At 46.0% G+C, this 271339-nt stretch overlaps 5 protein-coding genes, 1 non-coding gene and 2 pseudogenes across 23 annotated transcripts; 4 read left to right on the top strand and 4 right to left on the bottom strand.

The window, feature by feature from the left end:
* The first annotated feature begins 21034 nt into the window (after positions 1-21034).
* Positions 21035-21096, top strand: LOC118154321 (U7 small nuclear RNA). The gene has a single exon (XR_004744192.1). It is a non-coding gene; the product is annotated as a U7 small nuclear RNA (small nuclear RNA).
* A 41821-nt stretch (positions 21097-62917) lies between these two features.
* On the top strand, positions 62918-135840 carry CSNK2A1 (casein kinase 2 alpha 1). Of its 5 annotated transcripts, XM_078371161.1 has the most exons (15): positions 62918-63036; positions 97915-97952; positions 108387-108596; positions 111234-111345; positions 116299-116381; positions 116471-116572; positions 117097-117147; positions 119029-119088; positions 121288-121371; positions 124864-124974; positions 126431-126532; positions 127518-127618; positions 128721-128869; positions 129908-129994; positions 132857-135840. In XM_078371161.1, exons 8-15 carry the CDS (start codon positions 119071-119073, stop codon positions 132970-132972), a joined length of 768 nt encoding a protein of 255 aa, XP_078227287.1. In that variant the 5' UTR covers positions 62918-63036; positions 97915-97952; positions 108387-108596; positions 111234-111345; positions 116299-116381; positions 116471-116572; positions 117097-117147; positions 119029-119070; the 3' UTR covers positions 132973-135840. The 5 variants fall into 5 exon arrangements, with proteins under 5 accessions (XP_078227287.1, XP_078227285.1, XP_078227288.1 ...); XM_078371159.1 differs by lacking the exon at positions 97915-97952; XM_078371162.1 differs by lacking the exons at positions 97915-97952; positions 108387-108596.
* A 14004-nt stretch (positions 135841-149844) lies between these two features.
* TBC1D20 (TBC1 domain family member 20) lies at positions 149845-173459 on the top strand. 2 transcript variants are annotated; one of them, XM_002747417.6, is made up of 8 exons: positions 149845-150025; positions 162075-162260; positions 165000-165080; positions 167681-167867; positions 168035-168136; positions 169345-169486; positions 170360-170547; positions 170806-173459. In XM_002747417.6, the coding sequence occupies exons 1-8, from the start codon at positions 149956-149958 to the stop codon at positions 171059-171061; spliced, it is 1212 nt and encodes a 403-aa protein (XP_002747463.1). In that variant the 5' UTR covers positions 149845-149955; the 3' UTR covers positions 171062-173459. The 2 variants fall into 2 exon arrangements, with proteins under 2 accessions (XP_002747463.1, XP_035154083.1); XM_035298192.3 differs by lacking the exon at positions 165000-165080.
* LOC118153532 (large ribosomal subunit protein eL36 pseudogene) lies at positions 150521-152083 on the bottom strand (annotated as a pseudogene). Its single transcript, XR_013535066.1, has one exon. The product of XR_013535066.1 is annotated as a large ribosomal subunit protein eL36 pseudogene (transcript).
* A 4355-nt stretch (positions 173460-177814) lies between the features above and the next one.
* Positions 177815-204059, bottom strand: RBCK1 (RANBP2-type and C3HC4-type zinc finger containing 1). 7 transcript variants are annotated; one of them, XM_035298189.3, is made up of 14 exons: positions 204032-204059; positions 203396-203485; positions 202163-202307; positions 192590-192683; positions 192277-192475; positions 190555-190676; positions 190278-190451; positions 189015-189175; positions 187828-187939; positions 181945-182124; positions 180899-180997; positions 180400-180543; positions 179108-179198; positions 177815-178547 (listed from the first exon to the last, which is right to left on the bottom strand). In XM_035298189.3, exons 2-13 carry the CDS (start codon positions 203415-203417, stop codon positions 179118-179120), a joined length of 1533 nt encoding a protein of 510 aa, XP_035154080.3. In that variant the 5' UTR covers positions 203418-203485; positions 204032-204059; the 3' UTR covers positions 177815-178547; positions 179108-179117. The 7 variants fall into 7 exon arrangements, with proteins under 7 accessions (XP_035154080.3, XP_078227280.1, XP_017827365.3 ...); XM_078371154.1 differs by lacking the exon at positions 189015-189175 and adding an exon at positions 188849-188862; XM_017971876.4 differs by having other exon boundaries at positions 177815-179198.
* Positions 204060-212190: 8131 nt separating this feature from the next.
* TRIB3 (tribbles pseudokinase 3) lies at positions 212191-229247 on the bottom strand. Its single transcript, XM_008995599.5, has 4 exons — positions 229061-229247; positions 223113-223403; positions 218215-218507; positions 212191-213543 (listed from the first exon to the last, which is right to left on the bottom strand). Exons 2-4 carry the CDS (start codon positions 223401-223403, stop codon positions 213051-213053), a joined length of 1077 nt encoding a protein of 358 aa, XP_008993847.1. The 5' UTR covers positions 229061-229247; the 3' UTR covers positions 212191-213050.
* A 25231-nt stretch (positions 229248-254478) lies between these two features.
* Positions 254479-262774, bottom strand: NRSN2 (neurensin 2). Of its 6 annotated transcripts, none has more exons than XM_035298186.3 (5): positions 262728-262774; positions 260859-260967; positions 260036-260163; positions 259570-259786; positions 254479-256128 (listed from the first exon to the last, which is right to left on the bottom strand). In XM_035298186.3, the coding sequence occupies exons 4-5, from the start codon at positions 259753-259755 to the stop codon at positions 255703-255705; spliced, it is 612 nt and encodes a 203-aa protein (XP_035154077.1). In that variant the 5' UTR covers positions 259756-259786; positions 260036-260163; positions 260859-260967; positions 262728-262774; the 3' UTR covers positions 254479-255702. The 6 variants fall into 6 exon arrangements, with proteins under 6 accessions (XP_035154077.1, XP_035154076.1, XP_017827362.1 ...); XM_035298185.3 differs by having other exon boundaries at positions 259570-259764; XM_017971873.4 differs by having other exon boundaries at positions 259570-259764; positions 260036-260150.
* An 8233-nt stretch (positions 262775-271007) lies between these two features.
* LOC118154268 (U6 spliceosomal RNA) lies at positions 271008-271097 on the top strand (annotated as a pseudogene).
* Positions 271098-271339: the final 242 nt, after the last annotated feature.

Genomic DNA, 271339 nt, shown 5'->3' with positions numbered 1-271339 from the left:
TATACACTTTCGGCTCCTTCCTTTTTTTCCTTAATCGAGCTTGTTATCATCCCAAGACAGTACCTAAAGGGTATCTCATCTCTTTCTGAGCTGCCTGTTCCATTTTGTGAGCATGCCACCCTTTAACCCATCGTTCTTGATGCCATCACCAACAAGGCATGTGGTTTTCCACAAGTGCCAGTGAGTCCATGCTAGAGGGGAATATTCTTACCCCTGTGTTCGCTGAAATGATTTGGAAGACCAACGACACCCAGAGGCACATGGCAGGGTGACACCCCAAGGTCTGTCTGCCTTTGAAGCCAAAGCAGCTCCTTCCCTGCCCTGGAGATGCCCTAGGTGGAAAGCCGGCACCTGTTACCCCGACTACACTCCCAGGAGCCCTAGGAGGTGGGGACTGGTGTCTCCCCCATTGCAGACTCAGCCGAGACGGGGATGGGGCAGCTGATCAGTGCAGCTAGGAGTTCTTGGCTTTCTCAGGCTGGTTGTGTCCCTGTGAGGTCAGGACCAGAGCAGCTCGGGAGAGCCAGAGAAAGGCCAGGATAGCCAGACAGCCACCCACTCCTCGGCAAGGTGCATTCATATGCCTATTTCAACAGTTTATTTAACAAACACTTTTATTTTTAATTTATTTTTCTAGGGACAAGGTCTCACTATGTTGCCCAGGTTGGTCTCAAACTCCTGAGCTCAAATGATCCAATTCATGTTTACTGACTGAAGTCTGGACCGAGTCCATGTTCCTGTTCCCTCTGTTCTGCCTCTACCCCACTCCCCTGCATTTGCCCCTCTGAGCCTGAATTGTGGCTGCCCATTTTGCAGATTGACAGATTACCAGTATTCTCTATGTGCCAGGCACTGTGCCAGATGCCGTGGGAATGAGCCCCACCGACCTGATCTTCCTCACACATGAAAACCCAGGCCCAGGGAGAACAAGGGAGTTGTAGAATTGCCAGTCCGTAGGCTGGAGCAGGCCCTGAAACCACCATGCTTAACCCCTTTGGCATAAGAAATAGAGGAAGGAGGGCCCCAATGGGCCAGGGTCCCCCACCTGGGAGAGCTTTCCCAGCACCCTCTACCTCACTTCCCGGCTGTTCCAGGGACACTGTGCCTATCCTGTGTCCCAGCGCGGCTGTGCTTCCCCCTTCGGGAGCTGATTAGGAAAGCACATTGCTCCCCCTGCGCCTACCCTGGCCAGGTACAGGCAGCCTCTGGCAAAGCCACAGGAAAAGGACTGTGGTCTTGTCAATGGCAGGAAACCTGGGAGTGGGGGCAGAGCAGACACTTGGGTGCTCTGGCTGGAGGCCCACTCCGCCACCAGATTTGCTGGGTGACCCCGGAGATGTTGCTTGACCTCTCTGGGCCTCTCTGGCTCAATCTAACTAGCAAGAACAGCTACAACAGAAAGATAAGTATTTGTTTTGCTTTGTTAGATGGTTTTTAATGGACCCTGTGTGCATTGATAAGTAATCCAAGTTGTATCAAACGGTATGCAGGGAAAAGTACAGACCTCCCTCAGGCCCCTTCCCAAAGGCAGCTTCCTGCATGTCCTTCCAGAAAGGCTGTATACTGATGACTGTTTCTGAAAAAGTATTTATAGGTTTCTCTGAGACAGGGTCTCACTCTGTCACCCAGGCTGGAGTGCAGTGGCACCATCATAGCTCACTGCAGCCTTGACCTCCCGTCCTCAAGTGATCCTCCCACCTCAGCCTGTGGAGTAGCTGGAAATAGGGCCTGGCCAATTTTATTTATTTGTTTATGTTGTAGAGACAGGGTCTTACTGTGTTGTCCAGGTTGGTCTCCAGCTCATGGGCTCAAGTGACCCACCTCAGCCTCCCAAAGTGCTGGGATTATAGGAGTGAGCCACTGCGCCCAGCTCTGCAGTGTTTTCGTTAAACATGCACACATACACTTAACACAATCATTTAAACCATGCTAAGTTTATTTATATATATATATATATATATATATATATATATATATATATATATATTTTTTTTTTTTTTTTTTTTTTTTTTTTTTTTGACACGGATCTCACTGTCACTCAGGCTAGAGTACAGTGGTGTGATCTTGGCTCACTGCAACCTCCGCCTCCCGGATTCAAGTGATTCTCTTGTCTTGACCTCCTGAGTAGCTGGGAGTACAGACATGCACCATCAAAACCTGGCTAATTTTTGTATTTTCAGTAAAGATGGGGTTTCACCATGTTGGCCAGGTTGGTCTCGAACTCCTGACCTCAGGTGATCCACCTGCCTCAGCCTCCCGAAGTGCTAGGATTACAGGTGTGAGTTACTGCACCCGGCCAAGTTTATACTTCTTATGGAAGTATAAGACACATTCAGGAAAGTGCACAGGGTGTAAGGTTATACAGCTCAATGGAGTTTCACAAGCTGAGCACTCCTGTACACCCAGCATGGAGATCAATAAATGCAATTAGCAGCTTCCCAGGAGACAGCCCCTCTTGCACGTTTACTCATACTGGTTCTTTCCTTTGTATGAGACACAAAAAAGAATCATCTAACGATAAGTCTCCTTCTCTCCCAGTCACCTAGCTCCAGTCCTCGGAAGCAATTTCTATGTTAAGGTAACCAGGATCCTATGGATTCCTGCAGAGATGGTCTGCGTATATAGGCAAGTTACATAGATATTGTTTTTCCACACAAGTGGTAGCATTGCATACATTCCTCTCTGTGCTTGGATTTTTTTTTCTTACCCATGCTCCTTGGAGACCCTTGGTTGCTCACAGAGCGGTTTGATACCTTTTCATAGCTGCATAGTGCTCCATTATGCATATTTTGCAGCCTGCTATCTTCCTGCTAATGGACAGTTAATACCCATGAGCCTTTGTGATCTGCAAGTTCAGCCCAACACATGTGACTGGGGAGAAGCATAGCTCAGGGCCAGTACCTCTGGGAACATTTTCTAACGCCGTCTGCTCTCCCAGCATGCACATCACCTGCAGGATGGTCCAGCCCAGCCAAGCGTCTCCGGGCCAATTTGGGGCCAGAGAGTAAAGTTGCTCCAGAAGAAGAAATCCAGGACTGAAAGGGTTGGAATGACCAACTCAGCCAAGGCACCTTGGACCCCAGAGGGATACACCCTCCCCCCAAGTCTTGACTCATGAAGCATCAGCATGAGAATAATCTTACAGTTCATCATCTCACAATGAAGAAAGTGAGACAAGACAGGAAGCAACCTGCCTGGGGTCCCCCAGCAAGTCCTTGGCCCTGTTGGGCCAGCAAGAACCCAGATCTTCCTCCTTGCTGTATAGGGCTCTCTTCTCTAACTCCACAGTTATGAGCAGGAAGGCCTCAGAGGTCACCCATGGCAACCTGAAGCTCCGAGAGGAGCAGTGATGAGCCCCAGTTGCTTGAACAGCTTGGTAAACTGCCTACGCACTTTACATAAAATAAATACAGCTTCTGCAGGGGCAGTGGCCCATGCCTGGAATCACAGCATTTTGGAAGGCCAAGGAGGGCAGATCACTTGAGGCCAGGAGTTCAAGACCAGCCTGACCAACATGGTGAAACCTCATCTCTGCTAAAAATACAAAAAACAGCATCTGGAGCTGAGCAGGGCTGAGAACACAGGACCTCTTCCTCCAGCCCTGAGTGCCCACAGCACTTCAGGTCCCCTCATTGGCCCAGGGCACTTCCATTTTATGAAGCTTTTGTTAGGTAAGAAAAAAAAAAAAAAAAAAAAACGCCATGAAACAGAGCAAGACTATGGCATATTTGGTAAGTTTTTGGTAAGTTAACTTTGTTTGTTTGTTTGAGACATGGTCACACCCTGTCATCCAGGCTGGAGTGCAGTGGCACGATCATGGCTCACTGCAGCCTCTACCTCCAGGGGTCAGGTAATCCTCGTGCGTCAGCCTCCTGAGTAGCTGGGACTACAGGTGTGCACCACCATGCCCAGCTAATTTTTTGTTTTGGGGCATTTCACCATATTGCCTAGGCTGGTCTCAAATTCCTGGGCTCAAGCAATCCTCCAGCCTCAGCCTCCCAAAGTGCTGGTATTACAGGTGTGAGCCACTGTGCCTGTCCTGGCAAGTAAACTCTTAACTATGCCCACACAGTCAGGAGCACAGTGCATTATTGTGGATCGTTATATAATTAGAGGATTTACAGAAACATTGGTTCATGGAACATACATATGCAGTTGGATGTCTTTGTTCAACCCCATCTGCATCTCTTATGACTGTATATTTTACCTTGTGTCGTTGTGATATCAAGTCTAGACCTGACTAGGTAAATGTAGTGCATGACTTTGAACTGGATCCTGTATTTCAGAGGGGAAAATGTGACAGGGGACCTTCTTGGTACAGTTGACAATTTTTTTTTGAGACAGAGTCATACAAAATTATGATATGAACAGTAGATTGAGGTATTGCATCAAGGTTAAATTTTCTGTATTTGCTAACAGCACCCTGATTGTGTCAGAGGATATCCTTGTGCTTAAGAAATACATCCTGGGCCAGGCATGGTGGCTCAGCCTGTAATCCCAGCACTTTGGGAGGCCAAGGCAGGCAGATCACCTGAGGTCAGGAGTTCAAGACCAGCCTGGCCAACATGGTGAAACCCCGTTTCTACTAAAAGTACAAAACTTAGCCAGGTTTGGTGGCAGGCACTTGTAATCCCAGCTAATAGGCAGGGTGGGGCAGGAGAATTGCTCGAACCCGGGAGGTGGAGGTTGCAGTGAGCCAAGATCACACCATTGCACTCCAGCCTGGGCAACAGAGTGAGACTCCATCTCAAAAAAAGAGTAGAGAAGTATGATGTAGGTAACGTGATCTCAAATGGTTCAGAAGAAAAATAAATAATATACGTGTGAGAGAAAAGGATAGCGTAAATAAGACAAACTTAAAATGTGGTGAATGTGAGTACCGGGTGTGTGGGGGTTCCCCACCCCAGTTTTGTCACTTCTCTGCACGTTGGAAATGATTGCAAAATGAAAAGTTAAAAAGAAGCTGGGATCTTGGCCTACTGTGATGCAAGGCCTGCCAAATAGTGTCCCGGTCTGCTCTGATGCACCCCGGCTTTAGCTTGTCCAACGGAAGATGGAAAGTATCCCCAGTGGACCCAGGTGTCTCTGCTCATGACTCTCAGGCCCATGTGCTCCACAGGAGGCTAAGGTGGTCCCAGCCCCCGAGCCTCCTGCCACCATGATTTATGTCCCTATGAGCCTCAGCAGCTGTGAGCACAAGTCCCACTGGGCAGCCGGCTGGGGGGGCTGGCGTTTGCTTCTCAGCGTATCTAATCCAGACCAGATTTGCAGACCCCACGGGCCTGGGATAGAGCTCCCAGGGGAATAAGGTCAGAGGGCAGGCCAGCAGGGCCTGGAAACCAGGGAGGCACTGAGAATGAACAGGCTGGAAGACAGGAGACCTAGCACTGCTCCTGTGTGACCCAGGGTGGGTGTCTGGCCCTCTCTGGCCCTTGCTTTTCCTCATGTCAGCACAGCCGGCAACTTTGTCAGCTGGGACAGACTGGCCTTGTGGGAGGGAAGGCTGGTAAAATCTAGGAGATGTTTTTTTTCTGAACAGCTTGGGAAAATGCCTGCTTTTTTGAGGACCTACTGTGTATCAGGCCTCAGGCCATGCACTTTACATAAAATAAATACAGCTTCTTGTGGTTGGGGGGTGGCCTCATGCCTGTAATCACAGCACTTTGGAAGGCCAAGGAAGGCAGATCACTTCACTTGAGGCCAAGAGTTCAAGACCAGCCTGGCCAACATGGCAAAACCCCATATCTACTAAAGATACACAAGTTAGCTGGGCATGGTGGTGTGCTCCTGTAATCCCAGCTACTCAGTGTGAAATCCCTGGAGCCTGGGAGTCAGGTTGCAGTGAGCCAAGATCACACCACTGCACTCCAGCAGCCTGGGGGACAGAGTGAGATCCTTTCTCAGAATACATACATACATTCATACATACATACATACAGTTTGCTCAAAAGATTGTTAGATATGTATTATTATTGCCTCATTTTATAGATGAGGAAACAGGCACAAGGAGGTTAAAGAACTTGCCCAGGTGACACAGTAGCTGGCAAGCAAGTGGGTTGGAATCAGATGTTCTAGCTGCAGAGCTCCACTGGGCTCTCAACCACCAACCCCACATGGCCTCATCAGGTGCATGCCTAGTCCTGATGTTGACAGAACTGTCGTAGACTGACATAAGGCGGGCAGACTTAGTCTGTTAGTCAGTGAGTCAGTCAACGAACATATTTTAAACTTGTCCATGAACCACACAAGGCTCTAGGGATGATCAGAGAATAAGCCAGATGTAGTACCTGATCTCATGGAGGTCACAGCCTACTGAAAAAGCGGGCTCTGAGCAAATAATAAAAATGGGATGGGTGCTTCTAAGACGTGGGAACGCATGGCTGGGAGACCTGTGGCATCATTAGGAATGCTGCTTCCAAGCACTTTGGAGGCCAAGGCGGGCAGATCACCTGAGGTTGGGAGTTCAAGAACTGCCTGACCAACATGGTGAAACCCCATCTCAAAAAATTAATTAATTAATTAATTATTTTTAAAAAAGGAATGCTGCTTCCAAGGTGAGGGAAGGGTTTGCCAGGTGTGAATGGTTCTGTAGCTTCCAGGCCACCCCTGCATCAGCATGAACAATCAGGTACCTGCAGGAACCTGGGTCTCCTCTGAACACAACCCCTGAGTCCCCAACGTATCTCTTTTGAGCACCCAGAGCAGCCCCGTGAAGCTGTCAAAGCACACGAGGCTAGCTGGACAGAAGTTGAAAATGAACCTAGCACTGCCTCAGTGCCAGGTGCTGTGCCAAGGGCCTGTAACTCATTTACTCCTCTATGACCCAGTGAGACAGGGGCTGTCACTCTCCTCACATGGCCACCAAAGAACAGAACCAAGATGTGGATGAGGCTGGGTCCAGAGCTCACTCTCTTCACCTCCCTGCTCTGCTGCCTCTGTGCTAAATGCCAAGCAACCCGAGCGCCTGGTGGCACTGGCACATGGCAGGTGCCTAGCAAATACAAAGGACCAAGAGGCACTGTTCTGTCTCACTCTGCATAACCACCCTGCAAGGCCAGCCTACCCCGTTTCAGAGGTGGCACTCAAAGAGAAGCAGTGACCAGCCTGAGGTCACACAGCTAGGAGTGCAGAGTTGGACCTCAAACCCAGCTCTGTGGATCGTCCCATCTGCAGAAAATCCAGTTTGGAAGATACTGGCAAAGAGTCTTGCTCCATCACCCAGGCTGGAGTGCAGTGGCAAGATCTCGGCTCAGTGCAACCTCCGCCTACCAGGTTCAAGCGATTCTCCTGCCTCAGCCTCCAAGTAGATGGGATTCAGGAGCATGCCACCACACACGGCTAATTTTTGTATTTTTGGTAGAGATGGGGTTTCTCCTTATTGGCCAGGCTGGTCTTGAACTGCCAACATCAGGCGATCTGCCTGCCGCGGCCTCCCAAAATGCTGAGATTACAGGCATGAGCCACCACACCTGACCTGGAATATATTGGCAAAAAGCCTTTAACCATAGAGAAGAGAGGGTGGGCCCAGGGCTCAGGGAGGGAGAAAAGACACTGACTAACTGGGAACTCTGTAGGAACCTCTCTCACCCCCCAACCCCACCCCACCTGGGGTCCTCCCCAGGAAGCAGTCAGGGCTGAGAAGCAAAGGGGCCAGGGAGGCGAGCCTTGGATTCCCAAGAAGGCGACCCCCTTGCGCCCCCGGGTGGGAGGGCTAAAGAGCCACCCAGGAACCAGGCTTGCCTTCTGCTCTCTCCACCCACCTTCACTCCTTCCTCCCAGAGGCAGCCCCTGCTTCTTCCCACCCCCACTGCCTCTCTGCCCTTACAGCCCAGGCTAACTGCCTCCCCTGCCCCTGGCTTTCAGAAAGCCCTGGAAAGGCTTCCTTCTTTGAGACAGGAAGGTGTCCTCAAGTCTCAGGAAGGAAAAACAGTCAAGCTGAACCCACTAAGACCGTCTCTAAGGGGCCAGGGCTGGCGCCTGGCCAGGACTGACATCACCTGGGAACCGCCACAGCCGCAGCTGCACCGCGCCTCCTGGGGGGACTTGCTTTTGCTATTTAAAAAATAATAATAATAATAAAACTTTTCCAGTCTGGTGTTTTTAAATGTGCTTTTTATAGTGGGCCCTGGGTCGTGGGTGTTTTGGTGTCTCCCGCCTGCTTTTCCTCACGTCCTGATTTCTCACACTACCCAATGTAGCCTTGACCAATTACAGCACATTCCCGGGGATTCTGGGTGGGATCTCCTTCCAGGCCCTGACCCCCTCAGATGATCTCTTAACTATCTAGATACGTTGAGTTTCCTTCTTTCTCTTTTTTGTTTTTTGTTTGAGACAGGGTCTCACTGTCAACTTAGGCTGCAGTGCAGCGACGCCATCTCTGCTCACTGCAACTTCTGCCTCCTGGGCTGAAGCAATCCTCCCACCTCAGCCCCCACAAGTAGCTGGAACTGCAGGTACACACCACTACACTCAGCTAATTTTTGTATTTTTTTTTTTTTGCAGAGATGGGTCTCACTATGTATCCCAGGCTGTTCTCAAACGCCTGAGTTCAAGCGATCCACCTGCCTCAGCTTCCCAAAGTGTTAGGATTACAGCACGAGCCACCACGCCTGCCCAAGATACAATGAATTTCAACTCATGCCCGTAATTTCAACTTTTAAAAAAATAGACTGGTGGCTCATGCCCATGATCTTCGCGTTTTGGGAGGCCTAGGTGCGCGGATCACCTGAGGTCAGGAGTTTGAGACCAGGCTGGCCAACATGGCCAAAACCCATCTCTACTAAAAATTCAAAAATTAACCAGGTGTGGTGGTGCACTGTAATCCCAGCTACTCAGGAGGCAGAGGCAGGAGAATCACTTGAACCCAGGAGGTGGAAGTTACAGTGAGCCAAGATGGCACCATTTGCACCCCAGCCTGGGTGACAGAGCAAGACTCTGTCTCATAAATAAATAAATAAAAACGATGTGCCCCTGGTACCAAATTCAAAAGGCACCTAAGGTGCCTTTCCTCGGGTGAAAAATATGTCTCTTCTCCTGCCCCTTTGTCACCTTGTCCTTTTTTTTTTTTTTTTTTTTTTTTTTTTTTTTGATGGAATTTTGCTCTTGTTGCCTAGACTGGAGTGCAATGGCATGATCTCAGCTCACCACAACCTCCGCCTCCCAAGTTCAAGTAATTTTCCTGCCTCAGCTGCCCCAGTAGCTGGGATTTGGGATTACAGGCATGCACCACCATGCCCAGCTAATTTTTTTTTTTTGTATTTTTAGTAGAGACAGGGTTTCTCCAGGTTGGTCAGGTTGGTCTCAAAGTCCGACCTCAGGTGATCCACCCGCCTTGGCTTCTCAAAGTGCTGGGATTACAGGTGTAAGCCACCATGCCCGGCGGGACCCTATTTTTTATTTTATTCAATAAAACCTTCTGTAGTGCTTAATGTATGCCAGACACTTTCCTGAGCAATTAATGTAACCCTCATAAAAACCGTATGAGGTTGGGTTTCCACTGACTATTTTATTTTACAGTGAATATTGCCAAAGATTTTCTATGCATATAAAAGCACAACTAGATCTATAATTTTAACCCCTCCCTCCCTAAAAAACACACATAGAAGCTAATTATACACGCTGGCCTGCACCTTGCTGTATTTATTTAAACTATGTCTTGGAAGGCCAGGCACGGTGGCTCACACCTGTAACCCCAGCACTTTGGAAGGCTGAGGTGCAAGAATCCCTTCAGCCCAGAAGTTTAAGACCATCATGGGCAATATAGTGAGAGCTCGTCTCTCCAAAAAAATATTTTTTAATTTGCCAAGTGTGGTGGTACAAGCCTGCAGTCCTCACTACGGAGAAGGCTGAAGTGAGAAGATCTCTTGAGCCCCCGGAGGTGGAGGTTTCAGTGAATTGAGATCACACTATTGCATTCCATTCTGGGAGACAGAGTGAGACCGTCTCTCTCTCTCTCTCTCTCTCTCTCTCTGACATATATATCTTGGGAATCATTTCACATTGGTACATAAAGAGACTCCTCCTTCATCTTTATGGCTTTGTAATATTCCTTTCTGTGGAAGGAAGGACCATGATATGATTAATGCATCCACTCTTGGTGGACCTTAGAAATATTTCCAATCCCTTCTTTATGCATTCCACTACAATGGATAGCCAGCATGGTCTTTCTAAAGCATAGGTTGAACCCCAACAGTCCAATACTCGAAAACTCTCCATCTTTCCCCCTCATGTGCAGAGGAGTATCTTAAATGTAGAAATTATCAAGGGCCTTTCTAAGACTCCTATAAAAGTAATGGACTGGCCAAGTTTGGTGGCTCATACCTGTAATCGCAGCACTTTGGGAGGCCGAGGTGGGTGGATCACTTGAAATCAGGAGTTGGAGACCAGCCTAGCCAAGACAGTGAAACCCTGTCTCCAATAAAAATGCAAAAATGACTCCGCTGTGGTGGCGCATGCCTGTAGTCCCAGCTACTCAGGAGGCTGAGACAGGAGAATTGCTTGAATCTGGGAGGCAGAGGTTGCAGCAAGCCAAGATTTTGCCACTACACTCCAGGCTGGGCAACAGAGCAAGACTCCATCTCAAAAAAATAAGTGACTAATGGATCACAGCTGGGCACGATGGCTCACACCTGTAGTCCCAACACTTTGGGAGGCCACAGCAAGAGAATCACTTGAACCCAGGAGATGGAGGCTGCAGTGAGCTATGATCACACCACACCACTCCAGCCTGGGTAACAAAGCAAAACCCTGTCTCAAAAAAAATAAAGTCATGGACCTGCCCCCACACCCAAAAAGTTCATGGACAACCGATCTTCATATGGGGCTCCAGGACTCCTGGAAACCCCGTCCATGAATGCAATAATGCCGAGATACCTGCTCCAGCTGCATGCGGTGCCCATGGCTTTGGGATGCGCACTTCAGGCTGTTGGCTCTGCTGCTTCTGAGTTACGTACCCTTGGGAAAACTGCTTAATCTCATCATGCCTCAGCTTTCCCATCTCTGTAGTGGGGCTAATACAGTGATTTCCTCCTAAGATTGTGGAATAGAAATCAGATGCAGAATCAGAAATGTTTAGCACAGTGCCTGATACATAGCAAGTCCTCAACTTGGGTTGGATATTTTTCTTGTTGGTGGAGGTGGTGGTAGTGCTGGTGGGAGTATTGTTTCTGCAAGATAAATTCCAAACTCATTCATTGATTCAATAAACATTTATTGAGAATTAGTATGAGCAGGGAACTGGGGGTACAGGGAGGTGAGGAGAGGGAGAAGCTTGTACAAAACCAACCCAAACCAATGTGCTTTGCATGCCAACGTGCTCAGAGCTCCGAAAGTGGAAGATGTGAGTGGTTTAGGGAGCACTGCAGAGAAGCAAGCGAAGCCAGCCTGGGGCAGGGACATCCAGGAAAGGCTTTGCAGAGGAGTGATGCCGGGTGGTTCTTGAAGGATGCGAGGGGGCTGTCTGGGTGAAAAGGAACCTGAGTAGAAAAGAGAGCCATACACCAGCCTTGAGGAGGGAGAGCCCACGGCAGCAGGGGGACCCCATGGAGGATCTGAGTGACTAAGTGTGGGCTTTGGGGTAAGGAGAAAAGAAGCTGGATGGGGCTGGACTGGAAAGTAGATGGTGGGGCTGTGGCTCTGACCAAGGCAAGGGCTAGTCAGAGCTGCAGGTAGAAAGAGCCCCTGATGACTGATGGAGGCTGGGTCAGCAGGAGGCAGTGAGGCCAGTTGGAGGCCACTTGGGTCAGCCATATAAAAATAATGACCTTGCTGGGCATGGTGGCTTACACCTATAATCCCAGTACTTTGAGAGGCTGAGGTGGGTGGATCACTTGAGGCCAGGAGTTTGCCAGCCTGGCCAACGTGGCAAACCCATCTCTACTAAAAATATGAAAATTAACCGATCATGGTGGCTCATGCCTGTAATACTAGCTACTCAGGAGGCTGAGGCATGAGAATCGCTTGAATCCAGGAGGCAGAGGTTGTAGTGAGCCGAGATCATGCCACTGCACTCCAGCCTGGGCTAGTGAGACTCTGTCTGGAAAAAAAAAAAAAGATGACCTCGGCAAGATCGTGGTCATGAAGATATGCAGAAGAGGGCAGCAGCCAGGACAGAGCTATTCAGAAGCAGAGGCAAGATCACCATCCTGATTCAGAGAAGGACTGAGTGTGGGCAGAGGGGGAATTGCGCAGAAAGTCTGATTCATGTCCCTCCCCTGCTCAGCCCTCTGATGGCTTCCCATCACTCATAGAACCAAATCCAAAGTTCTCTCCTGGCATACAAGCTCCTGCTGGCCTCTGTACTCACCCTCCTCCCCGTCCCCGTCTCTGGGCTCCAGCCACACTGGCCCACTTGCTTTCCTGAGAACACACCAGACCCACTCCGGCCCCACAGGCTCTGTCCTTGCAGTTCCGTCCCCCCGAATACCTTCCCCACCCCCGATCTCCTCGAGGCTTGCTACTTCCCGTCATTCTGTTCAAACATCACCTCCTCAGAGAGAAGCGCCCTGACCACCCTAGCTAAAATAGCACCCCTCTGCCAGTCCTTTTTGTATTGGTAAAACGTACATAATATAAAGCACAGAAAAATCCCTAACGTAAAATTGATCATTTTAACCATTTTACCAGTTCCGTGGCATTGAGTGCGTCCACAATGTCTGCAACCGTCGCTATGGTCCATTTGCATCCCAAACTCCTCTCCACCAGTCTGCATTCCCTTTACTTATCTGAATTTTTTACATAACCGTTACTGCTCCCTGACTCTATGATACTTGTCTATTTTTTTCTCATGTTTACCACCTATGTCCTTCACCTACAAAAGAAGCTACAAGAGGGCAGGGACTTGGCCATGTGGCCCACAGCTCTCTCGCCAGCCTTTCAACAGTGCCTGGCACATGCTGGTGTTCAGTAAATGGTTGTGGATGAAGGGCAGGTCTCCAGAGGAAGAGGATGCAGGCGGAGGAACAGATCGGATTCCTGCACAGTTAGGGCACATCCCTCCTTGCCAACTCCTCTCCTACCACCTCTCTGTCCCCATCCTCTCTATCCCCATCCTCTCTCTCCAATCACACTGGATGGTGCCACTTCCCTGCCCTGTTCCACCACCAAGACTTTGCCCAGGCTGGTCCCTCACCGGAATACTGTTTCTTTCTTTCTTTGTATATCAAAATCCTCTCTATTTCTCAAAACCCTGCTCAAAACCTACCCCCACCAGAAATGATTCCAAGATAAATCTATAAGCATACCCCAACCCTTCTCCCTTGCCAACATTCCCATGATATTATGTTTCTTCCTGGAATTAGCCAGGTCTCTTTTTGGTTTTAAGAGACAGAAATCTATCTCAAAGTGGCTAATGCAAATGTGTGTGTGTGTGTGTGTGTGTGTGTGTGTGTGTGTGTGTGTGTGTTATTGGCTTCTAGAACTGAATTCAGGCCTGGGCAACATATCTGTATAAAAATAAAAATGAGCCAGGCACAGTGGCTCACACCTGTAATCCCAGACCTTTGGGAGATGCAGGTAGAAGGATCACTTGAGGCCAGGAGTTCGAGACCAGCCTGAGTAACATAGTGAGACCACATATCTACAAAAAATAAAAATTAAAAATTAAACAATAAATAAATTAAAAATTAGCCAGGTGTGGTGGCACACAACTGTAGTCCCAACTACATGGGAAGCTGAGGCAGTAGGATCACTTGAGCCCAGGAGGTTGAGTCTGCAGTGAGCAATGATTGCACTGCTGGACTCCAGCCTGGGTGATAGAGTGAGACCCTGTCTCTAAAAATTAAATTAAATTTTAAAAAGTAAAAAATAAATAGAACTGAGTTCAGGGTCACCGATTTCATGGCTGGATCCGGGAGGTGACCGAGCAGTAGCATGAGGACTCTAGCTCCATCTGACATCCCTGCTCTCCTGTCAGCTTCATTCTCAGAGAACCTCCCCTCTTTTGGTGGCAGAGATAGCTGCCAGCAACTCTGGATTACAATTTATCCACTTAGAAAACCCTATGAAGTGAGATTTTTCTCTAGTATCTCCAGCAAATTCCTGGGAAAGGCCCCCTCGGGCCTGCCTTTGGTCACAGGCCCAACCGTGTTCCAGCCTCTATGGGAAGAGGGATACAGTGTTCTAATCGGCCAGGTCTGGTCATGTGCCCGCCTCTGAAGTGCTGTGGGGTTTGCCTGGTTTGAGCTACAAGAATCAAGAGTGGTGAAGAGGTGCTTTCCAAAAACACTATGGGGAAATGACCACTTACCAGACAAACCCCCAGAAGTCACTAGAGGTGCCTCTGTTGGAGCATTTACCACACTGTTGCCACAAACTTGAGTTACTTTTGTAGGACGTCTTCCCCCAAATTTGTAAATTCCGCAGGGGTGATATCTAGCACCTAAACGTCTAGCACATGGCCAGAGTCACATAGCCAGTGGGCAATAAACAGCAGCATTCTGGTGTTCTCTTTCTTCTCTTCTTCTCTCCTCCCCTTCAAGTCCCCAGGTCCCTTTGCCTTCAGTCTATGACTTGGTCAGCCTTGGAGGACTCTGCCTAGCGGATCCGTGAACTCCTCTCACCATGGGGCTGCACACAGTCCCTAATCTCTGCCCTCCCCTTCTGGCACATACATCCCCCACCACAGGGCTCTCAAGAGACCATCAGTTCTTAGTCCACATCATCGGAGTGACCTTGAGAAAGTCCCTTCTCCTCTCTGAGCCTCAGTGGTCCCTTCTGTTACATAGAGGCTATGAGAGGCTTTAACCTCAGAAGCATGTCCTCTTTTTCAGCACATCGCATACCTCTTTATAATTTTTTCCTTGTCTCGGTACCACCTGTGCTGTAAATATTATGTAACTATTATTACATAATATTTTTCTTTAAATGGTCTTTCTTTTAAAAACATAAATATATTATTTCAAAAGGAAACTTTAGAGCCCTCCATAAATGGAAAATCAGTATCTCGTGCCATAAATAGAAGGTAGCCATAAAAATAAGTACAATGAAAACAAAACAATGTCATCACATTCTAGCCAGATCCGGTTGCCTGCTGAAGGCTCTGGAGGCCTATTCTCCTTTAAAAAGGGAAGTCAGTGTTAAGAGAGGTGTTAAAAACACACCAGCATTGAACAGAGACTTTCTCCTTAATAATAAATTGAAGGAAAATAGGAAAGGGAGGAAGGTTCTCACTCTGGGCTTTGATGTTCTTTAGTTGATGTGGCTCCACTGAGCAGCAACTCGAGTACAACCTTTTGTACCCAGCCCACACTTAGAAAGCAGTGGATCTGGCCATCCTTTCCCAGGGAGGGGCTGCTGTCCTGATTCACACAGGACTGGTGGGAGGTCAGAGCCCCACCCAGGACAGAGCCTAGTTTTAGGGATCTATGTTTTATAGTCAAATAAATGTATAATGTTGTTACCTCTCAGAATAATGTCTGTGTTGAGAAGGCCACTGACGATGAATACATAAGTTCTCTGACTTTGTGCCTACCCCACTGGTCCCTGCCTTCTCAGTCCCAGCTGCCCCCACCAAGCAAGACATGGGGGAATAGCAATATATTTCATTTGCATAGATTTGCATGAAGAACCTCTGAAAAGCTAAGAAATGAATAAAAGTGGTGAGAACCAGATAGACAGAAAATGGAAGTGGGAACAAGCCCCTTCCCAGTATATGTTTTAATATGTGTTTGAACCATATGCATATTTTATTCATATTTTAAATAACAGAAACAAATATTTACTAGCAGCTGTTATGTAAGCAGACTTGGTGTTAAGCACTGTGAGTTCATTCATTCATTTGTACATTTATTTCTTCTTTCATTCATTCACCCTTTTATAAACAAATTAATTCAATGAGCATTATGCACACAAACTATGGATCAAGCCCTGTGCTAGGCACTGAGAGCTTATTTGTTCATTCAGTCAGTCAATTAACATCTATCAGGACCCTGTGACTTTGTTTGCTTAGGTGAGGCTGGATCAGCAATAACCCCTGCCCTCATGGTCTAGAAGGGAGGCAGGTGTCCTAACAAAGTCAGTTTCCAGGAGTCCCGGCAGTAAGCACAATTCTGCAAGGGTGTGACATGAGAGACTGCCCACGCTGCAGAAACTTGCAACTGCCTGGGAGGAAGGGGCCAGATCCAGGCATCATGAAGGCATGGTCACAATGCGGAGGAGCCGAGCAGTTATGCAGGAGGGAATGGGGCATCTTTGATACTGAGATGAATCCCATACAAACCCTGCCCACCCCTCCTGGACCTCTGCCTTCATCCTGTCCCCAAAACTTCTGAAGTCACATAGGATTTCCAAGTGTCAAATCCAAAGATTATATCTACACAGGCATTCACTCCACTGCTCAGAAGCATTTGATAGAACTGAACATTCCATCTGGAAGAGAATCTGGTGGTTGTTATGGCAGAAACTTTTGGTTGTCCTCAAATTATCACTCTCTCCTTCTATAGACGGTTGAAGAACCTAGTTTTCTGGCCAAAGGATGTAAATAAAGTTGTGACTTCTAGGAAGTGTCCTTAAATGTAAAGAGCTTTGCTCCTTTATTTCTTCCTTCTTCCAGCTAACTGGAAAGCAGACGTGATGTCCGGAGCTCAAGCAGCTATTTTGTATCATGAGACAAAGTTGGGAATGAAAGCCACACATGATGAAGTGACAAGACAGAAGAAGCCTGGGTCTCTGCATCCACAGGGTGCCTGACCAGTCACGAATTGCCTACCTCAGGACTTAGTGAATATGAGTTGAGAATAAACCACTTTCTTGTTTAAGCCAATTTTTAAGCATTTTTATGTTCTTTGCAGTTGAATTTAAAGCTAAGTTCTACCTGCAACTGTCAAATCTACAGAATCAATGCAATTCCTGTCAAAATCTGAAGGATTTCTTTTCCTGGAAATAGAAAAATTCATCCTAAAATTCATATGGGGTTTCAAGAGACCCTCAAATATCCAAAAAATATTGAAAAAGAATGAAGCTGGAGGTCTCACACTTCCTGACTTCAAAAACTTACTACAAAACTACGGTAGTCAAAGCAGTGTGACACTGGCATAGGGACAGAAATGTAGACCAGTGGAATAAAACAGAGCCCAGAAATAAGCTCTAGTACATACGGTCAGATGATTTCTGACAGGACTGCCAAGACCATTCAGTGAGGGAAAGTACAAAGTCTTTTCAACAAATTATTTGGGGAAAACTGGACATTCATATGGAAATGGATGAATCTGAACCATTACCCTATATCATATGCAACAATTAACTCAAACTAGGCAAAGACCTAAGAGATACAACTACACAACTCTTAGAAGAAAACATAGGGAGAAAGCTTTCTGAAATTGGAGTTGGCAGTGATTTCGTGAATATGACACCAGAAGCACAGGTAACAAAAGAAAAATGACAAATTAGACTTCAGGAAAATTTAGAAATTTTGCACATCAGAAGACAGTATTAACAGAGTAAAAAGGAAATGCACAAAATGGGAGAAAATATTTGGAAAGCATCTATCTTATATGCCTTCTGATATGAAAAAGGATATACAATATGTGATAAGGTATACATCTAGATTGAAATCCAGAATATATAAAAAATTCCTAAAACTCTACAGCAAAAAACATCCCATCAACCCAATTCAAAAATGACTTGAACAGATATTTCTCCAAAAAAGATCTACAAATGGCCAATAAGTATGTGAAAAGATACTCAGCATCACTAAGCATTAGGGAAATGCAGTCAAAACTATAATGAGATAGCACCTCAGACCCATTGTGATGGCTACTATTGAACGAACCAAAAAGTAATAATAATGATAGTAACAATAATGAGTTTGCAAAGATGTGGAGACATTAGAGCCCTGTCCGCTGCTGGTGAGAATATGAAATGATAGAGCCTCCTGGAAAACTGTGTGGTGGTTCCAAATAATTAAACATTAAACTACCTTACGAGCCAGCATTTTTACTGTTGGGTATCTACCTAAAGAAATGAAAACGCTGTCTCAAAAAAGATATTTGTAAAAAAAAAAAAAAAGACATTTGTATACCCATATTCATATCAGGATTATTCACAGTAGCTAAAATGTGGAAGGAAGGCCTGCTGCGGTGGCTCACAGCTGTAATCCCGGCACTTTGGGAGGCTGAAGCAGGTGGATCCCTTGAAGTACAGAGTTCAAGACCAGCCTGGCCAACACAGCGAAACCCCGTCTCTACTGAAAATACAAAACTTAGCCAGGTGCGGTGGTGCACATCTGTAATCCCAGCTACTTGGGAGGCTGAGGCGTGAGAATCACTTGAACCTAGAAGGCAGAGGTTGCAGTGATCTGAGATCACGGCGCTGCACTCCAGCCTGGGCAACAGAGCGAGACTCCATCTCAAAACAAAAACAAAAACAAAAAGGGGGCAGCAACCCAAGTGTCCATCAGCAGATAAATGGAAAAGCAAAATGAGGTGTGCACACACAACGTAATATTATTCAGCCTTTAAAAAGAAAGTCTAACACATACTACAGCATGGACGAACCTTAAGGACATTATGTTAAGTGAAATAAACCAGTCACAAAAGGACAAATACTGTCCGATGTCACTTATATGAGGTACCTAGAATAGTCAACATTTCAATTGTACAAGATGAAATGAGTTCTGAAAATGGATGGCGGTGACGATTGTACAACATTATGACTGTACTTACTACCACTGAACTCGACACCTTAAAATGGTTAAGATGGTGCTGGCACATGCCTGTAGTGCCAGCTACTCAGGAGGCTGAAGCAGGAGGATCTTGGTCCTGGGAGGCTGAGGTTGCCATGAGTTGTGATGGTGCCACTGCACTCCAGCCTGGGTGACACAGTAAGTCCCTGCCTCAAGAAAAAAGAATCTAAAATACAAATTAAAATGATTAAGATGGCAAATTTTAGGTTATGTGTAATTCACCATAACAAAAAAAATGAAAAAGGGAATGCAACTCTGACACATGCTACAGTATAAATAAGCCTTGAAAACATGCTAAGTACAGTCAGTCACTCACAAAAGGTCAACTACTGTATGTTTCCACTTGTATGAGATACCTAGAGTGGTCAAGGTCACAAAGACAGAACATAGAATGATGGTTGCCAGGGACGGAGGGAGGGGAGGAATGGGCATTGTTTAATAGGTATGGAGTTTCAGACTGGGAAGACGGAAATTTCTGGAGATGGATGGTGGCAATGGCTGAGCAACAATATAAATGTACGTATATTTTAGCACAATTTTTTTTTTTGAGTGAGGGTCTCACTCCTGTTGCCCAGGCTGGAGTGCAGTGACATAATCATGACTCACTGCAGTCTCAACCTCCTGGGCTCAAATGATCCTCCCACCTCAACCTCCGAAGTAGCTGGGACCACAGGTACACCACCAGGCCTTGCTAATTTTTGTATTTTTTGTAGAAACAGGATCTCTCTATGTTGCTCAGGCTGATCTTGAACACCTGGGCTCAAGCAATCCTCCCACCTTAGTCCCCACAGTGCCAGGATTATGGGCCATGAAATGTAAGTTTAAAGTGCCATCTTTATATTGATGAGTCCCAAATGTACTTCTCCAATCTCAACCTCTCCCACTGAGCTCCAACTGCCTTGTTGATATTTGCACGTGGATGTCTAATTGGCACTCCAACTTGACATGTGAGTAGTGTCATTCTGAGTTCATTCTCCCTTGCCTTCACCTCTTGTCATTTGCCCACTCTTTTTTTTTTTTTTTTTTTTTTTAGAAAGAGTCTCGCATGGTCACCCGGGATGGAGTGTAATGGCCCCATTTCAGCTCACTACATCCTCCACCTCCTGGGTTCAAGCAATTCTCCTGCCTCAGCTTCCTGAGTAGCTGGGATTACAGGTGCCCACCAACACGCCCAGCTAATTTTTTATATTTTTTTCTTAGGGACAGAGGTTTCACTATGTTGGCCAGGCTGGTCTCGAACTCCTGATCTTGTGATCCATCCACCTCAGTTTCCCAAAGTGCTGGGATTATAGGAGTGAGCCACCGCATCCGGCCACTCACCCACTCTTTGTATCTTAGTAAACAGCACCACCATTCATCCAGCTCCAGCCAGAAACCGTGGAGTCATCCTTGACACCTGCACCCAGTCAGTGGGAACGTCTTATCAGTGGACTCTACAAAATGATGCCTCTCAAGTCCAGCCACGTCTCTCCATCTCCAGTGCCATCTTTCACGCTGACCATCATCTTTTGTCCAAATTACTACAATAACCTCCTTACTATAAACCACATATTTTGTCCCCCTCAAAGTCACAGCAGCCATTTTAATGCTTCATAAAGTCACTCCACAGTTTGAAATCCTACAAGAAGCTTCTGATGCTCTGAGAATAAAATCCAAACTCCTTACTGGGACCCACAGGGTCTTGCATGACCCAATTCCTGCCAACATTGCTGATCTCACCCTCTCCCTGATTCCCTGTGCTTCAGCCACCGGCCCCTTTACTGTTCCTCAGATACACCAAACTCCTCTCTTTCTCAGGACCTTTGACAAGCCTATCCTTTCTGCTTGGAAAGCCAGCTTCTTTTTATTCCTCGGGTTTTATCTTAAACATCATGTCCTCAGGAAGGCCTTGCATAAACTCATGATATAAGGCAAGAATCAGAAAAACAATGGCCCATGTTCCAAATCCGGACCACCACTAGTTTTTGTAAATAAAGTTTTATTGGGACACAGTCATGCCCATTTGTTTACATATTGTCGATGGCTACTTTCCCACAACAGTGGCTGAACTATGAGTTGTGTCAGAGAAGGAATGTCACACGAGGCCTAAAATATTTACTATCTGATCCTTTGCAGAAGAAGTTTGCTGACCTCTAATCTAAATCAATGATTCCCTCTTAAATCTCCACTGTACCACCTCCCTTATTTCTTACACGGCACTTACCACAAGCTGTAATTATTTTGGTTGTGTGTGTTTGTTGTCACACACATGCACACACACACACAAAGACAAAAAAGCATTTAGAAAACAAAAATTTACCTGAAAAAAAGTTTTTCAAGGACCTTTAGAATGATAAATCATCAAACTAAAGATACAAGCTTTATAGCTCTTTTAGAATTTGTCTAGCAGATTTTCCAGTTTTTACTAGAAAACCTCCAAGGGAAAAAAATACAACAGATATTTCAAGGGAAAATACAAACTTTATTAGTCTGTCCGAGGTAGAAAAAAACCAGCAGTTTTCTCCGATGATCATTATAAAAGCAATCACTTATTTTCAGGCACAAGTAAGAAATGAAGTTTTTGTTAGGGAGTCTCACTCACAGGAAAGGCTCCAATCTTCATTTATTTGGGGATTTAGAGCTAGACAGGTAGTGTCGGTTTTTCTCAGAGTACAAAGTGCTTTTATCATTTAATTTCGTCATGTATCCTATGAGGATGTTTTGGACAATGACCATCCATGTATATGACAGTGGTCCCGTAATAATGAAGCTGAAAAATTCCTGTCACCAAGTGACACTGTGGCTATTCTAACATCATAGTGCAATGTATTGTTCACATGTTTGTGGTGAGGCTCTTGTAAACAAACCCACTACACTGCAGTGATATAAAATCTAGCACATACAATTATGTACAGTAGCCAGGTTCGGTGGCCCATGTCTGTAATCCCAGCACTTTGGGAGGCCCAGGTGAGCAGATTACTTGAGGTCAGAAGGTCAAGACCAGCCTGGCCAACATGGCAAAACCCCATTTCTACTAACAATACAAAACAAAACAAAAAATATCTGACATAGTGGCAGATAGCTGTAATCCCAACTAACTGGGAGGCTGAGGAAGAAGAATCTCTTGAACCTGGGAAGCAGAGATAGCGGTGAGCTGAGAGAGTGCCACCGCACTCCAGCCTTGGCAAGAGAGCAAGACTCTGTCTCAAAAACAAAAATAAAAAGCCAACAAACAACTTTAGATTTGCGTCAGAATAGACAAACCTGTATACCCCATATTCTAATTGATCATCCATTTTCTTTGCAAGATAATTCAACAGGAACAAATTTTTTCGTTCCTACTATGTGCACTATTTCAGAGTCTGGGGATACAGAGAAAATCTCCAGTAAAATGAAACATACATTTTAGTAAATGCGCATGTGTGTCTGAGTCGCCTAGGATTCTCCTCTCCCTACTCGCCCTCCTCCTTTCTCCTTGGTCCCCATGCTCAGTGACTAACGTAACCACATACCATACTCAGAGAACGATGAGAGAGGCAGCAAAGAGGAGTGGAAAGGACACGGAATTGGCCTCCCAAAGTGCTGGGATTACAGGAGTGAGCCACAACGCCCAGCAGTAACAATATTATTATTAATTACCCAAGTAAAGGTAACAAGAAAATACTAAGTGTTTTTTTTTATTTTTATTTTTATTTTCTTTTGAAGCAGGGGCTTGCTCTGTCACCCAGTCTGGAGTGCAGAGGCATGATCTTAGCTCACTGCAGCCAGCCTCAAACTCCTGGGCTCAGGGATCCTCCTGCCTCAGCTAGGACTAGAGGCACATGCCACCACACCCAGCTAATATTTTTTGGTAGAGACCGAGTTTCCCTGTATTTCTCAGGCTGGTCTTCAAATCCTGGACTCAAGTGATCCTCCTACCTCGGTCTCCCACAGCACTGGGATTACAGGTGTGAACCCCACCGTGCCTGACCTCTTTTTCTCACCTCACTGTTCTCTGTCTCCCCTCCTCATTCTTTCCTGCCCTTTGTCAAACCTTCCTGGGGCTTCTGCTGTCACCTCTATCTTAATGAGAAGCTAAGGTCTGGGCGAATCCCCTTCTCCACCCCATCTACAACCGGATCCTAAAAAAGTAGCCTTCTCCCAGTGCTTTGAGGCAGGCTTTCTTTGCCTACTTGTCTTCACTTGAGTAACTTACTGTTTCCCATAAGAAGTGGAAACAGAACTAGTCTAGGAGGCTGGAGACCTGGTTACAAGTCTCTGCCCGTTGGTTAACTCTGTGTATGATTGTGCACAGTCATTTCCCCTCTTTAGGACTCATTTCCCCACATAAAAGTACCAGGGACCTTTGGACTGGGCGCAGTGGCTCACGCCTGTAATCCCAGCCCTTTGGGAGGCCAAGGCGGGCAGATCACTTAAGGTCAGGAGTTCAAGACCAGCCTGGCCAACGTGGTGAAATCCATCTCCACTAAAAATACAAAAGATTAGCCGGGCGTGGTGGCATGCACCTGTAATCCTAGCTACTCTGGAGGCTGAGGCAGGAGAATCGCTTGAACCTAGAAGGCAGAGGTTGCAGTGAGCCAAGATGGTGCCACTGCACTTCAGCCTGGGGGACAGAGTGAGTCTCTACCAAAAGAACAAAACAAAACAAAAACAACAGTGGACCTTCTAATCATTCTTCAAGACCCAGTTTAATGAACTACCACCTCCTTTATGCGTCCTTTCTCAGAGTCTGTGGCTTTCTTTTCTTTTCTTTTTTTTAAGGCAGAGTCTCTCTCTGTCGCCCGGTCTGGAGTGCAATGGCACAATCTTGGCTCACCACAACCTCTGCCTCCCAGGTTCAAGTGACTCTCCTGCCCCGGCCTCCCGAGTATGTGGGATTACAGGTGCACGTGTGGCTCTTTTTGTGTGGTCTCCCCTGGGGTACTTGGTACAGTCATTCTTCTGGTACAGGAGCCATCATGTCATGTATATTTCTTCCTTGCTTATTTATCTTTCTCCACTAGACTCTGAACAACTTGAGGACAGGTTGTAGTTTATTTAATCTGTATCTCTGGTGTATATTACCTGACAGGCAATACAGAAGATGAAACATAAATGAATGAATGACTGGGTAAACATACAGATGAACGATGAAATTACTTAGATCATAGGTGATTATGCGGCTGGAAGATGCAAAGATGACGATGGGCATGGCTAGTGGATGACAGCTATTTAGTGAGAGAATGAATGAACGATGGATGATGTAAGGAAGAGGAATGGAGGAAGAATAAATTGGTGGGTTGATGTTTGCCTTATAAATGATAGCTATGAAGAAATAAATGAATAGATTTTGGATGCATATTTCATGCATGAAAAATGGTGGATGGATAAATGATGAATGGAATAATGGATGGATGGATGATTGAGTGATAACATCATTCAATAGATGCATGAAGAATGGAGAGTTGAGGAACAAATAAATTCATGGGAATTGGTGATGGCTAATTAATGGCAGGTGGATAGATGGATGATGGATAAATGATAAATGGATAGACAGATGGAAGAATGATGGCTGCCCGAGTAGCTGGCTGACTGGATGTATGGATATGAAATTGATGAGGGATGATAGGTAGATAGATGGTGGGTTGCTGATGAATGCATGATTATGGATAAGGGTAGATGTTGAGTGAAGGATGAATGGGCTTTTGGCTAAATGAATGAAGAATGGGTGGTGAATGAATTGTTGATGTTTAAATGGACATATAAAAATGCATGAGTGATAGCTGTATAGATTGAGGGATGATGTGTGAACAGTTCATGAGTAGATGTGTATGTTACCATAGAAAGGATTTCAGGGTCCCTCTAGCCCTGATATTTTGTCTTTGTTCATTTGTTTTTGTTTGGGGGGAGTTTTTTTGAAAAATGGTTTATTTTTATTTTTCTGGATACATAGTAGGTATATATATTTATGGGCACATGAGATGTTTTGATATAAGTACGCAATGTGACATAATCACATCATGGAGAATGGAGTATCCATCCCCTCAAATATTTATCCTTTGTGTTACCAGCCCTGATATTTGTGAGTGCGTTCTCTTGGAAAAGGAATGAAACGAATATTGGATGCCTTACATGAGCCAGGCATCTTAATGGGAGCTTGACTTCTAACATCTCAATAATCACTGCAACAGCAATGCAAGGCAGGTATTGTCACATTCACTTTACAAAGAGGAAAAATAAGGCTCAGGAAGAGGAAGTAATTTTCCCAAGCCTGGCTCTACCTTGCGTCTGTGTCTATTTTCTCCTTCTACTAAAAGGGTATTTCATCCCCTCTGCTCACCCTTTTACACATCTGCACTGTTCATGTCCTGCCTTCTCCAGGAGCTTTCCCGCACCCTGGCCTTCATAGATCTTCCTAGTCCATACTCAAGACCTCCCAGCTCTGCCCTTCTCCATCTTTCACTTGGTTCTCACCATGGCTCACCATCCTCATCAAAAAAAGCACCATTTACAGGCTATCCATAATGTGCCTGGCATGATGTTGGTGCTGTACATAAATTACCTTATTTTATCACATGAAAGCCCTAATTATAGGTATTATCATTCTCCTTTTAAACGTGAGGAACCCAGGCCACAGGGAAATAAAGTGACTTGTCCAAGGTCACCAGCTAGTTAGTGATGAAGACTAACTGGTCTGTTTAACTTCCAAGCCTGTACTCTAAACCTTAATTCTACGTATCTTCTTGGCTACCATGATGTTTGGTTAATCACATTTGTGTGTGTGTATATATGTGTGTGCCCATGTGACTGTGTCTTATTCCTCTATGAACTAAAATAGAGCTACCTAATCACACTTTTCCTGAACACCCCTCAGAGCCAGACCCAGAGAAAAACCACAGAACGTCAATGCAAAAAGAGCCACCTTGAGCATCCTGCAGTTCAACCCCTTATGTTCCCAGTGAGATCACCAAGGCTCAGAAAAGAGAAGTAACATGCTCAAGGCCACCCAGCAAATAGGAGCTGGGCTGGGACCTGAGCCTGGGCCTTGGTGCTCAGCAAAAATTTATTGATAAAACTCTGCCTCCACTCAAGTTCCTGTAACTGCTGGGCTGGGCTCCAGGAATAATAATACAATAATAATAAAATGGGAAGCAGGTACAATTCTCAGCTCACACCCAAAATAAATAGCCTCCATTCCACTAGGTGGGAGAAACTGAATCTTGGTCAATTCTGGGTGTCTTCTTTCGCTTTTCCCCCTCAGTTCACCTCCATCCCCCACCTTCTGTGTGTTCAGAAAGTGTTGTGCTCTGGGGTACCTGCACACACACTCAGGCATCTAGGTTCATGCTTTGTTGGGTTCTACTCAGCAATAAGACTCTGGGCCCAGATTGGAGGTGATTATGTAGCTGGAAGATGCATAGATGATGATGGGCATGGCTAATAGATGACAGCCATTTATAGAGAGAATGAATGAACAATGGATGATGTGTGGAAGAGAAATGGAGGAAGAATAAATTGGTGGGTTGATGTTTGCCTCATAAATGACAGTATGAAGACCCTCAAGACTACACAAAGTTTCCATTCTTTTTTCAGGGTTACACCAGTGTCTATGCACACTAATTTCCTATGCTTCTTTCCTTTCCTTTCCCTCCCTCCCTCCCCCCTTCCTTCCTTCCTTCCTTCCTTCCTTCCTTCCTTCCTTCCTTCCTTCCTTCCTTTCTTTCCTTTCTTCCTTCCTTCCTTCCTTTCTTTCCTTCCTTCCTTCCTTCCTTTCTCTCTTTCTCTTTCTTTCTTTCTTCTTTCCTTTTTCAGAGTCTCACTCTGTCACCCACACTGGAGTGCCGTGGCATGATCTCAGCTCACTGCAACCTCTGCCTCCTGGGTTCAAGTGATTTCCCCAGCCTCCCAAGTAGCTGGGATTGCAGGCATGCACCACTCTGCCCGGCTAATTTTTGTATTTTAGGTAGAGACAGGGTTTCACCATGTTGGCCAGGCTGGTCTCGAAGCCTGGCCTCAAGTGATCTGCCCAACTCAGCCTCCCGAAGTACGAGGATTACAGGTGTGAGCCACCGCGCCAGGCTAATTTCCTGTATTTCTGACCCTCTGTATTACTTGGGATGCTAACTCAGCTATTGATTTCTCTCTCACTAACCAGTAGAGGGCAAGCAGTCTAGGCTGCTATGAGTCCCATGATGTCAGACACCTGGGATCCCTCCATTTTGTTGTTCTGACATCCTCAATGTGTGGCTTCCATCTTGAGGTCTAAGACAGCTGCTCCTGCTCCTGCCACCATGTCAAATTCTAACTGGCAGGAGGGGAAGAACAGGTGAGGGAAGAGGATGCCCCTTTTTCTTTCTTTCAATGAATGACCCAGAAGTTGCACACACCATGCTGTTCACATATCCTTTGCCAGAGCTTGGTCACATGGCCACGTGTAACTGCAAGGGAGACAGCGAAATGCAGTCTAGCCACATGGCCATCTGCAGCTACAGAAGAAGGGGAAGTCAGATAATTGCATGACAGCTGGACATCTCTGCCACACTTCCCTTCTCCCCACCTCCCGATAATCTTTATCTCGTTTCCTAAAGAGGAAAACCAATTTTGACTCATCTATTCTTCTCAATCCATTATTTGTGGCATTAATTGTACACTCTCAAATTACTCAGGGCTTTGACTAAATGTCCACGACTCTTGTAAACCAAAAGACTTGGCCTTTGAGACATGAATCTCTAAGGTGATGGAGGTCACTCATAAACGTGGGAAAAGTAAAACATATGAAAAAATGCAGGAGATGCTTCCGATATTACAAAATGTTTCACTGTTACCAGCTAGGCACAGTGACTCACGCCTCTAATCCTAACGCTTTGGCAGGCCAAGGTGGGCATATCACTTGAGCTGAGGAGTCTGAGACCAGCCTGGGCAACATGGTGAAAACCTGTCTCTACAAAAAAAGTAACGAGGAATGGTGGTGTGTGCCTATAATCCAAGTTATCTGGGGGCTGAGGCAGGAGATCGCTTGAGCCCCATAGTGAAGGCTGCAGTGAGCCAAAATCGAACCAGTGCCCTCCAGCCTGGGTGACAAAGTGAGACCTTGTCTCCAAAAAAAAAAAACAAGAGAGAAAGAAAGAAAGAACAAAAGAAAATGTTTTACAGTTACAGCTATAGTCAGACATGTCTCTTTCTTGTGGCTTCCCCTGACTTTGGCTCCAACGGCAACTCCTCGAGGAGGCTTCCTCTGCCCACCAGTTTGTTTCTTTCGTAATGGATGTCACAACATGTAAGTTGAAAATATGTATACATTATTTGCCTTGTCAATGACGTGAAGAAAGGGACCTGTCTTTTCATCTTTGTATCCTCAGCGCCTGGCTCAATGCAAACACATGCTAGATACTCAGCAAATACATTTGACTGAATGATGAATTTGTATACCAGGGCCCTGTGAGGTGTGCAAAGTGACCACATCTTTTCAGATGACTGAATGGAGTGGACGTGACTCTTACAGCCCAGGAGGAGAAGGCGATGCCTCTTGGACCCTAGAGGTCAAAGCATCAACATGGGCGGGGCATTTTCAGTGAATGCCAAGGGGACAGGAGCATGCTGGAGAGCCAGATGGGTTGATACAGCTTGAGAAATACCAGTCACAGACCCCTTCTTCCTTTAACCAATGCCAAGATGCCTCCACCCTTCCAGGACTTAAATCAATCCGGGAACAAAGGGATGCCAGGGAAAGCTTGATTCACTCAACCGAGTTCAAATCTGAAGTAACTGGTTTTTATGAAGTTTGCATTTTCTGACATCAGAAAAAAAATAGGAGCTCAGGAGAAGCTAAATTCAGTTGTACAAAATGGAGCATTCCAGATCTGATCGGTATATTTCGGCCACATTAGAATGACAACATTCTAGAATCACGGTTGGGCTTCCTCATGACAACTTACAATCACAGAGTTAAAGTCACTGGATATTAGAATCACCTAAGTTTAGAACTGTAAACTGTATTCGGAAAGAACATTAGAGATTGTGTTAATTTGGGTCCCCTTAAAGGTGGAGCCTGAAGCCAGAGGGGTCTGGGAGAGTGAGAGTGAAGGGAGGAAAGGGAATGAAAGGTGAGTAATGGAGCCAGTTTCCAGTGTGGGCAACCGGTGCCCTTCTCACTGCAGACTTTTGAGTGACCAGGGACTTCCAATGGATAAGAGGATGCGGCATTGATTCAATAACTCCCATTTCCCATTGACTGAGGGGTGCCCCTGGTGGCATCATCTCCTCCCAGGTCTGTGAGAGAGTTCTTAAGTCATCAGAGAAGCCAAATGACTGCTGGGTGTGTGAAAAGGGTTGCGGTCAGTGTGCTGGGAGCTGCCTGCCACAGCTACAGCTGAAGTCATAGGGGCAGACACCAAACACAACTCTGGATTCAATTCCAACCCAGAACAAGAATTCCTTTCTAAAGATCTAGGCTGGGGTTCCTCAATCTACATTAGGCTGGAGGATTCATGTGTTTGATTAGCACTGTGTTAAAATAAAATTGGAGCCGGGCATGGTGGCTCAAGCCTGTAATCCCAGCACTTTGGGAGGCCACGGCGGGTGGATCACAGGATCAGGAGATCGAGACCAGCCTGGCCAGCATAGTGAAATCCCATCTCTATTTAAAGAAAAAAGTACAAAACTTAGCTGGGTGTGGGGACACGGATCTGTAATCCCAGCTACTTGGAAGGCTGAAGCGTGAGAATCGCTTGAACCTGGGAGACGGAGGTTGCAGTGAGCTGAGACCATGTCATTGCACTCCAGCCTGGGTGACAGAGACTCCATCTCAAAAACAAAAAATAAAAATAAAATTGGACTCTAAAAGCCTTCCTTCATGGTTCACGATAGTTTTCATTTAGCTATGTCCCCCACCACTCCGCATTGCTCGAAGGCCTACAGATTTCTGTCACCTGTCAGGCCCCCAAGGCATTTGACTTTGAGGCCCTGCCCGGCATCTCTTCTAGGCTATGGGGTCTTTAAGGACAAGACCGTGCCTAGCATCTGTGTCTCCAGCTCCCTGAGATGCAGCAGGGCCTGGGAGAGTACCTAGTAAACTGGTGCTGTGAATGTAGCTTCTGCTTCCACCTTTCCCAGGCAGCGAGCTCACTCCCTTCAAGGCTGCCTGTTGTATTGTCTGCTACCTGCTCCACCCCTCCTGCCCTGCCCCCCAGGCATTCCCTGGGTTGGGGCTGGGGGTGAAACTCCCTGCTTGGGGTGAGCAGCAGGTTAATTTCCTCCTGGAGCTTCCCTCAGCAAACAATGAGACAATGGCGAGCCGGAGGTGGCCTGCGTAAGACAGCGGAGGAGGGGAAGTTGTAATCTGTGCGTGAAGCCAGCAGGCGGGCAAAGGGGCGAGAAAAGCAGCCCAGCCAGACCGGGCCCTCCACCCAGCAGGCCCCTGGGACCCAGCAGGCCCCAACCTGAAGGTCACCTAAGTCGCCCTTGAGGAAAACAGCCACAAACCACCATTTGAGTGGAGAAAACAAGGATGGGCGGGGTGCTTGCCCCCACACCCCTTCCTTGTCCAGATGGTCCTGGCTCCTCTCTGCATAACCCCATCTGCCCACCTTCTAAGCCTGGCTTGCAGGGAAACAACCCCAGACACCATCTGATTCTGACTGGCTTTCGGCTATGTGACCTTGGGGCATATGACTTAATCTCTCTGTGCCTTTGGTTCCGTATCTGTAAAAGGGAGCCACTTTCTTATTCTGATTGGCAAAATGATTTCATCCCTCCATTTATCCAGAAAGCATTTATTGAGCATCTGCTCTTTGCTGTTACCACTGGGGATATGACTGGCTCTGATGGAAATGTCCCTGTCCTCATGGAATACACAGTGGAAAGAGTCAGCGACCAGGTAATTGCAGCAACACGTGAAATTAGAACAGAGACAGGTGTTAGTTACCAAGAGAGGAGGCAGCACCATTAAGATACTGCAATGGTGTCTATAGGTAGACGCAGCCTACTCTATAGCACAGGGTGGGCTTCCTCTAGGGAGAGACAGTGAAACTGAGCTAAGCTGGGAGGAAAAGTTTACTAGGGCAAAAGGAAGGAATGCAGGGAGTAACGCAATGTCTCGGAGGCCGGAACAAGGTGGGCATTAAGGAGGGAGATGCAGGAAGCCTGTGAACCTGGACATAGAAAGCCAGGAGGATGTGAGAGTGAGGTTTATAAGGCATACAGGGTTAGCCCCCAGCTCCTGCCTCCCATGGAACCCCTGTAGGACAGCAAAGAGAAGCCACAGAAAGTTCCAGTGACGTGACATGATCCTGTCCGCTTTCAGCTAATGCACAGAAGCTCAGCACAGTGCCTGGGCAGGTGGGCTCCCTGCTTCTTGAGGGCAGGAGCCTGTCCAGCCACATCATGCGTGACCAACCAGGGCTTCCCCAAACTTTCCTATCACTGCCAGGTTTAGGACTCGCTGTGTCCGCCTCATAGATGAGAAAACCGAGACTGAGGGCAAGGGACAGAGAGACGGGTGCAGACCCCTCTGGGGATGAAAGAGAGGTTGACAGGGCATTCTGCAACGTCAGAGAAACTGAACGCCCAGCAACTCCCCATCTCACACATCTCAGGGTAGCTCCTAGGTCTTCTTCCCTTGCCCTAGGGTTCCCTAAATCCAGCCATGTAGCTACAAGGGGAAAAGGGCTGCAGACAATTCAGGGATCTCGCCATCTCAGATCATGATGCCACATGTCCCCAGAATCTGAGTATCCACTGCTCTACCTGGGCTTGGAACCAGCCTTCGGCTCTGTCCCCAAAGCCTGTCCCCTAAGGAATTGGCTCCAATCCTTGAAGGCTCGTAGAAAAAGCAGCTCCCACTTATTGAGGGCTGTAGCGCACATGCAAGGGTGTAGCCACAGGCAAAGTGATGGCAAAGGGTGATCACTTAGATGACCCTTTCTCTTAGTCATCAGAGCTCCATGAGCCCACTCTACTGAGGAGGAAAGTGAGGCTCAAGGAGAAGAAGCATCCTGCCCTCACTCACAGGGCCAGGAAGGAGCTGCAGCCGGAACCCCAGCCGCTTGGCCTCCGCGTACGCACCTCCTGTAGAGCCCCGGTAGGTCCTTTACAGACTGTGTCACTGCAGGCTCAAAGCCCTTTGTAGCCTCCCATGAACTGAGCCAAAGTCCTTGCCTCACCCAGAAGTCTCCACAGCCCTCTCTGCTATCTCCCAACTCCACGCAAGCCTTGTTTACTCGCATCTCAGAGCCTGCAGCACTCACTGCTCCCTCTACCTGGGCTCACCTGGAGCCCCATCAGAGTGGCCCTCCCCAGCACCCTCAGAAAGTCTATCCCTGCATCCTGCTTCGTTTTTCCTTAGAGCCCTCATCTGCACCTCCCAGTATAGGAGGTATTTACTTGTCTCTTCATTGTGAGCCCCGAGAGACACAATGGTAATTGTCTAATAAATGTTTGTCTCATGAATGAATGAATGAAAGAAGGAAGGATGGAAGTCTCTGGTTCCACCCCAAATGCGTAAAATAAAATGCACAATATTATGAAGGAAACCAATTATACGAAATGCTATTACTGCAATATCAACAAGGGTTTATGATGCAGTGATGAGGTGACCTTCTTTATTAGAACATTAAATAACAAGATGGGGAAGCAGGTTGCGGTCACCATGAGCATAAACGATATGCAATGTTATCTGCACCCCTGTGATGGGAAATGAAAGTGTCTTCGACTTCTGTTGTAACAGTCACTGCTAGCCCTGTCGTGGCTCTTGATCCACACTCATTTATACTTGAAGGAAATGCTGCATTTCAATGAGAGGTTCGTGAATATAAAGTTATCTTTTCCTACCCAAGTTCATGGGGCCTCTGAGTTCTAGACCCCAGGTTAAGAACCCCTGGTAAAAAGTGTGGCTGTCCCTCACTTGATTCAACCAGTCTCTTACTGAAAAGTCACCCCATCTCAGCATTTCTTCAAATCTCATCATTATACAGTTGGGTAAACCGAGGCCCAGACTGTAGAACAAACTTGGGTCATTCTGCCGTGGGGGGATGGCAGAGTCCAGTGTCCTGATTCCTGGCCCAGGTTATTTTCCAGCTCCTCCCCTGCCAGGCGGGTCGCAGGGACCCCCAGCCTGGCCCTGCCTCCTTGCCCGCCCCAAACCTGCATCCCCAAATGCCTCTGACACCTCACTTCTTGCTCCCTGTTTGGAAAGGGACTGTGCACAGCCATCACCTCACTGGACTGTGCCACCAACTATGGCAGATCCTGACCACCTTGCTCTAAGGAGCAAGGAAACCCAAGCTCAGAGAGAATGCCCAGCGTGCCTGAGATCACAGAGCCGAAGTTCCCTAGGGGTGTCTCACCATTCCCAAGGCAGCGGCCCACTCACTGCAGCTGCGGGTGCCACTGCTCAGAGGGCCCAGGTGCAAAGGGAATATTGAGGCTCTGCTCACTCTCTTTCTCCAGGGAGGCCCAGTTATGTTGGGGGCAGGCGGGGGTGCCCTGCTGCCAACAGCTTCCCTCCTCCCAGCGCTAAGACTCCAGCTCCACGTGTTCCAGGAAATCCAGGCCACATTTCCCTCCCGGAGCCGCCCAGAGGGACCCTCTGGGGAAAGACACAGCATTTTTGAGGAAAAGGAGTGGGAGGGGTGTGGGAGAAAAAGTCACCAAAAAAAAAAGAAGAAGAGGAAAACAGTGGCTGGGCCAGGAATGTGCCGGAGTGAGCCAGAGCCAAGCCTCCTGTCACATCCACAGCTGGCCGGCCAGGGTGGGGCGAGGGCGGGGCGGGGCTGGGTCACTCTCCGGACAGGACAGGACGCCAGCTGCTCCTGGCAGGCAGGGAGGCGGGGCTGGGGTGGGGGGGGTGTCCCTGCCACCAGCCTGGCAGGGGAGGAGCTGGAAAATAACCTGGCCCAGGAATCAGGACACTGGACTCTGCCATCCCCCCACAGCAGAATGACCCAAGTTTGTTCTACAGTCTGGGCCTCGGTTTACCCAACTGTGTAATGATGAGATTTGAAGAAATGCTGAGATGGGGTGACTTTTCAGTAAGAGACTGGTTGAATCAAGTGAGGGACAGCCACACTTTTTACCAGGGGTTCTTAACCTGGGTCTAGAACTCAGAGGCCCCATGAACTTGGGTAGGAAAAGATAACTTCATATTCACGAACCTCTCATTGAAATGCAGCATTTCCTTCAAGTATAAATGAGTGTGGATCAAGAGCCACGACAGGGCTAGCAGTGACTGCTACAACAGAAGTCAAAGACACTTTCATTTCCCATCACAGTGGTGCAGATAACATTGCATATCGTTTATGCTCATGGTGACCGCAACCTGCTTCCCCATCTTGTTATTTAATAAAGAAGGTCACCTCATCACTGCATCATAAACCCTTGTTGATATTGCAGTAATAGCATTTTGTATAATTGGTTTCCTTCATAATATTGTGCATTTTATTTTATGCATTTATAAAACACTTTTTTTTAAAGCCAGTTGCAGTAGCCCATACCTGTAATCCTTGCTCTTTGGGAGGCCAAGGCAGGAGGATCACTTGAGCCCAGGAATTGGAAACCACCCTAGGCAACATAGTGAGACTCCACCTCTATTAAAAAATAAAACTAATTTGAAAAAAATACCACATTATGAGAAGGGGTCCATTCCCACTTCACCATGTGCCAAAGAGGTCTATGGAACAAAGGCTAAAAATCCCACTTTTAATGTAAACTTTTTTTTTTTTGAGACAGAGTCTCACTCTGTTGCCCAGGCTGGAGTGCAGTGGTGTAGTCTCCGTTTACTGCAACCTCCACCCCCTGGGTTTGAGCGATTATCTCACCTCAGCCTCCTGAGTAGCTGGGATTATAGGCACCTGTCACCATACCTGGCTAATTTTTTTGTATGTGTGTATTTTTAGTAGAGACAGGGTTTTACGACGTTGTCCAGGCTAGTCTTGAACTCCTGACCTCACATGATCGGCCAGCCTTGGCCTCCCAAAGTGCTGGGATTACAAGGGTGAGCCACCAAACCTGGCCTTTTTCTTTTTTTTCTTTTCTTTTTTTTTGATATGGAGTTTTGTTTTTGTCAACCAGGCTGGAGTGCAATGGTGCTATCTCAGCTAACTGCAGCCTTCACCTGACAGGTTCAAGCCGTTCTCCTGCCTCAGCCTCCCAAGTAGGTGGGATTACAGGTGACTGCCACCACACCCATCTAATTTTTGTATTTTTGGTAGAGACGGGGTTTGGCCATGTTGGCTAGGCTGGTCTCGAACTCCTGACCTCAAGTGACCCACCAGCCTTAGCCTCCCAAAGTGCTGGGATTACAGATGTGAGCCACTGTACCCAGCCTAATGTAGCCGTTTTTAAGTTGTGAAGTATACTTTTTGTGTAAGAACTAGATTGGCTACCTAAATTTGCTCAATATATATAAAACAAGAAAGGAGCCCCAGGCAGGGCATGGTGTTTCACACCTGTAATCCCAGCACTTTGGGAGGCGGAGGGGAGCAGATCACGAGGGCAGGAGTTAAAGACCAGCCTGGCCAACATGGTAAAATTCCATCTCTACTAAAATTACAAAAATTAGCCAAGCATGGTGGCAGGCGCCTGTAATCCCAGCTACTCAGGAGGATGAGGCAGGAGAATTGCTTGTACCTGGGAGGCAGAGGTTGCAGTGAGCCAAGATCATACCACTGTGTTCCAGCCTGGATGACAGCAAGACTCTGTCTTAAAAAAAAAAGAGAGAAAGATAGAAAGAAAAAAAAAGGGAGCACCGAATAGGCAACAGGGGTCATCTCCAGGGTCTGAGAGAAATCTCACTGAATACCTTGAGTGCTGATTTTTTTAATGTACGTAAGTATTTAGAAAGAGTCAAGATTCAGAAGGATGGGTACGTCTGCAGTGGAAAACACAGCTTTCGAATCTTTCTAAATCCCCACCTAAAATTTGACAAAGTAATTAGGTAGCAAAACCAAAACCCCATGGAAAAGATTTATAACAAAACTGGGTCACAAGGTTTCCCCACAAATTCCAAAATACAAGCAGTAGAGACAAGTCTGCTTGCTCTCAGGGTCTGTGTGGGAGAATAATAGTCCTGTGAGTATTTGTTTCTGGGGGGATAAAGGATTAATAATAAAGTCTCAGTCCCTGTTCTCGGGGCCAGGATTAATGGGAGACAGGTAATTATATAGACATATATAAAATTGCAGGTTGGGCACGGTGTCTCGTGCCTATTCCCAGAGCTTTGGGAGGCCAAGGTGGGTGGATCAAGACCAGCCTGGCCAACATGGTGAAACTCCATCTCTACTAAAAATACAAAAATTACTTGGGCATGGTGGTGCACACCTGTAATCCCAGCTACGTGGGAGGCTGAGGCAAGAGAATCACTGGAACCTAGGAGGTGGAGGTTGCAGTGAGCCAAGATCTGGCCACTGCACTCCAGCCTGGGCGACAGAGCAAGACTCCATCTCAAAAAAACTAAAATAAAATAAATAAAAAATTGCAACTGTGACAAAAGTAACTCTAAGAGTTCAAGATTTTGTATGTATATAAAAGACCCATATTTGAAATATTTCATGGTTTTTAAAAAAGGACAAAGGGCCGGGCACAGTGGCTCACACCTGTAATCCCAGCACTTTGGGAGGCCGAGGCAGGTAGATCACAAGGTCAAGAGATCAAGACCATCCTGGCCAACATGGTGAAACCCTGTCTCTACTAAAAATACAAAACAGCTGGGCATGGTGGCGTGCGCCTGTAGTCCCAGCTACTCGGAAGGTTGAGACAGGAGAATTGCTTGAACTTGGTAGGCAGAGGTTGCAATGAGCCGAGATCACTCCACTGCACACCAGCCAGGCAACAGAGCAAGACTCTGTCTGGAAAAATTAAATAAAATAATACTAATAAATGGACAAAGAATAACAAAAAAGAGCCTAATAAACAGACAAAAAGACAGACACATGCCAGTATCTCCTTTGCAGGGACCAATCCAATGGCTGCGGGTGGCATCTGAGGACACTGTCTGTCTGCTTGGGCTCCAGGGGAACCACCCAGCCCCCATCTCAGGCTTCCATGCCCACTGCCCAGCGTCTTCCTTCACCATGAATCTTGTGTTTGTAAATGCAAAGTCAGGGTTATCCCAGCCAGGAAATCCTTGGAGTCATCAGCATAGAGGCAGCCCCTTAAAGTAGAAAAAACAGTCTTCAGGGGCTACAGACACAGGTTCAAGTCCCAGCCTAGCTGCCTACCTTACGTGTGTGCTCACGGATGCCAGAGAGCAGACACCTGCCCAGGCTCACACAACAGACCTGCGGACACTTTTGGATTTCCAAGTGGGCTCTTTCAGCTCCTCTGCTTAGGGGGAGTTGGAAGTCCTTGGCAATCATTCAAGGCGAGTGAGGATGAAGGCGGGTATTATGCTGTCTGTCCTCCAGATTCTCAAGCCGCTCAGGCAGCACCAAACCGCGGGCAGGACAAGAATGCGGTGTGCTCATGAATCAGCCAGCTTCTGTTCACTGTCAAGAGCAACCTTAGCAAGTAGGTAGCCTTATCTCATTTTAGAGATGAGGAAACTGAGGCTCAGAGAGGAGAAAAGGGGGCCTAAGGTCGCACAACGCTAACGTGCTTTGACCCTGGTCTTTTAGAGGGACCACCTCAGTCCCCAGGGCAGCTGTCTTGGCAACACCAACCCCAGGCTGAGCCTGGGGCCCCCACTCTGGGGTGGGGCCGTCTCCCTGTGAACAGGTCTATTTTTAGTGTCGGCAGCAGGGGCTAGGGGCTGAAGCCAGGAGTGACAATGGGGGGAAGGGGGTGGGGCTGCTGGCTGCCGCCCCCGCACCCAGCGGCCGCCCCATTTCCTCGAGGAACCAGGCAGCGCACAATACAAGGAAAGCCGAATGGGGAGCGGCTGGGGGCTCCTGTGTGGAGGCTGACCTGGCCCATTAGGGCAGCTGGGGGCCTGGAGGAGGCCTCTGGGCCAGGGGGGAAGTGGACAATTAGTCCAGCTGCCTAGCCCAACCAGAGTGATGGTTCATGCTGTGCACGTGCATAGGCACACATTCACCTTAAGGTGAATCACTTGAGGTCAGGAGTTTGAGACCAGCCTGGCCAACATAGTGAAACCCTGTCTGTACACACAGAGGTCTTTTAGTCACTCCTCAGCCAGGGCAGAGTCTCACCTTTAGCCTCAGAAGCAGAGAACTGGGCCCTGAGGATTCCTGCAGAGGCCAAGCAGAAATTGATTGGGGTACCAGGCGAGAGGTACTGCCATGAGCACCCCAGACATTCTGCCAAGGTCCTGGCCCCCTGGGGAAGGCTGCCTCTGCTGGGGAAGGTCCTGGCCTGAGGCTGGGGCTTCCAGTAGAGGGGAACTTCATGACAAAAGCAGGAAGATGGGCTGGGCACGGTGGCTCACACCTGTAATTCCAGTACTTTGGAAGGTGAGGCAGGCAGAACACAAGGTCAAGAGATTGAGACCATCCTGGCCAACATGGTGAAATCCCATCTCTACTGAAAATACAAATATTAGCTGGGCATGGTGATTCTGAGGCAGGAGAATCGCTTGAACCTGGGAGGCGGAGGTTGCCATGAGCCAAGATCGCGCCACTGCACTCCAGCCTGGCAACAGAGTGAGACTCCGTCTAAAAAAAAAAAAAAAAAAAAAGGCAGGAAAGTGGTTCCCCACAGTTTTCTCTGTCCCTCTACAAAGTCGAGGTGAGGCTGTCCAGTTTTGTCTGGGCAAGTGCCCAGGGCTAAATTTGATGCCTGAGATTCTCCTGTGTTCTCCTGAGGCTGAGGGCAAAAAATCGCTTCTTCCTCTGCCCCTCTCTGCACTGCCAGAGTCCGCGGACAGAACTCTGGGGTGGTCCTGCCTCACCTTCCCACCTCCACACCCTTGTATATGCTGTGCCCCTGCTGGAGGTGCCCTCCCTTACCTTTCCATTCCCATTCCACAACCAAAGCTCTGAAAACAAAGACAGTGACACTCTCGTCTGTCATCTCACTCCCAGAACCAAGTACAGTACCTGCAGAATGAAATCCCTGCCTCCTCCTGCGGGCCTCTCCTCCATGCTCCCACCATGGATGAAGTTATCCTGTTGGACCTTCTTGACTGCCGCGCGAGACAGACTCATTCACCTCCACTTTAAGGGGAAGAAAACTGAGACTCAGAGAGAGGACGTGGCCTGCTGAAGATTGCACAATGGACAGCAGCCCAGGCAGACTCAGGTCTAACCTTTGGCTCCTTGACTCTGGGGCTCCACAAGCCCATGTGCACCCCTGGCCATGAACTCTCAAGTCCAAAACTGATGTTCATGAGGTGGCTTCTTGCCATAGAGGTGCAGCTGAAGGATGAAGGGTTGGAAAGGGTTGGGAAGATGGGATGGGACCTGGATGGACGTTAGCAATGAAGCCCATAAGACCAGTGGATGAACCCGAAGCAGGGATGAACAAAATGGGTGCTTTTGATTTGTATGTAAATTATATCCTAGATTTTGATTGTATGAGACTTTTAAAAATGGGAATCAGGGCCAGGTGTAGTGTGTCAAGCCTACAGTCCCAGCACTTTGGGAGGCCAAGGCGGGCAGATCTCTTGAGGTCAGAAGTTTGAGACCAGTCTGGCCAACATAGTGAAATCCCATCTCTACTAAAAATACAAAAATTAGCCAGATGTGGTGGTGCGTGCCTGTAGTCCCAGCTACTTGGGAGGCTGAGGCTTGAACCCAGGATGTGGAAGTTGCAGTGAGCTGAGATCACACCACTGGACTCCAGCCCAAGCGACAGAGTGAGGCTTCATTTCAATAAATAAATAAATAAAAGTGGGCACCATCCTCTCAACCTTGAGATTTTTATGAATGCATTTTTTCTGATAATGGAGGATGCCTTGTCCCAGATGTTTTATAAGGCCCAACACTGAGATTGCATTTAGGTATCTGCTTATTTCCAGGAGTGGAGGGTGTGGCAAAGAGAACACAGGCTGCTGTGTATTGAGCATGCACTACGGGCAGTGCTGAGCTCTACTATGGGGAAATTCACTCTCCCCCAACACTGATGAGATTGCTGCTCTTATTATCCCCGCTTCACAATGTGGGAAAAAGGTAGGAGAAGGGAATTGAACTCAACAGCCTGGCTCCAGAGCCCCATTCCCCTCTGTGCGCCATCCTGGGAGAGGGTGCTGGGGCCACTGTTCAGCCTTCCCAGCGGTTTCTGTTTTCTGGCCTCAAATGTATCCCACCCCTTCCACAAAACAAAAGCCCAGGAGAAATGCAGACATGGCCCATGCCCTTTTTTTTTTTTTTTGAGATGGAGCTTCACTCTTGTTGCCAGACTGGAGTGCAATGGCGGGATCTCAACTCACTGCAGCCTCCACCTCCTGGGTTCAAGTGTTTATTCTCCTGCCTCAGCCTCTCGAGTAGCTGGGATTACAGGCCATGCACCACCACTCCTGGCTAATTTTGTATTTTTAGTAGAGATAGGGTTTCTCCATGTTGGTTAGGCTGGTCTTGAACTCCAGACCTCAGGTGATCTGCCTGCCTTGGCCTCCCAAAGTGCTGGGATTACAGGGGTGAGCCACTGAGCCCAGCCGACCCGCCCTTCTTAAAAGGCAATTTGGGCTGGGCATGGTGGCTCACACCTGCATCCCAGCACTTTGGCAGGTGGTGGCGGGTGAATCACCTGAGGTTAAGAGTTTGACCAACATGATGAAACCCTGACCGTCTTTACTAACTACAAAAAATTGGCCAGGCGCAGTGGCTCACGCCTATAATCCCAGCACTTTGGGAAGCCAAGGCGGGTGGATCACTAGGTCGAGAGATCGAGACCATCCTGGTCAAGAAGGTGAAACCCTTTCTCTACTAAAAATACAAAAAATAGCTGGGCATGGTGGTGCGCGCCTGTAGTCCCAGCTACTCGGGAGGCTGAGGCAGGAGAATTGCTTGAACCCAGAAGGCGGAGGTTGCAGTGAACCGAGATCATGCCATTGCACTCCAGCCCAGGTAACAACAGCAAAACTCTGTCTCAAAAAAAAAAAAAATTAGCCAAGCATCGTGGCAAATGCCTGTAATCCCAGCTACTCAGGAGGCCAAGGCAGGAGAATCGCTTGAACCCAGGAGACAGAGGTTGCGGTGAGCCGAGATTGCACTATTACACTCCAGCCTGGGCAACAAGAGCAAAATTCTGTCTCAAAAAAAAAAGGCAGTTTGGTGCTGTTACCTGGGATCCCCAAAGGTGGCTCTAGGCCATCCTGGGCAGCTTGTCAACATGTTCCTCCCAACACGTATGGCCAGCTTGTTCCATTTCCTGGCTGTGTGACCTGAGGCACATGACTCTGCTTGTTCATGTGTAAAATGAGGATAAAAGTGTCATCTATCTTTGATGGGTATGAAGTTTCCTTCGGGGGTATTGAAAATATTTTGCAACTAGATACAATGTCATGAATGTACTAAGTCCACTGAGTCGTATACTTTCAAATGGTTGATTTATTTTATGTGAATTTCATCTTAATAAGAAAAAAATCTAGCCGAGCCCAGTGGCTCACGCCTGTAATCCCAGCACTTTGGGAGGCCAGGTGCCGGAGGGGCGGATCACAAAGTCAAGAGATTGAGGCCAGCCTGGCCAACATGGTGAAACCCCATCTCTACTAAAAATACAAAAATTAGCTGGGCGTGGTGGTGCGTGCCTGTAGTCCCAGCTACTCAGGAAGCCGAAGCAGGAGAATTGTTTCAACTGGGGAGGCAGAGGTTGCAGTGAGCCGAGATCATGCCCTGCACTCCAGTCTGGCAACAGAGTGAGTCTTCGTCTCTTCTTTTTTTATCTTTTCTGTCTTTTTTTTTTTTTAAAGACAGAGTTTCACCATGTTGGTCAGGCTGGTCTTGAACTCCCAACTTCAGGTGATCCGCCCACCTTGGCCTCCAAAGTGCTTGGATTATAGGCGTGCGCCACCATGCCCGGCCGAGTCTCTGTCTCAAAAAGAAAAAAAAAAAAGTCTGTTGAGATACAAATAGACATAAATGTACAAAAATATGATCTACCTAAAATCTGTACTGAAGATTAAAAGCATTAAATGTCAAGCAAGCACTTAGACCCGTGTGTGACCCACAGAGAGCATGCAATAAGTAGTTTTGCTTCTGTTGATATTAAGCACCCCAGATCACCTCGCTCGCTGAGCAGCCTCCTCTCTGGGCTCCCTGCATCAGCTCTTGCCTGCTTCACCTTCAGTCCTCTCCACTGGTGGCCAGAACATCTCTCAGGGGAGTCCTGGGAAAACCAGAGTCAGGTCACACCACATCCCTCTGCTCAAAACCCTCCAATGTCAACCGGCCACAGTGGCTCACACCTATAGCCCCAGCACTTTGGGAGGAAAAGCAGGCGGATCACTTGAAGTCAGGAGTTCAAGACCAGCTGGGCCAACGTGATGAAACCCTGTTTCTACTAAAAATACAAAAGTTATCTGGGCATGGTGGTGCACACCTGTAATCCCAGCTACTTGGGAGGCTGAGGCAAGGGAATTGCTTGAATGTGGGGCAGGGGGCAGAGGTTGCAGTGAGCCAAGACCGTGCCACTGCACTCCAGCCTCGGTGACAGAGGGAGTAAACAAACACGAAAACCCTTCAATGTCCATGTCACATGAGAAGCAGCTAAAGTCCATAAGGCCTACATGATCTGCTCCCCGGACGCTGCCCTCATCTTCCGTCACTCTCTGACCTCTCGCCACCAGCCACGCTGGCCTCCTCACTTGGTGCCCTCCTTCCTCCTCGCCAGCCGTCCTCTTGCCTCTGGGCTTTTGCCCCGGCCTTTGTGCTTGCCTGAAATGCTCTTCCCCCAGATTCATAGCTGCTGCCTCATCTCCTTCAGGCCTCTGTTCAGATGTCACCTCCTCAGGGGGTCCTCCCTGACCGCCATCACAAAATAGGTCTGCTCCCACCACTCATTTTCCCCCAGCCACCTTTACAAGCAAAAGTGATACTGGACACCAATTCATTTTCTGCTTTTGGTCCATCTCTTCTACGGGATTAGCGGCTCCTTAACGAACGTGTTAGTCTCTCTTCCGAGGGACTTTGTTTCCTGCTGGGAGCCCAGCCTGGCCCATGGTGAGTCCTCCATAGATATTTGTGGAAGGAATAAAGGCAGGCCTGGGACCGTGTCCTATGGCTCATTCTGTCATTCTGCTCACCTCAGTGACCCCAGCCTCTCAGAACACAGGAATGATAGGGCATCTATTGAAGGAAACCCTCTATCCAGTTCAGGGTCCTGCTCCCTGCTGAAAGTGGGACCCAGGACCCCAGTCCAAGGGCCTGGCCCACCCCATCCCATCCCCGGCCTCTCTTCGAACTGGGCTTCCTCCCTGGGTAGTTGTTCCTTCCAGGTCTCCAACTCTTCTCCTCCTCCTTGTCTTGGCCCCAGCTACATCTCCTCGTGCCTTTATCTCTCCCCTCAGCTGCTGTAGGGGAAGGAGCACTTCCATCCCTCCTCTCCTTCTCTGCCTTCCTGGCCTGAGTCCTAAAAGCTCCCCTCAGGCTCAGCACCCCTCCCAGCTTCTCCCTCTCACTTCCAGCCAGTTCCAGGTGGGATCGGAGAAATGGGGGCCAGGCAGCCATGGCTAGGGGAGCCTTGGGTCCCTCCAAAGGCCTCTCAGCCTCTGATGTGCTGTGCAGCCCTTGCTCTACTCAGAGTCAAGCAGGGATGAGGGGCTTTGTGTTCCAGCTGTGTAGCCTTAGGGAAGTCACTTCACCTCTCTATGCCTCGAATTTCCTCAGCTGAAGAATGGGAGTCAAGGCAACGCCTACTTCAAAGTGTTCTGGAAGAATGAAATAAGGCTTGTCAAGCCCTTAGCAGAGTGCTTGACACTCAGAGAATTTGTCTTAACACAGGATGCGGTGCAATGCTATGGAAGGACTTTGTAAGTTGCAAGGCCCTAAGCCACCCTTGGCTGTGTGTTTGTGCCATGTTTCTGATCCAGAGATCCTAGAACTGTGAGGGAGAACCTCCCAGTGGCCTCTAATCTATGACAGATGTTACCTACCGTCACCGTTACTAACATTACATGATCATTAACATTCTCAGGTTTCAGGAAGGCCACAGTCAAAGGCCCATCTCCTATGAGACTGGGGTTAAGGCCCCAGGGAACACTTTAGAGTGTCATCCCTCCAGCTGAGCCCACTGTCCCCCAGGGTCCTCTCAATAGTCCAAAACAGGGAAGAATCATTACTGTTACACTTTACAGATCTGGGAGCCAGAGCCCAGAGAGCTTCAAGCTGCCTGACACCAAAGCCCAAGCTCATCCCTGTCCTTGGTTGGCAGACTGGAGTCCCTGTCCAGCCAACCACACCTATGCCCTCCTGGACACCCTGTGGGGACTCCTGTGAGTTTCCTCACACCCCTGCTTAGCAAGCTCCCTCCCCAGTCTTTGCCGGGTACTGCCTATCCTTCCAGGATCCTTCTGATCCCAGCCAGTCTGCGAATGACCAATGCCAAGTCAATCACTTTCTCTCCTGAGTCCAGAACCGAAGAGGCTGGGGCCACTGTAAACCTAAGAGGCCTCAGGCCTAGATTTGTTCATAAATATTACCAACCGGTACCAAGCAAGAGGGGCTCTTATTCCCACCTTAAACTGTGGCTCAGAGAAATTAGGTGAGAAGAGCTGGGGAGAGTGTGAGCTGGAGTTGAAATTCAGATCTCTCTGACTCCAAAACGCATGATGTCAGCCTTAGAACAGCTCAGTGACATCGGGTGGTTTATTTCTCTGTTCTAGTCCTCAGTTTTCTTATCTCTAAAATGGAGACATCAACGTTTCATGGGATTTGTTCAGTTGCAAGGATTAAATTGGATTTAAATTCTCACAGCAGCAGTGGGCACATGGGTGTAAAGGATCGGGGGCCCCCGAGGTCAGGCAGACGTGGGGCCAAGTGCCAGCTTTACCACTTTTGCTCATGGAGACAACGATTCCTCCTCTCCAAGCCTCATTAGACCCGTCTGGAAAACAGGAATGATGGGCCCCTCTCACAAAGATGGTGCTAATGCCAAAGTTTTGTTTTTCAAAACATGGCTGTTAGGCCAGGCGTGGTGGCTCACACCGGTAATCCCAGCTCTTTGGAAGACTGGGGTGGGAGGCTCGCTTGAGGCCAGGAGCATGTGTGTTTCAGCAAGCCTTCCAGGAATCAAGAACCCACAGTTAGACTCACGACCCAGTGTCGTCACCTGGTGGTATTTCATGGGAACTACAGCATGGCAGACCATTGACACCAACCTTTGACTCCAAGAACAGGACGCTTTCTGCTGGGTGTCCCAGACCAGTCATGGGCATGAGTTGGCTTTAGAGTATGTGCGTACCTTTCTCACCTGCCAGGACACACAACACAGGAAGCCTTCCCCAGTAAATAACTCTTCTTGTTTTCTCCCTGCTGCACTTTGGACTGTATAATTCTTACACAGTCTGGCTTCTCCAGATCTCTCTGCCTTCATTCCTCTTCCCTCTTACTCGCCACCAGCCTCCTTGCTGTTTCTTGAACTCACCAAGCATATTCCCATCTCGGGGTTTCGGTGTTTGCTGTTGCCTCTTCCCCTGAGACTTTCATGGCTTGTTCCTTCACTTCATTCCCAGCCCTGTTCAAATGCCATCTCCTCTGGGAAGCCTTCCAAGATGACACTTACCAAGGATCGCTGGCCCTACCCTCCTTCCATCTGTGACTCTGACTTATTTTTATTTATCACTGACATTATCTTGTATATTTGTTTGATTTTTATCTGTCCCAGTCGTGAGGTCATGAGCTACAATAAGGCAGAGATGTTTGTTCTGTTCACCCCTGAATCCTCAGTACAGACAGTAAGTGTTCAATACATATTTGCTGAATAAATGAATGAATGAATATCCTCTAGTATGGCAGGTATTATCAATCACCCATTTTCCTATCAATGGGGAAACTGAGGCTCAATAAGTTGATGTGACTCATTCAAGTCCATATAATGAGGGAGTGCTGGGATCTAGATTTGGAGGAGAATTTCTAGAAGCTGAAATGTGGGAGCTGTGTCCACAGTGGCGCCTTGAGTTTCCTACGGCTGGGGAGACTTATCAATCAGCATCACCCAAGCCAAGTCAGCAGCTGTGGGTTCTAAAGGAGAGGAAACAAAGATCCAGTGCAGCGATCCTCGGGGGCAATGTCGCCAAGAGTGTTGGACAGCTCCCAGTGACCAGGGGTGCCCCAGCCATACCGGAGGGGAGAAGGATGTACACATCTTGCAGTGCGTCTCACGTCGTGATTTTCAAATCTCCCTTTGGTAGTTAGTGTAGGTGAAAACCTTGTTTTTAATTATCTGAGTCTAGGACCAAATTCCATATTACACATAAACACAAGGGGGGTGTGTGTGTGTGGAAGGGGTTATTTTGTTTTTAATGTTTAATAGACTAGTTTTTTTAGAGAAGTTTTAGGCTTGAAGAAAAATTGTGCAGAGATTGGGCACACTGGCTCACGCTTGTAATCCCAGTGCTTTAGGAGGCCGAAATGGGAGGAGTGCTTGAGGCCAAGAGTTTGAGACCAGCCTGGGCAACATGGCAAGACACTGTCTCCACAATTTTTTTTTTTTTAATTTTCCAGGCATGGTGGCACATGGGTGTGGTCCTAACTACTTGGGAGGCTGAGGCTAAAGGATTGCTTGAACCCAGGATTTCGAGGCTGCAGTGGACTCTAATCGTGCCACTGCACTTTACCCTGGGGGACACAGCAAGACCCTCTGTCAAAAAAGAAAAAGAGGCTAGGTGCAGTGGCTCATGCCTGTAATCTCAGCACTTTGGGAGGCTGAGGTGGGCAGATCATGAGGTCAGAAGATTGAGATCATCCTGGCAAAAACCCATCTCTAATAAAACTACAAAAAAAAATTAGCTAGGCATAGTGGCAGTCACCTGTAGTCCCAGCCACTTGGGAGGCTGAGGCAGGAGAATCACTTGAACCGGGGGCAGAGGTTGCCGTGAGCCGAGATCACGCCACTGCACTCCAGCCTGGGCAACAGGAGTCTGTCGAAGGAAGGAAGGAAGGATGGATGGAAGGAAGGAAGGAAGGAAGGAAGGAAGGAAGGAAGGAAGGAAGGAAGGAAGGAAGGGGAAATGACACAGAATTTATAGACAGTTCCCTTGTACTCTCTCTTCAAACATGCAGTGTCTCCTATTATTAATATTTTGCATTAGTATGGTACATTTGTTACAATTGGTGAATCAATTTTGATACGTAATTATTCACTAGAATCCACAGTTTACCTTACGGTTCACTCTGTGTCGCACAGTTCTACCATGCTGATAAGTGCGTAACGTCCTTTATCTACCATTACAGCGTCATACAGAAGAGATTCCCTGCCCTAAAAATGCCTTGTGCTCCACCTATGCATCCCTCTCTCCCCTTCCCGAGCCCTGGCAACCACTGGTCTTGTCATTGTCTCTAGAGTTTTGCCTTTTCCAGCACAATGTGTGTTTTCTTGGTCGTAATACACAGGGACTCTGCCAGGAAAGCAACCCGCACATAAATTGGTGTCTTAGTTCTGGCCACCGTAACAAATTACCACAGACTGGTGGCTTATAAACAACAGAAATTTATTTCTCACAGAGCCAAAGCCTGGCAAATCAAACATCCAGGAGCTATTCCATGTCTAATGAGAGCCTCTTCCTGGTTCACAGATACCTTCTCACCGAGTCCTCACAAGGTAGAAGGGGCAGCAATGCTCTCTGGGGCCTTTTTTGTTTGTTTGTTTGTTTGTTTGTTTTTGAGATAGAGTTTCACTCTTGCTGCCCAGTCTAGAGTGCAATGGCGCAATCTTGGCTCACTGCAACCTCTGCCTCCCAGATTCAAGTGATTCTCCTGCCTCAGCCTCCCAAGTAGCTGAGATTACAGGCACCTGCCACCACCCCTGGCTAATTTTGTATTTTTAGTAGAGACGAGGTTTCTCCATGTTGAGCAGGCTGGTCTCGAACTCCCGACCTCAGGTGATCCACCTGCCTTGGCCTCCCAAAGTGCTGGGATGACAGGTGTGAGCCATCGCACCCAGACTGGGGCCTCTTTTATAAGGGCACTAATCCCATTCATGAGGGCTCTGCACTCATAACCTAATCACCCCCAAATGGCTCCATCTCCTAATACCATCACATTGGAGATTAGGCTTTGACATGAGAGTCCGGGGGAGACATTTAGTCTGTAGCAATTGGGAATGGATCGGATTGTTGAGAAGTTTACCTAGAACTGCTCACATTGTAGGTGATCATAGTCATGCAGGCATGGGGTGGGTGCTGCCAGCGTGCCATCCCCAATTCAGCCTGTCGGTTCTCAAGGATTCCACCCAGAGCTGTGTCCACCCAACTACTTCATGATGCCTTCTACATAGTGTCCTGGAACATTTACACATTAATTTATTCTAAATTATTTTCATTTTATTTTTTTTTAATTACAACTAGAACATTATTTATGTTTAAAACTATGTGGGGCTGGGTGTGGTGGCTCAAGTCTATAATCCCAGCACTTTGGGAGGCCAAGTCAGGCAGATCATGAAGTCAAGAGATCGAGACCAGCCTGGCCAACATGGTGAAACTCTGTCTCTACTACAAATACAAAAAATTAGCTGGCTATGGTGGCGGGCACCTGTAATCCCAGCTACTCGGTAGGCTGAGGTAGGAGACCCATTTGAACCCAGGAGAGTGAGGTTGTAGTGAGCCAAGATTGCACCCCTGCACTCCAGCCTGGTGACAGAGCGAGACTCCATCTCAAAAAAAAAAAAAAAATACCTGTGTGTCAGCAGCTTATGTTCTTCGTGTATTTTATTTTAGAAAAGAAGCATTATAACTACTGTTAAAGGGAGCTTTGGGCCAGTAGCATTTCAAGCCATAGTCCAATGGCATGATAATCACCACAACAGCAAACAATGATGGGTTCCAGCCCCTCCAAAGGCTTGTAAATGACTCACATGCATAAATCATTACATCTCTACAGTTCCCCTACCAGATGGCTACAAGGGTGTGTCCTGTTAGCCCCATTTTGCAGAGGAGAAAACCGAGGTTCAGACAGAATATGGCCCCTTGGTGGGGCTGGAAATTGAATCCACGCAGTCCATACCCCTAACCACTGAACTAACCAACCCCAGATTCCCTGGACTTGACAAAGATAACGTTGGGTGATTTGAGCATTCCCAGGACTGAAGAGCCGGGGAAAGGTATTGGAGGCAAACGGTGAAGTGGAGAGGTCAATAGTACAGGTTCTGACCTGGGTGCTAGTCTTGACTGTGTCATTTACTTGTGTATGACCCTAATAAAGAGCCACTGCCCTTCACTGAGGCTCAGTTGTCTCATCTGTTTTATTTTGGGTTTTGTTTCGTTTTGTTTTGTTTTTTGAGACAAAGTCTCACTCTGTCTCCCAGGCTGGAGTGTAGTGGTGGGTCTTGGCTCACTACAACCTCCACCTCCTGGGCTCAAGTGATCCTCCTACCTCAGCCTCCTGAGTAGCTGGGACTACAGGCGTGTAACACCACATCCAGCTAATTTTTGTATTTTCTGTAGAGATAGAGTTTTGCGATGTTGCCCAGGCTTGTCTCAGATGCCTGGGCTCAAGCGATCTGACTGCTTCAGCCTCCCAAAGTGCTAGGATTACAGGCATGAACTACTGTACCTGGCCTAGTTGTCTCATCTGTAAGATGGGGGTGATGTCACCAGAGTGTTATGGGTACTGTTCCTCTTCATATTACAAGTGTGAGAACTGTGGCTCAGAGAGCAGAAGCGACCTGCCTGGGTTAGTGGGATGATGAGATGATCCTCTAAGGACCAGCAAGGTGCCCATGGCTCCTTCAAAGCCCAATACAAGACTCATGCATCACCAGACAAAAGTCAGAGGTCACCTGTCCTGGGCAGTCATCCCCCCCATGCAACCACCCGCATGTGATCCCACAGGGCAGAAGTATCTATCTAAAAGCCTCCACTGGACTGGGAGAGCTGGAAGCTGGAGGGCTGTACTTGAAAGCACTGGGCCTCAGTTTCCCTGTGGTGGACTCCAGCTCCAAAATATGTCTCAAATCAATCCACCTCTCTTTATCTCCACTGCTTCCATCCTAGCCCATGCACATCACCTCTCGCCTGGCCCACCCAGTGCCTCCTCTCCTCCCACACCTCCCCTCCTCCCCGCCTCCCCTCCTCCCACACCTCTCCTCCTCCCCAGCCTCCCCTCCTCCCACACCTCTCCTCTTCCCCAGCCTCCCCTCCTTCCACACCTCCCCTCTTCCAGTCTCCCCTCCTTCCACACCTCCCTTCTTCCAGTCTCCCCTCCTTCCACACCTCCCCTCCTCCCACACCTTCCCTGCCTCCCACACCTCCCCTGCCTCCCCACCTCCCCTGCCTCCCCTCCTCCCACACCTTCCCTCCTCCCACACCTCTACTCCTCCCAGATTCCCTTCCTTCCACACCTCCCCTCCTCCCCCTGCCTCCCCTCCTCCCACACCTCCGCTCCTCCCCCTGCCTCCCCTCCTCCCACACCTTCACTCCTCCCAGCCTCCCCTCCTCCCATACCGCCACTCCTCTCCTGCCTCCTGTCCTCCCTGCTGGCTCCTGGCCCAGCAGCCAAAGAGATCTTTCATAAATGTAAAACATGTTTTTGTTGTTGTTGAGACAGGGTCTCCCTTTGTCACTGAGGCTTGGCTCACTGCAGCCTCAACCTCCTGGGTTCACACAATCCTCCTGCCTCAGCACCCCCAAGTAGCTGGGAATACAGGTGCACACCGTCATGCCCTGCTAATTTTTGTATATTTTTTAGAGATGGGGTTTCCCCATGTTGAACTCCTGAGTTCAAGCAATCTGCCTATCTCGGCCTCCCAAAGTGCTGGGATTACAGGCGTGAGTCACCACACCTGGCTGATAAATATAAGACTTTATGAAATCATTACCCTGCTTAAACCCTATTGTTCTTAAGTCAAACTCCTCTACAGGGTGTACTGGACCCTGCCAATCTCTCCCATCTCATTTCCCACAACGTTCCCTCCCACCTTCCACCCTCTCCATGTATGTCTGGACCACACTGACCTCCCTGATATGCCGTTAATAGACAGGCTCCTATCTTAGGACTTTTGCCAGTACTGTTTCTCCTCTTTGGTGAGCGCCGTGGGCCCCACCCCTTCCTGGCCTTCTTTGGGTAAACTCTTCTTCTCTCCCTCCACTAGGTCAGCTTTACGCTCATACCCCGCCCACTCGTCTCTCCCGGCAACAATCCCAGTTTGCAATGATAAGATTTGTCTGCTTATCTTCTCCCCACTTGACTGAGCTCCACCAGGCCAGGAACACTGGCATGTTTCCTGCCATGTACTGAGAACCCGAGAAAGTGTCTGCCCCAGAGTACGTGCCGAGAATGACCTGCTGAAAACCAAATTGCAGGCATGAACCAATGGACGTCCAAAGGAGACTGATGGTCCGTCTCCTTCGCCATGCACGCTAAGACATCAAAGACAGGCTGAAGGAAGAAGCTAATATTTTGTTGTCATTATTGTTGTTGTTGTTGTTGTTGTTGTTAGCATTCTTTGGAGGCACAGAATGAAAGGCAGAGAGAACCCCGGGTACAATTTAATTCACTTGTTAGCAGAGGCTACACGTGCCAGATGCTATGCTACACACTGGGGACAACCTATGTGTGCTGGGCTGGTGAGGGAACAAGCTTTGAGCCACACTGCCTGGATGCCGAGATCAACTCATGACTCACTAGCTGTGCAAGGTTGGGTAGGTCACTGAACCTCTCTGAACCTTGGTGTTTCCTTGTCCTCACTTCCCTCCTTGCGGATTACAGCCGTGGCATCGCTTTATCCCCACGGTGCTGCATACTCCCAAGAACGCCTGCCTCTCTCTGGCTAAACACCTGCTGGTTGGTGCCAGCTCCGTATCCCTCCCTGTTTGTCCCTGCCGTGGAATGTGGCTGGAGAAAAACACACCACCGTGTAGACTGGCCTCGCTTTACCTGAATGATGCTAGCTTCTGTGGCGTCTTTTGTCCTGCCTGACAACCACTTGGTCAACGTGGTGTCTGTTGGGTTTCTCCACCGTAAAGTTACTGTTTTATCCTTTGTAATTAATATCTTGGGGAGAGATATCCTAAGACTGTGCAAATGCCCAGTTTATTTCTCATTAAACTTTAATCCACTACTGCAGTGCCTGTTAATGATTCTCTGCAGTGGTGGCTGCCAACTCCTATGCTCCTACATTTATTCATTGGCTTTCTACTTTTTTAATTATTATTATTATTATTATTCAGAGTCTCGCTGTCACCTGGGCTGGAGTGCAATGGTGCAATCTCAGTTCACTGGAACCTCTGCCTCCCGGGTTCATGCAATTCTCCTGCCTCAGCCTCCCAAATAGCTGGGATTACAGGTGCATACCACCACACCCTTTGTATTTTTAGTAGAGACGGGGTTTCACTATGTTAGCCAGACTGGTCTCAAACTCCTGACCTCATGATTTGCCCACCTTGGCCTCCCAAAATGCTGGGATTATAGACGTGAGCCACCACGCCCGACCTCAACTCTTTTCTTTGAGATGGAGTTTCACTCTTATTGTCCAGACTGGAGTGCAATGGTGCGATCTTGGCTCACTGCAACCTCTGCCTCCTGGGTTCAAGTCATTCTCCTGCCTCAGCCTTCTGAGTAGCTGGGATTACAGGCATGCCCCACCACACCCGGCTAATTTTCTGTATTTTTAGTAGAGTCGGGGTTTCACCATGTTGGCCAGGCTTATCTCAAACTGCTGACCTCAGGTGATCCACCCGCCTCGGCCTCCCAAAGTGAAGGGATTACAGGCATGAGCCACGGTGCCCAGCCCAGATTTCCACTCTTAAAAAGAGCTCTTTCCTTCCTCCCTTTTTTCCTTGTTTCCTTCTTTTCTATGTCTGTATTTACATTTTCTCCTATTCTCTCTTAATCCCACTCCAATCAGACTTTTGCTCCCACCAATCTACCTACACTCTCTCCTGTTAAAACAATGCCCTCTACTTTACAAATCAGCTCTGACCCCTCAGCAGCATCTGACACAGGGGATCAACACTCCCTCCATGAAATACTTATTTTATTTGGTCCCCGGGACACTTACCCCACTGGCAGCTCCTCAGGCTTCTTTGCTGATTCCTTGTCTCTCACTATTGGATGCCCCAGGGCTCAGTCCTTGGTCTTCCTTCCTCTCTGTCTACACTCATTCCGTTGGCAATTTCACCCAGCCTCATGGCTTTATTTTTTATTTTTAATTTATTCATTTTTGAGACAGTCTCGCTCTTGTTGCCCAGGCTGGAGTGCAGTGGCTCCATCTCAGCTCACTGAAACCTCCGCCTCGCAGGTTCAAGCGATTCTCCTGCCTCAGCCTCCCGAGTAGCTGGGATTGTAGGCATCCGTCACCATGCCCGACTAATTTTTGTATTTCTTGTAGAGACGGGGTTTGACCGTGTTGGGCAGGCTGGTCTCGAACTCCTGACTTCAAGTGATCCGCCTGTCTTAGCCTCCCAAAGTGCTGGGATTACAGGCATGAACCACCGTGCCCGGCCCTTCATGGCTTTAAAAACTATTTCTCAGCTGGGCACGGTGCCTCATGCCTGTAATCCCAACACTTTGGGAGGCCAAGGCTGGCGGATTACTGAGGTCAGGAGTTCAAGACCAGCCTGGCCAACATGGTGAAACCACATCTCTACTAAAAATCCAAAAAATTAGCTGGGTGCAGTGACGCAAGCCTGTAATCCCAGCTACTCGGGAGGCTGAGGCAAGAGAATCACTTGAACCTGGGAGGCGGAGATTGTGGTGAGCAGAGATCGTGCCACTGCACTCCAGCCTGAGTGACAGAGTGAGACTTCATCTCAATCAATCAATCAATCAATACCATTTCTCTGTTGATGACTCAGTAGTTGTCTGTTCGAACTGCCATAACAAAATACCACCAACTGAAAGGATTAAACAACAGAAATGTATTTTCTCACAGTTCAGCCTCTCACTGAGAGGCTGGAAGTCTGAGATCAGGCTGCTGTCAGGGAAGGTTTCTGGTTAAGGCTCTCTGCCTGGCTTGTAAACGGCTGTCTTCTTGCTGTGTCCTCACTTAGCCTCTCCTTTGTGCACGTGCATGGGGAGAGAATGAACTCTGATCTTTCTTCATCTTCCTGTAAGAACAACAGTGCTGTCGAATTAGGACCCACTCTATGATCTCTCGTAACCTCCTTAAAGGCCCTTTCTCCTAATAGTGTCACATTGGGGCTTCGAGTTTCAATATTTAAATTTGGGAAGGATGCAATTCAGTGCATAATAACTTCCAAAAATTCCATCTCCAGCCTGGACCTCTCTCCGGGGCTCAGATTCATACATCTAACTTCTGATTAGTCATCTGCACTTGGAAATCTCATAGCTCACTTAAATTTAACAAGTCCCAAATGAAACTGCTAATTCCTCCTCTCTTTCTCCACCTGCCCCCGGAAGTTCTCTTCTATAGCCTTCATCCCAGTTACTGGCAAACTCCTTCTTTCAGTTTCTCAGGCCAGAAGCCTTGGAGTCATCCTCAATTCCTTTTTCTCAAACGCCCCATACCAAACCTATCAGGAAATTCTTTCAACTTTACTTTGAAAAGAACCTTGGAGTCCAACTGTGGTTCAAACCATCACCATCTCTTGTCTGACTCGTAGCAGTAGCTTCTTATCTTTTCTCCCTGCTTCAGCCCTCATCCCTGGTCCATTTATTCCACGCAAGCAGCTGGATAAATCCTGTAAAAATGTATAGCAGAGCCTACCCTCCATCTGGTCAAAACCCTCCCATAGCTCCTCACCTCATTCAGAGCAGAAGTGAGTCCTCACAATAGCCTACATAGCTGTGCATGATCCAGCCCCTTGTGAATCTCTGAGACACTGTCTTCCCCTTCTGTGCAAACCTCCAGCCTCAAACAGGGTGGTCTCAGAAAAATAAAAGACACGTAGTCGACCTGAATTTGAGTCAACCCCAGCAGAGCTCGGCTGAGATCAGCCACTCGCTCCGCTCAGCTGCCCTATCTACTGACCATTCCTGAAATTCGCCAGGCAGGAGGCCACTTCATGGTCTTTGCCCATCCTAATTCCCTCTGCTTGGAGCAATCTTCTCTCGCGTCCTTTCTGGCTCCCTGCCTCACTTCTTCCAGGCATTTGGTCAAGTTTCACCTTCTGTTGAAGTTTCGTTGCTGATCCCACCGCTCCTGGCATTTTGTTTTGTTTTGTTTTTGAGATGGAGTTTTGCTCTTGTCGCCTAGGCTGGAGTGCAGTGGCCTGATCTCGGCTCACTGAAACCTCCGCCTCCTGGGTTCAAGTGATTCTCCAGTCTCAGCCTCCAGAGTAGCTGGGATTACAGGTGCCTGCCACCACATCCAGCTAATTTTTTTTCATATTTTTAGTAAAGACGGAGTTTCACCATGTTGGTCAGGCTGGTCTTGAACTCCTGACCTCAGGTTATCCATCTGTCTTGGCCTCCCAAAGTGCTAGGATTACAGGCATAAGCCACCACGCCCAGCCTATGTGCTACTGTATTTTTAAGGATTTTACTGAATTCATTTATTTAACCCTGAAAAAAGCCCTATGATGTGAATCTACCCTAAGACCCCGTGCTGACCAAACTTGGTTTCTTCCTCTCTCATCTGCAGTCATTTGATTTTGGCTTATCTTGGATGGGCTCTGCTGGGGTTGACTCAATTTCAGGTCTACAACGTGTGTCTTTTATTCTTCTTTCCGGGACCAGCCTGTTTGATGCTGGAGGTTTAGACGGAAGTGACTGCTTTCCCAAATTGAGACAGAGCATTCTCTTCCTATCTAACTTCCTCTCATTCAAAAATATGGAGTTAATGAAAAACTATAAATTACAATTTAATTAATACAAACTAAAAAGTACAAAACTATTCCTATCTCAGACCTGCCTACCACAACCTTGATTGGAACTCTGTTTCAAAAGATAAAAGGCACCAGTGGCAGCTCAGCCTTCCTGGTAGGGGTGAAAATTCTGAGAGGGCCAATTGAAAACAAGAGAGACCTCTCAAGGCCTCGGCTGGAATTTGCACATTGTCACTGATAACGAAAATTTCACTGACCAGAGCAAACCATATGGCCAAGCCTAATATCAATGAGGCAGGAAAGTATCAATTGCTCCTGGCCAGGGGAGAAAGTGAACAGTCACTGAACAGTAATCTAATTTGCCACAAAATATGTAATGCTACATCCTCTTTTTTTTTTTTTTTTTTTTTTGAGACAGAGTTTTGCTCTGTCGTCCAGGCTGGAGTGCAGTGGCAGGATCTCGGCTTACTGCAACCTCTGTCTCCTGGGTTTAAACAATCCTTCTGCCTCAGCGTCCTGAGTAGCTGGAATTATAGATGCATGCCACCACGCCCAGCTAATTTTTGCATTTTTAGTAGAAATGGGTTTCCCCATGTTGGCCAGGCTGGTCGCGAACTCCTGACCTCAGGTGATCCACCTGCCTTGGCCTCCCAAAGTGCTGGAATTACAGGCATGAGCCACCGTGCCTGGTCTTTTCTTTCATTTTTTAAAAAAAGACGTGTAAAGTGAGGCTCAGAGAGATCTAATAACTTGTCCAACTTTATACTGCTAGTCAGGGACAGAGCTGGGGCCAGGCGCGGTGGCTCAAACCTGTAATCCCAGCACTTTGAGAGGCCAAGGCGGATGGATAACGAGGTCAAGAGATGGAGACCATCCTGGTCAATATGGTGAAACCCCGTCTCTACTAAAAATACAAAAAAATTAGCTGGGCATGGTGGCATGTGCCTGTAATCCCAGCTACTCAGGAGGCTGAGGCAGGAGAATTGCCTGAACCCAGGAGGCGGAGGTTGTGGTGAGCCGAGATCGCGCCATTGCACTCCAGCCTGGGTAACAAGAGCGAAACTCCGTCTCAAAAAAAAAAAAAAAAAAGTGATAGAGCTGGAATCCAACCAAGTTGGAGTCAAATTTATAAACACCCAATACACCAGGCTAAAGGGTTTGGACTTTCTGTGCAGGCAATGCAATACCATTGAAAACTCTTTGACAAAAACAGAACATGACAGTGAATCAACTTTCCCCTAGCAGAAAACAGGAAGAACTGCAGAGGGAGGAAGGAAGGACCCTCAAGGTCGCCCCAAAACTTGAAGCCAGAATTGATAAGGGGTTGGGCTGGGGTGGTATCAAAAAAGAAAACCAAGTAGAGAAAGATATAGGTGGGAGCCAAGTTGAAAGACATTTTTACAACATTTTCTTCTTTGTAAGGTATTGAAATAAACATTTATGATTACTGTAAAAAAAAAATTAGAAGAAGGCAAAGCTTCATGCCTGTAATTCTAGCACTTTGGGAGGCCAAAGAGGGGGGATCACTTGAGCCCAGGAGTTTCTGACCAGCCTGGCCAACATGGGGAGACCTTGTCTCTACAAAATATAAAAATCAATTAGCCAGGCATGGTGGCACACAACTGTGGTCTCAACTACTTGGGAGACTGAGGTGCAAGGACAACTTGAGCCCTGCAGGTTGAGGCTGTAGTAAGCTGTGATCATGCCACTGCACTTCAGCCTGGGCAACAGAGCAAGACCCCGTCTCAAAAAAACAAGTTCAAACAATACAAATAGAGGTGTTTAAATGATAGTTATCCTCTTTTCTCCTCCTTAAAGATAAGTTCTATTAATAGTTTGTAGTAAATACTTCCTGAATTTATCTAAAACTATAAGACATGTATCTACTAATTTTTTATAAGACATAAAAATTTTTACTAATTTTTATAAGACATACATCTTCCCATTTTTTAATGTGCTTTTTAAATGTTTTCTTTTTGTTGAGAGAAAACATTTTGTCACCTCTCTTTGTCACCCAGGCTGAAGTGCAGTGGCACAATTGTGGCTTGACCCCGCCTCCCGGGTTCAAGCAATTCTCCTGCCTCAGCCTCCCGAGTAGATAGGATTACAGGCGCATACCACCATACCTGGCTAATTTTTATACTTATTTAGTAGAGACGGGGTTTCACCAAGTTGGCCAGGCTGGTCTCAAGCTTCTGACCTCAGGTGACCCACCTGCCTCGGCCTCCCAAAGTGCTGGGATTACAGACGTGAGTCACCACACCTGGCTGCTTTTTAAATGTCTTCTGACTGGGTGCAGCGGCTCATGCCTGTAATCCCAGCACTTTGGAAGCCCATGGTGGGCAGATCGCCTGAGGTCAGAAGCTCGAGACTAGCCTGGCCAAGTTGGTGAAACCCCATCACTACAAAAATACAAAAAATTAGCCAGGCATGATGGCAGGCGCCTGTAATCCAAGCTACTGGGGGAAGCTGAGGCAGGAGAATCGCTTGAAAACAGAAGGCAGAGGTTGCAGTGAGCTGAGATCACGCCGCCGCACTCCAGCCTGGGAGACAAGAGCGAAACTCCATCTCAGAAAAAACTGTTTTCTGACCAAACTACTGTTGTCTCTTGCTTTGTATTATATAAGAGAATGTCAGGACCAGATTTCTTTTTTTGAATTTTTTTTTTTTTTTCAAGACGAGGTTTCACCATATTGGTCAGGCTGGGCTCAAACTCCTGACCTCAGGTGATCCACCCGCCTTGGCCTCCCAAAGTGCTGGGATTACAGACCTGAGCCACCATGCCCGGCAGGGCCAGGTTTCTATCTCAGGACATAATCCTGTCTTCATTCTTTTTAATGGCTTTGTCTCTTGCTGTGTGATGTTGGACTAGTTGTTTAACCTCTCTGAGACTTGGTGTGCTTAATCTCTAAAATGGGGACTAAAAATGTACTGTCGTACGGGGTGGGTGTGGTGGCCTGTAATCCCAACACTGTGGGGGGCTGAGGCAGGCAGATCCTGAGGTCAGGAGATAGAGATCATCCTGGCTAACATGGTGAAACCCCCTCTCTACTGAAAATACAAAAAATTAGCCAGGCATAGTGGCAAATGCCTGTAATCCCAGCTACTAGGGAGGCTGAGGGTAGAGAATCGTTTTTTTGTTTTTTTTTTTTTTTTTGGTTTTTTTTTTGAGACGGAGTTTCGCTCTTGTTACCCAGGGTGGAGTGCAATGGTGTGATCTCGGCTCACCGCAACCTCCCCCTCCTGGGTTCAGGCAATTCTCCTGCCTCAGCCTCCTGAGTAGCTGGGATTACAGGCACGTGCCACTGTGCCCAGCTACTTTTTTTGTATTTTTTGTAGAGACGGGGTTTCACCATGTTGACCAGGATGGTCTCGATCTCTTGACCTCGTTATCCACCCGCCTCAGCCTCCCAAAGTGCTGGGATTACAGGCGTGAGCCACCACGCCTGGCCAAGAATCGTTTTAACCTGGTATGTGGAAGGTGCAGTGAGCTGAGCTCCCTCCCCTGCACTCCAGCCTGGGTAACAAAGAGAGACTCAGTCTCAAAACCAACAAACAAACAGACAAACAAATAAGTAAAAATATATTGGCCACAGAGAGCTGTTGCCAGGATTAAATGAGTTAAAGGCATCTTGTACAGTGTCTGACACAAATTAAGTGCTCAAAAATGTTAGCTCTCATTGCTGGGAATAGCTCCATATCTGGCTGTACCATAATTTCTTTAACCAGTTCCATACCTATAGTTATTTATGTAATACAATGTTTTCAAAAGTGGCCACAACAGTTCCACCATCCTTACACACATGACTCCTTGCAGTATGATTTGATGTTTTTCTCATGAAGAGATGGAATCTATTTCTATTCTCCTTGAATCTGAGCTGGTCATGTGGCCGTCTTTGATCAATATAATGCAGTGAAATGACCCAATAGCATTTCTAAGCCTAGGTCTGAAGAGATCTTGCTGCTTTTGTTTTCTTTCTTTTGGAGGCCATCATGTAAGGAAGCCTGAGCTAGCTCACTGAAGAAGCAACCTGGAGGAGAACCAAGGCACTCAAGCCAACAGCCCCAACCAACTGCCAGACGTGTGAATGAGGCCGCAGAGGACTAACCAGTTTGCTGGCCTGCTCACTCGTGGCAAAAGTGACAGTAAGCCAGGAAAGACCACTTAGAGCAGAAAAGAGCTGTTCTGGCTGAGACATGTCCAAACTGCCAATCCACACCACACAAATATAAAATAAATTATTGTTGTAAGCCACTGTATTTTGGGGTGATTTTGTTAAGGAGCAATAGAAAGCTAATACACTTAGGTTCTTAGTGCAGTAATTAAGACTTTTGCCTGTAATCCTAGCACTTTGGGAGGCCAAGGCAGGAGAATTGCTTGAGCCTAGGAATTCAAGTCCAGCCCTGGCAACATAGCAAGACCCCATCTGTACAACAGTAACAATTCCAATAAATTAAAAATGAGCCAGGCATGGTGGTGCATGTCTGTAGTCCCAGCTACTCAGGAAGCTGAGGTGGGAGGATCGCTTAAGCACAGGAGTTCAAGGTTATAATGAGCTATGATCATGCCACTACACCCCAACCTGGACAACAGAGTAAGAGCCTGTCTCAAAAAAAAAAAAAAAAGGAGAGAAAGAGAGAGAGACTCTAATGGCCCAGGTTGAAATGCAGGCTCCATCTCTGGTATGTGGTCTTGGGCGTGGCCTGGGATCTCTGTGAACCTGAGTCTCCTCATTTGTACAGTGGGATACTTTTGGTTTCTACCTCATTAGGTTGACATGAGGATTAAGTGAGATGACGAACATTCAGTGTGTGGCACAGTGCAAATACTCTCAACATCTTAACTGTTGCTCTTGCTGCTGTTGTTTGCAGAAAGACTAGCCTGAGAGCTGTGATGTGGCAGGTCAGGGAGAGTAAGAGTTAAGGATAAATGTTAAGTCCACAACTAGGTGAACACTGGGGATGGGAAGCCTCTTGAGACCGGAGACCTACACAAGTCTGGCCTGGCAGATGCAGGAGTTGGGACTCAGTGACGTCCTGGAAGAGTATGAGGGGTTGTATATGTGCGCCCAGGTGAGCCCTCTGAATGAAATCAAGGACGGAGGCCAGAACTTAGAAGAAGAATGGACTGGCCGGGTGTGGTGGCTCACGCCTGTAATCCAAACACTTTGGAGGCCAAGGCAGGTGGATCACCTGAGGTCGGGAGTTCAAGACCAGCCTGACCAACATGGTGAAACCCCGTCTTAAAAAAATAAATAAATAAATAAAAAAGAAAAAGACAGAACTAATGCTGAGAGAGAGGCTGAGATCAGAAAGGCATGAAGGGCAAGCCCTGGGGAAAATCCTCACTACACTCTGGTGAAAACGCAGCTTCTTTTTCAGGGGACTTGAATCCGCTGCCCACCTCTCCCACCATATTTCTTCCTTTTTTTCCCTTTATTTGCAGTGCTTCAGCCACCACGGCCTTCTTCTTCAAACTTACCATGCTCTTTCCTGCCTTGGGATGTTTGCACTTACGATTCCCTTCTCAAAGGCACCTTCTGAACCCTCAATAAAGTTCTTTATTTCACAGCTACTTGTCTTTTCCTTTGCTAGCCCTTACTGCCACCTGAAGTCACTTTGTTTATGCATTTGTTTACCTGCGCATTACTTGCTTCTCACTTTAGAAGGTGAGCTCCACCAGTGACCAACTGGTATGTATCTTGCTCATAACACATCTCCAGTACCTAGCACAGTGTCTGGCTCATAGCAAATAAATAGTTGTGAGTTGAACAAATGTGAATATAGTTGGGAAAAAAAGAAAGCCACGAGAGCCAAAAATATATGGTCGAGAGGTAGGTAGAAGGGTAATCATTTCCTGGAAGATGACCTCTCAGAAACTTTAGGATTATCTTGTATAACCTCCTCTGTCCACAAGTGGGGGAAATTGAGGCCCAGAGGTGAGGAGTCACCAGTCGAAGTACACCCAGAGAACAACTGTTGTGGGTTCCCAAGCAATTGGGATGAGATGTTACAAGCCTAACTAGCAGATGAGGCCTAGAGAAGGCCACAGCCACCTCCCTAAGGCCATCACCATAAGCCTGCAGCCACCACCAGCCCTAACCCCACATGGGGAGGAGGTGCTTCTTTGGGAGCAGAGGTGCTAGTCAGCTGACAAACTGTGAAAGGAGGGCTGTGGAGGGTGGAGAGGCCTATTTCTGAGACAAGCAGCTATTCTGAGACAGCTAGGGATAATGGTTGGTACTGAAATAACCCGGTCTCCTCACTCTCGTTCCAGTGCTCACACATCTGTCCCACCAGAGGTGAAACTAACACTCGAACTCCTTTCAGCAACACTTAGACACCCCTTCTTTTAGCAGGGCCTGCAAAAGAGAGGTTGATCATCAGATGGAGCCCTGTCCAGTGCGGTCTCACAGTCTGGTGGAGGAGACAGACTAAGGTGCTCAGGCTACTGACTGATGGTGCCTGGGTTTGAGGGAGTTCAACAGAGAGAAGATCCCGAGAGGAAAGGATCCCTGAATTAATTCAATTGGCATACATAAATCACCCAGTCCATGAGGTGACAATAAGAGAAGTAATTGCCAGTAAAGGGAGGGAGGCAGCACAGTCAAGTTCCAGGAATTGTCTGCAATCTTAGTGGGTGGAAGCTGCAGGAATTTGAGACGAGAGTGGCCAAATAGGAGGCTGGAAAGGAGGGTTTGGCCAAATTATGGAGGACCGTGAATGTCAAGTGAAGAGTGTGGGCTATCTTTGGTGCACAAAAGAGGTCCATGGGAGATTTTTGATGAGGAGGAGATCATGATGAGCTTTGCACGGTAGAAAGTGCTCTGTGGCTGTTTTGGGGAGGTAGCTCGGGCAAGGAGAGCAGGGGTGGATGGCAGATAGAAGGGAAAAAACACTGTATTCTGGACGCAGAGCTCTAGGCAGGACTCCTGCACGAGGAAGGAATTGGGCTTCGGTCTCTTGAAAGCTAGTATTCCCACTTCCCAAACTCCTGTGCCACGCCCTTCCTGGGGTCCAACTTTCATTCACTTCTTCCGAACTCCAAGTTTGAACAGAAAAAGTGTCGCTGAAACCCTAATTTTAAACGAGGGGTCAAAGCAACAGAGACTTCAGCTCCCAGAATGCTTCACTCTTCAGCTCTGCAGGTCGCGCATGGTACTTTTCAAGAAAGGCGTGGCCAGCAGGGTGAAGTGCGGGAAACCTGGGTACCGCCATCGTAGCTTGGGTCAAACCAACTGTTCACCTAGTGGGAGGTTCATGTTCTCTCTGTCGTCACTTGTTAACACTATTGAAATAAAATGCGATTAACTATTGCAAGTCTCTTTATTCTCCTCTACGTTGAGAATTCTTTCTATTTTACATCCTAGGCTGGAACTGAATCCCTAAGGTTACAATAGGACATCCCAGCATGGCAGCACTCAGCGAGATTCCTCTAGGGGCGGAGTCGGAAACTGTCTCGCTCCGCCTCCTGGTAGGAGGGGGTTTCCGTTTCCGGCAGCAGCGGCTGCAGCCTCGCTCTGGTCCCTGCGGCTGGCAGCCGAGCCGTGTGTCTCCTCCTCCGCCGCCGCCATATTGTCTGTGTGAGCAAAGGGGAGAGCGGCCACTGCCGCTGCCGCTTCCACCACAGGTACCTTGGGACCCGCCAGGCGAGGTCGTTGGAGGGTGGGGTGGGCCCAGGATAGGGCAGCGGAGCTTGGCCGCCCCTCACGCTTTCAGCAGACTCTCGAGCAACCCGTCGCCTTCCCCTGCCCCCACCTTCATATATACACCAACCGAGGCCCCTGCAGCTCATCGGGGAGGCCCGGCGCCACCCCCCAGGGCGGAGGGCGAGGTTTGGGGGCAGAGGGCTACGTGAGGGTGGGAACCGGCTGCCAGAGTCCAGCTGATTGCGGAGGAGAGGGCCGGACTGGGTGGGGACTAGGGGACAACTTGGAGGAGGGGGTCGTCCGAGGGGGAAGGGAGCTTGAGGGGTGGGGCCGCCGAGGGGTGCTGGGAGAGGGTGCAGAGGGAGTGGTGCCTGCTGGGTAGTGTGCGGTGAACCCTCCCGCGGAACTGGGCAGCTGGAGTAGGGGCCTTCCTAGGGTCCCTCTGGGCGGGGCTGAGCTTCCCACCTGCAGAGTGGGTGCGAAGTGGGGAGAACCCCAGGCGGGGTTGCTGGGGAGAAAGGGGAAAGGGACCAAGTCGTGGGGCAGAACGTCTGAGGTTGGAGTTAAGGACTAGTTAGGAACCTGGATAGAAAAAGAAGTATGGAGAGAATGAAAGCCTGGCTAAGAGTATACATAGGTTAGTTGGTGACCTTTTGAAAGAGTAGGACTTTTCAATTTTGTTTTTCGTTGTGTGTTTTCGCAGTGTTGGAACATTTTTAGATTAAGTAGGTGATGGGTGGAGCTTCTGTAGTTTGTTTTGGGGAAGCGAAGTCAGGGTCTGGAGAAGTTGCATCTTGGTTGTCGCTTTGTGTGGAGGAAGAGTTCTGAAAAGGAGGTGACAAATTATTTGGGAAGACTTGATTACTTTTCAACTGTTTAATTCTACGAGAATGGGACGTGGGGAGAGGAAATGAAAACTAAGAAGGGAAGATTTTTTCCAAGAATTAGAGACTTCATTTCATCTAAGGAGTTCAGTATAGGCCAGTGGTTAAAAACCAGACTGCCTAGGTGCTCAAATATCAGGGCTATTGCTACTTAGCTGTGTGACCTAAACTGTCTAAGCTTCAGTTTTCCTGTCTGTAAAATGGGGATGATGGTATTTCCTAGCTTATGAGTTTATGGAGAGCAGTAAAGAAGACAATTTGTGTCAAGTGCTTCCTACAGTGTCTGGCAGGTAGTAAGTGCTTGGTGGCTTTTACCTGTCACTGTAAAGGGACTAGCTGGTATATTTGGAACTCTTCTGTTCTAGGTAAAATTTGTAGTCAAGAATTTGACTGTAGACAGGGCCTTAGAATATTATCTTCGTAGTTGTTGTAGGCTTTTGTTGTAAGTCATTTGGCTTTACTGGCTTGGTGGACCTGGGGCTGAAAGTCCAGTACCAATACCAGCTCTCCTCTGTGGTATTCTCAAAAGTTCACCTGCAGTCTTAGCAGGGCATGTTTGTCCTTCTTTGACTTTAAAATACTTGGCTTTGGCTTGCGATTGGGGGAGGGTGTGTGACTTGAAGAAAGAATGAAAGATTGGAAATTTGCTTAGATTGATTAATCAACTGATTACAAAATTAGGTCACCCTGAGGTGACTTTTCTTTAACAACAAAAAAATGCCTAGTTATGTCCTCTTTTGTGGAATACAGAGAAGAGAATTACACATTTAAGGAGGAGCATAGGTTAGCTTCTAAGTTGTTATGGGTGAAATGCCTTGCAATTTGGGGATGAAAGAGGTGGCAACTCCTTTTCCGTAGTGTGTGTTTAGTTCTTTTGCCTACTCATCCAGAGTGAGTCTTTGGTTTTACTATTGTCTCTATCTCTGAACATACACCTCTGTGTTACGTAAGTAAAGACCTATGTATAAATATTTAACGTAAGTAAAATATATATACCTTTATTTCATACTCGTTTAAAGAAAGGGATGATTTTCTGTAGGAAGTGAATTTAAACCCTTCCATGGGACTGGAATTTGTAGTAGGCAAAGTAACATCTACCTCTTCCCAAGATGTCCATACCTTAATCCCCAGAATCTGTAACTATCCTCTGTTACATATGTTACATGGCAAAAGGAACTTGGCAGGTGTAATTAAGGTTAAGAATCTGAAAATAGAAAAAATTATCCTGGATTCTCTGGGTGGGCTGAATGTAATCACATGAGTCCTTGAAACCCTAATTTTAAATGAGAACTTTGTCCAGCTGGTGTCAGAGAAATGGGCAGAAAAGGAAATCAGAGAGATTTGAAGGACTCTATTTGCCTTTGTTAGAGAGGACCACATGGAAAGGTCCCCAGAGAAGGAATGTGGGCAGCCTCTAGTAGCAAAGACCAGTTCCTGCTGACAACCAGCAAGAAATGGGAACCTCAGTCCTGCAACCAGAAGGAACTGAATTTGGCCAACAACCTGATTGAGCTTGGAAGTTAATTTTTTCCCAGAGTTTCCTTGAGACACCTTGATTTTTGGCCTCTTGAGACCCTACACAGAAGACCTAGCCAAGCCCACCCAACTTCTGACCTACAATAACTGTGAGATAATAAACTTGTGTTATTTTTAGCCCCTACATTTGTAGTAATTTGTTACAGCAGCAGCAGAACACTAGTATTGATTTTGGTACCAGGAGTGGGGTACTATTACCTAAAAATGGAAGTGGCAATGGATAAAGGTTAGAATAACTTTGAGGGGCATGATAGGAAAGGCCTAGAACACAGGAGGATTGCTTGAGGCCAGGAAGTCAAGGCTTCAATGAGCAGTAATGGCACCACTGCACTCCAACCTGGGTGGCAGAGCAAGACCCTGTCAAAAAAAGAAAAAAAAAGTGGCAGGGTGTGGTGACTCATGCCTGTAGTCCCAGCACTTTGGGAGGCCTAGCAGGCAGATCACGAGGTCAGGAGTTCGAGACCAGCCTGGCCAATATGGTGAAACTCCGTCTCTACTAAAATTACAAAAATTAGCTGGGTGTGGTAGTGTGCACCTGTAATCCCAATTACTCCAGAGGCTAAGGCAGGAGAATCACTTGAACCTGGGAGCAGAGTTTGCAGTGAGCTGAGATTGTGCCACTGCACTGCAGCCTGGGCAGCAGAGTGAGACTCTGTCTCAAAAAAAGAAAGAAAAAAGAAAAGGCCTGGGACAGATTTTTAGTAGCAATATGGATGTTAATGACTCTGATAGCGAAGGCTCAGACAGAAGTGAGGTCTTCCTTATTGGAAACTGGCAGAAAGGGATCCTTGTTACATAGTAGCAACTAAGTTTAGCAGAATTCTATCCTGTGGTTATATGGAAAGCCAAATTTGTAAGTGATGAACTTGTGTATTTAGCTGGGATTTCCAAGGAAAGTATTAAAGGTGCAGCTTGGTTTATTTGTGAATGTGAACTTTAATGGCGTGAACCCCTGTGAAATTCTTGCATAGCTCATTAGGTTCTTGAGAATTTTATGCTAACATAAACAATTCTAGTTTGTATTGAAAGAGATAGTGCCAGGCGTGGTGGCTCATGCTTGTAATCCCAGCACTTTGGAAGGCTGAGGCAGGCGGATCACCTGAGGTCAGGAGTTTGAGACCAGCCTGGCCAATATGGTGAAACCCCATCTGTACTAAAAAAAATTAGCCAGGTGTGGTGGCACTCGCCTGTAATCCCAGCTACATTGGAGGCTGAGGCAGGAGAATCGCTTGAACTCAGGAGGCAGAGGTTGCAGTGAGCTGAAATTGTGCCACTGCACTCCAGCCTGGTCGACTGAGTGAAACTCCATCTCAAAAAAAAAGAGAGAAAGTAATAGGGCTGTTGGACCCCCCCCCCCCAAATTCTGATAGGAAGCAGACTGATAAAACTACTCACATGTGAATGTGTTGCTTTCCATAAAAAAAGAAGGGTGACTCAGATGGAGATAGAAAGGAGAGCCTAGTCGGGTGGAGCTAAAAGCTGGAGAGGATTTTTACCAGGCTTTGAAATGGAATGGAGATACCCGAGATTTTGAAACTGCTTTGAACCCTTGCCTCTGTTTTCTTTTACATTTTACCCATTTGAACTGGAATTCTGTTAACCGTTATTCTATATATGTCTCTCAATAGTATGTTGGGAGCAGAGAACTTGTTTAGTAATTTTGCCCCAGGAGTTGTACCTACTGTATTACCTCCAGAACCTCATCCACACCTGAATAGATGAATGAGATTTGGGACTTCTGAAATAATGAACTTTAGATGGAAAACCTTTGGGACCTTAGGATGGGAGGATGTATTTTGCATTTGGGAGAGAGATGAATCCTTGGAATCCAGAAGGCAGACTGCGGTAGGCGGAATGGCTCCCCTACAATTTCCATACTATAAACCCGGGAACCTGAATGTGTTATGTAGCAAAAGAGACTTCATAGATTTAATTGAAGTTAAGGATCTTAAAATGGATAGATTATTTTAGATTTTCTGGGTGGGTTTGTTCTACTCACATGAGCACTTAAAAGCAGAGAACTTTTTCAGGCTGGTGTCAGAGATGAAGCAGAAGGGGAAGTCAGAGATTTGAAGCATGGTAAGGATTCAACATGCCGTTACTGGAGGGGGCCAAATGGAAAGCATGAGAGAGAGAATGCAGGCAGCCTCTAGTAGAAAAGGCCAGTACCAGTTGATTACCAGCAAGGAAGTGGGAACCTCAGTCCTACAGCTGTAAGGAGCTAAATTCAGCCAATAGCTTAAATGAATGTGGAAGCGGATTTCCCCCAGAGTTTCCAGCAGGGAACCAGCCCAGTGAATACCTTGATTTAGCCCTTGTGAGACCCAGTCAAGCCTGCTGAATTCTGTAACATAATAAATTTGTGTTGTGTTGTGATAATTTGTTATGACAATGGAAAACAAATACAGGGTTTTTGCTGGTTTTATTTCAGAATCTTTGGGATATTATTTGCTAGAGGACGAAGATAGTCAAGATTCTACCAAGTGATTTAGTTCTGGAAGACTCCACAGAATAATGGAAACCTGTGCCTCTTTCTTGATGTTTAAATATTATTATTGTCCTTAGATGCAGTTTGAAGGAGCTTGATGACCAGCTTGGTGAAATTTAGTTTCTGAACATCTAGGACATAGGTAGGATTTCTGTAAATTGGAGGTTCTTCCATATCTTGCATTAATGACATAATTTCTTCATTAATTTTTATTGGCTTAATAAAACAATGGGCTTATATGACAACCTTTTAAAGGTTTATTTCTTGTTTTTTAGAGGAGATGGAAGTGGGTGATATATTTTTGTGAATTTGTTACTGTTCTCTCATAGCTCCCACCCCACCCTAGCTTAACTCAAAGCTGTAAGATCTTTTCTCCCTGTCACTGTGGAGGTTGTTGAGGTTAAGAGCCAGATCTACAGAATGGAGTTTCTAGCTTTAAGGAAGTCTTGTTTTTGTTCTTTAACGGTATCCTATTGATTGGATTCATAAAATGTGGACTAATGAAACTTTACTCAGAGGGTGAAGGAAATTAGACCATTTCTTCTGAGTTATTACCTGAATAGAAAGATGATGACAAGATTAGCATTTCAGGGTATGGAAGACTTTAGAGATTATGTTTGACTTTGGGTTTAGAGTAAGGGAAATTGGACCACATGAATGTTAACTGATCTACCAAGCTATCTCAGCCCTAGAGCTAATCTAGAATCCTGGTCCAGCCAGTAGAGTCATGACTTTTGAACTATGTTCCCTGAGTACCACTGTCTTACCTAGGACAGCTTACTTTATCTCTCTGTGTCTGTTTTCTTCATGGGGTCATTGTCGGGATTAATTGAGATAATGCATGTAACATACTTAGCACAGTACCTAACACAGGAAATGCCCTCAAAATGTTAACTGTTGGCCGGGCATGGTGGCTCACGCCTTGATCCCAGCTCTTTGAGAGGCTGAGGTGGGCGGATTACTTGAGGTCAGGAGTTCAAGACCAGACTGGCCAACATGGTAAAACCCTGTCTCTACTAAAATTAGGCAGATGTGGTGGTGGGAGCCTGTAGTATCAGCTACTCAGGAGGCTGAGGCAGAAGAATCACTTGAACCTGGGAGACAGGTTGGTTGCAGTGAGCCAAGATTGTGCCAGTGCACTTCAGCTTGGGGGACAGAGTGAGACTCAGTCCCACAAAAAAAAAAAAAAAAAAAAAAAGAAAGAAAGAAAGAAAAAGAAAAAATGTTAACTCTCTATAATATTTATGGTAACTCTTGACAACTGTGTGCATAAATATTACAGTATGATTTGTACAAGTTCAGATACTGAAAACCCATATGAATTGCCATTGAATTAGGTAAGGCTTAGTATTTTAAGGTAAAAAATAATGTGATACTTGATTTGAAATGAGAAACTGGTTTTTGATCTGTCACAATTCATGGGAAACCTGGACCAGGTTTGTTTCATGAGAGTATTAATGTGTTCTTACACCTAAATTTCTTGGAACTCCTGAGATGGATAATTTCAAAAGTAGCATGTCACTTTGTTTCTTACAGAGAAATCTAGGCCAGCCAACTTTTCAAATGAAGAGATTCCTCTAGGATTATTAAGGAAAAGTAGCTGCTGTCATTGTAACAAAGGATGTATTTGCACTGGGTTATAGACAAATGGTAGTTTTCGTATGTTGAATGCCCCCAAGTAGAATTCAGCAGATCTAGTTGTTGGCCAGATGTACTTTTTTTTTTTTTAAACATCTAGAAGTCAAAGATTGAGTTTTTAAAAAAGTTTAAGGTGAAAGACTGCTAGGAGTGGCATTTTAACTGGTTTCTACAAATTATTTCAGTCTTAGACATTTAAAAAAAACCCTACTTAGCAACAGTTGCTATGGTAGGCAAGCTTGTTTACATTAGTGGTGATGATGCTTTTTTGCATAGAAAATATTGTATTATCTGAGGTGATGGCGTTTTGGTTAAGTACCAGGGTGCACGTTAGATTAATGTTTTATAATTTTGTATGTGTGACATCTTAAATGTCCTTATATTGGCTGCTCTTTTCTTTTTATACTTTCTTGTCTTGTGGGTTTTTCTGACAGGTTTTTATTAGCTGAAACATTTTAATTTGCTTGGAAAAGTGAATGCTTGGAATTTTCCTGAAGTTATGACTAATGCTTTAATGGGCATTTCTCAATTTAGCTATCTCATCAATGTTCTATAAATTTTAAGAAAGCTACCCTGTTTAAAATGAATGGGTAAATTATTTTCCAAAAAAATGTTATCATGCCATATCCAAAAGTACCAGATAGTCATTTTGGGTTATTGAATTCATAACCACTCAAAAGATGTTATTCATTCAACAGATCCTTAGTGCCTGCTAAATTTCTGGCAGGTATGGTGCTAAAGATCTCCAAACTGTCGCTGCCCTCCAAGCTCACAACTGAGTGACATTTTCTAATAATAGACATATCATACCACAACTTAGTAGCTTTTGGAGGTGTTTTCTTATGATAACGCCTATTTGCTTTGTATCTTAGGTACAGTTTCTGAAACAGCTACAGAAATGGGAAGGGGGTAGAATAGAGAATTAACTGAGATTGCTGGTGGGGTAGGGAAGGCAGCAGGCTAGTGGGAAAGAACCCCTACTTTGAGTTTGAGGGAGTTTACTTAACCTTTTCAAGTCTGGGAGTTCTTGCCTCTACAGTTGGGATAGCAACTACTTTGGGCAACTTAGTAACCTTCAGTTTCTTCATCTGTAAAATAAGAATTAGTAGTACCTACCTTAGGATTTATGTGAGGATTAGTAACTAGAGTGCCAGTTAGTGTTATTATTGAGGATTAAAGGAGAAAATTTATAAAATGTCTGGCATTTAGGTGTACAACGTTAGTTCTTTCCCTTCCCTTTAGAGAAAACAATGTGTTTATTGCCAGTGCTGCTATTTTTCATTCTTTATTTTCATTTTCTGCTGCCAAGAGTTCTTATTTTTTTAATGAGACTTTTGACCTGTACTTCCTGTTTCTAATGTAGCCTGCTGGGCAGGTATGAATTACTGCTTAGGGGTGGATCAGTATGTAACTCACGCCCAGTGTAGATTACCTCAATTACTTGTGTACAGTGTCTACTAGTTCGTCTTGGTGAGTCTAGGGTTCTTTTGCTTCCAGATAGAGAAGGTAATCTTCCCATCTCTGACTCAGGAAAAGGTTTAGCTTTGCTCACCTATAGGCTTGTGAATATAGATCAGAGGTCTTACTCTCAGTTCTTTGATCACAGTTTGGGAATTACTTGAGTATTGTGTGTCAGAGCTGTATTTGGAGGAGGCCATCTCCTTGCGTTAACATCTTCTCTATGTCTTTCTCTCTCAGGTAATCCACTAACTTGCTTTCTTGTTTGCTCAGTATTACTAAGTGATAAACTGTAGGCAGGCTAGGAACTTGTATTTATCAGCACTTTCAAACTTTTTTCTTCCTTTTTTTTTTCTTGAGATTGAGTGTCTATCCATTACACAGGCTGGAGTGCAGTGGTGCAATCTCTGCCTCCTGGGAAACTGTCTCAGCCTCCCTAGAAACTGGGATTGTAGGCGTGGGCCACCACACCTGGCTAATTTTTGTATTTTTATTAGAGACGGAGTTTCGCCATGTTGGCTAGGCTGGTCTCAAACTCCTGACCTCAGGTGGTCTGCCGGCCTCACCTCACAAAGTGCCAGGATTACAGGTGTGAGCCACCACACCTGGCCAGTGTTTTTGTATTTATGATTATATGGAATGACTACAAATGACCATCTGCTTTGGAGTTGTCTACCTTAAAAAAAAAAAAAAAAAAAATGAAAATATGCTATTGGCTAGCAGTTAAAAGTATTCAGATGTGTGTTTTGCTATATAATTTATTGTCAGAAGGTTATCAATGTCAAATAAAATGTTTTCATTATTTGCTTCTATTTGTCTCTCTTCCTGACCAGTTCATTTTCCTTGCGGTGAAGCCATCTTGACCTGGGGTTTTCTTTATGGGTAGTTTTTAATTTTTTTTTTTTTAGAGGCAAGGTCTTACCATGTTGCCCAGGCTGGTCTCAAACTCCTGGACTCAAGCAGTCCTCTTACCTCTTAACTCAGCCTCCCAAAGTGCTGAGATTACAGACATGAGTCACCACATCTGGGCTGAAGAATTTTTAAACACCACAGCTAAGTCCCTGAGCATTCATCTCCAGCTACCTGTATGCCCTTGTTATATACAGTTGTTATCCTAGTGTTTTTTTTCACAGCCATCTTTTAGGACTGTTTTTGGAAAACATTTATTACATGGACCTTCATATATATTCAAAACTTTAGGATTTGTTGCATCTGGAGCCCAAAGCTGAGGCCTACAGGAGCCACCAGCCCCCAGCCAGCATGGGGGACATGTGTCAGTTGTGTTCCTTTCTCCCCTCAGCAGCCACACAGAAAATCTTTTCAATCTTTTAAAATCTGATTTTTATACAATTGTGGCCTAGTGGCCAGCCTATTCAGGTAAGAGAATAATGAAGAACCCTGACTCTTGAAACTCAAAACTCCACTCTCACTTTGCCTCCAAATTTAAAGCAGTTCATTTTATTATAGTATTTTGGATAGGCTGTTAATAAATCAGTTTGGAGAATTAAGGAAATAATATTAAATTTAGTGAAAAGAACCTATTTAGGCTTTGAATCCTAAACAGATCTGGCTTCCATCACTTACTAATCCTGTGGTTTTCAGCAGATGATTTAACGTCTGAATCTGTTTATTTCTAAAATCAAAATATACATCTGATACTGTGTTGGTTTATAAGAGGCATTCAAATGGTCGCAAGTAGTTATTACATTCATAAATGTTGGATTTTTCTTTAGATTACTATATATCCCAAATGAAGTTTTCCATCTTTTGGTTCCAGAGGGTTATAGCCGGTGGAATAAAGTTTCACATTGTGACTTTATTTTGCTTGTGTTCCATGGTAAAAAGGCATATAGATGATGACTTCTGTCCATCATTTATTATATTTGATATTATAGGAGACAGTACTGAGTTCAAATTTCTCTTAGGTGTTTAGAGTAGAACTGTGTTAATCCAAATCAAACTGCTTGGGTTTTCTTCTACGGCCTCCCTTCATTGGAAGACCTCTCATTGTTGCTGTGTTACTTATATCATACTGACACTCTGATTCCTTTTCTGGGTTGAAGGTGGAGAAATATAATTCACACAAAAGGCCCAAATGTTAATGTTTTCTGTTTTTTTTTTTTTCTTTTTCCTGTTTTACTGTACCTCCTGGTTTGTTTTATGGAAGTGATACTTATGTGTATTGTTTTAATATTTATTATTTTAAGACAGAGTCTCACTCTGTCACCGAGGCTGGAATGCAGTGGCATGGTCTCAGCTCACTGCAACCTCTGCCTTCTGGGTTCAAGTGGTGCTACTGCCTCAGCCACCCAAGTAGCTGGGACTACAGGCGTGTGACACCAAGCCTAGCTAATTTTTGTATTTTTAGTAGAGACAGGGTTTTGCCATGTTGGCCAGGCTGGTCTTGAACTCTTGGCCTCAGGTGATCCGCCTGCCTTGGCCTCCCAGAGTTCTGGGATTACAGGTGTGAGCCACTGCACCTGGCCTATATGTATTGGTGTGTTTGTTTGTTTGTTTTGTTTTGTTTTTAGACGGAGTCTCACTCTGTCACCAGGCTGGAGTGCAGTGGCGCGATCTCAACTCACTGCAACCTCTGTCTCCCAGGTTCAAGCGATTCTCCTGCCTCAGTTTCCCGAGTAGCTGGGATGGGACTACAGGGGCACACTACCACACCCTGCTAATTTTTGTATTTTTAGTAGAGACAGGGTTTCACCATGTTGGCCAGGATGGTCTTGATCTCCTGACCTTGTGATCCGCCCTCCTTGGCCTCCCAAAGTGCTGGGATGACAGGCGTGAGCCACTGCGCCTGGCCGTGTAATGTCTTTAAAAACAATAAAGTTGGATGTTTTGTAGGTAGGAATAAAAGCAGAAGGCCCTGAGGGGCATGTTAGGATTTATCATCTCCTAAAATTAAATATCCTGCAAGTTTACACAAGCAGTAACTTCATGAGTTATCCAGTACTACTGTGAATATTTATGTTCCAAATTCAGAACCTTAATCAGACCAGAAAAGACATATTCTTTTGGATTTGAACAGGTAGTTTTATTATTCAGCGTGTACTTAGTATCTTGGGGACTTTGAAGGTCAGAAAGTCAAGGGAACTGTCAAGGAGTTAGTTGTTAGTTTTTTGTTGTTTTTTTTTTAGCTGTATGTATCTCCCCAGTTTAAAAAACAAAAACAGTACTACTTATATGGCATTAGTATGATGGGTGAGAGAGAATGTTGTTGGCCATGGTTACCACCTTAAATTGAGATGGGAAAAAATCAATATGAAGTGGAGGAAAACAGCAGTAACTTCATTTAGTCATACATTTTTACCATTAACCTGTTTTCTTTTGGCTTATCCTTCTGAGCTAAGGTAAGGAGGCTTGGTTTGTCTTTGTTGTTTTCGTTTTTTTGTGTCAGTGACCTCCAAACAGATGATCTTCCAGATGAAATGGTTGCCTGTTAGTATATCTGGACTGTACTTAAAAGCTGCAAAAGGTGATTGCAATCTCTTGAAATAAGGGGAATGTGAAATAGTTTTCTCAACCTGCTGCATGGATTTTGATTATGCAGGTCGTGGTCTCCACAAGTTATTTAAACCAGAATTTATCAACCAGGTACTGTGTCAGGGTGCGTTACAGTTGTGTTGAAATACTGGTCCCCTCTCACCTGTGGCCATGCATGCAGAATAGTTTTGGATACAGCATGCAAACCAGTGACCTCAGATCCAGAGCAGTCTTGATCATTTACCTCAGTGTGCCATACAAATTTTATTTTCTCTGTCTTCACTCTAAAAAAGAATGAAAGCACTAATTTAGAAAGCTCAATAATTGGACTTCTTAACAGTTTTAAGATTCAAGGGGGTAACCAATCTTAAAATAATCTTGGCTTTAAGCTTTTAAGGCCATTTTAAGGTACCTCTCTGACCCCCAAGTAATTTTCTTTGCACATATGATTCAGAGGATATACTTTAAAATGCAAGACTGTAAACGATTTAAGGTTGGACACTAGTGAAGGAATTCAAGTTCTTATTTTCTTGGCAGTAATGTGAGGCAGAAGTAAAGTTCGCTTTTGTAAAACTGTTATCTCTACCTGACTAACTCTGAATGCCACTCTATCTTTTCTGAGGCTGACATTTTGTTAATCATTCATCAAGCTTGGGTCTCATACTGGAACATAAATTGAAGCCTAGGATACATTGTCTTCTTGTCTTCCTTCAGGGAAGAATGGCATATACTTAGTTTGAGCACTTAAATTTTTTAGTATTTATGTAAATCACCAAGTTCGCTTTCTTGGATGAGTTTGTTTGCCTAACTCAGGAATTATTAATTTTGCTGGAGTTTACAGATTTCCTGAGCCTATAATAATTTTTTTCTTCAAGAAATGTACATGTACATGCTACTTTATGTACATTTTTCAGAGAGTTCATGGCCACTGATCTCATTGTTGAACTCCGTTTTCAGTTCCCTAATGTCTCCCCCATTTTGTTATTTATTTATAAATTTATATATTTAGTATAGACCAGGGATTGATAGCTGAAATACCTTCAGGAGTCGAGCCAATAAGGTAAATGAAGAGTTGTCCAGGTTTCTGGGTGGTATCTCCATTGGGTGTTTTTTGAAAGGGGCCCATTGTTGGACAGTCACAGCTTAGCACATCCAGCTGGATTTTATCAGTGCAGGAATGAAGAATCATTGTTACCAGACAGGTAGCCCTACCTGTCCTCCCTCCTCCTCTCTTTTAAGAAATAGAAAGGGTTTTTTTGTTTTTTTGTTTGTTTGTTTTTAGTATTGGCAACTGTCACATTGAATAATATTATGTAAAATTTTAATACATAATTCAACTTAATACTTGATTCACATTTTTTTTTTGAGGTGGAATTTTGCTCTTGTTTCCCAGGCTGGAGTGCAGTGGTATAATCTCAGCTCACTACAGCCTCCACCTCCCAGGTTCAAGCGCTTCTTCTGCCTCAGGCTCCTGAGTGCTGGGATTACAGGTGCCCGCCACCAGGCCTGGTTAATTTTGTATTTTTAGTAGAGGTGGGGTTTCACCATGTTGGTCAGGCTGGTCACTAATGCCTGATTTCAGGTGATCTGCCTGCCTCGGCCTCCCAGACTGGTGGAATTACAGGCATGAGCCACTGTGCCTGGCCTCGAGTCACTTTGCGAAAACAGTGCGAAGGCTGGGCACTGTGGCTCATGGTGTAGTCCCAACACTTTGGAAGGCTGAGATGGGATGATCATTTGAAACCAGGAATTCAAGACCAGCCTGGGCAACATGGCAAAACCCCATCTCTACCAAAAATGCAAAAAATTAGATGGTTGTGGTGGCACACACCCGTAGTCCCAGCTACTTGGAAGACTGAGGTATGGGATCACTTTGGCTCAGGAGTGTGAGGCTGCAGTGAGGTGAGCTATGATCATGTTACTGCACTCCAGCCTGGGTAACAGAGCAAGGTCCTGACTCTAAAAAAAGGGAAAAAAGTGAAAAACATACACAAATGCACCTAGCGACATTATTCATAGTAGCCAAAAAGTAGAGACAGTCCAAATATCTGTCAGCTGATGAATGGTTAACCAAAATGTGGTGTCTTTATACAGTGAATTCAGCCATACAAGGGAATGAACTACTGATATTTGCAACAATGTGGATAACCTTGGAGACATTTTGCTAAGTAAAGGAGGCCACATATTGCATGATTCCATTTATGTGAAATGTCCATAATAGGCAAATATATGGAATAGAAAGCAGATTATTGGTTGCCAGAGGATTGTAGGAAGAGGCTGTTGGGAGTTACTCCTCTCAGGTACTAGGTTTCTTTTGGGGCGATGTGGTGTTCTGGAATCAGACAGTAGTGATGGTTTCACAGCATTGTAAATGTACTTAAAGCATGCCATTCTAGGGTACTGAATTGTACCCCAAAATGATTAGTTTTATGCAACATGGATTTTATCTCAGTTTTTAAAAAGTAATATTTGAGCCAGATAGGCGATATACACACAAGTAGTCCTCTTCCCAGTCATCTGTGGGAAATACATTCCAAGATCCTCCAGTGGATGCCTGAAACCACAGATAATACCAAACCTGATTATCATCAGTTGGAACAGTTTCTGTTCATGTTATCCACCTTCAAATTGAATGCCTTTTCCATCTTTTTTTTTTTTCCTGCATGAAGGTCTCATAAAGCCTTTTCCATCTTAACTAAGCATTTATCACATACTGTAGTCATAACTGTTGTAGTTTGAGGTATGATAGCAAAACAAGCATGGATTTATTTTTCACTGTTCATATTATCACTGATAGATTTGTTCTTACCACAGATCTCAGCAATTTCCGCATCCGATTTTTTTTTTCATATTAAGTCAAGAACTTTCACCTTTTTACTTAAAGGAAGCATTTTACAGCTTCACATTGGCATTTTCAGATTCTCAGCGTCGCTACTCTTGCACATTGGGGATTTCTTAAGTAAAATGAGGGTAACTTGAAGACAAGCACTGCAATACTGTAATATTCGAGTGACCAAGAAGGCTACCAACTAACTAATGAGCAAGTGGCATATACAGCTGGACAAAGGGATGATTCACATCCAGGCGGGATGGTACTAGATGGTGCAAGATTTCATCACATTACTCAGAACTGTATACAGTTTAAAACATGGCTGGGTGCAATGGCTCATGCCTGTATTGCCAGCACTTTCGGAGGGTAAGGTGGGAAGATTGCCTGAGCCCAGGAGTTCAGGACCTGCCCAGGCAACATAGTGAGAAGCCCCCCCCCCCGCTTTTTTTTTTTTTTTTTTTTTTGAGATGTAGTCTCACTCTGTTACCCAGGCTGGAGTACAGTGGCATGATCTTAGTTCACTGCAGCCTCCACCTCCCAGGTTAAAGCTGTTCTCCTGCCTCAGGCTCCCGAGTAGCTGGGACTGCAGGCTGCCACCATGCCCAGCTAATTTTTTGTATTTTTGGTAGAGATGGGGTTTCACTGTGTTAGCCAGGATAGTCTCAATTTCCTGACCTTGTGATCCACCTGCCTCAGCCTTCCAAAGTGCTGGGATTACAAGCATGATCCACAGCACCCAGCCTGAGAAACTTTATTTCCCAAAAAAAAAAAAAAAAAAAAATAGCCGAGAGTGGTGGTACATGCCTGTGGTCCCAGCTACAAGAGAGGCTGAGGTGGGAGGTAGAGGCTGCTACAGTGAGCCACGGTTGTACCACTGCACTCCAGCCTGGGTAACAGAATGAAACCCTGTCTCTAAAAGCAAAATAAAAAATAAAACGTATGAATTGTTTATTTCTGGAATTTTCCATTTAATATTTTCAGGCTGCAGTTGACTACGGGTAACTGAAACTGTGGGTCTGGGGATTGGCTGTGTTTGTGGTCACCAGTGTATAGTCCCTTGCTGTAGAATAGTAAAATAGGCTGTGAATCTACACAAATGTTTTCCAGTCACTACCTCTGACATTGGGAAGGTTATGCAGTTTTGCCTTCTGTAAAATGAAAAGTCATTACTTAGGTCATGGTCTTACTGGTTAAGTCATTACTTAGGTCATGGTCTTACTGGTTAAGTCATTACTTAGGTCATGGTCTTACTGGTTAAGTCATTACTTAGGTCATGGTCTTACTGGTTAAGTCATTACTTAGGTCATGGTCTCACAGGTTAAGTCATTACTTAGGTCATGGTCTTACTGGTTAAGTCATTACTTAGGTCATGGTCTCACAGGTTAAGTCATTACTTAGGTCATGGTCTTACTGGTTAAGTCATTACTTAGGTCATGGTCTCACAGGTTAAGTCATTACTTAGGTCATGGTCTTACTGGTTAAGTCATTACTTAGGTCATGGTCTCACAGGTTAAGTCATTACTTAGGTCATGGTCTCACAGGTTAAGTCATTACTTAGGTCATGGTCTCACAGGTTAAGTCATTACTTAGGTCATGGTCTCACAGGTTAAGTCATTACTTAGGTCATGGTCTTACTGGTTAAGTCATTACTTAGGTCATGGTCTCACAGGTTAAGTCATTACTTAGGTCATGGTCTTACAGGTTAAGTCATTACTTAGGTCATGGTCTCACTGGTTAAGTCATTACTTAGGTCATGGTCTTACAGGTTAAGTCATTACTTAGGTCATGGTCTCACTGGTTAAGTCATTACTTAGGTCATGGTCTCACAGGTTAAGTCATTACTTAGGTCATGGTCTTACTGGTTAAGTCATTACTTAGGTCATGGTCTCACAGGTTAAGTCATTACTTAGGTCATGGTCTCACAGGTTTAAAAGTAATAAATCTGGCTGGGCATAGTGGCTCATGTGCCTGTATTCCCAGCACCTTGGGAGGCCAAGGTAGGAAGATTACTTGAGCTTAGGACTTCCAGACCAGCCTGGGTAACATAACAAGACCTCATCTCAGCAAAACAAAACAAAACAAAAAAAAAGGAATAAATAAATTTAATTAGCAGGGCACAGTGGTGTATTCCTTTGGTCCCAGCTACAAAGGAAGCTGAGACAAGAGGATTGCTTGAGCCTGGGAGGTCAAGGCTGCAGTGAGCTATGTTTGCATCACTGCATTTCAGCCTGAGTGACAGAGGAAGACCCTATTACAAAAAGAAAAAAAAAAAGATTAATCCCAAGAATCAGTGACTGACATAGCATTCACATAATGTCTTTGGAACTGAAAGACAACCCATGTTTACTGCCCTTGGTTACAGCCTATTGTATTCTTGTCAGTTTAATGACAACCTACCTTATTGGCTATTGGTTATTGATTACCTACAGAGATGATTTTGTCTTCTATGTAACCTACCTCCATGACAGTAAAGAAAGGAGTGGAGGAAGGGTGATGATCTTTATATTCTGCAGTTTTCTCACTTTCATTAGGTAGGTTAAATGACATACCCAACATCAGGTGTAGGTTTTAGTGGTTGTAGTATACTTATTCTTTCTGCAACCTTGTGATGTCTTTTAAATCCAAGATTGATTCAGTAACGGAGTACTGAACTGTTTCTGTAGCTCTGTCAAGGCTTGTCAAGCAGTGTGCTCATCACACGGTAAACCATGCAGCCTGGAATTTCATAAAAGTTCCAAGAAATAACATTCGCCCATACTGACTAGTTTTACATCTCTTTGATAATTGATAAGTTTAAAAAGGATGGATGCAATAATATAGTTAAGACTGAGGAGCATTTTAAAAGTCAACCACAGGCTGGCCACAGTGGCTTATGCCTGTAACCCCAGCACTTTGGGAGGCTGAAGCAGTCAGATCACCTGAGGTCAGGAGTTTGAGACCAGCCTGGGCAATGTGGTGAACCCCCCATCTCTACTAAAAATACAAAAATTTAGCTGGGCATGGTGGTACACACCTGTAACCCCAGTTACTCAGGAGGCTGAGGCAGGAGAATTGCTTGAACCCAGGAGGCAGAGGTTACATTGAGCCAAGATAGCACTACTGCACTTCAGCCTGGATAATAGAGAGAGACTGTTTCTAAAACTAAAACCAAAACGAAACCACAGATCAAATATCCATCATAAAGCTAAATATATTATATAGAAAGCCATACTTTTCTCAGCTTTGAACAAGAGTGGGCTCATATGCAGGCAAGGTTGATTTTTGCCAAAATACTGTCTGTTACTGTCTGGCTATTCAGTTTAAACATTTGTGGAACGCTTCACCGTGCTAGTGACTATGATAATAAACGCGGGGCATACACTAAGAAAAATAAATGAAAGTCTAAGTACTTGAATTCATAATCTGAGGAGGGAGATGTATGTAAACAAAACACATTCAGTGTGACAGTGTAAGAGTGTATATGGATGTGCTTTGGCCCTATAGAGGAGGTACTTGGCCCATTTTGGAGAGGGATGGGAATGCTTATGCTTGCTGATTCTTGAAGGGTGAGTAGCATTTCCCCTAGCAAGCAGTATTAGATGGCATAATCAATATGTAAAAGCACAGAGACCTGGAGAGGAGAGAGAAGCAAGTTCAGTCAGTTTAAACAAATGTTTTGAAAATGTTAAGCTCTGCAGTACAAAGAAATTAGGATAGAACAGGTTGAGACAATACTGATTGAATTTATTGGTCATGGGGCTATTTATGGTTTTCATTTCTTGTATCAGTTTTTGTTTTTTCTCCCTAAGAATAAGACTGGGATCTTGTATCAGTTTTGATAAATTATTTTTCTTCTGAGAATTATGGGTACAAAGTTGTTCATGATCTTAACTTTTTTTTTTTTTTTTTTTTTTTGAGACAGAGCCTCACTCTGTTACCGAGGCTAGAGTACAGTGGCACGATCTTGGCTCACTACAACCTCTGTTGCCTGGGTTCAAGCAATTCTCCTGCCTCAGCCTCCTGAGTAGCTGGGATTACAGGAACCTGCCACCACACCCAGCTAATTTTTGTAGTTTTTAGCAGAGACGGGAATTCACCATCTTGTCCAGGCTGATCTTGAACTCCTGACCTCATGATCCACCTGCCTTAGGCTCCCAAAGTGCTGGGATTACAGGTGTGAGCCACCATGCCCGGCCAGTATTGTCTTATCTTTTTACCATCTGTAGGCTCTGTAGTGATGTATCATTTCCATTCTTGATATTGGACATTTACCCTAATTTCTTTCTTTCTTTTTCTTTTTTTCTTTTTTCTTTTTGAGACAAAGTCTTCATCTGTCACCCAAGCTAGAGTGCAGTGGTGCGATCTCAGCTCACTGCAACCTCTGCCTCCTGGGTTCAAGCAATTCTCCTGTCTCGGCCTCCGAGTAGCTGGGACTACAGGCGCATGCCACCAAACCTGGCTAATTTTTATATTTTAAGTAGAGATGGAGTTTCATCATATTGGCCAGGCTAGTCTCAAACTCCTGACCTTGTGGTCTGCCCGCCTTGGCTTTCCAAAGTGCTGGAATTACAGTTGTGACCCACCACACCTGCCCCACCCCCCCTTTTTTTTAATCAGTCAGGCTTATACTGTGAATTTTTTTTCCCCCCAGAGACGGGGCTTTTTTCTGTCGCCTAACTTAGAGTGTAGTGACGTGATATAGCTCACTGCAACCTCAAACTTCTGGGCTCAAGTGATCATCCTGCCTTAGCCTCCTGAGTAGCTGGCTGGGACTCAGCTAATATTTTCCATTGTTTTTATTATTGTTAAAAACAATTTTTTTGAGATGGGGGTCTCACTGTATTGTCCAGGCTGATCTCAAACTCCTGGGCTCAAGCAATCCTACCACTTCAGCCTCCCACCGTGTTGGGATTACAGTCATGAGCCACCATGCCTGGCCTAATTTTTAAATTATTTTTGTAGAGAATAGGGGTTGCACTCTGCCCAGGCTGGTCTCAAACCCCTGGCCTCAAGCAATCCACTGCTTCGGACTTCCAAAGTGCTAGGATTACAGGCATGAGCCACCGGGCTCAGCATGAGCCTTTTTAGACTCAGTTGGTTTTGTTGATCCTCTTTGTTTCATATTTCTTTGATTGCTGCTTTTCACTTTTTTTTCTTCTACTTCCTCTGGGCTTTTCTTTTAAAATTTATTGAGATGTGAAAGTTCTTAGTTTTTAGCTTGCTTTTCTAAGTTCAAGTTTATGAATTTTTATTTTTGAATCAGGGCCTTGCTGTGTCACCCAGGCTGGAGTGCTGGCATGATAACGGCTCACTGCAGCCTCCACCTCCTAGGCTCAAGTAATTCTCCCATCTCAGATTCCTGAGTAGCTGGGGCTACAGGCGCATGCCATCATACCTGGCTTTTTTTTTTTTAATAACAATTTTATTTTTAAATTTAAAAAAATAGAGACAGGGTCTTGCTTTGTTGCCTAGGCTGGTCTCCAAACTCTTAAACTCAAGCAGTCCTCCGCCCGTTGGCCTCAGCCTCCCAAAGTGTTGGGATTACATCAGCCACCATGCCCAGCCTAATTTTTTTTATTTTTATTTTTGTAGAGACGAGGTCTTGCCATGTTGCCCAGGCTGGTCTCAAACTCCAAGGTTCAAGTGATCCACTCACCTCAGCCTCCCAAAGTGCTGGGATTTACAGGCATGAGCAACTGCGCCTGGCCTAAGTTTATAAATTTCTAAGTCCTGCTTTAATTGTGTTCTACATGTTTTGAAATGTAGTATTTTTATGAACAAACGATCTGTAACCTATGTTTTATTTTATTTAAAATTATTTAAAATTGATTGATGGATTGACTGATGTTGAGAGAGGGTCTCTCTATCAGCCAGGTTGGACTACAGTGCTATGATCATAGCTCACTGAAGCCTCAAATTCCTGGGTTCACAAGATCTGCTTCAGCCTTCTGAGTAGCTAGGACCACAGGTGCATGCACCATGCTTAGCTAACTTTTAAAATTTTCTGTAGAAACAGTTATCTCGCTGTGTTGCCCAAGCTGGTCTCAAACTCCTGGCCTCAAGACATCATTCCTCTTCAACCTCCCAAAGTGCATGGACTTAGAGCCCTGAGCTACTGTGCCCAGCTCTTAATTTCTAATTGATACATAAGTGTACATATTTATGGGATATATTGTAATGTTTCAATGCATGTATACATTGTGTATGTATAATATCCCATGTTCTAGATTTTCTTATTTTTTTTTGAGATGGAGTCTCTGTCGCCCACACTGGAGTGCTCACTGCAACCGCTACCTCCCGGATTCAAGCAGTTCTCTAGCCTTAGCTTCCCAAGTAGCTGGGATTATAGGAACCTGTCACCACCCCCGGCTAATTTTTTTTTTTTTTTTTTTTTTTTTTTCTGTTTTAGTAGAGATGAGGTTTTGCCATGTTGGTCTTGAACTGCCAGGCTGGTCTCGAACTCCTGACCTCAAGTGATCCACCCACATCAGCCTCCCAAAGTGCTGGGATTACAGACATGAGCCACCACATCTGGCCTGGATGTATCTCATTCATTCGTTCATTCATTCATTCATTTGAAGGAGTCTCATTGTCGCCCAGACTGGAGTGCAGTGGCACTATCTCACTATAACCTTCACCTCACTGGTTCAAGGGATTTTCCTGCCACAGCCTCTAGAGTAACTGGGACTACAGGCACGTACCACCACACCCAGCTAATTTTTGTATTTTTAATAAAGATGGGTTTCTCTGTGTTGGCCATGGTGGTCTTGAACTCCTGACCTCAGGTCATCTGCCCACCTCGGCTTCCCAAAGTGCTGGGATTACAGACGTGAGCAGCCACACCTGGCCTAGATGTATCTCTTTTAGACAGCATGTGATAAAATGTTTTTTTCGAAGTAATATACAGTAAAATTGACTCCTTTTTGTGTATACTGTTCTGTGAATTTTAATACATAACGTAGATTCAAGAAACTACCATCACAACTGGGACATAAAACAGTTATATCACCTTCTGTATGTTACACCTTGGTAACACACCCAGCCTCCCACCTCTTATTTCTAGCAACCACTGCTCTGTTCTCGGTTACTATAGTTTTATCTTTTCATGAATGTCATATAAATGAAATCAAACATTATGTAATATTTTGAGACTGGCTTATTTCATTCAGCATGCTGCCTCTGAGATTCATCAAAGTTATTGTGTGTATAAATGGTTAGTTCCTTTTTATTACTGAGTAGTATTCCATTTATGGATAGACCACAGTTATTTTTATCCATTCACTCCTTGAAGGACATTTTGGTTTCCATTCTTTGATGATTATGAATAAAGCTGCTGTGAACATAACATAGGCTTTTGCGATCATAAGTTTTCATTTTTCTAGGGTGAATAACTGTGAGTTGGATTGCTGGGTCATATGAAAAATGTATGTTTAACTTATTTATAAAGAAGTTGCCAAACTTTTCTAGAATGGCTATACAGTACTGTTTTGCATTCACACTGGCATTGTATGAGTTTCAGTTTTTCCTCATCTTCTCTAGCATCTCATCCTCTTTAGCATTACAAGTTAAATATTGGCAGTATATTTATTTTAATATTTGGCAGTATATTTAATTACTTTAATATATATTTTAATTATTGGCAGTAAATTTCATATATTTTAATATTTAAATACTGCCAATATTTAACTTGTAATGTTGAAATAAATTTTAGATTTACAGAAGTTATAGAATCTTCATATATGCTTCCCTCAATATCTCCTAATGTTAACATCTTGCAATAACTGTGATATGTAATCAAAACTAAGAAATTGGGCCAGGCATGGTAGCTCACACCTGTTATCCCAGTAACTCTGGAGGCCCTGGTGGGAAAGGTTGTTTGAGGCTAGGAGTTTGAGACCAGCCTGGGCAACATAGCAAGACCCATCTCTATGAAAAATTAAAGTTAGGTGGATATGGTGGTATGTGCCTGTAGTCCTAGCTGCTTAGGAGGCTGAGGCGGGAGGATTGCTTGAGCCCAGGAGTTCAAGACTGCCATGCCATGAACTAGGAGAGTTAGGATCATACCATTGCACTCCAGTCTGGGTAACAGAGTGAGATCCCCTCTCTAAAATAAATAAATAAATAAATAAATAAAATAATTAAACTAAGAAATTAACATCAGTATAATACTATTAACTAAACTACAGGCTTTATTTGGATTTTACCTGTTATATCCTTTTTCTGTTCAAGGAACCAGTCCAGGATAGCACATTAATTTAGTCTTCATGTCTCCTTAATATCCTCCAGTCTATAAAGCTTCTCAGTCTGTCTTTAATTTTCTTTCTTGAAAACTTTTGAAGAAGACAGGTGTTGTATTTTATAGGATGTCCTTCAATATAGGTTAGACTGATGTTTTCTTAAGATTAAATTGTGGTTATGGATTTTTGAGAAGACTACCACAGAGGTGAAGTGCCCTTCTCATCACTTCTATCAGGGGCATATGATGTCAAAGTGACTTAGCACTAGTGATATATTTCAGTAAAGTCTGCCAGGTTTTTCTACTGTAGAGTTGCTATTTCTCCCTTTCCAAGCCCACTGGACTTAGGAATGCCCTTGTAATGAATGAGCATGGATGGGAGAAATTTAGGCTCTCTTTCCATGCTTACTTCCTTTTCTAGAAGGAAGAAAATTGAGCTCCACCTCCTTAAGGGAGGCATATCAAATATTTTGTGAATATATTTTAAAACCACCATAGTAATAAATATCCTAGAGGATATACTTTGAGGCTATGCAAGTATCCTGTTTCTCTTAAAAGCTTTACTCATTAATTTTAGCATCTATCTGCGGATCTTGCCTATAGGAATTACTGTGTTGATCTAATAGTAGTCTTGTATTTCTTTCTTGCTACATGTATTAGGTGGAATTCTTATGTAAGGAAGATTTAAAAAATTTATTTACATAGTGTGGGTACATGGATATTTTATTGCTTAGAGTTATAATTTGGTACTCATTATTTTGTTCAGGTTGTTCTGGTTTTAGCCATTGGAGCTCCTTCAAGTTGGCTCCCATGTCTCTTCAGCTGTAAGACTTACCAAGCTAGGCCAAGCATAGTGGCTCATGCCTGTTATCCAAGCACTTTGGGAGGCTGAGGCAGGAGGATTGCTTGAGCCCAAGAGTTTGAGACCAGCCTGGGCAACATAGCCAGACCTCATCTCTACTAAAAATAAAAAAATTAGCTAGGTGTGGTGGTGCACACCTGTAGGTCCCAGCTACCCAGGAGGCTGAGGTGGAAGGATAGCTGTCTCAAAAAAAAAAAAAAAAAAAAAGATTTGCCAGGCCATCTTGTATTTTTTCTACCCCAATCCTAGAATGAGCCATTTCTTTAAAGAGCCTTCATTCTTTTTTATTGGAGAATAACATCTAGAAACCAAGGAAACTAGGTCTTCTCATTGCTACTCAGTATCACTGTTTTTAGGTGCTCTCAGCAGACAGAGCTAGGAATTTGCATCAAGTAATGTTCATGCTAGGGTGTAGTGTTCACGCTATGGTGTACAATTCTGTGGGTTTTGACAAAATCACCTCTACTGTACAGAAGAGTTTAATTGCCATGGGGCAGTCACCCATCATCTGGTCTCCATCTCTGTGATTTTGCCTTTTCCAAACTGTCATGTAAATCAGTGATCCCCAACCTTCTTGGCACCAGGGACCAGTTTCACAACTGGGTAGGGGTTGGGGATGGTTTGGGGATGATTCAAGCACATTACATTTATTGTGCACTTTATTTATATTACATTGTAATATGTAATGGAATAATTACACAACTCACCATAATGTAGAATTCCCATCTGGGGGTGATGGGAGATAGTGACAGATCATCAGGCATTAGATTCTCATAAGGAGCACAAAACCTAGATCCCTCGAATATGCAGTTCACAATAGGGTTCTCCTATGAGAATCTAACGTCATTGCTGATCGGACAGGAGGCAGAGTTCAAGTGGTAATGTGAGTGGCTCTCCTGCTGCTCACCTCCTGCTGTGTGGCCCAATTCCTAATAGGTCACAAACTGGTACAGGCCTGTTAGAAACCCCTGTTGTAAATGGAAGTATACAATATGTAGCCTTTTGTTTCTGGCTTCTTCACTTTAAGATTCACCATGTTGGTCAGGTGTCACAGCTCACACCTGTAATCCTAGCACTTTGGGAGGCTGAAGCCAAAAGGATTGCTTGAGATCAGGAGTTTGAGACCAGCCTGGGCAACAAAGCAATACTCTATCTCTACCAATAAAAGGAGAAAGATTTATCCATTTTGTTGCACAAATCAGTAGTTTGTTCCTTTTTATTGCTAAGCACCCCATGGCAAACCATTTGTGTGTTCATGTACCTGTTGGACACCTTAGTTGTTTCTATTTTTTCATAATTATGGATAAAGCTGCCTTAAATATTTGTGTGAAGGTTTTTGTGTAGATAGAAGTTTCTCTGGAGTAAATACTTAGGAGTAGGAATGCTGGTTGTATGGTTAAGAACATGTTTAACTGTATAAGAAGCTGCCAAACTGTTTTCCAAAACCATTTTGCATTCCCATCAAGAATGAATTAGTTACTGTTATTCTGCATCCACACCAGCTTTTGGTATTGTCAGTTTTGTTTCTTGGTTTTTTTTAATTTTAGCTATTTTAATAGATCTGTAGTGGTAGTGGTATGATTTAATTTTATTTTCCCTGCTGTTCTAGCAGTGTTGGGTATCTTTTAATAGACTTATCTGTATATCTTCTTTTATGGTGTGTTCTTCGCCCATTTTTAAATTGAGTTGTTTTCTTATTGTTGAGTTCTTTATATGTTACAGATACAAGTTCTTTATTCAGATTTGTGATTTGTAAATACATTCTTCTTGTCTCTGGCTTATTTTCTTAATAGTGTCTTTCACAGAGCAGAAATATTTTAATGTTGATGAAGTTCAGTTTATCAATTTTACAGCCCATGCTTTTAATATCATGTCTTCAAACTCTGCCTGGTTGCAAACCCTAGTTGCAAGAAGGTTTGATAGTTTTACATTTATGTTTCCCCCCAAGATAGGGTCTTGTCTTGTCACCCAGGCTGGGATTATACAGGCATGAGCTACCACATCTGGCCCAAGTTTTACATTTATTTCTGTCATTCATTATGAATTATCTTTTATATAAGGTATGAGATTTAGGTTGAAGTTTATGATTTTGCATATTGATCTCCAAGTCTTCCAAAGTCATTTGTAGAAAAGATTGTTATGCCTGTAATCCTAGCACTTTGGGAGGCCAAGGTGAACGAATCACTTGTGCTCAGAAATTTGAGACCAGCCTGGTCATTATGGTGAAACCTTGTCTCTACTAAAAATACAAAAATTAGCCTGGCATGGTGGGGCGCAATGGCTCACACCTGTAATCCCAGCACTTTGGGAGGCCAAGGCGGGCAGATCACAAGTCAGGAGATCAAGACCATCCTGGCTAACATGGTGAAACCTTATCTGTTCTCAAATACAAAAAATTAGCCAGGTGTGGTGGTGCACGGCTGTCATCCCAGCTACTCAGGAGGTTGAGGCAAGGGAATCACTTGAACCCAGGAGGCAGAGATTGCAGTAAGCCAAGATCATGCCACTGCACTCCAGCCTGGCTACAGAGTGAGACTCCATCTCAAAAAAACAAAAACAAAAAAACTGTGCATGGTGACACACACTTGTGGTCCTAGCTACTCAGGAGGGTGAGGCAGGAGGCAGGAGACTCACTTGAACCCAGGAGGCAGAGGTTGCAGTGAGCTGAGTTCACGACACTGTACTGCAGCCTGGGTGACAGAGGCAGACCCTGTCTTGAAAACATGTATGTATGTATGTATTGTATGTATCTGTCTGTCTATCTATCAATCATCTATCTATCTATGTATATATATCTCCTTTCTCCATTGAACTGCCTTTGTACCTTTGTCAAAAATGAATTGACCATATTCGTGTGGGTGTATTTCTGTTCTCTTTATTCTGTTCCCTTGATCTATGCTTTATCCTTTGCCACTGTTTTGACACTATAGCTTTGTAGTAAGTTTAAAATTAGATAGTATAATTCTTCCAGCTTTATTATTTTTCAGAATTGTTTGGATTATTCTGGTTCATTTGGATTTCTTTTTTAATCTGGTCTGATTGTCTTTTACCTGGATAATTTATTCCAGTTATATTTAATATAATTAATTATATTTGAATTTAACTTTTTTTTCCTATGTTTCTTATGTTCTAGATATTTTTCTTCTCCCTTCTGGTAAGAAGGATTCTTTTGGATTCTTTTTATGACTACGCTTTATTCCTTCTTTCTGTGTGGAAATACATGCTATTTTTATTCTGTAATTAGTTGTCATCGTATATGTTGTGACTTGCAGCTATAACTTACCAAAGCCTGATATTATAACTTTTCATATAATATTATCCTCTTTTCATATAATAAAAGAACTTTAGAAAGAAGACTTTGACATTTCTTCAATGTACTATGTTTTTATTGTGATGTATTATATTTTTTAAAGCTCCTCAAGGTATTGTTATTCTTTTGTATAATCAGTGTTTGTTTGGAATTGTCTGTAGATTTTCCTCTTTTTTATTTTCTCTTTAACTCAGACCTTAATGGATTATTTTTCTTCTTTCCTTAGCGACATTTGCTTGATAACAGAATATTTTTAATTTGGTGTTGTTTTTTTTTTTTTTAAAGCACACTGCAGGTATTAAACTAGCTTGGCTTCATTGTTGGTTTTGAAAAATCAGCTGTTCTAATGCTGGTTTTTTACTATAATCTGCCTTTTTCTCTGCTGATTTTTTAGGTTTATCTTTGTCTTTTGTTTTTTTTTTGTTTGAGACAAGATCCTGCTATTTTACTCAGGCTGGTCTCCAACCCCTGGCCTCAAGCAGTCCTCCTGCATCAGTCTCCCAAACAGCTGGGACTACTAGGCCTGTGCCATTACACCCAACTCATTTTTGTTTTTTCCTGCTGTTTTGTGATTATGTGTTTAGCTTTGGATTTCTTTTTATTGATCTTCTTTGGAAATTGTTTGCTTCTGGAATTTGATTGTGTCTAATTGCTTCTGGGATATTTTTAGCTGTCTTCAGTTATTCCCTTTACCTCATTCTCTCCTTTTCTGTTAGAACTATTTAAAAGTATATCAAACTGGCCAGGTGCAGTGGCTCATATCTGTAATCACAACACTTTGGGAGGCCAAGATAGGCAGATCAGTTGAAGTCAGGAATTCAAGACCAGCCCCGCCAACATGGCAAAACTGCATCTCTACTGAAATTGCCCAGGCATGGTGGCACACACCTGTAGTCCCAGTTACTCTGGAGGCTGAGGCAGGAGAATCACCTGAACCCAGGTTGCAGCAAACTGAGATCCCACCACTGCCTTCCAGTCTGGATGACAGAGCGAGACTTGTTGCATAACTGCACATATGGCATGGTGGTTTGCTCTCTCCATCTCACCCGTCATCTACATCAGGCATTTCTCCCAGTGTTATCCCTCCCCAACCTCCCCACCCCCGGCTCTCCTCCCTTAGCCCTCCACCCCCCCCAACATACCCCAGTGTGTAATGTGCCCCTCCCTATGCCCATGTGTTCTCATTGTTCAACACCCACCTATGAGTGAGAACATGCAGTGTTTGGTTTTCTGTTCTTGTGTCAGTTTGCTGAGAATGATCGTTTCCAGATTCGTCCATGTCCCTACAAAGGGCACAAACTCATCGTTTTTTATGGCTGCATAGTATTCCATGGTGTATATGTGCCACATTTTTCTTGTCCATTCTATCATTGATGGGCATTTGGATTGGTTCCAGGTCTTTGCTGTTACAGACAGTGCCTCAATGAACATATGTGTGCATTTGTTATAATAGAATGATTTATAATCCTTTGGGTATATACCCAGTAATGGGATTGCTGGGTCAAATGGAATTTCTATTTCTAGATCCTTGAGGCACCGCCACATTGGTTGAACTAATTTACACTCCCACCAACAGTATAAAAGTGTTCCTATTTCTCTACATCCTCTCCAGCATCTGTTGTCTCCAGATTTTTTTATTCTAACTGGCATGAGATGGTATCTCAATGTGGTTTTGACTTGCATTTCTTTAAAGACCAGTGGTGATGAGCATTTTTTCATTATTGTTGGCCTCATATATGTCTTCTTTTGAAAAATGTCTGTTCATATGCTTCAACCACTTTTGAATGCATTTGTTTTTTTCTTGTTAATAATCTGTTTTAGTTCTTTATAGATTCTGGATATTAGCCCTTTGTTGGATGGGCAGGTTGCAAAAATTTTTTCCCATTCTGTTGGTTACCAGTTCACGCTAATGATTGTTTCTTTTGCCGTACAGAAGCTCTTAAGTTTAATTGCAAAAATGTTTTCCATTCTGTTGGTTGCCAGTTCACTCTAATGATTGTTTATTTTGCTGTACAGAGCTCTTAGGTTTAATTAGATCCCATTTGTCTATTTCGGCTTTTGTTGTCATTGCTTTTGGTGTTTTAGTCATGAAGTCCTTGCCTATGCCTATGTCCTGAATGGTTTTGCCTAAGTTTTCTTCCAGTATTTTTATGGTGTTAGGTCTTATGTTTAAATCTTCAATCCATCTGGAGTTAATTTTAGTGTAAGATGTAAGGAAGGGGTCCAGTTTCTGCTTTCTGCAAATGGCTAGCCAATTTTCACAACACCTTTTATTAAACAGGGAATCCTTTCCCCATTGCTTGTTTTTGTCAGGTTTGTCAAAGATCTGATGGTTGTATATGTGTGGCATTGCTTCCAAGGCCTCTGTTCTGTTCCATTGGTCTATAGCTCTGTTTTGGTACCAGTACCATGCTGTTTTGATTACTGTAGCCTTGTAGTATAGTTTGAAGTCAGGTAGTGTGATGCCTCCAGCTTTGTTCTTTTTGCTTAGGATTGTCATGGCTATGCGGGCTCTCTTTTGGTTCCATATGAAGTTTGAAGTGTTTTTTTCCAGTTCTGTGAAGAAGGTCAATGGTTACTTGATGGGGATAGCGTTGAATCTATAAATTATTTTGGGCAGTATGGCCATTTTCACGATACTGATTCTTCCTAACCATGAGCATGGAATGTTTTTCTGTTTGTGTCCTCCCTTGTTTCCTTGATCAGTGGCTTGTAGTTCTCTTGAAGAGGTCCTTTACATCCTTTGTTAGTTGTATTCCTAGGTATTTTCTCTTTGTAGCAATTGTGAATGGGTGTTCACTCTTGATTTGGCTCTCTGTTTTGTTATTGGTGTATAGGAATGCTTGTGATTTCTGCACATTGATTTTGTATCCTGAGACTTCACTGAAGTTGCTTCAGTTTAAGGAGATTTTGGGCTGAGACGATGGGGTCTTCTAAATATACAATCACATCATCTGCAGATAGAGACAATTTGACTTCTTCTTTTCCTAATTGAATACTCTTTATTTCATTTTCTTGCCTGATTGCTCTGGCTAGAACTTCCAGTACTATATTGAATAGGAGTGGTAGAAAGGGCATCCTTGTCTAGTGCCAGATTTCAAAGGGAATTCTTCCAGTTTTTGCCAGTTGAGTGTGATATTGGCTGTGGGTTTGTTATAAATAGCTTTTATTATTTTGCGATACACTTCATTGATACCTAGTTTATTGAGTGTTTTTAGCATAAAGGGCTGTTGAATTTTTGTCAGAGACCTTCTCTGCATCTATTGAGATAATCATGTGGTTTTTGTCTTTGGTTCTATTTATGTGATAGATTACATTTATAGACTTGCATATGTTGAACCAGCCTTGCATCTGCAGGGTAAAGCCTACTTGATCGTGATGGATAAGCTTTTTGATGGGCTGTTGCATTTGGCTTGCCAGTATTTTATTGAAGATTTTTGTGTCTGTGTTCATCATGGATATTGGCCTGAAGTTTAGTTTTTAGTTTAGTTTCTGCTGGGTTTTGCTATCAGAATAATGTTGGTCTCATAAAATGAGTTGGGGGGATTCCCTCTTTTTGTATTGTTTAGAATAGTTTCAGAATGAATGGTACCGCTCCTCTTTGTACATCTGGTAGAATTTGGCTGTGAACCCATCTGGACCTGGACTTTTTTTTTGATCGATAGGCTATTAATTGCTGCCTCAACTTCAGCCCTTGTTACTGATCTATTCAGGGTTTCCACTTCTTCCTGGTTTAGTCTTGGGTGGGTGCAAGTGTCCAGGAATTTATTCATTTCTTCCATATTTACTCGTTTATGTGCATAGAGTTGTTTGTAGTAATCTCTGATGGTAGTTTGTATTTCTGTGGAATCAGTGGTGATTATCCCCTTTATCATTTGTTATTGCATCTATTTGATTCTTCTCTCTTTTCTTTTTTATTAGTCTGGCTGGCAATCTTTCTATTTTGTTGATGTTTTCAAAAAACAGCTCCTGGATTTACAGATTTTTTGAAGAGTTTTTGTGTATCTGTCTCCTTCAGTTCTGCTCTGATCTTAGTTATTTCTTGTCTTCTGCTAGCTTTTGAATTTTTTTGATCTTGCTCCTCTAGCTCTTTCAATTCTGACAATAGGGTATTGATTTTAGATCTTTCCTCCTTTCTCATGTGGGCATTTATTGCTATAAATTTCCCTCTAGACACTGCCTTAGATGTGTCCCAGAGATTCTGGTACGTTGTGTCTTCGTTCTCATTGGTTTTGAAGAACATCTTTATTTCTGCCTTCATTTCATTGTTTATTTAGTTGACATTCAGGAGCCAGTTGTTCAGTTTCCATGTAATTGTGTGGTTTTGAGTGAGTTTCTTAATCCTGAGTTCTAATTTGATTGCACTGTGGTCTGAGAGTGTTTGTTATGATTTCCATTCTTTTGCATTTGCTGAGGAGTGATTTACTTCCAATTATGTGTTCAATTTTAGAGTAAGTGGGATGTGGTGCTGAGAAGAATGTGTATGCTGTGGATTTGGGGTAGAGAGTTCTGTAGATGTTACTAGGTCCGCTTGGTCCAGATCTGTGTTCAAGTCCTGGATATCCTTGTTGATTTTCTGTCTCATTGATCTGTCTAATATTGACAGTATTAAAGTCTCCCACTATTATTGTATGGGAGTCTAAGTCTCTTTGTAGGTCATTAAGAACTGGCTTTATGTATCTGGGTGCGCCTTTATTGGGTGCATATATATTTAGGATAGTTAGCTCTTCTTGTTGCATTGATCCTTTTACCATTACATAATGCCCTTCTTTGTCTCTTTTGATCTTTGTTGGTTTAAAGTCCATTTTATCAGAGACTAGGATTCCAACCCGTTTTTTTTGTTTGTTTTTTTTCTCTCCATTTGCTTGGTAAATCATCTTCCATCCCTTTATTTTGAGTCTATGTGAGTCTTTGCACACGAGATGGGTCTCCTGAATATAGCACACCGATGGGTCTTGACTTTTTATCCAGTTTGCCAGTCTGTGTCTTTTGATTGGGGCATTTAGGCCATTTACATTTAATGTTAATGTTGTATGTGAATTTGATCCTGGCATTTTGTTACTGGCTGGTTTTTTTCCCCATTAGTTGACCCAATTTTCTCATTGCGTTGTTGGTCTTTACCATTTGGTATGTTCTTGCAGTGGCTGGTACTGGTTGTTCCTTTCCGTGTTTATAGTGCTTCCTTCAGGAGCTCTTATAAGCCAGGTCTGGTGGTGATGAAATCTCTCAGTAATTGCTTGTCCATAAAGGATTTTATTTCTCCTTCACTTATGAAGCTTAGTTTGGCTTGATATGAAATTCTGGGTTGAAAGTTCTTTTCTTTAAAGATGTTGAATATTGGCCCCCACTGTCTTGTGGCTTGTAGGGTTTCTGCTGAGAGATCTGCTATCAGTCTGATGGGCTTCCCTTTGTGGGTGACCCAACCTTTCTCTCTGGATGTCCTCAGCATTTTTTCCTTCGTTTCAACCCTGGTGAATTTGACAATTATGTGCCTTGGGGTTGCTCTTCTTGAGGAGTATCTTTGTGGTGTTCTCTGTATTTCTTGTATTTGAATGTTGGCCTGCCCTGCTAGGTTGGGGAAGTTCTCCTGGATAATATCCTGAAGAGTGTTTTCCAGCTTGGATTCATTCTCCCCATCACCTTCAGGTACACCGATCAAGTGTAGGTTAAGTCTTTTCACATAATCCCGTATTTCTTGGAGACTTTGTTCATTTCTTTTCACTCTTTTTTCTCTTTTCTTACCTTCTCATTTTATTTCATTGAGTTGATCTTCAGTCTCTGATATCCTTTCTTATGCTTGATTGATTTGGCTATTGAAAGTTGTGTAAGCTTTGGGAGGTTCTTGTGCTGTGTTTTTCAGCTCCATCAAGTCGTTTATGTTCTTCTCTAAGCTGGTTATTCTAGTTAGCATTTCGTCTGACCTTGTTTTTTTTTTTTTTTTCCCAAGGTTTTTAGTTTCTTTGCATTGGGTTAGAACATGTTCCTTTAGCTCAGAGAAGTTTATTACCACCCACCTTCTGAAGCCTGCTTCTGTCAATTCGTCAAACTCATACTCCATCCTGTTTTGTTCCCTTGATAGTGAGGAGTTGTGATCCCTGGGAGGAGGAGAGGCTTTCTGGTCTTTGATGATTTTATCCTTTTTGCCCTGGTTTCTTCCCATCTTCGTGGGTTTATCTACCTTTGATCTTTGAAGTTGGTGATTTCGGATGAGGTCTCTGAGTGGACGTCCTTTCTGTTGATGTTGAAACTATTTCTTTTTGTTTTTTAGTTTTCCTTCTAACAGGCCCCTCTGGTGTGTGAGGCTTTTTTTTTTTTTTTTGGTTATACAGGAGTCAGGGAGCCACTTGAGAAGGCAGTCTGTCCCTTGTCTGCCTCTGAGGCGCTGCTGGGCTGCCTTGGATTCAGTCTGACTGCCATGTAGGCTTCTTTTGGCTTTTATTTACACAGGTGAGATTAGACCCACCTTCGCAATGGTGGATGCCCCTCCCCCCACCAAGCTCAATCGTCTTGGGTCAAGCTTAAACTGATACGCTGGCTGCAAAACTCTCAAGCAAGAGGGCTTCAGTTTGCTGGTCTTTGTTGGGGTGGGACCTGCCCACCTTGTCTTCCTGCTTTCAACTCTCCCCGTTTCTGGGGGTTGGGTAGATCTGTCCTGCAGGCGCTCTTGGTGCTAGCCAAAACCTCCTCCAGTTCTTGCCAACACCAAGCAGGCCAGAGCCATAGCTCAGATCTGTGCTGGCAACTTGCGGCAGTTCTCAGCCTACTGGCGTACTCACAGACTGAGGGTTTCAAAAGGTATGGGAGAAGGGCAGTATCTGAACCAGAGTGCCAAGGGGGTAAAGTCCCCGACCAGAAGATCAGGGACTTCCCCAGTGGGGCACATCCCACCCTGCCTCAGTTCGCCGTCCCTGGGCTACACCCACTGTCCAACCAGTCCCATTGAAATGAACCTGGTACCTGGGTTGGAAATGCGGAGATCACTCGTCTTCATTTCTCTCCCTGGGACCTGCGCTCCAGAGCTGTTCCTATTCGGCCATCTTGGCAGAAGTCCTCCTCTATTTTTTGAGATCTGCTAGGACATTGTATTTAAAAATATGTATTTGTAGTAATCATTGAGGCCCACAGTAAGGTACTTTTCTCCATGGCGAGCTTGCTTATATCAGGTATGCATGGGCACCGATCCAGGAACCACCTTATAACAAGCTTAAGATACGATGTTCCCGCTAGTAGGCTTTTGATTCCTCCCTAGATTCTCTACTCCCCAATTACTCTTACCATTAGGGTGTATCCCTCTTCATAAGGTCAGAACCTTATGAAGAGAGCTTTCTATTAGACTTTTTGTCTTGTGAGAGCCCTGGGCTTTGGTTTATGTGAGAACAAAATTCTAATTTTCAGGATCAACAAAGGCTTTCTGGGCTTCCTTGCATGCTTATATAGCTGGGTTTACATTTTCTATTTTCTTTTGGCTATAATTACTTCTCTGTCTTATTTAAAGATGAGTGGGCCAGGCGTGGTGACACATGCCTGTAGTCTCAGTTACTTGGGAGGCTGAGGTGGGAGGATTACTTGAGCCCAGGAATTCAAGGTGGCAGTAGCTATGATTGATCCATTGCACTCCAGCCTGGGCGACAAGGCAACACCCTGTCTCTTAAAAATCAATTTTTTAAAAAAGGATGAGTGTGTGTGTTTAATTCATTCTCTTTAGTTGTCCTCAGTAAGAGAGTTGATCCAAATAACCTAGCCTAGCATGCATGGAAACAGGAAAATTGCCTGCAAAAATGTTGATTTTTATACTTTGAAAACTAGGAAGCTCTCTGGGCATTTTGCTTTGTGACTTGCATTAGAGTTCTGCAGAAACATAGAGGCAATAAGAATATATAGATATATAGGCATAAGAGAGAGGATGTTATTAGAAGAATTGGCTCACATGTGATTATGAAGGCTAAGAATTCCACAATAGGTGGTCTGCAAGCTGGAGACCCAGTGGTGCCAGTAACATGGCTCAGTCCAAGTCCAGAAACCTGAGAACCCAGGGCCAGAGGGCCCTGGTTTAAGTCCTGGTATCATAATGTGGAGAAGGGTGTATCTCAGCTCTAGGAGAGGGGAAGTACTTTTTTTCTCTCTTTTTTTTTTTTCTCCTATCCAGGTCCCCAGCTGATTGGATGATGCCCACCCAAATTGAAGGTGGATCTTCCTACTTAGCCCATTGACTCACATCTAGTCTCCTCTGGAAACACCCTTACAGATCACAGACACCCAGAAGTAATGCCTTACCAGTTCTCTAGGTATTCCTTAATCCAGTCAAGTTGACACCTAAAATTAACCTTCACATGACCTCTGCAGTAGAACTGATTAGTGTGCGAAGTAGAGAAAGGAAAATAAAGAATTGCAAAGGTTGTGAATTAATGATATTGTTTATTTTTTAAGCACAAATGGCAACAGTCGAGTAGAGTAAACTAAGAGACTCCAAATCAGATATAAAAAGGTTGCTGACCTCATGTGCAAAAAAAAAGCACATCGGGTGCTTTTTTAAACCTGGTGCCACGTTGCATGTGATATCCAATGATGTGTTTCTTATAGGAGATAACAAAATGTGCCAGTCATTGGTCATTTTAGGGTACAAAACTATAGGTCTTTAAAATTCTTAGCTTGCTTTAAAGTGTTGTGCTTTGCAATTTCTTGTTTTAACGTTTTCCATCTGAGTAATTCCTATGCATACTCCATAAATACTTGTTGAATGAATGATGAGTTGGTGATTTTAGGTACTCTCTAAATATTTGTTGAATGATGAGTTGGTGATGGTTTAAATACCCTTCAACGTCTGTAGACCACCATGGCTTAATTCTTTCAAGCACTGATCAGTTTAGATTGTAATGGTCTGTTTTCTTTGTCTGAGGGCAGAGATACTTTCTCTTTATTCTCCAGAGCCTAGAGAAAGAATGCCTTCCTGGCAGTCAGGCACACATTTCCTGGTGTGTAGTAAACCTTCAGTAAATGCTTACAGCATAAGTATACTGCTCTTGACTCGAAAGGAAGAGAGAAATTAACAGTAAGTATGGACATTTGAAATAAGTAATTCAGATAACATTAGTTACTTGTGCTGTTTTGTATTTATTTGGCCTTCTAGTCTGTGCCACTTTTGTAAAGGGAAGTGGGCAAGTTTGACTGAATTTTTCTCTTTGCTATAGCAAGGTAGAAAAGTATACACATTTAAGCTCCCCCTGAGTTCCACAAGTCTTACTTATCTCTTACTAGTTTATGTTGCCTGATTGCTTGGAAAAAGAGTTCATTCTCTGCAGCAGTGCATAAAAGGTGTTTTCCTATATAGCTGCTTTTCCTCTAAACAGTCAGTCCTAAACCATGCAGTCAGTGCAATCTAAGCACATTCCTCATTCTTTATTGTAGAAATCTTTGTCCTGTCTGGATGATTATAAGATTTTGTTCATTTGCTATGGTTCATTTAAGGATGAGAAGGAGTTGTTTTTTTTTTTTTTAAGATGGAGACTTCCTATGTGGCTGGGCATGGTAGCTCATGCCTGTAATCCCAGCACTTAGGGAGGCCAAGGCAGGCAGATCACAAGGTCAGGAGTTTGAGACCAGCCTGACCAATATGGTAAAACCCCATATCTACTAAAAATACAAAAATTAGCCAGGCGTGGTGTTGCATGCCTGCAGTCCCAGCTACTCGGGAGGCTGTGGCAGGAGAATTGCTTGAACCTGGGAGGCAAAGGTTGCAGTGAGCCAAGATCATGCCACTGTACACCAGCCTGGGTGATGGAGCAAGACTCTGTCTCAAAAACAAAAAAAACGAATTGTATTACAGTTGAAAAATTGACTTAAAGTTCTAGAATGATCTTTTCCATTTGATACTAGGAAATTCATCAATAAAAATACATTAACAGAAAAAAAAGAAAAACATACATGAACAGAAATGACTAAGCGTACTTATTTGTATAGTTTCTGGCATTATACTGTTACTAAGCCTCTGGTTTTCTTCTTAGTTGCCAAATTGAAAAATAACAACTGAACATAAGAGATTAGAGGGAGGGGCTGGCTAAGGGCAAGAGGAGTTTTTGTGGAAATTAATTCTACTATATTCAGTATATATCAGTAAACTTGTGATTTCGGTAGTGCACAATTTGTCCTTATGGTTTAGTGGCATTTTCTTTTCATTTACTTATACTTTATCAAACAACAGATCATGCAGACCCATGCAGTTGGCTTTGATGTGGTCTGGCTTCAGCAGGGAAAAATCATTGACATGATACTTTTTGAGTAGCTGATTAATTGGCTTCATTTAGACTAAAAATTGAGCATACAAGACTTAGCCATGTCTTCAAAGTCAGTCTGAAGGCATTTAGGTAGATGCAGTGGTCTGAAATGGTTAGCGACTAAAGTTACACCTCCTTTTATGCAATGACATGGAAACAGCACTAAGACAGACAATTTAAAATGGAACTTAATAAGAAAGGTAATGCATTTTCTGTTAGATTGTCTTTAGATATACTAGTATTATGAACAGTGGATAGAAGAATTGATTTTCCAGATATCTGGGACTCAGGCACTTTTCTCATCTTCCAAATAAGCTGTTATGAAAATTACTAAAATCAAGTTTCTCCAGTATTCTCTTAATTTGAATTATCAAGGGGAAAAAGACAAATCCTAGTTGTAGTCCTGTTATTTAATAGAAGTAGTAAAGAGAGGGAACGGAACAATTACTCAAGAACCTTTGACTTGGTTTTCCAGTTCTCCTAGTTGTGTTCCAGATGACCTGAAGTATTTAGGAACACTCTATACTTTGGATGCAACTTCATCTTCATTTTGTTTTTAAAAAATAAGCCAAGATTAATTTGATCACCGAATAGTGTTTACTAAACATGCTACAAAATGCAAAGCCTTAGGTACTGTAAATTAAAAAGGTAAATTAAACATGGGTCTTAACTTTATAGAGCTTAGGGTCCAGTTGTCAAGATTTGAAGACTGGTGTGTGTGTGTGAATGTGCAGTAGAAAGTGGTTATGTTCTGTAGGAGTTAGAAGACTTGAACCTTGGAGGCCAACTCACTTTGTCTTTGAATCCCAACTGTAACCTTATTGGATATTCTTGGTCAAGTTACTGAACTTAGGCTGTTCTTATTTGTAGATTAGAAAAACTAATGCTTGCCTCGTAGAGTTGTTGGGAGAATTAGTTACTTAAAGCTGAGAAACTCTTTGCTCCAGGCTTGTAATATCTAACTGCCTATTCAGAATCTCCTTTTGAATGATTCAAAGCCATTTTAACCTGAAGTCCAAAACCTATCTTGTGAACTCTTATCTCCACAGATGTCACCAATAATCTGTCAAGCAAGAAATCCAAGAGTTGCCTCCCACTTCATACAGCATTTTCCAGTTCACTCCTAGCTATTGATTTTACACCATAAATTTCGTTCCTCATATTAGTCTACTGGTTCCACTGCCACCACCTCATCATTTCTCTCACATGTGCTACTCTAACAGCTTCCTGTCTCCCTGAGTCCTGTCCCACACTCAGCCAGAGTAAAAATTGTAAAAATAACATGTATGGGTCACTTTTCTGCTTAAAACTTTTCAGTGAATTTCTATTACCCTTAGTCTATAGGTAAAATCTTTTTTTTTTTTTTTTTTTTTTTTGAGATGGAGTTTCACTCTTGTTACCCAGGCTGGAGTGCAATGGCGCAATCTCGGCTCACTGCAACCTCCACCTCCTGGGTTCAGGCAGTTCTCCTGCCTCAGCCTCCTGAGTAGCTGGGACTACAGGCACGCGCCACCATGCCCAGCTAATTTTTTGTATTTTTAGTAGAGACGGGGTTTCACCATGTTGACCAGGATGATCTCAATCTCTTGACCTCGTGATCCACCCGCCTCGGCCTCCAAAAGTGCTGGGATTATAGGCTTGAGCCACCGCGCCCGGCTAGGTAACATCTTTAATGGCATAGTTGTCTCACCCCTATTCTGCCTTGCCCACTTATATTCCTAAGGCCTAGGACAGTACTTTTTCATATTAGATGCTTATATGTTTAAGGGATGGACATGATAAGGAAAGTAGAGAAGAATCAAACCAAAAATTGATAAATTTAGGCTGTGTGTTTTCTTCCTCTTAGACTACATGTGAATATACATACCATTTGCAGAGGTATAAATGACATACTATTGCTAAATAAGATAATGTTTATCTTGGTTGGCCCAGTGGTTCACACCTATAATCCCAGCACTTTGGGAGGTGGAGGCTGGTGGATCACTTGAGTCCAGGAGTTCAAGATCAGCCTGGGCATCATGACAAAACCTCGTCTCTACAAAACAATACAAATAAATATTAGCTGAGTATGATGGCACACAGCTGTAGTCCCAACTACTCGGGAGGCTGAGGTGGGAGGATTGCTCAAGTCCAGAAAGTGGAAGTTGCAGTGAGCCAAGATGACACCACTGCACTCCAGCCTGGGTGACAGAGCAGAGCAAGACCTTGCCTCAAAAAAATAATAATGATACTATTTATTTTTGACCTCTCTTTTCTGTCATTTCACACCCCCTCTTGTTTTTTTGTTTTTTTAGACAGGGTCTTGCTCTGTCACTCAGGTTGGAGTACAGTGATGAGATCATGGCTCACTGCAACTTTGACCTCCCAGGCTCAGGTGATCCTCCCACCTCAGTCTACTGAGTACCTGGGACCACAGTTTTACCCCACTACGCCCAGCTCATTTTTATGTTATTTGTAGAGAGGAGGTCTTGCTACATTGCCCAGGGTGGTCTCAAACTCCTGAGCTCAGTGATCCTCCCATCTCAGCCTCCCAGAGTGCTGGGATTATAGGCATGAGTCAACACACTTGGCTTCACATCCCCTTTTTATCACCATCCCTTAAACCCTCAATCCTTTAGTACCCTTTTATCTACATGAAGTTACAGAGTCACAGTTGAAGGAATCCTCTGTTTTATTTTCCCTTGTAATTAATGAAGGCCAACCATTTGAAATTCATGTGAATACCTTTCTTACTATAAGCAGATTATTTGGTATGCGTGACAGTAAGGTGAAGCACCTCCTTTAGAGGTACTGCAAAACAGTTAGCTTGTTGTCTTCCCAGTGGAGAATTAAATCTGCTAGTTCATAAATTAGGTCCCAGTTGATGAGCCCCAAAGCAGAAAGGGTCATTCAGACAAGTACTCGAGAATCTCAAGAGTTTCATTAGTAATTAGTCTTCTTCTCCTCACAGAGGATGCCGGGGCCTTGAGAGAGCAGAAGACTGGGTGACAAGAATGTATATCGACTAGTAAATAGGAGTTCGATATTCTCCATATGTCAGATGGCTTCCAGGGAGGAATGAGGACTCATTTTGTAATGTCATGTCTACTTATGAGTTAGCCCTCAGGGGTTAACTCAGGGGCTGGGAGTTAACCACAACTACTATAATTTTTGTATTTTAAAGAATGAAGATTCCAGCCTGTTAGGTTTCTGCTTATTAGCTTTTACTAAGGAACTAGGGGATGTTTTTGTTGTTTCTAAGCCCTTTCTGGAAGATCATCACACTTCATCTTCCCTTCAGTCTGCAAGCACAGTTAGACAGGTATTATAAGTGTTGAACCAAAGCTGGGAGAAGCCCAACAGAGAGATCACTTCTTAAGCTATAGGGAAAGAGCTGTGAGATCCACAGATGAAGGCTGTCTTATAGGTAGGTATAAAATGTTAACCAGTAAAGTGACTATAAAGGTATGTAGAGACTAAAGAGAAGGATACTGTTTCTGTCCGAGGAGAGGCTAAGAATTTAAAAGTTTAGTATGTTAAAAGTCATAAAGTTCTGGGGACAGTATTTCTGTTGAGTTCTTGCTGTTGTTTATACTATTTTAGCCGTATTCATAACAACACGTTTACCATTTTCCTAGTATCTTTCACTGCTGTCAATGCAGGCACAGTCACAGAAATTCAGCAATCCTGCAACATACATGACCTTGTTTCTTTGGGAAGAAGAAAAATCATAAGAAAACATTCGTTTGTTTTGTGTGTATATGTATGTTTATACTTTTAACTGATTTGAAGTGAAAATAAATTAGATTAATGTCACCCAGGTTTTATAAAACCAAAGAAATAATTAGAAATTATTTTAAAGACTTGGTATTCGAAAGACTGTTGTTTTCTGGTCATTAGTACATTGATGGAACCTCAGAAGGTTTGAGTTGAACAGAGGCAAGTTACAGGAGTTGTTTGGGTTGGAGAATTCATAAGTCAGCATGTGAATCTTTTGATCTCATGTATTTGGAGTGGAGTATCATTAATTGTGTTTGTCACAGTTAAGGAATACAAAATTAATCTCCATTGCAGTCTCTTGCTATTCTTCTGAAAGCCCTTAGCTACTGACACCATGGGCATAAGGAGATATCTTTTCTGGCTTCTCTTTGGTTGTGGTAGCTAAGTTACAGCTTAAATACAGCCTTGGAAAGAAGAGCAGCTTGTAAGCAACAAAAGTAAAAATAGTATAGATATGATAACAGATGCATCGTCAGCAAACAAAATAACCCAACCAAAAAATAGACAAAGGCTTTGAATAGCCATTTCTCAGAGAAAATATACAAATGGCCAATAAGTAGATGAAAAGTTGCTCAACATCATTAATCATTAGGGATATGCAAATTAAAATCACAATCAGTAGGATACCACTTCGTACTCATTAAGGTGGCTGTTACTTAAAAAAAAAAAAGAAGAAGAAAAGAAAACCAGAAAATAGGCCAGGCACAGCCTATTTTGAGAACACTTTGGGAGGCCAAGGTAGAAGGCCAGTAGTTCAAGAACAGGTTGGGCATAAGCAAGACCCCTGGCTCTATAAAAACAAACAGGCAGGCGCGGTGGCTTGCACCTGTAATCTCAGCACTTTGGGAGGCCAAAGTAGGTGTATCACAAGGTCAAGAGATCGAGACCATCTGGCCAACCAACATGGTGAAACCCCATCTCTACTAAAAATATAAAAATTAGCTGGGCATGATGGCGCATGCCTGTAATCCCAGCTACTTGGGAGGTTGAGGCAGGAGAATCACTTGAACCTGGGAGACAGAGGTTACAGTGAGCCAAAATCGTGCCACTGCACTTCAGCCTGGCAACAGAGTGAGACTTCGTCAACAAACAATAACAAGTGTTGGTAAGGATATAGAGACGTTGTAACCTGTTGGTGAGAGTGTAAAATGAGAAGAGTTGCTGTGGAAAACAATATGCTGGTTCCTCAAAAAATTAAACATAGAATCACTACATGGTCTAGCAATTCCACTTCTGGATATATACCTAAAAGATTTGAAAGCAGGGTCTCAAACAGATATTTGTACACCTATATCCATAGCAGCATTATGTACAATAGCCAAACTGGAAGCAACCCAAGTGTCCATCAGCAAATAAATGGATAAGCAGAATGTGGTGTGTGTGTGTACATATATATATGTATACATGTCTATATATATATATACACACACACACACACACACACACACACACACACATATATGGTGCATTACCATTCAGCCTTTAAAAGGACTGGAATTCTAACACATGCTACAATATGGATGAACCTTGAAGACATTATGCTAAATTAAATAAGCGAAACAAAAGAAAAATATTGTCTGATTCCATTTATATGAGGTTCCTAGAATAGTCAGCTCAGACAGAAAATAGAATAGTGGTTGTAAAGAGTTAGGGGGAGGGAAAATTAGTGTTTAGTGGATATGTAGTTTTAGTTTGGGATGGTAAAAATTTATAGAAATGGAAGATCTGGTGATAATTGCACAAGAATATGAATATAAATAATGCAGCTGAACTTTGTGTTTAAATGTGGGTAATGTGTAATTTTTATTTTTTTTAGATGAGGTCTCACTCCTGTTGCCCAGTCTGGAGTGCAGTGGTGCAATCATAGCTCATTGTAGCCTCAACTTTCTGGGCTCAAGTGATTCTCCCACCCCAGCCTCCCCGGTAGCTGGGACCACAGGCACACACCATGACACTTGGCTAATTTTTTGTATTTTCAGTAGAGACAGGGTTTTGCCATGTTGCCCAGACTGGTTGTGAACTCCTGGGTTCAAGTGATCCACCCTCTTCGGCCTCCCAAAGTGAGCCACCGTGTCTGGCCATAAAGTTTATGTTATATATGTTTTACCACAATTTTTTTTTTAACCACAATTTTTAAAAATGTTTCAAAAAGCCAGGCATGGTGGCTCACTCCTGTAATCACTGTACTTTGGGAGACTAAGGTGGGAGAATCACTTGAACCCAGGATGTTGAGACCAGCCAAAGCAACATAGGGAGATCCCATCTTTACAAAAAAATATATTTTTTAAATTAGCCAGGTGTGGGCTACCATGCCTGTGGTTCTAACTACCTGGGAGGCAGAGGTGGGAGGATTGCTTGAGCCTAGGAGGTCAAGGCTACAGTGAGCTATGATCACACCACTGCACTCTAGCCTGAGCTACAGAGTGAGACCTTGTCTCAAACAAAAAAGTTTCAACAAAGAATAAAATAGTACAAAGGGCATCTCTATTCCCTTTGCCCAAATTTATCTATTGTAATATTTTTTTAACTTTTTAAATTTAATCATATATTGTAATATTTTACCCAACTTGTTTTATCATTTGTGAGTGTGCTCTCACGTGTGCTCTATATATATACACATGTAAACACTCGTGGCCACATTTTTTTTTTCTGAATCATTTTAGGGTAGATTATATGCATCCTGGCCTTTTACTTCTAATTCAGGAAGATTTCTTAAGAATAGATATATTCTTTTAACTATTGTGATTATATACCAACTTCACAAATTTACGATAATTTAATACCATTAAATTCCAGTTCTGTCTGTTGTTTTTTATAGCATCCTCACCCCCACCTCCTGCAGGACAGAATACAGTCTGGAATAGAGTATTATTGCATTTATGCAGTGTCTCTTTAGCCTCCATTTGTCTTTTTTGATATGAACATGTTTTAGGAGTATAGTACCCCTTCCCCCTTTTAAAGTAGACACTTCCTCTTTTTCTGAATGTTTCCTAGTAATTGAATTGAAGCTGTGACTGGGCATGGTGGCTTACATCTGTAATCCCAGCACTTTGGGAGGCTGAGGTGGGAGGATTGCTTGAGCCTAGGAGTTCAAGACCAGCATGGGCAACATGGTGAAACCCGGCCTCTACTGAAAATACAAAAAATTAGCTGAGTGTGGTGGCGTGTGCTTGTCATCCCAGCTACCTGGGAGGCTGAGGTGGGAGAATCATCTGAGCCCAGGAAGTCGAAGCTTCAGTGAGCCATGATCACACCACTGCACTCTGGCCTGGGAAGACCCTGTCTTAATATACATACATACAGATACAGATACAGATACAGATAGATACAGATACAGATACAGATACAGATACAGATACAGATACAGATACAGATACAGATAGATACAGATACAGATACACATACAGATACAGATTGAAGTTATGCTTTTTTTTGGAGATGGAGTTTTGCTCTTGTTGCCCAGGCTGGAGTGCAGTGGCTCGATCTTGGCTCATGGCAACCTCAGCCTCCTGAGTAGCTGGGATTACAGGCATGCACCACCATGCCCAGCTAATTTTTTTTTTTTTTTTCCTCTGGTAGAGACAGGGTTGCTCCACGTTGGTCAGGCTGGTCTCAAACTCCCAACCTCACCCTGCCTCAGCCTCCCAGAGTGCTGGGATTGTAGACATGAGCCACCGTGGAGGGCCAACTCAATACAATTTCAACTAAATGCATAATGAAGGGAATCAGCAAATGCTGTAGGAATTACAGAAAACAGATAAAGAGACTAGAATAGTCAAGGAAGACATCATTGGAAATGAACCTGATTTGAAAGCATGTTTCTAAAATTTTACTTATTTCCCCCAGTGTCAAAGTTTGCATTAGCTCAACTAATCTATATTTTTATAGATTTAATATAGATTTAATATATAGATTTTATATATTTAATAGAGGAGCTTAAAAACTGTTTTATACCAGTTTTTAAGCTCCTCTATTAAATATAAAGAGAAGATTACTGATTTCTCTTTTTAAATTTAATGAAATCAAGTGTGTCTTTCAAATGGTGATCAACGGTCTACTGATTATTACCAAAAGGTTCCCCAAATGACTTGGATCGATATCAGGTGACATGGAACTTTGATATATGAGAACTAGTCTTTATTCTCTTCCTGATTTCATCAAATATGAGTCAGACTGACAATTTGTAGTCTCAGCTTTGCCGCCATTCTAGAGCCTTTTAGCACCTCTACTTAAGTTACAGAAAGCTGTTGAAAGGAAAGTACTTTTCTTGCTAATACCTTTTGCAGAATATGTAAATAGTGCCATTTTTCCCTTCCAGGCTACCTTACAAAAATCATTCTAACTTTGCATGCAGAGGTAACAGGATACTTGGCAGAATATGATTCAAGCAAATATCAGTTTAGTATATTTCTTGGTATTTTTTTCTCATGTTATAGGAAGCAGTGATTGACACAGTTGAGATATATTTATTGGTTATAAGTAGGAGAGCCAGAGGTATATTTCAGGCCATTATTATTTGTAAGATTATTTCCTTCCCATATACTTTCTGTAAATGATTCCTTGGCCTTTGTGCATTTTGTTTCTGCAGTTTGAAGAAAACAGGTCTGAAACAAGGTCTTACCCCCAGCTGCCTCTGAACACAGTGACTGCCAGATCTCCAAACATCAAGTCCAGCTTTGTCCGCCAACCTGTCTGACATGTCGGGACCCGTGCCAAGCAGGGCCAGAGTTTACACAGATGTTAATACACACAGACCTCGAGAATACTGGGATTACGAGTCACATGTGGTGGAATGGGGGTAATTGTTTTTGTTGACTTGATTATACTCACTCAAAGGGCTGACTCTTGTAGATCTGTTGAGTAATTTTTGTCAGAAAACCTCCATGATTCTCTATCCATATACCTCAAGATCAAAGCCCAATTTGTGTTTTTTTCTTTTGAGCTGAAAATGTGGTTTTGCAGTGCAGAAGCAGAATGTTGCTTTGGCAAATGAGCAGTTGTAACGGGCTTACCATTAAAGCCATCTTCGTTTCTTATCCCTCCTCTGACTTATATGCAGTCACGCACCACAGAACAGCGTTGGAGTTGATGACAGACCACGTGTAGGACGGTGGTTCCATAAGATGATGTGTAAGAGAGCTGAAAAATGTCTGTGGCCTAGTGATGTCATCTTAATATCAACAATGTATTCTTCACCTTTTCTATCTTTAGATACACAAATAACATTGTGTTACAATTGCCTACAGTATTTAGTACAGTAACATGCTGTACACATTTGTAGCCTAGGAGTGGCAGGCTATACCTCAGGTGTGTAGTGTGCTATACCATGTAAGTTTGTGTAAATACTCTGAGGTTTAACACATTTCTCAGAATGTCATTAAATATAACACATGACAGTATTCTGTACAGGGACCTGGCAACAAAACGTTACCTATCAGCTTGCTCAGCAAGCTAAGGGCATTGCCGATCAGTGAGAATTGATACTTGAGGGACTTTGAAAACACCAAATTCTTAGAAAAAGTATCTTTGCAGTAGAAAATGTTGTTTCCTGTTGATACAGAAGGATGAAACAGTTCTCCAGAAAGATAACTTCTTTCTGTTGAGAAGCAAAATTAAATCCTTAAACATTTGCCCTTATCCTGAGACTAGGCATGTCTTAACATGGAATTCAGCCCAAATTCTATCTTGAACATTGTAGTCTGCCTGAACAGCTGTGTTTGCCCTCTTGATTCTCTGTGTAAACTCATTTAGATGTTTGCATTTCCTGTCCCAATGTGGTATCCATTTTATTGGTCAGATCATAATTTTGTGATAAAAGCATTTTGACATTCAAGTGCAAAAGAAAGCAATTTGAAAACTCATAAAGCTATAGCTCTTGTATGCTCTGTTTTATATCTGACTGGGTGTGATTTCCATAACCTGTAAGTGGTTAGTAACTGCTTCCCTAAATTGTCATAGGGTGTATTTTTAATCTTGAGTATGCCGAGATTCGTGTGTGTGTGTATGTGTGTGTGTGCATGTGCACGTGTGGGGACAAGTCTTGGTCTGTCACCCTGGCTGGATTGCAGTGGCATGACCTCTTCTCACTGAAACCTCCTCCTCCCAGGTTCAAGCGATTCTTCCACCTCAGCCTTCCAAGTAGTTGGGGTTATAGGCACCTGCCACCACACCCAGCTAGATTGAGTATGCCATGGTTCTTAACAGTAAATATATTGCTTCTGAGTAAAGAGGCACTGTGTGCTATAAAGACACCATTAAGGGCCAGTGTGGTTCAATACCAATAAATGTTACTACTGATAATCTAACAATTTTCCTTTTATGTCACGGGCTTTGGATTCTAGGTAATACTGTGTTTATTATAGAAATTTCAACTACTGTCTTCAAATTGAGTGCTTTGCACTTGGTTCTGCTTACATGGCACTAAAGAGCCTTTTTGGGCTTTTGACACAATGTGCTGTTTGCTTGCTCACATTTGTTTTGTATGCCCTCCTATAGGAAGAGAACTCAACCAGAAGTAGGAGCTTGCTTCTCCTAGACTTGCTGTGATTATTACACTGTCCATTGTTTTTAGTACCTTTTGTCTTTCTATTCACTTTCTTTTTAGCTACTTGAGGAAAAATGAATGGTTGATATGGTTGATTTGGTTCGTACTGGATTGTTAGTAGCTCCAGGAGGAGTAGACAGAACCTAGGCCTTAATGGAACCATGTTTGTTATTCTTCAGAGCAAAGTCCTTTCCACTGGGAGCCGGCAGGGGCAGGAGGATATTGTTTTTATTTCCCTTATTCTACCTCTGTTTATTGCCTTTGATGTTGCTTATTGGTTGCAGAATACAGGTATAGTTAGAGGAAGGGACCACTGACTATAGTTTACAATCTATAGTGTGCTTTGTAAACTTCACTACACATGGGCTGTCCCAGAGCTTGCCCTGGAGGGCAAATAGATTAAGCCTGTATATTCGAAAGCCACTTACCTGCAAAGAAGCCTGTTAAAAATCAGCTGCTGCCAAAGTGTGGCTAGGTTGAAACAGTCTTGGAAATGTTTTGAGTTCCTGCTAAGTGCCAACACTGGACCAAGCACTAAGGGACAAGAATATATAAAAATTACTCTCTTGGGAAAAGCTGTCTTTTATTGGAGACAAACATATTTAGAACAAACCCTAGTATAAGCTAGCTCCATGTCATGTGCCAATAAAGATGCAAACAGTTTGGGATTGGAAAGAATAATTGAATTGAAAGCCTTAAGTTTTGCTAATGCTAGGATTTGGAACACACATTTTTAATTGGCCTAATTTAAAAAAATACAATGAAACCAATTTGGGAATTGTTTGAAATACATATAAGTTTTATTCCACTTGGTGGTAATAGATTCCTGTAAAGTTGAATTGATGCTTGATAATTTGACCTTTATATAAGTCATTCTGTTTTTGTCCACAGAAATCAAGATGACTACCAGCTAGTGCGAAAATTAGGCCGAGGTAAATACAGTGAAGTATTTGAAGCCATCAACATCACAAATAATGAAAAAGTTGTTGTTAAAATTCTCAAGGTGAGTACAAGAGATAATTTCAGAGGTATTTGGAATATAGATTTTTAAACGTAGTTGTGAAAACTTTTTTAAAATGGCATTTAAAAGGTTTTTGGTGCCAAAGCAAATACATAAATAAAATTTTATTGTATCCTGTGAACTCAATAGAACAAGTTGTGCTTATATGACAGATCAGGAAACTGAAGCAAGAGAGATGATTTGAGTTGACTCTGTGGCAGAGTAAGGGAGTAAAGGTACAGTCTCTTCTCTCTAGTTCTGACCTAATACTTATTTCCTATACTTTTAATTATATAATGAGGCTTTTGTTTTCAATAAATAAATCATTACCTCTACTTTGTAAGAATGAGGAGTCACAGGACTTAAGGGGGACAGACAGATGGTATCAGTGCAGCTCATCTAGTATAATTGCCCATGCCTAGATGATATGAGTGATAAGGACTGAAACAAACTGGGAAACACGTGACTCTTCCAAAGGAGTTAGCTGCTTCTCAGCTGAAGCTGATTACTGCCCTGCAGTAGGGCAAGTCCATTGTTGCTTGATACTCTGTTTTGCAAAGAAAAGCCAGTAACTTGTATTTGTATATGAATTCTCCTGACTTTTAAGTGTTGACTCAAGATTTTAAAAAACATTGCACAGGCCAGATTTGGCCTCTGGGCTACCAATATACAACTTTTAATTTAGTTGTAACTGTGCTGTGGAATGTCATATATTGGGAGCTTAGCATATAGTTCCTTACCACAGGAACTTTTTTATATTTGACACTGAAAAGTCGTTTCCAAACATTCTCAACTTGTAACACTTAGACTGTCTTAGTAATTTTTTCATGGTACTCCTAAGTCAAGAAATGCCTCATAGGTCTGTGTAATAAGTAGCAAGGTCCAAATAGCTAAGTGTTTCTTTCTTTCTTTGAGACAGAGTCTCACTCTGTCACCCAGGCTAGAGTGCAGTGGCGTGATCTCAGCTTACTGCAACCTCCGCCTCCCAGGTTCATGCAATTCTCCTGCCTCAGCCTCCTGAGTAGCTGGGATTATGGGTGTACACCACCACACCCTGCTAATTTTTGTAATTTTAGTAGAGATGAGGTTTTACCTTGTTGGTCAGGCTGGTCTCCAACCAACCCCTGATGTCGGTGATCCACCTTGCCTCTGCCTCCCATAGTGCTGAGATTACAGCTGTGAGCTACCATGCCCAGCTGCTAAGTATATTTTAACAACTTCCTAGCCATTTAAAAAGTTATTCACATAAGTTAAAAGAAAAAATCAATTTTTCTTTCTTACATAACTATAATTTGTTACTATTGGGTTATGTACACCTGTTACTGCACAGCTTTTCAAATGTTGGAATCAGATCGGACACCACTACCCTCATTTCCTGTCACTGATTTTTTGCTGTGATCTTTTTATCACTGCAAACTCAGCTTCACAAAAATATGCTCTCATGAGGAGTATAATACAATCTAATGTTGAAACTATGAACTACCTCAACCTGGTACTGTACCCAGTGTCTGGCAGATCCAACAATTGGTTGGTGTGTTTTCCTCAAAAATTTAAAGTATTTCACAGTACCCCTGTGCATTGCTGGGGTGCCTTACATGCCATTTGAGAAACAAAGAGTTTATTAAGTACTTATATCTATCTTGAAGTATCTAGAAAGAGAACTAGGCTGGAAATCAAAACATATGGGTGACTAGCCATGGTAGTCCTTTTAACCTAGGACATGTTTATTCATCTGTTAAAAAGAATGTTGACTGAGCATGGTGGCATGTGCCTTGAATTCCAGCTATTCAGGCCTTTAATTCCAGCTACTTAGGAGGCTAAAATGGGAGGATCCCTTGAGCCCAGAAGTTGAAAGTTGCAGTGATCTGTGATCAAGCCACTGCAGTCTAGCCTGGTCTGTAGGAGTGAGACCCTGTCTCAAAATAACAAAAAAGATCAAATACAAAATTGTGTGTGTGTGTGTGTACACCTTGGAGACTGGAGTTCTTTGTAATTATGTGGTGATATTCATATGGAAAGATATATGATAAAATGAGGTGATATATTATTATTTAGAGCCACATGAAAGGCATGAGTAGCGGATTTACGTTTCAAAAGAGGGTAGTAGTTAGGAAAAGCTCTCTGGAGCTGTTCTCAGGCTGAATGGGAAGAGGATTTAGATAGCTGTTGGGTGGAAGTGGTGAAGGGAAGCATCCTGTAGAGTACACCAAGATAAGAAAAGAGGAAAAGGGAAAAGTGAGAGAAGTATTTCATGTGAAAGATGTTATGTGACCATATATATGAGTTGAACTTGGAAAGAGAGATTTAAGTTGATGAAGGCCTGGAAAAGATCATCTCTGCATTTCCTTGCAGTCTTAACATTATATGACTGTCTTTTCTAGTTAATTGTGAACCCTTGATGGTTTTGAATGATGGGTGATTTAGAAAGATTTTTTTCAGCTGAGTTTTTCTAACTGTATTGTGTATTCTACTGTAAGGTGATATAAGTATAGGTCACATTTCTTTATAAACTATATTTAAAATTTTTAATCTCCCCTCCCTGCTTATGTAATAAGACAAAAGTTGCATTGATCACATTAGATTAGGACCCAAGTCAGCTGCCTGGTCTGTCACAAACCAGCCTTTTCAGTTTATAGAGTAGAAGGATTCTGTAGAATAAAAGTTTTGTAAACCAGAAGCTTTTATTCCACTAAAAAAGCCCAGCAATTGGGTTAATAGAAAACAGGAGGTAAGCTGACAGGTTAGTCTCTGCAGGGTGGAAAGATACCGCAGATACTGTAACAGTTGAGAAAGATCCGAATAGTTAAAGCAAGAAGAGAAAATATTGTCTTGTTTCTTAGGTAGATACTGTATTGGGTAAGAGGTTGTGGGTTTTATTGAATAATGTGGACTACGTGGAAGTCATTAGTAAAGTAGCTTCTCTTTATTGGGTACCTAATTTGCATTGGACCTGTTCTAACTGTGGTATATAAATCACTGATGGGTAGTTATAGTCCCTTACAGCAATGAGAAGCATTTAAATGCCTTTTTTTTTTCAGTTTCACTCTTTAGCCAGGTGCCAGCCTGGAGTACAGTGGCTCGATCTCAGCTGACTACAACCTCCACCTCCCGGCTGCAAGCAGTTCTCCTGCCTCAGCCTCCCGACTAGCTGGGACTACAGGCACACACCACCATGCCCAGCTAATTTTTGTGTTTAAGTAGTGATGGGGTTTCACTATGTTGGCCAGATGGTCTCGATCTCTTGACCTCGGCCTCCCAGAGTGCTGGGATTACAGTTGTGAGCTACTGTGCCTGGTCTTAAATGCTTTTCTAAACTGTACAACTACAAAGCCAGGTTTTGAGAACTGCCAATGTTTCCAGTATCTGCTCGCTTTCTGCTACCATGTGCTTGAGGCTTAAGACAAAGTTAAAAGAATTTATAGTATTATTTGGTAGTTTCTGGACCTGAATCATCAGCTTTAAAAGTATCTAAAATAAATCCCCCATTTCCCCTTCAAGATTCTGATTTAGTAAATCTTGGAGGGTTCTGAGTCTGTCTATTTAAAAAACCCAGGTGATCGTTGGTCATCAAACTTTAGTAACCACCAATCTTATTAATGAAGAGATGAAATGTACCTAACTTCTGAGAGTTGTATGCAGTGCATCAGCAGTCTGAAGTGACGAATACCCTAGGAAAAGACCTGCACAGTCCAGTATAGCAGGCACACAGGCCACATGAGGCTGCTGAGCACTTGAAATATGGCTGGTCTGAATTGAGATATGCTGTAAGGGTAAAATTTTTAAAGGTTTAATACAAAAAATTAAAATAGATTAGAAATTTTTTATATTGATTAATATATTAAAATAAGATTTTAGATTAAAATACATTAATTTTGTCTTTTTTTCTTTTTAATTTTCTTGATGTGGCTACTGACACATTGAAAATTACACATGCAGTTTGCACTGTATTTCCTTTGGGCCAGCACTGTTTTAGACTATTCAGAAGAAGGCTTTATAAGGCCAGGTGTGGTGGCTCACGCCTGTAATTCCAGCACTTTGGGAGGCCAAGGTGGGTGTATCACCTGAGGTCAGGAGTTTAAGACCAGCCTGGCCAATATGGTGAAACCCTGTCTCTACTAAAAATAAAGAAATTAGCTGGGCATGGTGGCGGGTGCCTGTAATCCCAGCTACTCAGAAGGCTGAGGCAGGAGAGTTGCTTGAACCCGAAAGGCGGAGGGCAGAGGTTACAGTGAGCTGAGATGGCACCACTGCACTCCAGCCTGAGTGACAGAGCAAGACTCCGTCTCAAAAAAAAAAAAAGAAGGCTTTATAAAGGAGATATAGTTGGACCAAGGCCCTCCTCAGAAAAAAATATGAAAAGGATTCCATACTAGATGGGTGAGGACAAAGGAATGTTTAAAATATACTCTGCAGAGTAGTGATTTTAGAATGGAGGGATTCATTTATAAGAGTATTGGTGATAAGGCTAGACAGTTATTATGTTTCAGCCATATTCCGAAGTCTTCGAAATACCTCATTTGAGTCTTGCAACAGTCTTGTGAGATGGGTGCTCTAGTTACTCATTTTACACGTAGTGAAAGGCGTAGAGAGGTTACGTAGTTTGCCATTACAGCTAGCAGGTGGTGAAGGTAGGGTTCACATTGCGCAGTGTGACTCCAAGACTTTACCTTCAAGGTTATGCTACACAAAGATGCTTTGGCCATCCCTGTTGTCGGGCCTGATCAGAGGAAGAAGTGGAAAGAACCCATGTTTCATCCTAATTGATAAAAAGTTTTTCAAGTTATACTTTAGTATTACTAACCATTTAAATTGCTACTTTGTAAGGTTTTTAAGACATTAACATGTTTAACATGTTTTAAAATATTAACATCAAGACTGATGATTGAAATGCTAATTCTGCAGAAGTCTGGTATTTGGAATGGAAATCTTTTTTTCTTTCAATTCAACATTTGTAAGTACCTGCAGAATACTTGGCACAGTGCTAGGAGAAGGATTCAGAGACGAATGTGACACATTTTCTTCCTTCAAGGAGCCCATAAGTAAGCCATTTATGTATTACACTACATGTCGAAATACTCTGAAATTTTTGTTTTGTTTTGTTTTTGCTGATGTACTTTTCCCTTTTCAGCCAGTAAAAAAGAAGAAAATTAAGCGTGAAATAAAGATTTTGGAGAATTTGAGAGGAGGTCCCAACATCATCACACTGGCAGACATTGTAAAAGATCCTGTGGTGAGTATAGTAGGTGTTAGCAAGGCCCACCTGGGCTGAGAAGGTGTTTCACCTGGAGCACAACTGGCCTCTTTCTGTTCCCTTCCCCAACCCTCATCGTTAAGTCCTGCTTTGAAAGTGCTTAATCAGATACACCATTTAACTAGCTTGGGTCTTTCTTTCAAAGAGACCTCCACCCACAGACTATTTCTTATTCTTCTAGGCTAAGAGACTGATAGCACTGGAAACTGAAATGTGTTAATCCATTTTGCAAACTCAGGTCCGATGCCGATGGGCGATGGGCGCATTGTCGGGCTGCCTAGAGCCTGGTGAGACTTCAGCTCCATGTCTTCTGTTTGAAATCCATCCCAAAAATGACCAAAGTGTGGTGATGATCAGAGCGGGGAGGGCTTGTAGCAATAGAGGGTTTCTTACTGCTGAGGCGAGGACTGCCAAATTCACCATGCAGCATCCACAAACATTGTGCCCACTAAAGCTGCCAGAGCTATTGCTAATGTGTGTTTTTGTTTTTTTCTTTTCCCCAGTCACGAACCCCCGCCTTGGTTTTTGAACACGTAAACAACACAGACTTCAAGGTATAATATATAACCAACTGTTTTGGGCTAGTGGGTTTTTAGACCACATAGCCTTTGGGGATTAGGCTGTTAGAAGAGCTTGCTGCGAATTTGTTTTTGAAAAGATTTTTATCCTTACAGTGCTAAATTTTAAGATAGAAGAACTCCTATACAAGCAGTGCCCACTTTCTGCATCTTGGTATTTTGCCCATTTGTTTAATGTTCTTTTTAATGACCGATACATTTACTTCTCACTACTTATTTGACAGTTTCTGCTGATGTTCAACCTAATGAAGGCAGCAACACATGTTTTCCTAGGATCTGGCCTTATGGCAGTTTGCTTTTAACAGTAGTGTTCAGGAAGAAATATATTGTGTAAAAGTAGGGACTGCTTATTTCTTAGGATTCCTCAGAAACTGTGGGCTATAGATCTTAAAAGACAAGGGATCGAGGAAGGATAATGTCAAATTATGCTGTGACACAAACCTTTATGAGAGATATGTCAGAATTCCAATCTATCTGGTAGCCTGCTTATTTCACACTGTTCCAATTTTACAGAAGAATGTAGCTACTTTTGTGGAGTAAAAGTTGTAAAGATCTTTGATTTGGCTGGGCACAGTGGCTCACGCCTGTAATCCCAGCACTTTGGGAGGCCAAGGTGGGTGGATCATGAGGTCAGGAGATTGAGACCATCCTGGCTAACATGGTGAAACCCCGTCTCTACTAAAAATGCAAAAAAAAGTTAGCCAGGCATGGTGGTGGGTCCCTGTAGTCCCAGCTACTTGGGAGGCGGAGGCAGGAAAATCACTTGAACTTGAGAGGCAGAGATTACAGTGAGCCGAGAACACACCACTGCTTTACAGCCTGGGCAACAGTGCGAGACTCCTTCTCAAAATAAATAAATAAATAAAAGATCTTTGATTTGCCTTTGCACCAGTCCAGTATCCAGATAAGGAAAAAGGAAGAGGACTGTTTTAGAGTCAGAATGATAATTTCAAGGAAAACTTTGTCAGAAGACATACATATATACACACACACACACACACACACACACACACACACATACACACATACATACACATATATATGTGTGTGTGTGTCCATGTAAAAATTATTCTGCAACTTTAGAAAGTGGAAAGGATACGTAAGAGTTATTCACAGAGTTTACTTTCCGTTTGGAACAAGAATAGTTTTGTTGTCTGGGCAAAGTGGCTCACACGTGTAATCTCAGCACTTCGGGAGGCTGAGGCAGGCATATCATGAGGTCAGGGGTTCGAGACCAGGCTGATCAACATGGTGAAACCCCCTCTCTACTAAAAATATAAAAATTAGCTGGGTGTGGCAATGTGCACATATAGTCCCAGCTGCTCAGGAGGCAGAGGTTGCAGTGAGCCAAGATCACCCCACTGAACACTAGCCTGGGTGACAGAGCGAGACTACATCCCCCGCCCCCCGCAAAAAAAGAATAGTTTGGTAAAATTGACTCAACGGGTTTGGCATCGTAACATCTGTGTACCCACTGGTGATCTGCAGGGCCTACTCTGTAAGCCATAGATGAATTAGTTCCCTGTTAAGGAGGTGGTATATTTGTCAAAATGCCTTTTTTGAGAAGGTCTGAAGATAAAAGCAAACTAAATTATAAGTGTGTATCAATGCATATTAGCGTATCTAGATCGGTATATTTCTGACTGGATTATAGCTTCTGCAATATATGTTTGAGTAATTCTTCACTTTTAAGAGTTGAAGACTCAAAGTATCTCTTTAAAGTTAATGTAATGTTGGACAGATCTTGGAACAACGGTAAATGAGCCAAGTCTTGGATTGAATTACTGTGAGTGAGGGTGAAAATGCCTTTCTGTCAGCATTATTTCATGGCTCAAATCTTACATTTGTCTTTAACAGCAATTGTACCAGACATTAACAGACTATGATATTCGATTTTACATGTATGAGATTCTGAAGGTAAGTGAACTTTAGATACTAATTTTTGTTGTTGTGTTGTTGAGACAGAGTCTTGCTTTGTCTTACAGGCTGGAGTGCAATGGTGCAATCTCGGCTCACTGCAACCTCTGCCTCCCAGGTTTAAGTGATTCTCCTGCCTCAGCCTCCCAAGTAGCTGGGATTACACACACCTGACACCACGGCCAGCTAATTTTTGTATTTTTTAGTAGAGACAGTGTTTTGCCATGTTAACCAGGCTGGTCTCCACCTCTGAAAGTTCTAGGATTACAGATGTGAGCCACCACGCCCAGGCAGATACTAAATATTTTTAAATTGGTCTTCTCTTTGTTAAATAGTCAGTTGATGGTAGAAAAGCCAGCACATTAACTTTGTAAAGTATGTTGAAAGAAGGGACCTCTGAATAAGTTTTTAATAAGTTAATAGTATCATACCTGTAATCTCAGTGCTTTGGAAGGCTGAGGCAGGAGGATTGCTTGAGGCCAGGAGATCAAGACCAGTCTGGGCAACATAGTGAAGCCCCCATCTCTAAAAAAAAATTTAAACATTAGCTGGGCATGGTAGTGGGCACCTGTAGTCGCAGCTACTTGGGAGGCTAAGGCAGGAGGATTACTTGAGGCCAGGAGATCAAGACCATCCTGGGCAACATAGTGAGACTCTGCCTCTACAAAAAATTTAAAAATTAGCTGGACATGATGGCGCATACTTATAATTCCAGCTACTTGGGAGGCTGAGACAGGAGGATCTCAGGAATTTGAGGCAGCAGTGAGCTATGATTGTCGCACAGGCTGGAGTGCAGTGGTGCAGAGTGAGATCCTGTCTCTAAATACATAAATAAACATTAATAATAATAGTATGAGAACCCTTGTGCTAACGGTTATGGAATGGGGTCCAGTAGGAGTATAATTTAGAACAATTGGAAAAGGTTATTTGTAGGAAAGCTGGGACTGACCCCTTAACAAATATTTGTCATCTCTGTATGCCCCTACATAAGTTAAAATTAAATTTTCAAAACTCATGAAAACACCTGATGTGCTAGCTTCTGGTATACTTTATTTCACTTAAGGTTCAACAAATTAAACAGTAAACTACAACTCAGTTCTCAAAGGGTAATTGTCCTAAGGATTGTGTAAATTTCTGCTTATAGATTGCTAATTGAAAATTTACTTTGATTTCTAAAGTGGGGTCACCAAATATCTTGTTCCCAGTAGTCACACGATCAGCTTTCTAGATGAGAGAATTGCTAAACGTTGGCTAAGGTGTCTTACTAAACAAGAGTTGACATAAAGCCTGCTGTTTGTGCCTTAGAAGTACTTTGAGGAGATTGTGCCAGCAGAGATATTTGATCTTTCCATTGGCTCATGCAGTCTTGTGGCAGGCAAGCCTTTAGAAAGTTACAGATAAGATTGCCTAGCCCTGGGAACTGTAAGAACCCAAGTTGCCCTTTAGGAAGGATAAGAATTTGACCAATGACATCAGTTGACTGAAAGGCTGGGATTAACAAACCCCAAAGATTATACTGCTCAGTTCCCTTTAGCTTGAGGTTGAAAACATTTCAGATTGGATTTGATTATCTAAATCAGGCATTGGCAAACTTCTGTAAAGGGGCAAATAGTAAATATTTTAGGGTTTGTGGGCCATATGGTCTTTGTCACACTATTCAGCTCTGCTTTTGTAGCACAAAAGCAACCATAGACAGTATGTAAACAAATGAGCATGGCTTTGTTCCAATAAAACATTATTTACAAAAGCAGACATCAGGCCAAATTTGGCCTGTGGTTTGCCAACCTCTGTTATAGACTCTTAGTTGCTAAAGAATTACTGTTGTTTGAATAAGAAGTTTGTAGTAAAGATCTGTGTTCTTTTTTTGAGGGGTCTGTGAAAATCTAGGATCTGGACAAGACGGAAAAATTCGAAGTGGTGCAATTTGGGTATACTTTGGGTCTTTCAGGACAGAAAGCATGTTAAAACAACTGTCAGAAAAAGATCTCTAAGCTCAGAGACCTGAGTTTGCTTGACTATGAGACCATGAACAGGTCTCTGAAGCATTGCTGTGGAAGTCACTCTCCTCATCTTGAATCCCAGGGGGTTGTGAGGCTAAGGAAAATTTACATGGAGGAAAAAGTAAAGGACTCTTAACTATTTAAAAAAAAAAATCACTCTTACTCAGGCTAACTCCTTTCTTACCTGTTCCTCTCACAGGCCCTGGATTATTGTCACAGCATGGGAATTATGCATAGAGATGTGAAGCCCCATAATGTCATGATTGATCATGAGCACAGAAAGGTAAAGTGATAGACTGACAAGTGTTGTTTATCTCCGTGATATAGTTAACAGCCCATCTTCAACACTTTATTCCTTGTATTGTAACAGGCCCTAGTGCCTATTAGGCACTTGATAAATATTTGGTGAATGAATGTATGAATTTATAAATCAACATGCTTGAACCATTATTTATATTTCTAAGAATACTACCAAGAAGGAAACATTAGTATAAGTGCAAAATGTTCATCTTCTTAGCCCAGAAACCTGGCTTCTAGTCTTATTTATTGAATAGTTTTCTGAGAAACTACTTTCTCTTCATTTGCCTTCTTTTTCTTACCTGTACAGTGTGGGTAATTATTGCCCTTCAGGCGACTAGGTATTCATGATAATTAAATGTGCACAGTTAAGTAGATAAAGTATACAGGAAATGCTACTTCTGTTAGTAGGTGTCATGAGGCCCCTATTGTCTGCAAACGCTTCCATGAGAGCTGTGATGGCCACATGCTTTATAACGTTTCAGTTTTCTTTTGTTTTTTTGCTTTTTTTTTTGCGACGGGGTTTCACCATGTTGGTCAGACTGGTTTCAAACTTGTGACCTCAGGTAATCCACCTGCCTCGGCCTTCCGAAGTGCTGGGATTACAGGCATGAGCCACTGCGCCAGGCCAATGTTTCAGTTTTTTAAGGTGATCAGGCCATGATGACTTACCTGTTGTGGTCTTTGGGGAGTTAGGGAATTGGTTTATGAACTAATTTTTTTTTTTTAGACACATTCTATGTCAAAGGCACTGTTCTAGGGGCTAGAGATAGATGAATGAACTAAACATACAATAAATGCTTATCTTTTAGGAACTTACATTTAGGGAGGCCGATGGGATAGAAAGTTATTTTGACATAGAAGAAAAAACAAGAACAGGGAATGGCAAGAGGGTATTCGCAGTTTTCAATCAGTTGTAAGGGAAGGTTTCATTAGAAAGGTGACATTTTAGCACTGGAAGGGACCCAGCTATGCAGTCTTATGAAGAGACATGTCCCAAGGCAGAGTAAATAGCGAGTAGAAAAGCCCTGAGTAAGGATATGTTTGACGTGTTGGAACAGCGGCAAGGATAAAGCTGGGACAGAATGAGTGCAAGGAAAGTAGAAGGAAATGAGATCAAAGAGGTAAAACCAAATAATGTAAAACCTTATTGGTGGTTAGTCCTTTTCTCTGAAGATAGAGAGCTTTTGCATATTCTAAGCTGTGGCATGTTCTCACTTGAAATTTAAAAGTTAACCACACATCTATTAGAACAGCTAAAATAAACGATAGCAATGGTTCCAAGTGCTGGCGAATACGTGAAGAAACTTGATCTCTCATACATTGCTGGTAGGAATGTAAGGTTTGACATTTTGGAAAATGCTAAACTATTGTTTTATAGTTTGTTGGTTTCTTGAAAAGCTAAACATATGCTTATTATACAATCTTGCAATGGCATTTATCCCAGAGCAACAAAATCTTAGGTCCACACAAAAGCCTATCTATGAATGCAACTATATTTGTAATAGCTCAAAATTGGGGGGAAAGCTGGGCACAGTGGCTCACAACTGTAATCCTAGCACTTTGGGAGGCTGAGGCTGGCAGATCACGAGGTCAGGAGTTTGAGACCAGCCCGAGCAACGTGGTGAAACCCCGTCTCTACTAAAAAAAAAAAAAAAAAAAATTATCTGGGCTTGATGGTGCGTGTCTGTAATCCCAGCTACTCAGGAGGCTGAGATGGGAGAATAACTTGAACTGGGAGGCGGAGGTTGCAGTAAGCCAAGATTGCACCACTGCACTCCAGCCTGGGTGACAGAGCAAGGCTCCTTCTCAAAAAAAAAAAATTAGGGGAATAAAATGCCCTTCAGTGAGGGAATGGTTAAACACACTGGCATATCCATACTATATAATGTCATTATGAAGTAGTGTTTCTCAGTAATAAAAAGGAAAGACCTATGATATGTGCAACAACTTGGATGGATCTTATGCTTAGTGAAAAAGGCAATCTCAAAAAAAGTTATATGCCAGTGACTTCATTTCTATAGCATTCTCAAAATGATAGTGATAAAGAGCAGAGGGGTTGGGCTAATACACAGGACATGTGTGTGATGATGGAACAGTTCTCTATCTTGTGGAGGAGATTATATGAATTTATACATAATAAAATTGCATAGGAACATACGCAGACACACGCATGCATGTAAAACTGGTGAAACCTGAATAAGATCTTTCTGAATTGTGCCAATGTCAGTTTCTTGATTTTGATATTGTACTGTAGTTATGTAAGATGTTACTATTAGGGGAAACTGGGTAAAGGGTACAGAGAATCTACTACTTTTGCAGTTTCCTGTGAATCTGTAATCTCTCCAAAGCAACCTGAACAATCCTTTTAAAAAGCTATTTATATTTATTTTAAATATTTAAGATTTGTAAAACAATTATTAAACTATTTAGTATTTATTAAACTAGAGGGCAGGAGTGAAAGCACTGAGACTGGTTAGGAGAAGGGCTATGGCAATACGTCAAATAAGAGGTGGTGGAGACTTGGATCAGGGCAGTGGCAGTGGAGGTGATGATGATAATCAGAATCTGATAGAGCCTTCAGGATTTGTTGACAGATTAAATGTGAGGTCTGAGGGCAACAAGAATCCAGGGTGAATCTTAAGTTTTGGCTTATATGACAGGATGAATATTACCTTTAACTGAGCACGGGGAGACTGTGGAGGTGGTTTTGCAGGAAATAATCAGAGGTTTCGTTTGGAGATGTGGGCAGTAAACTTAGTGCCAGAGCATTCAGATGTTATTCCTCAGGGCTACTGCTGGCACTTCATATCATGGTCATGCTAAGCACAATAGACAAATAAAGCTTGCCTCTTACCCCTTTTTCCACATTTAGGACACATTTTGGTAAAAGCTATAGTGTATGACTTTTCTGTTATTTCATCTATCCAGCAAATATTTATTCATTTTTCTCCTATATATCAGGCATTATGTTGAATTCTGAAAATTAACAGAAGTGAATAAAACAGTCCCTACCCCCAAGGAGCTTGTCGTCCATATTGAAAAAGGAAGGTAGAAAACATAAAGAGTTGTAGGTTCTGTTAAAGAAATATATATACAATTCAGGGGGCTGAAGGCAATGATCAGTTCTATTTAGATAATTAGAAAAGACTTCATTGAGGAGCTAACTTAAATATTCCAGAAGTTAAGGAGATGCTTACCAATAGGATTATAGGTTGGTAGTGGGGACGTTTTAGTTATTGAGCAGTTTAAGAAATTTGAAAAGCACAAATGAGATTGTATCTTTTAGGAACAAAATCATGGAGAAAGTTGTATGTCAAACTAAAAAGTTTGATTTCATCCTAAAGGCTATAAGTAGACAGTGAAGGGGTTTCAGTAGAGAGTGACATGGCTGGTATATTTTATCAAGAGTATGCTAATGGCACAATGTGGGTAGCTTAGAGAAAGATAAAATTGCTCATAATTTATTCTTTTTCAGCTTCGACTAATAGACTGGGGTTTGGCTGAGTTTTATCATCCTGGCCAAGAATATAATGTCCGAGTTGCTTCCCGATATTTCAAAGGTCCTGAGCTACTTGTAGACTATCAGGTGAGAAGGGCAGGTACAGTTTTGGTCCTGTGTTTATTTCACACATAATTTACCCAAAAAAAGTGTCATTTTGTGCATTTAAGTAGGCCACTTATGCACAGCCATAGCTGTCCTTTTTATATGAAATGTAAAATGTAAACCACCTCAATTATGTACCATAACTTACATTACTTTTATTGTCATAATGTCAGTAGAATATGAATAGGTTTGCATTTGATCCTAACTTGAGGGAAAATAACCAAAGATAGTTCTGTAATCAGAAGTTCCAGAACTGGTTTGAGAATTGTAAGCTAGGTTGGTTTTGTTTGTTCTTTGAGGCGGGGTTTTGCTCTGTTGCCCAGGCCGGAGTACAATTCCATGTTCATAGCTCACTGCAGCCTCGAACTTCTGGCTCAAGTGATCCTCCCACCTTAGCCTCCTGAGTAGCTGGGACTACAGGCATGTACTACCACACCTAGCTAGTTTTTAATTTTATGTATAGAGAGAAAGTCTATGTTGCCCAGGCTGATCTCAAACTCCTGGATACAACCCATCCTCCCACTTCAGCTCCCTAAAGTGCTGAGATTATAGGCATTATCCACCATGCCCAGCCTGTAACTAACTTTAACCAATCTTCAGAGTAAACAAGAATGTTTTTTCTTCTGAATTGTATACTAAATATAAAGGCCTTCTCCCTACTTTCCCCCCAAAAGCCTTCTTTCCCCTCACAGAGAAAGGAGAAGGGAACCAAATTAATAATAGATTTGCCAAGTGTTTAAAAATCTAAAGTTTGCTTGGGAGCATCCTTTATGCCAGTCTTTCCAGATTATCAGTTGATTTTAAAAGTTTCAGTCTCTTCGTTCTTGTAGAAATTTCTTTCTTGAGATCTTAAGGCTATAGCTCTGAGCTCAAATAGCATTTTATGCATAAAAATATTATTTACAATGTTACTAATTATGAAAAACAGAACACTGTCCTATTATAGGAAAATTAAAGATTAAATTCTAAAAAACATGTAATAAAATACTAATGATACACATTAGATGATCTCTATAGGCTAACAATTTGGAGATTTTTTTTTTTATAATGTAAGTGGAGAAAACAATTCAGAATAGAATGTACATTAACTGAGCATAGTGGTGTGTGCCTGTAGTCCTACCTACTCAGGAGCCGTAAGCCCAGGAGCTGGATGCTACAGTGAGCTATGTTTGTGCTACTACACTCCAGCCTGGGCAACAGAGCAAGACCCTGTATCTTTTTTTTTTTTTTTTTTTTTTAAAAAAAGAAGAAAGAAAAGTAAAATTTGTTTTAAAACCAAGTGAAAGAACGCATAAAAGACTAAAAAGAAATATATGAAGATGTTACTAGTGTTTTGATTTTAAGTCAGTGATTTTTTAATTTAAAAAAAATCAATTTTTTATTTTGAAGTGACAAGCCTGGGGATTCACAAATAATAACTGAATTTACTTTTATGCAGATGTATGATTATAGTTTGGATATGTGGAGTTTGGGTTGTATGCTGGCAAGTATGATCTTTCGGAAGGAGCCATTTTTCCATGGACATGATAATTATGATCAGGTAATATATATTATACACATCGAAAAATTGCCTGGTCTAATGCAATGATAGCCAGAACTGCCTATAATTTTTAGTTCACTGTTTGTTCTGCCACCCTGATATTGATCATTAGATCGATGTTTTGTGAGCTACCAGCTTAGCTTTTGGAAATCAGACTTTCCCCCTAGTCTTTGTCATTTGCATTGCTTGTTTTATTGTGAAGAATACATGTAAATTGTCATCCAGATTTTTAAAATAGGACATTACCTTAGAATTCTCCTAATACAAACTTATTCTCCAATATGATGTTTTCTCCAATATATTAGCCTATATGTGGTATTTCTATGATCCTTTTGTCTCTTTATATGGGTTGAGTTATAGATGCTTTTTAGACTAACTTCACTTCCCCCTTGAAGATCAAAGGGCTGTTTCATTCACAAGAACCTGGAATGATTCTAGGACCTTGTGGAAGGTACCACTGCCTTGTTCCCTTTGAGTACCATGTCCATATTTAATGAGTCAGAGAATACAACCTGGATTCCATTAAAGTCAGTAACTCTGTATCAAGTGCCATGCAGTACTGAGGATTACAGAAAAAAAAAAAAGAACAGTTCTTCCCTCAAATAGTTCATAGTCGATCTTGTAAGGGAGTCAGACATACAAGGAAATAGATTATAGTCGTAACTTCAGAGTGGAAGTGTGGACAAGGCAAAAAAGGCAGTAGTGGTAAATAGTCTGAGTGTGCAAGGGAGCCTCCCAAAAGAAGTGACACATCTTCAATTGGGTTTTGAGTTCACCAGGGTGACATTTCAAGAGGAAGGAACCAGTTTATAAAGTGATTTGCTTTTTCTAACACCACATTGAGTTGAAGTCTAAATTGTTCCAAGGTCTAGCATTCATACCTGTAGACATGATGATGCCTTTATATTAATTCAATCATTATTAATTGTTGATTTGATCATATAATATGCTTGTGGTATGGGTTTTTCTCTTTCTTTAATACTAGTTGGTGAGGATAGCCAAAGTTCTGGGGACAGAAGATTTATATGACTATATTGACAAATACAACATTGAATTAGATCCACGTTTCAATGATATCTTGGGCAGGTAAGTCATGAAACACAGTATGTGCATCTGTGGCTTAAGCACTTTGGGCATGAACTGCTGACACTTAGGATCTTCAGAACAGTTATGTTCTCTTTGCTAACAGTGGTCCATTGCCGCAGGATGCTGCATTGAGCAGTCCTCTGATAAAGGCATTGGATTGAATGGCCCTTTATTCAGATTCACTTACCGGAGTCTGATGGAAGGATTATAGCTAGAGGATTCCTGCAAAATGAAGTGTAGATTTTAGTAGAAGGATTACAGTTGAGTCAAAAATCAAAATCTCACTTCATAAACCTAGCTTTTTTAAATGACAAAACTCTCTCCAAGAGAAAGAAATTGAAATAGAAAATGTATGCTTTAAGACTGATGTGCAGGCTGGGCATAGTAGCTCATATCTGTAGTCCTAGAACTTTAGGAGGCTGAAGCAGGAGGATCAGTTGACCTCAGGAGTTGGAGACCAGCCTGGGCAAGATAGCGAGACCCTCAACTCTATGCATGATGGTGTGTGCCAGTAGTCCAGACTGCTAGGAAGCAGAAGCAGGAGCATCCCTTGAGCCCAGGAGGGAAGGCTGCAGAGAGCTATGAACATATGACTGTACTTCAGCCTGGGCAACAGAGTGAAACCCTGTCTCAAAAAAATGACTGATATGCAGACAACTGACTTTAACAATAATGACTGGGTACAGTACTTATATACTAACCACCTAACAGGAGGAGATAGACTTTCCTGATATAAAGGCTTTTGCTGGCCAAGTGGCAGAGATGCCAGGAATATGTGTGAGGATAGGAAGCAGGCCTGGTTGGCTCAGCCACTGGACCCTCCTTGCTACACAGAAGGAATCACATCCTGTCAAGTAACCTGAATTATGTTTCTTAAAATTGAGAGGACTCATGTCTTTTTTTACTCTAGCTATGTTATTTCCAGTCTGCAGTTAGCTTTGTTGTCCCATGCAGTAGCAGAGTGGTACAAGACTACTCTCTTGAATTTTGATTCCTCTTTGCTTTTGGCTGAGCTTTTAACCACTAAGAAAAATGTAGAAATGAAATGTTGGGCTTCTCTGCCCACATGGCCCATTTCTCATTCCCTCTTTTGGTCCTGCAGACACTCTCGAAAGCGATGGGAACGCTTTGTCCACAGTGAAAATCAGCATCTTGTCAGCCCTGAGGCCTTGGATTTCCTGGACAAACTGCTGCGATATGACCACCAGTCACGGCTTACTGCAAGAGAGGCCATGGAGCACCCCTATTTCTGTGAGTCCAGCTGTCCAGCCCACAGAGCTTGTGCAGGCCCAGAGTCCTAACAGGACAGTGTCGTAATCCCAGCTCCCGTCGGCTTGTTGCAAAGTTAATTCACCCACACTGAGCCTCAGATTCTTCCAGTGGGTATAGTGTTGGCAACTACACTGCGCAATTATTGGAAGAATTCTTCTCTAACATAATACATGACCCAAGAGCATTCCTAAATAAACTTCTTTCATACAGTGAGGGTGTCTCAGTGCCTCAGTCTGGAATGGTTGACAGCCCTGTATCTGTCCTGTCTCTAGTAATCATTCATTTAAAAGAGCTAATGAGGCTTACAAATCTTAATATTGTATGAACACCTTGACTTAGATGTGTGAATATAGCCACCTGTGCCATCCTAAGTGAAAATGCCACTTAGACCCACCCCATCCTCACTGTGTTGTTAGCTGCAGCGTTGCATTGTTCTTTGGTGATGGTTTTGTAGTGAATGATTTATATTTTTGCCCAGTCTTCTGTACCTGAAGCAGACAGGCAGGCTGATTGGGACAGAGAATGTGGTCACAGCCCTAACCTACATGGACCTATACCTTTGGCCAACTTGGTACTGAGCTGTGGACACACTGGTAATATGTTACCATCTTTGCCGAGTTACATTGTCATGTCTCCGTTAAACCTCAACGGAAGCAGCTTCATTTTAAATTAGCTTTACTATAAATAATTGCCTCATCTTTCTACCGTTTGGTTCAAAGTATCCCTGAGTATCCTGCCTCTGTACAAAGTAATGGATATCCAAGCTTACTTGTAGCCTTATTTGTAATAACAAAACATTGAAGGGTTAACTTTTACCACAGTTTGATAGGAAAGCTATTTCTATTTTTTATCACTTGTCTAATTCATGGTGAAGGCAACTGCCACCTTAAGTTCTTTGGGGAATAATGTAGAGTATAAATAAAATGCAAAGAATGAAGCTTGCTGCTTTCAGGCTCCCAGACCATTAGTTTAATCTTTCAAGCAAAACAGAACTTAGCCTTTTTGTCTCTTTTCTAGACACTGTTGTGAAGGACCAGGCTCGAATGGGTTCATCTAGCATGGCAGGGGGCAGTACGCCTGTCAGCAGCGCCAATATGATGTCAGGTCAGTTCACTGGTAAATTTCCTTTAAAAAAAATGTTGAAGTCAATTACTATTCTTAGCTTTGTGATCTTATTTATTGTATACCTTCTTTTCTCTGTACTGGTGGTCTTCTGACTTTTCTCACCAAGTTTCAGCATGCTTAACACATGGTGTTAAGCTTAACACTTAATACTTCAGTGACACTGTCCTGAGTAGAGTGTACAATATCAGAAACAGTATTAAGAAATTGGGGTGTAAAGATGGGGTTTGTACGTTGGGGTGTGTGTGTACAAGGACAGTTCTCTGATATTTAACAGAGCAACTACAGAGTATGAGTTATAAAAACATAAGTAAAATTGTTTTTAATTATTGAATCAGTGTGATGTATAGTGAGTTTTCATAGAATACCCAATTCCTCCAAAGGAACTAGAGGCACATACGTTAAGAATTATACATGTAGGCAACATCCAAGTGGGTGCACATGTGGTAGTGAAGGCATTTATCGAGACACTCTCAAATGCTGTTGCCCCTCCCCCCATTTTTTTAAGGAACTAGCTGCCCACTAGAGTTTACCCCTTGAGTATCCTACCTCTATACAGAGTACTGTGTATCCAAGCCTACTTGTAGCCTTATTTGTAATAACAAAACATTGAGAATAGCTATCAGTAGGAAACTGGTTAAATCAGTTATGATATATCCATTTAATGGAATATGATGCAGCCAGAGAAAAGAATGAATGTGTTTTATGTTCTGTTAGAGCTCCAACTCCAATATAATAATGTGAAATTTAAAAAGCAAGATGCAGGCCGGTAATCCCCTGTAATTACAGGATTACACCTGTAATCCCCGTACTTTGAGAAGCTGAGGCGGGTGGATCACGAGTCAAGAGATGGAGACCATCCTGGCCAACATGATGAAACCCCGTCTCTACTAAAAATACAAAAATAACTGGGTATCGTGGTGTGCACCTGTAGTCCCAGCTACTCGGGAGGCTGAGGCAGAAGAATCGCTTGAACCCAAGAGGCGGAGGTTGCAGTGAGCAGAGATTGTGCCACTGCACTCCAGCCTGGCAACAGAGTGAGACTCCATCTCCAAAAAAAAAAAAAAAAAGCAAGATGCAGGGCCAGGTGCAGTGGCTTATGCCTGTAATCCCAGCACTTTGGGAGGCTGATGCAGGCGGATCACTTGAGGTCAGGAGTTTGAGATCAGCCTGGCCAGCATAGCGAAACCTTGTCTGTACTGAAAATACAAAAAATTAGCTGGGCATGGTGGCAGGCGCCTTTAATCCCACCTACTTAGAGGCTAAGACAAGATAATCGCTTGAACCTGGGAGGCAAAGGTTATGAGCCGAAATCACACTACTGCACTCCAGCCTAGGTGACAGAGTGAGACTCTGTCTTAAAAACAAAACAAAAGTAAGGTGCAGAGCCATGTCTACAAGCAGGAGTGGAGAATAATATATAATAATGTTCTTATATATGATTCATTTTTGAGACAGGGTCTTGCTCTGTCACCCAGGCTGGAATGCAGTGGCACAATCTCAGCTCACTGCAACATCCGCTTCCTGGGTTCAAGCGATTCTCCCACCTCAGCCTCACAGGTAGCTAGGACTACAGGTGCCTGCTATCACATTCAGCTGAGGTTTGTATTTTTAGTAGAGATGGGGTCTCACCATGTTGGTCAGGCTGTCTCGAACTCCTGACCTCAGGTGATCCAACCAACTTGGCCTCCCAAAGTGCTGGGATTATAGGTGTGAGCCACTGCACCCGGCCTGTATGATTCTTATATGAATATTCTTATAAAATGATATTCATGTACAAGTGTTAAATGTCTCTGGTAGGATATACCCCAAAAATGGTGCCATAAGTTGGCCAAGCAGTAAGGTGTGGGAAATTTTTCACTGCATACTTGTTTTGTTTTGTTTCACTTTGTTGCCCAGGCTGGAGAGCAATGGTGCTATCTCAGCTCACTGCAACCTCTGCCTCTGGGTTCAAGCAGTTCTCCTACTTCAGCCTTCCAAGTAGCTGGGATTACAGGCCTGTGCCACAACACCTGGCTAATTATTTTGTATTAGTAGTAGAGATGGGATTTCACTTTGTTAGCCAGTCTGATCTTGAACTCCTGACCTCAGGTGATCCACCCGCCTCGGCCTCCCAAAGTGCTGGGATTACAGGCGTGAGCCACTACACCTGGCCTTTGCATACTTTTTGAACCTTTTGTGTTTTGAACCATGTGAATATATTACCTGTGTGTACATGTACACACACACACACGATTAGAGAAGCAGAAGAAATCAAATGGAAATAAACTCCAAAACACAATTTTAGCTTAGAAAGTGCGACTTTCCCCGTTCAAATTGACTTTTAGTAATTTTGAAAACTGCCAGCTATGAGGACAGCGTGGTATAAGAGCACATGAGCTTTGACTGCAGTCCTATGCTGTTCAGGATGGTAGTGACTAGCCAGGTGAGGTATTTAATCAAAACTGAATTAAATTTAAAATGTAATTCCTCAGTTGCACTAGCCGTATTTCAAGTGCCCAGCAGCCACATGTGGTTGGCTAGTGGCTACCAGGTTGGACAGCACTGTCCTAGACAGGCCTGGGTTAGAATCCAACCATGGTTGCCAGTTGCTACTGGTGTACCTTGGTGTACAAACTGCTGAAACTGTCCAAGCCTAGATTTCTTTACCTGTCTCCTAAATTAATTAGGACTTGCCACTTTAATGTTAATTTGTGAGAATCAGACTTGAAGTATATGTAAAAATCTGGCTAAGAAGGAGTCTCCAGTAAAGAATTCTCGTTAGTTTTGCAGCAAGTGCTATGAGAAATTGGTAAGATTGCTATGGTTCATGTCTCTGGCTCACTGACATCTGTTTTCTTTCAGGGATTTCTTCAGTGCCAACCCCTTCACCCCTTGGACCTCTGGCAGGCTCACCAGTGATTGCTGCTGCCAACCCCCTTGGGATGCCTGTTCCAGCTGCCGCTGGCGCTCAGCAGTAACAGCTGTCTGTCTCCTGATGCCTGAGCAGAGGTGGGGGAGTCCACCCTCCTTGATGCAGCTTGCGCCTGGCGGGGAGGGGTGAAACACTTCAGAAGCACCGTGTCTGAACCGTTGCTTGTGGATTTATAGTAGTTCAGTCATAAAAAAAAATTATAATAGGCTGATTTTCTTTTTTTCTTTTTTCTTTTTTTTTTTTTTTAACTCGAACTTTTCATAACTCAGGGGATTCCCTGAAAAATTACCTGCAGGTGGAATATTTCATGGACAATTTTTTTTCTCCCCTTCCAAATTTAGTTCCTCATCACAATAGAACAAAGATAAACCAGCCTCAATCCCGGCTGCTGCATTTGGGTGGAGATTTCTTCCCATTCCCAACATTGTTCCTCCACCATCCCACACTTCGGGGGGTTGGTATCTTGTGCTCTTCTCCAGAGATTACAAAAATGTAGCTTTTCAAGAAAGGCGGGAAGAAAGGAGGCAGGAAGGAAAGAAGGAAGGGAGGACCCAATCTGTAGGAGCAGTGGACTGCTTGCTGGTCATTTACATCACTTTATTCCATAAGCGCGTCAGTGGGCTTATCCTAGTGGCTCTCGTGGAAATGTGTCTTAGTTACGTTGAGATGTTGAAAATCTACCCAAAATGCAGACAGATACTAAAAACTTCTGTTCGGTAAGAATCATGTCTTATTGATCTAACCCTAAATCCAACTCATTTATAATTTTAGTTTGAGTTTAGTTTAAAATTTTGATACCTTCCCTCCCGGGCTCCTTACCTTGGTCTTTCCCTATTCATCTCCCAACATGGTATGTACCATAGCTGGTAGGAGGGGGAAGGCAAAATCTTTCTCAGTTTTCTTTGTCTTGGCCATTTTGCATTCAGTTAGTTGCTGGGCATAACTTAATTGCTTTTTACAAAAGAAACAAACATTGTCTATACAGGTTTCATGCTAGAGCTAATGGGAGATGTGGCCACACTGAGTTCCATTTTAAGCTTTCTACCCTCTTTTCCACCTACCTTCCTTTCCCCTTCCCTCACATGCCATCCAGCGAGAAGACCTGCTCCTCAGTCTTATAAATGTATCTTGAGAGGTAGGAGCAGAGCCACTATCTCCATTGAAGCTGAAATGGTAGACCTGTAATTGTGGGAAAACTATAAACTCTCTTGTTACAGCCCTGCCACCCCTTGCTGTGTGTATATATATAATACTTTGTCCTTCATATGTGAAAGATCCAGTGTTGGAATTCTTTGGTGTAAATAAACATTTGGTTTTATTTATCAAGGTTAGATTTAAGTTCCCTGTGTAAAGGTCTTGCTGGGTGGGTGTCTCATGTTCACATCTGAGGGGCCTGCAGCCCTGTACCGTGGAGGCTTCCCAAGGCCCCCATTTTTATACACCCCTCATTCGACCCATGGTACTGGGCAGGGCAGAGAGGCCTTAAAAAAAAGCACCACAAGCCAAAGCGTCTCTGGGGATTAAGGATCCTTTGCCATAAAACTCATTTTGTGTCTCAGCAGTGCAGGGATTGGGGATGGAAAAAGTCGCCAGTTTTTGTGTGTGTTTGTGTATGTGTAAAGTGGACTTTCCACTGTAATCCAACCACCTAAGTTTATCAGGTGCTTCACTGAGGAAGCCTAGTTTTTTAAGCACAATAGCAAAACCATCAGCTCTGTTTTTTCTCCTGTTATTTCATTACATTACAGTAGCTGCTTATGGGAACTAGGAAAAATTCTTCCAACATATTTTAAGGCCTAAAATCTTAGTTCCCCATTCTCCTACCTTTATAGATTCACAAGCCTTTCTCACCTAGGCATCATAGGTAAACATAATTGTTTGGGGAGTTGAATTTAATGAACTTATCTAACTTTGTAACCCATCTTGGCTTTAGTAACCTTATCAAGGTGGTGGCTTTAGTGAATATCATGGTAAACTTGAGAGGATGCTAAAGCTTCCTTTTATAGCGCTTCTCAACTATAGGGAGAGCTGAAGGGAAAACATTCTGACTGTGTGGCAGGGTGATTTTCTTCCTTATGACCACTTACAGTGGGTATTTATTGTACTTGACCCTTTTATGCCCTAGAATGCTGTGAGGGTTATCATGTTGAATTTGTGCAGAAGCTAAAAGCACCAGATGTGCCAGAGATGCAATTTGTTATTATGTTTGCACTGGATTGTGATTGAACAGGACACTTATAACTAATGAATTCTTTCTTTTGAGGTGGGGAGAGGGTTGTAAATCAAGACTTCATGCCCTACCCTTGTAGCTCGGAAATCTAGCTGTAGCTTAGGCTGATGCAGAGAGCTGCAGACAGCTGGACCTCCTTACACCCATCAGACCTTGCAAGAAACAGAAGGTGAATGCAGAGGACTCTGAGGTGCCACCCAAGAGCCTTTTAAAATCAATAGAAGTTTTTAAAAATGCTACTTAGAGTCACTGCAGAAGCATGAAGAGAGAAAAAAAAACAATTGGGTTGGGGGTGGGGGGGAGGCAAGGGTTTACAGAGTAACAACTTATGTGTTGTTGTAAATTACCTCATCTGTACACCTTGTATTGGGACACTATTTCTCAGCACTACCTGTGTCTGCATTGCTTAGATGGCAGGAAATGGAATGGCCAATATGAAAAGTTATGTTGGCAATTACTCTGAAAGATTTTTTAAAGTATTTTTAAACTTTGTTTGAAGTGGTCCCTCCCCTCTTCCTCTGCTTTTTTTTTTAAGTTTGAAGCCAGAAGTCCCTCCCCCACCTTGATTTATTGGTTGTAATTGTATTGTAATTGGTATAACTAAAACATAACTGTGCTGGGAAGAAGTTGTGCCATGAAGGTCTTTAATTTTTTTTTTAAATAAAAACATTTAAATAAATGAAATGTCCCTGCAGCCTGAGCAATATGCTTCTCCAAACGACACCGTGTGTGATAGATGGCTTAGTTTTCATGCTGTGAATTCTGTTTCTTGTACTTGAAATGCCTGTCCAGCTTACAGGAGTCAGATTAAATTGTTAGAGTGGGACTGTCAGACAGAGGAATATATTTTGTAAAGTCGATCTTCACTGTATGGCTAACTGCTGTAGTCCTAAAGTAGTGGAGAAACTTAGAGATTGGTTGACAAATTAGGGAATTTTAATTTCCTCTGTTTTTAACTTTCATCTTTGCTTCACCTTTTGATAAGTGTGGTTATAATTAGGACTGACCCTTTGAGCATCTCTTGAAAAACCTAATTTTGTCCCACCAGCAGATTCTCTCCCAAGATTGGAATTGGGTTTGCATACAAGAGAGGCTGTCTTCCCAGGGCTTTTTCCTGGCTATAGAAAGTTAACCAAAAGGGCTGTGTAGTAAGGTCATCCTCAGTTCCTTCCTCGAAAAAAAAAAATGGGTCTTAAAATGGTTTTATCCTGAGTCCTGCTTCCCCCGCTGTCGTCACTACCCTTGCGTTTCTTTTTCCTCAGACCACTGAACTTCTGTTGTATTATTTTGTGTCTCCCACTTGCATGTAAACTCCCTGATGACCTTGCATGTCTTATGCAATCCTCATTAACACCTTTTGTTTTGCTTTTTTAAAGTGGGTTCATTTTCCCTCAGGATTGAGAGTATTGAATGGAATAGCACAAGGGAAATGCTTAACACCCTACTTGGCTTGTAATAATAGGCGCTTAATAAATTGTAGTTCCACTCTCTACCCCGTTGCCACCCTTTCTCTCCCTACACAGACACACACACACATACACACAGTAAATGGAAGTATTGTTGCATAAAGAACATCTCAAAATCTTAAGAACTTTGCCCTTGAGTTTGTAGTTATAATTATGAGCCCCAGGCCAGACTGAACTAACATGACAAGTAACTTTAATGAGACCCTGCTAAACAGGTATCTGAAGGTTAAGACATGATCCTGGCCAATTTAGTAGACTTAGATCCTGCAGTCTCCCTGCCTTTCACCTGCTATATTACCTGTATGTAATATAGGTTGAGTATCCCCTATCCAAGATGGTTGGGACCAGAAGTGTTTTTAATTGTTTTGGATTTTGGAACATTTGCAGAATACATGGCAGTTGAGTATTCCTAATGTGAAATTTGAAATACTCCAATGAGCATTTACATCGAGCATCATGTTGATCCCCAACAAATTTCAGATTTTTGAGGATTTTGTATTTTCAAATTTGGAATGGTCAACATGTAATATGAAATTCAGACTATTCTCCAAGTGAGACAGATAAGTAAAGGGTGTCACAAGATGTTCTGGACTCAGTCCTATGTAAATAAGTACTTCCTACACTTTATAGCTCTCCTTTGATTCTGTGCTAAATTTAACCATCAGAAAAGCAGTGTAACTGCAAGTGGCCTACTTCTAGCCAGAGTTCTGTCTGGCAGTGTGATTTTTTGACCAGTTAACTTCTCTGAATCTTTTCTTCACAGGTGATTTAAATTCTTATTGTAAAACATTTTAGCCATGTACTGAGTTTTAAAGAAAGCTGTAATACATTCATAATCCTGCCACCCAAACTGACTTTCCATTACCAATACAGACCAAGCCCCCTTTCTGCCCTTTTCTGGTTATACCCTCTTCTTCCTCCTTTCCCCAGAGGACCCAGTATTTTCTATCTGTTAAATTAGGGTTTAAGTACTTGTTTCATACAGTTGTTCAGATTCGATGATAAACGTCTGGTGTATGGCAGAGTTGGGCCAAACGTTGGTTTCTATTCTGAATTGTACAGTTGTACAGACTATGTGCAGCAAAAGGATGCTACATTAGAGGGAGGCCATAGATGTTTGTATTTGGAAAATTTCTGACACTTTACCAGCAGATGGCAGTAAAATGTCTTTACTAGAAGAAACAATATCCAAGCATTAAACATGACAGGTTTTCAGCAGGTACAAGTCAAGTTTCTGATTGCTTGAAGACCAGCATTGCCTTGTACTGTAGCAAATTACAAACTGGATTTGTTTCCCTGTGGCTATAATCACTAGAGGTTTTTCGTTTTGTTTTTTGAGACAGATCTTGCTGTGTCACCAAGGCTGGAATGCATAGCGCCATCATGGCTCACTGCAGCCTCAACCTCCCAGGCTTAGGTGATCCTCCCACCTCAGCCTTCCAGGGATTGCAGGCACATGCCATCATGCCTGGCTAATTTTTATATGTTTTTTTGTAGAGATGAGGTTTTGCCAGGTTACCCAAACTGGTCTTGAACTCCTGAGCTCAAGCAATCTGCCTGCTTGCTTTGGCCTCCCAAAGTCCTGAGATTATAGGCATGAGCCACCACACCTGACCCACTAGGGATTCTTATTGGCCTCAGTGTAAGAAGCCCCTCCCCAGGTACCTCCAGATGGAAGCTTACAGGATGGTCAGTGCATTTCTTGGAGAGTTCCTGAGGGGATTGAATATTTCTGAGTCAGCTTCACTCTTGCGTCATCTGCTTTGACAGTTTTTTTTCTTGACTCCTGTAATGAGAAGAAGGGAAAAATGCAACAGCAGCTGAGGCTGGCTTCCTGATCCCACCCCAGGAATCAGAGTCTCAGCTACACTGATAAACATTTCTAGCCATACCTGGAAGGAGAGGACCTTGCTTCTGTGTGTTGAACAGTTCCAAGAGCTCCCCGGTGAACTTCCTGCAGAGAAGCCTCCATAACCCTCAACGTTTCAGATCTGACGTGTTCCTCACTCACTGGCATTCGTCACCAACCCATGCTGACTGTTCTTTCCAGAGTTCATTTCTGTAACGTAGGATGTTATTGGATTCAACAAACATTTGTAAGTGCCCCTGAGCCTGGTCCTGTGCTAAACACTGGGGATAGAGAGGTAAGACACGAGCCCACGGGGAAATTTATGTTGTTGTTAATTAGAAAAGTGAGAAACAAAATTGTATATGTGGGATAATTCCAACTGTTGTTTTAAAAAAAAAAATCCCTAGGAAACACGCAAATTTCCAATCAACATGGTTGACTGAGTTAACTCAGGTGGGTACCCACCTCTTACTGCAAATGAATGGGGCTGCCGACTAAAGGAGCATCATTTACTTTCAAGTAAATAGCCTATTTCAAAGAAAGAATTGGAAATCCCTAGTTGGCAAAAAGGAAGGCAGAATTCATCCTTAATATAAGTGGGTATTAAAGTCACAGGGCCTCCAAGACACTAGGTATGGGTACAGATGGGCCTCAGGCTAGGGATTAGGGTTTGAATGTCCCCAGGAAGATGGGACACAGACTCTGGGCCTTTGCTCTGGTACTTGGAAAGGCTGCAGACGTGGGGTGGGGTGGGAGGACTGCAGTTAAAACTGGAAGACTACTGGCCGTTGTTGCCTCTGGGAGATGAGGTTAAGATATCAGGGAAGGTCCTCATGCCTGCGGTCAGAGCACTTTGGGAGCCTAGGAGTTCCACACCAGCCTGGACAAACCATCTCACAGAAAATAGATTAGCCAAGTATGGTGGTGTGTGCCTGTTCCCAGATACTGGGGAGGCCAAAGTGAGAGAATTAATTGCCTGAGCCCAGGAGGTCGAGGCTGCAGTGAGCTGTGATTGCACCACAGCACTTAAGCCCAAGTGACGGAGCAAGACCCTGTCTAAAAAAAAATTTTAAAAAGTCACAGAAGCTGGCATGGTGGCTCATACCTGTAATCTCAGCTCTTTGTGAGGCTGAGGCAGGAGGATTGCTTGAAGCCAAGAGTTTGAGACCAGCCTGGGCAACATAGGGAGACTCCTGCCTCTACCAGAATTATTATAAATTAGCTGGATGTGGTGGGGCATGCCTATAGTGCTAACTACTCTGGAGGCTGAGGCAGGAGGATCACTTGAGCCCAGGAGTTCAGGCCGCAGTGAGCTGTGATAGTGCCACTAAACCCCAGACTGGGCAACACAGTGAGACCCTGTCTGTATAAAGAAATTGTTATTAATTGAAGAAAGATGTAATAAGCTGGGTATAGCAGCTCACACCTGTAATCTCAGAACTTTGAGAGGTGGTGGCAGGTGGATCACTTGAGCTCAGGAATTCAAGGCTAGCTTGGGAAACATGATGTGATGAGACCTGATCACTACAAAAAATACAAAAATTAGCCAGGTCTGGTGGTGCATGCCTGTAGTCCCAGCTACCTGGGAGTCTGAGGTGGAAGAATCATTTGAACTCAGGAGGTTGAGCCTGCAGTGAGCCATGATTTCACCACTACACTCCAGGCTGTGTAACAGAGGGAGACCCTGATCCCACCCGGGATGGAATCCCACTCCAAAAAAAAAATTAAAAACTCAGTATGTGCTGGGCATGGTGGCTCACACCTGTAATTCCAGCACTTGGAGGGCCAAGGTGGGTGGATCACCTGAGGTCAGGAGTTCTAGACCAGACACCAACATGGTGAAACCTCATTACTACTAAAAACAAAAATTAGCCTGGAATGGTGACTTGCGCTTGCAGTTCCAGCTACTCTGGAGGCTGGGGCAGGAGAATCACTTGAATCTAGGAGGTGGCAGTTGCAGTGAACTGAGATTGTCACTACTCTAGCCTGGGTGACAGACCCAGACTTCGTCATTTAAAAAAAAAACCACTAGGAAGGAAACTTGAACTCTTGGAGACGGTAGAATGGTCAGTGAGGCCTCAGTGGAGGGGCTGCTTGAACTGGCTGGGAGAGGCCCAGCCTTAGCAAGTTTAACCTGCCAAGGGCCATGCCTGGGATCAGAACCGTGTCTTCTGGCTCAATTTTGTTTCCTGGGCTGCTTTTGCACAGCTCTGGTTCCAGGAATCGGTCCAGGTTTACAGCCAGTCATTGCAGATAAAGTTTTTCTTTCTCTTGCTTTGGCTCTGTCTAGTCTTTGCCTCACACAGATTTCTAAGGTGACTAGTTCAACTGATCTAGACCAAGTTCAGCCCAAGCAGCTGTTCTTCAGGTTGTGGTTCGACTGGGCTGGGCACCTCTGTGTGAACTGGATTCAGGTTTGCTCAATGTGGCAGAAGTTGCAGCAGCTATCCAGAACATGCTCTTCTCTTCACTGAAACATAAGAGGCCAAATGAAATCACACAAGCACATTTCAAGCCTCTGCTGCGTTACAAGCATTAAAAGCAAATCACATAGCTACACCCAACATCAGTGTGGTAGGGAAGTATAGACCCCGTGTGGGGAAAACTTTATGAAGTTATATGGCAAAAGGTGTGTATGTATAGTCTTATTACAGGGGAGTGAAGAAATAGAACCAATAATGTAATCAACTATACTATTAATATATCAGTAGGAACAGAAGGCAACCACGTATAATATCTATATATATGTGTGTGTGTGTGGAAAGGATTATCAACTCTTAGATGCAGAGTCTCTGTTGCCTTGGCTGGAGTGCAGTGGCACGATCTTGGCTCATTGCAGCCTCCACCTCCCAGGTTCAAGTGATTCTGCCTCAGCCTCCCAAGTAGCTGGGATTATAGGTGGGTACAACCACACCTGGATAATTTCTGTAATTTTTTTTTTTTTTGAGACGGAGTAGCTGGGACTACAGGCGCGCACCACCGTGCCCAGCTAATTTTTTTATTTTTATTTTTTAGTAAGGACAGGGTTTCACCTTGTTGACCAGGATGGTCTCAATCTCTTGACCTCGTGATCTACCCGCCTTGGCCTCCCAAAGTGCTGGGATTATAGGCTGAGCCACCGTGCCCGGCCCCAATTTTTGTATTTTTTATAGAGATGGGGTTTCACCATGTTGGCCAGGATGGTCTCGAACTTCTGACCTCAACTGATCCACCCGCTTCGGCCTCCCAAAATCCTGGGATTACAGGGGGTGAGCCACTGCACCTGGTCGAGAATAGTTTTCAGGCAACAAAAATTGAAAATCAGTCTTTGAGCTCCATGGCCAAAAACAACGTAACATTCCATTGTATACAGGGTGCTTCTGGGGTCCTCAGTGTCTGTTTATTGGGGTTGTGGTTACAGGTTGTGTTTGCTCTATAATTATTTGTTAAACTTCCCATTTATGTTTGGGGCACTTCTCAGTATATTGGCTAGAGTTCAAATGTTTAAAAGTTTACAAAATAAAAGAACAGAGCAGAGCAAGACAAGTCAAAAAAGTAATTATTAACTCCAGTAGGAATGGGAAAAGTTATGAAAGGAAGGAAAACTAAATATCATACTGCTGGCTCAGCTGTGATTAGAATTTACGTAGTCATAATGGAAACACTGAATACTGGTCTAACCAGGATTACAGTATGATTACAATGGAAAGTTGAGTGATGGGAAATGTGGGCATGTGTGGTAGTGTTGGTAACAGGACAAGTGGTTTAAGCTCTAAACTCTCATCTTTTATAAGGGGAATTAAATAATGCCTAAAATTGAAAAGCAACCAGTTGCATGTTATTTTGAGATTTTTAAAAATTATTGTTAACATAGTAGCAGTATTTACTTTTAAAATTCTATGTATCACTCTGATAAAAAAGCAAACTACATTTTAATAAATGAATATTTATCTTGAATGCATCTGCTTCCCACCATTCCAATTGCCAAATTCCACATCCAGGCCACCATCCTCTCTTGCCTGGAGTATCATAGCAGATAACTGGTCTTGATGGCTTCTCATCTCTCTCTCAATTCCTGATTCATACCACACCTGCAACCAGAGAGCTTTCAAAAATAAATCTTCTAAGCCAGGCACAGTGGCTCAGAAGATCTATAATCCCAGCATTTGGGGAGGCCAAGGCCAGATGATCACTTGAGGCCTGGGTAATATAGTCCCGTTTCTACAAAAAATAAAAGTAAAAACATCAACTAGTGTGGTGGTGTGTGCCTGTAGTGCTAGCTACTGGGGAGGCTGGGTGGGAGGATCTCTTGAGCCCAGGAGTTGGAGGCTGCAGTGAGCTATGATTACACCACTCTCAGGAGACCTGGGTGACAGAATGAGACCCTCTCTCTTAAAAATAATAAATTTTATCTCAGTCATTTGCTTAAAAGCCTTTCAAAGACTACATCACAGGCAATGTTGATTGTCTCCTCCCAAGGGAGTCATTCCTCCCTTCTGTTGACAGAGCCCCAGTTTGAGGGGCAGCAGGATCTCCACCCTGTTGCTGTGAGACTCTGCAGTTGTGACTGGTTTAGAGGTGGACACACAGGGAGAGGTCTTCTGGAGAGCTGAGAACAGAAGACAACTGGCTTCAAATCTAGGGAGAGACAGGCACAAAATGGAAGAGAAGACATAAGCACTGGTTACCTGGTAAACACAAAGTGGACACTGGCGAGGGACTGGGTCATGGAGATTGCAGGAGTCTTTACCCTTTACAGGGTTTTTCCACCACGAACCCCCACTGGGAGCACACAGAAGATGGGAGAACATTTTAATAAAACGTCTCAAGATCTGGAAGAAGATAATGGCAGTCACTGAAGGGATCAGTGTTCCACCCAGACCCTTCCCTGTATCCCGTACTGAACAAAAGCCTTAATCTGTGGAGGGAAGGACACCAAACACTGTCACCCCTTGGGTAAAGCCCCCTTGCATCTGGGGGAATGAAACAGGAACAAAACAAAACTTTCCATGGGCGGGGGCAGGTGTACACACTGGGCCCAGAACTGGGGGAGGAGCAGGGGCACTAAGGAAGCCATAACCCCAAAACCCAGGGACACAAAGGGCCTGACAGAACAGAGAATTCCCTCATTCCCCACCTGCCAATGGTAAGCTGACAAGCCTCGAGCAAAAGTAAAAATGTTGGCCGGGGGCGGTGGCTCATGCCTGTAATCCCAGCACTTTGGGAGGCTGAGGTGGGAGGATCACCTGAGGTCAGGAGTTCAAGACCAGCCTGACCAACATGGATAAAGCCCATTTCTACTAAAAGTACAAAAAAAATTAGCCGGGTGTGGTGGTACATGCCTGTAATCCCAGCTACTTGAGAGGCTGAGGCAGAATTGCTTGAATCCGGGAGACAGAGGATGCCATGAGCTGAGATGGCAACATAGTACTCCAGCCTGGGCAACAAAAGTGAAACTCGGTCTCAAAAAAAAAAAAAGTAAAAATGTTGCAGGAGAGAGACACGAGCAGAAAGAAGACCCTTTCTGAGGCTCACAAAGGGAAGACCTAAAGCTGAGGGGGGAGCACACATGGAAGGAGGAAAACCCCTCTGGCAGGCCAGCCCGTACCCTCAGTTCAAGGTGTCATTGGAGGAACTTGAAGCTTGTGCGTGGGGGGTAACCACAGCAATGATAAACCTCAAGCCCAGCCCAACTCTTCTTTAAACTTTGCTTTGTAGAGACAGTCTTGCTCTGCTGCACAGGCTGAAGTGCAGTGGTGTGACTGCACCTCAGGGCAGCCTCACACTCCTGGGCTCAAGCCATCCTCCTGCCTCAGCCTTCCCAGTAGCTAGTATAACAGGCACGCACCAAAAATGCCCAGCTAATTTTTATGAGTTTTTTGTAGAGATGGGGTGTCACTATGTTGTTGCCCAAGCTGATGTCAAACTCCTGCGCTCAAGCAATCTTGCCATGTTGGCTTCCCAAAGTGCTGGGATTATAGGCGTGAGCCACCCACCCAGCCTATCCTAACTCCTAACTAGATTAATTCAAACCACCATACTAAAGGCCTGCGCAGGAAAAGCGTGCCCATTTCTACACAAAACCCCCTTCCCTGGACCTCTACTGTCCTACACAAGATGTCCAACTTTGACGAACACTTACAAAGCAAGAGATAAATCACATACTCCCAGGAGACCAAGCAATCTTTAGAACCAAACACAGATGTCAGAGCTGGTACAGAATTTTAAATAACTAATATGGTAAAAGGTCTAACAGTAAAGGTAGACAACATGCAGGATCAAAAGTGTAATCTCAGCAGAGAGATGGAAGCTATGAGAACCAAATGGAAGTGCTCAAAATGAGAAACACTAACAGAGATGAACATTTCCATGGAGCTCATCAGTGGATTTGACACAGCCAAGGAAAGAATGAATGAACTCAAAGATAGGTCAAGAGAAATTATTCAAACAGAAACACTGGAAAAAATGGGTGAAGGGAAAAGAAAACAAAACAAAACAGGACATCCAAGAGTTGTGGGACAATATCAAACATTCGAACATATGTATAGTTAGATTCCCAGAAGAAAGGAGAAAGAACAGGAAAAGAAACATTTAAAGTATTAAAGGCTGAGAATTTTCAACATTAAAGACAGAATACAAACTCCAAGAAGCTCAGAGAGCATGCAGAATAAATGTATATGTATACATACAAACATACAATTAGACATATTCAAAATACTAAAACAAAAGAAAATCTTTGTTGTTATTGTTTGGATGGAGTCTCCTCTGTCATCCAGGCTTGAGTGCAGTGGCGTGATCTCAGCTCACTGGAACCTCCACCTCCTGGGTTCAAGCAATTCTCCTGCTCCAGGCAGGGTGTTGTGGCTCACGCCTGTAATTCCAGCACTTTGGGAGGCCAAGGCGGGCAGATAGAGATTTGGGAGCTCAAGACCAGCCTGGCCAACATGGTGAAACCCAGTCTCGACTGAAGCTAGAAAAATTAGAGGATGTGGCAGCACACACTTGTAATCACGGCTACTCGGGAGGCTGAGGCAGGAGAACCACCTGAACCTGGGAAGCAGAGGTTGCAGTGAGCTGAGACCGCGACACTGTACTCCAGCCTGGGCGACAGAGCAAGTCTCTGTCTCAAAAAAAAAAAGCAATTCTCTTGCCCCAGCCTCCCTAGTAGCTTGGATTACAGGCAAGGACCACCTTGCCCGGCTAATTTTTTGTATTTTTAGTAGAGATGGGATTTCACTATGCTGGTCAGGCTGGTCTCAAACTCCTGACCTTGTGATCTTCCTGCCTCAGCCTCCCAAAGTGCTGGGATTACAGGCGTGAGCCACTGCACCCTACCCAACAAAAGAAAATCTTTTTTGTTGAGACAAAAATCTCTCTCTGTTGCCCAGGCTGGAGTGTAGTGGCATGATCTTGGCTCACTGCAACCTCCACCTCCTGGGTTCAAACAATTCTCCTGCCTCACAGGCACCCGCCACCACACCTGGCTAATTTTTGTATTTTTAGTAGTGATGGGGTTTCACCATGTTGGTCAGGCTGGTCTTGAACTCCTGACCTTGTGATCCGCCTGCCTCAGCCTCCCAAAGTGCTGGGATTACAGCCATGAGCCACTGTGCCCGGCAAAAGAAAATCTTAAAGGCAGCAAGGAAAAAGAAGACATTGCATATAGAGGAAGCTAAGAATTATGGAGATGTCAGAAATCATGCAAGCTAGAAGCCAATGGAGTGAGTTTACTGCTGATGCTGATAGAGGGGAGAAACCACACACAAAAACAGCCTAGCCAAAATTCCGGAATCCTATATCCAATGAAACTGTCTTTCAAAATAAAGGAGAAATAAACTCTCTTTCAGATAAAGAAAAACAGAATTAATTGCTACTTCTACAAGATACTAAAGGAAGTTTTTCAGGCAAAAGGAATATGATACCAGAAAAAAACCTGGGTCTATACGGTGAAATTAAGAGCACTGTAAATTGAATGAATGAAAGTGCAATTAAAATATATTTTAAATTACCTTAGAAATAACTGAAGTGAGCCAGGCGCAGGGCTCACACTTGTAATCCCATCATTTTTGGGAGGCTGAAGCAGGAGGATCGCTTGAGGCCAGGAGTTCAAGACTAGCCTGGGCAACAGCTCCCACTATCTCCCCTCCACCTCTACAAAAAAAAAAAATAATAAATTAATGCAGTTTTAAATAAGCCACCAATTCTTTCTTTTCTTTTCTTTTCCTTTCTTTCTTTCTGTTTCCTTTCTCTCTCTCCCTCCTTCTTTCCCTCTTTCTCTCCCTTCTTCCCCCCTCCCCTTCCCTCTCCTCCCCTCCCTTCCTCTCCTCTCCTCTTCTTTCCTTGATGTGGAGTCTCGCTCTACTACCCAGCCTAGAGTGCAGTGGTGTGATCTCGGCTCACTGCAGTCTCTGCCTCCCAGGTTCAAGTGAGTCTCTTGCCTCAGCCTCCTGAGTAGCTGGGATTACAGGCCTGTGCCACCACATCTGGCTAATTTTTGTATTTTTAGTAGAGACGGGGTTTCACCAAGTTGGCCAAGCTGGTCTTGAACTCCTGGCCTCATGTGGTCTGCCCCCCTTGGCCTCCCAAAGTGCTGGGATTACAGGTGTGAGCCACCACGCCCTGTCACTCTTTTTCTATAAAGGAGCAGATAATAGATTTTAGGTTATGCAGGTCGTATCTCTGTTGCAACCACTCAACTCCACTGTTGCAGCATGGAAACAGCTGTAGAGAGTAGGTAAATGAATGAGCATGGCTCTGTTTAAGTAAAACTTTATGAACACAGATTTAAATTCCATATAGTTTTTATGTGCCACGATGTATTCTAGTTATTCACAGGATAGTGAAACCCTGTGATTTTTCTTAACATTTATAAATGTAAAAGCCATTCTTAGTTCATGAGCCATGCAAAATCAGGCAGTTGACTGGTTCTGGCTTGCAAATGGATGGCCCATCTTTTTTGCTAACCCCCAGTCTAAGGCAAACTTATTAGCAATGAATTGTGTACTTACAGCGCATGCAAAATTTTTAAATACTGATAAATGAATTGTGGTATATGCCCTTTTTTTTAATTGGTTGAATTGCAGTATATTCCTAAGATGAAATTCCACTTATCAATAAAAAGGAATGAACTATTGATTAATGTAACATGATTGCTTGTAAAATAATTATGCTGAGTAAAAGAAGCTAGACAAAAAAAGACTACATACCAAATGATTCCATCCATTAAAAATTCTAGGAAATGAAAACCAATGTATGGTGACAGGATGCAGATCAGTGGTTGTTTACAAGTGATGGGTGCATAAGGGGGAGAAGACAAGAGAAGGAAGAGATTTTAAAAAGTAAAATGTAGGACGACAGCAAGAAGAACAGGAGGGAAGTAATGAGAATCTATTGTAAGGTCTTATACTATATATGAAGCAGGACATTTTTTTGAAAGTAAATTCTGGGGAATTAAAATGTGTTGGAGCAGAGTGGCTCATGCCTGTAATCTCAGCACTTTGGGAGGCCAGGGCAAGAGGATCGTGTGAACCCAGGAGCTCAAGACCAGCCTAAGCAACAGAGTGAAACTTCCATCTTTACCAAAAAAAAATTTTTTTTTAATTAGCTGGGCATGGTGGCTTACACCTGTAGTCTCAGCTACTCCAGAGGCTGAGGCTGAGGTGGGAGCATCTCTTGAACCCCAGAGGTTGAGGTTGCAGTGAACTGTAATCATGTCACTGCACTCCAGCCTAGGCAACAGAGCAAGACCCTGTCTCATTTAAAAAAAAAAAAAAAAAAAAAACAGGCTGGGTCCAGTGGCTCACTCCTGTAATCCCAACACTTTGGGAGGCTGAGGCAGGCTGATCACAAGGTCAGCAGTTCGAGACCAGCTTGGCCAGGATAGTGAAACCCCCATCTCTATGAAAATACAAAAAATTAGCTGGGTGTGGTGGCAGGCACCTGTAATCCCAGCTACTTGGGAGGCTGAGGCAGGAGAATCACTTGAAACTGGAAGGCGGATGTTGTAGCAAGCCGAGATCATGCCACTGCACACCGGCCCGGGCAACAATGCGAGACTCTGTCTCAAAAAAAAAAAAAAAAAAACTGTAAAATTTGAGAGCTGAAATTAAGGAAGAACTAAGCATAGCGATTTCTAATTTTATTAAATTGAATATTCATTTTAGCAATTCAATTAACTTCACAGTAATCTTTTCTGCTCATGTTTGTGATTTTAAAGGTCCCAGAGCACCTTTAAAATAGGATTTACAGGCCGGTCGCAGTGTCTCATGCCTGTAATCTCAGCACTTTGGGAGGCCAAGGCAGGCGGATCACGAGGTCAGGAGATGGAGACTATCCTGGCTAACACGGTGAAACACCGTCTCTATTAAAAATACAAGAAATTAGCCGGGTGTGGTGGTGGATGCCTGTAATCCTAGCTACTCAGGAGGGTGAGGCAGGAGAATCGCTTGAACCAGGGAGGTGGAGGTTTCAGTGAGCCGAGATCACCCCACTGCACTCCAGCCTGGGCAACAAAGCGAGACTCTTTAAAAAAAAAAAAATACTTACAATGTAATGGTGGACCATGGAACCTGAATTGGACAGGATGGACGTGAAACTAGGAAGGGTCAGTAGTAATGGGTTTTATGGGCTGCAGGTCTCAGGATAATAAAGAACTGTCGTAGTTGGGGTGGGAGGTGTAAGAGGGTCATCAAGCAACTGGAATTATGGGAACTTCAGCATGAGGACCTAGCACTGGAAATTTGGGAGGCCACAATCACATCAGGGATGTAATAAGGAATGGATGGCCAATTAGAAAGAAAGGAATGGCACAGGAGACGAGAAAGAAATCAGACCTGATAAGCCGGAGTGCTGCTTTAGATGTGTGGCCACTATTTTGCACAACATAAGGGGGTCACTATTCACATGAACGGCTACATAAATGGCGCTCCCAGGCCTGTGCAGTACATAACCTGTGGACTCGTATGAGATGAACCTGCTAGATCCCCAAGTATCCAAGAATTGAAGACAGGAGTTCGTGTGGGAAGATGAGACAGGAGGTTAAAAAAAATCCTTAGTAAGCAAAAATTGGTCATAACTGTGGAGTATTTACAGAGTTATTGAGAGTGTAATGTTCTAAACACTCTCAATAACCCTGTGAGTTCAGTATTTTTATTATCATCAATACTATTTTACAGATGATACAAGCAAAGGAAGTGTCAGCTGGTCTTGAGCCACTCGCTCAAGAGCGCCACACAGCACTGTAGAGTCTACAGCGCAGATGAAACTAACACTTCGAGTGCTCACCACGCTCTTTCCGCAGCCTCCGGGGCGGCCAGCCCAGCGTAGCGCAGGGTCACGTGCCAGCGCGGGGCGGAGCCAGTGGGGCGCCTGCGCGCCTGCGCGCCGCTGGCCGACGGAGCCCAGCCTGCCGATGCCGAGCGGGCGCTGCGTCCAGTGGTCGGAGCCGCGTCTTCTCCCGGCTCCATCACCAGCTGGGGCTCGGGTGGGGGCCCGGGCCCCCGGGGCATGGCCCTCCGGAGTGAGCAGGGCCACGGCCCCACCTCCAGCCGCTGGGACGGCGGCGCGGAGAAGGCAGGTACGGAAGCCAACCGGGGCGCCGGGAGCGGCCTGCGAGGGCGGCCCGGGGGGCAGGGGCAGCTAGCGGCAGAGGCTGCGCCGGAGGAGCGCGCGCTGGGGGCCGGGGGCTGTGGCGGGGTCCGGGGCGGCGAGAGGGGAAGAGGCTGAGGGTCCGGGGCACGTCTGAGGAGGAGAGGGCCTGGAACTGGGGGGCTCGGGCGGCTGCCGAGCTGACCCGAGGGAGCCTGGCGGCGGAGTTGCATCCCCAGGCAGAAGAGCGGGCGGGAGCTGCGCGCCCCGGCTTTCTTCCTTCTGGAGAGGACCGGGGTTCCCCGAGCGCCGAGGCCAGGCCCACCCCGGCCCAGGCATCCGCCACATACGCAGACTCCCGGAGCCGCCTTCCTGAGGGAAGACAGCTCTCCCGAACTTCATTCACTGTCGTCGGCTTGATTGACGCGCTGTCCGCTTATTTAATTACCGTACAGTTCTCCCTTTAAGGTGCACAGTTCAGTGATTCTTAGCACATTCACAAAGTTGTGCAGCCATGGCCGCTGTCTGATTCCAAAACGAAACCCTTACCCTTTAGCAGGCACTTCCCATTCCCCAGTATTCACGACTCCTTGCAACCACGAATCTACTTTCTGTCTTCTGCCACCTATTCTAATGTTACTTAATTGTGTAAAAGCGGCCGGGCGCTATGGGAGGAGTTGGTAGGAGGATCGATTGAGGCCAGGATTTCGAGATCAGGCTGGGAAACATAGCAAGGCCCCATCTCTACAAAAAGTTTTTTTTAAAATGTTAAGCGATTATGGAGGCTCGAACCTGTGATTCCAGCGACTCAGGAGGCTAAGGCGGGAGGATAGCTTGAGCCCAGGACTTCGAGGCTACTCTGTGATTGTGACACTGCACTCCAGCCTGGGTGACAGAGGGAGACCCTATCTCATAATAATAAGTAAATAATTGTGTAAAAATCGATTCTATTTTTATACTCTTAATATAGATGATAATTTCTGTGAAATCATGTTTTTGTTGCACATTATGTTCTCAAATATGTTTTTCATTCAATAAATTCATGACAGTTAAAATTATGAATGTATACCATGAACCAAGTTAAATAATCTTTTTTTCTTGAGAAAGACTAAGGCGACTTTCCCCATTTCCAGTCCTCTGATGGATGGTGCCCATAACAGAGCCAAACACATTATTCAACCCACATACTTTGATGAACCTCCCGGTATCCATATTTTATTTTATATTTTATTTATCCGGGCTGATTTTCTGTTTTCCCCTTTTTCTCATGTTCTGTTACTGAATGGGAGTGGAGCTCTGAACCCTTTGGCATCGTAACCCTTTCTTTGCTGGTGTTTGTGTGACTTGTTTGTCCTCATGGCATGACAGTCAGTGCCCTAGGCAACATGGGTCTTGTGACCTGTTGCACTGCAGCTGTGTGTCTGTTGCAAGACTTGACCCCCTCTAGTTTCCTTGATTTTGTTTCTCTGGATGAATGGGACAAATTTAGAGATGAGTTTCTTTTTTGTTTTTAATCATATGAGAATCTTGTTGGCAAAGTTAATAATGCTAGAAGCCCTCTTTTGTAGTGTTTATGGCCAGATTGGTTTACTCACTAGATTGTCTTTTTCCATTGTACGGGTAAAACATTCTTTCTTCCCTCCCTGCCTCCCTCCCTCCCTCCCTCCCTCCCTCCCTCCTTCCCTCCCTTCCTTCCTTCTGCCAGTCTGTTTTATTTCAGGGAGAGGGCAGGGGAGGGGGCTCAGTCTTTCTTGGCAGCGGCTTTCCTCATGGTGCCCAGGGCGTTGCTCAGCTCTTCACGCTTCCTCTTGGCACGGAAGTGTGGCCCCACCCTTTTCTTGATCAACTTGAGGGCCCGTTTGTCCTTGGAGACCTTCAGTAACTCCATGGCACACTGCTCATATGGGGCTAAGCCACACACCTCCCTGATCATGTCCTGCACGAACTTGGTGTATTTGTCAGATGCCCGCGGTGGCGGCTGTGCCTGGCTTGCTCATGTTCTTGGTCACCTTTTTGGGCCCATGACCACAGGGTGGTGAAGAGCCATGGCTACTGCTCTCCAATGGCGGCTGTAGCGGAAGGAAAACATTCTTTCTTGATACCTGCTTTATGTTCCAGGTAGTTATCAGAATCTCTGCTAATTTGGATACTGTTTTGTAGAAACTACTAATTAAGACCTTCAAAAACAGAGATTACTTTGTTTTATTTTGTGTTTAATAAGACTTTACCCAGACTGAGATAGGTTTGCCTCCCCCGCTGTGGTCTTCTGGTACAGACATAAAGTTCAAGCATAATTTTTTTTTTAAAGAGATGGGATCTTGCTCTGTCACCTGGACTGGAGTGCAGTGTCACAATCAAAGCTCACTGCCACCTCCAACTCCTAAGCCTAAGCAATCCTCCCACCTCAGCCTCCTAAGGAGCTGGGACTATAGGGATAATTTTTTTTTTTCTTTTTTTTTGAGACGGAGTTTTGCTCTTGTTACCCAGGCTGGAGTGCAATGGCGCGATCTTGGCTCACCGCAACCTCCGCCTCCTGGGCTCAGGCAATACTCCTGCCTCAGCCTCCTGAGTAGCTGGGATTACAGGCACGCTCCACCGTGCCCAGCTAATTTTTTGTATTTTTAGTAGAGACGGGGTTTCACGATGTTGACCAGGATGGTCTCGATCTCTTGACCTCGTGATCCACCCGTCTCGGCCTCCCAAAGTGCTGGGATCACAGGCGTGAGCCACCGCACCCGGCCTATAGGGATAAATTTTTAAGTTAATTTCCAATGTCAATATCAGGAGTTGGAGGTGGGCGTAGGGGATGTCTGTCTCCCTTCCTCCACACATAACGTTCCCCACATCCCTTGTTTTAAGACTAGCATTGCCGCCTGGCACAGTGGCTCACTCCTGTAATCCCAGAACTTTGGGAGGCCGAGGCGGGTGGATCGCCTGAGGTCAGGAGTTCAAGACCAGGCTGGCCAACATGGTGAAACCTCGTCTCTACTAAAAATGCAAAAAATTAGCTGGGCGTGGTGGCACATCCCTGTAATCCCAGCTACTTGGGAGGCTAAGGCAGGAGAATTGCTTGAACCCGAGAGGTAGAGGTTGCAGTGAGCCGAGATTGTGCCACTGCACTCCAGCCTGGGCAACAGAGCGAGATTCTGTCTCAAACTGGCATTGCTTAATTTGAGCTTAACTTGAGTTTAAAGACTGTAAAGCTTTTATGGTATGCAAGCTTAAACCAAATAGTCAGTATGGAATTTTGTACTCTCAGACGACATTTCTTTATGTAAATTACTTGGTCCAAGTTAGTACTTGTTTTGGTGATACGAAAAAATACATGAAAAAACTTTTAGAGAAGGCATAGCTAGTGGTCATCTTTAGTTAATGTCCCTTCCCTGTATATTAAGTGCCCTAATCTAGGTGATTTTGGACATGCCTATTACTCTGAGGAGGCAGAAATCTTGACCTGAATTCTGTAGCCAGAGTTGGGAGAGGTTTAAGACTATAGCGGGTTGTGTCATCTTTTTCTGAACCATTGAGACCTACAGTTCAGATAAAGTGTCCCATTGTTAAAATTAGCATTTTACGGAGTTGAGTCTGATCTCCCCTGACTACAAGACCCTATTGCAGTTGTTTCTGTACCTATTGCTGTGGCGCCCCTCAAATAAAATCTGCTTTGCCCTCTTTATAAATGAATAAAAATAAGCATTTTAATGAAGAGTGGGCCACAGTCATACCTATCTTCCTTTGTTGAAGGAATTACTTTTCAGGCATCAGGGATTTATTTATAGCAGCCTTACATTTTGCAGCCAGCTGTAGGACAGTCATTTCATTCCATCACACTTACGATAGCCAAGACCTCTACTGTGAGGGAATTTAGAAGGTTTCAGCTTTGGAATAATAGTGCACTCTCTTAGAAGTGGAGCAGTAAAGAAATTGGAGAAGAAAGGATTGAGGGAGATGAGAATGATATACATTCTACCTGAAGATGAAATGTGAGCTTTTATCCCAAGCCAGATATAGCATTCTCAAGTCCAGAAATGTGTGTCCTGCTCTAAATATATAAAATTTATATTGAAATAAAATAGATAGTAGATATTTATTTTAATCTTTTCCTGAACATCCCAAGAGTAGCGCTATGATTTTTCTCTTTCTGAAATAAACAGGACGTGTGAATTTATTTTTCAATGGAGACGCTGCTAATCTCCTTCCCTGTGTCGTCTAGCAGTTGATCTCACTCTGTAATTCATACATCTTTAGTTCACTTGAGTTTTCTGTTTCCTCTTCCCTTTTTATGTCACAATGAGAGCCTATACATTTAGGTGCAATAAAGCATTTGTCAGAGTGGCAGACGTGGGAGTGCTTTCTCCATCTGCCGCTGACATTTAGTCACTAGGATGTAGGATTGAGGAAGGTGGTGTTGGGGCCTGAAAAAAGAGCAGCCGAAATCTACATTGGGGCAGCATCCTACTCAGGGAAACACTAGTAGTTTTAGAAACAGGCCAAAGAGTCTACAGATCTATTCTGCAGTGAGCATCATTTTAACAGTACGAAAAAAATAATGTCATTTACTGCAATCCAGTGAGGAACAATAACTAAACTAATTGTATTTTGCACATATTTGTTGAGTTCCCACAGAGTGCCAAAAATTTTGAAGTAGTAACTAAATTTTGAAATGCAGGATTAAAAACAGAATCGGAGGCCTGGTATGGTGGCCCAATACCTATAATCCCAGTAATTTGGGAGTCCGAGGTAGGTGGATCACTAGAGCCCAGGAGTTTGAGGTCAGCCTGGGTGACATGGTGAGACTCCTTCTCCACAAAAAAAAAATATACAAAAATTAGCTAGGCCAGATGGCATTTGCCTGTGGTCCCAGCTACCTGAGAGGCTGAGGCAGGAGAATCATTGGAGCCCCAGAGGTTGAGGCTCCAGTGAGCCGTGATTGTGTCACTGCACTCCAGCCTGGGTGACAGAGCAAGACCCTGTCTCAAAAAAAAAAAACAAAAAAACCTAGAACGGCATCTTAAGAGAAATGAGTATGAGTTATGGGAGATATGATTTGAGGATCTGAGTTCAGAATTAACTAACATTCTGGCAAATGGTTTGCCAAACCTCATGGAAATTTAGTTGACTGCACAACTAAATTGAGTGTTTTTTTCCCTCAAGATACAAGGTTTCCCTTCCCCTAGATTGCCAAATAGCTTATTTAGAAAGAGAGATGGGGTGGATGTATGTCTAAACAAACTGAAGAAGAATTATCATATTCTTAGCAAATAGGTTAACACGATTTCTGAATCTCAGCTTCCCTCAAGCAGTATTTAGTATTGCCATTCAAGTGCTCTCAATTCCTGATGTATGGGCGAGTGCAGGGGTACTCCCAAGTTTAAAAAAAAAAAGTTTTTTTTTTTCTCTGTCGGAAATTAAATTCTGCTCATGTTTTGCCTCAACCCATGTTATATAAAAAGTCTTCTGGCCGGGAGCGGTGGCTCAAGCCTGTAATCCCAGCACTTTGGGAGGCTGAGGCGGGTGGATCACGAGGGTCAAGAGATCGAGGCCATCCTGGCCAACATGGTGAAACCCAGTCTCTACTAAAAATACAAAAAATTAGCTGGGCACGGTGGCGCGTGCCTGTAATCCCAGCTACTCAGGAGGCTGAGGCAGGAGAATTGCCTGAAACCAGGAGGCGGAGGTTGCGGTGAACCGAGATCGCGCCATTGCACTCCAGCCTGGGTAACAAGAGTGAAACTCCGTCTCAAAAAAAAAAAAAAAGAGGGAACAGAATTGATTTTTGGTGAAGCCTTTCCTGACTGCTTTAGCAGTAATCATTCTTTCCTCTGCATTTTCATAATCCTTCAGATTTCTATTTTACATAATAATTGCTTGTGTTCCTACTGTGAGCTCTTTGGACTAGGAGGGAGTCATTCATCTTTTTATCCCCAGTACAGTACTTAGTACAAGTAGACACTCATTAAGTGAAACAGTGATGAATAAACGGCTGGACAAATGGACAGGTGGATGAATGGATGAATGGATGGAAGGACACACCTGAGTCAAGAGCTTAACACATCTCATGAACAATTGACTAGTTAGGTGCTATGCTGACAGAGGGAATTGGAGATTTTTGTTGTTTGTTTTTGAGTCAGAGTCTTACTTTGTCACCCAGGCTGGAGTGCAGTGGTACAATCATGGCACACTACAACCTGCCTCTGCCTCTTAATTAATCCCAGTGTGCTGGGATTACAGGTGCACGCTGTCATGCCCAGCTAGCTTTTGTATTTTTTTTAGAGACAAGGTTTCGCCATGTTGCCCAGGCTGGTTGGTCTGGAAATCCTGGGCTCAAGCAATCCGCCCACCTTGGCTTCCTAAAGTGCTGGGATTATAGGCGTGAGCCATGTCTCAACTAAAAACCATGTCTGGCAGTGTTTTTTATTTTATTTTTTATTTTTTTGAGAGAGTTTCACTCATGTTGCCCAGACTGGAATGCAATGGCATGCTCTCATCTCACTGCAGACTCCGCCTCACAGGTTCAAGAGATTCTCCTGCCTCAGCCTCCCAAGTTGCTGGGATTATAGGCGTCAGCCACCACACCTGGCTAATTTTGTATTTTTAGTAGAGACAGGGTTTCACCGCGTTGGTCAGGCTTGTCTCAAACTTCTGACCTCAGGTGATCTGCCTGCATCGGCCTCCCAAAGCACTGGGATTATAGGCATGAGCCACCATGCCTGGCCTATTTTATTTTATTATTTATTTATGTATTTTTTGAGATGGAGTCTTGCTGTATCGTCCAGGCTGGAGTACAGTGGCTCGATCTTGGCACACTGTAACCTCTGCCTCCTGGGTTCAAAGTGTTTCTCCTGCCTCAGTCTCCTGAGTAGCTGACTACAAGCGTGCACCACTACACCCGGCTAATTTTTATATTTTTAGTAGAGACAGGCTTTTACCATATTGGTCAGGCTGGTCTTGATCTCCTGACCTCAGGTAATTCTCCTACCTCGGTCTCCCAAAATGCTGGGATTACAGGCTTGAGCCACTGTGCTCAGAAGGGGTTTTATTTTTAATGATTTCTAGGTAGGGTAACCATTTAATTTGGCATCCAAACTGGGACATATTTGAGAGTACAGGGAGCAGAAAGGGTTTGCTGTGAACAATTATGCCAGAACTCTATGTATAAACCAGGAAGATCTCAGACAAATGAGAACAAATGTCACCTGCTAGGTCACCAGGAAACAACAGTTAAGCCAGGAGTGTGGGTTTACCGCGGTGAAAAGTCACTTGTATTATTTTTCTGTCTGCACCTCCAATTGCACGTGACTCCAAACCAGGTGGTGCCTCTGTTTATGTGGTTATGTTTGAGGTCTCATGGGTAGCTCACCTGTGACTTACCAGTACCAACTTTCATTTATGTTAATAATGGGCCGGATGTAATGGCTCGTAATGGCCTTTAATCCCAGCATTTTGGGAGGCTGAGGCAGGGAGATCACTTGAGGTCAGAAGTTTGAGACCTTGAGACCAGCGTGGCATGGTGAAACCCTGCCTCTACTAAAAATACAAAAAATTAGCCAGCCGAGATGGTGGCATGTGTCTGTAATCCTGGCTGCCTGGGAGGCTCAGGTCCGAGAATTGTTTGAACCCGAGAGGCAAAGGTTGCAGTGAGCCAAGATTGCTCCACTGAATTCCAGCCTGGGCAACAGAGTAAGACTCTGTCTCAAAAAAAAAAAAAAAAAAAAAAAAAGAAGCAAAAAAAGGTAATCTGTACCTTTGTCATGGAAACAGTTTGTAGACTGCCTGTGGTCTCAGACTAGAACATTGCTGAGGAAGCACCTTAGTGTCCCTTCTAAAACCTAATGTAGCTTCTGATGTTAGTCCTTTCTAAAGTCTACCCTACCTTCTGGTGATGTCTTCCATTTCACATGAACTCTGGTGCCTTGCACCTAGTATACTGCGTAAATGTTTTTCAATTTAGTCTATTTACTGTCAAATGGAAGGGCCATATCTCCTGGCCTTTCTTCTATACCCTTCATTCCAGCCCCTGTATGTCCTCCCTTCCCTTTGTGTGTATACACAGTTAGCTTTATTGTAACAAGGCAACTCTTTTTTTTGAGACAGTCTTACCCTATCACCCAAGCTGAAGTGCAGTGGAGCGATCTCGGCTCACTGCTGTATCTACCTCCCAGTTTCAAGTGATTCTCCTGCCTCAGGCTCCCAAGTAGCTGGGATTGCAGGCGCCTGTCACCATGCCCAGCTAATTTTTGTATTTTTAATAGAGACAGGGTTTCACTATGTTGATCAGGCCGGTCTCAATCTCCTGACCTCAGTGATCCAACCCATCTCGGCCTCCCAAAATGCTGGGATTACAGGCATGAGCCACTGCTCCAGGCTGGAATGCAGTGGCACGATTTCAGTTCATTGCAACCTCCACCTCCCAGGTTCAAAAATTCTCCTGTCTCAGTCTCCTGATTATCTGGGATGACAGGCATGAGCCACTGAGGCCCAGCTAATTTTTGTATTTTTAGTAGAAATTGGGTTTCACCCATCTCTGGTCAGGCTGGTCTTGAACTCCTGACCTGTGTGTGTGTGTCTGTGTGTGTGTATATGTATATGTGTATATATATATATATATATGGTTGAGGCTGTAGTGAGCCATGATTGTGCCACTGCATTCCATCCTGGGTGACTAAGCAAGACTCTGGTATCACGGCATTGGACTTTTCCACTCCAGCGGAATGAATGGTCTTGGCAGGAAAATGAAGAAGGTATCCTGGAAGCAAGGGGAGGCAAAAATGAAGAAAAGGCAGAGATGACAGGTACTGCTTTGGGTTTAACTTGAGAGACCAAAGATAAGTGTGTCTAAAGCCGATAGTTTATTTATTTATTTGAGACAGAGTCTTTCACTCTTGCCCAGGCTGGTCAGTGGCACGATCTTGGCTCACTGTAACCTCCACCTCCTGGGTTCAAGTGATTCTCCTGCCTCAGCCTCCTGAGTAGCCGGGATTATAGGCACCTGCTACCATGCCCAGCTAGTTTTTTGTATTTTTAGTAGAGATGGGGTTTCAGCATGTTGGCCAGGCTGGTCTCAGACTCCTGACCTCAGGTGATCTGCCTGCCTTAGCCTCCCAAAGTGCTCGGATTACAGGCGTGAGCCACCACTCCCAGCTGAGAATTTATTTTAGAAGGGTCATCTTTTACTGCAAGGATGTCCGTTAAGCATCACAGTTAAGCATGCCAAGAGAGTTTTGCTTCTTTTCCTTTTTAAGGTACACTTCTCAGGTTAGCTTGGCCCTGACCCATTGCAGTCTCTTTGAGCTCTTTATCATTATTGTTTGCACGCACCTTTTTTGACAGTTATAATCTACTGTCTGTGACATTTGGTGTTGTCTTGTGTAACGTTTCTTGTGTTTTGACTTACTTTGTCAATTGTACCGGCAGTCAGAAGGAACCAAAATACAGGCATCATCCACTTAAGTTCAGCAAGCCATGCTACATGAAAACTCTCAGAGCCTATTACTCCTTTATCTTAGCCAAAAGACCAAAAAGCAATACTCTTTTTATTTCACATAGAAAAATTAGATGATAGCTACTAACCACAAATTCCTAGCCAATTTTCTAAAAAAGTTATTCATTTATTCATTTGAAGGCTAGTCAAAGTGAAGCAGTGGGGGTGGAAAAGGTAGAAAGAAATCTAACTGATTGTGATCAATGAGTTGAAAACAGCACCACACGGGACCAGCTCTAAAAAGCAATTTAAACATGGCAAAATGCCTGTGAATAACAGACTATCATACAAGGATGTAAGATGCTTAAAACATTACTTACTGTGGTTTTTAAGAAACAGTTCCTTTGCAGTATCACAGCCTCTCACCCCACCAGCCACACTGGAAACCTAAGTACCCGTTGACAGTCTGCTTTTGAAAATATCTGTGTTGGCCAGGCATGGTGGCTCATGCCTGTAATCACAGCAGTTTGGGAGGCCGAGGCAGGTGGATCACTGAGGTCAGGAGTTTGAGGCCAGCCTGGGCAACATGGTGAAACCCCCTTCTCTACTAAAAAATATAAATAAATAAAAATACAAAAAGTTTGCCGAACATGGTAGTGCATGCATGTAATTTCAGCTACTCAGGAGGCTGCGGCAGGAAAACCACTTGAACCCAGGAAGGGGAAGTTACAGTGAGCTGAGATTGTACCAATACACTCCAGCCTGGGCGACAGAGTGAGACTCTATCTCAAAAAAGAAAGAAAATATCTCTGTGTGTGTCTAATGTTTTGGCCACTTGTAGTATCGTGTAACAGGAGACCTTTTCATGTGGTTTTGTTTTCAGTGTAGTATTGAGTTTTGGTGACATGCATTTTTTCCTATCTAAACAACAGGAAAAAAATTGTTACAGTAAGAGATGTATATGCTTTGTGAAGTTTGGGTTTTAATGAACACACATTCTTTTATGAAAACATTGACACTAACTGCTAGATATGCTGAATTTACTGAGCATTTATTGTAATTGTAATTCCTTGCTTGTTACTTACACAGTATATCTCCTTAGTGCTTTGCATATTATATGCTAATTAAATATCTGTAGGTTGATTTGTAAAATACATCTGTTTCTCAGTGAAGAGGGGAACTAATATTTAGTAAGTATCTACTGTGTACCATGGTGTAACTATCCTGAAAAGAAGGTATGAATCCAGAGGCCCAGAGTAGGGAAGTCATCTGCCCAAGATTCTGGATCAGATAGGTGGCAGAGACAAGATGTGAACCAAGATTTGTCTGGTTTTTAATACAGCTTTCTTCACTTATCTTTTTTTTGGTTTGTTTTTGTTTTTTTTTTTTTTTTGAAATGGAGTCTTCTCTGTCGCCCAGGCTGGTGTTCAGTGGTGCAATCCTGGCTCACTGCAACCTCCATCTCCCAGCTTCAAGAAATTCTTTTGCCTCAGCCTCCCAAGGAGCTGGGACTACAGGCGCACGCCACCACACCTGGCTAATTTTTGTATTTTCAGTAGAGACGGAATTTCACCCTATTTGGTCAGGTTGGTCTCAAACTCCTAACCTCAGGTGATCCACCTACCTCGGCCTCCCAAAGCACTGGGATTACAGGCATGAACCACTGCACCCGGCTAATTTTTGTATTTTTAGTAGAGACTTGTTTTCACCATGTTGGCCAGGCAGGTCTCAAACTCCTGACCTCAGGCGATCCACCCTTCTCCGCCTCCCAGAGTGCTGGGATTACAGGCGTGAGCCACTGTGCCCAGCCTCACTTATCTTTTTTTTTTTTTTAAATGTACATTTAGTCCGGGTGCAGTGGCTCACGCCTGTAATCCTAGCACTTTGGGAGGCCAAGGCAGGTGGATCATGAGGTCAGGAGTTCAAGACCAGCATGATCAACATGGTGAAACCCTGTCTCTACTAAAAATACAAAAATTAGCTGGGCATGGTGGCATGTGCCTGTAAGCCCAACTACTCGGGAGGCTGAGGCAGGAGAATTGCTTGAACCAGGACTTAGGAGGCAGAGGCAGAGGCAGAGGTTTCAGTGAGCCAAGACTGCACCTCTGCACTCCAGCCTAGGCTACAGACAGAGACTCTGTCTCCAAAAAAAAAAAGAAGGTACATGCAATTATTTCTGGGCCAGGTGTGTTGGTGTGCACCTGTAAGTCACAGCTGTTTGGGAGGCTGAGGTGGGAGGAACGATTTTGCCTAGGAGTTTGAGTCCAGCCTGGGCAACTTAGGGAGACACTGTGTCTTAAAAACAATAACAGCAAATAATTATTTTTGGTCTATGCCTATGATTTTTCGGTTCAGACCTATAAAAAGCAACTATCTTTTATAAAATTGGCAATTTAAAATCTATTTTATGATGAGCTGTCCAAGCCTCCCCCATGAGACTCAGTAGACTGGGCCTGAAATGAATAGTGTATCTGGCTGAGACTTTGTGCTGGCAGGCAGTCTTAGAGCTGTCTAAGAGGAGACACTTACCTGCGCCCCAAACCAAAAGATTGATTCCTAGGCAGAAAGCATGCACGTGCTGAATGTGCGCCTAATGCTTCCCCATCCTTATTTTCAGACTTTAATGCCAAAAGGAAAAAGAAAGTGGCAGAGATACACCAGGCTCTAAACAGTGATCCCACTGATGTGGCTGCCCTTAGACGCATGGCTATTAGTGAAGGAGGACTCCTGACTGACGAGATCAGACGAAAAGTGTGGCCCAAGCTCCTCAATGTCAATGCCAATGACCCACCTCCTATATCAGGTAAGGGGAGTGGGGGAGGCTGTGAGGGGAGCTTGTTTAGGAGACAGGGAGAAAATAATTCCACATCTTTAATTTTTATGCTCCTTTCAAACCAAGGGTATATGAGTAAATCTAGGGTGTTTTGGGAAATGCTTGGGCCCATTCTGAAAATAAAGCCAATCCAATAAGTAGAGTTTTATTCAAACGTGGGATGAGTTCTTTTTTAATTTATTATTTGTTTGTTTATGAGACAGAGTCTCACTCTGTCACCCAGGCTGGAGTGCAGTGGTGTAATCTCAGCTCACTGCCACCTCTGCTCCCTGGGTTCAAGCAGTTCTCCTGCCTCAGCCTCCCTAGTAGCTGGGATTACAGATCTGTGCTACTATGCCCCCCTAATTTTGTATTTTTAGTAGAGATGGGGTTTTGCCTGTTGACCAGGCTGGTCTTGAATTCCTGACCTCAAATGGTCCTCCTCACACTTGGGATTACAAGTGTGAGCTGCCATGCCCAGCCAAGTTCTTTATTAGGGATTAAAATATAGGCTAGGCAAGTGAGTTTATTTAAAATGCATATTCTTTGTTTTAACATACTTGCTTGGCAAGTATTTTTTAAAAATGCGTATTTTGTAGCTGGGCAAGGTGGCTCACACCTGTAATTCCAGCACTTTTGGAGGCTGAGGCAGGAGGATCACTTGAGACTGGAAGTTTGCAGCCAGCATGGGCAACACTGAAAAACCCTGTCTCTACAAAAAATTTAAAAATTAGTCAGTCATGGTGGTTCACGGCTGTAGTCTTAGCTGCTTAGGAGGCTGAGGGGCAATTACTTGAGCCCAGGAGTTTGAGGTCAGCCTGGGCAACATGACAAGATCCGATTTCTAAAAGTAAAGTAAAATCAAACACACACAAAAACACTCTCTTTTGGCTGGGCACAGTGGCTCACGCCTGTGATCCCACCATTTTGGGAGGCCGAGGCAGGTGAATTACTTGAGGTCAGGAGTTTGAGACCAGCTTGGCCAACATGGTGAAATCTCATCTCTACTGAAAATACAAAAATTAGCTGGGCATGGTGGCACATGCCTGTAATTCCAGCTACTAGGGAGACTGAGGCAGGAGAATTGCTTGAACCATGGAGGCAGATTGCAATGAGCCGAGATTGCACCAATGTACTCCAGCCTGGGTGACAGAGCAAGACTCTGTCTCAAAAAAAAAAAAAAAAAAAAAGAAAAGAAAATACCCTCTTTTTATTGGGAAATACTGAGATCCTTTGGAATTCCAAAATTCTGTAATTCTGTGAAAAGCAGTTACGTAACTAATGTGCAAGGCCCATGTGGTAAAAGGAATTCTTTGGAGTGCAGTTCAGAATAGTAAAGAAGGTCCTGTAGAATGATGAATCCACTCTGCTGGCCATTCACTCAAGGCACTCACCTTGTTGCTTTCCTGCCATCATGGCGAAATGCCAAGTGCTAAGGATTCTTTCATTCAGTTGCCAAATATTAGTTGTGCTGTGATTGTGTGCCAGGTACTGGAGATGATTAAAACAGGACCTCTGCCACCAAAAAGTTCACAGTGTCATGATGCCACCCAGCAGGTGTCGAGTTGCCTTGTTATTATCCTTGAAATTGGCTGCCTCAGAGCAGTCAGCTTTTTGTTGGAAGGCTAAAGCAGTGCCATATTCACAGCCTGAGTCTTGAGACGATGCTCTTCTATCAAGTTCCAAACCTCCCTCCTCTTGTTATACCATGAAGCCTGTGTGAGGAAGTGTTGCCCACCTGTACTAGCTTTTGATCTGGGTTGCAAGGGAAATGTATGCTTATTATATAGCACTTGGTTTGGTTGAGGGAAATATACACTTGTTCTATATATAATAGCTAGAGTCTGCCTCCTTACTGTCACATTGTATTGGACTTAGCAGCTGAACACAGGACTGTCTCCTCTTTGCAGCATCTTAGTTTTAGAATTGCTGAGTCAAGAGATGTTAGATGGTTCTTTGTGTGAGTCTCAATATACCTTTCTAAACAGCTTAGTGCTCTCACAACTTTATAGGTATTAGGATTTTTTCAGCAGTCTATTATTCTCACATTGATTTTTTTTTCTTTTTTGAGATGGAGTCTTGCACTCTTGCCTGCGCTGGAGTGCAATGGTGCGATCTCAGTTCACTCCAACCTCTGCCTCCTGGGTTCACGTGATTCTCCTGCCTCAGCCTCCTGAATAGCTGGGATTATAGACACATACCACACACCTGGCTAATTTTTTGTATTTTTAGTAGAGACGGCGTTTCACCATGTTGGCCAGACCAGTCTCGATCTCCTGACCTCATGATCTGCCCGCCTTGGCCTCCCAAAGTGCTGGGATTACAGGCGTGAGCCACCGTGCCCGGCCCACATTCATGATTTTATTTGATCCTTGGAAGGGAATATCCTTATTTTTTAGCTGTGGACATTGAAATTCAGAGCAGTTCCCCATGATGCACAGTGGGCTTCTGCCTGAGGCCTCCTTATGTCTTTACTCTCCTTCCCACCCCACTGTATTGCCTCCTGGGAAGTCTGTGCTCCCTTCTCTTAGGGTCATTGTGACTTTTATGAAACATGATGTTTGGAACTAAACTAGGGATTCCCTGCCAAATGTTGTTTCTTGAGTCATATCCTCTTCAGGGGAGAGCTGACATGTGTCCTCTAGACCTTTCATGTCATCCTAGAATGTTTTGCTTCTGGTCTGGCTTCTCAGGTGTTCCTGCAATAACACGTTCCTTTTCCTTCAATAGGGAAGAACCTACGGCAGATGAGCAAGGACTACCAACAAGTGTTGTTGGACGTCCGGCGGTCATTGCGGCGGTTCCCTCCTGGTGAGAGACTCTCCCAGTCTTGCCACATTTGGAAAGACTGTATCTGTCCCAGGTCATACCACGTGTCCTAATATGCTGGACCCTGCCTCCTCAGGGACCTTCAGAACTCTCCGTTTGCTGAATCATCCTTTTGTTGACTGGTCACTTTCAGACCCCCACTGTGAAAGCCTGAACCAAAAATAATTTCTTCTGGCCTAGAGGTGGTGAATGAGAGAAGAGGTTTTTGTTTTTCCTTGAAGCCACAAAAAGGAGTTAATAAGGATTGTTAGAGCCATCAGTCTGGCGATAAAGAGAAGATTGGTGTGGAATGAGCACTAACAAGAATGATTAATATATTAATTAAGTTTAAAAATTGTGATACCTTGCACATACATATGTAAGATTCCTTAGAGGGAAGAGAGGTATTCCCTGTATGTGTAAGAGTATATTCCTTAATTTGTTCAGCAGCAATAGATATAGAGTATATTCCTCTTCATTTCAGGAAGAAAGAAAAGCAGGACCATTGTCTCAGTTTTCACAGTGAAGGGAACTGGGCAACAAACCTCACATGGATGACCTATTTTTCTTCCTCTGGCAGCTCCACCTTTAGGTCATGAAGGGAGGAGAATTGCTAAAGGGAACAGGAGCCTCTGAGCTCCCTGCCTCCCTCTTCTGCACTATGCTCTGGCCTGGCTTTTGTTGTTGAAGGGGCTGCTTTCCTGCTGGCATTCTTGCTCCCTGGATAGGCTCTTGAGATCCCCAGGTAGCAGTAGCCTGCCAGCGTGGTTTTGATAAAAGCACATGCCCAGGGTCCGTCCCCTTTTCCTAGCCTGCTGTTTCAGATGAGATCACAAAGAACAGATGCCTGTCTCTCTTTTTTTTTTTTTTTTAAGGCAGAGTTTTGCTCTTATTGATCAGGATGGAGTACAATGGCACTGTCTCAGTTCACTGCAGCTTCCATCTCCTGGGATCAAGCAGTTCTTTTGCCTCAGCCTTCCAAGTAGCTGGGATTATAGGTGCCCGCCACCATGCTCAGCCAGTTTGCTTTTGTATTTTTAGCAGAGACAGGGTTTCACCATGTTGGCCAGGCTGGTCTCGAACTCCTGACCTCAAGTGATCTGCCCACCTCAACCTCCCAAAGTACTTGGATTACAAGTATGAGCCACTGCACCCCGCCCCCATTTTTTCATAGGTAACCTGTTTTCCCTCTGAACCCTTTACTCCTCTTCCATTTATGTAAAGTCTGGATTCTTTCTGTAGGCTGAACTTACTATTTGGCTTCGTATTCTTTTTTCGTTCATGATCTTCTGGGCCTGGCTCACTGCTCTTTTGCTAAAAATTGACATAGAGTTTAATTTTTACTCTTCCTCCTTTCACTGCTTCACCAATCAGCAGTCCTTGGTTTGCTTCCTTTCCTTATGTATCTTTTAGAGTATGCTTTTTTTGAGAAGGGGAGGTGAGCTTTGCTCTTACCTGCAATCCTTTGTCCAGTTCAGTTTGCACCCTTACATTAGCTGCTTTCTCTCTGTCTGAATATCCGTTTTTAACTAAAAGCTAATGGTGTAGGGAAGCTGTGCGTGTGTCATTCTTCTAACGTGGCTCATGAGGCTAAGGCTTGGCATTTTGACTGCTGGCAGAACTACCTCCTTACTCTGAAAGAACTCCCAGGACAGGCTTCCTATTTTCAGCTTTGGATCAAGAAGATCCATCTTTCCTGTAATATTTGCTTTGTTTAAAGGGGAATGTGCAACTTTAATTTTTTTTAATTTTTATATAATTTCATACTTACTGAAAAGTTGTAAAAATGGGACAAAGAATTCCCCAGATACCCTTTACCCAGATTTCCTTTTAACATTTTACTCCATTTGCTTTTTTAGCGGCCGTCTCTGCTTCCTTTACTTTACACATAAACTTTTTCTCTGAACTATTTAAGAATAAGTTACAGGCCAGGCACAGTGGCTTACACCTGTAATCCTAGCACTTTGGGAGGCCGAGGTGGGTGGATCACCTGAAGTCAGGAGTTCAAGACCAGCCTGGCCATCATGGTGAACCCTCATTTTTAAAAAAAAAAAGAAAAAAAGAATAAGTTATAAACATGACATCTTTTTAACCCCTAAATATTTCAGGATATATTTCCTAAATATAAAGCTCCTAAGTAATCATAGTACACTGAGCAAAATCAGTAACAACAATGAAAAATAATTAATCCACAGATTTACATTTTACCATTTATTCTAGTAATGTGCTTCCCTGGAAAAGGAAATAAAGATTTACGCATTTCTCATACCATCTTCGTATCTCTTTAGCCACTTTTAATCTGGAACAATTCCTTTGTATTGTATGAGGCCAGTTATTTTTGTTAAATTTCTCTTACTTTGGTATATTGGGTATTTCTTTGTCGTGAGATTTAGTTCTGTGCGCTGTTGATAGAGATCCTGTAGACGTGATGCTGAGCTCTGTCATTGCGTCACATCGGGAGGCAGAGGTCGTCTGCGGCTTCCATCCCCAGCAGTATTGTAATTCATTTTCTTTGAAAATTGACTGCTAGCCTTCTTCCTGACCTCCTTGTTACTAGGCTCTTGGTAGGTTAAAAGGCTTCTCCTGTCTGTTCCTGTCCCCAGGGATGCCAGAAGAACAGAGAGAAGGGCTCCAGGAAGAACTGATTGACATCATCCTCCTCATCTTGGAGCGCAACCCTCAGCTGCACTACTACCAGGGCTACCATGACATTGTGGTCACGTTTCTGCTGGTGGTAGGCGAGAGGCTGGCAACATCCCTGGTAGAAAAATTATCTACCCACCACCTCAGGTACCAGTGTAGAGGAACATGAGAAGGTGGGCTTCACTCCTCAGCCCTCCTGGGGATAACTCATTGGCCTGTTTTCTGGTCAGCTTTTTTAGGAGTTTGAGCCCATGCTAACCCCAGCCCTGATCTAAGTATTTGGTACTCAGGCTCATTAAATTGTCTCCCTCCAGGGATTTTATGGATCCAACGATGGACAACACCAAGCATATATTGAACTACCTGATGCCCATCATTGACCAGGTGAATCCAGAGCTCCATGACTTCATGCAGAGGTACATATGTGTCTACGTTTTACACATGCTCACACCCCCCACACCTGAAACACTTTTCACAAATCCAGTGCAGTTTCCTCATCATCTTCAGTGTATTTGTTAAGTTCTGCTGAGTTGTTCTTTCCAGTCACCAGCAATCTGGATAACTCAGTTCTTGGAGCACTTTTTGAGGACTGTGCTCTTTGGGGGACATAGCCCCTTCCTTGAGTTTACATCTAGTGGGGAGAGGTGGATAAGGTATGTATGCCAAGGGAGAGGTTGAGGTTATTGCTACAAGAGAAGCACAAAGTCCTGTGGGATTCAGAAGCGAGAAGAAGAAGACCAACAGTGGGTTATTTTATTTCCCAAGTACCTATCAAAGAGAAGTATTTTTTTTGCAAATCTCATATGATGTTTTGTTTCTTCTCTCTTTAGGTGGAAATGTGTTCTTGGCCAATGCCTCTTTTTCTTTCTGTTTTTCTTTTTCTTTTTTTTGAGACATAGTCTCACACTGTCCCCTGGGCTGGAGTGCAGTGGCACAATCTCAGCTCGCTGCAACCTCCACCTCCCAGGTTTAAACGATCCTCCTGCCTCAGCCTCCCAAGTAGCTGGGATTACAGGTGCCCACCACTACACCTGTCTGATTTTTGTATTTTTAGTAGAGACGAGGTTTCACTATGTTGGCCAGGCTGTTCTTGAACTCCTGACCTCATGATCCACCCACCTCAGCCTCCCAAAGTGCTGGGATTAGAGGCATGAGCCACTGTGCCCGGCCTTTTTTAAAAAAAATTTTTTAAGGTAATGGCTACATTTTAAGATTTCAGTTATTTCATGTTAATTGAAAAATTAATGCAGTCGTGTTTTTAGGCCTGGGAATGTGTACCTGTGCCCCTCAGAAGGAGAAGTCTTACTCAGAAGGAGAGTCATGGTGTAGTTCTCTGAAAACAACTGCTTCTTGTTCCTGCAGTTGACACTTGTTGGACATTAGGAGAGTACCCAGTGAGATGAAGCAGCCAGGACCCTGTTGTGGTGTTAGTGTTGTGGTACACCTTAAAGACTTTGTGTTAACTATTTTGTGAGGACAAGATGCTGAATTCCTAGGTAGCTGAAATTTCCAGAAATCCTGTTCCTAAATGCTTCCTTCTCACCAGCACTGAGGACAAAGAAAGCCCAGAGACAGGGAAGGAATGGCCCACAGGACCTGACACCTGGCTTTCCTTTGTTTCTAGTGCTGAGGTGGGGACCATCTTTGCCCTCAGTTGGCTCATCACCTGGTTTGGCCATGTCCTGTCTGACTTCAGGCACGTCGTGCGGTTATATGACTTCTTCCTGGCCTGCCACCCACTGATGCCCATTTACTTTGCAGCCGTGGTAGGTACAGGCCATGAGCCAGCAACTAGGTTCACCGTCACCCATCCCACTGCGGTCATTTTCCCTGAAGGGAAACCTGGGGATTATGGAAAGATGCAAAAGACAGCACTTCCCAGGCTGGTGTACCTGGACACCATTCTGTGCAATATTAATGAGAGTGTCACACACAAAAAATAGTAAGTTGGGAAATGCTGGGCAAACAAAATCAGATTTTTTTTTGCTGCATGACTCTTCTGAACTTTTAAAATGCTAATGTGGATTGTGAATTGTCAGGTTCCTATTGACATTCAGCTGATGAACACAATTAGGGAAAGAGTAGCACAAGCTGCCGACTCCAGATTTAAGAAAAGAAGAGATCTGGTGTCATGATATACAAGGGAGATGGCTTGTGGTGGAGAGTGGGGGCTCCAGTTAGTAGAAGGGCCTGAGTGATGGGTGGAGGGGGGAACTCAGGGAAGCCCTTCACTGGCCACTGGTCCCTTGAGCATCTGCGGATTTATGAACATTTTTCATTTCTTCTATGCTGGAGCTCCAGGAATCTCCCAATAATTTTCCTCCTTTCTCCTAAGAGAATCTCCTTCATTTCTTTCAAGACTTAAAGGTACATCTGAGCAACCCAATGTGCCTGGAAGGACTTAGATTGTAACTGGTCAGGCTTTCACGTGATGGGGTGGAAGTTTGCAGGAAGGGCCAGGCAGTAGGAGCAGCACTGAGACTATATATGTTATTACTTCCTTGATGGATACAGAAGTTTGCTGAACATTTGGGCTGAGTCCTGTCTGTCACCAGTTTAAATCCATCTCTAAGGAGAATGGAGTGCAAGAGGCCCAGGCCCCGTGTGTCTGGTCTCTGACCGTTACTACCTCCCTGCAGATTGTGTTGTATCGCGAGCAGGAAGTCCTGGACTGTGACTGTGACATGGCCTCGGTCCACCACCTATTGTCCCAGATCCCTCAGGACCTGCCCTACGAGACACTGATCAGCAGAGCAGGAGACCTTTTTGTTCAGTTTCCTCCATCTGAACTTGCTCGGGAGGCTGCCGCCCAGCAGCAAGCTGAGAGGTGAACGAGGCTGGGACACTGGTTGAGTTGGGGTGGCTGTGAATGAGCAGAATTGAGGGAAGGTTTCTATCTGGTGGGACAGTGCTGGGGCATGTTTCCAGAGATCTGAGCTTAGGCCAGTGGAATCCCCCACTGTAGACACATGGGTCTTTATCAGAAGAGCTTTCCCAGCATTGACAGGCTCTGCCCTCAGCCTGTGTGGTGTAGTTTTTCCTCCTCGTCTTTCATACCACTTCCTTCTTTCTCTTTCCCGTGCAGGACGGCAGCCTCTACCTTCAAAGACTTTGAGTTGGCATCAGCCCAGCAGAGGCCTGATATGGTGCTGCGGCAGCGGTTTCGGGGACTTCTGCGGCCTGAGGATCGAACAAAAGATGTCCTGACCAAACCAAGGACCAACCGCTTTGTGAAACTGGCAGTGATGGGGCTGACAGTGGCACTTGGAGCGGCCGCGCTGGCTGTGGTGAAAAGTGCCCTGGAGTGGGCCCCTAAGTTTCAGCTGCAGCTGTTTCCCTGAAAGCCAGAGAAGACCTGCCTCTTACATCGCATTAAGGTCTCACCCTTCCATGGAAGGATTGGGAGGGGTGGAATTTCCTTTATTAAAAGGATTTCTGTCCAGAGTTTTCTATTCCTGCCACCCTGCCCTTTCTGTTCATGTTTGCCTTTACTTCAGAGGCCAGTAGCAGAGCCTGCCTGACAGAGGGCACCTGAGGGCCTGGCACAGAATCTTATCCCCTCCCAGTGGGCTTTTGGATGGGCTCTCTGCCACCTCCCCTAGTGCTGGAAGAAGTGTGTTTCTGAAGCCTCTGGCTGCCTTTGCAACCTGCTGGGCCTGGGCTGCCCTGGTTACTGGGAACCCCCTAGTCACCCTGTAGAAAGTGAGCAGAGCATGGGATGCCGTCTTCACTGCTCCTGCTCTGCCTGCATCAGACACATCCGATGGACACAGAAGGAGGCCAGTGCTGCTGAAGGAGTCAGGCCTGGGATTGAGAGCAAGAGGGCAGAGGACTTGTCTGGGAGCATGATTGGCGCGAGCAGCTCCATCAGCTGGTCAGAAGTCAGAGACAGATGGGAACTAGGTTACTAGTTAAATCCTACCTATTTTCAGCCTAGAAACTGCATGGGCACTTCCAGTGAAGTGGGAAGGATTGCTCATTTTTAGGGCCTAGACCTGGACTAGTTCTGCCTGCCTTTTTTTCCCTCCCTGTTTTCTTCTACAAGCCACACAGCTTATTTTAACTGCTTATTAAAAGTACTTTTATTACTATTTTTAGAATATATACACCCACTACATAAATTACCCTCACTTTTAAAGTAATAATAGTTTCTTCATGAGAAAAAATAGTTCTCATCAGAAGGATGAGCCTCTAAGATCCTGAACTTTACTTTGTACTTGGTTGTTTAACATTTTGCTTTAGCCAGAGTTGCTATTTGCAAACCACTTTCCACTTCCAAAGTGCCACTTTCTGACAGCTTTTCTTCCTGTTTTCCTCAAATAGTCCTTCTGCTCTCAAACAGGCACCCACTCACTACCTTGGCGTCAGTTTTTGGGTCTGATTTGTCTCTTCAACTGCTGGTCTCTCCCACCTGGTTGGAAATGTCATTGGAAACTTGCTGACACCCAGAAAGGGACAGAGCTTGGCAGGAGCCTGGAATAGCCAGCCCCCCTGCCCAAGCTTCTCCAAGACTCTCCAGGCCTTAAGGAACAAGAGGCATCACTCATTCCTTCTGGGACAGCTTCCCTGTAAGCAAAGCCAGGTTTGTTTTATATTAACTCTGGCCTGAAAAAAAAAAAGTGCCTTTTGCTGCTTTAAAGAAGGGGGATTTGTGGTATAAAGCAGCCATGTACTTGTGTTTTCCTGGTCTTTCCTGGGCATTGTTCTCTTGGCAGGCATTTTCTTAAAGTGAACGTGCCAGAGCACTCCACCCCACGATATCCAGACTGCCTGTCATCCTTGCATGCCTGTTGTGTGCAGGGTGGAGAGTGTCCCACATACCAGGCAGCTGGTGAGCCAGAGTCGTGTCTACGCTGTTACACTAAGCACTTTATTTTTATTTGTTTTATTTATTTTTTTTCTCTGAGATGGAATCTCACTCCTGTCCCCCAGGCTGGAGTGCAGTGGTGCGATCTCAGCTCACTGCAACCTTTGCCTCCCAGGTTCAAACAGTTCTCTCTGCCTCAGCCTCCTGAGTAGCTGGGATTACAGGTGTCTGCCACCACTCCTGGCTAATATTTCTTTTTTTTCCCCCTATATTTTTTAGTAGAGATGGGGTTTGCCATGTTGGCCAGGCTGGTCTCAAACTCCTGACCTCAGGTGATCTGCCCACCTCATCCTCCCACAGTGCTGGGATTACAGGTGTGAGCCACCACGCCTGGCCACTAAGCACTTTAAAACCAAAAAAAGCTCAAAGTGATTGATCATTCTCGATGGCAGGAGCCCCACCTTGGGGTGAGTGTGATGTAGATGGATTAATTTAGAAAGCAGTGTATTCATCTGGGCAAAGGAAATTCTTCCAGAGGTGATGATGCGGCAGATACTCCCCGTGTTCTCCCATAGCAAGTTGGCCCTCTTGTCGTCTTTTCAGTGGGCAGCAGCTGCCCCTCCTTCCACAAGCACTCAAGCCTGTTTGTAAATACTGAAGGAATTGATGGGGTCGAGGAAAGGAGGTGCATGTGACCAGGGTCCCAAGCCACAGCTTTTCAGATCCCGGGAAGCAAGCGGCATTTGCTTGAGCTGTGGCCTTGGAAGGAGAATGTTTGTTTTATAACTCACTGACACCAGGATTCTCCCTTGCCATTGAGAAGAAAGCATTATCTAATTACCTTCAGGTGGTTTACTTATTCTGTAAAGAATTATGTGTAAATATTTTGTACAGAGCCATGTATCAAATAAACAGCCATATGTGGTTACTAATTACCTCTCTGTCATTCCGTCCATGGCCACCACTCAGTGGGAGTGGACTCTGATCTGGATGCTCCCCAACTTCCATCCCAGGCCCAGAACTGTGCTGTGGTCTGTGGACTCCTGGTTGGCCTTGACTGGCTAGGAGACCTTGGGCAGTACCTATAGTCCTGCTGTTTCTATTTGATCTGCAAGAAGTATGACCGACACACTCCAGGTGCCGCCTGGGGTGCCGCGATATTTTGCGTGTGTGTGTGTGTGTGTGTGTAGATGCTATTTGTCCACAGTTCCTGGTTCTTTACTCCCATAGCCCTTGTTCTAATGTTGGGGCACTGCAGGCCTCAGAAAACACAATCTGTCTCCTGCCGTCATTTCACTTGTTCAATGCCAGACACTTACCTGACTGTGGCTTATAAGACCCTCATTCCAGAGAGGGTCCTGCTCCATACCCAGGAAGGAGAGGCCAAGAAGCATCTAGACAGACAGGCCTTGCTGGGTTTAGACCTTAGGCTTTTTGTCCAATCTCATCTCAACACAGTTGCCATGCTTCAGCCACGCCTATCCAATGATGTCTCCATAAAAGGCCCAGGAGCACAGGGGAGCTTCTGTGAACCTGTGGAGATCTGTCCATGTGCCAAGAGGGTGGCGCACCCCCACTCTGTGGGGACAGAAGCTCCTGCACTTGCCCAGGACCCTTCCAAACCTCACCCTGTGTGACTCTTCATCTGGCGATTTGTATCCTTTCTAATAACGTTTGTAAGAAACTGGTAAACATAAGTAAAATTTCCCTGAGTTCTGTGAGCCACTCTGGCAAATCATCCCACCCGAAAGGGTGGTCAGTCGGATGTGGCAGGGGGCGATCCTGTGTGACAGAGCCATGAAGCTGTGTATTCCGTTTCCCGATGGTATAGATAGGGTCAGCACTGAATTGAGTTGGAGGATACCCAGCTGGTGTAGGCTGCAGAATTGCTTGCTTGCTTGCTTGGTGTGGGGGCAGAAATCCCCAACACATTTGGCCGCAGATGTCTTTTGTTGTCGAGAGAGCAGAGGAAGAAAACATTTTGAGTTCATGTTTTTTCCACTCTCGGTACCGTCACAGTTGATGCAAGTGGTGCAGGCCTGGGGTGCCCTTGCCTGCGTTTCACACCTGGTCTGTGATCCTAGGGGCTGGCATTTGGTTTTGGATTCTAACCAGAGCTTGATGTGGTGCCACGTCTCCTCCGTAAGCCCTTTCTGTCTACAGAGGAGCTGCTGAGCCTGCGTTTGCCGAACTTTCCAACATCCTCCAGACACTCCCGGCTGCTGGGGAGCGAGAGCACAGTGCAGTGCCCGGTGCACGGCCTCCATCCTGGGGATGGGGCCAGCAGGGAGACATGCTGTCTGTGTTGTTTGTTTCCTTGGCCCAGAGGAAAGATGTGCAGGTTTCCAGGACCCAGCCAGTGGCACTCAGCTCCTGCCACGCTGGGCTAGGGCCACACTGCCATTTGATCTGACAGTTGTGGTGTGTGCAGGACTGCCCAGGGCACTGCGCTGCCTCTGCAAGCTCACACCAGAGCTGCACCCAGGAGCAATCTGTATCCTGCAGCAAATTCAGGGGCGATTTCTTAGACGGTGATGGTGGAATGTGAAGGATGAGTAGAGTTATGATAACTGGAGAACTGAAGGAAGGATGTGTGTGGGATACTAAGAAATACTTGGTCTTCCTCCTGGGTTCCTATGGGGCTCCTACAGCCCTGGGAATTTCCTGAGTGTGTTTTGTTACTCAAAACAAACTCCTTTCCAGCCCATTCAACTTCATGCTAATGAAGTTTAGAGTAGGGCCCCTAGATTGCCCCAGGGTCGGTCTGGCATCAGAGAGACCAGGTGATTAGAGGGCGGGAACTTTCAATCCCAGTCAGTGACTCCTGGGAGTCTGGGTGCTGGAGGTGGAGCTCTTCACAAACTTGAGGTTCCGGGCAGGCTGGGCATGGTGGCTCACACCTGTAATCCTAGCAGTTTGGGAGGCTGGGGTGGGCGGATCACCTGAGGTCAGAAGTTTGAGACCAGTCTGTCCGACATGGTGAAACCCTGCCTCTACAAAAAGCCGGGCATGGTGGCGGATGCCTGTAGTCCCAGCTACTCAGGAGGCTGAGGCAGGAGAATTGCTTGAACCTGGGAGGTGGAGGTTGTATGAGCCAAGATTGCATGACTGCACTCCAGCCTGGGCAACAGAGCAAGACTCTGTCTCAAAAAAATAAAAATAAGGCCGGACGTGGTGGCTCAAGCCCATAATCCCAGCACTTTGGGAGTCCAAGGCAGGCAGATCATGAGGTCAAGAGATCGAGACCATCCTGGCCAACATGGTGACAGCCTGTCTCTACTAAAAATACAAAAAAAATTAGTCCCAGCTACCCAGGAGGCTGAAGCAGGAGAATTGCTTGAACCCGGGAGGTGGAGGTTGCATTGAGCCGAGATCGCGCCACTGCACTGCAGCCTGGCGCCTGGCGACAGAACGAAACTCTTGCCTCAAAAAAATAAATAAATAAATAAAACAAAATTTGAGATTCCAGTGACTATCAGTCACTACCATCTTGCCTGTTCATCTCCCCAGTGTGGCTGTTCCCATCTGCACTGCATCCTTGAGGACACCACACCGGGAAGCGTCAGGGCAGGGTGCTTCTCAGTTCTGAGTCATTCTGGCAAGTTATTGAACCTGAGGGGGTGGAGTCATGGGAACCCCTGAATGTGTAGTTGGCCAGGAAGGAAGTATGTGGGTTGCCTGGGCACCCCATCTGTGACTCCATCAGAAGTGCGACAGTCTTATGGGACTGAGCCCTTTAATTTGTGGGCCCTGACGCTAGCCCCGGTTGGTATCAGAGAGCTGGAAAAGTGGTGTCAGATAACACCACAGTACGCAAGCCTGAGGGGAAGGCAGTGTAAAAATAACACATGAGTAATAAGTGTAGGTGGTTTGGGGCCAGCAAAGCCCTGGAGCTGGGGTTTAGGGTCTGTGGAGGGAGGTGCCCATGTCCCGAGCATTAGGCCGGGCAGGGGTGGCTGGAGTGCTGGGGAGAGGAGTTGAGGCTGCCCTGTGGGTGATTTGGGGGTGAAGCTAAGCCTTGACCAGAGCTGGGTTTGAAGAGAGAATTATTGGTGGTCTGATGGGGTCTGAGACTGAGGGTCAAGTGTGTCCCTTCCTTCCAGGCTGTGTGAGCACTAAGTCACTGCTTCTCGGAGGCTCACGTCTGTAATAGTAAAGCAGGGCTGGTGTCATCCCTCCTGGAGGGTTTCCTGCCAGGACGTTGGTGAAATTCGTTTCTATTTGTGAAGCTGTGCTGGTGCTGTTGCCATTTTTGTGAGCGGTTATTGATCAACAAACACCTATAGCCAGCTGTGCGCTGGGCCCACGCTCACCCAGGGATGAAGCGCTGACAGAAAGGAGGAACAGGCCGGAGGCTTCACCAAATCCAGCTAAGAGGTGACGGGGCTGAGACCCAGCCTGGCTGAATCTTCCTCCTCCTGCCATTGTCCCCTTCGTGTGTTCTGCTGGTGGCCCCTGCTGCCAATTCCTGCTTCTCACGAGGGCCCCCACTCCCTGGTCTTTTCTCCAGACTTCCTCGTGGTTGGCACTTGGGAGCGCCAGCCCGTGGGCTCACCTCCAGCTGCCTGCATTTGAGCAGATTCCATGCCAGCCCCAGGCAGTAAAGGAAGACACCAGTGAACACCAGTATAGGCTGCGGGGCCACCCTCAGTGGTAGTTCTTTATCTGAGCAATGGGTTTCCACTCACCCTCCCCTGCCCCTGGAGAGAGAATGACCCTTGTGTCACTCAAGTAGATTTGGGACCTCCTGCTGCTTCCTCTAGATGGTTTAAGCCCAAAGCCCTGGGGTCTGGTTTTCTTTCTGCCCTGGAGAGTTGGTGTTGGGCTCTCAAGGTCCGGGCCCCTGGCATGGGGTGAGCCTTGGGAGGTGGAGGCACCTCTACCTGACCCTGCAGTAGAAGGTGCCCTGATCCTGCCCAGCTTAGACCTTTCACTTGCAGGTGCAAGGAGTGTGGGGCTGAGGCAGGAACCAGGGTCGGCCTGCACCGCTCCCTGCCCCTCCGCACCAATGCAGCATGGACAGGGTGGGCCAAGCAAAGCTGAAGCCACCACAGCCCTCTCTGCAGGTCTCGCCCTCACTTGTGATAGGCTGTGAGTAGAGACCCACTTCATGTTCCTCTTAATGAGAAAAAGGATGATGCGAGGACACTGGAAAGGCCTCGGTGTGAGTCCCGGGGTGATGAGGACTGGCAAAAGGGAGGGTGTACACCCCATGAAGACTTGACGGCTCTGTGACTCCAGTCCCCACAGGTGGAAGTGAGGACCTGGCATTACCAAGCTTTGACAATTTCAAGAGAAGCCGGGCATCTAGATTTTAATGTGGCAAAAAGATGTTGCCAATTTAAAAATATTGGCAACGAATTAAAATTTCTAAAATAATACTGGGTGTTCTGGTTACAGCCTGTGGCACCACAAGAGAACAGTCTGTTTTCCTCTGGTTCCCACACTCCTGAGAGACACCAGGCAGGAGAGGAAGGAGCAGGTATCAGACAGCGTCTGCCTGAGCTGGGCCCATCCACATGCCTGCAGCTCGGCTCTCCTCAGCTTGTCGTTTCCTCCCAGTCGGTGGTTCTGTCTGGCTGTTTCCGCCTCCAGGGCTGGGGAGGTTGCCTGAGCATGCCTGTCATCGGCTGCCACAGTTGACTGTCCTGAGCCCACACAGGCAGTGCCAGAAGGACCCAGTCCACTCACACATACTCAGACATCTCTGCGCAGGGTGACTGGGGCTGGCTCTCGAGTCGTGGCATCCGATGGCAGGAGGCAGTGCCTTTCCGGGAGCTAGAACAGGCCCTTGCCCACAAAACCACAGGCCTTCAGCAGCAGACGCATCCTCCGCCTGCTGTGACATGGGTTGCCAAGTCTGGTAGAAAGGTCCCAGTGCTGTCACAGCCTCATTCTAACACAGATGGTCTGACAGATCAACTTCCTGATGCAGTTCCTAGAGACATCGGGATCCTGCTTGTGTGCAGAGTCCCAGCCCAGGACATTCACTTCCTCTCAAGGACGTCACACATCCCTTCCTGGAAAACCATTTTAATTACAATAGCTTACACAGGGTGCAGACAGGGAGAGGCAGAGCTGTGCTTTCAAAACTGCCCAGTCTCCTTTCTGGCTCTGAACAGGTTAGCAAGAGTTCTAAGAGGCCCCAGGCCTCCAACTGCAAAGGCAGAGAACAGTCAGCCCCAGAAAGCCAGCAGGGGAAGGCAGGGAGGCTGTGAGTGCAGCAGATGAGCGTTGTGGTGGGAGGAGTATGGAGTCACACAGAGGCTCCACCCAGTGAGGCCTCTGGCCAGGGGACGTGTTTACGGCTGGAGTTAGGCAGAGGTGGGACCTGCTAGAGAGAGAAGTCTGGCCGGCAAACCCCAAGGGAAGGACAAAGGCACTGGGGCACATGTGACCATGGACAACAGCAGCACAGGCAGAGCCCCACAGCACTACAGCAAGCAAGGCCATCCACGAAGCTTGGATTTGGCCTCTGCACAAAGGCATCTCCCAGCCAGAAGTTGGAGCCAAAGTCCCAAGCTCAGCTCCGTGCCATAACAACCTGTAGGTGTGGGGCTAGGTCAGCATGGGGCCCCACCATTTTTAGCTCAGTGGCAGTTCTGACAGCTTGGGTGGCAAGGAATTCCATTCACCCTGCAGCGGCAGCCCCCACTGGTATCTCCTGGGCCCTAGAGGATGGGAGGAAGAGAAGAGAATGTCAGGGTAGTGCAGAGAGACTGCCCCCAAAGTCGAGCACTCTCCCAACCTGGGCCTTTGCCTCTGCAGGTCCTCCTGCAAGAATGGCCTTATCGGCCTCAGCTACCTGATGGAGAGTTATTGAGGCCTTTTCTGGGCTCCCACAGCACTCAGTCTACCTACGCCTATATCCAGGAACAGGTCAGGGAGAGGATCTGACCACTCTTCACATATTCTAGACGTGTCAGCGCACTGGCAGCGTGCAAGAGGGCAGTTTCCTCTGCCTCCACTGAAAGTCTATATGAACCTAACAACAAGCCCCCAGTTCCAGAGCACACCCCTAATCATGAAAGCTACCATTTGCAAGGATGCTCAGCAAGTGACAGGCCCTCTGCTAAGCACTTCTCTTGCAATTTTTCAACTTGATTCTCACAAGCCTGAGATAAGCCCAGCTATCATCCCCATTTCACAGAGGAAATGGGGCTGAGAGAGGTATGTGCCAGAGCCAGTGGCCAATCCACCTCTGACTCCAGATCGAACCTTTACTTGCTGTCCTTTAGGGTAGGTGTGGGAGAACCTTTTTTTTGGCAATGGGTCAGTCATTTTGGGCTGGGCAGCCATATGGCCTCTGCCTCTGGAGTGTAGGAGCAACCACAGACAATATGTAAATAAGCACGGCTGCGCTCCAAAGCACTTTACCTAGGGACACTGAAATGTGGATTTCATGTAATTTTCATATGTCACAAAATAGTCATCTTTTGGTATTTTTTCAACCATTTAAAGAACATTCTTACAACTAAGCACAGTGGCTCACACCTATAATCCCAGCACTTTCGGAGGCCAAGGCACGTGGGTCACCTAAGGTTGGGAGTTCAAGACCAGCCTGACTGACATTGAGAAACCCTTTCTCTACTAAAAATACAAAATTAGTCGGACATAGTGGCACATGCTGTAATCCCAGCTACTCAGGAGGCTAAGGCAGAAGAATTGCTTGAATGCAGGAGGCAGAGGCTGCAGTGAGCTGAGATTGAGCCATTGCACTCCAGCCTGGGCAACAAGAGCAAAACTCGGTCTCAAAAAAAAGAACATTCTTACCTCAGGAGCTGTACGAATTCAGGTGTTGGGTTGGATATGGCCCCTCTAAGACAAACCCCACAAGGGAACCATCTCCACACTAGCACAAGTGAGACTCACCCCAGGGCCCCAGCGTGGGCCCTTAGTGACCCAGCAGATCTCGGTGTGACAGACAGTGCAGCGGATCCAGTCGCAGCCATCCTTCTTCTGCACCACGATCTGGCACTGGGGGCAGCGCATGGCCTCCCCCTGCTGCAGCATCACCTGGAGCGGGACAGATGCTGGCCTTGGGGTGGGGCTGGGGCAGCCACCCAGCCTGGCCCCCCCCCCACGGCAGGGAGAAGGTGGTGACCCCCTGAAGCTGTGGAGTCTCTCCCGTGCGGCTCCGCCAGGCCAGGCTCTGTCCAGCGACCCCCTCTTCATTCCTGTGGTCTCCTCCCTCCACCCACTCTTCCCTGACCTGACCAGTCGGCCTAAGTCCCATCTCTGGATGGGAATGACAGCCAGAAGCGAAGTCAGAGCCTCCAGGGATGTGAGCACAGCCCTTGCTGAGAAGCCCCCGGCCCCCACCTGGATCCAGAACTTAAATCCCTAGGCCTCGGCCCTGTCACAGCCTCACCTTCAGCATCTCTGTCGTCTGCCGGGCAGCCACGTCGTTCTGAGCCCGCAGGGCCAGGTCCTCCTGATACTCCTTGCAGTTCATCTGCTCGTGAATGGCCTGCAGGGAGTGAGGGGCTCAAGGTGAGAAGGTTCCTCCCCGGGTTAACAAGTTGGAAGAGGTGAGGGGCAGGGCAGGAGTCCACAAAGGCACTTAATGCCTCTAGGTGTAGTCACTGGCAGGGCCTCACTTTGTAAAGCATACACCCATTTTACAAAAGAGGATACTGGGGCCAGGGAGAAGTCAGGGTCATCACATATGCTAACAGCAATAGATACCTCAGCCTCCTGGGTAGCTGGGACCACTGGCACGTGCTGCTGTACCCAGCTTATTTAAGTTCTGATGGGCACGGAAACCCCTTACACCCCTAGGGTGAGACCCCACATCCCTGCATGGGCCCTGCCCAGGTTAGAGGCCCAAGCTCTAGTTGTGTTTACCAGCTCCTCACCTTCGTGGTCAGCTTTTGAGATGAAGGGACAGGGACAGGCCTGGGGGAAGGATCAGGTAGGGCTGTCTGGGTTTGAGGTCAGCACTCAGTTCAGGACAGGGATGGAGACATGTATAGGGTCGGGTCAGGGTCTGTGACGGACAGGTTTGGAGTCTGGGCTGAATATGGGACCAGCTTAAGTGACAAGTGCAGAGTCAGGTTTGGTCAGAGGTCAGGTCTGTGGACTTGGATGGGCTTGGGGCTCAATGTGGGACTGGGATTCAGTCTGTGACTAGGGTCAGACTTAGCCTCAGCCCAAAGACAGGAGTTGGTCCAGGGGCAGAGCTCCACTGTAGACCAGGGCTCCCTAGGTTTGAGGCTCCATCTGGGGCCAGGTCTGGGACTCCCTCTGTGGGGCCAAGGTTCAGTTCAGGCTCAAGCCACACTCTCCCACTGACGTGTAGCTCCAAGTCATGACTAGCAGGCCAGTGTCACAGCTCCCTTCCCAGGAGAACATGCCCTGCCCTGTGGTGAGCTCCAGCAGGATGACTGACCAGGCGGGGTGAGTCCCCGGCCCCACCTTGCAGAGCAGGCAGTTGACATGGAAACACACAGGGCAGGTGAACTCATTGACGTCATCCTCAAAGAAGCACCATCCCTTGCAATCTGGGGTCTTGCAATGGTAGCTGAAGGCACTGCGGTTTTCAGCAATGGAGATGCCCAGGTCTAGAAATCGCTGGTAATCCTCAGCGGTCAGGAGCTGCAAACAGACCATGTCCTTGTTGATCGGGGTTCAGAACACCTGACATACGACCCTTGGCCAGCAAATACCTTCTAGAAAGCCCCAAACTCTAAACTCTAACCCAGGCCCAGGCTCTTTTCTTCATGTAATCCTCACAGTGTTGTAAAACTCCATTCAAAAAGTGGATTTTAGGTCAGGTGTGGTGGCTTACACCTGTAATCCTGGCACTTTGGGAGCTCAAGGCAGGAGGATTCCTTGAGGCCAAGAGTTTAAGACCAGCCTTAGCAATACAATGAGACCTCATCTCTATAAAAACAAAACAAAACAAACAAAAAACAACAAACCACACACACACACACACACACACACACACACACACACAAAACCAGGTGTGGTGCTCACATGCGTAGTCCTAGCAACTGAGTTGTGGGGATTTCTTGGGCCCAGAAGGTCAAGGCTGTAATGAGCCATGACTGATGAACTGCACTCCAGGCTGGGTGACAGAATGAAAACCTAGCTCAAAAAAAAAAAAAGAAAAAAGAGAGTGGGGGTAATTTCTAAACGTTCTGGAGGTGGATGGGGTAATGTGGTGATGGCTGCACAAGAGGATGAATACACTTAATGTCACTGAACTGTACGCATAAAAACTGGTTATAATGGGGCCAGACGCAGTGGCTCATGCCTGTAATTTCAGCACTTTGGGAGGCTGAGGTGGGTGGATCACCTGAGGTCAGGAGTTCGAGTTCAGCCTAACATGGAGAAACTCCATCTCTACAAAAAACATACAAAATTAGCCAGGTGTGGTGGTGTGTGCCTGTAATCCCAGCTACTCAGGAGGCTGAGGCAGGAGAATTGCTTGAGCCTGGGAGGTGGAGGTTATGGTGAGCTGAGATCAAGCCACTGCACTCCAGCCTGGGTAACAAGAGTGAAACTCCATCTCAAAAAAAAAAAAAACTGGTTAAAACGGTAAATTTTATGTCTATTTTCTCACAATAAAGAAAAGGATAAAAGTAATAAGCAATGTTGGGAAAGATGTGATTCAGCTAGTATTCTGTAAATAAAATGTGGTACATCTACACACTGGAGTACTATTCAGTCACATAAAGAATGCAATCCTGTCATCTACAGCAACATGGAGGAACTGGAGGTCATTACATTAAATGGAATAAGCCAGAAACAGACATCGCATGTTCTCACTTATTTGCAGGTGCTAAAAATCAAAACAACTGAACTAATGGAGACAGAGAGTAAAAGAAGGGTTACCACAGGCTGGGAAGGGTAGTGAGGCCTGGGAGAGAAGTGGGGATGGTAATGGGCACAAGAAAATAGAATAAGACCTAGTATTTGACAGCATAACAGATAGACTATAGTCGATAATTTAATTGTATATTAACAGAGTATAACGAGATTGTCTGTAACACAAAGGATAAATGCTTGAGGGGATGGATTCCCCATTCTCCATGATGTGATTATTACTTACTGCATGCCTGTATCAAAATATCTCATGTACCCCAGAAATATTTACACCAACTATGTACCCGCAAAAATAAAAAATAAAAATTAAAAACTAGTATCTTAGTACATAACACTGAGAAAGCAATGTGGCAATAATGTTTCAACCATCCCAAACTTTTCCAACCCTTTCGTACCCATCCCACTTCTGTAACTTTATCCCAAGAAAATAATATATAAGACACACTGTGGGGTGCAGTGGCTCACGCCTGTAATCCCAGCACTTTGGGTGGCCAAGGCAGGCAGATCACGAGGTGGGCTGGTCAGGAGTTCTAGACAGCCTGGCCAACACAATGAAAACCTGTCTCTACTAAAAATACAAAAATTAGCCAGGCATGGTGGCACATGCCTATAGTCCCAGATACTCAGGTGGCTGAGGCAGGAGAATCACTTGAGCCAGGGAGGAAGAGGTTGCTGTGAGCCAAGATGCACTCCAGCCTGGGCAACAGTGTGAGACTTCGTCTCAAAAAAAAAAAAAGCACCATGCAAAATGTTCCTTGAAGCAGTATTTATAAACTGAAAAACTAGAACTAACAGATAAAAACAGTATATGTGCCATTGAGATTTGTAAATAATCTTTAGAAAAATTCTATAGCAAGATTAAAAAAGCTAAAGGTATTGTATCCATGCTGGTTAAAATGAGGCAGAAATCATGCCTATGTTATATGTAACAGTGGCTGGTGGTTACATGAGTTACATTGGTCAAAATTTATCTGACTGTATACTTACAACGAGTACATTTTATTGTAGGCAGAGTGTACTTCAATAGAGTTGACTTTAAAAATCATATCTGGGTGGGCAGTGGTTCATGCCTGTAATCCTAATACTTTGGGAGGCCCTGGTAGGTGGGTCACCTGAGGTCAGGCGATCAAGATCATCCTGGCCAACATGGTGAAATCCTGCCTCTCCTAAAAATACAACAATTAGCCAGGTGTGGCAGCACTCGCCTAGAGTCCCAGCTACTCTGGAGGCTGAAGTAGGAGATTTGCTTGAAGCCGGGAGGCAGAGGCCGCAGTGAGCCAAGATCATGCCACTGCACTCCAGCCCGGATGACAAAGCCAGACTGAGGTGAACTGAGATCACACCATGACACTCCAGCCTGGATGGCAGAGCGAGACTCCATCTTACCAAAAAAAAAAAAAAAAAAAAAATCTGCCCAGAGACCCTGAAGGAAGTAGGCTAAAATGCAACTGGAGTATTTCCTGGGCTTGTGGGTGATTCTCTTTGATTTCTGCTCTGGTTCTATGTGGTGAGGCATATTGTTTTGTTTTTGTAAAAACAACATCCACCACATTACTTGGCTGATCCCTGCCCCCTTCTCTCTGTCACACTTGACCATTTTCTGAGACTCACGTCAACGTCCATGGGCTCCAGGGAAGTCCTGCGGCCCTCTGACATGAACCCCAGCCCCAGCATAATGCTCCTTAGCTGGGGTAGACTGCACAGGGAGACCTCTAGGCAAGTGACTATAGGTGCTGGGGACACGGAATGACTGGTCATGCGGTCTCTCCAGGCCAGAGCGAGGATACCTCAGCAACTACCCAGAGATGACAGAGAAAAATGGGGCTGCCCTTAATGTCAGAGCTGGGAACTCACAAAGCTCTACCCCTTCTGCCTCCCACTTTATCCCTGGGGCAGAACTTCTTGGGCTCCATAAACACTTGGTGAAGTTAGGAGCATTCTCAGGAGAAGCAGGGGCATAGGAGAGAAGCAGGGGGGATGGGAATAAAGAGGAGGTCTTGTGTATGTGTTTTGTGGGGGCTTCCCATTTGGACCTCGGCTGCCATGTTTTGGCATGGGGACCCACAATGCCCAGGGAAGGCTATTCCCCAGCAGTTTAAAAACCATGAATCAAGTCCAACTGTCCACTTTTCAGATGGGGAAATGGGGCGGGGTGTGGTGGCTCACGCCTGTAATCCCACACACTTTGGGAGTCTGAGGCGGGCAGATCACAAGGTTAAGAGTTCGAGACCAGCCTGACCAACATGGTGAAACCCTGTCTCTACGAAAAACACAAAAATTAGCCAGGCACAGTGGCAAGTGCCTGTAATCCCAGCTACTTGGGAGGCTGAGGCAGGAAAATTGCTTAAATCCTCCGGGGGGTGGAGGTTGCAGTGAACTAAGATCGTGCTGCTGCACTTTAGCCTGGACATCGGAGTGAGACCCTGTCTAAGAAAAAAACAGATGGGAAATGGAGACCCAGAGAAGGGAAACGACTTGCTCAAGATCACTAGCAGCCAGACAGAAAACCGACTAACGAATTCATGAAGAGTGCCAGCAGCAAGCACACATGGATGCAGACACACACATGCTGTGACAGACTGGCGGAGTGGTGACTCCCATTTGTTCCTGTCTCCCTGATTCCACACCTTTGGATAGCCCCTTCCCAATGAACTCTGGGCTTGAGCATAGGAATTCCTTTGGCCAATGGACAGTGGCAAGTGAGAAAAGAGCTGACTTAGAAAGCACTCATTTGCTGGGGCTCCCCATGGCTGCTCTTGGAAGCCTGAGACCACCAAGACATGAGAAGGCCTAGGGCAGCCTGCTGGTGGATTAGACCCTGAAGTGGAAGGAGGCCCCGTCATCCCAGTCATCACAGATGAGACCATCATAAACTAGGCCATCCACCAGCTAGACCCAGGTGAAATCAGCGAGGCCCTGCCCACATCAGAAGAACCATCGAGATAAGCTCAACCCGAATTAGAGTCATCCCTCAGTATCCCAAGAGAATTAGTTCCAAGATCCCTGCAGATACCCAAATCCATGGATGTGCAAGCCCCTTATATAAAATGATATAGTATTTGCATATAACCTACCAACATCCTCCAATACGCTTTAAATCATCTCTAGATAACTTACAATACCTAATATAACATGTGTAGTTTATGCTACATTGTTTTTTTAAATTTGTTTTTTATTGGAATTTTTAAATATTTTTTAAAGAATATGTTCTATCTGCTGTCGTTGAATTCTCCAATGTGAATTCTCCACAGATAGAGGGCCGACTATCCTAACTTGCCGATTTATGAGCTAAATAAATGACTGTTGTTTTGAGCCTGCAGTGATTTGTTACACAGCAAGTGCTAAAAACAACAAAGGGTTACCAGGTGACAAGCACTAGTCTAAATTCTTTTTCTTTTTTGAGACAGAGTTTTGCTCTTGTTGCCCAGGCTGGAGTGCAATGGCATGATCTCGGCTCACTGCAACCTCTGCCTCCCAGGTTCAAGTGATTCTCCTGCCTCAGCCTCCTGAGTAGCTGGGATTAACAGGCATGTGCCACCACACCCAGCTCATTTTGTATTTTCAGTAGAGATGGGGTTTCTCCATGTTTGTCAGGCTGGTCTCAAACTCCCGACCTCAGGTGATCCACTCGTCTCGGCCTCTCGAAGTGCTGGGATTACAGGGGTGACCCACTGCGCCCGGCCACACTACTCTAAATTCTATACACATATCCTCTACTGTAATCTTTGTAATCCTGGAAATAGAAACTGTAACTCTGACTCTAATAGAGATGAGATAGAGGCATAGAGAGGTTAAACATCTGACTTGTGGTCATACACCCAGGCCACCAGGCTCCAGAGTCCCCCCGTTTTGTTTTCTTTTTTTGAGGCAAGGTCTCACTCTGTTGCTCAGGTAGAGTGCGGTGGCACAACTGCAGCTCACTGCAGGCTCGACCTCCCAGGCTCAAGCGATCCTCCCATCTTAGCCCATTCCCCCTCGACCCCTCCCCAAGTAGCTGGGACTACAGGCGCATGCCTCCACACCCCGCTATTTTTTAAATCTGTTTTGGAGAGACAGGGTTTTGCCATGTTGCCCAGGCTGGTCTGTGTGAATTCAAGCAATCTGCCCACCTCAGCTTCCCAAAGTACTGGGATTAGAGGTGTGAGCTGCCATGCCTGGCCAAGTCGCTGACTCTTAACAACTCTGCTGTCTTTGCTTCATAAATGTGGCTCCTTGACTAGCTACTCCCCTCAAATCTTTTTCTGATTGGGGTCTCAGCACCCTACAAGGACAAAGCCCTTGAAAAATGTCTGGAGGGCGGAGGTTGGATGATCAGGTAAGCCCAGGAGTTTGAGACCGGCTTGGGCAATAGACCCCATCTCCAAAAAAAAAAAAGTTAAGATGCCTGCTGCCTGAGCCAGTCCCTACCTGCCTGCTTGGGGCCTAGTTCCTTGGCACTTGGGGTATATCTCCCACCTGAGGACTTACCGCCTTGATCTCCCTCTCCAGCAGCTTGCCCGAGCATGAGTAGGTGTTGTCAATGAAGGGGCAGGAGACCTCCGCCTCCTGGCTGTTGCGGATGGTGCCCTGCAGGCATTCCCTGGGGGAGGGGAGGGGAGGAGAGTGAGGGTCATCGGAACCCCATCCACTGGGGACTCCACCCCTCACATGGCAAGGCCTGACCCCAGGGGCCTCTCTCAGTCACCCCAGGTGGGCTTCTCCTCAATATCCCCTTCCTTCCCATCCATCACCAAGGCCTCCACCCTGTCCAATTCTCTGGTCCAGGCCCTATCAACCCCCACCTGGTGACTGCAGGAGCCTCCTCGCTGGGCACCCTGCATCCATCTGGCCCCTAAAGTCTATCTCAGCACAGCAGCCACGTCTCCCCGGTGGCCTCCATCCCACCCACACCAAATCCCAACTGTTCATGGACTCAACACCTGTCTACCCTGCTCTCTGATTACCCACGTCATCCCTCTGCTCCAGCCACCAAGAGACCTCCTCAGTCTTCTCCAACAGGCCAGGCTCACACCTACATCAGGCCTTCCAGTCCCTGCTCTGGGGCTACCTCCCTGGAAGCTTCTAGACCACCTCTCTGGGAAGGACTCCTATTGTATCTTAATGTACTCTATGTAGCAATTTCATGTACTGTATGTAGACAATATTCACAAGGACATCAGTGATTATCCAATTCACATCGGCCTCCCTGCTGGAATGAAAGTTGCAGAAGGCAGGTACGGAGCCTGCCACCTAGGGGCTGCTCCACAAGGGTCAGCTGTGGTGAGTGGGTCTGTGCTCCCCACATCCGGGGGTGGAAGGGCCATGACAGGAGACTCGAAACAGGCAGATGCCCACCGCGAGGCTGAGAGCAGCGTGGCTGCAGGAGCCTTGGCGGTTGAAGGTAGAGGGGAAGGGAGGCTCCGGAGCCTCCACCCATGCCTGGGTCCATGTCTAGGCTGCTTCTCTTATGAGCCATGTGGTCTTGGGTAAGCTGCCTGGCTCTCTGTACCTTAGGTTCCTCATCTGCAAAATGGGGAGACAACAGAGCCTACCTCGTATGTTTTCGCGGGCGTCCAATGAGATATCAGAGCACAGGGCCCCACCCACGTCCAGCCCTGCGTAATTGACGGCTTTGTTAAACGCTGCATTGCCGGGGGTGGGATTGGGGGCCGCACCTGCAGAAGGTGTGCAGACACTCACGCAGCACCACGGCCTCGCCGGGCGCCAGCACCGAGTAGCACACGGGGCACTCGGCGGGCTCGGTGTTCAGCACCAGGCTCCTCTGGTCCAGCTGGACGTGCTGCAGGTAGTTCCCCTCCTGCTGCTTCTGCTTCCGCTGGGCACACGGGGCGGGGCCGTGGGGTGGGTCAGGGTCTCGAGGGCGGGTCAGACCACGAAGGGGTAAGGATCAGGGGGCGTGGTCAGGGCTGGGTCAAGCCAGCAGGAGGCAAAACTGGGAGCCAGTCGACAGGGGGATTGGGGATGGGGATAGAGGATCGAGGATCAGGGATGGGGTGGGCAGGAGCAGTTAGGTTGAGAGGGGCGTGGCTGGGAGCGGGGCCAGGCGGAGGTGGGGAAGCCAAGGGAGGGAAGGCCAGCCAGGTAGCCAGGGAAGGCGCTAGGAGAGGGAGCAATGGCAGCAGAGAAAGGAAGGGGGCCAGGGTCTGAGTGGTGAGTCTGGGTAAGAGGGCAGGGTCGGGGCCAGGGCTGGTGGAGCCAGCTCAAGGGCAGGGTGGGAAAGTGACAAAGCCAGGGAGCAGAGCAAGGCTGAGACGGGAACAGGAGTGGGGTGGGCAGGGGCAGCAGTGGGTCCAAGGGGAACTCAAGTGGGGCCAGGGGTAAGATTAGAATGGGGAGGTCTCGGGATCAGGTATTTGTCCTTAGGGCGTGTGTCAGATGGGGGCGGGGGAGGGCTAAGAGAGGAGCAGGACCAGGGATGGCGGTCATCCCCCTAGGAAGCAGGGAGGGGCCAGGCCAGTCTATCAGGAAGTCAGGGTTGAGCCAAGCCAGAGAGGGAGGAGGTCAGGAGTAGTAGCGTCCAGGGTGAGGTCGCCGCAAGGTGGAGCGGGCTTAGGTCACAGACAGGTGAGGGTGAGGTCCGAGCTAAGGTGGAGTCATGGCTAGGGTGCTAGGGTCATAGCCAGGGACACTTGTGTGGTGTGTCAAAGCTGGGGATGGAGCCACAGCCCACATGAGAGTGGGGTATGTGAACCTGGATGTGCGCCACAGCCAGGGAGCGGGTCTCAGCCACAGGGCGACAGGGTGACCTTGGAGAGAGGGCAGGTCACAGGCAAGTGCAGGGTCACTGCCAGCAGCATGGTCAGGAGGGGCAAGGCAGTAACGGGGAGGAGCGGCAATGCGCAGGTGTCTCCCTTCCTGGCCTACACCTCCCCCATCCGGTCTGCAGGTGTCTGTCCAGGGACAGTACCAGCGCCCACCTGCTGGTACTGACGCAGTGACTCCTCCTCGCCAGCCAGGCGTGCTCGCTCCTCCTCATCGGGCTGGTAGGAAGCAGGGACCTGGTAGGCCTCGGGGCGCGCCCGGCAGCACATCTCACAGCCAGGCCGCGTGGGCTTGTTGATGAAGGTGCACCCGGGACACTGCCAGCCCACCTGGGAGCGGAGGGGGCTGTGAGCCAGACTGGGCAGGGTAGGGCAGGGAAGAGGCACAGAAGAGGATACTGAGGCCAGGGAGGTGTGGCCAGGGACAGCTTACCGGTGGGGGCTCGGGCACTGCATCTGGCTGCCCCCGTCCAAGTTCCTGAGGGACCCCGGGCTTTGGGGTGACTGGCTCCAGAGGGCCCCGAGGCTGCAGCGTGAGGTCCTTGAAGCCCAGATCTTTGGAGGAGAATTAAAGGGTGGTGGTTCCATGCAGCCCACTTGGTCCACACTCATAGGGGGTGGGTCTCCCTGAGCCAGCCAGGCAGACCCTTCCCCTATCCTCTCCTCCCTGGGGGTATCTCCAGCCTCCATCTGGTCAAGTGGGCATCCTGGCTCCCCCAAGGTCAGGGCCCCTATTCCACCCACAAATGCTTCCGTGTCCTCTGAGCTTCAAAATCCAGCATAACACCCGCCCTTCTGTGCCTCCGGAAGGGTGCACCAAGGGAACCCAAGGGCACCACTGAGACGGCCCTGCCCACTCCATCCATCCTAGAGGAAACACCAGCCCCCAACCCCCACAAAAAAAGAAACTGGCCTGGACTCTGAAAGGGACTCAGACATGACGGCTGAATGCCAGGTCTCTTGCTATAAATGACAATAGTGGGACAACTAGTAAAATCTGAGTAAGATCTGCAGATTAGGTGACAGTACCGTAGCAATGTTAGTTTCCTGAGTTGGATGTTATACCTAGTAATTTAAGAAAATGACCTTTCTTTTCAAGGAAATGCACACTGAATTATTTAGGGAAAAAGACATCATATCTGCAACTTACTCTCAAAATGGTTCAGAAAATAAAATAATTTTATATAGAAAGAGATGATGGGCCGGGCGCGGTGGCTCACGCCTGTAATCCCAGCACTTTGGGAGGCCATGGCGGGTAGATCACGAGGTCAAGAGATCGAGACCATCCAGGTCAACATGGTGAAACCCCATCTCTACTAAAGATACAAAAAATTAGCTGGGCATGGTGGCGAGTTCCTGTAATCCCAGCTACTCAAGAGGCTGAGGCAGGAGAATTGCCTGAACCTAGGAGGCGGAGGTGGCGGTGAGCCGAGATTGCGCCGTTGCACTCCAGCCTGGGTAACAAGAGCGAAACTCCGTCTCAAAAAAAAAAGAAAGAAAGAAAGAAAGAGATGATAAGGCTGCGTGTGGTGGCTCACGCCTATAATCCCAGCACTTTGGGAGGCCAAGATGGGTGGATCACTTTAGGTCAGGTGTTCCAGACCAACCTGACCAACATGGTGAAACTCCATCTCTAGTAGATACAAAAAATTAGCCAGGTGTGGTGGCGCATGCCTGTAATCCCAGCTACTCAAGAGGCTGAGGCAGGAGAAAGCAAATGTGGTAAAACCCACATGAAAGGTACATGGGAATTCTTTATACACTACTTTGTAAAATGTGGCAACTTTTCTGTAGGTCTGAAACATTTCAGAAGTTAAAAATTAAGAATAAACACTAGTTATCATTATCATCATCGTACCCAATTTATGATTTTAGCAAACTGGGGGGCAGATAGGAGTAACCTTGCCCAAGGTCACGTAGCTGGGAATGCCAGAGCCTGGACAGAATCTGGCCCTCCCCATGCCAGCTGTTCTCATGATGGGTCCCTGAAATTCTCCCTCCCATGTGTCTTAGGTCCTCTCTTCCCCATTTGGATAGGGTCCTCTGGGTGATCCCCTGACTAAAAACCCAGGGGCTCTACCCCTGCTTGCCCTACGCCCTCAAGTGAGTCCAGGGTCCCCGCTGGGTTCCGTTGTGCTCAGGGGCAGATCCTCACCTTCCAGCATCCGCAGCTGCCGCTCCCGCTGCAGCTCCTGAGGGTTGAGGGAGGTGTTGCGAGCTGAGAGCAGATAGAGGTAGGCACTATCCCCATTCTGCCGCACCCCATGGGAGTGTAGGGTCTCCTGGTCTCGTGCCAACCGCTGCCCAATCACCCACTGCTGCAGAACTGGTGGGAAGCCATAGTCCAGAAAAACCTGGTGGGGGCACCAAGAGAGGGAGTGTGGGAAGGGAGGGCCAGAGGACAGAGAGGAAGCAGGAGCAAAAGGGAGAGCCTCCACCCCAGTGTCACCCTCAGCCTCCTCACTCACCATGTCCTTGAGGGATGCCACTGTCATATCAGGGCGTACTGTGAGCCAGATGGTGACAGCGTGCAACTGAGCATCCTCCACACTCACCCACAGCCTGCGGAGAACAGCAGGGCTCAGCATGGGCTCTGGCCAGGAGTCCAGCCTCAGCCACTGGCTACAGACATGTACATATTTGCACACAGGCACATGGCCATGTACACATAGATGCACACAACCCCCAGTTTGGGGTACGGGCCCTATCCCCATGCATCCTCCCTTATTAGAATCCACCAGTTAGGCCCCTCCAATGGCTCCACACTACTCTTAGAATCAACTCATGGCAGCACACAAGGGCCTCCATGATCTGGCACCTCCCTGATCCCGCCAGCCTCTTCTATCTTCTCTCCCCTGCTCCTTAGTCAAACCACCAAAAGTTGTTGTTTACTATGTGCTAAGACTATTCAATGCACTGAATGTGTATTAACTCACTTAATCCTCTCAACAAACCCATCAGGCGGGTACTGCTGTACCCCTGTTTTCCAGATAAAAATGTGAGGGTTAGATAGGTTACAGTGACTCTGCCAAGCTGAGCAACTAACAACTGTTAGAGGCAAGATTCACTTCTATGTATGTACGCATTCATTTATTTTGAGATGGAGTCTCATTCTGTCGCCAGGCTGGAGTGTAGTAGGATAATCTCACTGCAACCTCCGCTTCCCAGTCAAGCAATTCTCCTGTCTCAGCCTCCAGAGTATCTGGGACTACAGGCACACGCCACCATGCCTGGCTAATTTTTGTATTTTTAGTAGAGACAGGGTTTCACCATGTTTGTCAGCTGGTCTCAAACTCCTGACCTCATGATCCGCCCACCTCAGCCTCCCAAAGACCTGGGATTACAGGTGTGGGCCACTGCACCTGGCCATATTGATTTATTTTTAAGACATAGGCTCTCTTTCTGTGGCTCAGGCTGGAGTGCAGTAGTGTTATCTTGGCTCACTGCAGCTTCAACCTCTTGGATTCAAGGGATCTTCTCATCTCAGCCTCCCAAGTAGCGGGGACCACAGGCTCATGCCACCATGCCTGGCTAATTTTTTAAGTTTTTGTAGAGACAGGGTCTCACTATGTTGCCAAAGCTGGCCTTGAACTCTTGGCCTCAAGTGATCCTCCTGCCTTGGCCTCCCAAAGTGGGATTCCAGGAGTAAGCCACTGTGTTCAGCCAGAGGCAGGATTTAAATCCATATGGCATTATTCCAGAGAAAGTGGTTTTAACTTTCTCAAGGATCCTCCAACATTTTTGGAAAACTAAAACCATGAAAAGATGGAAAAACAGAAGTGACGCCAAGGGAAGCAGAGATCATTTAAGGTATGGAACAATAAGCAACAGTCGTCTAACCTACCTTCAGAGGGATTTGGGAAAACGTTGCATGCAGAAAGCAAGAAAAGGCATGTTGCAACCAAAAATTGAGGAAGAGTCCATGGACATTAAAAGTGACGCTGGCTGAAGCTTCATCTCTACCAGTTACAGGAAAAATGGGAGACAGTAAATGCCACCATGATACAGTTTGGGAATTTGTCCCTGCCCAAACCTTATACTGAACTGTAATCCTCAGTGTTGAAGGTAAGGCCTGGTGGGAGGTGTCTGGGTCATAGGGGCGGCTCCCTCACAGCTGCCCTCGCTGTGGTGAGTTCAAGCAATCCACCTGCCTCGGTCTCCCAAAGTGCTCGAATTACAAGCGTGAGCCACTGTCCCCGGCCAAGTCCTAATTTTTTGAAGACACATACCAAAGTATCTAAGGATAAAATAATATCTGAGATTTGTTTAAAAGCAGTCCAGAAAACTTTCTCAAAATTCTTCAAGTAAACAATTTGAATACCCAGTCAACTATCAATGAATTGAGAGAACAAAATATAGAAATTTTTAAACATGCAAAGACTCTAAAAGTTTACTACATTTTCCACATGAAAAGTTCTTGAAAAACAAAAATAGATGTGTCTGACACAGGAGAATAAAAGAAAAGTAAAAAATGAAAAGGACTGGATCTTAACCCCAAAATGTTCTTCCAGCAATAAGGGCAAATGCACTAGTCTATAGTGAGTATTTCCATAATCAAAATACTATAAATCCTTTCTAGTAATGCTACACTTTTAGAATCAACCTAGAGGCAAAGCATAGAAGTTTTAATTATGTTAGAAAGCAAAATTTAAAAGCTACAATCTTAACACAATCAACAAAAAATACAGCGGGAGCTCTCTCATCCAGAGTCATATCAGGATCACCGGTGAAGAGCAGAAAAGCACAAAAACAGCTGCAGACAAAGCTTGCACACTTAACTTACATGCTACACATGCACATTCACTGGACAGTCCTCTAGATGTACAGCCAATGGCTTTTCCCTCTTTCTTTCTTTGAGACAGGGTCTCACTTTGTCACTCAGGCATGATCATGGCTCACTGCAACCTTGACCACCTGGAGTCTAATAATCCCCTGGCCTCAGCCTCTCAAGTAGCTGGGACTACAGGTGTGCACCACCCAACCTGGCTAATTTATGTTTCCCGGGCTGGTCTTAAACTCTGAGTTCAAGCCATTCTCCTGCCTCAGCACCCCCAAAGCCTTGAGCCACCATGCCCAACATGCGTATACATCTGCTGACTGGAGTTTCCTATGTATTTTTTTTTGTATGAACCACATCCATAATCATGATCTATAATTTCTAGTACCAGCTTCTTTAAAGTGAGCAAGAACTTAGACACATTTCCGAAGCATCAGAGCACAGAGCCCTTCTGGATTTTTACTGTATTTCCTTACTACTGTCTCACCCAAAAGTGGTAATTTTTTTTTCTTTTTTTTGGTGATTTGTCTCTTGTCTTTTGAAAGCAGTCAGCTTACTTTTCACAGAAACAACTCTTTCAGCGCTCATATTATATTGATTAATAGCTAACTAAACTATCTTATTAGCAATAACATATACAACAGGTATCATTTACTAGGAAGCATCCGGTCTGTCAATGAGAACCCAACAGCTGAGAGATGCCAGTTGCCCAGAGCCTCTCAAAGCTCAGGTTCTGATCCAGCAAGTCTGATGTGGGACCTGAGATTCTGCCCATGTTACGGTCCACAGGCCACACTTCAGTAGCAAGATGGTGGCTGACACTGTACATTTTACAGAGGAAACTCCAGGGCATCAAGTGGAAGTCAACTGGGAAAGCGTCCACTATGTTACTTCAACAAAAAAAGTCAGGAAAAGGAAAGGTGGAAGATGAGAATGTTAACTTCCTCATTTTTCATAGCAAGGAGTTCACAGGTACTGTTTGTTTTTGTTTTTGTTTTTTTTTTGAGGCGGAGTTTCGCTTTTGTTAGCCAGGCTGGAGTGCAATGGCGCGATCTCGGCCCACTGCAACCTCCGCCTCCTGGGTTCAAGCAATTCTCTTGCCTCAGCCTCCCGAGGAGCTGGGACTACAGGCGCATGCCACCATGCCCAGCTAATTTTTGTATTTTTAGTAGAGACGGGGTTTCACCATGTTGGCCAGGCTGGTCTCGATCTCTTGACCTCGTGATCCACCCACCTCAGCCTCCCAAAGTTCTGTGATTACAGGCATGAGCCACTGTGCCCGGCTACACACAGGTACTATCTCAAACAACCATTTCAAGAAGTAGATATATCAATATTTTGTTTAAAATTGAGTGCCCAAAGATCTAGATTCAATGCAATCCCTACCAAAATCTTAGTTGTTGTTGTTTGCAAAAACAGATAAGCTGATCTTAAAATTTATATGAAAATTCAAGAGGCTTGCAATAACCAAAACAATATTGAAAAAGAACTAAAGTTGGAGAACTTATATTTTCTGACTTGAAGTACTATGATGCTATAGTAATCAAAACAGTGTGGTACTGGTATAAGGGCAGATATATATTACAGTTCAATGAAATAGAAATGAGAATCCAGAAATAAGCACTCATATTTATGGTCAATTAATTTTCAAAAAGGGTTAAGATCATTAAACAGGGGGAAATAGTCTTTTTTAACAAATAGTGCTGGCACAACTCAATATCTACATGCTTAAGAATGAAGCTGGATCCTTATCCCACACCGTATACAAAAATTAAGTCAAAATGGGAAAAAGACCTAAATGTAAGAGCTAAACCTATAAAATCTTTAGAAGAAAATATAGAGGTAAATCTTCATGACCTTGGATGAGGCAATGATTTCTTAGATATGACACCAAAAGCACAAACAACAAAAGAAAACATAGACTAACTGGACATCATCAAAATTTAAAACTTTTGTGCTTCAAAGGATACCATCAACAAAGTGAGAAGATGACCCACAGAATGAGAGAAAAGTTTTGCAAATCATGTAGCTGATAAGGCATTTGTATCTAAAATGAATAAAGTACTCCTACAACTCAATAATAAAAAGATAAGCCCGGTTGGGCACAGTGACTCATGCCTATAATCCTAGCACTCTGAGAGGCCAAGAAGGGTGGATCACCAGAGCTCAGGAGTTCAAGACAAGCCTGGCTAACATGGTGAGACTCCATCTCTACTAAAAATACAAAAATTACCCAGGTGTGGTGGTAGGCACCTGTAATCCCAGCTACTTGGGAGGCTGAAGCAGGAGAATCACTTGAACCTAAGAGGCAGAGGTTACAGTGAGCCAAGATTGTGCCATTGCACTCCTCCCTGAGTCACAGAGTGAGACTCTATCTCATAAAAAAAAAGAAAGAAAGAAAGAAAAAAAAAGATAAACCCATTTAAAAATGGGCAAAAGGCCGGGCGCGGTGGCTCACGCCTATAACCCCAGCACTTTGGGAGGCTGAGGTGGGTGGATCAGGAGGTCAAGAGATTGAGACCATCCTGGTCAACAAGGTGAAACCCTGTCTCTACTAAAAATACAAAACTTAGCTGGGCATGGTGGTGCGTGCCTGTAGTCCCAGCTACTCAGGAGGCTGAGGCAGGAGAACTGCTTGAACCCATGAGGCGGAGGTTGCAGTGAGCCGAGATCGCGCCATTGCACTCCAGCCTGGGTAACAAGAGCGAAACTCCGTCTAAAAAATAATAATAATAGATTCCAGAGGAACGATCCAAGATGGCCAATCGCTAACATCCCGGGACTGCAGCTCTCAGTGAGGCATGGAGAACTAGAGGAGGCCACACTTTCAGACAAATTCTGGTCGCTCACGGAGCAGAAGATCCCCAGTGGAGGAAACACACGGGTGGCCAGCGCGACTCTCGTGGCCGGCAGCGGTTCCGCCGGCACCTCCGCAGGGCAGCTGTCGGAGCAGAGTAAACAGGTTCGTAGGACCCGCAAGGCCCCCAGCACGACACCAGAGCCCGGCCCAGAGGCTGTGACAGCACCTCGGCAGGGCAGCGCTCGGCGCAGAGTAAACGGGACCAGCTCCCCTTCTGACCGAGTTTTGGAGCCCCGGGAAGGCAGAGTCACCTACTACGGACACAAGAAGGAAGCCCGACAGGAGAATCCTGGGCAGAAAAGCACCATCAGTTTTAACGCCGCTTCTCTGGCCCTGGGAACTAACAACCTGGACGTCCACTCAAGAGACCTAATCTGAAAGTTGGTAATTTCAAAGAGACAGGAGGATAAATTTACAATGACGAGAAGAAACCAGCGTAAAAAAGCTGAGAATACTCAAAGGCAGAACGCCTCTCCCTCTAAAGATGATCACAGTTCCACATCAACAATGGAACAAGGCTTGATGGAGAACGAGCGCCTCCTGATGACAGAATCACTCTTCAAGGAATGGATAATAGCAAACTTCGGTGAGTTAAAAGAACATGTTGTAGCCCAACGTAAAGAAACTAGGAACTTTGAAAAAAGGTTTGATGAAATCCTATTGAGAATAGACAACTTAGAGAGGAGTATGAGTGAATGAATGGAACTGAAGAATACCATACAGGAACTCCGAGAAGTATGCACAGGTTTAAACACTCGAATTGTTCAAGCAGAAGAAGGGATATCAGAGGTCAAAGTCTAACTTAATGAAATAAAACGTGAAGAAAAGATTAGAGAAAAAAGGATAAAAAGAAATGAGCAAAGTCTCCAAGAAATGTGGGACTATGTGAAAAGACCAAATTTACGTTTGATTGGTGTACCTGAATGCGACGGAGAGAACGAATCCAAGCTGGAAAATACCCTTCAGGATATTATTCAGGAAAATTTTCCTAAACTAGCAAAGCAGGTCAACATTCAACCCCAGGTAATACAGAGAACACCACAAAGATATTCCTCAAGAAGAGCAACCCCAAGGCACATAATCGTTAGATTCACCAGGGTTGAAACGAAGGAGAAAATACTAAGGGCAGCCAGAGAGAAAGGTCAGGTTACCCACAAAGGCAAGCCTAACAGACTTACAGCAGATCTCTCAGCAGAAACTCTACAGGCCAGAAGAGGGGGGGGCCAGTATTCAACATCCTCAAAGAACAGAACCTTCAGCCCAGAATTTCATATCCAGCCAAACTAAACTTCACAACTGAAGGAAAAATAAAATCTTTTATGAACAAGCAAGAACTCAGAGATTTTATTACCACCAGGCCTGCTTTACAAGAGCTTATGAAAGAGGCATTACACACAGAAAGAAACAACCAGTATTAGCCTTTCTAAAAATATACCAAAAAGTAAAGAGCACCAACATAAATTAGCATTTACACCAACGAATGGATAAAACAGCCAGTTAACATCAAATGGCAGTAACCCTAAATTTAAATCGACTAAATCCCCCAATCAAAAGACACAGTCAAAACCCAATGGCATGTTACATCCAGACCTGTTTCACATGCAAGGATACACAAAGACTCAAAACAAAGGGATGGAGAAAGATTTACCAACCAAATGGAGAGCAAAAATAAATAATAAATAAATAAAAAGCAGGAGTTGCAAATCTCGTTATCGGATAAAATAGATTTGAAAGCAACAAAGATATAGTGGTAAAAGGATCAATGCAACAACAAGAGCTAACGATCCTAACACCCAGATACATAAAGACTTAGACTCAATGAGACAGAAAATTAATAAGGATATCAAGGACTCGAACTCAGATCCGGAAAAGTAAACTTAATAAATATTTATAGAGCTCCCCACTTCAAATACACAAAATATACATTCTTGTCAATACCACATCACACCTACTCATAAGTTTAAATGAAACATTGATTGGCCATTATTAATACCCAGTTTTTTTCAGAATAAAGCAATATTTCCGTTTACTGTCCCTCTTTCTCTTCCTCTCCTTTACTTATTTTTTTTTTCTTTCCTTCTCTCAAAAAAAGAAATCAACTTGTAAACCTCTAGATCCAGGTCAGCAATGTCTCTCTCATTGCTTGATTTCCTTCCTTTCCTTCCCTTCCCTTCCCTTCCCTTCCCTCCCTCCCTCCCTCCCTCCCTCCCTCCCTCCCTCCCTCCCTCCCCCCTTCTTCCCTTCCTAAAAATAATAATAATAATAATTAAATAAATAAATAAAAATAAAAATGGGCAAAAGACCTGAATAGGCAAACCTCCAAAGAAAATATGCAAATGGCAAATAAGCACAAGAAAAGATGCTCAACATCATTTGTCATCAAATGGTTAGAAAATTGCAAATCAAAGCCATAATGAGATAACTCTTCAAACTTACTAGGATGGTTATAATCAAAAAGACAAATAACAACAACTGTAAGAGAGGATGTGGAGAAACTAGAACCCTCATACTTGCTGGTAGGAACGTAAGTGGTGCAGCTACTTTGGAAAACTGTCTGGCAGTTCTTCAAAGGGTTAAACATGGAGTTACCATATGACCCAGCAATTTCACTCCTAGTATGTATCCAAGAGAAATGAAAACATGTCCACACAAAAAGTTGGACACAAATGTTCGGGGTAGCATTGTTTATAATAGCCAAAACATAGAAACACCCAAATGTCCATCAACTGATTTAATGAGTTAAGATAATGAGGTATGTCCATATAATAGATTATTATTTGGCAATAAAAATGAATAAAGTTCTGGCTGGGCATGGTGGCTCACACCTATAATCCCAGCACTCTGAGAGGCTGAGGTGGGAGGATTGCTTGAGCCAGGAGTTCAAGACCAGCCTAGACAACACAGCAAGATCTTGTCTACAAAGAAATTTTTTAAAAATTAGCTGGGTGTGGTGGTACATATCTATAGTCCCAGCTACCAGGGAGGCCAAGGCAGGAGAATTGCTTAGGCTCAGGAAGTTCAGGCTGTAGTGAGTGATGTAATCCATCGCTTCCACTACACTTCAGCCTAGGCAGCATGTCAAAAACAGGAGAATGAAGTTATTATACCTGCCACAACATGGATGAATCTAGAAAGCATGATGCTAAGTGAAAGAAGCCAAACATAAAAGGCCACATGTTGTATGATTCAACTTATATAAAATTTCCAGAAAAGGAAGATCCCTAGAGATGAAAAGTAGATTAGTGGTTGCCTAAGGTTAGGGGGTTAAGGGAGAAGGCAGAGTGATAGGGACTGACTGCTAATGAGTACCAGGTTTTTTTTACAGGATGATGAAAATGTTCTAAAATTGATTGTGGCAATTGTTACACAACCCTGAATGTACTAAAAGCCATTGAGCTATATACTTTAAATGGCTGGATTGTATGGATAAATTGTTTTAAGAAAAATAAAAGGGGACCCACCAAGAGAATTGAAAATCAGAAACTATAAACTACTGCCTTACTATCCAGTAATAAAAAAGCAGTCAAAGAAGAACCATAGACCACACTAATGTTTATTGAGCGCATAACACATGCCAGGCATTGTGCAAAGTGTTTCAGCATTGAGTTTAAGTCTTCTGGAGCAGAGACTGATAGTATCCATTCTCCTCCCTTCTCTTACCAAGAGAATCCCTGAATTCTAGATGAATATCTGGCTACAGAGACTCCCCTCAAGCTGAACCATAGCTGTGGGAATCAGTTCTGGTCCATAGGAATTAATGAAAGAAGTGTGTACAACTTTTGAGCTATGTCCTAGAGGTGTATGAAGGGGTGCCTTTCTTCCCTTCCTCCTGATGTGATGGCTGGATGGAGCTGGTAAGAGAAGAGAGGATCCCGGCTCACTGCAACTTCCGTTTTCCAGTTTCAAGCAATTCTCCTGCCTCAGCCTCCCAAGTAGTTGGGATTACAGGCACGCACCACCACACCCGGCTAATTTTTTGTATTTTCTGGTAGAGACGGGGTTTCACCATGTTGGCCAGGATGGTCTTGATCTCTTGACCTCATGATCTGCCCGCCTCAGCCTCCCAAAGTGCTGGGATTACAGGCATGAGCCACTGCGCCCGGCCTTTCAAATTTCTTTACATCACTGTTACCTTTTTTTCTGTTGTATAAGGCCTAACATCCTAATATGGTATATTTCCTAACAACTCTATGAGATAGCTACTGCTACGATCCAATTTTTAAAATGAGGACATTCCAAGAGGTGAAGTGACCTGTCTTCTATCTCACAGTTGATTAGTGACATAACTAGGATTAGAGGCCACGCCTCCTGATGCCAGCACCTGCCATTAGGAAGAACTGTTCTATAGGCAAGAATGTCCTGTTCTGCTGCCCCTAGGGTTCAGGCCAGCCATGCACTCCTCACCTGATATCCTGCGTCGGGGAGGCCTCAGGCTTCAGTTGCACACTCAGGGGCACCCGTTGCTCTGCCAGCCAGATGGCACACTTCATTGCCACCTGTTCATCCCCGCCCGCCACTGCTCGGGTGAGACTCAGGGCCATTTCCTCTGCTAAAAGCCAGCACAGCAGGAGCCAGTTAAGCACAGGTTTATTTTCGGGAGCTGGGGTTAATGGGGCAGGAAAGGAGATGATCTTTGTGCTGCTTTCTCTGCCTTCCTGGTAAACTCCTACAAATCCTTCAGGGACTAAACTTCCCTTTCTCTGGGAGAGGTTCTCTGATATTCCCCACTCCTCCTCACTCTAGGCTCATTTGGTTGTTTGTCCTTCATATTCCCAGGGTCCCTCATACTTCTATTCATTTATCCAGCAAGCAGTTATTGAGCTCCTACTGTGTGCCACCCACTGTCCCAGGAACTGGGATCCCACAGTGATTCAGATAAACAGGGTCCCTCTCCTTAGGGATCTCCCTGCCCAGTGGGGAGACAATAAACAAGTAGGAAAAAAAAAAAAAAAGTCAGATTGTGATCCTTGCTGGCAGGGAAATAAACAGGTTAAGGAGACCAGGGAAGGCCTCTGGGAGGGGGTAACACTGAAGCTGAGACCTGAAGGAGGAGAAGCCACACATGTCAAGTCCCAGTGGGGAAGAGTGGTCCAGGTGGAAAGAAGAGGAAGGGCCTTGGGCAAGAAATGGTAGGATGAGAACCGAAGGAAGCCAGTGGGGCTCCAGTAGAGTGAGCATGGTGGGGTGAGTGAGGAGAGCTGTCTTGTGGGCCACCCAGGCGCTCTGGGCTTTGTTCTAAGAACACAGAGGGGAATGGGAGGGATTCCAGCAAGGCAGGGACTGACCTCTGTTCTACAACCCTAGGCGCAGGGGGCAAGAGAAGAGGCAAGGACCTCTGCTACTCAGATTAACTGAGTTCTGTCTCCCACCAGCCCAGGAAGTCTCCAAGTTCGATGCCCTGTGTCCTCTGGGAGTCCCCTAGCCCTATCTCAGCACAGAGCTGGCCCAAGGAGGTCTCAGGGCCCCAAGATGCCTCTGGAAGCTAGCAGGTCCCAAAGGAGGAAACTGATGGGGAGCGGAGGAGAGGGAGGGCAGGCTAAAGCCCCCTCTCCCAGGCCCTTCTGGGCAGGAAGGGCAAGGTCCTGCGGGGCCCACTTCCCACTGGATGTTCCCCAGTCACCTCCGGCCTGTGCCCACCTTTCTTGGTCTTCTCGTCCATCTGTCGTGGCTGCGCCCATCCCCCTGGGGGGGGGCCGTGGCTCCTGGGAAACGCTACCTCCGGGTCGCCTGGGAGGGGCGGGACACCAGGAGCAACTCAGCCAGGCTTTGTGGCCTCCGGCGCGGCCCAAGCCCTGTCTGTGCCTCCTTGTACCCGCGGCAGTCGGGAAGCATCACACCGCCCGGGGACCAGGCCTGGACCCCGCGTGGGGCGGTGAGAGGGCAGGGGATGCCCAGACAAGTCCGCAATGGGCGCAGAGGAAACGAGACCAGCCGAGGTGGGGAGAAGCTGGGAAAGGACGCCGGGACGCCGCCCAGCGGGGGCGCTCTAAGTCCCGGAGGACCCCCACTTGCGGGAGCGCCCCTGGCGTCCGGGGTTTCAAAGCAAAGCCCTCTCCTCCCGGGAGGCCCCAGTCCTTCGCAAGGAGAGCGGCTTAGGCGGAAAAGAAAGTGAAAGTGGCGGCCCCGGAAGTGGGGCGGGACTGGGAGGGGGACCGGAAAAGTTGTCGCCTCATCCGGGACCCCCACTGCCAGTGGTCCCGGCGCTCCTGTTCGAGGCGACCCCACCCCGTCCTCTCGAGCTGATCGCCGATCCCCGGACACCCCCAGGCTCACCCTGCCGGTCGCGCTGCAGTGCCGCCCCAGGGGGCGGGGCCGGTAGGCGGGTTGGGCGGAGCCGGGGGCTGGGGCGGGGCCGGTAGGCGGGTTGGGCGGAGCCGGGGGCTGGGGCGGGGCCTTGGGCAGGAGCTGGATCCCCGGATGGAGGGCAGCGGGACCCGCAGCGTTGAGCCGCCGGAGACTGGTTAGGAGCGTGCCCTGCGAGCCCGGCGCCTGCCCACCCAAGCATCAGGCACACCGTGGGGCAGGCCCGGTCCTTGGCTCAGTTTGCAGTTGAATACACGAAGGCTCTGTTTGTTGATGACCTGTCCAAGGCCACTCAGCTGAGGTTTGAATACAGGCCTGGCAGGCTCAGGAGCCCGCCCTTACCCAGGTCCGACGCTGCCTCCCAGCGGTTACTGTCTTTTCACTGAGCTGTGTGCATGTTGGTGAAGTGTGCATTCGTCTGCCTCCTGCCCTGCTTTAATTTTTCTCCCGCTCCTCGTCCCATCGAGCAGCAGATCCTGCCGGCTCCACTTGCAGAATCTCATCCCTCACCGCCTCCAGTCCCATCCCGCTCCAGCTCCATCAGTGCTCCGTCATCTCAGGCGTCCTGAACCAGCCTCCTCCTGGGGCTCCTTGCTTCTCTTTTTGCCCCTACCGTTCGTTTCCACCCAGCTGAGTCCAGTTAAAATGTAAATCAAACTCATGCCACTCCCCCACTCAAATACTTTCATCTCACTTAAAGCAAAAACCGAGATCGTCCCCGCGGCTTGCAAACTGCCTCCCGACCTCTGTCTCCGTAGCTGACTGCGTTTGCCTCACTCCACTTAAGTCCCATTGGCCTGCTGATCCTGGAGTAAGCCAGACACACTCCCGCCTTAGGACTTTGCCCCTGCCGTAACGCAAACGTCTGCATGGCTCACTCCCTCCCTTTATATTGGTCTTTACCCCCCAAAAAAAATCTTCCCTAGCTTCTTCATCTGAAATTTCACAGACACACACGTATCCAGCATTTCACATCCGCTTTCCTGGCTTCATTTGTTTCTTCTCAGCATCTATTACTGTCTAACGGAGCATATTTTACTTATTTATCTTGTTTTGGTCTGTTTTCCTTTCCTAGAGGGCAGGGACTTTGGTCTGTTTTGCTCACTACTGTGTTCCTGGTGTCTAGAACAGCTCCAAATGTATAATGGAAGCTCCCTATGTTGAATGAATGAATGAATGAATGAATCTCAGACCTTCATCTGGGATAATTTTCCTTTTGCCTGAAACACATCCCTTTAAACAATGTTTCTCAACCTTGGCTGTACATTTTGTACATTTGAATAGCCTGGGGAAGCTTTCTTTTGGGGTGGGGGGCGCTACAGAGTCTCACTCTGTTGCCCAAGCTGGAGTGCAGTGGCAACGTCTCGGCTCACTACAACTTCTGCCTCTGGGGCTCAAGTCATTCTTGTGCCTCAGTCTCCCGACTAGTTGGGAATACAGGTGCATGCCACCATGGCCAACTAATTTTTTGTATTTTAGTAGTGACAGGATTTCACCATGTTGCCCAGAGTGGTCTCGAACTCCTGAGCTCAGGCAATCCTCCCACCTAGGCCTCCCAAAGTGCTGGGATTACAGGCATGAGCCACTGCACCTGACCAAAGCATGGGGAAGCTTTAAAAAATCTTGATGCTTGCCTTCTGTAAAAGGACATTGCCAAGGGGGGCGGAAACTGTTGCTTAAGCCACATCTCAGATTAATTGATTCGGAATGTCTGAGGTTAGGAGCCAGGTGTCAGGAGATTTTGTTAAGTTCTCTGGTGTTTGCAATGAGAAGCCACTACACCTGGCTAATTATTTTATTTTTTTTTGTAGAGACAGGGTTTGGTTATGTTGCCCAGGCTTGTTTCAAACTCCTGGGCTCAGATGATCTGCCCACTTTGGCCTCCCAAAGTGCTGGGAAATAGTTGCTGTTCAGACATTATCGCCTGCCAATTTAACGGCCGCTCTTTTTATAAACAGCTTTATTGAGATATAATTTTTATGCCATAAAAGCCACCCACCTAAAATGTACAATTTAATAGTTTTTAGTAACATTTACAGAATTGTTATGTGGTGATGTGCTATGCAGTCATCACCACAATCTAATTTTAGAACATTTTTGGCTGGATGCCCTGAGTTACCTGTATGTATTTACCTGTATTTGTATTGGAGGCAGCTATAGTGTTTCAGGTTTTCTGGTGGTGTCAGTCTTGGCTCTTGAGGGGAAGAACTGGCATCCAACTTGAACACCCTTCACCTCAGTGGGTAGACTCTAGGCATTCAAACTTGTGTGGTAATCTCAGTGCTACAGTTCACTGTCTGTGTGACCCTGGACAAACATTCCCCCTAGCTGGGCCTCAGTTTCTTTCTCTGTACAATGGTGGTTATGATGGCTCCTCTCATATAGGCTGTTGTGAGAATCTGTACAAGTTATTAATTATTGATATGTAGCAAATTTCCCCAAATAATTAGCTTAAAACAACAATAAATGTGTATGCTCTCACACAGTTTTTGTGGGTTAGGAACTGGGGAGCAGCTACATTGATGGTTCTGGCTCAGGGCCTCTCATGAGGTCGTAGTTAAGATGTCGGCTGGGGCAAAGTCATCTGAAGGCTTGACTGGGGCCGGAAGATCAACTCTAGAAAGCTCTCTCATGTATCTAGGTGGTGCTGGTTATTTGCAGGATGCCTGTGTTCCTCACCACATGTACATTTCCACAGGGGTAATAGAATGTCCTCACAACATGGAAGCTTAGCTCTCCCCAGAGCACATGATCTAGAGGAGCAAGGCAGAAGCCATAACATATTTTGTGACCTAACCTTAAAAGTCATACTTTCTCATTTACAATATTAGTTACACCGCTCAGCCCAGCTCAGGGTCAGAGGGAACTATACGAAGGCATGAATACCAGTTGGTGAAAGTCACTGGGGGCCATTTGGCTGTCACATATGTAGTGAGATGATGTAGGTAAAGCACTCAGAGCCATGTCTGGCATGTGCTATGTGCTCACCCCAATCCGTGTCCTGGCTTTGCTCTAGGCAGGTGGAATCCATGCAGGAACAACTTTCACTCAATCATTCCACAAACATTTATTGAGCACCTGTGTGTACCAGTTCTAGGAACTGGGGGACAGTTATAAACAAAACATAGTCCCTGGCCTTATGAAACTCAAACAAACTCAAAAATGCACAGCCCAATGGTGCTCAGTGCTATGAAGAACCATAAAGCTAGGTCAGGGAAGAGAGAACCATGAGGAAATGAGGCCTGGCTGTCTTTCTCCGTGGATCAGATACAACTGTAGTAGTGGCTTACATTCTGACCTCTTGTAAAGCCAAAATCTCTCCCCTGTGAGTGCATCCTGGCATCACAGACATGTAAAATGTATACCCATTTTACACCTAGGCTGAAGTCAAACTGATCCAAAGAAGAACTGAAATAAGATTTGAGTCCCCAAGGAGTCTGGATTTCTTCAACTACAGAGGTTCTCCAACTTGGAGGCCCAGCAGCATCACCCAGGGAGCTTGTTAAGATGCAGAACTCCAGATGTTCTGACTCAATAGGTTGGGGGAGGGTCCAGGGATCTGCATTTTAAACAAGGACCCCAGGGATGGATGTGGATCAACCAATCACATTTGAGAAATGTTCTGGTTGGGGGTAGGGGCTCCTACCTGTAACCCCAGTGCTTTGGGAGGTGGCTGGAGGATCATTTAAGGCCAGGCATTCAAGACCAGCCTGGGCCACATAGTGAGGCCCCTGTCTCTACAAAACATTAAAAAAAAAAAAATTAGCCACGTGTAGCGGTACTCACTTGTACTCCTAGCTACTCAGGAAACTGAGGTTGAGGGATAGCTTGAGCCCAGGTGTTCAAGGCTGCAGCAAGCTATAATCATACCACTGTACTCCAGCCTGGGTGACAGAGTGAGACCCTCTCTTTTTTAAAAAAAGAAACCCTGTCCTGAGGGCTTAGTGGTCAGGCAGAGCTCTAGGTTCAGCCTCAAGTGATGGGCAGGGCTTAGCCATGCAGAGAGAAGGGGAACAGCTGGGGATCCAGAGACACCAAGCAATTTTCCCAGGGGCACACAACCTGTAGGGACAGTTTTAGGTGCACAGTTGTCATCTTATTTGGTAGCTCATGTTGTACAGTAATTCCCCACCCCCACCCCCATGATCTGTGTTTTCACCTTCTACAATTTCAGTTGCCTGCAGCCAACGACATGATGAAGTCTCACGCCATCCTGCACTATTTCACCTAGGAGGTGAATCATCCCTTTGTCCACTGTATCCAGGTTGTAGACGTTAACCACCATTAATCATCAACATCGTCTGCTCCTGACATCCAACCATGGACACTGTCACAGCTTCATGGTGTTGGATCACCCGAGGGAGATGATTCTCCTTCTGACGCATCGTCAGGTTAGTAGTAACCTAACGCTAGATCACAATGCCCATGTCATTCATTTGCTTTCATCTCATCATGCAGGTATTTCATTATCTCCCATCACCACAAGAAGGGTGAGTACGGTACAATAGGACATTTTGAGGGAGAGACCGCATTCACATAACTTTTATTACAACATACTGTTATAACTGTTCTATTGTTATTGTTATTTATTCTTACTGTGCCTAATTTACAAATTAGGCTTTATTGTAGGTATGTATATATAGGAAAAAAACATGATATATACCGGATTCCGTACTATCTGAGGTTTCAGGCATGCACTGGGGGTCTTGGAATGTATCCCACTGGATAAGTGGACCACTGTATATTGAAAAACAAGACCACACATTATTTTCATCTCCTCCCATCAAGAGAAAGAATCTATTTGCCTGCATCCTGAATTTGACATGGAATTTGACATGCTTTGACACTAGTGCAGTTTGAACATTGGAATTTGTCCTCTCTTGTTGCTTTCTGAAACCCGGAGACCACCGTGGGAAGGAGTGGACTATGCTTATTGGAGGATGAGGCCACGTGGAGCAGAGAAAAGCCTTCCTGCGAAAATAGACACTCAAGCTGCTTGCTGCCTGCAGCTGCAGGAGTGACCCAGCTGAATCGAGCCCGAATTGCCAACCCGGAGAATCATAAACTACTGTTTGGGGTTTGTAATGCAGCAGACTGACATGACCTCGTTAATGGTGGAGAATATTTTTCCTCCCTTCACTGGTGGCAAGTTTTCCTTAGTCACAGTAATCAACACTATCTACCAGACAAAGTCCGAATCTGAAAGACTTAGCACACGAAGCTTAATTTCTTGCTCAGTGAAATCCAAGGTGGATCTGGTGGTTCTCCTCTGGCTTGTAGCTAAGGGAACTCATGGCCTCAAAGTGGCTGTGGCAGGGGAAGAGCTGGCAGGCTCACCAGCTCTCCATTGCTTCAGCCTGTTATTCTTACACACAGCACATTGGTCAGAACTAGTCATGTGGCTGTAAGGGAAGCTAGACAATGTAGGGGAGCACCTGAAATATTGGGATGCCTGTCTTTGCCACAACGAACTTCCACAAGTATAATTAATTATGTCATTTGCATGGTTCTCTGTTTAACATCTGTCTCCTTTATGAGACTGTGAATTCTTGAGGGCAGGGGCACATCCGTCTTGCATGGCACCTGGCCTGTAGTAGACATTCAGCGGTGGTTGTGGAATTGCTAAATGAATGAATAATCTGGCAGGTCACAATAGGATGTTTTGTGTTCAGCCTCCAGTGGCAGAGACAATCCTCAAGTAAGTTTCTAACAGTCATTCCCTTTCAGTAATATACATGTACTAATTTGATAGTGTAAAATTCATATACAATGATGATTAAATGAAGACAGAACACGAAAGTCCTCACTAATTAGAGTCAGAGTGTGGTGACGTCCACTATTTGATGAGTGGATATTACATTTTATTATTATTATTATTTTGAGAAAGAGTCTTGCTTTGTCACTCAGGCTGGAGTGCAGTGGTGCAATCTTGGCTCACTGCAATCTCCACCTCCTGGGTTCAAGTGATTTTCCTGCCTAAGCTTCCCAAGTAGCTGGCATTACAGGCACACACCACCATGCCTGGCTATTTTTGGTATTTTTAGCAGAGATGGGGTTTCACCCTGTTGGCCAGACTGGTCTTGAACTCCTGACCTCAAGTGATCTGCCAGCCTCGGCCTCCCAAAGTGCTGGGATGACAGGCATGAGCCACCGTGCCCATCTGATATTACATTTTTTAATGGGCACTTTTCATGTGGCTGCATCTGTGCAGCCTTGTCAAAAGTTCTGCTTCAAGGAGAAACCAGATGAGTCTTTTTCTCTGTTGTGAGGTCTTGGATGAGTCTTCTACTTTCTCCAAAGCTCATTTGTCTTATCTGTAAAATGACAGGAGCATCTACATCACTGGATTGTTGTGAGGCGTAAATGAGTCTCTTTGCGTAATGGAGTAAAGCGTTGGCACGGCATCTACCCTTGGCAGCCCTTCCGTTCCCCTTGCTCCACTGTAGGTATCAGGCCAACTTTCAGCTTGGAGGCAGCTGGGACAGGGTCTGTTGGAAGCTGGGAGGGGCAAGGTAGAGAGGTCAGGGGCTGCTCCATGAGACCCTAGACACAACTAGGCTCTGTTCTGGACAATGCTGGGTGCACAGAGATGAGACTGACTTGTCCCTCTCTGCATCGGTTAGCTTTCACTGTAAAACAAAATAGTCTCAAATTAGTGGCTTAAAACCACAATGACAGGCCAGGTGCGGTGGCTCACGCCTGTAAACCCAGCACTTTGGGAGGCCGAGGTAGGCAGATCACCTGAGGTCAGGAGTTTGAGACCAGCCTGGCCAACATGGTGAAACCCCGTCTATACTAAAAACATAAAAATTAGCTGGGCATAGTGGTGCCTGCCTGTAATCCCAGCTACTCAGGAGGCTGAGGCAGAAGAATCGTTTTAACTTGGGAGGAGGAGGTTGCAGTGAGCAGAGATTGCGACACTGTACTCCAGCCTGGGTGACACAGCAAGACTGTCTCAAAACAAACAAACAACAAAATAAACAAACAAAAAATCCACAGTGTTTTTATTTAGCTCAATTAGCTCATGACCTTGAGGGTCACTGGGCAATTCTAGTGTGCGCCAGCCTGGCTGATGTCTGCATCGGCAGTCAGGTGGAGGGTCGGTGGCCTGGCATCACATGATCTAGGATTACCTCTCTGGAGTATCTGCAGTTAGCAGGCTGTTGGCTGGGCCTCCTCACTTCTGCACATTCTTTTCCCCACGATTCACTCGCTCTCTGAACCTAGTTTTGCTCATTAATCACTCCCCCTCCTATAAGCACACGAGCTCCACCTACAGCTGGAGGAGTGCCACGGTTAGTGTAAGCACGTGCTCCATGAATGTAAGCTGGTGATTGGTTAGAAACGGGTACCTGATGCAGTTCTGACCAATAAGATGTGTGGGAAGGTCGGTCAGAAGCGCTTCTGGGAAAGTTTCCTTCATCCCAATGAAGAGATGCGGGAGCAACTTTTATTGCTGGCTTATTATGCCAGGCGCTGCTTGTTCTAAATGCTTTACACAAAGTACTCATTCAGGTTCTCATAAGTTAGGTACTATTATTGTCCCGCATGGTACAGATGAAGAATCTGAGGCACAGAGTGATTAAGAAACTTGCCAAGAGTCAAACAGCTATTGAGTGCTGGAGCCAGGATTTAATTCTGGGCAGCCTGACTCCAGAGTTCCGAGTTCTCAGGTAGTACAATGCCCCTGCCTTCTTCCTCTGGTCACGGACCTCTCTAATGTGACACCTGCTGTAGCCATTGGGCCAGCAGTCTCGAGGGACAATACAGTCAAGAGACAGAAGGAGCCTGGAGAGCAGGGGTCTTGCTCACAGCCTGGAGTTGAATGGACCAGCACTGAAGCCCACCCTATCCACTGACTTCTTGCTTTGTGTGAAACGTATTTCTGTCTTGTTGAAGCCATTTTGACTCAGAAAGTACCCTAATAGAGACACCGCTGCTGCCAGAAGAGACAGAGGGAGTGCAGGAAAACCCGCTGGGCTCCAGGTAATCTGTTCTTACAAACCACTCAGCTGAGACTGAGACACAACTCCATGGCTTTTCACCATGGGGGCCAGTTTTGAAGGCAAGGAAAATGGATAAAAGATGGTTGCAAAGGATGGAAGAAATCGCCTAGGTAAATAGAAGTATTTCATAATTCTTTATTAGGCACAGGTGAAAATACATACTCATGGCATCCAAAACCTAGAGTATCGACCTGGGATCGTGGACCCCAACTGTTCCCAGAACAGTCCCACCTGGGACTTTCCAGGTGGCCACAGGACAGACCCTGCCTAATCCTGTCCCTCAATCTTGGTGCTTAGGTCAGAAGTGCCATGGTTGACGGGCCTGGACCCTCATTCCAGAACATTCTTGAGTTAGACAAGTACTAGCCTCATAGTTTGGATTCTTATCTCTGGCCCAAATCCCGGGCTTGGGCCTGGAAAGAGAATCTCTTGATCAAGAGGACAGAGATGCTGGGAACACAGGTCCCAGAGTGAGCTGGGCTTGGGTCCTGAGTTTCAGGGGAGTGGCCTGGAGCCTTTGGCACAGGGATACCTCCCTTTCTCTGAAAAGGTACAAGATAAAAAGGCAGCTGGTTTGTTTGTGAAACGGATTGTCCTTGGACAGAGGTGCCTGAACACCAGTACCAGTGGAGGCTGACACTGGCACAAAGTGTACCCAGTGTAGACAGTGACCGATGGCCATAGAAAAGTGTTGTCAGCTCAGGAATGCCAGTTTGTCATCTCTATGAGCAGGGAGTATTGTTCCTTTGCTCACTGCTGTGTTCCCAGCACCTAGAACAGGGCTTGGCGCTTGATAAGCACCCAAGCAGGAATTGCATGTGTGTGGAACAAAGCAGGTGTGTACACAGCACACTCCATGCAGGCTTCTGCCTTTCTCCCTTCTAAAGGCACTGAAGGTTTGGCTCAGCTCAGAGGCAGGAGAAAGCTTGGAGCCACCCCAAACTCAATCCACTGTTGGCAGCTGAGCGTGTAGTGGGGTGGCCCTAGCCATACAGAACCAGTTCGCTGTCTTCCTCTTCTTCCTTGGCTTCATCCAGCCTCGGTCCATCAGGGACCACCTGATCAGCCTCCCAGAGATGGGATCGGGTTGGGGCTGAGGGCATCGGGTCCTCCCGCAGCCAGGGGTGCAGGAGGATGCTTGTGGCTGTAAGCCGCTCAGCTGGCTCCCGACGAAGGAGGCAGCGAACCAGACAGCGGGCAGGGGCTGAGAGGCCTGCAGGCAAGGCATAGGCCCCGCGGCGGATCTTGCCAAAGAGCAGGACAGGCTCTGAGTCCTGGAAAGGGTAGTGGCCGGCCAGCATGGTGAAGAGTGCCACGCCCAGGCTCCAGACATCCGCTGCCTTGCCTGAGTATGATGCCTGTGAGCTGAGTATTTCAGGTCCCACATAGGCTGGGCATGCGTTCTTATCCCACAGGGAATCATCTGGCCCGGTCAGCACACAGGTGTCCTCCAGGTTCTCCAGCACCAGCTTCTTCCTGGGACATGGGGAGAAACATAAGGGTCAAGTCCCACCCAGAGCCCCCATGCCACTACCCCATACTGTCACCTTAGTGGCACCCACTTTCAAGTGCCTGCTGGTCTTTGACAGACACAAGTCAGTCTTTTGATGTCTGATCCTGTTTTCCAGAAAACTAAGCCCAGGCTCAGAGAGGTTAAGTCAGTTAAGGCCACAGAGCAATTAAATTTAAACTAACATTCTGAACGGAATAAATTTCTCAACAGTCCCTTGGGAAGGGGACTGATGGGGCTTAGAGAGTTAAGCCTCTCTTAAACCAGATGCAAACTTAGGGTCCAAACTTAGGGAAGAGTGCCAGACATTTCAGCGCAAGCCCTGCCTAAAAAGGGCACCACCAACGACACATTCTAGGGTTTATCAAGTGTCCGCTGTGTTCTTCGCCCTTGGCCCAGCTTATTACCTGGCTTATCTCATTCTATCCAGGCTACAACGTGCAAGGACACCGTTTTACAGCTCTAGAGCATCAGCCTGGGATGGGAACCCTGGCTCGCAGATACCCAGAGCCAGTGCTGTGACCCACTCTCGTAGTTTTCAAGGTGGCCCCATGTTCCCATTCTTTTCCCCAAGAGAGTCAGGAATCCTATTTTAATGAAAAAGTCCCCATTTAAAAAATATTGGCAATGAGTTTCAATAAAAAACACGAACAGGAGCAGGGCAAAAAGAAAAGTGTGTGTAAGGCTGGGCGCGGTAACTCACACCTATGATCCTAGCACTTTGGGAGGCCGAGGCAGGTGGATCACTTGAGTTCAGGAGTTCACGACCAGCCTGGGCAACATGGTGAAACCATCTCTACAAAAAATACAAAACTTAGCCAGGTGTGGTGACTCACGCCTGTGGTCCCAGCTACTTGGGAGGCTGAGGCAGGAGGATATCATTTGAGCCCAGGAGGCAGAGGTTGCAGTGAGCTGTGATAGCTCCACTGCACTCTAGCCTGGGGGACAGAGTGAGAACCCATCTCAAAAAAAAAAAAAAAGTGTATCCTGCCATTTGCAATTTCTAGTTTAAACAGAGCACTCTAAGATGACTTTCATAGCAATCATTCTGTTACCACTGCTATTCATTTCTTCTTTATGGCACCACTTCCTGGGTGTCCATTGGCATTTCACAAATACCGACCAATCCTATGAATCACAGTATTGAGGGACGAGGAGTGTCAGCATTATTGGCCCATTTTACAGATGAAGATACAAAGGCTCAGGCAAGTGAAGTCATTTCTCGGGGCCAAAAAGCCGGTCAGAAGCAGAACCCAGGATTTAAACACAGGTCTATCTAACTCACGGTCTCTCTTCTACCAGTGCCTCTCATGTGACTTTTCTTCTTTAGAGACAGGGTCTCACTCTGTCACCTGGGCTGGAGTGCAGTGATGCAATCCTAGCTCACTGCAACCTCAAACGTCTGCGCTCAGCCTCCCAAGTAGCTGGGATCACAGGTGTGCACCACCACACCTGCCTAATTTTTCTAAATTTTTGTGCAGATGGGGTTTCACTATGTTGCCTAGGCTGGCCTCGAACTGTGGTGTTTAAGCAATCCTCCTGCTTAGGCCTCCCAAAGCACTGGGATTACAGGTATGAGCCATCAGATGATTTCTTAAAAAGAGCAGGAAGCACATTCTCTCTTCCAGAAGGTCTGGGGTAGTTGTATCTACTCTGAGCTTAAAATATGTTTGAAGTTATGCACTAGCTTAAAAGTCATTATAAATTCTACTTCTTTAAAAAAGGCATGCTTCTTTTACTATAAAATGTAAAAGGAAATATTAATAGAAAATCAGCCTTTGGGGCTGGGCGCGGAGGCCCACACCTATAATCTCAGCACTTTGGGCCAATACAGGCAGAGCACTTGATGTCCGGAGTTCAAGACCAGCCTGGCCAACATGGCAAAACCCCATCTCTATTAAAAATACAAAAATTAGCCAAGTGTGGTGGTGTGTCCCTGTTATCCCAGCTACTCAAGAGGCTGTCGGGAGAATCGCAAGAACCCAGGAGGCAGAGGTTGCAGGGCGTCAGGATCATGCCACTGCACTGCAACCTGGGCAACAGGGCGAGACTGTCTTAAAAGAAAAGAAAATTAGTCTTAGGCAAGCACCACAGTAATAACTGCTACAGGCAAGATGGATGGCTGCTAAAATTAGTAGGGGAAAGTTGAGGAAAAACAGGATATTTATATGCTTAGCTTACCTACCCCAAGGTATTTATCCATTACAAAGGCTAAATTAAAAACCTTAGAGGAGAGAAACCTGGCAGGTCCTACCCTAACCAAGTGATCAAGGTTACAACACAGTAATGACTATCAACTCAATGATATGATGTGGAGAGGGACCTATCAATTCTGTGTTGTTCTTGCCAAAAATATATAACCACGGCTGGGCGCGGTGGCTCACGCCTGTAATCTCAGCACTTTAGGAGGCAGAAGTGGGTGGATCACCTGAGGTCAGGAGTTCAAGACCAGCCTGACCAACATGGTGAAACCCCATCTCTAAAGAGATTATATATATATATATATAAAACTGCAATCTAACTTTAAGAAAACGTCAATCAAATCCAAATTGAGGGACATACAAAGTAACTGATCAGTACTCTTCAAAAGTCTCAAGGTTATGGTGGGAGCAGTGGCTCACACCTATAATACCAGCACTTTGGGAGGCTGAGGGGGGGCAGATTGCTTGAGCTCAGGAGTTCGAGGCCAGCCTGGGCAGTATAGCAAGACCCCATCTCAATTAGCCAGGCATGGTGGCACACACCTGTAAACCAGCTACTCAGGAGGGTGAGGTGGGAGGATCACTTGAGCCCAGGAGTTCAAGGCTGCAGTAAGCTATGATCACACCACTGCACTCCAGCCTTGGTGACAGAGTGAGATCCTATCTCAAAAAAAAAAAAAAAAAATCATGGGTTATCAAAGACGGGGAAAGACTGAGGAACTGTCTCAGATTAGACGAGGCCAAGGAAACCACTGATAACTAAATCGGGATCCTCACTGGATCCTGCACAGCAAGGGGTGTTCGTGGGAAACTCGGGAAGCCGGAACAAATTTGTGGCTTAGTTAATAGTACTCTCCCAAGGTTCATTTCTTAGTTTGAGTAATTGTACCATGGCTATGGCAAGTGTTAACATTGGAGGAAACTGGGGGAAGGATTTTTAGAAAATCTTGGAACTATTTTTGTAGCTTTTCTAAAAGTCTAAAATTATTTCAAGATAAAAAGTTTTAAAAAGTGTGCTGGGGTCACACTCCTTCCTCCACAGAAAAATTCTGTGTAACTGGCAGCTTAGTGCACTCCCTGACACATCCTGGATGCCCTCAGGAGGTGAGTCCCTCTGCCCTCCCCACCCCCAGAAGAATTATCTTTTAAAAATTTTTCTTAGCATCTAGGCCAGGTGTGGTGGCTCACACCTGTAATCCCAGCACTTTGGGAGGCTAAGGCAGGTGAATCACCTAAGGTTAAGAGTTTGAGACCAGCCTGGCCAACATGGCAAAACCCCATTTCTACTAAAAGTAGAAAAAAATTAGCCAGGCATGGTGGTGCGTGCCTGTAGTCCCAGGTACCCAGGTGGCTGAGGCAGGAGTATCACTTGAACCTGGGCAGCAGCGGTTGCAGTGAGCCATGATTGCGCCATTGTATTCCAGCCTCGGCAACGGGGGAGACTCTGTCTCAATTAAAAAAAAAATTTTAGCTTCCCAACCTAGAGAAGGAAGATTAAATTTTAACCAAAAAGTGCTAATTCTCAGTTTCACAGAAAAAGTTCCTGTGTGGGGAACCTCAGACCCTGTCTTGTTTTGAGTGTGGTCTTGGAATTCTGAAAACACCCTAACAATCCAGCCCTTTTCCCTACTAATGGAGAAACTGAGGCTCAGAGACACTAGGTCACCCAGAGTCAGTTGGTAAGCCCAGCCAGGACCCCTGTCCCTCTAGCTCAGACTGAAATAGGACCCAGGCTCTGGTTCAAATCCCAGGTCTACCATTTATTTCGCTGTGAGATCTTGGGCAAGTTACTTGTGCTCTCTGGGCCTCAATTTCCTTGATCATATGAGGATAATAATAATGCCTTCCTTGAGTTTGTAAGGAAGGAGACCACGGTAGATAATGCGGCGGTGCTTTCCTCACTGTCAGCTACTGTGACTTTCCCATCTCAGTGCCCCATCCCAGCATCCCAAGGAGCCCCCAAGAGGACTTCATCAACTCTTTTTCTTTTTTGAGATGGAATCTCACTCTGTTGCCCAGGCTGGAGTACAGTGGCACAATCTTGGCTCACTGCAACCTCTGCCTCCCAGGTTCAAGCTATTCTTCTGCCTCAGCCTCCCGAGTAGCTGGGATTACAGTTGTCAGCTATCACTCCTGGCTAATTTTTGTATTTTTAGTAGAGACATGGTTTCACCATGTCGGCCAGGGTGGTCTCGAACTCCTGACCTCAGGTGATCTACCCGTCTCGGCCTCCGAAACTGCTGGGAGTACAGCCATAAGCCACGGCACCCACCCAGCCTGAGTCAACTCTTCTCTGGTTACCAGACAGGGGCTGCTAGTTACTCCAGCCTCTCTACTTCTTACCTAAGTTACTTTGTTTCCTGGGCCTCAGTTTCTCTCCATCATGGCCCACCCCCTGGGTCTGTCTGTGGCTGGGATCTCTGCAACCACACTCACCTCTCACAGTCAGTAAAGACAAAGCGACGTAGCTTGAGATCACGCAGGACCAGACCATGCTGGTGACAGTGCGCCACGGCGGTGGCCATCTGGCGGAAGAGCGCAGCAGCCTCAGGCTCAGGGATGCGGCGGCGGTTTCGCACCAGGCTGTGCATGTCTCCGTGGGTCCGAGTGAAAAAGGCATAGAGCAGCTGGGTACCAGCCAGGACCTCAGTGGGCTGAGCCACATGCTTGTGTGGGGGCAGCCGCGCGTAGGGCTCCAGCACGGCCAGGGCCTCGTGGATGGGGTACACCTGTGGGCAGAGCATGATGTGAGCACAGCTGGGGACTCCCGGGAGCTGAGGCTGGCATTGCAAACATTGCAAACAGTCACAGCTGACCTGTTAGACACTACCATGTGCTAGCCATTGCACTAAGTGCTTCACTTACCAAGTCATTCAGCCCTTACCACAGTCTTATAAGTAGGACTCGCTTCGTTTTATAGTTAAGGAAGCTGAGAGGCCTCACAGCCAGCAAGCAGCACAGCTGGGATTTGAACCTGTGCACACCATTGTCTGTGCTTTTTTTTTTTTTTTAGACAGAGTCTGGCTCTGTCACTCAGGCTGGAGTACAGTGGCACAACTCAGCTTACTTCAAACTTGGCCTCCTGGGTTCAGGGGATCCTCCTGTCTCAGCCTCCCGAGTAGCTGGGATTATAGGCATGCGCCACCACAACCAGCTCATTTTTATATTTTTAGTAGAGATGGGGTTTCACCATATTGACTAGGCTGGTCTCAAGCTCCTGACCTCAGGTGATCCTCCCACCTCAGCCTCCCAAAGGGCTGGGATTACAGAAATGAGCCACCATGCTCGGCCTTTTGTTTGTGCTCCTAACTGCTATGCTATATGGCCTCAAACATCAGATAACTGAAAAATAACAAATCACTCAAACGGAAAAATAACCCTCAAAGCATCTTCCAGAAGAGCGGATGATGCAGAAGGCACCTGATGCCCATCACCCTCACAGCTCCTGTCCTCTAGGCTTGACTGCCAACCTTTATTCAGCAAGCTGGCCCTGGGCCTGCATGGCCAGCTGTGTGTCCAACCGCACTGACAGTCATGGACTCTGCTCCCCCATGCCCACTGGGAAGCCAGTGCCCCGAAACTAAATATTGACAAATGTGGACGAGTATCGCAAAGGAACCAAGAAAGATGCAGGAATAGAGCGTTTTGTTTTCTTTTTGTTGTTGCTGTTTGAGACAGAGTTTTGCTCTTGTTGCCCAGGCTGGAGTTCAGTGGTACAATCTTGGCTCACTACAACCTCTGCCTCCCGGGTTCAAGTGATTTTTCCTGCCTCAGCTTCCTGAGTAGCTGGGATTATAGGCATGTGCCACCAAGCCTGACAAATTTTTGTATTTTTAGTAGAGACAGGGTTTTGCCAAGTTGGCCAGGCTGGTCTCGAACTCCCAACTTCAGGTGATCTGCCCGGTTTGGCCTCCCAAAGTGCTGGATTGCAGGCATGAGTCACTGCGTGTGGTCTGGAATAGAGTATTTTGGAAGGGGGCACCCATTTTAGAAAGTATGGTTCAACAGGGACTCTGGGGAAATGATCTGAATGACCCAGAGATGCCCATGGAATAAGCTTTCCGAGTAGGGACATAGGCAGTGCAAAGGCCCTGAGGCAGGAAAAAACCTGGCCTGCTCTAAAAACCCAACCAAAAATCAAAGGGGTGAGGAAGGGAAAAAGAACATGGGATGAAGGTGATGAGGTTGATGGGAAATGTATTAGGGGTCTATGGGCATCACAGCAAAACCTCGCCCTAGCCTGAAATGTGTGTCCCATTTTACCAATGGTAAGACTGGGTTCAGAAAAGGAAATGACTTATTAGAAGCCAGACAGCCGATCAGTGGCAGAACTAGTATACTCACTTCTTTTTGTCTGACTTTAAATCCTTTGCATGTTGTGTTGACTATGCCATGAAGAAAAATAAATGAGACACATATATATTTAATCCATGATTTAAAAAGTTGAAGTACATGACTTTAAAAACCAGTTGGGCTGGGTGCAGTGGCTCACCTGTATCCCAACACTTCAGGAGGGTTAGGTGGGAGAATCACTTGAGGTCAGGAGTTTAAGACCAGCCTCACCAACATGGTGAAACCCTGTCTCTACTAAAAATACAAAAATTAGTCAAGCATAGTGGTGTGCACCTGTAATCCCAGCAACTCGGGAGGCTGAGGCAGGAAAATCACTTGAACCTGGGAGGTGGAGATTTCATTGAGTCAAGATCATGCCACTGCACTCCAGCCTGGGTGACAGAATAAGACAAAAAAAAAACAAAAAAAAAACCAGTTGGGGTGACATGGGGGAAATAACCCCAAAACAGAGATTACATTTTTTTTAGTTGGGGCGAGCACATTCCTGCCCACGTGCACTTGCACTTGCTGAACCTGCTGCCTGGATGCTCTTCCACTAGACCACGAGGCTGACTCCTTCCATTTGTTCAAGTCACTGCTCAAACATCACCCCTCAGAGAGGTCTTCCTGGACCTCCCTTGCTAAAATCACCTGCACTCCTGCCTTCCTTGTCCTCTGATCTCCCTGTTCCCAGATTTATTTTTCTCCATAGTGCTTATGATTACCTGACACATTTTTTTCTTTCTTTTTTTTTTTTTTTGAGACAGAGTCTTGCTCTGTTGCCCAGGCTGGAGTGCAATGGTGTGACCTCTGCTCATTGTAACCTCCACCTCCCAAGTTCAAGTGATTCTCCTGACTCAGCCTCCCAAGCAGCTGGGACTACAGGTGCACACCACCATGCCCAGCTAATTTTTGTATTTTTATTAGAGACAGGGTTTCACCATATTGGCCAGGCTGGTCTTGAACTCCCAACCTCATGATCCACCGGCGTCTACCTCCCAAAGTGCTGGGATTACAGGCGTGAGCCACTGCGCCCGACCACCTGACACATGTTTTACTTATTCACTTGTTTATCGTCTGTATCTCCCACTAGAATGTCAGCTTGATGGGAACAGAACTTTGTTTTTAACCACAGCATGGTACACGGCCAATATGTGTGCTCAATGAAGTTGTGTTGATTAATGAATAAGGTGATAACTTACAAAGACAGGATATTGATCTTTCTACACACCAACCAGAAAAGCTAAGAAAGTGTGGAAACGATCATTCAGTGCCCGTGTTGCACACTGGCATGGGGTGAGTATGTTCCAGTGGATTTTTGCCAATGTCTCTGGAGAATCGGGGCCCTGTGAACGCATGGCGCTTCTGTCCTGATCCTGCTTGCGTTACTCCTCTCGCCACAGACTCACCTCCGCAGGGGGAGTGGAAACAAACCTGTGATGCTGCAGGAAGGGGACCCAGAGTTCCAGGCTCCTTGGGGCACCTGGTTAGAGCACTGGAGATCTGCACACAAGAGCCCTGACGAAGCTAGGGGCTGGACTCTGTCTGGATCTACCCCCTGCTCACTGCATCTCCATCAACAGAGCAAAACTCTGCTGCTGCTCCCAAGAGGGGGAGGCTTAACTCCTTCTGCCTCTCTGTGCATTCCCAAGGGACCCAGGCCCACGCTACTCTCCCTTGTGTATCCAGGTCCCCTTATCTTCCTTATGCTTACCTGCCAGGACAGCCTGCCCTGATTGTGTCTGAAACACTTTATCCTACACAGGCACAGGACTCTCTGGACTCAGCCTTCCGGGCCCAATCCCAGCTCTGATACCTCCTGACTCTGTCATGTGGCAAGTACCAGGCTTTCTGAGTCTCAGTGTCCTCTATCTGTAAAATGGGCACACTGACAGTAACAGTAACCACCTCATTGGTTGTGTGAAGATGAAGAGACTGCGCACACGAAGCAATCAACATGGTACTGGGTGCGCAGTGAATACCTATGGTTACATTTTCATTCTCATTTCTGTCCTCTTGGACGGTCACTTGCCAGTGTCCTGCATGGGCTGACCCTCAGGGGCCTTGACCCTGCTCATTTGTGTAAAAATGCCCCAGGTTAGGCTCCATCACCTCTGGGGTCCCAGGAGGCTTTTTTGTTGTTGTTTTGCTTTTTGTTTTTTGAGACGGAGTCTTGCTCTGTCATCAGGCTGGAGTGCAGTGGCACAATCTCGGCTCACTGCAACCTCCATCTCCTGGGTTCAAGTGATTCTCCTGTGTCAGTCTCCTGAGTAATTGGTCCTACAGGCATGCGCCACCACACCTGGCTAATTTTTTGTATTTTAGTAGAGACGGGCTTTCACCATGTTGGCCATGATGGTCTCAATCTCCCCACCTCGTGATCTGCCCACTTCAGCCTCCCAAACTGCTAGAATTACGGGCATGAGCCACCGCGCCCAGCTGTTCCCAGGGGTTTTTATGTCTACCATGCCCTGCCCTTCTTTTGTGCAAACATCTTCAGTGGCTCCACATAGCCCAGTGGAGGCCCCTTGTTAACAACTTCATGACCAGCTGCTGCCAACCCTCACGTCCTGCCCCTTTCCGCACACCCTCTCCACTGTGGCCATAGTGAAGTCCTTTTCATGCTCTGAAGTGCTATACTCTCACTTTTCTAGGCCTTTGCACGGCTGTTCCCTCTGCCTGCAGCTCTCGTCTGCAGCCACTTCTACCTGGCTAACGTCTGCTTGGCCTTTTCTGTGCCCCATGATAGCTTAGGGGTACCCCTAAGCTCTACCCCCGCAGCTTTTAGCACCCTGTAGGGCCTCAGCTGTGAACTCCTCCAGGACTGGGGCTACATCTGGTTTACCTCTCTGGTTTCGGTCCAGCAGGTGCTCACTGGGTGCTTCCCCGCTAAACACAAGAATGAATAAGCATAAGGACCACTCTGCACCCTGGCAATCCTTTGGAGATTTCCTTTCCAGGCCTCCTGTGATGCTGGGAGACAGTGGCCTGTGGACACGTACCTTGCAGGTATACTCAGTGCTTGTAGGGCAGTGCAGGGCCCGGTAGGCCCGCCCACCCTCCTCAGGCTCCAGGAGAACATAGGGCCCAAGACGGGAGGCAGTGGCCACAGCAGGTACACGATCTGGAGCAGGGGGTGGGCTCAGGGGCAACAGGCAGCGGGGCAGCCTGGGCTGGGGCCCGCTTCGAGCTCGTTTCTGGACTGGACACTCGGCATCTAAGTTGTCCTCCAACTCCAACCGTTTTTTCCTGGACAGGGAACCCGCAGGAGCAGCCAGAGGAGTGGCTCGCATCTAGCAAAAAGGGTAGAAAGGCACTAAAGTGAGACTGCTTGGTGGCCCCTTCTTTCCCCTGCTGGTGGGAGAGTACGGGCACAACATTTATAGGGGGCAATTTGGCAGTGTGTGTTAAAATGACAAAGTCACATATCCTTAACTGGGTGTCCCACTTCTAGGAATTTATTCTCCAGTTAAACATCTCACAAAAATTTAAATACGGCAAAGGCTGTTTATCAGAGCCTTGTGTCCAATAGCAAAAGCAGAAAATATCCCAAATGTCAGGCAGTAGAAAGCTAGTTAAAACATCATGGTATAGCCACACAGCAGAATACTACACAGCTCTGAAAAAGGACAAGAAAGCTCTCTATATACTGATGTGTACTGATCTCCAAGATGTATTAAGAGAAGAAAGCCAAACACAGAATTATGTGTTATAGAATGCTTTTATGTTTTCTTTAAAATTTTCTTCCCCAAGAGGTGGGGCCTTGCTATGTTGCTCAGGCTGGTCTCACACTCATGGCCTCAAGTGAATCTCTCATCTCGGCTTCCTAGTAGCTGGGACTCTAGGAGTGAGCCACCACACCTTTTGTGGTGGCTATGCTTTTGTGTTTAAAAAGAATATGTAGCTGGATGCGGTAGCTCACACCTGTAATTCCAGCACTTTGGGAGGCCGAGGTGGGCGGATCATGAGGTCAAGAGATCGAGACCATCCTGGTCAATGTGGTGAAACCCCGTTTTTACTAAAAATACAAAAATTAGCAGGGCATGGTGGCATGTGCCTGTAGTCCCAGATACTTGGGAGGCTGAGGCAGGAGAATCACTTGAACCCAGGAGGCTGAGGTTGCAGTGAGCTGAGATCACGCCACTGTACTCCCACCTGGTGACAGAGCAAGACTCCATCTCAAAATATATACATATATATAAAAAAATATATGTTATATTATATATGTATATTTGTTTGAATATGTACAATCTCTCTTTCTCTGGAAGGATGCACAAGATTAGGAGGAGACTCTTATTATCACAGCTCACTTGTAGCCTTGACCTCAGGGTTCAGGTGATCCTCCCACCTCAGCCTCCCAAATAGCTGGGACTATAGGTGTGCACTACGATGCCTGGCTAATTTTTGTATTTTTTGTAGAGACAGGGTCTCTACAAAAAGGGTCTCACTATGTTGCCCAGGCTGGTCTCAAACTCCTCAGCGCAAGCAATTCAGCTGCCTCCACCTCTCAAAGTGTTAGGATTACAAACCTAAGTGACCATGTTTGCCTGACTCTTTATAATTCTGAATTTGAGCCATGTAAATGTATTTCCTGGCTGGGTGCGGTGGCTCATGCCTGTAATCCCAGCACTTTGGGAGGCTGAGGCAGGTGGATCATGAGGTCAGGAGTTCAAGACCAGCTGGCCAACATAGTGAAACCCTGTCTCTACTAAAAATACAAAAATTAGCTGGGCATGGTGGTGCATGCCTGTAATCCCAGCTGCTCAGGAGACTGAGACAGGAGAATCACTTGAACCTGGTGGGTGGAGGTTGCAGTGAACTAAGATCGCACCACTGTATTCCTCCACTCTGGGTGACAGAGCAAGACTCCGTCTTGGGAAAAAAAAAACAATTAGCTGGGCATGATGGAACATGCCTGTAGTCCCAGCTACTCAAGAGGTTGAGGCAGGAGAATTGTTTGAACCTAAGAGTCAGAGGTTGCAGTGAGCCAAGATCGTGCCATTGCACTCCAACCTGAGCAATAGAGCAAGAGACTCTGTCTCAAAAAAAAAAAAAAGTATTTCCTAATCAGGAATTTACATTTAAGGAAATAAATACCTGCTTGAAAACACAGCTTGTTGCTAAAAATTATGCTAAGGAAGATCAACTAGTCTCGTAATCCATGGGTCTAGTACTTTCACAGATGATAGATATGATCTTGTTCATTCACTTAACACAGGGTGCTAGGGAAGAGCAGTGAGTTAGACAGTATTCTTGCCATCAGGATCTTCCAGTCCATTTGGAGGACAGATGAGTAATCATAAAATCACATCCAAGGCTAGCTGCAGTGGCTCACGCCTGTAATCCTAGCACTTTGGAAGGCTATGGCAGGAACCCAAAAGTTAGAGACCAGTTTGGGCAACATAGTGAGACCCCATCTCTACCAAAAAAATTTTGTTAAATTAGCTGAGTGTGGTGGTGGATGCCTGTAGTTCCAGCTACTTGGGAGGCTGAAGTGGAAAGATGGCTTGAGCCTGGGAGGTTGAGGCCGCATTAAGCCGTGTTTGTGCCACTGCACTCCAGCCCCCTCTCTTGCTCTGTTGTATGTGGTACTTCCAAGGCCAAGGTCGATGCTGGAACTCCAGTAGAACCAGAGAGACCTCCAGGTTTTTTACACAGGAGAGAAATAGCTGTCTATTTCATTTTAGCTGTTGTTAAGTGGCTGTTTCTATATTACAGCTGAGCCTAATCCTAATTAACACATAATGGGATTTGGAATTATCCAAAGGCAGTGGGGAGCCACTGAAGGATTTTCAGCAGGGGAACATCATGCCTTTAGGGTGGATTTGAAAGTACAAGACAGGGGCAGTGAGACTAGCTAGCAGGCCCGCACAAGCAGGAGCCCAGGCAGGAGAAGGTGACCTAGGTGCTAGGTGGAGACACAAAGTTAACGGCTCATAGGAGGAGGATCAAAAGGACTCAGTGGCAGACTGGATGGATTGGATGGATTGGATGTGGGGGATGAGGGAAAGGGAGGTCCAGCCTTTGGTTTCTGCAAGGAAGACAGTGCTAGTGGGAAATAAAGGTGCCAACTTTGAGAAGTGCATTTTGACAATATCAAAATGAAAAGCAGGCTGGGCTCAGTGCCTCATGCCTGTAATCCCAGCACTTTGGGAGGCTGAGGCAGGAAGATCACTTGAGCCCAGGAGTTTAAGACCTGCCTAGGCAACGTAGCAAGACCCTGTCCCTAAGGAGAAAAAAAAATCATCTGGTTATGATGGCACACACCTTTATCCCAGCCATGCAGGAGGTTGAAATAGGGGAATCACTTGAGCCCAGAAGGTAAAGGCTTCAGTGAGCCATGGTCAGGCACTCCAGCCTGGGCAACAGAGTGAGGCTTTCTCAAAAAAACAAAAATGAAAAACGTGTGAGCTTTGATTCAGCAATTAATTCCACTGCTAGGAATTTATCCTGTAGAGGGGTGTGTGTGTGTGTGTGTGTGTGTGTGTGTGTGTGTATGATGCAAATACAAGGTTATTTCTGCAGCCCTTGTGACAGAAACGATTGGCGCTCTATAATTATAGGACTGGTTACATAAATTATACTTCATCCACACAATGGAACAATTTGCAGCCACTTAAAAGGTTGAAGATGCTCTTTATAGGCTAATTGGAAGGATCTCCAGAATGAACTGTTAAGTGAAAAGAAAACCACCATCCACGCAGCTGTGTGACTGTGTGTGGGGTGGCTGAAGGAGAGGGCAGTGGCATGTCAGGGCAGGAGGGGTCTCTCTAGAACCTATCTTCCCACCCACTGAAACTCCATTCCAAGCAGGTACATGCCCAGGTCTGAGCATTGGTGTGAGAGAGACCTCAGTCTGGTTAAAGACCTTCCCAACAGTTCAAGGCAGGATTAACAGGGAAACATCAGAGTCAGTTACCAGACAGAGGCCCACCTCTCCAAGTACACTGCTCCCAAAAACAAGAGCTGCCTTGGAAGGGAAGGCCTCCCCATGAGAGTGAAAGGTCATGACTTTGGTTTGGTAAGAATGCAATAAGGGGTGGCTGTAGTCAAATATTCTTGGGTTCTAATCCTGTCTCAGACCCTTTCTGGCTGGCGGGTACCCCCGGTCAAGTTCCTCAAGCTTTCGGAGCCTCAGTTCCTGTAAAGTGGGAAGGGGGTGCAAAGCTTACTGGTTTTTAGTGATGATGAAACGAAAACACAAATGAAGAGCTCAGCATGGACCTGTTGCAGGGTGGGTGTTAGGAAGTGGTCAGCATGGACCTGTTGCAGGGTGGGTGTTAGGAAGTGGTCAGCATGGACCTGTTGCAGGGTGGGTGTTAGGAAGTGGTCAGCATGGACCTGTTGCAGGGTGGGTGTTAGGAAGTGGTCACTATTAGCACTCATCCCGTTATTCATCCCAGCAAGATGCTTAAGTCCCATCCTTGGGAGTCTTAGAAAGCTCCCCAGGTATGAGGCCGGGATGACATTCCTTACATCTCGACTGTTCTGAGTCCTGCAGGATGATACCTGGCTGTGCACATGCTTTGTGCCCTGTGCAGCAGGAGACTGCCTGCAGCCCCTCTGGCCTGCGCCACATCAGTACTCCAGGCTGCCTTGGCCCAGCCATCCCTCAGAGTCTGGTGGGGCCTGGGATAAGCTCCACCCAGATGTGGACAGATGTGGTAACTGAGTCTATAAATCTTGGGCAAGGCATTTTGCAGACCACACTGCAGAATAGAATCTTTGCTGTGGAATGAAAACAGCCCCTATTATCTGCCTCTTGCTGTTCCCTGCCACACTCAGGACCCAGGGAAATGAGGGCGGGCTACATCAAGCACACACACACAAACTCAGGGCTGACAGGTGTGCACACATTCCCAAGACACTGTGTCTAAGTCAGCCAGCGACAAACACATCCAGGGCAGACAGACATTAAGTCACACACACACACACACACACACACACACAAAACCCTCCCCGGTATCACACCCATGGTCTACACAAGCAAGGTCACACCCTCAGCACCTTCACCCCGCCCCGCACCCCCCTTCCCCGCCCCGTAACCCCCTTGCAGCCAGGCCCCGCCCCGTAACACTCCCCTTGCAGCCAGGCCCCTCCCCTGGGAGCCAAAGTGAAAGGCGGCGGGTGTTGTCCGGGTCGGGAGGTTCAACGGAAATTGAAGGGCGGCCCTGGGACTGGAGGGGGGTGAGGCAGAGGGAGGGAGGTGGCTCTAGTCCCCCGCACTCCCTGGTCTACAGGCACAGCACACACCACTTACACATGCGCACCCTTCACCTGCAAACCAGGAGCCACGCAGCGGGGAGAACCAGCGGCCCTGCCCGGCCCGGCATCCCGAGCCGCGCCCTCGCTCCCACTCGCTGGACTCCTGCACCCCTCGCTCCGTCCCGCGGCCCGCTCCCAGGGCACTCCAGCCCTGTCCCGGCGGTGTCCCTTGCACCGCCAACCCCTGCCACCAACTGCCCAGTCCTCCACACAGCTCTCACCATCCTCGGAGACACAGGTCCCCGGGACCCCACCCTCACCCAGAACTCTCCCCTACAGGTTCACGCGGAGCCCCGCAGAGCACCCAACACCCCCACAGAGAGTCCTCCAGTGTCCCCCACCAGCCCCTCACCTCACCACACGACCCCTCTGTCCCACACTTACGCAAAGCAGACCCCCACAAACCCTCCTCTAGGGGTGACAGCCAGAGTTCTCCTTCCCCGGCTTCCCCAACCCAACTCGGGCTACCCCACGCCCACGGGGCCACGTCGCCTGAGTCCCGGGGGGGCGCTCGGCCCAGGAGGTCCCCCGGACAGCAGGGTCTGTTAAAGGTGTGTGTGTTTGTGTGTGTGTGTAACATGCAGCAACACGCAGCTTCCCAGAGGCTCCCGGCGCCCCCTTCCCCAGCCGCCGCTTCTAAACCCCAGCCTCCGGGCGAGTCCACTGTTCGCCACCCGCCGAATACCTTGTCCAGGCGTCCCGCGTGGGTCCTGGCGCCGCTGGTGCTCAGGGCCTCCAGGGCACCCGCAGGTGGGCCGGGCCTGCTGCGCTGCTACCGAGCTCGGGATCCCCGTCCAGCTCCAGCCCCGGCCTCAGTCCCAGCAGAGGACGCGCGCTGAGCCGCCGCCACTTCCTCTGCGAGTCTTGTGTGCGCCCAGCTCCTGGCCCGGGTGATGTAAACTTGAGCTAATCAGCCGCTTGTCTGATGCCCTCAGGCCTGGGATTGCACCATCCCCCGCGCCCCGCCTCTGCAGGTCACCGCCAGGGCGCACTCCGCCCGGGCCTCTCCCGTTCGCCCCGGCCGCTGGACCCGGGGATCCCACTCTCGCTGGCCCACTAGGGGTGTCTGGTCTCAGTGCAGACACCGGCCACGGACTCTCCCTATCACCTTGGGGGAAAAAATTTGCTTTTCTGAACCTCAGTTTCCCCAAGAACATTCTTCCTTCTCAGGATGGTGCTTAAGAAAAAGAGCAACCAGTGACTGATGTCCGGGTGCTTCCCCGTTTATAAAGCACGTTCCCACCACTGTCTTAGAAAACCTTTAGGAGAAGTGGACAGGCAGGAATCTCCGTTCTCCCCGTTCTACTGCGGGCCAGCCTGAGGCCCAGCTATGGGCAAATGGTCCAGAAACTTCGGGAAGGCTCAGGGACGTAAGAGCTGACTCTGGGCTCAAAAGAACCAGTGTGGCCGCTGGGTGCGGTGGCTCAGGCCAGTAATCCCAGAACTTTGGAAAGCCGACGCTGGTGGATCACCTAAGGTAGGGAGTTGCAGACTAGTCTGACCAACATGAAGAAACCCTGTCTCTACTAAAAATACAAAATTAGCCGGGTGTGATGGCACATACCTGTAATCCCAGCTACTCCGGAGGCTGAGGCAGAATAATCGCTTGAACCCGCGAGGCGGAGGTTGCGGTGAGCCAAGATCAGGCCGTTTGCACTCCAGCCTGGGCAACAAGAGTGAAACGGCGTCTCAAAAAAAAAAAAAAAAAAAAGAACCAGTGTGGCGCCCTGGCAAGGTCTGAGGTCTTGTGAGCTTCCCTGCGTTCCTTTGCTAGAGGCAGTCCGGCCTAGTGGTGAAGAGTCCCTAGAGCCAGCTGGCCTAAGTGTTTCCTTCACCTCAGCTCCAACCCACAGTGCTACTCCAGAGAAGCTACCTAAAACCCTGCCTCAATTTCCTTCTCTATAAAATGGGCTCATGATTGCGCTCACTTCATAAAGTTTTTGTAAGGGCTAAATAATTTAATATGTGTAAGAGGCTTAGCACAGTGTGTGGCACACAGCAGATGCTCAATAGTGTAAACACTGGAGACAGACAGGAAAAGGGGCCTTTCATATACTTGCACCCTAGGCCTGGGAGGACTTGGTGTTACTTGCTTTGCAAAATCTTGGCTCACCACAACCTCTGCCTCCCGGGTTCAAGTGATCCGCCTGCGTCAGCCTCCTGGGTAGCTGGGATTATAGGCATGCCCCACCACACCCGGCTAATTTTGTATTTTTAGTAGAGATGGGATTTCTCCATGTTGGTCAGGCTGGTCTCAGGTGATCTGCCCACCTTGGCCTACCAAAGTGCTGGGCCCAGTGTCTTTCTTAGAAATCCCTTTTAGACCAGGTGCAGTGACTTATAGGCCTGTAATCCCAGTACTTTGGGAGGCTGAGGCAGGCCTCCCAAAGAGATCAGGAGAGCAAGACCATCCTGGGTAACACGGTGAAACCCTGTCTCAATTATTAAAAAATACAAAAATTTACATGGTGGCATACATGGTGTCACATGCCTGTAGTCCCAGTTACTCAGGAAGCTGAGGCAGGAGAATCTCTTGAACCAGGGAGGTAGAGTTGCAGTGAGCCGAGATCGCACCATTGCATTCCAGCCTGGGTGACAGAGCAAGACTCTGTCTCAAAAAAGAAGAAATTCCTTTTGATCTGAATTCACCAGTGGGCAAGCTGGGTAATGTCTGTAATCCTAGCATTTTGGGAGGCCAAGGCGGGAGGACTGCTTGAGGCCAGGAGTTTAAGAAAAGCCCAGACAACATAGTAAGACCCTGTCTTTACAAAGAGGAAAAAAAGAGCAGGCATGGTGGTGCCAGCTTGTGGTTCCTGCTACTCGGGAAGCTGAGGCAGGAGCATCACTTGAGCCCAGGAGTTCAAGGTTACACCATGATTGTGCCATTGCAATCCAGCTTGGGTGACGGAGAGCTTCTGTGTCAAAAATAAATAAATAAATAAATAATTCCTCTAGGCAGAGGCTGGACGGGAAGCAGGGTGGAGTCATATTTGTTTTCCTGTGTCCAAATCCCTGGGGACCAGTTCACCTGTGTCCCATAGCCTTCAGGGCATACCAGGGTATTCTGGGATCTCATTTAACCCTAGTGACTTCCCTGCTGGGGAGGGGTGAATAAACTCATTTTCAATCCTGGGAAACCCAGACGGTTAGGAAGACCCACAGCTGTTTAAGGGGTGAAGAAAGGCGGGAGGGTAGTTTCCTAAGGACCCCTCTGAAGGTGTGCTGGGTTTGTTTGCACATACCTAACGTTGTTTTGTGCTGTGTCACCCAGTGTTTTGTTTTTGTTTTTTGTTTTTTGTTTTGAGATAGAGTCTCTCTTTGTCACCAGGCTGGAGTGCAGTGGTGGTCTCAGCTCACTGCAACCTCTGCCTCCTGGGTTCAAGTGATTCTCCTGCCTTAGCCTCCCGAGTAGCTGAGACTAGAGGTGCCCGCCACCACGCCCAGCTAATATTTTTGTATTTTTAGTAGAGACGAGGTTTCACAGAGTTAGCCAGGATGGTCTTGATCTCCTGGCCTCGTGATCCGCCCGCCTCGGCCTCCCAAAGTACTGGGATTACAGGTGCTAGCCACTGTGCCTGGCTGTCACCCTCTATTATAAGTGCTGAGACTCAGCAGTGACCAGACTTACCCATCCCTGCTCTCTCAAATCTTATAAGTCAGTAGAGAGAGAGACCATTATCAGGAAAATGAAACTGAAACCATGACTATGTAAAATAGACTGCATCACGCCTTTCCTTGAATCAAACAGGAAAGATTTGTTTTCTGTCATGACTGAGGATGGCCATTTTCAGCAGGGCTTATGAGAAAGGTGAAGCTTCTAAGCTGAGGGAGAAGAAGGGGTAAAGAGTAGAAAGATGTGAAAGGGATACAGAGAAAAACAGTAAGTCACCTCCAATCTATAGACAAAAAGAGTCAAGGTAAGAGACCTACCCAAGACGACCCAGCTGATTGTATAGGACTGATTTCAGGCGGGGCGTGATGGCTCATGCTTGTAATCCCAGCACTTTGGGAGGCTGAGATGGGCAGATCATCTGAGGTCAGGAGTTTGAGACCAGCCTAGCCAACTTGGTGAAACCCTGTTTCTACTAAAAACACAAAAAAATTAACTGGGCATGGTGGCACATGCACCTGTAACCCCAGCTATGGGGAGGCTGAGGCAGGAGACTCGTTTGACCCCGGGAGGCAGAGGTTGCAGTAAGCTGAGATTGCAACACTGCACTCTCAACAGAGTGAGACTCCATCTCAAAAAAAAAAAAAAAAATTAAAATATTCAGTAAAATAAAAAATTCTCAGTCACAACCAGCCGCATTAGCCATGTATGACATGCTCAATACCACATGTAACAAATGGCTACTGCTCTGGTTTAAATGTATCCCCCAAATGTCATATGCTGGAAACTTAATCCAGCAGTATTGAGAGTTTGGGAACTTTAAGAGGTGATTGGATCATGAAGCCTCTGCCCTCATGAATGGACGAATCCACTCATAGATTAATGGATCTGTGGGTTATCACTGAAGGAGAACTGGTGGCTTTAGAACAAGAGGAAGAGAGACCCAAGCATAGCATGTCAGCATGCCCGGTCCCCTTGCCATGTGATGCCCTGTGCCACCTCCAGTCTCTTGAGAGAGTCCCCACCAGGAACAAGGCCCTCACCAGATGTGCCCCCTCAATCTTGGACTTCCCATCCTCCATAGCGGTAAGGAATAAATTACTTTTCTTTATAAATTGTTCAGTTTCAGGCATTCTATTATAAGCAACACACTACAACCACTCCCGCCGGGGGTGGTGGCTCACGCCTGTAATCCCAGCACTTTGGGAGGCCAAGGCAGATGGATTGCCTGAGACTGGGAGTTTGAGACCAGCGTGGCCAACATGGAGAAACTCTGTGTCTACTAAAAATACAAAATTAGCTGGGCGTGGTGGCGCGTCCCTCTAATCCCAGCTACTCGGGAGGCTGAGGCAGGAGAAGTGCTTGAGCCTGGGAGGCAGAGGTTGCGGTGAGCTGAGATCGCACCATCGCACTCCAGCCTGGGCAACAAGAGTGAAACTCTGTCTCAAAAACAAACAAACAAAACAACAACAACACAAACCACTGCCATATTGAGCAAGAATTCCTAACACGTGGTCCAGGAATACAGCAGAGGTGAAGAGTCTAGGTAGGCTGGAGTTTGACTCCTAGATCTACACCATGAACACCAACTAGCCTTGAACATCGGTGTCTACATCTATAAAATGGAATTAATTACACCTCCCTTGCAGTGCAGTCATAGGATTAAATGCGTCGAGGCTGCCTCGTGTCATAGTAAACAGCATTTCTTGGGTTCAAAACCACAGCTATTTTGGGCAGGTTACTTGAGCTCTTTGTACTTCAGCTTCCTCATCTATAAAACAGGGATGGCAATAGTCCACACCTCACTGGTTTGCATGAGAATCAAAGGACAATATTTGTGAAGTGCCTGGAATATAAATGTTATACAAGTATTTGTTTAGAAGTGAGAAAAAAAATGGTGGCCAACACCTCAAACTGAAATGCAAAAATGTGCTCTTTTCTGGAGAGAGAGCCAGGCTTTGATGAATTTCTTTCTCTCTAGGCTCAAAACATCTTTCTACTCAGGTTTCTGAGCCCAGTAAGGCTGCTTTTCTTTTTGCTGTAGTTTTTTTTTTCTTTTTTTTTAGACAGTGTCTTGCTCTGCTGCCCAGGCTGGAGAGAAGTGGCATGTGATCTCGGCTCACCGCAACCTTCCCCTCCCAGGTTCGAGCAATTCTCCTGCCTCAGCTTCCCGAGTAGCTGGGATTACAGGTGTGCACTATCATGCCCGACTAATATTTTTGTATTTTCAGTAGAGACAGGGTTTCACCCCATTGGCCAAGCTGGTCTTGAACTCTTGACCTTAAATGATCCGCCCACCTTGGCCTCCTAAAGTGCTGGGATTATAGGCATGAGCCACGGAGCCTGGCCTCTGCTGTAGTTCTGATGAATTCCGTCTCTGAGCCCCAGCCCTGGGTTGAGTTCAGAGGGCTGAGCTCGGAGGAATGAGAGTATGTGGAGCCGATAGCAATGACATGAGTCATGCCTGCCTCCTTCCCTTCCTGGGTGTTACTAGTGACTGCCATATGCCTAACATTTCACCACAGGTGTCCTTGAAACTTTTCATTTTCATACATTTTCCCCACAAAAGTGACATGATGCCTTAGAACTTCTGGTTTCATTCCAGGTCTGGCTGAAGCCTGTGAGATTGCAGACAAGTCACCTACCTTTGGGGGGGGTCCTCAAATTTCTTTCTTTCTTTCTTTTTTTTTTTTTTTGTTGTTGTTTGAGACGGAGTTTTGCTCTTGTTGCCCAGGCTGGAGTGCAGTGGCAAGATCTCAACTCAATGCAACTTCCGCCTCCCGAGTTCAAGCAATTCTCGTGTCTCAGCCTTCCTAAGTAGCTGGGATTACAGGAGCACACCACTACACCCGGCTAATTTTGTGTTTTTAGTAGAGATGAAGTTTCTCCGTGTTGATTAGGCTGGTCTTGAACTCCCAACCTCAGGTGGTCTGCCTACCTCGGCCTCCCAAAGTTTTGGGATTACAGGCGTGAGCCACCACGCCTGCCTCAAATTTCTGTAAAATAAGAAGAGAAAGTTGGAGTAGGTGAGTGTTTTCTGAAATTTACTATGTACAACAATGGCAGATTGTCAGAGGGCTTTAGGGTCTCCAGATGCTGCATGAAATAACATTGAATCGTAATTGTGATGCATTTATTCCCTTTCAATTTTCTTCCTGTTTCTCCAAGGACTCAGGGAGAGTCTCATTTAACAGCTTCTGTGATTTGAGTGCCTCTCTTGTTGAGAATGAGAGAGCAGAGTTCAGCTTGGAGCCTTCAGGAAGAAACAGGATTTAGCTAAAATGGAATAACCTTGTTCTGCTTTTCTTGTATTTAATTTGATGCTTACCTCTTCTTTATGTCAAATCATAGTATTCTATTTGAGGTCAGTGATTTAAAATTTCCATGTTAAATAAACTTTTCTAAGTTTTTAAAAATGAGCTGGTTGAGGCCGGGCACAGTGCCTGTAATCTCAGCACTTTGGGAGGCTGAGGTGGGCAGAGCACCTGAGGTCAGGAGTTCGAGACCAGCCTGGCCAACATGGTGAAACCCCATCTCCACTAAAAATACAAAAAATAGCCAGGCGTGGTGGTGCATGTAGTTTCAGCTACTCAGGAGGCTGAGGCATGAGAATTGCTTGAACCCATGGAGGCAGAGGTTGCAGTGAACCGAGATCACACCACTGCACTTCAACCTGCGGACAGAGTGATACTCTGCCTAAAAAAAAAAATAAATTATGGAACTAATATAAAAAAGGCCGGGTGCGGTGGCTCATGCCTGTAATCCCAGCACTTTGGGAGGCTGAGGTGGGTGGATCATGAGGTCAGGAGATCGAGACTAGCCTGGCTAACATGGTGAAATCCCCTCTCTACTAAAAAATACAAAAAATTAGCTGGGTGTGGTGGCCCATACCTGTGTTCCCAGCTACTCGGGAGGCTGAGGCAGGAGAATTGCTTAAACCTGGGAGGCAGAGGTTGCAGTGAGCTGTGATTGTGCCACTGCACTCCAGTCTGGGTGACAGAGTGAGACTCCATCTAAAAAAAAAAAAAATGTGGGCCGGGCGCGGTGGCTCAAGCCTGTAATCCCAGCACTTTGGGAGGCTGAGGAGGGTGGATCACAAGATCAAGAGATCGAGACCCTCTTGGTCAACATGGTGAAACCCCGTCTCTACTAAAAATACAAAAAAAATTAGCTGGGCATGGTGGCGCGTGCCTGTAATCCCAGCTACTCAGGAGGCTGAGGCAGGAGAATTGCCTGAACCCAGGAGGCGGAGGTTGTAGGGTGAGCCGAGATCACGCCATTGCACTCCAGCCTGAGTAACAAGAACGAAACTCCGTCTCAAAAAAAAAAAAGTGTGTTTGTGTATATATATATATATACACACACATACATATACATGTATATATAAAATAAGTAAATGGCCAGGCTTATGTTCCTCTTTGGGAGCCCTTATCTAGGAGACTGGGCACCTCCCTTCTCTATTGGTTCCTACCATCCAGATCATGTAGGCTGGGCCTCAGGAGAGGAAGGAAGGCCAGCCTGGCAGTGGGATTCTTCCTGAGAAAGGCTATTCTCCTGCCCGTGGGTGGAGCATGGCCCTGTGTGGAGACCTCCCTTACATCAACTCATGTCATCCTCAAACTTCCCCATGAAGCTGCTGTTTTCATCCCTGGAGACAGATGAGTAAACCAGGTCTCAGAGCAGTAATATCACCAGCCTAAGAAGTGAGAGGAGAGTGGGATGCAGAGCCAGTTGGCCTGGCTCAAAATCATGTGGTCTCTTGTCCACTGCCTTGGCCAAGTCGCTTAGCTGTTCTGAGACCCACAGCCCTATCTATAAATCAGGATTGATGACAGTGTTCTGTAGGGTTACTGAACTGCTTATTGTGATTGGGATTTTTTTTTGAGAGAGAGTTTCGTTCTGTCGCCCAGGCTGGAGTGTGGTGAGGTGATCATGACTCACTCTAGCCTCAACCTCCCAGGCTCAAGCGATCCTCCTGCCTCAGCTTCCTGAGTAGCTGGGACTACGGGCACGTGCCACCATGCCTGGCCTGGGAACTTGGATTAAAAGGAGGGTTAAATGGGTTAATAGAGGTCAAGTTCACTACTTAGGAAAGTTCCCAGCACAAAAGCACCGGAGGGTGAGTGAATATTATTATTTCTAAGGTGCCAGGGCTACTGCTCCCCCTCCCCCAGCAAACACACCCCTTGAGAGCTGAGGATGAAGGGGGAGGTGGACACTCACTTCCTGAGAGTGGCCCATATCTAGGCTGTGCCTTCCAGTGCTTCCTTGTGTCAGCCTCACCACAGCCCTTGTGAGCTAAGGATGAATTTATGCCTACTTAGCAAGTGAGCAAATCAGCTGTCAGAGTGAAAGTAACCTGCTCAGGGTTACACAGCAAGCCAGTGGGGTGTTTCTGTTTGTTTGTTTTGAGACAGAATCTCACTCTCATCTAGGCTAGAGTGCAGTGGCATGATCTCAGCTTATTGCAACCTCTGCCTTCCAGGTTCAAGTGATTCTCACGCTTCAGCCACCTGAGTACTCAGGTTACAGGCATGTGCCACCGTGCCTGGCTAATTTTTGTATTTTTGGTAGAGATGGGGTTTTACCATGTTGGCCAGGCTGGTCTCAAACTCCAGACCACTAGTGATCTGCCTGCGTTAGCCTCCAAAGTGCTGGGATTACACGCGTGCCCTTCATCCAGCCTGGAATTTAAACCTGGTCTTTGTGTTTCCAAAGTCCTCGTCATGCCACCATTTCAGGAGCCTCAGCAAGATTGATGGGAGGTTCTTGGGGAAATTCTAAGCCTTCCTCAAGGGTGACGGGTCCTCTCCCTCTGCGCGGTGGAAAGAGCTAGATCGTGGCCATGGGCTGAAGACAGCTGGCCTGGTTCTGACCTTGCCTCTGAACTTGGGCAGCTACAGGTCTCTCCCTGGGCTCAGCCATATAATTGCTGCTTTGTGTGTGTAAGGGGTTAGAATCTCCAAACTTCCAGGATCCTGATTCTCTTTCTAACCTTTCAGCTGGAGGAGAAGGGAGCCCCAGATCTGCCAGATCCCAATGCTGGAATCAGTGCTGAGTCACCAGATCTTCCTTTTGCCGTCAGGTCCTGAAGCCATCAGAGGCCAGAGAAGGAAGGGGATTATGCATGTCCAGTCCCAGTCACTGCCCAGCCCTTCCCTTTCTGAGAAAAGCTTTGGGATGGGGTGGGGGAGGGTGTGGAGTGCGGAAGAACTCAGCCAGTTGCATCAGAAAACCTTGCGCAAGGCACCCTCCTGGGTCAGGCACAGAGCCCTGTCCTACAGTCCCCACCCCTACCCTGTCCCCTGGGATACCAGAGTGAGGATTGTTTGGCCTTGTGAGGAACACTGAGCCAGGATGGGCTGTCAGGGAGTGATGGAGGAAGCTGAGGGATGGAGGAAGGCTTTGGGGCCAGTGCTGAGAGGGTTTAGGCTGCCTGGGTGATGGAACTTGAGCTGGAAGTTGCTCCTGAGGGCATTCAGATCCACCCCACCACCTGGTTCCTGTCCTGAAGATGAAGATGAGATGAAGCCAGTGCCGTGGACACTGACTGAGCCCAGATCCTTGACTCTGGTCCCAGGCTGAACCCTATTGCCTGACTTTGCTCTTCAACTGCACTCTGGCATGAAACCTTGAACATGGTCTGAGCCCTGATTGCTAAGCCCTAGCCACAGTTTACCCCTGAGCCAAGCCCCAAACCAAACGCTGTCTTGGTCATTGATTGGGCAGTCACCTTTTCCCCACACGATCCATAAACTGAATTTGAATTCGAGCTCCTGATTGAGTTATAATCCTGGAGACAGATTTAGTTGTAATCCATTATGTGTGACCCCAGGCCCCAGAAAACCCCCAACTCTAAACCCAGATATCCTGGCCATAAATTCTCTCTCTAGTCTTAACAGGACAGTGCTCAGGCACAGGCATCAGGAGCTTGGCACCTGCTCCCCTCCCCTCTGGCCTGCTCCCCAAGCCTCCCCGCCCAGATCAAGGAAGGCCAATGGGCTGGATTGAATGTGGAGCAGCCCCCTGACCAGTCTGACTCTGACTCAGCAGGGTGGGGGCAGGAGGCGGAGTCAGGCAGGACCACTGGGGCTAGGCCAGGCGGGTGCTGAGTCAGGGCAGAGAGAGAGGGGATAGTTTCTGAGGGCAGAGCTTGTGGCAATGTGGGATGGTACATGTGGCCCGCCAGGCCCTTTGTAAAGCAGCTCCAGTCCTAAAGCCGGGTCCTTTAAGGCAAATAGCCCAGGTCCTATCCATCTCCATCTACCAATTCATTGTCCATTTTTTCTGTGTTATTCTCTCCCAGACCATCCTGTTCTTTTCACCAGAATACTTTTTTTTTTTTTTTTTGAGGCAGAGTTTTACTTTTATTACTCAGGCTGGAGTGCAGTGGTGCAATCTCGGCTCACCGCAACCTCCACCTCCCCAATTCAAGCAATTCTTCTGCCTCAGCCTCCTGAGTAGCTGGGATTACAGGCATGCTCCACCATGCCCATCTAATTTTGTAGTTTTAGTAGAGATAGGGTTTATCCATGTTGGTCAGGATGGTCTTGAGCTTCCAACCTCAAGTGATCTGCCCACCTTGGCATCCCAAAGTGCTGGGATTATAGGCATAAGCCACCGTGCCCAGCCCGGAACACTTATTATAATTGGAATTATATATGTATTTGTTATTTGTTTCCTGTCGCCTCCCTCACTGAACTACAGGCTCCCTTAGGACAGGCAGCTTGCCTGTGTGGCTCACCAGTGTGTCTCTAGCACCTCATACAATGCCTGGCACATGGCAAGTGGTCAGTAAATAGTAGCTGAAGGAATTAAATCCCTCAACCCATCTATTCATTCCTCTTCCATCTATGTAGGATTTTTTTTTTTTTTTGAGATGGAGTTTTGCTCTTGTTACCCAGGCTGGAGTGCAGTGGCGAGATCTCGGCTCACTGCAACCTCTGCCTCCTGGGTTCAAGTGATTCTCCTGCCTCAGCCTCCTGAGTAGCTGGGATTACAGATGCCCACCACCACGCCTAGCTAATTTTTGTATTTTTAGTAGAGACAGGTTTTCACCATTTTAGTCAGGCTGATCTCAAACTCCTGACCTCATGATCTGCCCGCCTCAGCCTCCCAAAGTGCTGGGATTACAGGCGTGAACCATGACTCCCGGCCCGGATTCTGGGTGTATTTTAAAGGTGGAGCCAACAAGATTGCTGATGGTCTAGATGTGGAGTGTGAGGGAAAAGGAGGTGACAAGGTGCTGCCAAGTTTTCTTGGCCTGAACAGCGACAGATATGGAACTGCTGTCAAATGAGATGGATCAAGGTGTGTAAGGGAAGCCCAGATTCTACTTTGGTTCAGTGGAGTCTGTGACGGCTTTTAGACATCCTCGAGGAGACATCAGATAAGTATTTGAACGTATGGGCCGGAGTTCGGGGGAGAGGTCTCGGCTAAGGATACAGAGTTGAGAGTCATGGACGCTAAGCTGGATGAGAGCTCCAGGGAGTAAGTCTCGACTGCCCCAACAGGAAGGGGAGAAGCAGCAGGCCTGGGAAGGAGGAACGCCAGCAGAGAGTGGAGGCCTGGCCAGCAAGTGAAGAGAAATACCTCAAGGAGCAGGGAGTGGTCAGCTGTGTCAAAACTGTTGAGCCGTTAAGAAGATGAAGAAGGAGCACTGGGCATTGGATTTAGCAATGTGGTGACCTGGACAAGAGAAGTTTCAACTGGGGAAGTGACAGGTCGCAGCATGATTGGAATGGACTTAAGAGACAAGAGGGCCAGGCATGGTGGCTCCTGTCTGCAGTCCCAGCACTTTGGGAGGTTGAGATGGATGGATTGCTTGAGCTTGGGAATTTGAAACCAGCCTGGGTAACAGTGCAAAACCCAGTCTCTACAAAAAATGCAAAAATTAGCCAGGCATGGTAGTGCACACCTGTAGTCCCAGCTGCTCGGGAGGCTGAGGTGGGAAGATCGTTTGAGCCCAGGAGGCTGAGGCTTCAGTGAGCCATGATCACGTCACTACACTCCAGCCTGGGCAGGAGAGCAGACGCTGTTTCAGAGGGAGAGAGAGAGAGAAGAGGAATTAAAAACAGTGAGTATAGACAATTTTCTCAAAGACCTTTGCTGCAAAGGGGAGAAAAAATAGGATGGTAGCTGTGGGGAGGGCTTAGGATTGAGTGAAGGAGGTTGTCTTAAAGACTCATTCATGAATCTATTCAATCACCTCGTGCCACGTGCCTGTCCATCCTTACCGTGCATCTGACCCATCATCCATTCCTCATCCCTAGGCTAAGAGGTCTGTCCAGAGCCCCTGTAGGGTACCAACTCCCATACCAGACACTGGAATGGGACGTGGAGGGCAAGAAATGGACAAACCCAGACTCTGGCCCAGAGTAGGTAATTCAGTTTAGGTGAACTGAATGAATTACAGAGCAAGAAGACCCTGTGCCTGCCTCCTGCCCCTCGAGCAGGAGAGACAGAATGTCAGGGCTGGGGAGCATTGTCGAGTGGAAGTCAGAGGTAGGGGTGTCTTGCCTGAGGTCACACTTAAGGTCAGTGATGGAACCAGGACTCACACCCAGGCCTGCTCTCTTGGCAGACAGAGTCTCTCTTCCAGGGGGAGTTCCACTGGGACAGAACTTCGCTGAGGGCAAGGAGTGTGTAGGAGCATGGCACTTTGAGCAGACAGATTTTATTTTTTATTTTTATTTTTTGAGACGGAGTTTTACTTCTATTGCCCAGGCTGGAGTGCAATGGCATGATCTCGGCTCACCACAACCTCTGCCTCCCAAGTTCAAGCAATTCTGCCTCAGCCTCCTGAGTAGCTTGGGATTACAGGCATGTGCCACCAAGCCAGGCCAATTTTTTTGTATTTTTAGTAGAGACGGGGTTTCTCCATGTTGGTCAGGCTGGTCTCCAACTCCCGACCTCAGGTAATCCATCCACCTTGGCCTCCCAAAATGCTGGGATTATAGGCGTGAGCCACTGCAACTGGAGAGCAGACAGATTTTTAAATATTTTATTTTATTCAATATTAATTATTAATTGTATTATATTAATTATATTAATATTTTATTTAAACATTTTAGCTCAAAATTCCAAGACTCAGAAGGGTAATACTTGAGAATTCTCCCTCCCATTCCTATCCCCAACTCCTAGTTCGTCTTTCTGGGGTCAAGCCATTTTCTTGGGTTTCCTTCAAGACATAAGATATGACTATTTATTGTCACCTTTTTACACAGATGGGAGCACACTCCATGTCCTTCAGATTGCTTTTTTTTCCTTCCTATTTATCAATTTATCTTGGGGAATCTTCCATGTCAGTCCAGGAGGACCTGCCCGGTCGGTTTTTACAGCTTGGTCCTATTCCATGGTTAGGAATGAACTGCTCTATTTAAACCACCCCTTGTCAATGAACATTTAATTATTTCGTCTTTTGCTATAACAAACAATGCTTCAATGTTCATACATGGGGGTGTGGAGAGGAGTTCTGTGCTAATTTCCTAGAAGCAGAATTTCTTTTTTGTTTTGTTTTGAGACTGAGTTTTACTCTTGTTGTGCAGACTGGAGTGCAATCATGCAATCAAGGCTCACGGCAACCTCTGCCTCCCAGCCAGGTTCAAGTGATTCTCCTGCCTCAGCCTCCAAGTAGCTGGGATTACAGGCACCCACCACCACACCCGGCTAATTCTGTATTTTGAGTAGAGATGGGTTTTCTCCATGTTGGTCATCTAGTCTTAAACTCCAGACCTTAGGTGATCTGCCTGCCTCAACCTCCCAAAGTGCTGGGATTGCAGGTGTGAGGCACCGCACCCGACCTAGAAGTAGAATTTCTAAGTCGAAAGTTTGTGCATTTGCACTTTTAATAGAGATCTCCGACTCCTCCTCTATAGAGATTGTTATCTGTCTACCTCCTGCCAGCAAAGCATGTGAGTACCTGTTTGCCCAGAACTGCAACAGCACCGGGTGGTATCACAGTTTTTTATTTTTACCAGTCTGATTCTGTAAAATGAAAGTACCTTCCCACAGCTGTCATATGTATTTCTCTTATTCCAGTGGATAAAACTTTCCGAATTTTCCAGCCACAAAAGCAGATGTGGGAGAGGAGCTCTCTCACAGTCGGTACCACCCCAGCCACCCCTGTGGGTAATGAGAGTCCCGTCTCCGAGGTGAACCAGCAGAGGTGAGAGGAAGCAAGGTGTGTCAGCTGAGTGGGGGCTGCAGCGAGTGTGGAGGCCCTGCGCTTCCGAGAACCATTTCTACTCCCTTGGCTTCTTGGTCCTCGGGGCTCCCTCACTTCCCCGGAGGGGATGTGTCATGGGCTGTCACATCTCTATCATGTCCCTGCATCTCTCACCCACACAGGCCACCCAAGCCCAGCTCCCCTCCTTACTAAGCCATTTCACTCTTCCTGACATTCACTCTTTCTTTGGCCCCGAGCTTCTGGAAGGCTGGGCTAAGGTGACGTCAGGACCACCTGCTCGGCCCCACAAGACAGCAGAGAAAAATGTTAGTGTTTTAGACTACAGTGGCTGGTCCAGCCCTTAGTTGTGGGTCAGCATGCAGCATGTGCATGTGTGTGCCTGCGTGTGCATGTGTGATAATGTGCACACATTGTTGTGTATGGCAGGGATGCATGTCTCTGGGGCAGCCTGGAGCAAAAGAAAAAGTGCCTGGGTTCTGAAACGAGAACAGACCAGCCAGGCTTGCTGAGTCATCCAGAACAGACCAGCCAGGCTTGCTGAGTCATCCAGAACAGACCAGCCAGGCTTGCTGAATCATCCCACAGCTATGCTTCCTTTCTCCTAGTCCTTGACCCTACCAAGTTCTTCCTGCCCCAGGGCCTTTGCCCTTGCTGCTCCATCTACCCAGAACTTTTCCTACATCTTTCCAGGTTCTCCTTCTTTTTCAGTTCTCAGATCAAATATCTGGTCCTCGGAGAGACCCTCCCTGACCACTTGTCAAGCATCACGCCCCACTCTAACCCTGTAATTTGTTTCTAATCCATAACTCTGCTTTTTTTTTTGAGATAGATTCTCACTCTGTCACCCAGGCTGGAGTGCAGTGGTGAAATCTCGGCTCACTGCAACCTCCACCTCCTGGGTTAAAGTAATTCTACTGCCTCAGCCTCCTGAGTAGCTGGGACTACAGGTGTGTGTCACCACGTCCGGCTAATTTTTTGTATTTTTATTAGAGATGGGGTTTCACCATGGTAGCCAGGATGGTCTTGACCTCCTGACCTTGTGATCTGCCTGCCTCAGCCTCCCAAAGTGCTGGGATTACAGGCGTGAACCACCATGCCTGGCAACTCTGCCTTATGTTATTCATAGCACTTGTCAAGGTTTGAAATGATCCCATTTATGCATTAAATTGTCTTTATTTTGAGACTGAGTCTCACTCTGTCACCCAGGCTGGAGTGCAGTGGTGCAATCTCCGCTCACTACAACCTTCACTTCCTGGGTTCAAGCGATTCTTGTGCCTCAGTCTCCCAAGTAGCTAGGATTACAAGTGCCCACCTCCACACCCTGCACATTTTTGTATTTTTAAAGTAGAGACAGGGATTTCACCATGTTGATCAGGCTGATCTCAAACTCCTGTCTCAGTCTTGGGATTACAGGCATGAGCCACGGTGCCTGACCAAATCGTCTTTTGTCTGTCCCTTCCGCCCCATTAGAATGTAAGAACCTTGAGGGCAGGGATGCTGCATCCCCAGGTCTAGCACAGAGCCCAGCACCTACCAGGTGTTCAGTGAACGTTTGTCGAATGAATGAAGGAATGTAAAGTGCTCAGCACAATGCCTGACATAATAAAAAAATCAAAATAGCTGGCTCTTGTTGTTACATAAGTGTTAGTGACTTAGTGACTATTATTGCTATTTTTGAGGACTACTAGTCACTCAGCAATTCTTAGAGCAGGTAGTTATTCGAGTCCCATAAAATGAAGTGTCATAGGAGAAACAGGGATATGAGACTTAGTGGATACTGTTGAGGAATAGACAATAAGCTGGGAAGACAGGAACTCAGCAAAAACGATCATGATGTTTTGAGCTCATGATGCGTTGAGTTATTCTAACAAGACTGGAAGTGAGTATAATTACCCTTCCCCTCCTTTTTTTTTTTTTGGTTTTCAAATGGATTCTTGCTCTTGTTGCCCAGTCTGGAGTGCAATGGCACAATATTGGCTCACTGCAATCTCTGCCCTCTGGGCTCAAGAGAGTTTCCTGCCTCAGCCTCCCGAGCAGCTGGGATTACAGGCACCTGCCACCACGCCCAGCTAATTTTTGTAGTTTTAGTAGAGATGGGGTTGTGCCATATTGGCCAGGCTGGTCTTGAACTCCTGACCTTGTGATCTGCCTGCCTCAGCCTTCCAAAGTGCTTGGATTATAGGCGTGAAGCACCATGCCTGGCCCTACCCTACTTTTAGATTAGAAACTGAGGCTCAGAGAGGGTGACATGCCTAAGGTCACCCGGTATGTCTCCAAAGCACTTAGCTCAGTGTCTGTGGAGACTGAGTGGACAATGTGTCATCTGCACATCTGTCTGGATCTCCCTGGGGTATCTCCAGCACTTGTGTGTACCAGGACACACCCCATGCCCATAGGCACAGGGTGGTGAGCTTTGGCTGTGTGTGTTTCTCACTAGGGGTCTGAGAAGTCTTTACCCCTGAGCTCCAGGGTCTGGGCTGAGGAGGCCTTTGTCCTGTGACTGGAAGAAGGAGCTCTTGCATGGGTGTCAGGCATGACATGAGGCAGGCCTAGCTGGCACACAACGGGGGTGGGGGTGAAGAATGAGGATGCGCTTGTGCTCATGGGGACACCTGCATTGGCTGATGGCTGGCTGTGCCAGTGCACACGTGCATTCACACAGACACACACAGGCACACAAGTATACACACACATCCCTCACAGCCTCTTGCTCCCCCAGGCACACTGACAACCCTTGCTCACACTGGCTGAGTCACTCTGCATGTCAAGGGCCTTTCCAGGTCCCCAGCCTGACTGATATCTCTCAAGCGCTTAGTGTTGCAATGACAGGGCTGTGTCCCTCCTGCTCACTAGACCTCCACAAAGCCCTGCCCAGGGGCAGTGCAGAGTGGGCACTCAGATCTGTGTAGCAAATAAATTTACAGCATAGCACAGTGGCTCACGCCTGTAATCTCAGCACTGCAGAGGCTGAGGCAGGCAGATCGCTTGAGCCCAGGAGTTTGAGACCAGCCTGGCCAACACAGTGAAACCCATCTCTATAGAAAATACAAAAAACCAGCTGGATGTAGTGGCACATGCTTGTAGTCCCAGCTACTTGGGAAGCTGAGGTGGGAGAATCACTTGAGCCTGAGAGGCAGAGGTTGCAGTGAGCCAAGGCTACCCTCCAGCCTGGGCAACAAAGCAAGACTTTGTCTCAAAATAAACAAACAAACAAATAAATAAATTCACTCGTTTCCTTATTCCATTATTAACTTATTTACTTGCCTCTTCCTTCCTTCCCTCACCCACTCACCCATTCATTGAGTCAGTCGCTCACTTACTCCCTCATTCCTGGCCTCCAGGATGAAGCAAAGCTGCAATCCTGCCTCCCCATCTCCTCCCCACCCCAGCCTCTATCTGCTGAGTTCCCATCAGATGCCAAGCCCTGACAGTTCTTCCCCTGCCACACCTGGTCCATTGACCCTGCCCTAGAGAACATCCTGTTTTTCTCCCTTCTCCCTGCCCTGACCACATGTCCCGGGCTGGATGCTTATGAAATCCTGTGAGTTATTCCATCACCAGGGCCCTGCTGGTCTGATGCCCAGAGCTTGGTTTTGAGTCATGTACTCTGGGACATGGCAAGGCTGGGATTGGAAGCTCACAGCCCTGGTGAGACCAAGCCAGGCTGAGACTCAGAGCAGGGCCAGGGTTGCTGGTCCCATCCGTGCACATCCATGGAGCACATCTGTGAATGGACTCACATGACAATGTGGCCCAGACAAGGCCACGCCATGTCCAAGGTCACAGGGAATGTCAGTGAGGGAACTCAGCCATGGCACATCTGTTCACTCATGGACACCTCTGCGCAGAGGTGGAGGTAGACACCATTGCTTAATATAGGGCCAGGGTTTGAATCCAAGCCATTTGACTTTGGGCAAGCCACTTTACTTCTCTGAGCTGTATCTTTCTTTCTGTATATATATATTTTTGAGATAGAATCTCACTCTATCACTTAGACTGGAGTGCAGTGGTGCAATCTTGGCTCAATGGCTCAATCTCGGCCTCTCAGGTTCAAGCGATTCTCCTGCCTCAGCCTCCTGAGTAGCTGGGATTACAGGTGTGCGCCACCATGCCCAGCTAATTTTTGTATTTTTTTTTTTTTTTAGATGGAGTCTCACTCTGTTACCAGGCTGGAATACAGTGTCGAGATCTCGGCTCACTGAAACCTCTGCCTCCCAGATTCAAGTGATTCTCCTGCCTCAACCTAGCGAATAGCTGGGACCACAGGCATGCATCACCATGTCCAGCTAATTTTTATATTTTTACTAGAGATGGGGTTTCACCATGTTGGCCAGGCTGGTCTCAAACTCCTGACCTCAAGTGATCTGCCCACCTCAGCCTCCCAAAGTGCTGGGACTACAGGGATGAGCCGCTGCACCCGACCGCTTTATCTTCACTTACATAGAGTAGGTGCTCAGTAAATGTAGCTGCAAAAAAATTCAGTAGCAGAGTGAGTGCAAATACAGTGCGCCAGTGCCTACAGGCCTCACCAGCATAATTCACATGCCCGTTGGTGTGTACATGAATGCATGTTGGTGTGCCCAGGCATGTAACGTGCTATTCAAGAACCCCTGTGGGTCCCTCAATTTACACTTGAATGTATGTGTCTGTGAGGTCTTCAGAGCGGACTTTTTTTTCTCTCAACAATGCACATCATTCCTGGTGTGGCGTTGTGGAGGATTTTCTGAGCGCTTGGTATAGACAGCAACTGGTGGTATGTGGATAGACACGTGTGTGCCTTCCTGTGTCTGTGTGGACCTGTGTGAGGGCCTATGAGTGTGACTTCCAACCTGAATCAGGTTAGCTATTGGTGGAATCTGTGGGGTCATTTCTGCATCTGGGGCATTCTGGACCTGGATTTCTTGGGTTCAAATTTCAACTCTGCTAGTTATGCCGTCTTGACAGGACACTTAAACATTCTGTGCTGTTTGCTTTTCTGTGAATTGGAGGTAATGGTAACCACCTTACGGTGGTCTGAGGACTGCCAGAGCTGATGTATGTGATGGACTGCGTACACAGCCTGCACGGGCAAGCACTTGTCTTTCACTCTCACTGCCCCCATGTCTGCCCCGTGATAGGATATTCCTTTGTTCTTCTATTTCAGTACTTACCCGGTTATATTGCCATTTGCTGTTCATAGGACTGTCCTCTCCACTAGACTGTGAGTCCCTGGAGGACGGGACCCGGTCTGAGCCACCCATTATCATAGCCTGTGTGTTGCCTGATAGTTCGGAACCTCAGACTTCTCTCTTTCATAATAGCGGCTCGCATTTAGGGGGCACGTCTGTGTGCCAGGTCCTGTGTTAAGTACATTAAGTCTTCATTCTCAAGGGATTGGTACCCTTGTTGTTCCTATTTTAGAGACAAAACAAAACAAAAAACCCTGACACTCAGAGAGGTTAAGAAATTGCCCAGGCTCACACAGTGGCTTGAACGCTGGCAGACAGATTCACTCTCAGCCTGCACTAGATATAAGTGGTAGAAGAGATTTTGAGACAGGAGTGTTGCTGAACGGAAGGAATGTCGTCTGCCTTCCGGACTGGCCCAGCAGGCTCTCACTCCACCTCCACGAATCCCTCCCCCGTCTATATGAATATCGCTGCTTCTCTCTCTTACCCTGGGGCATCTCAGCCCCCTGCCCTGGCACAGTGCTCCCAGGGACCAGGCAGTGGCCCCAGATCACTTCTTCGTTGGTCCAGTTGTGGGTGAGGTAGAGGGGCTTCTCTGAGCTAACCTCGTCCCCTGGGTCAGTAGGGATGGGGAGGGCATGCCGGACTCAGCGGGAGGGGGACATTCAGATGGTTTGGGGGTTGGGAGGCTCTTGGATAGAATAAAAACATTCTATCTAGAGTAAAGTGGCCCCATCAGCATAAGAGGGAGAAATCGAAGGGCATGTGGATAGAAGTGGGGTGGAGCAGAAGGTGGACCCCACTGGTCAGCCTCCTCTCCCTCCCAGATCTTCCCACCTCAGGGAGGAGAGGGAATGGTTCTTTCTTAGGTGCTTTTCGGGGGGTGTTAAACCCGATCCCTGTTACTCCATCTTGACCAAAAGAATTTTTTTTTTGAGATGGAGTCTCACTCTGTTGCGCAGATTGGAGTGCATTGGCGTGATAGCAGCTCACTGCAACCTCCAAGTTCCTGGGTTCAAGCCGTTCTGCATCAGCTTCCCAAGTAGCTGGGGTTACAGGTACACACTACCACACCTGGCTAATATTTGTATTTTTAGCAGAGACAGAGTTTCACCATGTTGGCCAGGCTGGCCTTGAACTTCTGACCTCATGATTCACCCTCCTGAGCCTCTCAAAATGTTGAGATTACAGGCATGAGCCACTGCACCTGGCCTTTTTTTTTTCTTCGAGATGGAGTCTTGCTCTGTCGCCCAGGCTGGAGTGCAGTGGCACAATCTTTGCTCACTGCAACCTCTGCCTCCTGGGTTCAAGAGATTCTCCTGCCTCAACCTCCCAACTAGCTGGAAACACAGGCACACACCACCACGCCTGTCTAATTTTTGTATTTTTCGTAGAGATGGGGTTTCACCATGTTGGACAGGCTGGTCTCGAACTCCTGACCTCAAGTAATCCGCCCTTCTTGGCCACTCCCAAAGTGTTGACATTAGAGATATGAGCAACTGCACCCAGCCATCAAATGTATTTTTTTGCTCTGTATTTTGAAATACTTGTAGATTTGTAGTAGAGTTACAAATGCTACAAGTATTTGTAGTACATGGACAGCACAGGGACATCTGTATATTCTTCAGCCATGTCTCCCTAGTCTCCTCTAACCTGAAAGTGTTTCTTGTCCTTTCCTTGCCTTTTGTGACCTGGACCCTTTGAAGAGTGCTGGTCAGATCTTCTGTAGAATGGGTCTTCTCGTGATTAGGCTGAAGTTAAGGATTTGGGGAAAGAATACCACCCAGGCAAAGTGCCCTCTCACCACATCATGTCAGAGGCTGTGATATCAACAAGACTTGTGATTGGTGGTGCTAGCCTTCAGCATTTGGTTAAGGTGGTATCTGGCAGATTTTTCCACTGTGAAGTCACTGTTTTTGCCTTTCCATATTCTACTTGTTAGAAGGAAGTTGTGAGTCCAGCCCACACTCAAGAGGAGAAAAATTAAACTCCATTTCCTAGATGGCGGAGCATCAAACAACTTGAGTGCATATGTTAAAACCACCATACTGATTAACACATATTTGGGGGTAGATACTTTGAGGCTATGCAAATATCTTGTTTCAAGCCTGGTGGGGTGATATGTGCCTATAGAAGCAGCTCCTGGGAAGCATGAGGTGGGAGGATCCATTAAGCTCAGGAGCTTCAGACCAGCCTGGACAATGTAGTAAGATCTTGTTTCAAAAAAAAAATTCTTGTTTCTCCTTAAAGTTTCACCCATTCATTTTATTGTTCATTGGTAGATGTTGCCTGTAGCAATTTTTACTGTGGTGGGTATTTTTTATTTTGAGGGTTTTTTTTGAGATGGAGTCTTGCTCTGTCACCCATGCTGGGAGTGCAGTGGTGCAATCTCTGCTCACTGCAACCTCCGCCTCCCAGGTTCAAGTGATTCTCCTGCCTCAGCCTTCTGAGTAGCCAGGATTAGATCTGTGTGCCACCACACACAGCTAATTTTTGTATTTTTAGTAGAGACAGGATTTCACCATGTTGGTCAGGCTGGTCTCAAACTCCTGACCTCGTGATTTGTCTGCCTCAGCCTCCCAAAGTGCTGGGATTACAGGTGTGAGCCACCATGCCCAGCCTATTACTCAGGTGTTCTAATGATGATTTTTCAATTTCTCTCAGTCCTTCTACATTTACTAATTGGAATTCTTCTGTAAGAAAAGACTTGTCCCTTCCCCCCACCTGCCTTTTTTTTTTTTAGATGCTCTTGCTTTGTTACTCAGGCTAAAGTGCAGTGGTGTGATCCTCCTGCCTCAGCCTCCCAAATATTTAATAGCTGTGCCCAGCTAATTTTGAATTTTTTATATAGATGGGGCCTTGCTATGTTGCCCTGGCTGGTCTTGAACTCCTAGCCTCAAGTGATCCTCCTGCCTTGGCCTCCCAAAGCACTGGGATGACAGGTGTGAGCCACTGCACTCAGCCTGACCATACTTTATTAACCAGCCCTACCACGAGCATTTAGGTTGTTTCCAAATGTTTTCTTACAAATAATACCATATTGTTCCAACATGCAGAGCTGAACCTATAGATCCACCTGCATGAGAGGGAAAAATCAAAGGGCATGTGTGTTTTCTATTTTGATGTCGTCAAACTGCCTGCACTCATTTATACTCCATGTTAGCTTCCTTTTTTTTTTTGAGATGAAGTCTCGCTCTATCGCCCAGGCTGGAGTGCAATGGTGCAATGGTACAATCTCGGCTCACTGCCATCTCCACCTCCTGAGTTCAAGTGATTCTCCTGCCTCAGCCTCCGGAGTAGCTGGGATTACAGTTGTGTGACACCATGCCTGGCTAAGTTTTATATTTTTAGTAGAGATGGGGTTTCACCATGTTGCCCAGGCTGGTCTCGAACTCCTGAGTCTCCATCTGCCTGCCTCAGCCTCCCAAAGTGCGGGGAGTACAGGTGTGAGCCACTCCACCTGGCTGGCACAGTTGCATTTTTAGATAGGCTGCTCAGGGAAGGCCTCGCTGAGAAGGTGATGTTTGAGCACTAACTTGAAGGAATTGCCCATGTGGTTGGTGCACTGGTGAGGAGCACCCCAGCAGAGTGAACAGCGAGGCAAAGGCCCCGAGTCAGGATCCTGGCTGGAGAGGACACGGGAACCTGGAGAGCAGTGGGTGTTGAGATTACAGAGGGAGGTATGGGTCGAGTGGAAGTCAGCAGGTTGTGTAGAATGCTGGAGGCCACAGGAAGGGTTTTGGCTACTCTGAGTTAGGTGGGAGCCGTGGGAAGGTTTGGAGCGGAGGAGGAACATGACCTAACTTGTGTTCTAACAAGATCTGTCTGACTGCTGGGTAGCAATTAGACTTGGGGAGTCGAGGTGTGGGGTAGGGTGGGGTTCAAAAGTCAGAAGCTAGGAGACCGGGAGAAGCTGGTGCAGTGATCCAGATGGGAGGCCATGGTAGCTCAGACCACAGTCAGGCATGGGGCTCTTGAGAAGTGGTTAGGTACAGGATAGATTTCCAAGGTTGAGTTGACAGGACTTGCTGATGAACTGGATTCAGGGTGTGAGGAAAGGGGAGGTTTTGGCTGGAGCAGCCAGAAGGATGGGACCGCTACCCTCTCAGATGTGGGCAGCATAGGAGGGCCCGGTTTGGTCGGGGAGGCAGCAGTAAAGAGAACAGTTTGGGAGAATTGAGTTTAAATTCAGCATCCAGGTGACTACAGACAGAAACACAGCCTGGAGCTCAGAAAAACTAGGTTTGAGGATAATGGTCTCCACCTCAGAGGTTGTCGTCCTGGTTAAATGAATTCCTGAATTCCATAAGGCACTAAGAACCAGGCTCAGCCCCTGGAGAGTGCCAAAAGGGGTTCACTACCCTTCCAGGCCTGCAAAAGATCTTACCTTTGGCTTCAGCCCCCTCTCCACACCCTGGCCCTCACGTTCCTTTCAGAACTAGGAGAAGTGGGTTCCCAAGGTGACTGAGAAATCTCCTTCCCACCCAAAGACAAGTGCTCCACTCTCAGGCAATAGGCCAATCAGGCTAAGCTTTTTTTTTTTTTTTAGATGCAGTCTTGCTCTGTCGCCCAGGCTGGAGTACAATAATGCCATCTCAGCTCACTGCAACCTCCGCCTCCTAGGTTCAAGCGATTCTCCTGTCTCATCCTCCTGAGTAGCTGGGATTACAGGCCCATGCCACCATGCCTGGCTAATTTTTGTATTTTTAGTAGAGACAGGGTTTCATCATATTGGTCAGGCTGGTCTTGAACTCCTGACCTCAGGTGATCTGCCTGCCTCGGCCTCCCAAAGTGCTGGAATTATAGGGGTGAGCCACCACGCTCCACCTAGGCTAAGCATTTAAATCCACGACTTGTATCGAGCTGGAGGCCATTATCCAAAGTGAAATAACTCAGGAATGGAAAACCAGATATGATAGGTCTCACTTACACAGTGGAAGCTAAGCTATGGGGATGGGTAGGCATACAGAGCGATTGTTACAGACCTTGGGGACTGAGTGCAGGGAGGCTGTCAGGGGGTGAGGGATAAAAGACTGCCTGTTGTGTACAGTGTACGGACCTTGGGGACTGAGTGATGGGGGCACTAAAATCTCAGAATTACTATAGAACTCATTCATGTAACCAAAACCCACTTGTATCCTAAAGGCTACTTAAATAAAAAGAATTAAAAACAAAAACGAGCTGGGCGCTGTGGCTTACTCCTGTAATTTCAGCACTTTGGGAGGCTGAGGTGGGTGGTCACCTGAGGTCAGGAGTTCAAGACCAGCCTGGCCAACATGGTGAAACCCCATCTCTAATAAATAAATAAATAAGTAAAAGAAAAACAGGCTGGGCGGGGTGGCTCATGTCTGTAACCCCACCACTTTGGGAGGCTGAGGCGGGAGGATCAAGAGGTCAAAAGATGGAGACCATCCTGGCAACATGGTGAAACCCCGTCTCTACTAAAAATACAAAAATTAGCTGGGCGAGGTGCCATGTGCCCGTAGTCCCAGGTAATCAGGAAGCTGAGACAACCCAGGAGGTGGAGGTTGCAGTGAGCCTGGATGGCGCCACTGCACACTAGCCTGGCAACAGAGCAAGACTCCATCTCAAAAATAAAAATAAATAAATAAATAAATAAATAAAACCCACCACGGGGAAGCCTTAGGCAAAGGACTCACCTCTCTGATCATCAGCATCTGTAAAATGAAGATGGTAAGGCCGGGTGTAGTGGCTCACGCCTGCAATTCCAGCACTTTGGGAGGCCTAGGGGGTGGATCAGGAAGTCAGGAGATTGAGACCATCCTGGCTAACACCGTGAAACCCCGTCTCTACTAAAAATACAAAAATTCGCAGAGTGTGATGGAGCGCGCCTGTAGTTCCAGCTACTTGGGAGGCTGAGGCAGGAGAATCGCTTGAACCCAGAAGGTGGAGGTTGCAGTGAGCTGAGATCTCCCCGCTGCATTCCAGCTTGGGCAACAGAGCGAGACAACGTCTAAAAGAAAAAGAGACAAAGACAATAATTTCTTTCTTAACCAGTGATCCTGAGGAGCGAATGAGAAATAATGGGTCGTGCCCAGCCCTCAGCAGGTGCCCCTAACAGTCTGTGTCTCTCCTCCCCACGCCCCAGTGGCCAGGGAGAAAGGAAACAAAGTCACTATCCATCCCAGCTGTTTATTGAAAGGGAAGGTGGGATGGAAAGGGTGCAGGATGAGGAAGGGGGTGTGAGGCACAAGAACAATAGGGTGTTCCCTGGTGGGGGCGGCCTGAGGAGCCCCTAGGAGGCCCTTCAGGCTGGTGGAGACTGAGGGTGAGGGTTAGGGAGGGGAGGGGAGCCTTGAGCGCTGCTCTCCGGCTGTATCGGAGCTCCCTCTAGTGGTACAAAAGAGAGACGACGCCTCCAGTAGGGAGGGGCTGGTGCCTCGGAGAGGGCACATTTATTATCAGGGTCACGGTCAAGACTCGTGGGCTAGGTTTATAGGTGGGTAGACTTTCAGAGGCAAAGACAAGCCACTTCTCCTGACCCCATCCCCGGCTCCTAGAGACCATTTAAATCCATATCTAAAGTAAATCCGGAGCCACCTGGGAACATCAGGCCTTCAGCTAGTCTTTCTGAGCCAAATCTGTCCCTGACCCTGTGGACTCTCGGGGAACCAGGAAGGCGCGGGACTGGCTGACCCACCTGTAGCACAAGAGCTGGCCCAGGAGGAGGATGAAGATGTGTTTCTAGTTCCGGCATGCCACTTTGCTGTGTGACCTTGGACATGTCATTTTCAGCCTCCACCCACCTCACCTATCAGCTGGGGCTAATAATTGCCTATGGTGGGTGGGCTAGGGGGCTCTGATGCCAAGATGCAGGTAGAAGACACACTGTGAGAGGCAAACGTCTCACACATCCTGCAGGGGAAGTCCAAGTGAGCATCTGGGACACATTCATGCTGAATGACCCCACTCCTTCATCTGTGTCTATGGAGGGCAGTGTGTGCCCTCAAGCCTGGGGAGAAGAGGAATCCAGTCCAAAGCACTCATGGTAGAGAGGCAGGAGCTGATGGCCCGAAAAGGCAACGGGCTTGCCCAAGGTCATCCAGAGGAAAGAGTGGGGATGGTTGAAGGAGATGTTTTCTGCAGCTGAGGGCCTTGGGAAGAGGGTGTGGGTGGGAAGTTTGGGGAGGACTTGAGGAAAGCTGGCATCTCGGATGAGTTGGGGCCCCACCCCTGGGGAAGGAGCACTGGGATTTGAGCTCCAGACTTGACCTGGGGTTGGACTCTAAAGGGACCGTGCTGAAAGGGAGAAGTTGGGGAAACACTGAGAGGGGGATGTGGTGAGAAGGGGGAAGGTTCCAGAACCCAGATCTGTCTCCTCCTTAGGCCATGGGGGTAGCTCAGGAGTCCCTCTTGGGCTGGACGGTCTGCACAGAAGATTGCCCAAAGGGGCTGGCGGGTGGTGAGAACCATGACTGGCCACTGGCATCATGGAAGATGGGGGAAAACTGCTGGTCTGGCTCGTCCCCGAAGACCTCCATGTGGCTGTCAGCTTCAGGGTCCAAGGGTTCTGCCTTGGTGTCCTGGCTTAGCCAGCCCATCATGACCCAGAAGAGGCAGATGGCAAGCAGAACTCCAGCCGCCCCACAGAGCGCTATGCCTGCCAGGCGGCAGGTGCCCAGGGCCTGGTTGTAGTCGGCTGCCTGCTGATCCAACACCAGGAACTCACCTTCACCGATGCCCTCTAGCTTCGGGGGCACTGCATAGCCAGTGGTCAGAGCTGCCACACCCAGCAGCATAAGCAGGATCCCCAAGGACAGGCTGATCTGAGGGGAAGCAGACAGACCAGGAGGCAGTCAGGGTCAGTCAGGGGCCCCCGGCCAAGGGATCCTGTTGGCTCTTCACCATACTTAAGGGTAACCTCTTGACCCTTAGGAGACGGGAATCACAGAACATACTTGCTGGGGTCTAACTGACAGGAGGCATAAACTGTCAAGTTCTATTTGGAATCCTGAGGCCTCTTAATTTCCTTCCCAGCTCCCACCTAGCACTGGGTTTCTCCAGCCAACCCTGCGTTTCCCTCTCATGATTTGGGTCACAGCTCATCTCCTTGTCCTTTCTACCTTCTCTGTCTCTACTGGGTTAACTCCTATGCACCATCAGATCTCATCTCTAACCTCACCTCCTCAGGGAGGAGAGCCCAGGACTGACTCAGATCCCTTGCTTTACTCTGGGCAAACTCCGTACCCATTCATTCTTCAGTACATTTACCACTGTGCACACTTGCACATGTATTTTGGTTGTGATGTAAGTGATGCCTGCCTCTCCAACAGTACTGAGAGCCCCATGAGAGCAGAGACTGTGCCTGTTTGGCTCACTAGGAGTCTTCTGTGCCTAGCATGTGCTAGCACAGAGCAAAGGCTGAATAAATGTTTGCTGAATGACTAAATGAACTACAGCTAAGAGAGTTCCTCAAGGTCAGGGACCGTGACTTTTTTACTTTTTATTTATTTATTTTTTTTGAGATGAGTTTCGTGCTGTCACCCAGGCTGGAGTGCAGTGGTGTGTGATCTCGGCTCACTGCAACCTCTGCTCCCGGGTTCAAGAGAGTCTCCTGCCTCAGCCTCCCGAGTAACTGGGAATACAGCCACATGCCACCACACCCAGCTAATTTTTGTATTTTCAGTACAGACAGAATTTCACTGTATCGTTCAGGCTGGTCTCAAACTCCTGACCTTGTGATCTGCCCTCCTCTGCCTCCCAAAGTGCTGGGATTACAAGCCTGAGCCACCACACCCGGCTGGACCATGTCTTAAATTCTGTGTTCCCAAGAGTCTTGGGAAGTTCCCAAGCACAGTGCTTGGCAATAAGAAGATGCTTAAGAAATTTAAATACACACTAACCTTTCCTTGGAAGTCTTCCTTGATCATTTCCTCTCCTGGTGTTCTCTGCAGACCTTACCTGAAGTTATGTAAGTTGGCCTCTCTGCACAGGTTGGCACCTTACCTCCTCACTAGAGTGAAGTCCTTTGAAAGCGGAAGGAGGGACCCTCTGCCTCAGTCTCCCGAGAGTATTTAGCAAAGAGCTATGCTCATTGAAGGGACTCAGCTCATTGCCACCTCTACACCTTGACCCACTGGTGCACCCTGGCTGACTAGTCTCCTTGGCTGTTATGGAAATCAATTCTTCACGTTTTTTCACTGCTCTGGCAAGGTACCCCAGTCTATCATTGGGAAGCCACAGTAAGATTTAAGTGAAATGAACCTCACTTCCTGCCAGTCAGCATATTCCATTTCTTAACCGTAGTGATTAGTTCAAGGCTGGCATGTGACCCAGTGAGAGCCAATGCAATGCTTTTCAGGACTTCTGGAAATGAAAAGCATTGTTTCTATTCATGTCTCTTGTAAATGGTGTTTTAAATTTCTGGCTATCCTGAATCTTCTACCTCTTCATATAAGTGATAGAGTCAGTTTGTTGATGTCCACAAAATAACTTGCTGAGGTTTTGACTGGGATTGCACTGAATCAGTGATCAGCTTGGGAAGAACTAACATCTTGACAATATCAAGTCTTCCAGTCCATGAACATGAACTATTTTTTCATTTATTTAGTTCTTGGCTGTCTTTCAGGTTTTGTAGTTCTCATATTGCAGATATTTTGGTAGATGTACACGTAAGTATTTCTTTCTTTTTTCATGCTAAGGTAAATGGTAATATGTTTTTAATTTCTTGCTATTTTTCTTTCTCTCTTCCTTTTCTTTTTTCTTTTTTTGACAGAGTCTTGCTCTGTTGCTCAGGCTGGAGTGCAGTGGCACAATCATGGCTCACTGCAGCTTCAACCTCCCGGGCTCAAGCGATCCTCCTGCCCCAACCTCTTGAGTAGTTGGCATCACCAGGCCCACGCCACCACATCCAGCTAATTTTTTATTTTTAGTAGAGATGAGGTCTCACTATGTTGCCCAGGCTGATTTTGAATTCCTGGGCTTAAGCAATCTTCCTGTCTCAGCCCCTCAAAGTGCTCAGACTACAGGTGTGAGCCACTACCCCTGACCTTTTTTTTTCTTTTGAGACACAATTTTACTCTTGTTGCCTAGGCTGGAGTGCAATGTCACGATCTCTGCTCACTGCAACTGTCATCTCCCGGGTTCAAGTGATTCTCCTGCCTCAGCCTCCCAAGTAGCTGAGGCTACGTACAGGTATGCACCACCATGCCCGGTGAATTTTCTATTTTTAGTAGAGACAAGGTTTCACTCTGCTGGCCAGGCTCATCTTGAACTCCTGACCTCAGATGATCCACCTGCCTTGGCCTCCCAGAGTGCTGGGATTACAGGCTATTATTTTTTTCTGAAGGAAATACCACTGAAAATGTTGACTTCCCTTGGATGGTGTGGGGTTAAGATCTGAGGGTCCGCACAGTAGTGGCTATTTGGGGAATATGTGGGGAGAGTCTGAAGCTTACAGGCTACTAGGGTGGGGGCACCATGAGGAGCCCAAAGACTAAGAAACCTTGCAAAGTTTTTGGTGTAAAGGTTTGAACTGCCAGATCAAACTTTGCCTGGATGTATGCAATCTTTGGTCTCTTCTAAAAAATGAGCAATCTCTTCTCCTCATTATTTATTTATTTATTTTGGGATGGAATGTCTCTCTTTTGCCCAGGCTGGAGTGCAGTGGTGCAATCTCAGCTCACTATAACCTCTGCCTTCTGGTTTCAAGCAATTCTCCTGCCTCAGTCTCCCAAGTAGCGGGGATTACAGGCGCCTGACACCACACCTGGCTGATTTTTGTATTTTTAGTAGAGATGGTGTTTCACCATGTTGGCCAGGCTGGTCTCAAACTCCTGACCTCATGATCCGCCTGCCTCGGACTCCCAAAGTGCTAGGATTATAGGCAAGAGCCACTGTGCCTGGCCCATTTTTGTATTTTTAGTAGAGACAGGGTTTCGCCATGTTGACTGGGCTGATCTTGAACTCCAGACCTCAGGTGATCTGTCTACCTCAAGCCTCCCAGTGCTGGGATTACAGGTGTGAGCCACCGCACCTATAATTATTTACATACAACAAATAGATAACTAATTATGTAAATAAATTGTATGTAAATACAAATACAATGAAGGCTCCCTTCTTTATTTAAACCCATTGGAGTTGGGTTGCTTCAATGTGCAAGACTCCTAACTATTACGTTATCTCTTTTTTTTCCTCTGAGCCTCAAATTCAGACTCTTTTCCTCCATCAAGGCAGAGGAATCACAGGAGTTGCTCATCTGGCCTTACCTTCCAACACAGTGAGGGCCAGGGCTGGCGTGGCCACAGGACTGGAGGTCCCTCGGGGTCGTCACTGAGAGCAGTGCCTGCACAGTCCTCATAGAAGAGGTGCAGGTAGGAGCGGACCCCATACCACTTGCCGTCCTCCACGTTGGGGCCACGGTTGCAGCCGCAAGAACGATCGAAGCTCGGCATCGTGGATCCCTGTGGAGCAGGTAAGGTGCAGCTGGCAGAGGGAGGGATTAGTGGGAGCTGCTCATGGTGACCTTCATAAGCCCCCATATCTTTGTGTCCCACCCGCTTCTCCTCCCACTCAAGACACCCCACACTCAGCACAGTCTGTCCTTTTGGAATCCCAGCCTGTCCTTCCCGAAGCACACTGTGAATGGGCCAATGCACTGAAGGGTTTAGCCCAGTGCCCAGCAATTGGAGGTGTCAATAAACGTGCATGTTTACTCTGGAGGCCACCCAGTACCTGGGACTGTGGGCTCTGGAGCCTGACCACCTGGACTGGAGTCGGGGACACACTGCGTCCTGGATTCGTGACCTTAGACAAGTGCTTCCACTTTTCAGGGTCTCAGTTTCCTCATCTGTAAAACAGACCTAATAATCATGCTTATTTCATAGAGTTATTGTGTCTGGTGCTGTGAAATGGTAGCTGTTGTGATTAGTACAGTAATTTTTTTTTTTTTTTTTGAGACAGAGTCTTGCTCGGCTCACTGCAAGCTCTGCCTCCCGGGTTCAAATGATTCTCCTGCCTCAGCCTCCTGAGTAGCTGGGACTGCAGGTGCATGGCACCATGCCCAGCTAATTTTTATATTTTTAGTAGAGATGGGGTTTCACCATGGTGGCCAGGATGGTCTCAATCTCTTGACCTCATTATCTGCCCACATTGGCCTCCCAGGGTGCTGAGATTACAGGTGTGAGCCACTGAGCCTGGCCCTAATTTTTTTGTTATTACTTCCATCTTGAACTTGTTAGGCTCCATGTCTGGAGTGACAGTGGCTCATCCTCTGCTCTCCTTCAGACACCCTCCTGGGGATAATTGTCATGGCTGACACTTGTCCAGTTGGACTGGAGTTCAAGCTGAAAGGTTATAAAAGGTCCTCCCCAGGACTGAAAGCCTCTAGATTCCAATAAATTTTGACTCCACGGGAAGTGAAAGTCAGGGACCCTGAAGATTAGAGGCTCTTAGGCTTAAGGGCTGTTAGATTTCCAGAGAAACCTATCAAAGAACCATGTTTTTTTTTTTTTTTTTACCCACAAAAGTGGACACAGGTCTTGGGAATGGAACGTACTTGTGTATCCACCTACAGGTTTGGCCCAAACCAAAGCCAGGAGGTGCTGGGGGAGGACTGGGCTTTTACCCTCTTCTCCATGATGACCCTCAGCCTTCGGTAGCAGCTCCTACAAAATGAAACAATGTGCTTGTTCCAAAGGGCAAGATAAAGGTCCTGCCAGCTCCCTTTCACTTCCAATCACTTCCAATCATCGGATGTGGTCCTCAAATCCCTGCACAGAGAAACTAACACACAGACACATGCTCACAAAGCGCACACACACACACACACACACACACACACACACACACACACAGTTGGAGGTTCTGCTTGGACTACAAGGCGCACAAGATCGCTGCCAAGGAAGCCTACATACATCGTGGCTCTACACCCTCCTCACTTAAATTCAGGGAAAAGAAGAGCGGGAGTGAAAAAAGGAGGAAAAATATAACAGCAACAAAAGCCAGGACATAGAACGTAATAAGGCAGAGACTAAAAGCGAAGGACCCTCGGAGGAAGAGGGCGAGGGGTCTGGAGGGCAGGGCTCTCCGGAGGAGGTGGGCGGGGCGGGCTCTGCGGAGGAGGTGGGCGGGGCGGGCTCTCCGGAGGAGGTGGGCGGGGCGGGCTCTGCGGAGGAGGTGGGCGGGGCGGGCTCTCCGGAGGAGGTGGGCGGGGCGGGCTCTGCGGAGGAGGTGGGCGGGGCGGGCTCTCCGGAGGAGGTGGGCGGGGCGGGCTCTCCGGAGGAGGTGGGCGGGGCGGGCTCTGCGGAGGGTGCGGCCAGCGCGGTACCAGCCCCGGCGAGTCGCTGGGGAGGCCCGGGTGGAGAGAATAAACGGGGCCGGGGGGCGGTAGGAACCTCAGTGCGGAGGCCATTATTAAAGACCGCAGGTGAGGAGAGGTGGAGGAGGCTTCGGAACTGTTGGCCTGGGTCAGCTCCTCCCCTCCAATTTACGGCTTCCCCCACTCCAAATAGATGTAATCACTCAGTCCCGCTGGTGCTGGAGAAGGAAGGTGACCTTGACAGTGTCTCCCCCTCGGCCTGGCCCCTCCCTCTCCCGTTTTAGGGTTGCAGGGAGTAGGTCTAGCTGGCCGGGGGCGGGGCAGGGAGGAAAAGAGGGGATGCTGAGGACCCGGCACAGGTACCGGGGACGAGGGTTGCCATGGGAACCGCTAGGGTGCTGTCCCTAGCCGGGAGCCGGGAGGAGCTTGGTGGGAAGGGAGCGGGAAGAGGAGGGGGCTGCGTTGTCCGACGGGGGAGACTGCGGCGGAGGAGGCGAGGGGCAGGAGGCATAGACGACGGTGACAGGCGGATCTTTGGCCAGGGCCCAAAGACGGATGGAATCTGTCGCCTCTGCGCTGCCTCATCCAGTTCTCCTTCCCAGGCCCTCAGACCCGCCCACTACAGCGCCCAGCGTTGCCCAGGCGGGGAGAAGGGGCGCCCTGCCGAGGGGTGTAGGTGGAGGGTGTTGGCCAGGGAAAGCAGGCCACTTTCCCCTCCCTTTCTCACCCACACCCACACCACTCCTTCTGACAGGACCACAGATCCCCTGGTCCACACTAACTGCGTCCTTTCCCCTAAAGAGAAACTGAGGCAGAGAAGGGTAGGAGTGGGTTTTTGGTTTGAAGAGTTGGCGCGGGGTGGGAAGGTTGTTCTTGGAAGCCTCTACGCACCCTATCTACCCTGAGGTATCTAGGGGCGATGGGGCTGGTGCTATCTCTCCTCCCTGCTACTTCCCTGGGACCCTCACCTCCCAAACCCGAGGCTCACGCGCAGCCGTCCAGTCCCAGGCGGGACACGGCCCGGGACTGGGGCTGCAGGCAGAGCGCGGGGATTCTCCAGGGGACGGGGCTGGGGTCGGGCCGCGCGTGGAGCGGGGCTGAGCTCACCTCTCTGCCCGCAGTCTCCGCCGAGCTAGCGGGAGCCGAGCAAAAGCGGGCTCAGTTCGCGCCTGCGCCGCAGTTCGGGGCGCGGGTGACACCGGGGCGGAGCGGGGCGAGCGGGGGTCGGCCTGCCGCAGGTGCTGGCTCTGCAGACAGCGGCCCCCTGCAGCTCCCCCAGCTCCTGTCCCCGTCCAGAGTTCCCTTCTCTCTCTCAGACCCCAGACCCCTCACAGAGACCCCTCGGACTCCCTGGGCCCCAACCCCTCAAACTCCTCACCGAAGCTCCTATCACCCCCGCCGCTCCCCATCCCTCTCATGGAAGACCCATCCCCTCACTGAGCCTTCATCTCCTCGCTGTACCCTCAGTCCCTTCTCTGGGTCTCCTTCCCTCTCATGAAGTCCTCACCCAAGTATAGAAACCGGCATCTCCTCGCTAAGCCCCCGCCCTTTTCACAGATTCCTATCTCCCGGCTCCTACTGGGAAGTCCCCTCCTACTCGCCGCGAGAGCCCCTAGTCTCTCTGAAGCCCCCCTTTCTAACTCAGTCCCCATCCTCTTTACCTCTTTGACCCTACCCCTCCCTGGTACAGGATCAGCCCTGGTACCTTGAGAAGGGAGTTTGGGTGGGGGCGGGGGGTTGGGAGAGAAATGACTTCCACTTTGGAAGGAGCCAATGACACAGCCTCCCTTGTTCTCTCCTCCCCAACCCCAGTTCTGCCCTGGGCAGTGTGTGCCCACTGCCCGTCTCCCTGGACAGCCAGCCGGTGTCAGGCATCTGCATCTACTTCACACCCTGCTATGAGCTGTCAGCTTTGGTTCTGTCCCACATTTGCTGTGTGATCTCGGGAAAGTCACTGTGCCCCTCCAACCTTCATCAGGCACCTTGCATGAACATGCCTTCGTGTCTTGAGTGTCCACTCTCTTTCTACTTGTGCTAGAGGCTGGGGACACACGAATGAATGAGCTTTGCAAGATGGGGCCACATCTTTCTTTCTATCTTTAATTTTAATTTTAATTTTTTGAGGCAGCCTCTCACTCTGCTGCCCAGGCTAGAGTGCAGTGGCATGATCACAGCTCGCTGCAGCCTCGATCTCCCAAGGCTCAGGTGATCCTCCCACCTCAGTCACCTGAGGAGCTGGGACTACAGGCACGCACCACCATGCCTGGCTAATATTTTGGATTTTTAGTAGAGATAAGAGTTTCGCCATGACGCCCAGGCTGGTCTTGAACTTCTGAACTCAAGTGACCCACCTGCCTCAACCTCCCAAATTGCTAGGAATATAGGTGTGAGCCACCATGTCTGGCCAAGGGCAGCCACATATTTCTTGTTCATATTGTATCTGTGCACCTCCCATGGTGCGTGGCACTGAGTAGGCAGCCCAGTAAATATTTACTGAACACAGTCTATTAATAGTAGCAAACATATTATGCTCATTATGTGCAAAATGTTTAAGTGCTTTATATGTACTATTTAATACTCATTTGAGTGTGTGTGTCTGTGTGTGTGTGTGTGTGTGCGTGCACATGCGGTGGGAGGAACTCTTGCAACTCAAAACTAAAGGCCCCAAATCGTGACAGGAGGTAGCATTGGAGAGGCAGGCAGAAATAAGACCCAGTGGGGCCTCATAAGCCAAGGTGAGGAGCTTGAGCTTCAACCCAAGAGCAGTGGGGAGCCATGGAGGGTTATAAAGAGGAGTGGGATGTGATCTAACTTCCACTCTGAAAAGACATCTGGCTGCTGTCAGGACAACAGCGTGTTGAGCACAAGAGTGACAGCGAGAGATCAGTGAGATCAGAGATGACGGTGTCTTGGCCTGGTGCAGAGAAATGAAGACGTTCAAGATGTATTTGAATGTAAAATGAATGACAGGAATAGCAACAGATTGGAAACAACCTGCGGTGGTTTTAAAATATGGCTACAAATTCTTCTGCATTCCCCTATAGAGAGGCGGGATCCCTGTACCCTCTCTGAATCTTGCGTGAGCTGATGACTGCTTCAAGCAATGGTGGAAGCAGCACTCTGACTCCTAAGGCCAGGACATAAAAGTATGTGCAGCTTCTGCTAGAACTCTAGCTCTTGGAGCCCTGAGGCACCATGCGAGAAGTTTGTCTACCTAGAGGCTGCCATGCTGTGAGGATGCCAATACCACTGGGAGAGGCCACATGAAAGCACCAGTCCCAGCTAAGCTTAGCCTTGAATCATCCCAGTTCAAGCATAAGACAAGTAAGTGAAGATGATCCGGATGAGGCTGGGCATAGTGGCTTACCTCTGTAATCCCAACACTTTGGGAGGCCAAGGCGGGTGGATCACCTGAGGTCAGGAGTTTGAGACCAGCCTGGCCAACATGGTGAAACCCTACCTCTACTAAAAATACAAAAATATCTGGGCATGGTGGCATTTTTTGTAGACATAGGATCTCACTGTGTTGCCCAGGCTGGTCTCAAATTCTTGGGTGCAAGTAATCCTCCCACCTTGGGAGTAATCTTCCCAAAGTTCTGGGATTATAAGCTTCAGCCACTGAGCTGGATGCATATCTAAATTTTTTGGTTTTTTTGGCGAAGTCTCACTCTGTCTCCAAGCCTGGAGTGCAGTGGTGTGATCTTGGCTCACTGCAACCTCCACCTCCCGGGTTCAAGCAATTCTCTTGCCTCAGCCTCCTGAGTAGCTGGGATTACAGGTGCTCACCACCACACCTGGCTAATTGTTGTGTTTTTAGTAGAGACAGGGTTTCACCATGTTGGCCAGACTGGTCTCGAACTTGGGACCTCAGATGATCCACCCGCCTCCCAAAGTGCTGGGATTACAGGAGTGAGCCACTGCACTGGGCCCCACATCTGAAATCTTTAACTACAAGGTCCCACACTCTGACTAGAGACTTTCTTCCTTCCTTTTCATTCTTGGACTTCATTGAGCTCCTCCTGCTGGAGTTCCTGCATCTTTCCCAGATCCATCTGCTCCCTTCCTAGCAGCCCTGGCATCCTTCCCCGCTGAGCTGGGATCCATCCTGAGGTTCACCAGGGGATCTGCTCTCCCCACTTCTATCTGTATCCCCCTTCACCTCCTCTTTCTGCCCTACCTGTCCAGGGAAATTCCAACCCAGAAGCTGGGATACTAGCAGCCTTCTTCTTCACTCCCTCTTCTGACACTGCCAAAGAAAATCACAACCATGTAGACGGTTGTCTCCTCAGAGCCATCAGAGCAAATTCAGATTCTTTGCATCATGATTAAGTGGCCTCATGCAAGTGACTTACCCTCCCTAGAACCAGTGTTTATCATCTGTAAAATGAGAATTATCATAGTTCCTATCTCATAAGGTCATTGGGAAGATTAATTATCCTGGCATATAATAAGTGTTCAATAAATGATATCCATCATCATCACCATATTATTTATTTACTATTTTTTGGACGTGCTCCTGCTCTTTTGCCCTGGCTAGAGTTTAGTGCTACAATTACAGCTCACTGCAGTCTTGACCTCCTGGGTCCGACGATCCTCCTGCCTCAGCCTCCTGAGTAGCTGCGACTACAGGCAGGTGCCACCATGCCTGGTTAACATCATATTATTGTTGGTTGTGCCAAATCTTCACTATTCATTTTTTTAAATTATAGTAGAATGCACATAACAAAATCTACTGTTAGTGACATGTATTACATTCACAGTGTTGTACCATCATCACCACTATCTATTCCAGAATAATTTCATCACCCAAAAAAGGAAACTCATTAAGTAAGAACTTCTCATTCCTCCCTTCCCCCAGACCCTGGCAACCACTAATCTGTTTTCTGACCCTATGGTCTTTGTTTTTGCCAACTCCATATCCACTGCCCTTTCTTACGGTAACAGTATTTCCATTTCCCTTTAGGAAACCTCTTCGAGCAGGCTCTCAGTCCAAGAGGTTTCTCTGCGTTACTCACTACAAGCCGCCCAAAGGGTGAGCAAGTAACCAGCCAATCAGAGACACTTCGGTCGGTTCAGTAAATGACCTATTACCCAACTCGGGGGAGGGGAATCAACCTAAGTGCTTTTCCTGGGACTACAGGGAGAGAGAGATTCTTTTCCCAGCAGTTATATTTGAAGTCTGTGGCCATTTTGCCACCATATAGGGAAAAATCTGCCTGACACTGAAGCCAACACAGATGAGGGAAGAGCCAAGCCATAAAGAGATAGATACTGAGCATCTGGATCCAGCCATGCCTGAAGCCAGTGTCCCTTGATTTCTCAATTATGTGAGCCTTTTATTCCCTTCGTTTAAAGCCAGTTCAAGTTTAAAACTGCCACTTGCAGTGAGAACAATTCCCTACCCGGTATCTAAGGCCAAGGCCTTGCCCCTGACTCTAGGCCAGTGTGTCTGTACAGTACCATTCAGCTCTGCCAAAAGCTAAGGACATCAGCTTCTCCACAGCTTGGCTTCCCTCGTCTATTTTCCATCTCTGTTAATGGGAGCATCACTCACCTAACCTACAGGCATAACAGTCAGCCTCTATCCTCTCTCTCCCTCTGTCTCAATTCCTCTCACTTCCCTTACTTCTTAGTAACCAAACCCCCATCTCTACTAAAGACAAAAAATTAGCCGGGCATGGTGGCACATGCCTGTAATTCCAGCTACTTGGGAGGCTGAGGGCAGGAGAATAGCTTGAACCCGGGAGGTGGAGGTTGCGGTGAGCCGAGGTCGCACCATTGCACTCCAGCCTGGATAACAAGAGTGAAACTACCTCTCAAAAAAATAAAAAGGCGCTAAGCATACTAAAACCAGCAATTTCTTAAAATGCTTCAGGGCAAAGATTAAGTGAAGGGTGTAGCCTTCGCACCAATTTCTTAAAATTTATTTTTTTTAATCTATTAAAATACCTCAAGGCTAAAATCAACTAAAGTACGAGATTGGATGTTAAAAGGCTTTGAGTGAAAAATGTCCTGTAAAACCTCTCGCAGCCAAGATCACATTAGTGGTGCAGCTCTGCCACCTGTTATTCTCGCTAATTGAGAGTGATGGCTTCAAGATAGCAAAGCAAAGGGAAAAGCAGACTTAAGGACAACCTATTGAAAAGCATTGCAGGTATGGTTTTAGTACCACTAATTGCAGTCAAATGGATAAGAAACCTAAGTTTTGTTTTGTTTTGTTTTTGAGACAGAGTTTCACTCTTGTTGCCCAGGCTAGGGTACAATGGCACAATTTCGGCTCACTGCAACCTCCACCTCCTGCGTTCAAGTGATTCTCCCGCTTCAGCCTCCCAAGTAGCTGGGATTGCAGGCATGCACCACCACACCCGGCTAATTTGTTATATTTAGTAGAGACGGGGGGTTTCACCATGTTGGTCAGGCTGGTCTTGAACTCCTGAACCTCAGGTGATCCGCCTACCTTGGCCTCCTAAAGTGCTGGGATTACAGGTGTGAGCCACCATGCCCATCTGAAAACCAAAGTTTTTAAGAGACTTGTACTGTCAAAAAAATCACAAGCCTGGGTGATAAAGCCTGTGAGGCTGGGCGCCTGTAATCCTAGCACTTTAGGAGGCTGGGGGTGGGTGCATTGGTTGAGCGGAGGAATTTAAGACTAGCCTGACCAACATGGCAAAATCCCGTCTCTGCAAAATATACAAAAATTAGCTGGGTATGGTGGTGTGTGCCTGTAGTCCCACCTACTTGGGAGGCTGAGGTGGGAGATTCATCTGAGACCAAAGAGGTGGAGGCTGCAGTGAACCATGATTGCATCACTGCACTCCAGCCTGGGCAACAATAGCAAAAAAGCCGTGACTGTTTGGGTCTGAAAATAATCCTAGTCACTCCATACCCATTAGGATGGCTACCACAAAACAAAACACAGTAACAAGTTTCCGCAAGGATGTGGGGAAACTGGAACTCTGTGAATTAACAGTATAGGGATCCCTTAAAAAGGTAAAAATAGAATTACCACAGATTCTGGCAATTTTACTTCTGGGTACATACCCCAAAGAACTGAGGCCAGGTGCGGTGGCTCATTCCCGTAATCTCAGCACTTTGGGAGGCAGAGACAGGTGAATCACTTGAGGTCAGGAGTTCGACACCAGCCTGACAAACATGGCAAAACGCCGTCTCTACCAAAATACAAAACAAAACAAAACAATTAGCCAGATTTGGTGGCGTGTGCCTGTAATCCCAGCTACTCAGGAGGCTGAGGCAGGAGAATCGCTTGAACCTGGGAGGCAGAGGTTGTAGTGAGTGGAGATGGTGCCACTGCACTCCAGCCTGGGTGAAAGAGTAAGACTGCCTCAAAGAAAAAAAAAAAAAGGTTGGAGGTGGTGGCTCATGCCTGTTATCCCAGCACTTTGGGAGCTGAGGTGGGAGGATCATGAGGTTGGAGTTGGAGACTAGCCTGGTCAACATATAGCGAAACCCTGTGTCTACTAAAAATACAAAAATTAGCCGGGCATGGTGACACGCACCTGTAGTCCCAGCTACTTGGGAGGCTGAGGCAGAAGAATTGCTTGAACCCAGGAGACAGAGGTTGCAGTGAGCCAAGATCACACCACTGCACTTCAGCCTGGGCAACAGAGTGAGACTCGGTCTCAAAAAAAAAAAAAGAACTGAAAGCAGTGTATCTTGAAACCCATTTTCATAGCAACATTATTTCCAATAGCTAAAAGGTGGAAGAAACCCAAGTGTCTATCTTAAACAGATGAATGGATAAGCAAGATGTGATATATACAAACAACAGACTATGACTCAGCTTTAAAAAGGAAGGAAATTCTGATACATGCTACAACATGGATAAACCTTGAGGACATTATGCGAAGTGAAATAGACCAGTCACAGGAAGCAAACACTGTATGATTCTGCTTATATGAGACATCTACAATAGTCAAATTCATACACATAAAAGGCCCAATGGTGGTTGCTGGGAGCTAGGGGAAGGGGGAAATGGAGTGCTAGTGCATAGTGGGTCCAGAACTTCAGTTTTGCAAGATGAAGAGTTCTCAAGATGGATGATGGTGATGGAGATGGTTGCATAACAGTGTGGCTATACTTAATGCCAATAAGTTGTACATCAAAATGTGATTAAGATGGCAAATGTTATGCTATCTGTATTTTACCACAATATTTAAAAATTCTCAAAATATTTTTTAATGATCCTAGGGTCCCCAACAGTTTAGAGGCAGTGAGTGAGCTGAAAAAGCTGCGTATCTCCCAAGATACTTCTGGGCTTTCTTGGCTTCCGGTGGATTCCCTGGTCTTTCCTGCTCTGCAGAGCTGACCCCTGGAAGCTACTCAGCCTCCTTTGTCAGCTGGCCTCTAGCTGAGGTCACCCAAGGTGAGGCACCCACAGGAAGTTGGAAGAACAAAGGAAGAAGCCAGGCTTTTTCTTCCCAACCTCCTCTGCCTTCCCTAGCCCATCTTGACTGATACAACCTCCTCATGTAAAATAGCAGCCCCTCCTTCCACTTCATCCTCTTCACTGCATCATGTCATTATCAACATTTATCTGGTTATTCATTATATGTTTCCATCTACTAGAGGAGGGAAGGGACTATGTCTGTTTTATTCACTGATGAATCCCCAGTCCTTACAACTTTGCCTGGAACATAGTAGGTGCTCAATAAAGGCTTATTGCAACCGTGAATAAATTTTGCAGTTGAACGAAACACATACAAGAGAAGAGAGAAGTGCTTGTTTCAGTAGCACGTATACCAAAATCAGAACAATACAGAGGGCTGGGCGCACTGGCGCACGCCTGTAATCCCAGCACTTTGGAAGGTGGAGGCAGACGGATCACTTGGGGTCAGGAGTCTGAGACCAGCCTGGCCAACATAGCGAAACCCCATCTCTACCAAAAAATACAAATGTTAGCCCGGCGTGGTGGTGTTTGCCTGTAATCCCAGCTACTTTGGTGGCAAAGGCAGGAGAATCACTTGAACCTGGGAGGTGGAGGTTGCAGTGAGCTGAGATTGCGCCCTGTACTCCAGCCTGGGTGACAGAGTGAGACTCTATCTCAGAAAGAAAAAAAAAAAAAAAAGAAGAGGCTGGGCACAGTGGCTAACGCCTGTAATCCCAGCATTTTGGGAGGCCGAGGTGGGTGGATCACTAGAGGTCAGGAGTTCAAGATGAGCCTGGCCAATATCATAAAACCCCATCTGTACTAAATATCCAAATTAGCTGGGCGTGGTGGCACGTGCTTGTAATCTCAGCTACTCGAGAGGCTGAGACAGGAGAATCGCTTGAACCTGGGAGGCGGAGGTTGCAGTGAGCTGGGATCGGGCCACTGCACTCTAGCCTGGGTGGCAAAGTGAGATATGGTCTCCAAAATGAAAAAAAAAATAAATAAATAAAAAAAGAACAATACAGAGAAGATTAGCATGGACCGTGCGCAAGGATGACATGCACATTTGTAAAGTGTTCCATATTTTTTGATTGCACAACAGGGTGATTACAGTCAACGATAATTTATTGTACATTTAAAAATAACTAAAAGTAGAATGCCAGGTGCAGTGGCTCATGCCTGTAATCTCAGCACTTTGGGAGACCAAGGCAGGCAGATCACCTGAGGTCAGGAGTTCGAGACCAGCCTGGCCAACATGGTGAAACCCCATCTCTACTAAAAATACAAAAATTAGCTGGGTGTGGTGGTGTACAAATAATCCCAGCGATTT

Source organism: Callithrix jacchus, chromosome 5, assembly GCF_049354715.1.
Source record: "Callithrix jacchus isolate 240 chromosome 5, calJac240_pri, whole genome shotgun sequence".
Lineage (NCBI taxonomy): Eukaryota > Metazoa > Chordata > Mammalia > Primates > Cebidae > Callithrix > Callithrix jacchus.
This window is presented reverse-complemented; position numbering and strand designations above follow the sequence as displayed.

Coding starts and splice junctions, on each gene's coding strand:
- CSNK2A1 (XM_078371158.1), top strand. CDS start 108,496: ATGTCGGGACCCGTGCCAAGCAGGGCCAGAGTTTACACAGATGTTAAT. Junction 111,346..116,470: donor TTGTTGTTAAAATTCTCAAG/GTGAGTACAAGA, acceptor TTCCCTTTTCAG/CCAGTAAAAAAGAAGAAAAT. Junction 128,870..129,907: donor CATGGAGCACCCCTATTTCT/GTGAGTCCAGCT, acceptor TCTCTTTTCTAG/ACACTGTTGTGAAGGACCAG.
- TBC1D20 (XM_002747417.6), top strand. CDS start 149,956: ATGGCCCTCCGGAGTGAGCAGGGCCACGGCCCCACCTCCAGCCGCTGG. Junction 168,137..169,344: donor CTCCATGACTTCATGCAGAG/GTACATATGTGT, acceptor CTTTGTTTCTAG/TGCTGAGGTGGGGACCATCT. Junction 170,548..170,805: donor GCCCAGCAGCAAGCTGAGAG/GTGAACGAGGCT, acceptor TTTCCCGTGCAG/GACGGCAGCCTCTACCTTCA.
- RBCK1 (XM_017971876.4), bottom strand. CDS start 203,417: ATGGACGAGAAGACCAAGAAAG. Junction 202,308..203,395: donor GGACGAGAAGACCAAGAAAG/GTGGGCACAGGC, acceptor GCTGGCTTTTAG/CAGAGGAAATGGCCCTGAGT. Junction 180,998..181,944: donor TCAACTGCCTGCTCTGCAAG/GTGGGGCCGGGG, acceptor CACTCCCTGCAG/GCCATTCACGAGCAGATGAA.
- TRIB3 (XM_008995599.5), bottom strand. CDS start 223,403: ATGCGAGCCACTCCTCTGGCTGCTCCTGCGGGTTCCCTGTCCAGGAAA. Junction 218,508..223,112: donor GCACTGAGTATACCTGCAAG/GTACGTGTCCAC, acceptor CTCTGCCCACAG/GTGTACCCCATCCACGAGGC. Junction 213,544..218,214: donor GTCTTTACTGACTGTGAGAG/GTGAGTGTGGTT, acceptor CCCATGTCCCAG/GAAGAAGCTGGTGCTGGAGA.
- NRSN2 (XM_035298186.3), bottom strand. CDS start 259,755: ATGCCGAGCTTCGATCGTTCTTGCGGCTGCAACCGTGGCCCCAACGTG. Junction 256,129..259,569: donor GGCCCTCACTGTGTTGGAAG/GTAAGGCCAGAT, acceptor GCTTCCCCTCAG/ATCAGCCTGTCCTTGGGGAT.